At 37.8% G+C, this 288,358-nt stretch overlaps 1 protein-coding gene across 6 annotated transcripts; it reads left to right on the plus strand.

Moving 5' to 3' along the window:
• The first annotated feature begins 8,691 nt into the window (after positions 1 to 8,691).
• Positions 8,692 to 142,672, plus strand: TDRD3 (tudor domain containing 3). Of its 6 annotated transcripts, none has more exons than XM_074329351.1 (15): positions 8,692 to 8,815; positions 45,806 to 45,890; positions 50,720 to 50,785; positions 64,048 to 64,208; positions 68,805 to 68,946; positions 73,633 to 73,704; positions 76,089 to 76,238; positions 81,566 to 81,706; positions 86,420 to 86,576; positions 87,109 to 87,234; positions 103,919 to 104,769; positions 109,728 to 109,853; positions 120,770 to 120,855; positions 138,833 to 138,958; positions 142,422 to 142,672. In XM_074329351.1, the coding sequence occupies exons 1-15, from the start codon at positions 8,775 to 8,777 to the stop codon at positions 142,450 to 142,452; spliced, it is 2,361 nt and encodes a 786-aa protein (XP_074185452.1). In that variant the 5' UTR covers positions 8,692 to 8,774; the 3' UTR covers positions 142,453 to 142,672. The 6 variants fall into 6 exon arrangements, with proteins under 6 accessions (XP_074185452.1, XP_074185453.1, XP_019606351.2 ...); XM_019750792.2 differs by lacking the exon at positions 8,692 to 8,815 and adding an exon at positions 8,907 to 9,445 and having other exon boundaries at positions 76,092 to 76,238; XM_019750791.2 differs by lacking the exon at positions 8,692 to 8,815 and adding an exon at positions 8,909 to 9,445.
• Positions 142,673 to 288,358: the final 145,686 nt, after the last annotated feature.

The raw sequence follows: 288,358 nt of genomic DNA on the forward strand, positions 1-288,358 counted from the left end.
TGGAGGTTCACTACTTTTCTGCTCTCGGGTTCTACAGGATCCTCTGTAGAACTTAAGTTAGGTGTTATTGAAAGCAAAAAGTCCTAAGACAACATGCTTTCATGTTATTGAAAGCAAGAGTCCTAAGACAACATCCACTGCACTTTCAGTGATATATCAAAACTACTTAATATAGATTTGGAAAAGCCCAGTGGAATATAAAAGATACTTGAAGTACTCAGTGACTTATAAGAAGTGAAAGGATATGCAGAATACCTATGTCAAGTAAAGTATTCAACTGGAGAAACAGTATTTCAAAAATATAATCCACGACATCCGTAACAAATAACAAGGAGAAATAATATAACAGAAATATAAAGTGTATTATCATGAGAAATGTTGCAGTGTATTAGACAATACATTCTTAACAAGGGTAGAAAAATCTTCAAATTGATACATATTGCCCATATATGTGAAATGCCAAGGTTTCGCAGAATAAAAGATGCCACACCAATCCCTCTGCCGTATTCTTACTGGTTCTGTATATATTTTTGCAAGAGTAATACATGCTACTTTTAGAAAACATACATTCATTTAAAGGATATAACATTTTCTTCCTGTGACCATTCAGAAAGCTACACTAGTAGTATGCATATGTTTTCTCAATCTTTCTCTCCACTTATAACTCACTTTGCTGTATTTATGTCCAGTTATGCTCATATTCTGTTACAGTTTGTGATAGTTACAAAAACCCAGTTTTAATCTCAACGAGGGCAAAGACCCCATTGGTTTTATTCAATGCTATTTACCCATGCCAGGCCTTAAGTAAATACATTTTTGTTAAAACAGTACTTGAATAAATAGACAACAGTCTGATTCAAGGGCACATATAAAAGATATAGCACAGTCAAGTTAGTTAAAAATTAGTCATTTTACAGAAGCAAACGATTATGTTGAAGCTGGGAGAGTGATTTCCATCTTCTCCAAAGGAGTGTTGGCTTAGGTGTAAATGATTTTGTCCTTGCCTCACCTGGATAAAGAAGTAGCGTATCATTTTCTTACAATGCACAAAGGGAAGGTATCATGCTTCTTTTCACTTTGAAAAGAATCTTATCTCTATAGAATTCAGTCCCTGAACTCAGAATTTCTGTATTATCTGCTCATGTTTTCTAAAACCATGTCTTCTAATCCTGAAATTCATTCTTAAAGGTGTACCTAGTGTCATGCTGTGAAATGTTTAATAACTGGCTTTCCAGAAACAAACAAACAAACAAACGACAAAATAAACCTGATTTATAGTACTTGCCATCTGCCGTGGTATAGGTGCTCACGCCATGGCTGATTTCAAGCTACGAACACAACGTGAATGCTGGGTTGTGAAGAGACATGCCTGATTGGCCTTCACGAGTGGTAGGGTCTGGTTCCATCACATCACTGGGGTAAAAAAAAAAAAAAAAAGCAAAAATTAGTCATTTTAATGATGAAAATATGGATTCACAGAATCATACATAAGAGCTCAGGGGTTTGGTTGGCTATCTCCATAGCACTTACAATTATAACTAATTATTGGTGGATAAGTAACGAAATGTTTTTATCCTCCGACAGACTATTAAACTTCAAAGGCAGGGCTCATGACTGCTGAGCTCATCCTCAGTGCCTGGCACGATGATTGTGGGCTCAAGAAATCCCTGTTGGATGAGTGACTTGTTTATTCATCTAGCCTCCAAGTTTTAGAAACTTTGTTGAATCGTTTATTCAAATTAAACCTTTGATCAAAATGCAATGCATAAAGCAGATGAAAATGCTGTTTTGCTTTGATGGGTTTGGGAGCCTAACCTCCAGACAGCTGACCCTTCTCCTTGCCTCAAACTATGGTTCTTGAAGCACAAAATGGAGCCACTATGGCTTCTTAGGAAATCCCTCGAAAACCACTGAACCCATCAAACTGCTTGGATTCCTTTCTACAACGTTCACACCAATTGACCATCTAACAGGGGCTTGAACACCTCCACCCCCGGAGAACTCACTCTTTCTAAGGCTGACTGTTTCCTTGTTGGGCTGCCCCTAGATTAAAATTCTTTATTATATTAAGCTGAATTCTTCTCATTAGTACTTAGGACCACCCTCTGGGACTGACAAGAACAAATCTAAATTTTCTTCTACATGAGAGTTTTTCAAATTTCTATTATAGTCCATTTTTTTGGCCTTCCTTTCCCGTTTATTTTTTCCTTCCTTGTTTTTTTTTTCATATTGATTATATTAACACTATAACAAAACAATATACTGTAGAAAGTAAAAGTATATTATAAAGTATCCTGTAATACAACAGTGACACAACTTGATTTTTTTAAGACATTAAAATGTAACAAAAGTATAAATAATGTAAAACATCCATATTCTTACTACTTAATGAACAGTAACTAATACATCGTCATAATTGTTTCTATTCTTTTTTAAAGAAATAAACTTTACTGATAAAGCAAAAAATCCTCTTTGGCAATTATCCCCAGATCCATTTCCTTTTCTTCCCCACTTCAACCAGTATTCTGTGCATCCCTCAAATCTATTTTAATAGTTGTACGTACATATACATGCATCTATACATCCAGTGATAAATACCAGTGCTGTCCATTACGCAGTCACTAGCCAATGTGATTATTTAAATTAATTAAAATACAAGTTAAAAACTCAGTTCCTCCATTGCACTAACCATATTCCAAGTGCTCAGTCTCTGAATGTGGCTAGTGGTTACTGTATTGGACAGTGCATTATTTCCATCACTGCAGGGAGGTCTAGTTCTGTTAGATGTTTCAATGATTTCAGTAGGTGCTTTCAAAATTTCATATCATGTAATATTCTGTGTACATTTATTAAGCTGTATTTTTTAATTGGCATTTTGTTGTTGACTTCTATCCAACTGACAGAGGTCTAGCGTGTTCCTTTAAATGGGCATAGAACATTCTATTTTTTGAACATACCTTTTTTTTTTAACCTATTTCTCTCCATTTGGACGTTGAGGTTATTTTTATTCTTCTATTTTAAACAATGTGTCAATGTACATCTTGCTCTAGAATAATTATCTAGAAATGAAAATCCTCCATTATAAGGTCTGCACATCTTCAGTATTGCTAGAAATTGCCAAAATACTCTCCAAAGGGGTTGTCGACTGCACTCTTGTTGAGTAGTGTATTAAAAAAATCAGTTTTCCCAAATCCTTGCCAACATTTGATATTGCCTACCAGTTTTTGCAGTTGGGTTAGGTAAAAATGGAATTTGATATCTCATTGTTTTAATTTTAATTTTTGTGATTATTGATGTGGTTAAACACTTTCAGGTGTTTATTGACTACTTACGTTCTATTTTTGTATATTGCCTATTCATATACTTTGCCCATTTTTCTAATGGGATTTTTTCCCTTTTTCTTAATGATTTATAGTAATTCGTCATTATTATAAGTTGCTTGTATTCCCTTACTCCACATACATACTCGTATATGTATCTGACTAATATATCTTAGTCAGTATACAGTGATCTCCTTTCATTTTTTTGGTAATGTCTACATGGTACCTATCGTAACTTATTTAAATGTTATCCCCTTGATGGCCATTTTAGTCACTTTCAGGGTTTCGTTACTACAAATAATACTGGCACCTCACTGACCTACCCAGTCATTAATCTTGCTCACTGAATATTTCTGGCTCTTCATCTTTTGGGATCTGGTGATTGACTTCCTGTGTTGCCACATGTCCAGTCCTGGCAGCGCATGTAATTTCCAGTGTGAGATCCTCCAGAGACTTCTTTCCATCTACTGCTTTGGGCAGCAGTGTTTGAGACGGTTATCAGTGTCTGTCAGGGTCCTGGAGTGAGGATGACCACTATGAGCAGAGGCCTTCCTCTCCACCCTCCAGACATTGCACACATAACATGAAAAACAGGTTTGATTAAAAGCCACTAATATTTTGTGGTTGTTTATCGTCATAGTAAAACCTAGTCTATCCGGATGGCCGCACCCTACTTCTTGTACTTTTTCTGGAAGCTTTTTCTTCTTTAAGGAAATGAGGCTTATCTGACATGATTTGGAGACAGAATTCTAGGAGTCAAACAATCTTTGGAAGTCAGCTATTTCAATTCCTTTTACTCCTGAAAATTCATCTCCTAAACCATAAGTTCCAGAATCATGACTAATGGGTGAACAGCACATTACCTGGTCTTTAGTTTGTGGAACCGAACTTCTTTTATCCATCTGTCTGTCAGTCGATGGACATTTGGATTGTTTCCACTTTTCAGTTATTATGATTAATGCTGCTATGAACATCCATGGACAAATACACGTCTTTGTGCGGACACTTTTCCATTTCTCTTGGGTATATACCCAGGAGTAGACTTGCTAAGTCATATGGTAATTTTATGTTTAACTTTTTGAGCAAGTACCAAACTGTTTTCCAAGGTGGTTGCACAATTTTACATTCCTACCAGCAATTGTGACATCTCCAATTTCTCCACATCCTCACCAACACTTGTTATTGTCTATTTTTTTTAACTTTAGCCATCCTAGTGGGTGTGAAGTATCTTAATGTGTTTTTGATTTGCATTTCTCAAGTGACTAATGATGTTGAGCATCTTTTCATTTACTTATTGGCCATTTGTATATCTTCTTTTGATAACTATCTGTTCAAATGCTTGGCCCATTTTTTAACTGAGTTGTCTTATTAAGTTGTAGTAGCTTTTTATATATTCTCCATATATTTTCTCCCATTCTGTAGATCATCTTTTCACTGTCCTCAGTGTCCTTTGAGTCACAAAGGTTTTATATTTTGATAGTCTACTTTATCTAAGTTTTCATTTTTCGATTGTGCTTAGATGTCATATCTATTGCCTAACCCAATGTCATGAAGATTTGCTGCCACACTTTCTTCTAGGATTACTATATTTCTAGCCCTTACATTTAAATCTATAATCAATTTCAAGTTAATTTTTGTACATGATGTGATGAAGGGGTCCAACTTTATTCTTTTGTACATGGATATCCAGTTGTTCCAGCACCATCTGTTGAAAAGACTGTTTTCCCTTTCTTAAAACCGAAAATATTTTTGCCTGTTTTCAGGCTTCTAGCATATTTCCTGATGGATTCAGCAGTTCTTCAGGGCTCCCTGGCATTGGCTCATTTAGTCCTTCAAGGGTTATTTAAGTATTCTCCAGGATGTAAATGGCTTAAGGTCAAAAGACTTAACGTGCCTTAGAGGAGCTGGATATGCTCATAATCTCACATTTTATTGTGGCTTTTATTCCTACTTACCCTTAGACTCCTACCCTTCTTCGATCATTTTCCTTCACTGAAATGGCAGGGGCAAAACAGAGGTGAATGGATTCTCAGTCTCTCGTCTGTTAATTTATAACATTGACTCCAAATAAGTTTAACTCTGTCTTTTTGTACTCTTCACAAAGCTCTTTTGTCATCTTTGGATTTCCTCTAACTTTCAGCTCAGTGCAAGACTTTCCATTTTTTTTTTGTAAATCAATGATTTAACCTTATTAAAAAATGGAAATTCATTTTTCATCTAGTCGGCTGCTACCATTTCCATGGCACCAACTTATCTATACAGAACTTAATTCCAATAAAACTTTTTTGATGTGAAAGAAATTAGTATAATCCATCATTTTTCCTTAATTTTTTATTTTGAAAAATTTCAAACTTAGAGAAAAGTTAAAATATATATTTATATAAAATGAGCACTTGGACCCTCCAATTAGATTCGCCCATTTTTAACATTTTGCCACAGTTACCTTCTCTCTCTGTTATATCATTTGAAAACAAACTGCAGCTACCACACCTCTTAAGCCATAAATGCTTTGGCATAAAACTTCCAAGAGTAAGGACAATACCACAAAATCTTCTTTTTTTTTTTTTTTTTTTTAAGATCCAGAATTGCATTTTGTTGTCATGTCTCTTGGGTCTCTTCAATCTGGAAGAATTCTCTTTCAAAAAAATTACAATGACTCTAGAACAGTCCAGTCTATGTTTCTTGCAGAATATGCCACATTTTGGATTTATCTCCCTTTTCTTCATGTTTAACTGGTTCAAATATCCCCTATCTATCCTTTAAATTTGCACTATGTCTAGACCAGGGCTTCTCAACCTTGGCACTATTGACACTTTGGGCCAGATAATTCTTTGTTGGGGAGAGGCTGTCCTGTGGCTTGTAGGATGTTTAGCAGAATCCCTGGCCTCTACCCATTAGATGCAGTAACAACCATATCCAACCCCCCAACCTCAGGTTATGACAAATAAAAATGGCTCCAGACATTGTCACAGTGCCTAGGGTGGGGCAGGAGAATGGGAGTGGGATGGGGATCCACCCTTTGGTTGGGAACCACTGTCTAGAAGCTTGATTAAATAATCAAGTTAAACAATTTGGGCAAGAGCAGTTCTTAGATGATGTATATTTCTAATTACATGACATCAGTAAGCACGTAGTATCAGATTATCCCATTATTAGCAATTCTAGCTTTGGTTACTTGTTTAAGGCCATGATTCTTCTTTAAGGTAAAGGTATGTTTTCTTTTTTGCAATACGTAAGTTATGGCATGATACTTTGAGACTATATGAAAATCCTGTACTCCTACAATCTTTCACCCAGTGGCCTTAAGCACCCTCTGATGAACTTTGCCTGAATCACTTGTAATTGATTGGAAAATGGTGATTTTCTAATTCTATTATTTGCTCTACACTTAATCTCTAGTAGCCCTCTGAGAGAAAAGTTTTCATCCTGCTTCCTTCATTTTTAGTGGCACTCTGAACTCATGTATTCCCTTTACCTATTTTTTATATTCTATTAACTGTGATAATTATATAATGCTCATATTCTCTCAAATTTCTCCAGTGGAAATCCTCAACCCACTCATTTAAAGTATATCTTTAAATAAGGGAATATAGTGTTTTTGTGGAGGATTTTTATCAGTTACTGTAAGCACCATACAATGGTAATTTCTTACTGTAATACACTGCATATGAGAACAAATGTGTAAAGGCTTCACATTTAACCAGTGAAGAATTCTGATGAATGGGACAACTTATCATTTTCATAGTTAACAAGTCAAATTAATTGCAAAATTGTAAATAATTAGTAAGAGGAGATTCTATCCAACAACCAATAAAAATGATTAGCAAATTTGATTTTGAGTCATCCGTTTACTGCAAATTGGTAACTCTTTTCCAGACTCCTGGATATGACTGGTGCCTATAAACTGCAATGTTCTTGTAACGCGTATGTAGCCTAAACAGTGTACACTACTGCAAATTGCAGCATAGAATGGAGTTACTTCTGATTCTAACACTGCTTGGCAACATGTTATAATAAATAGGATTGGAACTCAGCAAAGCATCACGACTTCAGAACTATGACTTTTGGGGAGCTCACACGGAATACCCCCGTTAAAATGAGCAAAATTGGTATTCAGGAAGTTTAGCTCCACCCCTAGGCAATCATACCCTTCCTTCTGTAACAGTCAATTTCCTCCCCCAGTTCCCGGAGCGCCTCTGCCAGATTCCGTAGTCTGCTTTAAATCCGTGCTTTTGCTGATAGTTTCAAATGAAGCAACCGCAGTGATGAAATTTAGGTTTTTAACAGCCTCACCCTGGGACTTAACAGTTGACGCCAGGACCACTTCAAAGATCCTTTTCCCCCGGGTCCGTAGAAGTAAAAAACCGTGGAGGGTGGAGCGAACTTTTAGGGAGCGTCTCCCCGGCCCGCGTCCCCCGATTGGCTAGTGCGAGTCTCGGCCGCCCAATCACGCTAGCGCGTCATCCGCGCCGCCGCCGCCGCGCATGCCCAGCCGGGGACCGCCCCTGCGCTTCAGCCCTGAGAACCTAGGAAGGGCACAGGCGAGGGGGCTGTGGGAGCCAGGGCTGGGTGTGCCCATGCCAACGTCACAGAGCTGCGCTGGGACAGGGACAGGCCCAGTGGGAGAGCGACAAGAAAAATAAGCACTGACACAACGGCCCGATTTCCCCACGTCTCTTAGGGGCGGGTGTGCTTGGGTTGACCACTTAACTTTCATTATGGTGTCCGACCTGGACAATTATGATTTGCCCGTGGGGACTCGAAAAAATTAGAAGGCATTCTTTCTTTGCGTCCAGGTAAACAGAAAAGTGCGGTGAATGGAGCGAGTCTTTAAAAGAAAGTAAACTTTTTTCCTCGGCAGAGGGGGCTTTCCTTTTGAGTTTTACTGAATAAAACATGGCCTCAGAAGCCTCGTGCTGGCAGCGCTCCCTCGCCACCGACCTGTCCGTGTCCACTCGAGCATTAGCCTGCCCTCTGAGCTGCCCGTCCGTGGGCGCTGGAGACGCGGACGGACTTTCTGCTCCACAAAGAACCTCCCCAACTAATAGTTTCCAAGGTGTGCAACGCAGAAAAGTGACCCACAAGGAAACAAGCACCAGCTCTCGGTGGATCGCCAAGTCCCGGGTCCTCGCTCACCAACTGGCCCCCCACCTCCAGGCCCCAGCCCGTCCCTGGCTGATTACCGCCTCCGGCGCGCCGCAGCCACCCAGCCCCACGCCAGGCCTGCCCCTGCGGCCGCTCGGAAAACGCGGCGAGCGGAACCCGCGCGCGGAAGCGCCGGCCGCACTGAGCATGCCCAGTTGCAGAGACGACCAGAGGAGTTTTTTTTTTTTTCTTTTCTTTTCTTTCTTTCTTTTCTTTTTTTTTTTCTTTTTTTTTTTTTTTGGTCTCAAGTAGGAGGCCACCCCCCCACCCCATCCTAGCCCCCCACCACCCCCGGCCTAAGCAGCTACCATGGCCGAGATCCCCGGCGCTGTGTTGTCCCAGGCGGGTTGGTAAGTGGTGAGTCCCGCTGGCCGCGGCCGCGGGCGCGGACCGGGGCCCCAAGGAGGGTTGGGGTTGGGGGCGGTGGGGTGCGTGTCGGGGTAGGCGGAGGCCGCCGCCCGCCCCCGGCCTCTCCTGGAGCCCTCCGGGCCGGCTCCGCCCCCGGCGCCACGCGAAGCCCTGCGAGTCCCCCAGCTCCCCTCGGGGCTGCGGCGCGGCCTGGGCCCCGGGTGGCGAGCGGCGGGCCGGGCAGAGGCCGCGGGGCGCGGGCAGGGCAGGCAGGGCGGCCGGCGGCCCACGCCCGAGCCGGTCAGCGCGGGAGGACCTGCAGCGCCGTCCGCGCCGCTGCGAGTTGGGGGTGATGGTGGTGGGGTGTGTTGCTGCTGCGGGACGAGGGGAGGCGAAGGCTGGAGGACCGAGCGCTGCGGAGAAGGAGGAGCGCGGCCGGAGCCCGCGGGCCCGCAGGAAGTTCAGGGCCGACGAGAGCACAGCTCGGGCTGCTGCTCGGTGTCTCTCCTCCTTTCAAAGCGCAGTCCCGACGGGTGTGCAGCTGAGCGCTGTGGCCCCCACAGGCAACTTCTGAAGCTAAGAATGACCTCATTGTCAACTCGTGTGGGTGCTCCACGGAACTTTTCTCGAAGGCATGGCGGTGTTCTGGTGTTTAAAGACGTGTCGTGTCAAGATTTTTAGGATCTGAAAGCAATAAAAAATGTTGTGAAATTAAGCAGTTTCTGGAACTGCGGCCATTACAGTTGCAAACATCTAGTGTAATTCAGTAATGCTTTTGCAGGCCTTCATAGGCAAAGTCTGCGGTGGGGGTTGGGAAGGAAGATGAAAGAGATTTGTCCCTCCTCCAGAAGTTCACTACTATCTTGGTGAAAAGAGGAGAGGGAGGGAGGCATTAAAAGAACAAACACAAACACAGGGGAAAATTCAAGTACTGGTAAACTGTACCAGGGAGCAGGCAGATATGCTATGGAATTGGAGGGGAAGGAATTATTTTCCTAGGAGAAGGCTTTCTAGACACTGAGCCGCTGGAGATGGGGCACAGAAGTCGGGAAGTGCTTGTTGGTTTGTCGAACTGGCCCGAGGACCATATGCTTAGTGGAAGTGGGAGGGTGTCCAGGAGGATTAAGACCAGGAAGGTGTGAGGCTACAAGCACCTACCTAAAAGATGAGGATTTGATATTGTGAATGAAGTTTTTGATTAGAGTGGTGTAATAACACCCGTGGTTTGAAGAAGCTGCTCCTGGCTTCGTGGGCACTCCATTTTACAGGTGGAGACAGGCACAGAGCTGTTAAGTAACTTGACAAAACTGACAGCGCTAGAAAGTGGTGGAGGTGAATGCTGATGGCAGGAGGGCCGGTTCCAAATCTAGTGCTTTTAATTGTTATGTGTTATATTGTTTCTACAGTTTTTGTGTAGAACACCATTAACGTAATAAGGTGAGTTTGAAACTCACCTTATTCAGTTTTATGTTTGTTCTTTTACCTGCAATCTCTAGCTTCAGTTTCTTTACCTCACTAGGTTGTCTTGAATGATCTTGGATAACTCTTTGGTTTGAATCGTTGCCCATTCTTCGTTAGATTGAGTCTTAGTTCTTCAAACTAGTTTTATGATTTCATTTACAAACTTAGTCTTTTACTGCTTTCCAACCTGCTTTCTACTGCTACTCCTGTAGAAATGCTAGTCTCATGATTTTGCTTCCAAACACATACTAAATGATTCTTTGGACTCTAACCTTCTTAAGGGTGGGGAACTGTATCTTATTTTTCTGTGTGTATGTAGTGCCAGAAAACACACTACATTTGTAGGTTCTCCATAAAATCTGATGCAATTGACCTTGGAATGTCCCTGCCAATCAGAATTCCCTAGCCAGGTCTCTAACCAAACTTAGGTAGAGTTCCTCCCTTCTTTGTTATTTTGTTATAAATCTCCAGCACTGTTATATTGTAACATGTGTTACTTTGTGTTACAAATTATCTATTTACTTGATTCTCCCTTTCACTACACTGTTGCTTTTGTATGCCTTTGATTCATAGTGGCAGGAGTTCTCTGTGAGTTTCTAGGAGTTGGGGAGTGTCATATCATTCCTGATGGGCCTTGAACAGACTAGCCTTGTGCCAAAGACAAGAGTCTCCCCTAGGCTTTCAGGTGGCCTGTATTGTAGATCTGATATTTAAGTGGAGACTTACTGTGTTAAAATGCAGAATCTCAAAGGTTTATGCAGAGAAGAGCACTGGAAGAATTTCTGACCTTAGAGCAACTTTGACCAACTCAGTCCAGTTCTGACATCCTGAGTTTCCTCTAACTCTCTGAATTCTGTTATTGTCACTGACAAAACCGTTTTTCTTAGTAGTCAGTCTATTCATTTAATGACTTGTAGAACCTAAAAAGAAACATGCTAAAACACCTAAGCTATTATTAAATCTGTTCTGTCAGCTTCACCTAAAATAGAGAGTTAGGAAATATTTAGTGTGAAAACCTTATGTTTCTGAAAAAAATGTGATCTTCAGGGATACAGATGATCTATGTAGACCAATCTATTATTCCTCTTACATTTGAGTAAAATTTTTGTTTTTAGTCTTTAATCTTCGTTAGAACCCCCACAAAGTTCAATATTTTTTTTTAAAAAAATACAACTCCAACAGTAACCACCTTGTCAGGCTATGTGTGTGTGTATATATTTCCCACCCCCCCTTAGTGGCCAGTGGCACAGAAAGTATTAGATTTTGCTGATTTGAACTTAAAAGTTTCTGGGACTTCTACAGTATAGTGGTTATGTTTAAATAATGCACTAAATGATACATTGATTCTTTGTAGAGCTTAATCATATGCATGGAATAACTTCAATGAGAGGAGATTTGACTGTAGATTTATGTAGATAACAGATTTACTTCACTCTCTGCCTTTTTTGTTTTTTCTGTTTTGAGATTTCCCTGAAGGGAGAATTGTATATTTCTACTAACCTTTTGAATCTTTTGAATTTTGTTTTTTAGAAATATCAACCTTTGAAACTTTTGAAAAATAGAAACTGTTAAAGGACAAAAACCCAACCGAGTAAATTTAAAGATCTAGTTGGTTTTATTGAACAATTCATGAATCAGGCAGCGTCCTATCTAGTAAATTGAAAGGCGCTCCAAGAAAGGAGAGGCTGAAACTACAATTAGTTTAGGTATTAAGTCTTGGTGGGCTTGCCACAGTGACTCCATTTGGGGTCTGTTGTTTCTTTTGAACAAAAGATATTAAGGGAACATAATGTGTTTTTCAAAAGATGTTTTCCATAGACATAATGATTGTATAGCTTGACTCCCTCAGTGTGCAGATGAGGACACTGAAGTACAGACAGTATCCACAGTTTGCTCAGTTACCATGTTAATGGCAGAACCAAGACTAGAGCCCAAATGTCTGGAATAAAGATTCGGTACTCATTTCCTCCAAACTCTGGTGAGCACTTCTAATTTAAACTGTTGATAAAAAATAACACATTTTTAAATTGAAAATTGGATTAAAGCATTTGTGATATGTAAATCTACTTTTGTATTTGGGAAAGGTAAGTTGCTTATTCTGTGGAGTGATGGTATTGAAATCAGGGACACCTTTACCTTTTAGTGGCTCACCTGATTGCTAATTAAGCTTATCTGAAAATCTGATTAATTCTATATATTTTTCTGAAGTCTGAAAAAATCTGTAAAAGTAAGTCACTATATTGTATATCTTTGCCTTATGTAACAGTTTTGAGTTGAAGACACCGTAGCGTAGACTTAGAAATATTATGTTTCCATATTATTCTGAAAGATCATGTTTTTATAGAAACCCCAGGTTTTCCACATCCAAGGTTTAACCACATTGTGTTCAGGGTTTTTTTTTTTGTGTGTGTGTGTGTGTGTGGAGAAAGCAGGGTTGGAGGGGAAAGAGGACGAACACAAAGGTCTCCTTTTTGTCCCCTTTGAATTTCGCCTGTTTGAGGTGGTCTCTCTTTAGTGACCAGGCTAGCATTCTACTGATACCCTCTGGCCCAAGTGTAGACCATACTTCATTTCCTGTGTTTCACCTTTGAACAACAAGAAAGGTTACAGCTTATAAGTCTTTAGCAAATTATAGTACTAGAGGAGAACAACCAGAGGATAAGTCGAGAAAATAAAGGCACAATGTCAATATGGGTTATAAAGTGATCATTGTTCTTTTGGGGCCTGCCCTGTTGTTCTTGCCTTGAGAAAGCTATTCCAAAGAGGTGGAACAACTTCAAGACTTGCTGGAATTTCTAATCCCTGGCTTTTGATCTGTGCACAGATGGAGAGCTACTTTTCACATCCCATCACCTAGCAGCTTCCTCCCAAACTCATTAATGATCAAGACCAAAGCAGTCAAATTCCTGCTCTGCATTGCATCCCTGTGCCTTTCTTGTTTGTTTGGTTTCAGTTTTCTGAGCGACACACCTATTCCCAGGAGATTGCTAATAAACCATCCCAATCTTCACATAAGAAACAACTTTTGCAGCATCATTAATAGAACTACTGTACTTTCAAGAATACCCTATTGGTAATAGTCATACTGTAAGAGTTTATGCAAACAATATCAAGTTGCTTCCTCTTATTATCCCAGTATAGCTCTCAGGCATAGTCATATTCTTAAAGAATATTGATAGTTCTTTATAAGGTTATATATTAAGTACAGGAGTTTCTAATTTTCTAGAATTGTTAAATATTTTATCATTACCACTTTGATATAAATGTACCCTTGGGACACTCTTTTGGAAAGGATCAGAACCATTAAAACACTTTTTAGATGAAACAGAGTAATAACTCATGCTGAAGAACAGTAGCAGAAACCAATTGCTTTGTACTTGGTTTAAGGGGAGCTTATTGGAGACATCCTGTGATTTTGAAATATTTCCTGTTTAAGGAGCATTTGTAACTATCTCTTTGGTTTATATTGTTTGTGAAATTATAATGTTCAAAGATAATAAGCCTTCTTGACCCTCTGTCTCAAAATATGTTATGTATTGCCTGGCTGCTTCTATTGATACTGTAAACTGCTAAAAAATGACTGGCTATTCTGTTAAACTGTGCAAGTTTTCAGATTTTAAGGTGCCGTTTGCAGTGATTTTTTTTGGTGAATAACCTATAAATCTAGTTTCAACTGCCTGTAGACTTGACTGCCTCAAGCATAAAGGAGGTATAAAAAGAAACTTGCTACCTCAGCAAGTTGAAAATAATTTTCTCTTCTCACGGCAGCATTTGCTAAATCAAGTAAAAATTGCATAGTAACACTTCAAGAATCATAAAAATGTAACTATATTACCTTTCCTGGCCTATGTTTTCTCCTTTTGACAATAGAATATTGGCATTTTGACTTATGTTACAGTTAAGTCCCATTTATCTAGAAATTCTGACATTTTGAAAGGTGTAGAATTTGGTAGTAGCTGAAGAACACTTTACTTCCAGATAATTTTTAGAAGAAACACACTGCATTCCCAGCAATACACACATTTCCATGTAAAAATTGGGACACATTTGTGAAGTCGTAGAATGACAAAGAAAAGCAGAGAAGAAGGGTCGAGAAATGTGTGGTGATAATGGAAAGTATGAAGGGTGTCAAATGAAAGATGCTGACAGCAGAAAAGGAGCACATTGGTAAAGCAGAGAACAAGGGAAGAGAAGGGAAGAACTCATCATACTACAGGGCTGGCCTGAGTTTGCACGCACCTTAGTACTGTCACCCTGTAACGCCCGCAACACCCACCCGGTGGGTGTGAGTCTCTGTGCACATGTCAGCTCTCCTCACACATTAGTTTTATAGCCATTAAAGTAGAGACAAGTTGCCACCCTCATCCCTCATCTGGTTGGATAACTCCATGGCTACCCAGCAAGACTGCTTGTTGTGCCAAGTACTATCTTTAGTGTAGTGCTACTGAAGCTATGATAGTTTTTATCACAATAGTCAGTCAGAATGCAGAGAAATATGTAACCCTATACAATAATGTCTGTGCTGAAATACATGTAGTAAGTATATAGGCCTCTTCTACACAGGGCGTTGTGTTTGTTGTTGGGATGATGTACAAGACAGGCAGTATCTGGACATGTTATACGTTGGTGTTTTACTTGCAGGGTGTTGTTGAAAGCAGTTAACTCAGACTTAGGAAGGCTGGAAGGCTTTCCAGAAGTAATGATGTATAAGCAGAGTACGTGTATACGCCATCTCATAATATGGTGTCTGGTCTTCATCTAGGGAAAAGACAAGGTGGATTCATTGATGCACTCATTCAGCAAATAATTACTAAACATGTGGTGTGGCAGGCACTTTCTTTAGTACAATCAGATGTAGTCTTATGGGAAGAAAGCCACTAATTACATACCTAAACATATTGCATCTGTAAAATATAGTAGGGAGGAGAAGGGACACGGTTCTGTAAGAGCTTATAAAAAGGAGGATTTGGTGTCTTCACGGTGGTCATAACATGCTTCCCTGAGATCTGGAGGATGAGTGGGAATTACATAACCTAAGTAAGGAAAGGAGCATATGCAGAGGTCACGACAGTAGGAGCATGGTGGGTGCAAAGATCTGAAGGCCAGGCTGGCAGGAGGGCAAGACAGAAAGGAGGTGTAGTGAGATGGGGCTGGGAGGTGCTCGGGGGCTAAGTCGTGTAGCTTTGGCCTTGAAGACTATGGCAACTTTGTTTTCATTATGGAGGCGATACACATATGTTGAAAAGTTTTATTGGGATGAGAGAGTTGACGTAGGGATGACATCATACCTAAGTTTTAAGGTGACCTTGCATTGAAGAAAGTGGATCAGAGCTGGGCAGGACTAGATGCATGGCTTGGTGGTGATGGTTCCGATGGAGAGCAGTCGGTTGAGTTAAGATATTTAGGAGGTAAAATGGACTGAACTTTTTGATGGATTGGATGTGGGACTGAGGGAGAAGGAAGAGTGCGGGGGTTGCATACCTGAGTGGGTTAGATAGGGACTCAGGAGGGGGCCACATTTTTGAGGAGTGGGTCATGAACCCAAGTTGGACACAATTTGAGTATGAGTTGCCCTTGAATCATCTGAAGCAAGATTCCAGTTAGGCGTTAGGAAGCGCTAGTCTTGCACTCGGAAGAGAAGAGTGGGTTAGAGATACAAAGTCGGAGTCATTTGGTGAAATGTGATCGAAGCAGTGCATGGATGTGCTGTCCAGTTTGGTGGACATTAGCCACGTGTGGCTGCTGAACCCTTGAAATGTGTCTAGTCCAGATTCAGATGTGCCGTAAATGCAAACTACACACTGAGCTTGGGAGACTTACTGTGTTTCCCCCAAAATAAGACTTACCCTGAAAATAAGCCCCTATTAGGACCGTCAGCCAGACAGACACGTTTAGTATGTTATGATGACGTTCCAGAAGAAGATGACATGAATATACTTGAATAAATGTAGATTGTTGTACATGAAAAAAATAAGACATCCCCTGAAAATACGCCCTAATGTGTCTTTTGGAGCAAAAATTAACATAAGACCCGGTCTTATTTTCGGGGAAACACAGTAGTCCAAAAAGGGAATGTAAGTATCTTGTTAAATTTTATATTGTTTATATAATGGAATAATGTTTTAAATATATTGTATTAAAATATATGATTAAATTAATTTCACCTGTTTCTCTTTACTTTTTAAAATGTGGCTACTAGGAAATTTTAAATTACATATGTGGTTTGCATTATGTTTCTGTTAGACAGCACTGATCTATGATCTAAAGACCAAGCTTTGAGTAAGAGGAGGCTGCTATGCAAGCACTGATAAATTTCAGCATTTTAAATAGAGAATTAGCCTTTAAGGAGCTTCCAAAGAAGAGAAAAAACATTGGAATGCATTATGAAAAACGTCGATTTTTCTAGAAGAGAAAATGGATATATTTTTAAGAGTTCTGTGGCAATATTATTTGATTATGTCAGTATCAATTTGTTGACTTGCTGATATTAGAGATTCAGAGCAGTTTTTAAAACAATCTTTATAAATTTAGATATCTGTAGGTCCATTCTTTTAATTTTCCTCAAATACCCCCAAGGCCCTCTAAATGTAAAATGCAGTAGCAGCTTTTTGGAGAACACCCTTATGTGGCTATTAAGTGAAGTTAAGAAAAATATTTTTTATTTTACTGAATTCCTAAGCAGTACCTTGAAAAGTTTGAAAATTAATAAAGGCAGATGTTGTAAAATACCTCATATGAACCATTAAATATAAGTATTGATGTAAAAACTTGCTAAATAAAGCTGACATTTTATAATGGATTTTGGAATTGATTCAGTCTAAGTTTCTTTTTAAGAGAGAAATAGGGATGTACCTAAGTTTAAGTGTCCAAAAAGTTGATAGGTAATCATGATAAAGTTAATGAAATAATTATTCCTTTTGGCATAAATATATTCAAATTTTGCATCCAGAGAAATGTATGAATATGTGGTTTTCTAATTAGTTAAAACCGTTTGATTGATGCCTTATTATTCTGTAAGCTCTGACAACGCAAAGATGAAGCCTTTTCAAGTTTTTGTAGTATTCCTAGCATTTAGCTGGGTGTGAGGCAGACAGACACTTAAATGATTGTGGGATAAATGTTAGTGTCATCTTAATCAGTGTCAGTGTCTCTCATTATATTGTTTTGTATTTTCAAGGAACATGAAACTTATTCAATTTTTTTGTAGAGGAGAAACATTTCTGAAATGAAAGTTGTGAAATTGATAAGCAGTTTTATGAAAAATGTAGTATCTACAGAAATGTAGGAAATAGCCTGTTATTTCCCACAGAAAAGTAGGGATGGAGGTGCTTTGGAGTCTAGTAAGCTGGCGTTGGATTCCAGTCCACTGGAGTTTTACCTAAGGACCCTGCCAAGCACAGGTTGCTTTTGTTTGTTTGTTTGTTTGTTTCCATTATGAACGCCAAAAAAAAGACCATGTGTATGTTACTAGTTAGGACACAAAGCATGTGAAATAGGCTCCTTCTCAGTGTCCTTCTCCGTTCACCAGGCTCAGAATGGCAGATATTAGGCTCCCTTTCTGCCTGAGCTGAGAGCCTAAGATGCTATGCAGGGGCTTCTACTCCTAGGGCTGTGCCGTGAACTTCTGTCCAGGCTGCCTGCTGAGTTACACTGATGTTTCTCCAGGATTATGGTCATTTGTCTTCTTTCTTCAGTTGGATTCTTGAAGAGCGATGGGTAAGGTTAGCACCCAGGACCCAACGTAATCTTCTTTGGTTGCTAAATTTTGAAGTTTTACTGGATCAGGATGTACTTATTTCTTATTTTATTCATGCTGATAAATTTTTTAACTGCTTTTTCTGGTTGTGGTTATTTGCTTTGTTTTTACTGTTTTTTCCTTGTTCATTTAGTTACACATTCATCAGAAATCTTTATAAGCATATATTAATTAGGTGTTTCTTTGATAATTCAAAACTGATAAATAATGAAAGTATTTTGTATACATATATTAAAAACAAATTTTTCACTCAGTGACATTGTTCAAATTATGGTAAAGGTGCATGAATTGGTACGAATGAATGAGGCACTACTTTTTTTTTAAAGTCTTTTATGCTTTTTGATATAATGTACTCGTTAATATTATTCTACTTTTTAAAAAAATATATTATTTTCAGTGATACTCTTATATCTCTAAAGAACTTTTCAGCTTCCAAAGCCCTCTTTCCCTAATTATATGTTATTCCATTGTAAGTAGTAGTATGTATGAATTTATTATATTTACTTATAAAAGAGGATTGCAAATCTTGGTTTAAACATATTGGTGATACCAAGTACAGCATATCAAAGAATGGTCATGTTTGTTATAACTGTTTTACGTATTTTGTAACTTTTTTTTTTTATGAACTAATATGAACTCATATTAGTTTATGACTGGTGATATGAGACTTATTTGTGCCATTATCGGATTGGCTAACAAGGTTTTTATCATTCCTGCCTTAACGTGTTTTCCTGGAAAATAAAATTGAATTGGACTGTTGGTGGTCCTATAAAATGTTTTACCTTATCACAATAATTTGAATGTGTAAATTGAATTGTTTATAGTTTTTGGTAATGCTTTAATGCTTTCAGCAAAAGTATATTTTAAAAATGTATAATTATAGATTTCTATATATTTCAGACATGTACTTTCAAAGTGAAAAAATAGGCTCATATTTGAGTGAGTACTTTTGTTATATTCAGCATGCTTGTGGCTCTTCTGATCTGCCTGGTATTGCCCTGTGGCACCACTTTTCCCCCTAAGTATCCAGTGTGTATGAGCTACTAGGTCAGCGGGAAGTCTGTGAGACTGCTGCCAAAGAACAGACTTGCAGGCTTGAATCAATTTGTGTTTGAAACTGATATTAATAAATTATGTGATTTTGAATAGTTGAAGTTTTATGTTAGAATTATTAATTAGAGCTGATTAATTAGAATTATATCCCCAAACTGGATTATCCTGAAGGATAACTGAGAAAAAGAAAACAGTTACGAAGACACCACTATGCACTCTTGATCTTCAGTTAGATTTGTACCTACTTCTTGAGAAGCAGTACGGTTGGTGGTTAAGGGCATGGGCTCTGAAGTCCAACTCTCAGCCAGGGTCGCTCCTGGTTCTGTCACTGTTCAGCTGTATCCTTGAGCCTATTAATTAACTGCTTGCTGCCTCTGTTTGCTCATCTGTTAAATGGTACCAACTGTAATGCCTAGCCCATATTATAATTACGAGGGTTAGTGGGCTAATACACACAAAGTGCTTAGCACACTGCTTGTCATATGCTGAGCACCCAGTACATACGTACAGTTCTTCATGTGATTTGCAAATATATGGATTTCTGATGTGTCACTTTTGGAAAAAGTTGATATCCTCACTCTTTTTTAGAATATCTTATGTAGTCTCTAAAAGGGTTACTTTGTAAAGAAAACATTTTTATGTCGTATGGATTTTGAATCTTAATAAAGTATATCTTACCATTTGGTAATCTTATTAGTATCTTAAGTTCAAGATAAAATGGTACAGATAAAATATTTCATATAATATTAATTATTTCACTGAATAGGAAGAATAGAAAGACATTTGAGAAAGCAAAGTGTCACTATTCAGTCTCTTATTGTGGATGCTAATTTAGTAAGTCTCAGATGCAGAAGGCAGGTAATTTCACATTCTTGTTGAAATGTTGCATTGTTATTAAGTATTCGCCTTTTATTTTTTGTAAATAAGAATTTCACTTGAGTAATGGATGTCCTCTTCAAAAATTAAATGTTTGAAGCCAGTTATGTAATATGTAAATTTATGGGACAATATAAATGTTTTTAAGATTACATACATTTTTGAGAGAGTTATCTTTTGAGTCTAGATTTTGAAGAAAGAAAGATTATATAGCTTTACCTTAAGTAAGGGGTTGGCAAAGTGTGGTCCGTGGATCAAATCTGGCTTGCTCCTTGTTTTTATAAATAAAGTTTTATTGGAACATAGCCAGACTGTGCTTTTGTGCTATGGGGCAGAGTTTACTAGTTGTGACAGAGATCCTAGAAAAACCTGCAATTTTTACTACGTGGCCCCTTACAGGAAAAGTTTGCCAATTCTCCCCTAAGGAATTAATGAAAAATAGATTTGTTTGTTCATTATTTACTTAGAAAACACTGAGGTTGGAACAAGTAACACAAACTGCTTGTCCAGCATTTGTCAAAAATAACTTTCTAACACAATTCTTGTTCTTATCTTTATTCATAATGACTGTTATGAATGGAGCTGCCTCACAGGTTACTAAATCCTAACAATTTGATAGGAATGTGCCAGTATTTGCAATGGCGCTTCCTGTCAAATACAAAATTGTCAGGTGTTTTTGAAATGGTCTACTGATTTTAATAGAACTTTTCCATTATGTCCTAGGGCAGATAGATATCCTTCATTGGTTTCAATTGAGAATTTCTATCACACCTGGACAACTTCTGAATTTTATAGAAAACTTAGACCACAGATAGTTTTGATCAGATCAGTACTGCTTAAGGGGTGAAGCAGAGTGGATATGAGGTTGAAAAACCTGTTAAAACGTATCAATCCTGAGTAAAATTAGAAGTTTGTCTTTGGCTATCAAATGTATTTTGTTATTTAATCGTATTTTAATTAACCCGATTTACCTGGAACAAGCTGCTTATTTTAGATTAGAAATTGAACTTGTGAGCAAAATAACTTCATGCCTCAATTTGACAGAGGTTGATGATGAAGTTTCCTAACAGTGTTCAGGGGACTAGGCTTGAAGGGTCTAATAAAATCCAATTTTCAATATCTGTTGCCATATTCATTCATATTTTTCCTTTTTGGATATGTGTCCTCAGTCTTATAGAATTACCAGTCCTACCATGTGGAGATTCATATTCCCTGTGATCCAGTGCACAATTTCCACTTTTGACATTATTCTATTTATAGAAATTGCGTTACTGTTTGTTTCATCAGAACTTTTACACTTCATCTAACCACTTTGATGTACTGGGGCTCTAGCTAACACAGTGATAACAAGCAAACATGCCATTTAACAAATGTAACCAATAGTAGGCAAATGCCATTATTGAGAAAAGTAGGCCCTGAATTTTAGCTAAATTAAACAGATCAATGCAGCCTTTATACCGCATCCACACACTTATAGAATATAATAATTTTGAAGAATACATTGGTTGTTCTGTAAAAGTCATGATTAACTTTACATATCATAATGTGAGATGTATACAATTAAAACTGCTTTCTTCTCTCAAATGGCCAAACTTTGTATGGATGACTTGATCCACCCCTTCCCCCCCCCCGACCCCCCACTTTCCCTCCATGAAAAGATCAAATTTGCTGAACTTACAAAGCTCATTCTGGCTTTTATTTCAAAAATGGGTTGAGATTAATACTCTGGCAGGGACACTTTAAAGAAAAACATTCTTTAGAGACAAACGTCATCATGAGTTTTTTGTTTGTTTGTTTGTTTTTGTTTTGTTTTTAAGGGAAATTAAAGAAATGGAGAACTCCGGTTTTCTCTTAGTGTCTTTGACCGGTCTCCTCTCTCCCCCTCCCCCCAATTTAAAAATAAAATAAGTTGATAATATTTTATCTATTAGTGTTAGTGCTGGTGGTTTCTTGACGTCCTTTGCTTAAGAGTTCATAAGTTTGTTGGATGTCTCAAAAATTGTGCTTTGTAAGTTGATAAAATAAATGGTGACTTAAGATTTAACATGGTATGATACCAAATCATAGCAAAAATGACCTACTTCATTTCACTGACTCCCTTCAATAAATAACATGTTTCCAAATGTAAGGATTTGTAAAGAAGATGAGCAAGTCCTCAGAGTTTTTAGATCTTGATTTCTGAAGAGTAGCAAGGACGTTGTGTTTTTTAACTAAATGCATTTGACAAAAAGCAGTGATTACTGTCAGATGGGAATACTTGTTCTCAGCTTTCCAATGATCGAGCTGGTATGATCAACTACTAATTCCTTTCTCACTTTAGTGCTATTTCTAAGCCAGTATGTGAATGAAGCTCTATTTAAAACATTCATTTAATAAGTAGTTATTTTTTGAGCAAGACATTTTCCACCAAGATCTGAGTTTCCTTTTTAAGGAAATTTTGTCAGTGTCTTTTTGGGTAGTTTTCTTTGGTGGGAAAGTTGCAGTTTTCATGTTGAACACATATATGATTGTGTTTATATATAGAATTCTTTCAACAGTCTGTATTTTCCTCCTCCTCACCTGTACCTACGGTTCCCTCTGCTGTCCGCTGCAGTCTGCCTTGCTCCTTCCACACTACTGAAATGGTTTTGCTGAAGTTACCAGTGACCTCCCAGCGAGGTGCTTTTCAGGCCTTTCCTTGACTTCTTTGCTACATTAGGAGGTATTGAACCTTATTGAAATTTCCTATTCCTTATCTCCCCAAACACTGCAGAAGTCATGTTCTCTTTCTGATGATCCATTTTCTGTCTTTAATGGTATTATCCCTCCCTTCCCTGCCGTTTCTTACCTTCCCTACTGGTACTACCAAAATTCTGTTTTTGTTTCACTTTTGCATTCTTACTTTATCTGATCAGTCTCATTTGGATTCATTTCTGTATGCTGATGATTTCTAAATCTGCCTAGGCCTGTATTTCAACAAAATGCAACCTTGTGTATGAAACACTTGCTGCACAGTTTGAACTCAGTATCACAGAGGCACCTCAGACTCCCCATGCTTCTAGCTGTGCTTCTCTTCCCTAGTCTCCCAGAGTCTTTCATTATACTCTGTCTTGGTTGGTGCTACACTTATCTCACCAGTCACATGGGAGTCATTTTGTGACTCTTACCATTCTCCTACATTTAAATTAAGAATCAGTCCTATCAGTTTGTCCTTGTAAATATTTTTCCACTCCTGATTGGACTTCTTGCTGCCTCTCTCAAGTCCATCTTTTCTGTGGCTGTTAGAATGAGTTATCTGAAATGGTTATCTACCCTTTGGATCTCTTGCACCTAAGGATGAAGTCGGTCTTCCTTACAAAGGTTTGTTTTGTATGGCCCTTTATTTCTCTTTCGCCTCCTTCCTTGTCCTCCCGACCCCCGCTCCCTGTACTTTATGCCCTATAACGTCAACCTGCTGTGGGTCTGTCATGTACTTGGTGTATTATGCCTTATCATTGCACCATTTCTCACTTTGCTCTTTCTGCCTGTAATGATTGTCTCCATTTGTTAGTTATTTCTTGCCTATCATTTTAAAACATAGCCATCACTTGTTACAGGAAATCCTTTCTAATGGGAAATAGGCATCCTTCCTGTGAGCTCCTATAACATTCTGTGTCTCGCTTGTTGGGCTATAATTCTTTATGTCTCTCTCCTTAAGTCAACAAAGCTTCACTGGAACTGAGCATATTGGATGCCAGTGACCATGTTCCTTCATCTTTGAATTCCCAAGACTAGCACAATGCCGTTAACGGAGTAGGAACTCAACAAATGTTTATTGACTAAATAAAGTGATTGGACTTTTCTTTTTAAATTGTGGCATAATTAACATACATTAAAATGTACAGCTCTTAAATGTTTACTTTGCTTGGGTAGTTATATACACTTCCATAACCACCATCCAAACAAGATGGAAAATATTTCCATCACCCAAAAACATTTTCAAACGCTCTTTCCCTTCCACTGACCCATTGCCTGTAGGTCATCTTTTTCTGACATCTGTCATCAAGAATTAATTTTTCCTGTAATTGGACATTATAAAAATGAAATCATTTTTGTCTGACTTCTTAGAAGCTTAATGTGTTTTGGCGATTCACTTATGTTCTTGCCTGTATCTGGCTCTTCCCCAAAGTAAAAAAGACCATGAAAGGTAAGCATTTTGAATTGATTCTGGACATTGAGGCAGCCACGACAGCACAACTAAAGACACTCACGAAAGAGGACTTCCAGAACTGCTTCAGAGAGTGGCAAGAATGATGAGATAAGTGTGTTTGAAGTGAGGGGGAGTACTTTGAGGGTGATTAATGGCAATGTGGCTTTTATTGTAATAATTTTTTTAAATTTAAATATTCATGGTAGTTTTTTATCACACCTCATATGTGCCACATTGGGTAATGGGCAAGTTGGATTATAATCTCTTTTATTATTTGTTTTCTATTTATCCTTGGATTTTTTTGTGTGTGTGCGTGCCTCCTTTAGTATTTTTGGTGTATCACGTATGTTTTATTACAACCAGCCCTTCATATCTGTGGGTTGCAGATCGGCAGAGTCAGCCAGCCAGGGATTAAAAGTTTCAACGTTGGTTGAATCCTTGGATGTGGTACCTATGGACATAGAAGGCCAACTAAGGACTTGAGCATCCTTGGATTTTGGTATTCTTGGGAAGGGGAACTGCCTGGAACCAATTCCCCATGGATACAGAGGGATAATTGTATACTGTTTTGTCTCTTGTATTGACTTTCTGTTATATCTCTTAGTGTCTTTTTTTTCTTCTGGAGATTACAACATGAGTCTTTAAATTATCACAGTCTGCCTTCAAATAATACTTCATGAGCAATGTAAAAGTTTTATAACAGTATAATTTTGTTTATCCCTGCCTGCCCATTGTCCTGACGTTTTTTTCCTTGTATATGGAGTACACACACACACGCACAAACACATGTGCACACACATGCACACACACAGAGTGGGGTTGCCACAAAATGTATACACATTTTAAGAGATGTTAATACTTTGGTCAACATTGCTTAAGCAGTAGTTCACCATAATCAGATGTATCTGGACGCTGATGGTAACCACTTTGAGCACCTGTTGTAATTGCAGAAGTCAAACATGACTTGTATTCTTTTGTTATTGGTGTATATTAATACAGTTTTTTCCTTTCTTAAAATGTGTACACGTCTTTTTGGCACCCTCTGTATATAATGTTATATATATATCCTTCACAATATTTTCATTTCACTTCAAACAATAAATAGACTTAAATTTACATATAAATGTGAAGGAAGTTTAAAAATATTTTTTATGCATATATTTCCCTACTTATTTACCATTTCAAATGCTTTTATTTCTTTCCTGTGGTTTCATCTTTTATCGTTTTACTTAAGACTAATAGCTCCTTTTATCATGTCTTGTATTGTGTGTGTACTAATAGTGAATTTTCTCACCTTTTATCTAGGAATCTCTTTATTTCATTTTTCTTTCTGGAGGATATTTTCTCTGGATCCAGATTTAATAGATTTATAGGTTGACGGTTTCCTCTTTCAGTATTTCAAAGATGTTATTTCTTTCTGGGATGAATTGTTTTTGAAGGGAAGTTAGTGGAAATTCTTATATTTTTCCTCAGTATATAATGTGTCTTCATCGTCTCACTGGTATTAAAATTTGATCTTTATTATTTTTTCCCCAGCAATTGAACTGTGATGTGCCTTGCTGTGGTTTTCGTTGTATTTATTCACTATTGAGTTTGTTGGGCTTTTGGCTCTTTAGTCTGGTATCGTTCATCGATTTTGGAAATTATACAGGCATTATCTTTTCATATGTTTCTTCTGCCTCATTTTCACTCCCATTTCTTTCTATACCTTGCTATCTTGGATTTTCCATTTTGTTAATCTTTTTTTTAATTCAGCTACTTCTATTTTACCTATTTCAAGTTCACTAATTCTTTCCACTTTTGTTTTATGTCTGCTGTAAAGCCTATCGATAGAATTCTTTATTTCTGACCTTGTATTTTTCATTTTTAGCATACACACACACACACACACACACACTCACACTCACACGTATTTTTAAATTAAAGTTTATTGGGGTGACAATTGTTAGTAAAGTTACATAGATTTCAGGTGTATAATTCTGTAATACATCATCTATATATCACATTGTGTGTTCACCACCCAGAGTCAGTTCTCTTTCCATCGCCATATATTTGCCCCAATTTACCCTCATCTATCACCAGTCTCCCCACTTACCCTCTGGTAACCACTAAACTATTGTCTGTGTCTATGAGTTTTTGTTTCTTCATTTGTTTGTCTTGTTCTTTAGTTGTTTTCAGTTTTATATACCACGTATCAGTGAAATCATATGGTTCGCGACTTTTTCTGTCTGAGCATTTATATTTTTTATAATTTATATGTCCTTGGAAATTCTGCATCTCTTCCTGCTTACTGTCCAATTCTTCCCTGAGTTTTTTTTTCTTAATACCATAGCTAGTTTCAAGTGCATACTAATTTCGACATTTGACTCATCTCTGCTCCGTTTCTACTATTTCATCGTTTGATTGTTATGTATATTTTTGCTTTACGGTACGCCATGTGATTTTTGATTGCATGCTACAGTCTTTGTATAAAAGAACCATAGAGAGTGAAACAAAAATACTCATTTCCATGCCTTTCTTCTAGATCAGGGGTGGTGGGGTTTGGTGGGGAGAGCTGTTAATCAGATTTGTGTTTATTGTGGCTTTTTTTCAGTTTTTGTTTGAATTAGATCACTACTCGTTCAGGTCCTTTGAGGATGGGATCACAAGTTTCTCTTCAACAGGACCTGGGATCGGAGCATTGGCATATTCCAGAGATCTGCTCTTGCTTCACAGCTAAGTTGCCATCTTTGATGCATGAGTGAGGAAGGTTGGGGGAGATGAGAAATTCTTTCTTCTCACCCGCCTGCCTATAGTCATTTGTAGCTGAAAACCTAACATGTTTAGAGGACACTTTTCAGATTTCCCTGCTCTGGACTCAGCCTTCTCCAGCTAAAAGCCCAGTGGGCCTCTTATGAACTCTCTTTCTTTTTTCTTTGCCCCTTGATCCCAGCTCTTGGCATATAACACCTGAGCACTTGGCGAAGACCTGTATGAGAGTTGGCAAGTACTAGTTGCAAACTTGCTTGTGGCTGGAAGTCCTTGGACTTCTAATCTGTGGAGCCAGACTGCATGTGACTCTAAAAAGTTTCTTTAAAGTCTGGCTGATTTCCCCTTATTCATACATACCCAAGTATGTTTAATTCCTCTTCATTTAGCAGGGATGGAACAACTGTGGGTCCCTTCTCTTCTGTAAAGGACTCGTCACTTTCTAGAGTTTAGTTCATATAAATTTCTTTAGGGTCTCAGCTCTCTGATGAATTTTTAAAAACCTATGAATTTGTAGTTTATCCAGTTTGTTTTGATGGTTGGGTGAAGAATGATGGTCTCTTGCTGCTTTATGGAACTCCATGTTTTTTCTTTTTTTTCTTTTATTTTTTAAATTTATTGGGTGACATTGGTTAGTAAAATTACATAGGTTTCAAATGTACAATTCTATAATAAATGATGTATATATTGCATTGTGTGTTCACCCAGAGTAAACTCTTTCCGTCACCATATATTTAACCCACTTTACCCTCTTTTACCTTCCCACCTCCCCCTTTACCCTCTGGTTACCACTAAACTTTTGTATGTGTCTTTGAGTTTTTGTTTGTCTTGTTCCATTGTGGCTTTCAGCTTTATATCGCACATTTGAATGAAATCATGTGGTTCTCGACTGTCTGATTTATTTTGCTTAGCATGATACTCTGAAGATCTATAAAATTGATATTTCTAATTTTATAGAACTTTCTTAGTAGTCAGAAAAATGTGACATTAATAATCAATGAATCATCCTTCTCTTGATTTTTAAAATTGTCCTTACAATTTGATTTTTTAAAGTTAGCCTACAATTTCCTTAAATAGTACAAGTTTTGTATACTTGAAGTAGAATATTGACTGTATCCACTGTTAATTTAAAATAACAAAACTAGCTCATTGCCCTAGAATATCACTGAGCCAAAGAAAGTCTCTTTTGAATGCATCTTTATAATCATGACATGGAGCTTCTAAATGGGAAAGTATGTGGTCATGTAGTCCAATCCATTTATTTTACCCATGGGAAAATATTGTTATATTCTAGCTCACCATAATGAGGTTGAGTGTACTTCCTTGATATCTATCATTGCACTTTTCATTTGTCATTTAGCACAGTGTTTTTATGCTTTAGATTTTCACTTGGTAATTTTTAGTCTGAGGTGGTTATCTTAGTTTTTCAGACTTTAATTAGAACTTTAAAATCTTTAGAAAGACAGATTGTTTCTCTGGGGTGCTAATTATTTGTATTTGTTTCTCTAAATTAAATGGTATTATACATATAAATGGATTTAATGTGTTACATTGACATTAACTAAAACTGTTAATAATATTGTGGATGTAGTCGGTTATTTAATTAAATTCTAGATTAGTAGTCATGAATAATGTTTCCCTTTAAATTGTTTTATCAGCAGAATATACTTTTTTCGTAACAGTTGGACTTTGATATTAATTTTTGAGGTGTGGGGTTCCAATGCAAATAATTTAAATTTCTTTTCATTGTAAAAATAAACTAACCTTCATTTCACATGTGTAATAAGTAGTTGGGAATGTGTGGCCACTTGTTTAGTCAGAGAAAGATAAAAATATAAAGTGCAGTCTTCCAGGAATAGGTGCCAGCACAAGTTGTGTTTCATATTTTTATGAATGATTGCAGAATAGAAGAGAGCAGAAAGAGTTTTAGGTTGCCAGAGGTACCAAGTTTTTCTAACTGGTAAGATGCTAAATTCATGAGATTAAAAAGTACAGGAAGATCTTTCAATGAACACATATTTGCAATTAAAAGCTAAGTTTTATTAAATGTAATATGAAACATTTGTGTCTTTATTTCAGCAAAATTAGACCTAAGAAGTCTTTTTTTCTTCACTCATTTCTAACAAATGTGACCCAGGTATAAGTGGCCTTACTTAACTAGAATCTCCTATACTGTTTCAAAAGAACATTGCAGTACTGCATGATTTTTTTCTTGTATGTGTCATAATTATAGTTTAGGATTTTTAAATTACCTTCCACTTGCCTCCTGCCTTCAGTTAACTCTCTGCTTCATTTCGTTCTGCCTTGAATCATTTATGGTATGAAGTGGGGTATGATTACTGGCTCAGTAATCGAGAGCTCTATTGTCCCTAAGGCAGGTTAATACCGTAGAAAAGTGTTCAGAACTTGTCTAACCACGTTTTTACCAAGTTTGCTGTTTCTCTGAGATACCATTCCACTGTTTGCTAACTGTACAACTTTGGGCACATTAATTCATCTGAACTTTCTTGTATATAAAATGGGGGTAAAATAATACTTTCTTCACAGGGTTATTACAACAATTAAATGACATAATATATATCAAATGAGCTGACATTTAAAGACGCAGTAAATATTCGCTCTTTTTGTCATCGTCATCCCGACCCCATCATCATTCCCTCCTCTCTGTTCTGACAATTACCATCATAGTCTACACACCTCTTCTTATTACTTTTCTTTTAAACTTGTGCAGTAGCCTCCTAACTGTTACTTCTGTCTTGTTTCTGTCCCATTCATCTGGTTTATTTACACTTTTCAGACTAATCTACCTAAAATAGAACTTTTAATCTGGACACTGCTCAGTTCAAGAATATCTCTCCATTACTCGTAGCAAGCTTTGACCCTATGCTTGTTTGCTTCATTTTGTTTGTTCAAAATTTGTGGTAGGTTTTTATTAAATAGTTGTTGAATAAACTGAATCAATGGCTCTCTTATGGCACTTATAAAATTAGATTACAGTTAAGTTTCAGTATACCGATGGGTGATGATACTGTTCTATTTTTCACTTATGTAAATAATGATTTCTTCTTGTGAAAGATACTCCTTGATTTTAAAAAAAAACTTACTTAAATTTCTTTCAAAGTAATATACAGCTATAGTTTTAAAAAATCAAATGATTCTGATGGACTTAGGATGAAAAACAATAGTTCCTGCTCTATCCATCTCTCTCCCACTGCCCCATCCTACTTTAACTCTTAAATGTTACTGATGGTTAGCTTTCTCTTTCAAAACAACAGGCTTTTATCAAGCTGCCTTGATTTTATGTTTTAATTTTATTATTTGTTGATTCACATGATAGATGAATATATAGCCTTGTCCTATTACTTATCTCTCCTCCCTAGTAAATTATATTATTATTTTTAAGAGCTCATTACTTGATTCACTTCTTATTAATCTATTTTTACAGTGTCAAGATAGATGATATATACATTTTGTCATGTAGCTATAACTAAATCTCCCATGTTTTTCCTACTGGTTGCCACTATAGCCACAATTAAATTTATAGTGTTTCTATTGTGACTGTAAATTTTCTTTATAAAAATCATTTAAATAAGCTCTGATTTCATTTTCTTTCTTATCGAGCCTTGTATATTTCCTGGAGTTTCTAATTGCCATTATTTTTGTTGCTGTTACATTGCTTGATGTTACCATATCCTTCAGTTCTTTTAAGATAGTGGTTCTCAATTAATGGCAATTTCTCCAACATTCCACACACAACACCTCCCCCCACCCCCCAACCACTGAGGATATTTATGGTGATATCTGGAGATATTTTTGTTTGTTACAGCTGGGGGAGTGCTGCTGCAATCTGGTGTGTAGAGCCCAGGAATGCGGCTAAGCGTCCTACACTGTCCAGGGCCTGCCCCTACAACAAAGAGTTATCCAACCCAACATGTTAATGTGGTAGGATTGAGAAAAAAGTTATCACGTGTGGAATTCCCCCTACCTCTTGGTCCCTCCTGCCCCCTTTTCACTTTATATGTTAATCCAGGCCATCATCATCTCTGATTTGGATTGATGGAAAAGCTTCCTAATCAATGTCTCATCTTCCAATATTGATTTCTTCTGGTCTAATTCTCTGTTGTATACAGCCAAAAACATTCCTGGTTGATCCACATGGTGGTTAAAGAAAAGGAAGAGGAGTGAGTAAAGGATTATTTTGCAGAAGCAAAGCTTCTCTCAGTATTATCCTTAATGTTAAAATTCAAGTTTGGTGGTGTCATGATGAGGTGCTTTCAAAGGAAGTGGCTGAAGAAACAGAGGAAAAAGATCAGATCAGCAACCCTGGAAAGGTAGACCTCTAGTTGTTGGCAACTGCATAAGGATTATTATGACCTTAGAAGTCTTTCACGATCAGGCCCAGATGGGACATGAAAGATCGTCTCTTTCGGCTCTTATTTTATATGTGGACCTGAAGCAGAGAAGTGAGCCACAGTGAGTTAGTGCCAAATCCAGATTTCAGACGCTGAGCATTTTTTCACTCTGGGTTTAAGTGCGGTTACTAAGGGTATAGAGTGGAGCCTGGCTCCCAGGCTTAGCAGGCCAGCCCTGCCATTCGCAAGCCGTGTGTCCATGAGCAAGTTCATTAAGCTCTTTGTGCCTAAGGTGCCTCATCTGTAAAATGAGTAATAATAGTGCCGACCTCATAAAGTTGTTGTGAGGATAAAATAATATACACGAAGCATTTAGAACAGTATGTAGCACGTAGTGAGCAGTGTTAGCTGCTGTTATGATTACTGTGAGGCATCCTGAGTTTACTTATATATATATGATCTAATTTATACATACTGTTACTTCATACTGAGATTTTACAGTACAAGGAAATAGCCATGGTGCTTGCAGGGTATTTGTCATGTGTTATAGGGACTAGATTGGACGTTTGCTATTGGTGAAGGATATGGCCCGAGTCCTTCGTCAGAGCTGCTGTCGAGTACTGCAAAGCTGCCCTGAGACGCGGACGCCGGCTGGTCGGAGAAGCGCTTCTGTGGCTCAACTCCCACAAAGCAGCCATTCAGCAGATGTGCTTCAAATTTGTGATTTAGCAAAATTACACAGTACTCTTTTGAGACTTTTTGGGGTTACTTAAACAGTGTTAAATCCTCAAATGCTAATATGCTAATACAAAATATGTTGTGCGGATGTTAAATGGGAAAGTAGGTTCCCTTGTCTAATCAACTCTGTATTTTAAAAAATAGAAAGAAAACTGGTTGTTTACTGCAGGACTCCTCAGAGCGTTATTTAACATGTTATATTAGCTTGTTTTGTGACTTTCTTACAGAGCAATATGATATGTGGCCAAACTTACTTGGTCCTGAGACTGGTTGTTTTGGCAAATGGTGATCTACTGGGTTTTGTAAAATTTAGAATTGTACTAATGTACCTCAGTTATAGGTGAGATAGTCATTTATTAAGGCAGAGGGTGTAAGACGTTACATGTTTGTCAAATAAGGAAACTGCCAGTAGAGAAAGGTATAAAACTGACAAATGATACCTTTCTTTTCACTATCACAGACTTTATGATGCTATATGCCAGTTTAACATTGCAGTTATAGAATATATTACTGACACTATAGTTTGGGCATAGAATATACCTTTGACTATGATTTGCATACCTATTTCACAGCTCTGAGTTTTTTTCAGTCATGCAAGGTTTATCATTCATAAAAATGACTGAATTTTGTTGCCAATGAGAAGGAAAACTGAAGATTACTTTTTTGGAGTCCTAGTTGCAGGGAGAAGGAGGAAAGAATTCATGAGACTGAATTACTTTTAAGGAGACTTAAAAAAAATTATTTGTTAATGTATTTGGCTCTGTCCAAATTCTTGTAACCTAATTGGCATATGAGTGCCGTTACACACACTGGAATCTACAGCGGTGCATTGTTTCTACATCTGTTCACAGAGAAGTATCAGATTTTTTGACAGATAAAATAACGAGGTTTGAGTCCTTATTTAAAATTACCTGCATGATGAATATACTGCCCAAATGTGGATTTCATCTTTTTGTAAATTACAGAAGTTAAAAAAAAAAAAAGGATTCACTAAATGGAGCTTTGTCAACATCCAGTTTTTGTGTAGGTATGCTTTTAAATTAACACGTCCCCAAACTACCATAAATATTTAATAGAAATTCATGTATTTACTTATTTGTGTTTTTGATTAAATACCATCTTTGTTCATATGTACACTTGAAAGTAGGAAAATATTTTTATTGGCAAATGGTGATGGCTTTGTGCGAATAAATGTTGAGATTTTATTAAACTGTAACCGTTCCTAATTTTCCTATGCCAGATATTATGAAACGTGCTTTATAGCCCTTTTAAAATTGCGTCATGTCAAGGATTCTTTCATGAAGATGAATGAAGATCTAGCTATCACATGAGGCATGTGCTGTTTCTGGACAATCTTCCACACAGGAGAATGAATGCATTGATATATAAATCATGAGTTTATTCTGAAAGTTCTATTTCTAGTCCAATGCCAGAGGTTTATTTCTAGCCTTCAACCATCCATATTTGTATCTCCCTTCTCCAAATGTGACAAGCCTGGCTCCCAACATCACCAGTGCATTTACTCCTTTGCTTAAGGTAGTTTCAGAGTCGCTCCGTCCATGCCACTGTGGAAGAAGAACCCTATGGAATAGAGTTCCAGATTTGTTTAGTTTTTAATATTTCTTACGTTGTTTTTTGGTTTGTTTTTCAGCGTGGTTATATTATTAATTTAAAATACAGATCATTTATTTTTTTCTGGTTGTATTTAATTTTAAGTTCCTCGCATCTTCTTGATTAGATTTTTATACTTTGAATATATTTATTACTGTTTTTCATAATAGAAGCGCTGTGAGGCAGCTGTGGTATAAAGAAGACTGGATTAGGGAGGGATTCGAAGGCTTTTGTTTTCCTCAGTGTTGCCACTTACTAAATTGTATTAGTAAATTAGCAAATATCTGAAATTCTGATTCCTCGCTTCTGTTTCTCTCTTTTATGTTATTAAGGTATTATTTATATACAATTGACTTTTAAGAGTACAGTTTGATGGATTCGGTAATTGTATCTAATTGTGTAAATGGATTTCTCACGTTCTAGTCCCTTTGCATTGGATCTCCTCCCTCAGTCTGACCCCACACAACCTCTAATCTGCTTTCTGTCACTAATAGTTCTGCTTTTTCTAAAATTTTACCAAATAGAATCAGTGTATCTATGTATGTGGTCTTGTGTGTGTTGCCTTCTTTCACTTGGTTTCATGTCTTTGAGATTCATCCATGCCATTGTTTGTTTTGCTACTTTGTTCCTTTTTGTTGTGATATAAATATATCACAATTAAAACAATCCATTCACCAGTTGATGGACTTTTTGGTTGCCTGTAGTTTTTGCTATTATAAGCAATGATGGTTTGAACATTCATGTACACATTTTTGTATAGACATATGCTATCATTTCTCTTTTGCATAATTTTTATAGTATTTTTTCTAGGGATTACAGTATATAATATTCTTAACTTTTCACAGTTCATTTATTGTTAGTAATGTACTTCATGTAAAATATAGAAGTGTTTCAATGTCTTTCTTATAATTCACTTAATTTTTCTGCTGTGGGTTCATTCTGCTGTTAATTCCATTTTGTTTCAGAAATAGTTTTCCATTCTAAAATTTCCATTTAATTTTTAAATTGTTTCTGTCTCTCTGCTGAGACTTCTAATTTCTCCGCTTCATTTTACTGTATTGCAAACATTTTTTTTCTTAATTGAAAATAGTTGTCATTTATTTTAATATTCTTGTCTGTTAATTTTAATATCTTGGGATCAGATTTGCTTGATTGATTTTTCTAGAGAATGTGTTCCAGTTTTTTGGTTCTTTGTATGTTGGGTAATTTTGGATTGTATCCTGGGTATAATAAGTGGTTAAATTGTGGAGATTTTGGTTCTGTTGCTTTTCCCTGATGAGTTATAGGTGGTACTTTTTTTCCTCTGGGCAGGAACTGTAGACTCTTGTCTTGTGCAGCAGCTCCATTCTCTGTTCAAATCTTTCGTCTTTAGCTGGGCTGCTTTCAGTCTGTTCTGCATGCAGGTCATTCAGAGGTCAGAGATGTGGCTAGAGAGTTTGGGGACCCCTCTTTTGATCTTTTCCTTACAGGATCCCCCCACACTCTTTACTGTTCCTGGTGTCCCCACTTCCCTGTTCTGTTCCCCAGAAAGCTTGTGGGCGTGTCCTTGTGTACACCTGTTGCCGGCCGCCGTCACGGTGGGACTGCTCCTGGTGCTAGGCCAACAGCCCCAGAAATCAGAAGATACTTGTGGCTCCCTGTACCCCTTACATAGGTGGGCATGCATTCCCCCACCAGTGTTCTCTGCACACTCTCCAGGAGCTTTAGTTGCTTTTTGTATTTTGTCCAGATTTTTAGTTATTTTCTGCAGAGTTAAGGGGAAGGGTGTCATCATATGTCCAGTAGGGCTTTACCTCATCATACCCAGAACTGGTACTTTAGAGATCATATATTGATTCTTCTCTTTTTAAATAGAGATAATAACACACACACACACACACACACACACACACACACACACCTAATAGGTATGAGAATCATAGGAGTCAAGTATGTCAAGTTGAACACCCTTGACTCAGAGAGGGTAGGGAGGGACCATGTCATTTATCTGAATTCGTATTCAGTCACTGAAAGTGCTTTGTTACTTGTAAAGCTCTTTAGGGATATTTGTTTATCAATGAACATTTCTTAAAATAAATTATTTAAAAAGAATCATTTCATTAAAACATTTAAATATTTACAAAACACAAAGTAATTCATAATTACAGAGTTTAAAGTTATTTTTGCCCATTCTAATATGTATAATATAATCCAGTGCCACGATGTTTAGGAATATATCTTGCAAAAATATTAATACTCATCCTCTAATATGTGTCTACAAATATACTATACAATTAGAAACAACCTGAATAGTTAAATTATGGTACACTCCCTATATGGAAAGGAGTACTGTGCGTCTATTGAAAAGGCTGAGACAGGGAAATCTGTATGTTTGGCATGGAAGTTGGCGATAATATGTTCTTACATGAAAAGGCCTATTTCAGAAACTTTTGTATAAAATGAGTCTATTTTTAAAAACAAATTTTTCTTTCTAAATTCCACTCCAATTTATATGTATTACAAGAATATACCCAAGATCGCTAATAATGTTTATTTTTGGCAGAATTGGAGGACTACTTTCATTGTTTTATTATACCTCTGTACAGTTTTTATTTTATTATTTATAGACTTGAGCAAACCACACAAGTTCACTGAAAAAATTCATTCAGGAAGAATTAATGAATCAAGGCATTTAAATTGAGTAGAAAGTGTTCTTCATCGTTTCTAATCTAAAGGATGACCTTTCAAAAATTGTTTTATTTAGTTGAATCAATTATTTTCAAATAATCACTTAAATTTATTAAAAGTATATTAATTTCCTTTGTCTGCTATAACAAATTACCGTGTATATGGGTGGTGTAAAACAATAAAGGGACTCTTACCGTTCTGGAGGGAGGCCAGAAGGCTGACACCACGGGGTATGCAGAGTTACACTCCCCTCAGAGGTCCCGGCAGGGTCAGTTACTCGCGGCTTCTGGTGGTTGCTGGCATTCCTGGGTTTGAGGCCTCATCACTCCAGTATCCACCTTCATCTTTACGAGGCCTCTCCTCTGTGTGTCTGCCTGAAAACTCCCTCTGTCTCAGTCTTCTAAGGACGCTTTCCATCGGATTTAGTGCCTACCTGGGTAATCATCTCATGACCCTTAACTACATGTTAAGACCACTTTTCCAAATAAAGTTAACATTCACAGGTTCCACAGGTAAGGACATTTGGGTACCACCCATCAGCCCACTACAAAGAGATGTAGGGCTATGTATAAATTATGTCTTCTAAGCTCAAAAATTAGAACTTTAAAATTTACTTACAATGTTTCAATTTCAAAAATTTAGTCAATGCCAAGCATTCTGTATTGAAAATGCATTTTAAAGAACTGAAAATTAGAATTATTAATTCATATTTTTTGACTAAGATATATATATGGACTATTTCATTCTTTTGGCAAAAAAATTCACTTCTTTGTTTAATATTTACTTATTTAATTTAGTAGGATATTTAAGTGACTGCCCTTTTTTATTTTAGGCCTTTTTCATTTCAATTTATGGAGAATTGTTATGCTGTTAGATGGTAAAACATATGATACGTGCACTAGAAATAAATTGGTGTTTTTCATAATTTCCTATGATAATTGAAGTAGCAGACTGTCATTTTTAAAGTTTTGAATGAATGGCATTAGTTTAAATTATAAGTAAAATATGTCTAATTTTAAAATTAGATATTAGAGTTGTAATTCTCTGTACTGTAGAATTTTAAACTTATTATCAGCTGTTTCTTGACATTGTTTTAAATTCTGACATAAATGGCAGATTAAGAAAAAATAATGGCAGTATAGTTTGCATTGGAAATTCTGTTTGGGGCAGAAACAGTTCTACACACAACAAAAAGATAAAAAAGAAACAGTTCTACAGTTGCATGGAGTAACTTATTTTTATATTGCTAATAATATATATGTAGCTTTTTCGTCTCGGCTGTCGACATGGTAGGTTATAAAAAAAAATATATATATATATGTATTCACCCATATATGTAAAATTGGAAGATTTCAACAAATTAAAGAATAAAATTCTTCCCATCTTTTTGCCACTTTCAGTTCCCAGTGAACTGCAGGTGAGTAGTATGTTAGAAATACGTAGTTCAGTCTTCCAATAAGGATTCATACACACTTTTCACTATTAGTTGTAGCCTTCAAGGAAATTCCCTTTATTGTTAGGCAATTACATTCTTTTGCTTTTTTCTAAGAACCCTGAAGACATCTTTGAGTATCATTATGTTTTGAAAATATTTTCCAGAACAAACACCAAAAGTACAGTGTTTAATAAGAAAGACAGCTAATATTTATTTAGCATCTACTTTTTACCAAGCATATGCTAGGTATTTCATGCTGTCTTATTTATTCTTAAGAACAACCCTATCCATCAGTATAGTCAGTATTGGCTCCATGGTTTTTTAATAGGAGAGGAAACTGAGGCACAGAAAGATTAGGTAAGTTGCCTAGGATCCCATATGTTTAAAGAGTGAGGCTGAGATTTGCATCTAGTTCTATATCACTAAAAAAAAAGGTACAGATCAGATGATAGTCTCTCCAAGCTACTCAAAAATGCCTCCTAATTTTTGTTATGGTATCTTAGATTTTTAAATCGCATTTCTTAACAGAGTATGCAGTCTCCTGGGGTTGATCCTGAGACGTCCTTGGCGTGGGCTCTGCAGATACTGCTGCTCTATGTACTGCAGGAGTCAGTCCACAGGACTGCGGGCCGGACGTGAGCCTTTCCGCCTGATGTGTGGTTTTATAGCTGTCCCCTTTGTGTTGAGGAAAAGATGACAGAAACATCAAATAATCTTACGTTTTAAAATGAGTTATTAAAAAAATAACCTCAGTTCTGCTTCTGGATTAAAGTGTGAAAATATTGAATTAGAGGAAGGACATAAATTAAAATCTCCAATGAAAGTGAAAATATCCCGGCCTTCATTTTATACTTTTAAATTTATGTGAAGACTTGGTTTGCAAGAATGAATAATAACATAAGCACCCATTGCCATTCTACTTTGTAATAGCTCTGTTATAGAATTTCGAAGGAATTATTTACAAATTTTTATGTGCTCAGTTGTGATACTTTTTAAATGCTAAATAAGCATTCTGGGATAATGTCTTAATGGGTTGGTTTATATATGGAGAAAATATTTTAATATCTGAAAATGGGTCATAAAAGATAGAAGTTGTAATTTATTATCACTTATCTTCTTATAGTTATCTTAAAATTGTCATGCTTATGTATTTTAATGTCAGAGAAAAACAACTATTGAAATAATGTTGAAAATAGTCTTTGTAACATTCCACAGCAAAACGCGTTAGTCTGTAATAAATTATGTGTACTTTTTATAAGTCTCTATCTCCAAAGGATGAATGTAGGAGAGAAAATTGTCTTTTGATATACTTCAGTTTTTTTTTCTTAGGAGGAGGTATCTCTTGCATGTTTACTAAATGAGTGTTTTTAAACCCTGAGTGATCTTTATAGCAAACGCAAATTCTAAAATAATCGCCTATTTTATTTTTTCTGATATCTCTACTCCCCAACAACAACAACAAAAACAAAACCCCAGTAGATGTCAGAAACCTTTATTTTAAAGCTAGTGTAGTACGTCTTTGGAGTCTTAGCTTCTGATAATAGGCTGATAATATTTTACTTGTGAAGCAAGGTTGTCATCTAGTGGTGTTTTCAAGTAGTACATCCTTCCGAATTAGCTAATAAATCTTCAGCATTTTAAAGGAAATGCTGAAAAACAAATCTAGGTCTCAATTTTTCAGAATTTAAACACTTTTACATGTTTCAAATTAGATACAACTTTACAAAGGATTTTCCCTAGTACTTTTTCTAATTTCCATCTTTCAGTCTTTCATGTTGGGCTAAAAAAATTTTGTGTGACCCCTGAAATGGAAGTTTGAGTAGTATGGATGTTAAACTTGATGTATCAAGGTATTTCATAATTCTTTACATGTCTAGAAGTTGTGTAGTTAGAAAAAAGATGTTTCTGTAGTACGAAGTCAAATTTTACTTTTTGCATATTTATCCTTTCAGTTTTTGTGCAGGTTAATTTTATGAAACATTTGCATTAAAATGTTAAGGTTTTCATGATGATTTCTTTGCTTTTGATGTTTTTATTTTTGTAATGTAACAATCTGAAAAGTTAGGGTAGAAGAAATTTAAATAGATTTTATGCTGTATGTGTGTGTACTGTATGTGTGGAAAAAATTTAAAGTTATAGGTGAGCTAAATGATGGGACTAATATAAATGTGTGCATGCAAATAAATCTTACAAAGTAAAAACTGAAAAAAAAAGGATTTTAAAAGAGTTCATTTTTTATTGAAAATAGTTTAAGATCAACACTAAGTGATTTTACTTAGAGGTGCTTTAAATAACACATAACTTGATTCGTCTGATTGATTCATATATAACTGATGGAGAAAATTAAATTTTAAGCTAGAGTTGATTTGGGTCTTTATTGTATTTGTTGGGATAAAAATTGTGGTATCATTTTGGCATAGTAGGTGGCCACTTTGCTTAAAGAAGGAAAAAAATGGTAGTGATATAAGAGGCACTAAGTTATTAAGGGAAGTGGAAATAAAAGAATTTTTCTTAAAAAGTTTTCACCATTTGTGTGGCATAGTACTCCCTCTTCTGATTTACCATTGCTAGAGTTCTGACCCTTCTGTTGGCTGTCCTTAATCACGATTTAGGCATGGAAGTCCATGGATTCATTCAATTTACTGCTGTTGTACCAATTTATGTTCTTCTTGGTGATTTTTTTTCACCCCTAATGTATCTATAAACTATAATGAATATATTGATTTCATTTGTACCAAGATATCTGAAGCAAGGTTTGTGTCCAAATTCTTAGTAACCTTATTACCTTATTAATCTTGTTAATCAGATTAAATACTGTATTTTCCCAAACTCTATCTGTAAATAGGAGTTTATAAGCCATTCCTCTTGCCCTCGAAGGGTATTTTAGCAAGTTATTATTTCAGTGTCTCTGTCTGGTATAAGAATAATAGCAAAAAACAAATTTTGGGGCAGGTATATATTACCATCCACTTACACTGTGGGGAGGGAAACAGGATAGGGAGAATGAACAGAGCGATCTTTGTTCAGGTAATTTTTCAAAATTATTTTTTAATGTTGTGGGAATTTGCAGGAAGTTGCCAACTTTCACATTTGCTAAGATTAAAGATACATTTTAATATATACAATGTTTTTGATTATCTGTTTTATTCTCTCCTGTCCCCATATTAGGTTGGTTAATTAGGAGTTTGTTGTCTTTATTTTCTTTGTGGTTAAGGAGGAATTTATATATTAAATTCCCATTTTGGTATTTGGATAACATATGTGGGCCAGTAATCTCAATGTGGTCACAAATACTCACGTATAGATCAGAGACCCCAAAAACCACATGAGACCATTTGATTTGGGTTTTGTTCAGAGACAGTTAAGACCACCATGTAGTTGTCATCGTCTCGGTATCTCCGTCGTTTTTTGATTGAGCCCCTTTCCATTTGGGAAGAATGTTTTCATTCTTGGTTTTTCGATTGGCATTTTAAAGAATTTTCATGCGTCATCAGCCTACTTTGTGTGTGCAATAATAGATTCTGTCTTTGATTATTTTAGGGATTCAGGTGTCAGTTCAGGCTTGAATGCATTCATTACTTGGATTGGAGGAGGTGGGTAGAGGAAAAGAAAACGTCAGTGTTTACTTTTTACTGTTTCTGGACAATTAGAACCCCTCCTTAAAACATGTATGGAGCCTGGAAATCTGAGATAAGGGTGAGGTCTATATATTTCCAGTTCATAAAATATTTTGGCCAAACTAAATGATTTGACACTTCTGAGTCTGACATAGACAACTCTAGTAAGAACATTTTCTACATGCATAATGATGTTCATTGCTCTCCAAGTGTCACACGGAGTGACCTGAAAGACATAGTTCTTTTCCTCTTTTGCTTGTGAAGAATGTCAGCCATGAATAGTATATCATTTCAGAGACACTTAACGGCATAACCCTGCATGTCAAAGACAACTTGGAAGTGTACCAGAGCAAAGAAGTAGTTAACCTTAATACGCTAATACGATGAGAAAGCACAGAGTGTGTGCACCACATGCTGGCTGAAACGTGCTTTGTGTGGCTTGTACATTGCTTTACAAAAGCATTAAAAGTGAAAAATGAGAAGATCTGACAATCACTGCTTTTCCTGTCCCCCTAGTGTCCACTGGAGCTGAGTGATGGCTTCCCCCTTCCGTTAGGGCAGATATTCCTTTCCAGTTTGTCTCCATCCTCCTCTGTACGTTCATCAGAGCCGGTGGAGAAGTTAGACTCAAGGTTTTACCTGCTCTCAGAGGAATAGGTAAAAGGAAAATTGCCTCTCCTTTTCCCTTGCTGGTAGTGAGACGTGTAATGGTGATCCACTGTCTGGATCAAATAAAAGAGATTAAAACGGTAGTATTTGCTTTGTCACAGTTTTCTGCCAATTGAGTTTGTTGAACTGTAGTTTGGGCGTGTGTGTTCTGTATGCCCACGTGACTTCTGAAGGAGAGATGATGGTTCTGGTAGTGGTACTTAGGCTGAGTGACCCGTCTTATAGCACATGTATTCATTATTTGTAATGGGAAACCTCCTCTCCCCCAAATTGGTGGATACTAATTAATTTTAAAACTTGTACTTCTGAAGTAAAAAGAGTTGCTCAGGATTACAAATTAGGTGACTCCGAGGAAGACTGAATTTTAACATCTTTACTTCTATTTATGAAAAAAGGAAGCACTTTCTAAAATCTTATTTAAAAAATTTGGGCACTTATTAAGTTGTGATTTTAAATGGCATTATTTGAAGGTAAAATTAGTGAAAAATGTTAATCTGTTGTGTGTCATGCCAAAATTTAACCCTGCTTGCCAATAACATGTATTCTGATATATTTTTCGTTCATCATAGTAATGAGTGAGTAGTTTGATAATGTTACTTTTCCAAAATCTCCACTAGAAAAGAAAAAAAAGTGTGCTTTGTTGGCTGCTTTAGTCAACAAGAGCCCTCTGGGGTTTATTTCTTCTTTAGGGTCCATGCCCTTGAGTTTTACGTGCTCAACAGTGGCACAAGGGAACTGACACAGTTCTCTTCCCTGGAGGTCCCCTGTGTGGACATGCCCTGGGACCAGACCTGGCTTGCCTGCGTTCCTTTCTTTCTCAATGGCCACTTTACAGCTGGTGAATTTTGTGTTGTTCTTTCAGTTACTGCGTGACTCTGGTCTATCTTGAAGCCTATTTGAGCATTAGACTTACTTTTATTCCTTGTTTTATTCATTGGTAATATTGGAGTTTTAAATGTTTACACAAACAACACAAAATTTTGTAAAACCCAAATTTTGGTTAATTTAGATTCAGTCCTTCTGTGACTATGGTCCAGTATTTACAGAAGGTTGACCAATATGTTACTGGGGAGAGGTGTGACTGGGTCTCCTGTTTCTTGGTGATGAGTAAAGCTGTGAGGCTCAAGTCCTTTTTTCAAAATAAGAAGAATGAGTGAGGGACACTTGTACACTTGCAAATTGAGACTGAGCCATGTTTTAGAATTTGTTATATTCAGGAAGCCTTTTACAGGAATTATTTGAAAGAAATCATATGATGTTTGACTTATATACATTAATAAAGTCAGATTTTCGCCCCCTTACGGCTTCTGCCTTTAGAATTTTTTAGGTAGACTTTCCCTTTTTTATGTTGTGGCATTTGGTAATTTGGGATTGGTATTTTTATTGATAAAACATTTTTTTGAATCTCTAATTATTAATTAGTATTCGTTTCCTGATCTTTTACTATGAAACTACATCTGTTCTTCTTGAATACATTTTGGAGCTCACTGATTGAATTTGCCTGGTTGTAATTTTGTGTGTGTGTTGAAGTGTCCAGTTGATTAGGAAACTAACTGATTTGTGTAGATGTTGGCTTATGTTTATGAGAAGATCATATTCCTAATATCAGCATTAGTTGATAAATAAAAACGGCAAGTTATAATGAAAAGATGGCTGAACTGGGACACAGGAGGCATTATTGTTTTAACTTTGCATCGCTTATGTTTGTATTTTGGGACAAGTTTAAGTAACGTATGAGGGCCTGTTTTTCTTCATCTGTAAAATTGAAGAGGTGAATTTTGATTATTTTTAAGGATCTATTCTAGTTTCTCCGACATCCTACAATCTTTTAATTCTAAAGTGTTGCCTGTCTAGAAAACAAAGCATTTTATTAGACATTGCATATTATTTCCCCATTATGGAGAAATTTTGAAAGTTGTGTTTTGTAGTTAGCATTTAATATATCACCCATATGTCATTGTACACTGTTGCTTTCTAAAATTGGTGTCAACCTATACCTATTTATCATTTTTTCCTCATTTTCTAGTCAGAATGTTCTAGCTTATTACCTGTAGCCAGTGCTCCACACTTTTTTACTTCCATTTCCATGTGTTTGCTCATAGTATTCCTTTTCTATACATTCTTTCCCATCCCCCAGCCACTTTGAGCCCTTATAACATTTTGTTTATTATTTTGGCCTTGTATGATAACTGTTTATGTGTTGTGTTATGGTCTCTACCATAAGACTATAGTCTCCTTGAAGGCAGGTGTTTCATTTTCAGCATTTTACTAATCTTATTACTGATTTACATAATATTTTTCACATAAATAAGGGCTTAATTAATATTTGTAGAACTGAATTTTTAAGATGATTAATGACAAGTGCAGTTAGTGGCTATGACGGTGAAAGATTAACAGGATAATAAGGACGTTAACTTAGCCGTTTTGAACGAAAGCAGGATTCTAACCATCTGTGCTGACTGCAAGCATTTGTATCCCGTGGTCACTTATGTACTATTGTAACTACCTCCCGTCCATTTATTCTTACTGACTCCTCTGCATACCCAACACTGTTTTTCCTCTGTATCCCACCTAACTACTTGCCTTCATTCATCATTGTAGTTTAGCACTGCCGTGGTTTTAGACTTTCACTAGTATCTAGTTTGCTAACACAGTCTTGCTTTGATTTATGCGAGTATATGTACTTTCCTGATTTTATCTCCTTGGTCTTGTTCATAGGCTTATCACCTTTAACCTCCTGTTGTTCTTTTCCACTCTTAAATGATCACTTTCTCTTCTTTTCACTTGCTCTTTTATTACCTTGGAGAAATCATTCATTGTGTGTCCTAAAGGCACATACTCATGGGTTGCTGTCTCCAGGCAGAGTTTGTATCGACAGGTGTCCCAGCGTCGGTGTAGCATTGCAGGTTGATGGTGGAATTGCTGGCCGTCAGCAGTGAGCGTGAGTTTGCTCTGTCAGAGGAGGACCCGTCTCCTTCTAGTGCGGACATGCCTGCAGTGGCAGTACTGACACCAGCCTTCTGGTTAAGGGAGTTGGTCACAAAACATGTCGAACGCTAGCTGGCATTTTTACAGTGGGTTTCGGAGGGGATGATACCTGAATTGTAGCGTTTGTCAAAGAATTGCAGAATGGCCGTCCTGTGCATGGATGAATGGATAGAGACAGATGATCACCCCACCCCCTCAGGTTCAGTAACCGTGAATTTATTGTTGTCGGCGACAGGTGAATGGTGGGTTTAGAATGAATAAAAGAATGAAGGGCAATAGGACAATGAGTAGAAAAAGTGAAAAGAGGCAGGAAAAGGAAAAGATATAAGGTAAAAAGTTGCCCATCTTTATACCACTTGGAGTCAATAGTTGAACGATTTCTGGGAACATGATGGTAAAGAAAGGGAACTTGAGATGTTAATGTGTGAGAAAGTAACACAGAGGAAACTTCTGTTGGACTAAGTTTAAAACTGTGTTGTTTTTAGTTCTGTCCTTACAGCGCATCTCAATCTCAGCCTACTGTGTTACAAATGTTTAAAGTCAGATATTTGTATAATAGTAAAGCGTAGCTTATGCATTCCTTAAGCAGTATGTTGATATTTAAATAACTTTTCTTGGAAAGCATATGGACAATTATATTAACACAATATCTCTTTAAGGATACAAAAAAGGAAAAATGCATATTGTCCATTCTGGTCTGTCAGAGATAGTAAATAAACAAAGACTGTCCAGGACTCTCCCTAGTATCTGTAGAAAATTTCGCAGGAGGGAGCAAAATTGCATGTTGACTGAAAAATAATTGTGGTTAATTTTGATTTTAGAAAATATTAAGCCATTTATTTTATTTTCACAGGTACCTTTCAGATGAAGGCATTGAAGCTTGTACAAGTTCTCCAGATAAAGTGAACATCAATGACATCATCCCGATTGCTCTCAATGTAGGTTTTGTTTAGTAACTTACAAACATTTTCAATCTGGAAGCCACATTCATGAAAAACGTGTCATAGAATAAACTAGATTGTATAAGTAATCTGGAATAATAGAAACATATTTTTATTGTCCATTTTTAAGTTATAGTGACGTTTGTTGAATTTGGTGATATCGTCTCAGACAATTATTAGAAATATATGTTTCTTTTAATATCTATTATAGAGAATCCAATGAAAAAAGGGAAAAATGCAACTAAAACTCTATATTTTTAACTTCTGAAGTTATAATTTAGGGAAGTACAATCAGTATGTACTGCCTAGGCTTTCTTCAGCCCTTTCTGTGGATAACAAAGCACTTTCTCATAAAAAACAAAACAAAACAAAACAAAGACAAACAAAAAAACAAAGACAAAAAACCCAACTCTACATTTTAATCCAGTGATCAGTTATAGAATTTTGTAAAATATGCAGTTTCTATATAATAGCAATAAATACTGATCAGATTCATTAAAATAAATTGCCATTTAATAGAAACTCTAGTTAGGTTATAGTCTTTTGACAGTTGAATTTATTATTTCAAAATAACTTTTCCTGCTGATACAAGTAATATATATTGTAGAACACTTCAGAAAACACAGTAAACTAACATAAGAAAATGAAAGCTGCTTATAGTTACTGTTAATGTTTTGGTAGGTATTTCTCCATTCTCTCTCCCTCCACCCATCTGAATATATGTATCTTTTCCATAATTGGGATTGGCTTTTGGATATTTTGAAGAGTTATACAAATTGTTTGAAATATAGATGTAAGTAAACAAATACTCTTTTTTCAATCTTGCAGTTACCCCAGTGGGAGTTTTTATATTGTCTTTACAATAACAATCTATTAATCAAATTTATATATTATGGTACATAGTGAATTAATAAAACAGAGTCATATTACTGCAAAATAGGTATAACATTAATCAAATTTATATATTATGACATGTAATGAATTAATAAGATAGTCATATTACTGTAAAATAGGTATAACATAAAGCAGAAAGGACAGCAACTGGTAACATTTAAAATATAAATACATATATAACTTTTCAAGTCACTTAAATTTATACTTATATACTTAAACTTGGGTTTAAACAGATAAAATTTATGTTTTGAAAAATCATTTTTTTCAGTCTCTAAATTTTATTCAGTAAGACCAACGAGATCTATTTTTTTGTTTCTGAGCTAAATATTACTTTCAATTTTTTAGTAAGAAAGTATGCAGGTTATCTATGACTACAAATGGAAATATTCCCCAGATATTTTGACTTTCTTTGACTTGCACCCAAGTTAGTGAATTCCACTTTTAAAAAATGTAAAGTCTCAATTTCTTTGTTTATTAAAAAACATCCTAAAGATGATAGGAAAGAAATTTTGTGACAGTCTTCTACTCTTTATTTGTCTTATTTATATGCTTAGGTAAATAGCAATGAACTATTCATAATTGGGTGTGAAACTTTAAATAAAACAAATCAAGTATTTGTCCTATGCACCTAAGAGGTACATGATGACCATTATCATAATGAATTAATTTGTCTTTATCATTTTCTCTGAAATATATAGTTGAATACGCCAATCCAAGTTATCATGCCATGTAAGAGGGGGAAAAAATACTTTTAATCAGCATGAAATCTACACCAAATAATGTACTTTTCAAGTTTATCACCTTTAAATACAATCAGGCATTTATAATATTTACGTTGAATTAGTTTTCAACTTTTGAGTGATTGTGGGATGTTAATCACTAGTTGAGAAAGACTTGTGTTATTGATTCTGATTTTATGTAACTTATTACATATCAGGAGAACAATTCATGCACAAGCTTTCTTATGTTCTCTTCCTTCTGTGGGAGACACGCTGACTTGTTCCTTTATCCAGCAGTGAACAATGCCAAAATATGTATACAGTTTTCTGCCCAGGGCAGTCTGTTAGAGACTTGTACCCAAGACTTTTATTGGGCTGCTCCTGAGGTACTCTTTGCCTGACATGAAACAACATTCTAGACTCGCCCATCAAAAAAGCAGGTATGCACGATAAATCACATTGTTTTTACAAATAGTCTAGGCAGTGACCCACATTTTTAGTTAGGAAGTAGTACAAGTGCAAAGTTCTTAGATGCCGGCCTAGGGCCAGCCTTGTGAAGTAGGCCCTTCTAAATTAGTAGCCTCAGAGCTGCTAAGTACTATTTTCTATGCAGATTTTTGTATTGAAAAAGAGGGTTCTTAAGTTTTTCACTCTGTAGAATGGGGAGTAAGAATATCAAGAAATAACATTGAAATCTATCATGTGATTTTTGGGTGCAAATACTTGAATTATTCAGAAAAAAATTAAGTGATACCCCAGTCTTAAATTATTGAATACTGTGATTGGTAAAAATTTAAAAACAGATTTTTTTGTTGTTGAGATTCTACATAATGTAAAATAGCTTACCACTTAGGTAGCCTGTTTAACTTATTTGAATACATAGTTAGGAATCTTTTGTGTGTGTGAGCACATGCTTGTGCATTTAAAAGCTCAATATTTCTCCTGCATAATTTTTTATGTTCAATATAAATGTATTTTTGGACCCATTTGTCCTAGTAATCCTGATATAATGACATCTGAATCTTAAAATTATCTTTGCAGTACTATACATTGACTTTGAATTTAGGATATTTAAAGATTCGGCAGGTCATTTTCCTCTTGCTAAAAGAACAATGAAATAACATTAATTATATGTGTGTATAGCACTTTAAAAGTTATATAGACTTTGAGTATATTGGCTCCTTTTAGTGTTGCAACAACTTTGTGAGATAGGGTTGGTGATTTTTTGTTTCTCTTTTATAGAGGAATAAGTTAACTGGATTTAGAGAACTTGTGACATGGCCCGAGGTCATATTAGTTAATTACAGTTTACAATGAATCAAAGTTTAGAATTTTATTCTAATGCTCATTTCTGCTTTATATTAATGCATCATTTTCATTCAGTATAGTTCATAATTATTAATAGAAACCAGAAACGAGGGACCATGGTGCATCATAAAATTTGTATGCATTATGTTTCTCATATATATTTAAATAATTATACCTTTGAGTAACTTTAAAATAATGCCTATATTTTTATGACCAGTTAGTTGTATTATTGACTTAATGGTTATACATTTTCAGATGATAAAGCGCATATGTTTTATATTCACTAAAATAAACATAATAGTGAACATTAACTAAATGCTTACTCTTTGCAAGTCATTGTGCCAAGTGCTTCACGTGTATTAACGTTTAATCTTCAAAACAACCCTAATATAGGGAGGGGTAGTATAGGAAAGTATTTTTCCCCCAGATGTTACTCGATATTTTCAAAGTGAAAAGGCTACAATTTGAGGTATGGTTTATAATTCTTTCACTCTGTTATTTAATGGAGACTGCAAAAAAGAGAAACCTAAAGCATTGTCACACAGGTATTTAGATTTGGGGCTTAGTTTGCCTGACAATTCCATTCGATGAGTTTTAGTTTAGGAGTGTTCCTTGCATTGTATTGAGAACTAAATTATGAATCATGGTAGTAAAATACTGGAAAGATCTTTTTGTTATACAAAAGCATTGTATAACATATGCTTTTTTCTTAAGGTGACCACATGTGGATATTTCAAATAACAGGATATTCTATTATTTAGGTGTTCCATCATAGATAGTTCAATAATAGTTAAGACTATTCTACTTCTCCTTATGTATTAATTTCATATTTAATAATTTTAATCTAGTCTTTTCTTCTTAAGTCTAACATAAATTTATCCCTTATAATTTATGTGATTAAATACACACTAACTCTTATTTTCTTTTATTGGTCTTAAGGTGATCAAGAACTACTGTTTACTATATTTTAAGGAAGAAAAAAAACATACAAATTTATTAATCTAACCTTACACTTTCAGTAATCAAGAAAACATCTTAGTTTAAATAACTAGGTCTTTTTTCATGCGTATTGACAGTTTTCCTCTGAATAAATTTCTTACAATTTGTTTAGTTTTCAGTTCTAAAGAGGACAAAATCTTTAAAAGTTCTGCTTTTTATGTAGATTGTGTAGTTGAAGTTCTGTTTTTATGTCAGAGATGCTATAACTTTGTTTATGTTAGTCCTTTCTTATGTTTTCCTTGTTATGTTGTGTTTTGGTTTGCTGAGTAATGTGTGTTTCTTCATTTTCCTGTAATTATTTGTTCACCAACTTCAATTTCTGTAATTTGTTTAAGCAAATTCAATAATTGTTTAGGATGGTAACTCTTACTGTACTTCTTGCTGTTGCAGTGGAATTGTTCCCTGGGTATTTGTATATTATGTAACCAGTATCATAGCCTATGTGTTTTTATGTCTCTGCGTATCAAGGTTTTCATGTCTCTGCGTATCAAGGTTATATAGATTCAATTGTCAAAGACATATACTTTTATGTAAAAGTACTCGTTGGCTTTTGGATTCTGGCATTAATTTTTAAACAAGACTATAGTTTGCATAAAATCAAGGTTTAGATTTTAGTAGAGAAGATATAGTAAATTAAAAGATTACATAAAGAAATATGACTAGATAGATAGATAGATGGATAGACAGATATAGATACTAATGTTCAACCTACTAGTGTACTTTTAATAACGTATGTATGGGACTGTGTTATTTGAAAACACTGATTATATGTATAGATCTCAATCACCTCAAAGACATTTATTTAAATTTTGTTCCACAAATCTTAGGTAATTTCATCTTTTTTTTTGTGAGCTTAGATTTACTTTTCTCTTTAATTATATTTTAATAATAATATTTTTATTTTAGACAGACTTGAGAACAATTGGCAAGAAATTCCTCCCCAGTGACATCAACGGTGGAAAGGTAGAAAAGGTAAAGAAACCTGTTAACTTCCTAAATTATGCTAACTACAGTAAATAAGAACTTCTGCTAACTTACTGGAATTCTTTTTTGTTGATAAAGACTGCAACTGCCAAATGTTTTGGAGACAAACAGTTCGCAGAGTCATCATTATAGGGATTTCCTATACACATGGAAAGTTATTAAGACTTAAACTTTTAAACTTTTGGTGACTTTTAAACATTTTTTAAAAAGCTTGTTTTAGGAAATGTAACTATGGCACACTTGGCATGTGAGACTTATCAGATATTAACAGAACTCAAGACAAGGACCTTTGTGTACCTTTTTATTTTAGTTCCTGTTACCATGTTTATTTAATTACCATGTGTATTTAATGAACTTATTAAAATAAAAGTATAAAATTGTGAGAGAATATTAGGAGTAATTTGGCAAAGCTATTGTGTTTGGTTATTCCTGTCATTTTGCATTATATATGCATATATATATATATATATATATATATATATATATATACATATATATATATATGTATGTGTGTGTGTTTATAGTCATGTTATGATATTTTTCAGTGATCTTTTTAAAATAAGAGGATACAAATTTTAGATACCAACTAGTCAGTCTTTTTACTTCTTACTCATTTCTATTCGATTTCTTCTGAAAATACATATAAATTGTGTCAATAAAAATTTTCTATGTGCTATTGGTTACCTTTTGAACTACTAAGGAACATCATTATCCATATTTAAAGAAATGCTTTCAATGTATATGTTTTGTGTTTGAATAAATATTCTTATTTTAACACTCTTATTTAAAGTAGTTATTGCACCTCAGATATTTTAAATTTTAGATAATTTAAAAGGTTTGTGATGTAACAACGTATTTTTCACATTTCTAAATATTAGTTCATTTATGCGATAGATGGTAATCATGTCGCTGGAAAGAAGCATGTTAGTTTCTGATCTACTGTAGTTTTTGAGGCAGATACTAAGAGAAGAGGTTCTATAAATTCCTCAGCAATTCTTTTTAATGTTTAACAACACTGTGTCAGCAAACCTTAATTATATTTTAATCTAAATTTCTTAATGCTGCAACTTAAAGTCAGTGATGTCTTTATCTTCCCTTGGGGAAAGGGAGAACATCTGGTTACCTTCCCTTGTGAATAATTCTTCGTATACTTGAAGACTTGTAAATGTCATTGATACAGATTTCCTTTTGCTGAAGCCATTTATGGGTTCCTTTGTTTATGCTCAGTCTCAAACTTTTCCTTCAGCTTCATTGTTCTTCTCAGAGTCCTCTCCAGTTTCTTTACATTTCTTTTTTTGGTTGTGGTAGTAGTTCTCAGATTTCATTGTAGCCAGAATCACCATGAGGCCTGGGTAAAGCACATATTGCCAGCCTTTCCCCACCTTTCCCCCTACCCCCATGTCTGATTCCACTGAACTGGGATAGAGCCTGAGAATTTGCATTTTTGAACAAGTTTCCATGGGATATTGATTCTGCTGGTCTGGAAAGCATACTTAGAAAACTGCTGAGTTATAGAACTCCAGATTAGGCAGCAAACTTGGACAGGTCTGATGAGTGCAAAATTCTTTACAGGAAATGTAACTAACATCAAAGCAGTGTCTGTGCATCCTTCCACTAGTTTCCTAAAGAAAAAATTGAAGCTTTCTGGGTGTTTGGTTTTCCATTTTCTCAATCTGTATATTTAGGTATTCTGAGAACCCACCTCTCTGCTATAAACTCATGGGGTGGGGCTGATGAGACTTTTCTCTCTGATCCCTTCACCTCAGAGCAGGTTTTCCTTTGAAAAGTTTTGCACAGTGGTATCTTTAGGATTTCCTTTGAATGCAGCTGACAACAATTAAAAAGAAAAACAAAAACTTAAAATCTTTGAAAGTAGAACTTTCTGTGTCAAATTTTATCCTTTAAAAATATTCTTTATGCTAATGTGACTTCATACACAAAATGAGAAGATATGAAAGAAGCCCTTTTCACGTGAAGCAAACTAAGTTGGATACCCTCTTTCTGCTCTTCCTCTTTGATTATGTATTTTCCTTCATTACCTACTTCTAACACCAAATATACTCCACAGCATTAGTAAAGATGTTTTGAATAATAATTTTAATAGAAATTTTAGAATATGATCCACAGAAATTACTCATTTTATTTGCCTTCAGTTAAAACTCTATACTTTATATAAAATATTATAACTATTTTTAGGCCAAAGTAAATATTTAAGGGATATATGTTGACATGAATTGAATTACTGTGCTTCTTTGTAAAATAAGACTAATGCAGTAAAAGCCACTATATTGGTATCTTTATTAGAATGTTTTATTAACCAGTGTTTTACTATGTTTATGGTGACTGAATCATAAAGCATGGCTCCAGTCACTAAATTATGTACATATGTTGTAGTTCTTGTTTAAAATAAAAAAAATTAAAATAAATTTTTAAATCTATGCATAAGAAAGGGCAACATTTAATAAGCAGAGTAGTTGAATAAGTAATCTGTCTATTCCTTGAACATGTCAGATCTTGATATAAAATAATATTATTTTCTTGTTTTCTTTTTATATTAAAAGAGAATGAATGAATGAAAGAAAAATCTGGGTTACCTAGTGATCTTCCAAATAGATTCATACTGGAAATTAACTTTCCAAAAACTGATGTTGACAGAAAACTGAAAATAGGAGATAGACCAGTTGTCTCAGGAAGCAGAGGATGGTTGTGGTGTGTTTTAGAGAGGGTGTGGAGAGGAAGGATGAACCTTTGGGGACTGGTAACATACTGGAATAGTACAGATTTTAGCCTCCTGGGGCTGGACTTATTTAAATCCATGCTGATTCTCCTGCTTATTAGTCTTAGTGACTTCTGTTAAGTTATTTTATCTTGTTAGATTCTATTCTTCTTATCATTCAACTGTCATCTCCCTGATGACATCGAAGAATTAAACGAGGTAACGTACATGACTTACTGAGCGTAGTGCACTGCGTCTGGCAAGGATTGAGGGTTGTGAGCAAGTTAGTCCTGGAGATCTAAGAGTGCGTGAATCCTTACTACCTCAGTTGAGTATCTTGTTACTGAGCGATCTCCAGGGGAATCCAGTCAATGAAATAGGCCAATGGATACTTCATTGCTGACTGGGTTTTGACCCCCAACCCGAAGGCGGAACTCTGTTACTTGAGCTACGTGGATCTGAGTGTGATAGAATCAAAGCAGAGCCAAAAGCTCTCCTGTTTCTACTAAGTTCCAAGCCGGCCTGTGATACTACCTTTTTAAAGAGAGAAAGCCAAAGGATAATGAGGATTGGACAGCATTGGTCCCAGTCAGTATTTAAGAAGCTAAAGGCAGGAAGAGGCCATCCTTGGAGCAGCCCGCGGTGGTCTTTGTGGTCCCTCTGATAGGGCCTCAGCCACCTGTCTTCCCACCCCTTCGGAAGCTCATTGGCTGGATCGCAGGGTGGTACAGGGTGCTGGAGATGCCCCAAGACAGCAGAGTCCTCTTTGGAGGTAGACTCAAGTAGTGTAGAGAGAGGCCTCTTTAAACTTCCTCTCCCGAGAGGCCAAAAATAAATGCTCACATGGTGTGTGTCATTATAGTTAATAAGACTTAGATAACACCATTTTCAGCATTTGGGAATTGGAAGGTGGAAAGGAAGAATGGAGAGCTGATAGCTCTGTGATCAGGTGAGAAAGATTGCAGGTCTGTAGTTAGGAGACGAGGAGTTAATCCTAGTCACACTGAGTTTACATCTCTTCTGTTGTAAGACCAGTCGGGGCCTTCGGAGGGCACTGTCATCTGGAGTTGGAAACTGAAGTCTTCATAATTACTCTTAATTATCACCGATTAATTTGGGAGAAAGGAGAATGGCAAAATGCGCAAGTAACTTTATTGGTAATTAATACAGTTTTGCTCAGGTTCTTCCCTCTTTCCTTCCATTCACTTCTTAACATGATTTTGCAGATCCTGTGTTTTCTCCATAACGTTGCCCTTAACCTTGATGCAAAGTTTTCAGACAAATTTAAAAAGTGTGAGAGAGGGAAGATGACATTTTTCTCTAGGCTTCCAAGTGTGACAAATTTTTCCCAGAGGCAGTTTATGTTTGGTTTTTAGGCCATAAAGATTATGACAGTGGTGGGATGTGTGGTAGCGAAGCCATGTTTTGCATCTCCTGAGTCTTTCAGGGCAGGTTTTGCATTCCTCAGATACTATCAGGTCCTGGAACATGGTAGTTTGTAAACTAAGAATCATGGGGAAAAGTCATGACACCAAAAGAAATAAAACTGTGCTTCCTAGTAAACTGTTTAAGGTTTTTCATATTCTTCTCTAAGTTTATTATTTTGCTGCAGTTATTTTCATAGCTTTAGTTTCCGAACCAAGGTGTAGAAATTAATTATAAAATACAGGTTAATGTGAAAATACTTTGCTACCCAGTCTGGTGATGACCTCATGCATTACTGTGGAACCCTAACAGGAAAGGCTTTCAGTTCTGTGTTTGTTTTTTTCCTCTAAGTCCCAGGACTGACAGGTTGTATGTGCCGTTTTAAATGTGAAACTGTGATGACAGACCTAATTTTTCCAAATGTAAGTGACCTTCTCAAAGCTTTGGCTATTCCAACATCAACCACAAGATGGCTTCCCTGTCTTAAAATTTGAAGTGAATGCCCGCATACCCTCAGTCTAGAAATTAGATGTTTTTAAACAGAAAAATTGAAAAAAGTTTTAATTTAAATAAAATTCTATCATGTTTCATATATGTTAGTTTATGCTGTGCTAAATAAGACAATTTACCAGTGTACCTTTTAGTGAGTTACTAAAATTAAATGTGCTTCTATTTTTCAGAGTAGTGGATCATGAAACCCGATTTTACTGTGCTTTGTTTTAAAGTGCTTATTGGTAATTATTAACAGAACTTCTGTGGAGTTTAAAAATGACTGCAAAAAACAACATATATTAGATACTCTTCTTTTAATTGAGAGGCAAACTGTTCACTGTACTTTGTTGTTTTTTTTGGAGTTCTCCCAGAGAACAAAAGCTAAGGAGGTGATGTATACTGATGTGGAAATAAGCAAATGACACACCAGGAGAAGTGATACTTTCGACTGGGGATTCCACAATGTTTTCCTTGTATTTCATTTACTGTCATTACTCCAAATGATTGAGTAAAATAAATTATCTGCCTTGCTGTTACTTTGAGGTATAAAGTGATGCTTTTTACAGGGAATTTCAAGGTTGGGAAAACCTAACCATGATTACATTGCCTACTTCTAAATTACCAAGCGTTTATAATATCCTGTTTCAAAATTTTCTAAGGGATAGAGACTTTTAGATCATTTGGTAACTATACCACCCCATTCGTGATTCAGAAATTTGTCTTTTATTCTTGTTTATTGACTTTTTTACATTGAAACTCTCTTTCTGTATATGAATATCGTTTGAAAAATTTGAGATCAGGATTTGGGACCACTTTCCCCATGCTGTTTCTTCTGTGTCCCTGGTACCTTTGACCTGCTTTCCTCTTGATCATTTCTGGTACAAGCCCCTAACTTACCCAGGCGGACCCTGGTTTTCAGTAAACTCTCCCCCTCCTCCTCTTTCCTCAGTGAGAACCTACTCGGTGCCAGGCCCCATGCTAAGCAATTTACATGTATTATGTGTGTAGTCTTCAGAACAGCACTGAAAATAGACATTATCACTGCCTTCCGTTGTCCTTTGGAGATGAGGGAACTGCCACTTCCTGAAAATCAGTCTTGTTGCTGCAGCGCTGTAATAATTGCCCCGTGCGTGGGATGTCCTTCCCTAAGTTGCCAGACAAACTGCTATTTATTCTTCAAATCCCAACTCAAATGCCACTTCTTCTAATTTTCTTGACCTCTTTCAAGTAGAATGAATTTTTAACAGTTAATATTCCTATTGCCTTTTATACCTACCATGTTTTCCCCAAAATAAGACCGGGTCTTATATTAATTTTTGCTCCGAAAGACACATTGGGGCTTATGTTCAAGGAATGTCATCCTGAAAAATCATGCTAGGGCTTATTTTCTGGTTAGGTCTTATTTTGGGGGAAACATGGTACATCTGCTTTTAGCACGTAACAAATTTTATCATAGTTTTAGAATGCTTAATAGAAAGAAGACGTTTTTGGTGTGAGACAGAATTTAAATTCTAATTCTGCCTCTTACTAGCTGAGTGACCTCTGGCAAAGTAATTTTCCTTCTGCTCTCTATTTTGTCATTTAAGATACACAAATGATCCTAACATTATAGTTCTGGAAGTAAATTGAATAACTTATGTAAATATCCGACTACATTTTCTGGTGTAGCTGATAAATGCTGAATAAATTGTAGTAAAAACACAAGGAAATATTTATCAAGAAGGTTTTAAATGTATATTTGTGCTAAGTTCAAGGGATGCAGAGTTCCATAGGACAGGCCTGTCTTGTTGGAGCACACAACCCAGTGGGAGACTGAGAAACCAACGACGTCAGGATAGTGAACAAATGTTAGGTCAGAAGTACCCACCACGAAGGGGAGGCCAGCTCCGCTGGGTGAAGTACACAGGTTGCTTTTCTTGCTTGACTGTTAGTTTTTAGCGATACAATTTTCAGTGAAGGAAGAGTGTGCAGATCCCCATTTGGAGGCATTTTTTAAACGTTAGGGTAGGAGGGTGTGTATGTATGTATACGTACACAGTTGATCCTTAAACAGAGAGGGGATTAGGGGCGTCAGACTCCCCTGCCCCCGCACACTCAAAAATCTTCATAAAGCTTTGTACTCCCCAAAACCTTAACTACTAACAGCCTGCTGTTGACCGGAAGCCTTACTAACAACAAACAGTTGATTTACACACGTTTTGCATCTTATATGTATTATATACTGTAATCCTACAATAAAATAAACTAGAGAAAGGAAAATGTTATTAAGAAAATAGTATGGAAGAGAAAATACATTTATAGTATTTATTGAAAAACATCTCTGTATAGGTGGACCTGTGCATTTCAAACCCGTATTCAAGGGTCAACTGTATACATACATATATACACACTCACACACTCCTTATATATGGCATTAGTTCTATTTTAGAAAATCAACCAAGAAAAGCTGTCTTATTGTACACACTATAAAAAATAGAGCTTGACAAAATCTTCTTGACTGGTAACACCGCATGGAAGATAAATATAGTGAACATTTTTGATTCCTAGAACCTGAATTTTCCTCCTGTGTTTGGGGGGTAGTTTCCCACCTTCAGAGTCTTAGTGCTAGAGGAGAAAATTCCAGATACTTTCTTCCCAGCCTCCTTTGCAGTCATGCTGTGCATATGTACCTCAGCTCCGCTGTCAGGAGTAGCTGCGCTGGACTTGGGCCAGTCACACAAAAAAGCAGGAACAGTGGTGAATCTTCTCATTAGCAGGCGAAGCTGCAGAAGAATTGAGTTTCAAGGGAAGTCTCCAGGGCCAGTGAGCTCGATGGTACAGAGCTGGATGCTTGCAGAGTGCTGCACCCAGCCTATGCAGCTCATGAACGCTGACTGGCGGCATCTCTTCCCAAGTCAGAATTCAGTGACATCTAGCTTGTAGTTGCAACCGGCCATGGAAATTGGGACATACTACAGATTAGGGCTTCTTCTCTCCCCTCCCCATCCCAGAACTGTTTTGCCAACATACCCTTTGCTTTTGAGTGTGTAGACTGTAAACCTAGTTCTCTAATTCTCCTGACATTTCTGTGAGCTACCCATCAAAATATTGTGTAAATTATTTGAACCATTTTAATGTACTATTTGGTGTATACAAGCATATTATCGTGTAAAACTTAATGAAGTGAGCGCCTGTGAGGCCTCAGCCTGACGTAAAAACGAGAACAGTGCGTTACTATTCTGCCTACTTATGCGTCCTAGCACTTCTCATCGCACCAATAAATGATTGTTGTGACTTTTAAGTTTAGTTTTCCTTGACTTTTAAAAATATTTTGATTATATGTAATTATTCCTAAATAATTTATTTTTAAGCTTTATAAAATGATAGTATATTGTCTGCTGTAACATGCTTTTATCATTTCTTATTATTGCTCTAACATATGTCCATGTTGCATATACCTATTCATTCATTTCCTCCTTTGTATAATATTAAACTGTGTTCATATACCTCAATTTACTTACTCATTCTCCTGCTGATGTATATTTAGTTTTTCCATGAAGTTTAATAATTTATTGAAAGTACAGAGGTTGTATATCTTTTGTAAGCTTTACTCCTGGAACTTTACATTTTTGTTGCAAGCGATGTTTGTACAAATTTGTTAATTTTTCTCTCTAATGAATGCATAGAAAGGCAACTGATAATTGTATATTGATCTTCATTTCTGCTACCTTGTACTAATTATTCTTAACATGTCTGTATATTCTTTTATGTTTTCTCTATAAGTTTGCTTTTGTAGACACTTCACATGAATGGAATCACACAGTATATCCTCTGTTCTTTTCACTCAGTGTGATGTTTTTGAGGGTAATTCATGATGTAGTGGCTGTCAGTAGTTTGTTCCTACTTCCCGCTGAGTAGTAGTATTCCGTTAGGTGGATATCCACTTTTCTTTCCCCAGTTGGTGTGCATTTAGATTGCTATGTATAGTTCTCTCTTTTGATTTTTCATTGCTGCTGTAAGTATGTCTGTTTTTATTATGTTATTGTTCCCTAAATTGTTGATTTGCATCTTTACTCTTCTTGATCAGACGTGTTCAGTATCAATTTCATCAGTGTTTACAAAGAGCCAACGCTAGACTGTGTTAATCCTCTTAATTGTATTTTTAATTTGCTGTTTCGTTAATTTATCTTTATTATTTTCTTTCTTCTACCTTATTTGAGCTCATTCTGTTGTCCTTTTCCCAACTTGTTAGTTCAGATCATTAATTTTCCTCTTTTCTAATATAAGCATCTTGAGGCTATTAATTTTTCTCCTACTGTTGGTTTAATTATATCCCAAAGGTTTTTATGTGTGGTATTTTCATTATCACTCAGTTCTAAATATTTTTCAGTTTGTATTAAGATTTCTTCTTTGCTTGTTTTAATTATAAAATATTATCATTTTTTTCTTTTTGTTATAGATTTCTCATTCAATGATATTGTGATAAGAGAATTTGTATCAAATGATAGCTGTAGTTGAAATTTTGTTGAGGTTTTCATTATGGCTTGATATGTATTTGTAAATGTCGCATGTTTTCTTGAGAAGAGTATTCCTTAGTTATTCACAGTTCCTTATAAATTCTCTAGGTTAGACTTTATTTTATAGTCTGTTTGATAACTCCAAATTCTCAGCGAAGAGGTTTAAAATATTTTTTGTTTTTTTCATGATTCTCATACTTTGTGGCTTGTTTCCTTGTGAGTTTACTGAATATTTTCTTGTGATTTCCTGTTTCTTGGACTTTCTGCATGGGAATGCCGGGCATCTCAATCCAGATTGCTTTCTTCTAGAAAGGGTATGTGGAGTTAGTGGGGGTGCTGCTAACTTACAGTGAGTTCAGGTTCTGGCTAAGGTTAATGTTGCTACTTTTCTACTAGAGCGAAGCTGAGGTTCTCAATGCCGTGTTGTTACTGCCAGAAGCAAACAGGTCTGTGGAGGAAATGTCCTCCAAATTGAGATTTACCATAGAGGACTGCAAGGATGACATAGGGAATGTCCTGAAATTTCTAACATTATATAAGCAGTTCTCTTTTACTCCGGTTTACCTGATCGATCGGATATGATCCTTTAGGATGGTACAGTATGTGACAAATCATACTTTTCCCCCTGATCTCTTCTTGCCTCACCCCCATGTTTATTAATATCAAATTTTGTTAAAATGACTCTGGGTTGTTTTGACAGAGCAAAGAAGTTAGGTAAGAAAGAGGACATTATAAAAGCTTATCCTTCAGGCTTTTAAAGCAGCAACGCTATTTCTTCTTCCAAAGCAGCTTTCTTGAATCATTGCCCAGTTGCTTAGGTAAGAAGGTAGAAATGTGAACAGTTCAGCCAAAAACTTTTCTTGATATAAATGAGTGGATGAGAAAATGAGTCCTAGGAAATCTCTACTGAAACAATTGGAAATGCTTTTGGAAGTAGTGACAAACAAGGAAATGAATTGTGATTTTAAGCACTTAAAAGGACTGTGGAAGATGAGACTAGTTTTTTTCCTCTTAATTTTAACCCACTTTGCAATTATGGAAGATTAATCAGAACTTAATTATACTCATACATTCCTTCTGAGTATATGGCCCTGTTTCTAGGGTTAATGGAGAATGTGATGCTCATGTTGCTAGGTATAGGTTGAGAAATTTATTTCTCAAGGAAATTGATAAGATTATAAAATGAAATGGCTGGTAGGTATTTCATAGTATCATAGAATGTCTAAATTTAGATGGGTTTAGAGTCCTAATTTTAAGTACTTATCTATGATCAGACTATAGTTAACTGGTTCCATGTCATCCAAACTTTGGCGAGTCTGATTGTAAATAATGTTATTTAATATAATCAATAAATTAGTAAACTAATATAGCCACTTAAATCTTATATGACATATCCGTTGATATATGTGGTTTAGTGGGAGAGCCAAATGGAAGCACTAACTCAACCACAAATCAGGGAGACTTGTGTACTCATGGCAGTGCCAATCCAGTGAGAAGGGTAAGTACCTCCTCCTTCAGAGTTTCTACCTAGTTCTGAAGAAAAAGAAGGGCAAGGCTGCAACACTACATGTATATATATATATATATATGTCTATATATCAATCTATCTATCTATATCTATATATATACATATATATCTATATATATACACATATATACATATATATGATATATATGTATATATATATATGATATAGTCTTCCCAATCAGATAAGTCAGTTCATAAGTGGGTGTAATAAATTATCACAAACTTGGTGGCATAAAACGACAAATTTGTTCTCTCACAGTTCTGTAGGCCAGAAGTCTAAAATCCAGGCCTCAGCAGGGTTGGTTCCTTCTGGAGCCTCTGAAGGAGAATCTGTTTCATGCCTCTCTCCTAGCCTCTGGTAGTTATGGGCAGTCTTTGTGGCTCCTTGATTTGCAGATGTGTGATTCCAGTTTCTATCTCTATCTTCACAGGGCCTTCATTCCCTGTGTCTTTGTGTTTATTTCCCCTTCTCTTTTCTTATAAGGACAGTCATCATTGGATTTCAGTCCTAATCCAGGATGATCTCATCTCTAGATGCTGACCTTAATTATGTATGCAAAGTCCCTTCTTCCAAGGTTGTGTTTACAGGGTCCAGATGGACGTATCTTTTGAAGGGGCCACTATTTGATCCACTAACAGGGATGGGAGGCCAGTAGTTGGAGTAATTACATAAGTAAACTTGCTACTTAGTAGGAAACATCAAGAATTGGGGGCAGGTGTTCCTCCCTAGAATTCCCCAGCTTTTTGTTCTCATGATCAACCAGAGGTGGGAGATGAGCAAAAATGGTGCTGTTCCTACCTTGTATTTGCATCGTTGGCATTATCCTCAATTTGTGTTTCTTTGGCAGAAACTTTTGTAGCCACTGGTCATTTTATAAGCATTAATAGTTAACACTAGCTTGTAAAATCTCTCTATCCTTTTGAGTATGGGCAAATAAAAGGCAGTTTATCAGAACCAACCAGTGAAGGTGCCATGTCAGCACCCTTGGGATGTAGAACTCCTCAAGTTCCATAAAGATGCCTTGTGAGCTGTATGTCCTATGAACTGAGTGAGGGTTTGCTTGTTGCTTTGGACATGAAATGTTAGGAAAGTTTAATTCCTTCTTACTAAGAATTAGATAGAAACAAGTGTTTCTCTCCCACACTTTTGTGGATGTGTACTTCCTAGGATGCATGAGTCTCTTGGGGACACCAAGCTCTGGAGCATCCCTGATTGTCTAACAGAACTTCTTGCCGTCATGTAGACACTCTGTGTCTGTGTGATCCAGGTATGAAGCACTTGAAGTGTGGCCAGTGTGGCTGAAGAATTGAAATTTTCATTTCATTTTATTTTAATCTCGTTGGTGAACTGATTATATCTAGCTCAGACTAGATATTTGTCAGTGTCTAGGCTAAATATTTTGGGATAGTAAAATAAACAGAATGTCTTCATTTTAATCATGTTAAAAGCAAAAAAATTTAAGTTCATCCTGAATTAGCAGCTTATCTATACATGTTAATGGCTTTGTTTCAATGTGGAATTTTTGTTTATAACTAAAAATCAGATGAAATTTCTTTAATTATATTATCTAAGCCTAAATTTATAACAAAATTATTCTTTTGCAGGCCTAATAGTGGTAAATATGGAGTAAAATTTGTCAACTTGGGGACATGCTTACTTGAGAAACCAAGTGTAAATGTCAGTCATTTCACATTTCTTTTTGCTGGCAATATAAATTAAACTAAAGATTTTACTTTAAAGACTGTAACCAAAAAAATAGCCTTTTTTTCCTTTGCATGTGTCATACAACTCAAAGGTATAGTGTTTAATAATGTGAAAAGTATGTTAAATTTCTTTTTCAGACATGTAAGCAGAATTGGTTGTATTTCCCAATTGTGCCATAAGCGTTTTATTATATAAAACTTTTAACTTCATAGCTGTTAGTCCATCAATTATATTTTCCTCTTTGATTGAAATGTGGCCAGAAAGAACATTTCTTCTCCTTCCTGCCAATGCATGTAACAGTAGATTTAAACTCATTTAAAAAAGGAAATGTGAAAATAAGTTAAGTATACCTCATACTTGAACTTTATCGTTTACATTTTAGAGTATTGTATTCTTCATTTATGCCAGAAGAGGGTGTACTTTAAACTTGATTTTTTTTTTAACAGAAAGCATTCCTCTCTACTACTGCTGTAAAGTTGATGTTTCTTTAAAAAAAACTCCCAAATCTTTAATTCCAGAATATCCCTTAATATACATGGGAGGAGAAGGGGAATGTGCATGAATGATTTAGAGCACATAAGAATGAAAACATCTATTAAAAATACACCTTTAATCAAGAAATATAACTTTGTTGTCCTAAAGTGTTATTGTTACTTTTTGAAAAAATTCAGAATAATTTGTTTGAAAACGTTCTTCAGGCGATCCTTTTGAGGTTTTATCTTTAAATTAAAAAAAAACACCTTGAGATATATAATTTAATTTTGACCTTATTTAATTGAAGTTATCATTATAAATCATAAGGTATGACCATTAAGGAAAAGAGAAACACTATAAATGAAAACAAAGCTGTGGCTAGAAAGTGATATTTATTCCTTTGTGTTTTGACAGCTTGAAGGTCCATGTGTTTTGCAAATTCAAAAAATTCGCAATGTTGCTGCGCCAAAGGATAACGAAGAATCTCAGGCTGCACCAAGAATGCTGCGTTTGCAGATGACTGATGGGCATATAAGTTGCACAGCTGTAGAATATAGTTATTTGTCAAAAATAAGGTAATTGGCACTTTATTTTGTATGTTTGTTACAGAGTGTTTGAAGGTGCTTTTCAAAATGGGTTGCATTTTAAGAACTTTGAAAAGAAGGAATGAACTCTTCAGTGCATGTTATAATTTTTCAGAAGTAATTAAAGAAGTGTGTATTTCTACTTTATCAATACAGAAAAAATAGTTAAGAATGGAGTTAGTTACTCCTTGCTTCAGTGTTAATTATAAAAACAGAAGTTTAAGGTGTTCTTGCATGAAAAGTCATCTTTTCAATTTTATCAGTAAATTGTAGGTCATTCAAAAGTTGCCCAGAATTTCTTAAAACATGTTACAGTTTCTTCCTGGACAATTAGCTGTGTTCATCACCCTGTTTAGTGTTCTAGAAAAGTTTATAGGCGAATTAGTTTTCTCAAGAAATGATTGAAGCTAGAGAGGTCTGTGTGCCACCCCTACTTTCTAAGAGAAGGAGGCACTCCATGAGGAAAAATTTCCAAATCCTTCTTTTGGCTATTTTTATGAGAGGCTTTTAGAGTCATGACTGTTGGAATGCAGAAAAGCAATAAGGAAGGAAAAATGTCTCCCTTATCCTCAGTGTCCGCATAGATCAGTTTGAGATTTATTTACTAAAGTAAAAGCTTTAACTGGACATTTGCAGCCCTCCGCCTCCACCCCCTTTTGTTTCTCAGGAATTTTTTATGTCTGTTTGCTGCTCTGACCTTTTTCATTTAGTATAAATTCTGAGACCATACTTCTCTCCTGAGCAAGCGTTTCACAAGCAGTTAGCGTCCACTGTGTTCCAGCCCCTTTATCTGGTGCCGGAGGTACAAAGGCAAACAGGGTTTAGATTTTGCTCCCAAATAGTTCATATGTTAATGAGGTAGGCACATAGCTTATAAATTTTAATAAATATGTCAACTAAAAGGATTAGGAATCCAGAAAATTAACTCTATGTCGGGGAACCAAGAATGGGTCTTAAAATAGGAGTCGGTGGTTCGGGAGAGATGAGAGAGGGAGTAGCTCATGCCAAGACACGGTGTCCTGACAACAGATGGTGAACAGTTCTGTCTGGGGGACCTTAGGTGATTTGGAGCGATAGTGTGAGGCAGCAAATGTGGCAGGTCCAGACCCTGTGTGCTGCGCTCAATGATTTCCCTTCGTGTTCTTTCCTTCACCCATTGTCTGCCTCTGGTAAAGGAGACCCCTTCCTTAGGAGACATGTTTGTCTAAAATACTGATTTTCATGTACAATGGGGTTGGGTTGTTGACTTTGCGATTATGTTGTCTTCTTTTTCAAGAGTAGAAGGATTCCTACTTTTGTGGAGAAATGGAGCCTTTCCTCCTTTGATAAATTCAGTCAGACCCCCTCTAAGGGAGTTCACAGGTGCCTCAGAAAGAAGACTGGCCATACAATGGCTCATTCTCTGATTTCACTGCTGTGTGTTTCTTTGAGGTAAATGAAAACACGAGATCAGCCCAGAGAGGAACGTCCCTTATGCACTCCACTGTCATCTTCCATTGAATTTATTACAGTTTAACAATTGAAAAAGTTATTACCACTTGCTCATTCACTCATCATTGAAGTAGCATGTCTACTTTTGGTGCTATAAAAACAACAGCTTGCAGAACTGTTCTGACATGTGAACAATTTGGGAGGACTATTTTCAAAATAAGTTTGGTTAGTGGTTACTTTAGTACAGGGGTGTCCAAACTTTTTTCAATGTTTTTCACCAAGGGTCATATGCGGTAAAATACACAAACAGCTGAGCCACTCACTCGAGGTGAAGTACGTATTGCCTCACCTGGTTTATTTAAGTAAACTAAATATATTTTTGGAATTTGCTGCGGGCCAATTAAAAATGGATTGCAGGCCGCAGTTGGCCTGTGGGCCTCAGTTTGGACACCCCTGCCTTAGAAGGAAGTTGGAAGGACTTGCTCGAGAGGACAAACCAGGATATGGGACAGAATGTGTTGCATTTCTCTTGGGTACTTTTGCCACTCTTCATCCTACCTCTTGCCCCACTTCTCCTGTGGTGTGTGTGTGTGTGTGTGTGTGTGTGTGTTGTTACGTTTAAAATTGCAATGAAGAGAGAGTAAAGGTACTTTCGGGTACCAATAAAAACAGCAGTTAAATCAAAATATGTTCCCTGAATAAGAGTTAGTTATGACTCTGAAGTAGTCAAAATTATGATAAAATTTTAGCACCTATTTATCCTTTTGTTAAAATTTTATCCTTATGTTAAAATTTTAGCACATATTTATCCTTTTGTAGGAGTAGAACTATAATCTGGTGAGTGGAAGTTTTTATCAGTTATCCTAATGAAATTGTAGGTCCATCTTCAAGTAATTTGACATTTTTTTCCTCTTAACCTAGTAGGGAAAGTTTGGGAAAGGTATATTTTACATGAAACTTAGTTCATCATCATCTTTCAGATTAGCTTTAAGTTTTAAAATATTATCACAAATGCCCCTGTAATCTGCATCCTGTTTTTAAAGGTCTTTTGTAGTTTCTTTTATTGTTCATTTTGTGTTTCAACATTTTTCAATTTTCAGTTTTACCAATTTGTAAGAAATTATTGACTAAAAGTCATTTTGAAGAACACACATAGGTCTGATGTAAATAATATATAATTTATTAGTAATTTCTTTAGAGATGAAGAGTATAGCACCCTGGTATTCTTGGTGGTTCCCCCCCTCCCCCAAATGATGACTGTAGAGTAGTGAAAATCTGGATCTGCTGATTGCCTGGAAGTGGGAAGAACTTCTTCACTTAGTGTTAACTGTGCCCAGTTGTTGCTGATCCAGTCTGATAGACACTGTCCTGAGTTTCCTGCGTAGGCCCGCGCAGAGCTCTGTACTTACGGGGAAGGTTAGGTAAGCTGCCCATGACCTTTTACTCTGTAAGTTACCTGGAATGACTAAGGATGGTTAGGCTTGGGGTCCTTAGAGTAATTTTTACCAGACAGTGTCTTTGAAACATGGTGTTGGAGGAGAGCTGTACGTATACTTGGGACCACCAGAAAGATGAACAAGTGGGTCCTAATGCAAATTAAGCCTGAAACTTTGCTGGAGGCAAAAAATGACAACACTGAAGCTATCCTACTGCAAGCACATCATCAGGCAAGGTTCTTTGGAAAAGGCAGTAATGCTGGAAAACATAGAAGACACCAGGAAAAGAAGGAGTCCAAATGTGAGATGGATGGACTCCATAAAAGAAGGCATAGGCGGGAGTCTAGAGGAGCTGAGCAGGGTTGTGAGGACCGGACACGGGACATCACGCATTCGCATGGTCTGCAGGAGTCAGAGCCGACTCAGTGGCAGGGAACACAAAATGTCTTGCTCTGCATACAACCTTTGAAGCTTTAAAAACAGGCATATTCTATTTCTTCTAGTTAATACTGTTTTATCAGTCATCTTTCTTCAGAATAGACCAGTGATATCAATGCATATCTCAGCACATGGTGAATTTCACAAGCTTTTAAAATGTGAACAATGTGAAGGCATTTCAGCATAAGTTTCTAATTCATCCTACTGTGTTTCCCCGAAAATAAGACCTAGCTGGACCATCAGCTCTAATGCGTCTTTTAGAGCAAAACTTAATATAAGACCAGGTCTAATATAATACAATATAATATAATATAATATAATATAATATAATACAATATAATACCAGGTATAATATAACACAGTATACTATCAGGTATAATATAATATAATACCGAGTCTTATATTAATTTTTGATTCAAAAGACGCATTAGAGCTGATGGTCCGGCTAGGTCTTATTTTTGGGGAAATAAAGTAAGTTTTTAAGACAGTCTTTACTCCTATTTGGAGTGCTTTGGACCTTGCTATATATGCAAGGAGATGGGGTGGGCTTGGTGTATGAGTCTTTACCTTAGAATAGACATATGTGATGAAATGGATTTCTTCCATTGTTTCTTGTACCGAAAGGTTGGCAGGAGGATAAACATCTTGTCTCTGGTTTCTGTAAAAGGGATCATGGTGTTATGTTTGCCCCAAATCTGACAATAGTAGCCTGTTATCAAAAAGGCCTTTTAAAGTTAATAAGCTTTAGCATAAATATTTGATCTTTTAGTGGTTAACAAAAAAGCGTTATTTTTTTGTAGATTACAGTAGCTCACATAGATGTAAAATTTCTATGATTATTACTGCTCAGATATCTTTTTCTGTAATAAAATTTAATTTTGTAATATAGTGTCTCTTTGCAATGCACTGTCAAAGCTCAGAGGGAAAAATAGCAAATCATATTCGTACAGCATGGCATTATTGACAATATACTTTCATATGTTTTATTCTACTTATCTTTACCGCAAATTTGTGAGGTGTGATTTTTTTATTGTCCACTTTTTACATGTGGAAACTGAAGTTCATATCTTTGTCAATAAAGTAGAAAATGACAGTCTTGTTCCTGGACTTCTGACTTGCTCCTTGGTGATCTATTCACACTATATATAGCCAGTCTCCTGAAAAATAGTTTTCATGTTAGTTCATTTTGAAGAACTTGACTAGGTTGTAATATGAGATTGAATTACAGTTTGGGGAAGAGCTTCAACTTGGTTTAACTTTTTTTTTTTTTCCTTTGCTTTAGCCTGAACACACCACCTGGAACTAAAGTGAAACTCTCAGGCATTGTGGATGTAAAAAATGGATTCCTGCTCTTGAATGACTCTAACACCACAGTTCTTGGCGGTGAAGTAGAACACCTTATTGAGAAATGGGAGTTACAGAGAGTAAGTGTGGACCAAGAATGGCTTCGACTTTTAAAACACCGCACTCTTTCTATTGCATTCTGTATTTTAAGGAGACCTTCCCATAATGAAGAGTGATATTAGTCCTTTGTGTCAGAGTTTAATAAATGGAATACATTCATCTTTACAGGAACTATCTACCTTTATTTAAGCATATTATTCCTCTAAAACAGATAGCAGTTTTCAGCATTTGTTACATTTTAATACATATTTTTAAAAGTCATGTTTTACTAACAAGTTTTCAAAGCTGCCAAGATACCAGTTATCAACTGTGTGTAATGTATCTGTGTATAATTCTTTGCAAAAAGCAAGAGTTTGTGCATGCAAACATAAAAACGTAATGTATATATGTATTTGTCTCTTCTACATACACACATACATACAGATGCAAACAAGTTAAAATTTCACCGAAATGACAGGTTCTGTGGCCTTTGTCTTCCTAGTCGCTTTAGTTGGTGCTCCCTGCATTTATGTTACCGATACCTTCATCCTCCTATTCATCTAGGTTATCTAGTAATCATTCGTCTGCTTTGCTTCCAGCAGCCCACTCTGTTGGCCCACTGCAGTCACATCTCACATGTCTCTTGCCCCCCACTTCCATGGCTGCCACTGTGGTTGAGTGTGTGGATCTCTCGCCTGGACTGCTCAGTAGCCTTTTAACGATCTCTCCACAGAGCCTTTCTCCATCGCCTCGTTCATGCTGTGCACTGCTGCCACCTTATCTTCCTCCAGCATCATTCAGAACCCTGCTTGTCTTTCAAAGGCCTGACTTTGGGATTCAAGGCCATTTATATTCCAGCCCAAGTGGCAGTTTACCTTGTCAACTTTCTAAGTTATTTCAAATACACTTTGTTCGAGCCAAATGGAACTACTTGCTCCTTCTTTGATTCCCTATGCTTTCCTTAGTTATGCTTTTGAAAAAAGAAAACAATATTTCACCATTTTTACACCATTCATCTTGTTTTCTCTCTCCAGGTACTGCATGGCCAAATTGTCCCATGCTTTTAGACTCAGATCAAATGCTTCCCTCTTCACAAAGTAAAGTAGTTGCTGCTTTACTGAAATCTTGGACCACTTTATCCATATTAAGAAGTGTACTGCTTTTTACCTAGCACTAAAATTATTTTTCTTTCTTTTTTATTTTTTTCAATTTATTTCTTATGTCCTTAAAGAGGTTGTAAGCTTTTTAAGGTCAGAATTCTTGTTTGTGTCATATTTGTTTAATTCTATATTTATTGCACAGTGTGCAAGTGTTGTGCTGGGCTCTTACGTCATTATGTCATGCAATCCTCCTAACAGTTTTGTAAGGGGCTGTTATGTCCATATAGATCAGAAAATTGACGGAAAGAACTGTTGACTATCTTATTTTATGATTAGACAGCTAATAGGTAATGGATCTGAGTCTTCCTGTATCTCTAAAGTATTAGCTCTGAGTCTTACATGTAATAAACATTATAACAAATAATTGTGAAATGAATGGGTTACAAAGCACATAAAGCTAATTACTCTTTGAACTAAAACTGACGTTCTTGTACCACTCTCAAATCTTGCCTGTTGTTGAAAGTGCGCCAAGGAGCAACATTTCAAGCTTTGGTGTTTTATGATAAGTCACTCTCTACTATTTTCTTAGTTTGAAAGTGCCTCTTTTGGGAGGTAAATAAGGCAATTTAAGCACATTTTTAATTTCTTAGTAGTCATTCCTTATGATACTAATGTGCTACATTTTGGGCTGCTGTACTCTGCAACATAAGATAATGTTTCATAACTACATTGTTTAGTTGAAAATGTACAAAAGCAGGTAAGTGGTTTGACGGTTTTACATAAATAGCCAAGTTTATGAACTTTGAATTTCCCAACAAAATCCCACTTATTTTATGTGATCCTTTCCTTTAACAAATTGATATGTTGTATTTTTTTATTATCATTAGAGATTTTTTTAAAATGTGGTAAGATGTTCTCAAGTCATATCAACATCTTACATCATTTTCCCACCCAGCCAGCCAGAACTATGTCACGTCATGTCAGTTAAACGTTTCTAGGAACTTCCTTACCCTAACACACACACACACACACACACACACACACACACACACACACATGTGAACGCACACACGCATGCACACATGCACACAGAGAGAGAGGGGGGGGAGAGAGAGAGAGAGAGATTAGTAGTAGTTTGATAGTTGTCCTTATAACGTTTTATTATGTATCTTTGTACTTTGTTCCCTGAAAGCCTGTTAGTATTTCTTATTAGGGAGCAATAAAAATTTACATTAAAAAGAGTTTAAAAACATCTTAATATAATTATAGTTCTCTTAGGTTTTATAGTTTTTTTATTTGGTAACCATAGCGATGTAGAAACCATGGAGAGTATAATTACTTGAGCATCTGGCAAGTAATACACAGAAATCAAATGTGCACATAGAAAACATAAACCATAGAGTTAATTTTGAAAGTAAAGAGGCCCTAAACATTCTTCTAAAATAAATAGGGGAAGGGAACATTGAATAGTATTTAAACTATGTGCAGGTGTTGTAGCTGTAGCAAGTTGATGACATACAGGTGAAGAAAAGAACGGAAGCGTTTATCATTCCAAACTGAAACTCGTACCCATTTAACATTACCTTCCCATTTCCCACCTCCTTCCTCCCGGTTTCTGCCAACCATGATTCTCCTTTCTGTCTCTATGAATTTGACCACTTTAGGTACCTATAGAAGTGAAATCGTACAATATTTGTCCTTTTGTGTCTGGCTTATTTCACTTAGCATAATGTCTCCACATTTCATTCAGATTGTAGCATGTGTCAGAATTTTCTAACTTTAAGGCTGAATAATATTCCACTATATATATATAATATATATATATATACACACACACAACACATTTTGTTCATTCATCCACTGATGGACATTAGGGTTGTTTCTACCTTTTAGCTATTGTGAATAATGCTATTTTGAGCATGGGTGTATAAATATCTGTTCAAATTGCTGCTTTCAATTCTTTTGGGTATATACCCAGAAATACAATTGCTGATCATATGGTTATTGTTTAAGTTTTGTGAATAACTGCCATATTGTTTTTCATGATGGCTGCACCATTTTATATTCCCATCAGCAGTGCGCAAGGGATCCAATTTCTACACATCCTTGCCAATCCTTGTTATTTTAAAAAAAATAATAACCATCCTAATAGGTCTGAAGTGGAACCTTATTGTGGTTTTGATTTGCGTTTCCTTGGTGCTTGATGATGGTTAGCACCTTTTCTTTCATATGCTTATTGCCCATTTGTATATCTTCTTTGGAGAAATGTCTATTTAAGTCCTTTGACAATTTTTGAAATCTGTTTTGTTGTGTGATTTCTCAATATATTCTGGATATCAATTCCTTTTCAGATATACGACTTGCAAATATATTTTCACTTTTCATAGGTTGCCTTTTCACTCTGTTGGTAGTGTCCTTTGATGCACAAAAATTTTAATTTGGATGAAGTTCAGTTTTATCTTTTTTCTTTTTTTTGTTACCTGTGCTTTCAGTGTCATATCCAAGAAATCATTGCCAATTCAGTATCATAAATCTTTACCCCTATGTTGTCTTTTAGAAGTTTTTATGAGTTTAGTTCTTAATTTAGGTCTTCGACCCATTTGTAGTTAATTTTTATATATGGTGTAAGAACATAGGTAACGTTCTGTAATGGTAATTATTAAAAATTTATCATTCCAAACTGAAACACAAAAAAGTTTAAAATTAAGATGAATAAAATAACAACTAGTGCTTAACACCTCAAAAGGAAACAAATAGGAGGAATAGATGACTTAAAGAAGGCCTGAAGCTTCCTTATGACATTTTCAAAGGAATTTATAATGTGAGAAATTGCTTTTGCAAGGAGTGTAACATTTTTTCCCCATTTGTGTAATACATTGTTCTCGTTCTAATCCTAAATATGAGAGGGAAAAAAGAAAACAAATCAGTGGAGTTTGGAACTTTATTTTTATTAAAGAACAATCAGTTGAATACTTCTTCAAAATATAAATTAATAAACAAGTCTTTATTAAGGACATTTTATTGTAGTTGAAAGTAATCTCCATATTATAAACTAGCAATCTGATCTCTTTAAATAATTTGAAATCACCATTATCACTATTCCTACAAATTGTTTCTAGTCACAACACTTCTGATCTCTGTTCCAAGAGCTCAGGACAAAGACCAAATATGTATTTATTATTATATTGCAATATCACAAGTATGTTGTTTGCTAATAGATTTTATGTCTAAAAATTTTATTTTAAGGATAATTTCCAGGTCAGGTCTATCAGACTGTAGTTTTTATGTACTTTAAAGTAAAATTTTTGTTAGCAAAGTATGATGTCTTTGAATTTGCTACTTATTGGGGAGGTTTTTTTTACTGTGTTTTCTTATGGTAACAGCTTGTAAATATTGTTGAAAACTGGATGTGATCATGTGTTTTGGTATGAGAAGATCAGAGGAGAGCTTTTGCCTACTTAGGAAGTTAGGAATAAAATGTTTTATATAGTTTGAAATAATTATAGGAAGCTTTTCCCCCTGTTTCTTATAAAGATGTATTAAAATAAGTAGATTCCTGGTACATTGTAAATGCTGTAAATATATTTTTATGCATAATTTCTGTTTTGTGACTCATTTTTCTCACAGAGCTTGTCAAAACACAATAGAAGCAATATTGGAACTGAAGGTGGACCACCTCCTTTTGTGCCTTTTGGACAGGTAATGACTTTCATGTTGGCAGATGAATTTTAATCAGCAAAAAGTGTTTTTCATTTGTATTCAAGTTGTACTTAGTTTTGTGCCAAACTATTCATTCAGAGGTTATGGAGTTATATGGAAATATATTCAGTACAGGAATTTAATAATTTTTTTTTTTTCTTTACTATAATTAAATTGTTGGTGCAGATGCATTTCTCAAGAGCTGTTAACCCAAAGATTGAAGAAATTAAGAGGCACCCTTCAAAATAAACTTACAACTAATTAAGATAGGATGGTGGTGGGGCATTTTTTTTTTTTTTTTTTTTTTTTGAGAGAGGGAAATGCAAAAATAAGAAGTTAAAAATATGCTGTAATGTCTCATTTTGTTCATTAAAAACAAAAGAGAGAGAGAGAGAGAAAATCAAAGTGTCACCGGGAGGTGTCCGGTTAGCTCAGTTGGTTAGAGAGTTGTGCTAATAACACCAAGGTTGCCAGTTCGATTCCTTCATGGGCCACTGTGACCTGAGTCTTCCATTAAAAAAAAAAGAAAGAAAGAAAGAAAAAAAAAAAGTGTCACCAGAAGGATGACACAGAAAAAGTGAGAACACAAGAATCAGGGAAGGGTCTCATTGCACTTGAGGGGAGCCTGCTATCCCAGCCATCCTTTCCAAGATGCTATTCATCTGCCTTGATCCAAATACCCATCTCAGTCAGGGACTGAATTTTATTTCCACTTGGTATTTTCCTTTTCCACCACAGCAGCACTGATCCTTCTCTGACATGAGCTAAAGGCTTTCTGTCTCCTTCCTATTTTTTAACTCCCTTGCTGAGAAATGTTACCTCAAGGAGCTCCTCAGCTGGCCGTATCTTGTGTCTTCCTGATTGTGCTGTGTCAAACTGCATTAAGAACCATCTCCTGAGGCCTTTGCCCGCGTTATTCCTGAAGAGTCTGAGCCTAATCCCCATGGCAGCTTGCTCTTTGCCACAAGGTGCCACCAAAATTTAGCTGTTGGTTATCTGCTTTGCATTTGTTCTTTTTTCATCTTTGAGAGTACTGTCTCAGAGCGCAGATGGTTGGGGACACAACAGGTAGGAAACAGCGACCTTCATGTCAGTAGCAACTGAAAAGAAAGCAAAATTTTGTTTGAAAAAGAGATACCTAGTTGATCAGAAGATAAATGGGTAGGGTCAGTTGATTGGCATTTTCAAAAACCATTTTGTAGGGTCTACTCAAAAATTAAATAAAAGTCGTTCTTGCATCATGGCTATATGTCATTTTTTATTGTGCTTTGAAACAAGGGACAGAGGATAAAAGGAGGCAGGATGCCCTGTGGTGTGACCTGTGTTGATGATATTCTCACTTCTACCCCCAGGATGAAAACAGTGTAAACATTCTAATAATTTATGTTTAAGAATGATAAATGATACGTTTGTAAGAATTTGCTTTTCCCTTAAACATTGTAGTGATAATATTTTTTTCCTAAGTGGCTCAGAAACTTATGATTTAATTATTTTCCAGAACTTGAAGTGTGTTTTATTAGTTGTTTGTCTTAGGAAGTATAATAAAAGTTGTAGTTTCAATAATAATATTTGTTTATAAAATCCATTCTGGAAAATTCTTATTCAGCATCTCTTAGCCGTGTATATGACTTAAAGACAGATCATGCTGGCTGTGAATTGGTATCAACAGGATATACTTACATTGCTAAAAATCTGTGTTTGTATAACACTTTCATTTGAGAACATGTTTTTCTTCCTTTAATTAATGAATTGAGAAAAGGTTCATTTTATAGGATGTTTTACTGCTAGGATTGGAAGGGAGGACAGAATTCAGGGCTTATTTTTCAGTAATGATGGCTTTCTCAATGTATTTTATGAGACTAAAAATCAAAAACTTTGTAACCTGATTGAGGGAGAGAAAGGTTTGTTTTTAACTTTTGGTTTATAAGTTCAAGGACATCTTTTTATGTTAAAACGACTGTACTCCTGAACCCTCATATGGATATTGTGACATAATGTGTAAATCAAGCTCTTAATAAAAAAACTGAATTTAGCTTTTCTTGTGCAATAGTCTAGACTGTTTGAAATTTTAAATTATTTTAGGTCATTATCTTAAAATGAAACTCAGATCTTTTGGACAATGTATGTTTTAAATATGTGCCCTGTTTTAGACGGCCATGTTTTTGGGTAGCTTTTTATTTGCCAGTTACACTTATTTGCAAGTTACTTTAATTCATTTTCTATTTGTATTTTTAAATGTATGGGAAAGAATTGTACTCGTATTTTTATGGGCTCTCAACTGTTGTCATACAGACATTTTGTTTGAAGAAGTAATACTTTCTTATGAAAACCTTGAATCTCTTTTGGAACTACTGCAGTGATTGATTTTTATTTATTTTTACCAGAAGTGTGTATCTCATGTCCAAGTGGATAGCAGAGAACTGGATCGGAGAAAGACATTACAAGTTACAATGCCTGTCAAACCTACAAATGATAATGATGAATTTGAAAAGCAAAGGACTGCTGCCATTGCAGAAGTAGCAAAGAGCAAAGAAGTAAGAAACTAAATCATCATAAATTTTTCTTATTTCTTGCCATTATGTTCTATTTATACTACTTATACTTATTATTGTCTTTTCATAAGCTAACTAATTCAACAAACTTTGGACATTCTGCGTGCATATTCCATCAGTAGAAAATGACCTGGTCCCTTATGGAGTCCTAAGCTTACACATTTTGGTCGTGTGTTCTTTTAACAAGTCCTCCTGACAATTCCATTCAGTTACTCTTGCTAGAAGCCATCCTTCTTTTCTCCCACTTTCTTTTATTCTTACAGTGTAACAACTGAATCCAATACTTTTTATTACGGCAAAAAGTTTCCTGTTAGTAGCTGGACTTGATGACACTTTTTGAGGGTAATTTCCCCTATAATAGCAATTTCTGAAAATGCAGGTAAAAATCAGAGGATAAAACAGTGGCTCAGGATTAACATTTTTGTCAGTTTTCATTCTTAAATCTATTTATTTTATATAGTAAAAAATATTTTTTCTTTGGATTGTGTTTGTGTTTATGCACACATACCTCTGCCATCATTTACTATTAATAGCCAAATGGTTTTCTTTTAATTATTTTTAATTTCTTGCTTATTTTAAATAGGTGTTTTTCCCTATGATTGATTTGTAGACTTTGATAAGAATTTTTAATTAATGAATTAGTTGCCTACACAGACTTTTCTTAACCAGTGAAATTGAAATAGTTTCCTTTACTCAAGAAAGCTAATTGCTTTCTATTGAAATTCAAAGTTTAAGAAGAATTCTTGCCTTTTGGTTGTTCTTCCTGCAGTGTGTCTTTCTATCATCAGTCTAATGTAGGGGCTGAGGGCACAAACTCTGGAATCTGACAACCTGGAAGCATATCCTGCTGACAACCTTGGGTGGGTTACTTAAAATTTGGTACCCCATTTTTCTGTATCTATGAAAAGAAGATGATAATGGTACCTACTTCCTATGGTTATGATGATAATTAAAATTGGTAATCTTTAAAACATTTAGAGCACCACATGGCGCAGATCATGACGCTCCTTTGCTAAAAGCTCTCAATAAATGCGGCTATTGCTATTCTTCACGATTTTCTCTATTCTGAGGCACATTTTAAAAAGCCATTTTTAATATTTTTGAAATTAATACATTTTACACAGTTTACATGAAATGGTTTCTTTTTCCCAAAAAACTATCAAAATTATGGAGTTTCAGACGAGCATATTGGATATACATCAATTTCTTAATGACGGGAGGAAAGTTGTTCTTTTGATTTACATTTTTCTCAAACTTTTCTCCCAAAGTTTGGGTTGATATGATTTAGTGCTATCTGTTTACTGGAACACAGGTAACATAATATACTATAATTGATTATATAAAGTCATAATTGGTCACATTGTATTCCCCATAAGTATTTGATAAATAAAGAATTATAATTTTCTGAAGCAGATGTAAAACTTCTCAATTTATATATGAGATTTGACGGAGGCTCAAAACTTGCCAGAGGTTACCCAGTGACAATTCTAGGACAAAAACCTATTGTATTATAGTAGAGGATTATATCTATATCTGTTTACCTTTCTATGTAGATAAGTATATACCTTTTTATCTTTAATCTGTCTGAACATCAAAAATCATATAACAGTGTAATTGTTCTGTAAAGATATATTATGATCATTCATTTAAACACTTGGGTGGATTTGGTGGAATCTACTGCAAGTGATAAAGTGATAATTTTCATTCCTTTTTCCTTTAGTCTTTCATTCAGCAAATGTTTTTTGAGAACCCTGTGTGCCAGGAAGTGTTTTAAATGCTTAGGTTAAATCAATGAACACAGAGACAAAAGCTCCCTGCCCTTATCATGCTTATATATAGTAAGGTTGACAGACTGTTAGCATAATAAGTATGTAAACTATATGGTAGATTAGAAGTTGGTAAATGCTGCAGGGGGAAAAGAAGAAAAAGTAGAATAGCATTGGGAGTGCCACTGGGAAGGTGCAATTTAAAATAGGATGGTCAGAATTTGAAAATTCTTTGAAATTCTTGTGTAGTTTACATTCTAGTAAGGACAGTACATAATGTAAACATACTAAATAAGTAAATTGCAATTTCAGTTTTAAATATAGTCATTTGAATACTCCTCAATATGGTGAGGTTTGAGCCAAGGCTTGAAAGAGATTAAGAGAATTAGCTCTGTGGTTATCTGAGAGGAGTAGTCTAGGGAGAAGGGAAAGCGGTTGCAAAGTCTCAACAGCAGGAGTATACGTTCAAGGAATAGTAAGGTGACCAGTAGAAGCAGAGAGAGCCGTGGGACAGGTAGTAGAATATAAAGTCAGGAGTGGTAATGGGGTTCTGCCTCTGAGGGGCCCTGTACGCCATCTGAAAGAGATTGGTCTGTATTCATAGAAAAATGAGCCTTGGGAGGGTTTTCAGCACAGCAGTAACATCCGCTGACCTTCATTTTAAAAGTCTAATTCTGGCTGCTGTGTTCAGAACAGATTGTAGAAAAGGAAGATTGGAATCAGACAATTTAGGAAATTATTGAAATAATTCAGTGGGAGAAAAATGATGGCAGCTTGAATGAAGATGGCAGCTGTGTAGATGCTGCAAAGTGGTCAGATTCTGGAATTTGTAGAGTCATCAGGGTTTCTGAGAAATTGAATGTGAGGAGTGAGAGAAGAGATGTTGTGAATGACTCCAAGGGTTTTGCTCTGAGAAATTGGTTGGTTAGCGTTTGCCTTGAATTGGAGAAGACTGGGTTGGACCAAATTGGGAGAGGAGAACTATCTGGCGTTTCGTTTTGAATGTATTAATATTGAAGTGCCTATCAGACATCCGTGTGGTAATGCTTAATAAGCAGTGAGACAGAGGAGTGAAGTTGAAGGCTGAGCTTTGGAATGGATATATACATTTGAGAGTTGCCAGCATATAAATGTCATTTCAAATTATGAGGCCAAATGAGATCACAAAAGGAATGAGTGCTGATAGGAAAGAGAAAGGGGTAAGGAACGAACCCTGTAGCGTTTCAACCTTACAGGTTGGATGAAGAAGGAGAACCAGCCAAGATTTGACCAGTAAGATAGAATCAAAACAAGAATGCAGAAATTGTATCATGGAGGAAGGAGTATTGAATTTATCAAAGATATTGAAAAAGTCCTATAAAATGTGGCCTGTGAATTAATGTAGAATTGGGGAAGTCATTCATTCCCTGCACATTGTTCTTAACATTCATGTAGATGGTGGCAAGATAAAATACAGGGTGTCAAGATCAAGTTTAAGTATGAAAATATCAGTGGTTGGTTGATGTGAAAATCTGTTCAAGTTCTTCAGTCATTATTTTAGTTCTTTCAGTGAGGAAGTAAGCAAAGCCAACAGTGATAATGGGGGAGAAGATGTTGGCGGTTTGAGGAGTGAGGAAAACATGTAAAATAGTGGTCTATAAGATTGGGAGGGTGAATGGGTTAGAGAAATACAGGAAGTTGATAGGCAGCATGAAAGGCCTGCTTGAGTTTCATGGGATGTTCTCTCAGATGCCTAATTCACATAACCTGGACAAGATGGTGTGGCCTAAAGGACGACGTCAGTTACCTTACGGGTAACGTTTAAATTGTGATGATTCTGGATATTTATATTTTTAGTGAGTAACAACTATTTTAAAGCAGTGAAAAGCAATTCTGAAAGTCCTGTTGTTTATCCTATTCCTTAATCCGTAAAATGGAAAGAAAATAATAAGGAAATGCATCCAGAAGATGGGAGTATTTCACTGGCACTAAAAGAAAAAGCACTTTTGGAGTTACGGAATTTATATATTCCAGGCATATATTTAATTTGGAACAGGTCAGTCTCTGGACTATTCAGGTAACTGTGTTCTAACGTATTAAGCAAAGCAGTAATATGGTTATCTGTTATGAGTGTTTAACCGGGTGCCAGTTACTAAATTCATCACTCATGTTGATGATATCATTTAGTCCTCACAACATCTCAGTCAGGTTTTATCATCCCTATTTTAAGCATGAAAAGCTTGAGTGTCATGGAAGAAGGAAGTTAAGTGACTTGCCTAAGGCCAGGAGCTAGAAAGTAGCTGAACCAAGATTTAGTCCCAGCTTTGTCTAGCTCCAAAGCCAGAATTCCTAACTATACTACATTGTCTCCCAGTCTATTAAACTTTATATCACATTAATATAAACTCACATTTTTCTTTACAATTATACTAGTGATGACTATCAAGATATTCCAAATCTGCTTTGTGGTGGGATTACATAAACCAAAAATTGAATGAACCCGGTAATACATCCTTGGTTTTTGAAGATGTTATTTTCATTTTTATTTAAATATTGTGGTGTATCAACCACCTAATGGAGATGTTTATTGTGTTATCCATAAATGCTTATCTAACATCATTTTTCTCTTTTTCAGGTTCTATTTCTTTATATTTTCATCTCATTCCAAATAAATTTATATCTAGGATGTTTACTGGGTATAATCATTTTAAAGTACATTTTAAAATGTTCATTATTATTTCTAATAAAAATCAAGTCTTGACTTCTTCCTCTTTTATTAGCTCTGTTAAAACTATACAGATATTATATAATCAGATGATTAATTTGATAATTGTACAAGTAACAACTGTGGGATGCTTTTTAATCTTGAGTTTATATCTTTTTAAACCAAAGTTCTTCATGTTCTAGTCTTTTCACAATAGTTTTGGTAAAACATAAATGAAATCAAGTCAAAATTTCAAATTTGATTACATATATAATTATTCAAATAAATTAAGCAAAATAAGAAATACAGATTTCTAAGTTTTTATACATAGTTGGTAAGACATAGCATATGTAATTAATGTAAATAATAAATTAGTAATGAAAGTTTTAATCCAGTGTCAAAATTTATATTAGGTGTTTACTTTCTAAGATTATGGAATCGTATTACTGTTTAGTGCCATGCCAGAAGCAGCCTTGCCATATAGCTCTTATGATAGTAGTCAATTATTTTATCCTAGAATCATTTTTCACACCTAATTGCCATAGTGCTTGTATTATTTTATTTTATTTTCTAAATTGTTGTCTATTTAAGTTTATTCTGATGACGTGCCTTTGAGACTTAAAGATTATAATCATATAATTATTTTATTGTCTTTCCTGGACTTATGGAAAGAAGAGATTATGGCTAGTAGGTATTTGTTTAAAAATAATTAGGTAACACTTCTATTTTTTCATGTAAAACATAAATAAGAAACTTTTACTACTTCAGTTTTGCTAGATATTTTTAGTTGTAGCTTAGTCTTCAGTACTATTTTTAAATGCTATTTACTTATATCTCTTTTTTCTTTCTCTTTTCTAAAGACCAAGACATTTGGAGGAGGTGGCGGTGGTGCTAGAAGTAATCTCAACATGAGTGCTTCTGGTAACCGAAATAGGGAAATTTTACAGAAAGAAAAGTCAGCCAAATCAGAGGGGAAGCATGAAGGTGTCTACAGAGAGCTGGTAAGGCTAAGAACCAACATGAAGTTAAAGTGTTCTTCCTTCAGTAGCCTTGATGATATTTTATTCTTTCTCCCAATTACCTCTGGCTTTGTTCAGTGTATTATGGATAGATGTTGCAACTCTAAGAAGGCTTTCATTAAGTATTACAATTCACTCATTGAAAATGTGGATTGTTTGAAACATAATTTCCTTAAAATTTCCATCTTACTTAAATTTCTAATGTCTGAATAACATCCTTTAGAATAGATTGCTAAAAAGCCATCAAATTAAATAGAAGACACTCAATGGAAGTTATATTCTAAAATTTGATGCATGAAAAACACAGTTATCTGCCTTCTCCTACCCTTTCCCACATCTTTTCTAATATTTTGTCTAAAGAGATTTTGTTTAGCTTTGTTTTGCTCTTTGAGAAAAATATATTGAAGCAACTATATATATATATATATTATAGACTCAACTGCAAGATATACCTGGGTTTTTAAGATAAATAAAAGGAGTCAGATATATTTCTGATATGCTACAGTTTCTGCAAATATAATGGAACTGATAAGAATTCATTTTCCTCTGCCTTTAGAGGTTGAATGACTTTGGACGATGTTGTCTGTAGGGTGCAGAATACTGAGACTACATTAAATAATGGGGTTTATTATCTCATATAACAAGAAATTCAGAGGTAGATGGTTACAAAGGTGGATAAATTCAACAGTATAACAACGCTGGAGTTCTGGTGGGCACCTCTGTGATTTCTTGGCTTTCTTCTTTATGTTTCAGCATTCTTCATGCATTAAATCTTCATGCAAAAAGTTCAAAGGCAAGAAGAAAAGGGGTATTTCCCTGGGTGTGGATCTGTTTTATCAGATAAGAAGATATTTTCTGAACTCTAGCAAATTCCATTTATGTCTCAGACTAGAAATAGGTCATATACTCACTCCCAAATCAATCACTGGCTAAAGAGAATGGGTTTCTAACTATGGGCTAGGCTTTCTCTTCCTTGAACATATGACAATCTCATTCTTTAAAAAAATAAAAAGAGTTTTCAGGTTAGAGTGGATACAGTGAGCTGAAAAAGACATGGTCCCTAATTCAAGAAGCTTTTAAACTTGAGTAAATTGAGACTACTTCTCTGGGGATATCTTGCCATAGAACACCAGAGACCTATAGTTTGGGGTTATTATGAGGATTAAAAACATATGAAGGAGGTGATATCACAAAGATGGTGGACTAGAAAGCTCCAGGAATTGGCCCCTCCACCAAAACAACTATTGACACTGTCCGAAGCAACTTTTTTATAACCCTGGAGCCTAGTCAAACTCTTGCAACATCCAGAGTATTGATTGATGGAGAAGAGGCTGGTCACTAGTTGATCACAGAGATAATGGAACAAAGATTTCAGTGATCACATACCACAGGGAGATAATTTTTGCAAAGAGAGTTTGGAAAGTCACTAAACAAACTTACAACCATAGTCATCAAGTAACAACAGCAGTCTCTGAGGAGGAGGGAGAATCTGATTTCCATAATTACCACCATTGCAGTATTCAAAATGCCCAATTCTCAACAAAAAATTACAAAGCATACCAAAAAACAGGAAAATATGAATCATTTATAGGAAGAAGAAATTGAAAGAAATCATTTCTGAAGAAGCTCAGGCATTGGACTAACTAAACACAGATTTTAACTGTCTTAAATATGCTCGAAGATTTGAAGTGAACCATTGACAAAGAACTAAAAGAAATTAGGAGAACAATATATGAGCAAATAGGGATTATCAATAAAGAGATAGAAATTATAAAGAAACTCAGTAGAATTTTGAGAACTGAAAAATACATTACCTGAAATTAACAATAACAAAAGAATTATTGCTCTGGTTCAACATCAGAGTAGAACAGGCAGAAGAAAGAATCAGTGAGCTTTAATATAGGACAATAGAATTGACCCAGTCTAAGATGCAGAAAGAGAAAACAATGAAGAGAAATAGAACCTAAGGTACCTATTGGATACCATAAAATATACCAACATACACATTGTGGGAGTCTCAATAGGAGGAGAGAGAAACAGGAAATATATTTGAAGAAATAATGACCCCAAATTTGATGAAACTATGAATCTACAAATCCAAGAAACTCAACAAATTCCAATAGGATAAACTCAAAGAGAGACACACCAAGACACATTATAGTCAAATTGTTGAAAGCTAAAGACAGAAATCTTGAAAGCAGTGAGAGAGAAGCAACTCATCAAGAACAATATTGTACACCTGAAATTAATACAACCAATATAAGATTGTATACCAATTATGCTTAAATAAAAATATTTAAAAAATTGAAAAATAACAGGGAACCTCAATAAGATAAACAATCAATTTCTCATTAGAAACCATGGAGGCAAGAAAGCAGTGGGATGATATATTGAAAATAATGAAAGGGAAAACTGTTAAACAAGAATCCTATATCCAGGAAAACGACCATTCAAAAATGAAGACCACCAAAATGATAATTTAAAACAAATGCCTACCCACTGAACTGTACACCTGAAATTAATATAAAATAATATTGACTCTCAGCTATAATTAATACACACACACACACACTCACTCACGGTACCAAAAAGATGTGTACGCATTTTAAGAAAGGAAAATTATATTAAAATTATAATACGTAATATATACCAATAACAAAAGATGAATACAAGTCATGTTTGACTTCTGCAATTATAAGAGGTGCTCAAAGTGGATACCATCAACATACAGATGCTTCTGATTATGGAGATCTAATGCATGAATAACGTTGACCAAAGTGTCCACTTGTATACATTTTTTTGACAGCTCCAGTATACATATAGTCACGGGATGTAAAGTACAGCATAGGGAATCTAGTCAGTGGTATTGGAATAGCTATGTACGATATCAGAGGGGTAGTAGACTTGTTGGGTTTATCACTTTGTGAGGGGTGTAAATGTCTAATTGTTATGTTTTATACACCTGAAATTAATAATATAAAAAAGAAAATACTGGTATAAGTTTGAGTGTACATGAGTTATTCTAATAACTATGTTCCAAATTCTTTGCAAATTGGATGGTTTTCAATTCTCTTTCTTTTCAACAATGGAAGGAAGACTTGATTGGAATGTCAGATGACAGATCCTTGAAATAATTTTTGATAATAGATGGTATTATAGGTTGGATTATGTCCTTCCCCACAAGATATATTGAAGTCCTAACCACCGGTTCCTTAAAATGTGACTTTAGTTGGAAATAGGGTCTTTACAATGATATCAAGTTAAAGAGAGGTCATTAGGGTGGGCCCTAATCCAAGATGACCCTAATTTGATTTCTTTATAAAGAGGGAAAATTTAGACATGGAGACAGACACATACAGAGGATAAATGACCTGAAAATACATAGCAAGAGGATGGCCATGGAATTGGAGTAATACATCTACAAGCTGAGGAATGCCAAAAATTGCTACCTAACAACAGAAGTTAGAAGAGGCAAGGGAGTTCTCCCCTAGAGCTGTTAAAGAGAGCAAGGCCATGCCAGTCCCTAAGAATTTGGTTAACTGCAAATCAGGTCAACAAGAAAGCCAGCATAAGTTATAAGAAGATTGGGGATTGATTGCTCATTAAGAGTTTTTAGTAAAGTTCTATGTACGGGACAGCTTCTTAACTAGACATAATTTGGGAGATTATTAGAAGAGAGAAAGCTTGGAAGGGTTGATTTTTTTTTTTTTACATTCAGATAAGATTTTTAATAAGAAGGATGAATTATAATTTTGATGTCCACTCCTTTTTACATTTACTTTAGCATATCTACAGCAGGGATATACATTTTCTCTAATGTGTCAACTCTGATCTATTGATAGTAGCTACTGTGTTTAGAAAGCATTCTGTGTTTGCAAGGATCCAGTCATCTTTTGGAAAAAAAAAAAAGTACTGTGCTTTTATCGATGTCTACATGGATATCAGAGTGGCTGTCTGGAATACGCATGCAATGGATATGCTATCTTAAAGCCAACTCATCTTGGGTGTACAACAGTTAGTTATGCATTCCTCAGCTGGCTATGGTTCAACAAATTTCTTATGGGATATGTTTATGTTACTTAAAAAGTTCTTGAATTCTACTCAGGTCTCGACTCATTTGTCAAGGAGATTTTGGGTTCTGGCATTTGTAAAGCAGATTTATTTTATTCGGGGTATATGTTGTCAAAGCATCACAGATAGTACTGCAGTATTGCTAATGAGTAGAACAGAATGCTGAAACAGTAGGGAGTAGAAAAAAACAAAGCTACTGAGATGGTACTGTTTTGTTAGCTTCATTTTATATTTTGCATTTTTGGAGAGGTATTATACTATTACTACATTTCTTGGAGATGTATTAACCATGAAAATTTTTAATTGGGTAGTTTGCACTGTTTATATTATTTTCAAAAGCCTTATTCTGGCTTATCATAAAATTCCTTGTTTCTGTTTTGGGTTGTTTTGCATTTGTAATAGTACTTGTGAAGTCAGAGTATACTCAAGGCACAACCCTACATATCATGCGGATTCTTCCTTGACTGTTGGTTTGAAAAAAACAGCAAGTGAATGTTGTATTATTATGACATTTTCCCATAAGCATGAGGTATAATTGTTAGCTGAAAAGCAGTATCTAGTTAAAAACATATACCTTGCTTTTTTTATTGTCTATCACATAGCTTTTCTCTTCATTCCTTACAGGTTGATGAGAAGGCTCTGAAGCACATAACAGAAATGGGCTTTAGTAAGGAAGCTTCGAGGCAAGCTCTTATGGATAATGGCAACAACTTAGAAGCAGCTCTAAATGTACTTCTTAACAGCAGTAAACAGAAACCTGTTCCTGGTCCACCTCTGAGAGGTACAACTTATTAAGCAATGTGCCAGATGGTACTGTTTTCCTTTCAGACGCATATATGCTGTTGACAGAGGCTAGGTTTTGTTGCTGTGAGGCTATAACTTTATTTATTTACCATGTGGTAAGTGGAAGAAGCACCAGTTTGGGAACTAATCTTGGCATAGTCAAATGTATTATGTGATTTTTCAAGTCCTAATCCTATATTCTTTTTAAAAATTAGCGATTAAAGACAATTTTTATGAAAATAATTTTTTTCCTTAAAAGATAATTTACATGAACAAATTAAAAATTTTAGATAGATCATTTAGAGGGATTAAAAGTACTCGTTAGTACAATCATTTGAAAACTTATTATTGAAACTAATAAAAAATCAAATAAATACAAAAATCTTTTATTATCAAAGATAGAGAATATGCAGAAAAATATATAAAAGTAATATATACAAAGTCTTGAGATGTCTGCTGATTATATTTTAGTGTATTTTCTCCTTCTGTTTTTGCATGTACAATATATGTGTCTTGCTTTACTTTTTAAGGTAAAGGAAAAGGCAGGGGGCGAATAAGATCAGAAGATGAAGAGGAACTGGGAAATGCAAGGCCATCAGCACCGAGCACATTGTTTGATTTCTTGGAGTCTAAAATGGGGACTTTGAGTGTGGAAGGTAGGCTAACTTAAAGTAGATTTTTTTTTAAAAGACCAAAGTTTATTTGTAATTGTACAAAGAGGTTTAGAGCAAGTAACAATATCAATTTATTTAATTGCAAATTTTCCTATTTGATAAAAGCACAGAAGAAAATTTTAATTGTTACATTTCAAAAACACTGAATAGCAGCTTTAGATTATATCTAACTGTATAAGTAATAATGCCAAACTTGTCCCCCCAACTTTACTAGATAACAGATTCAGCGATGAAAACATTGTTATGTTGGGGAAGTTGTAATTATATAATCTTATATAATGTCTTTTGATGTGAAATTGGTCTAGCTCTTCTTTTTCCATATATTATGTATTGTATCAACATATTCACACACTGACTGAATAAGCTCCCACAATGTGATGATGTATTTCTTTCTATGATATATTCTAGTGATTAACATAAATATTGAAAAGAGAGGTAAGTATATTAATTGCATGGAATATGGTAGATATTTTCTAAAATAGTATTCAAAATATGATTCCAAAAATTAAGGGAAATATACTTTTAAATTTAATTTTCACTTTCAGATGTATTTTGAGTCAGACTAAAAACTCAGAGATAAAATGCTTTATCACAAATTTGAAATGTCCCGATTTCAAGAAAACAGAAGCATATTTGCTAGATAGAAAAGGCAATATATTATTATTTTGAGAAAACAAATGTTTGATATGGACAAACAAAATTTATAAGCAGACACGTGTAAGAGCAGTATTTTCTTGTTGATAAATAAAGCATAATATATGTAGGTTTTCTATTGTTGTTGAACAAATTACAACAACATCAGTGGATTAAAACAATGCAGATTTATTTTCTCATCATTTCTGTGGGTCAGGAGTGCAGGTACAGCTTAGTTGGGGCCTGTGCTCAGGGTCTCACATACAGAAATTAAGATTTCAGTTGGACTATGATCTTGCCTGAGGCTGAGGTCCTCTCACAGGTTCACTGGTTGTTAGCAAAATACGGTTCCTTGAGGATGTAGGACTCAAGTTCGCCTTTTCTTGCTTGATATTGCTGGGGGAGAGCTTTTCACTGCTAACGGCCTTCGGGTCCTTGCCATTTGTCCCCCTCCACAGGCAATTCACCAATTTGTTTGCTACTGCAAAGCTAGCAGGAGAATCTCAGCTGCTTCTTTAAATCTCTGTAACTTTTTGATATTTTTGTCCCAACCTCCCTTTGCACTATCCCAGAGATCCTTCGCTTTGCTTTTATCCTTCGGATTCCCTACATTTGCTGTGACTCCTGTAGTCTCCTAAATCATAACGCGGTTGAGACTGAGAAAAGTAGGTCTCCTGTGACCTGTGGGCCTATATTAGCTTCAGTTCTCACAGAATGCAACCTGTAACAATAAAATGAAGTACTATTAGCATTCCACTTGAAAAAAGTTATCAAAGTTAATTAAGATACATGACAAGAATAATACACTCAAAACTGAACATCAGTGTTAAAGAGATTCACTTCTGAAGGGATAGAATTTATGAACACATCTGTTAATAGTGGATATTGTTTTAGTAGAATGCATATTTATGTTGCTATTATTAATATGACACAGAGTCAGCTGGAATGTGAGAAAAATATGGACATTGTAATAGTATTCTAGAACCTTGATTTTCACAGGGAATATATAGCCTGTCACCTTCATAAATTCCCAAATTCAAGAAATTACAGATATTTCTAATATTTGTACAGGCTCTTAAATTTTATACACATTCGCATGTTCCTGTGATCATCCTAACCCCAAAAACCTCCTCCCCGCTCCCCCAACTTACATTGTGGTTTTCTGTTCTACTTGATGACCTTTATTCTGGAGAAGCAAACTTTTATTCTTTCTTAAAAGTACTGTGTGGGAAGGCCGGCTCACCAAGATGGGAGGTGGGCAGAAGGCTTCTTAGAGGAGGTGGCATTAGACAAGGATGAGGAAAAGTGTTGGGGGAAGGGTGTCCAGGCTGGAAGGGATCAGCGTCCCAGATCCCCGTGCCAGTGAGGGTGTGGGAGGGGTGGAGATAGAAGGGGTAGGCTGGAGCCAGATCAAGAAGATTTTGTCCTAACGAGTTTTTGTTTTATCCAGATGGTAGAGCAAAGCCATGGAAAGGTTTTTGGCATGAGAGCAATGAGGTTGGTTTGGTGCTTTCAGAAAATTTCTCAGTTGGCAAGGTGGAAAATGGGAATGAGAGTGAAGTGAGACTACAGTTGTATGTGTCATGCGTAATTACTCATGCTATAAATAGTAGAACAAAGGGTGCTATCATTTCTTTATTGTAATTTTTAAAAGCTTTCATCAGAGGTAGTTGATCATCACCTGTACTTTTCTTAGAGATTTTCTCTTACTAACTTTTTAAAATTGTATCTTTAAATTGGAGTCAAACATAATCCTAGTTGACATTTTTATCAATTTTCTGAAAAAAAAAAAAGGAGTTGGATTACATTGTTTAATGAGCGTAATCACTAATTCAAGTGTTCCATGTGATATGTAATGACTTGATGTCAACTTGGGAACATTCAATTGATCATTGTGTGATAGCGTTGTGTTCCAAAAGGCACTTATATGTAGATCTTTTTGAATTTGGTTTTATATTTAGATATTATAATTGGTGGCTAGATTATCAGGCCAACTCTAAAAGGTCAGTTTTTATGTCATCATATATCTTAAGTTTATCAATATGTCATTTCAGTAATATGTAACTACCATTGAAAACAATACCCACTGGGAACATGTATGTTAAGTTTCAACATGGGACAGAAGGAGTAGGTGTGCTTCTTTGCATTATGATGGAAGAAGCCTGGGTTCGTCAGAGATAGAGAAAGGGATAGCTTGAGACACTAACTTTACTGTTTAACTTTCTACATCAGAATAAAACGAGGGTAACCTTAATTTGTTCTGAATGCGGATTAAAGACATTGTGAGAAAGGTGAGAGAGTAACTCTCTTAAAGTCATACTCATCTACTATCCCCTTGTTCATGTAGCTCATTTTGTAAATTAAATGTGTTATCCGTGTTATTTATGCTTCTTTATATTTTGTGTCAAATTTTTAGAAAGTAGAATTGAAAGTATGACGCAGTTATATAAACAGTAAACACTTAGGAAAATTTGAACAGATTTCAAATAGAGATTATTTTTATGAAAAGGATAAGATTTAAATCAAGCAAATGTAGGAACAAAGAGCTCATCCAACATTCACAAATGCTGGACATGGTACTAGATACCAAGCTTCCTTCCCCTTTCCAGGACCCAGCGTGATTATCTGACTCTCAGTCTTTTGGGCTTGTTGGTAATTGAGAAGAGCACTTCTCAGCTAGTTGCATCTGTGTCCTTTCTACTTTCAAACTTGCAAGCTTATCACTTTGTTGTATGACTTCTTGAAGGCAGTAAGAAGTAACCAACACTTTCCATCATCCTGACATTGTCATTCCAAGTTCTCTAAGGCATGGGCCTCATTAGTTAGTGGTCTCAGTTATAAGACAATAGGTTTAGCTGCACAATGAGGAGAGCCAGCTTTCTGTGAGGGGATGAGGAGACTCACTACTCTACACCCTTGCTTTTCTAAACAAGTTTTGCATTTCAGGTTCTGTCACTTGTGTCACCCTGGCACCAATTCCAAAACGAGTTTGCTTTAAGTTGTAGGCCACAAAAGTCCAATTAAGCGGAAAAGGAATTTTTTGGCTCACGTAGCTGGAAAGTCTTTCTTTGTCTCTGAATTCTGCCTTTTTTGTGTGTTGACAGACTGTCTTCATGTGGTAGAAAAGATTTCCCAGGTAGCTCCAGGCATAGCATCAGGCCAACATATAAGGCGGCATAATGACATATAAAGATATGCAGGTAAAAAGACATGTCTCAATTTTGCAAGCACATTTTCTGGGAAATTGTGAATACCTTTCCTCACATGACTGATTCCCCAAGTTCCTCTGAGTCCCACTGGGGATGTTGGCTTTGGTGTGTGTGGAGTAGCTGAATTAGAAGCTCAAAGAGACTGGGAGAAAAAAGAATTACAGCTATTAGTGTCAAATCTCCATTCATAACACAGAATAAAATGTAATGAAAACTATTTCTCAGGAGCATGCAAATGGTCCTTATATCTAGGAGACAGATAGAAAAAGACTTTCCATCTCCTTATGTCTGTATTTGCCCCCTTCTTAGTCAGGAAGCGCAGGACATCTTAATTGATTTCATCAGGATTGTATGTAAAGAGAAAGGCATAGTTCCCACTAGTTCCCAGGGTTCAAATACCAAAAAAAGGGGAGAATTGGACAAGGCACTGAAGCAGAGAAATACAACTGATTCTACCACTAACTTAACTCACAGTTCTTGTATTTACTAGTTGTGTGTCCTGGGGCAAGTTATACAATCTCTTATATTTTAATTTCTTCTTGGGAAATGGGGAAATAGTAATAGCACCTACGTAAGTTACAGGGTTGTTGAGAAGATGAAATTAGATAATGCATCTAAAGTGCTAAGCACAGTGATTGACACCTAGGCTTCCATATAACAGTAGTTCTTGCCACTGCCACCTTTACCACCACTGTCACCACCACCATTCTCATAACCACCATCATCATCAGCAGCAGCAGTGGCAACGGCAGCAGCAACGGCATCCCCCACTGGCCGTCTCCATCCCCACGACCCCACTCCCCCACTCCAGGTCCCCAACCCTCCACTGACTCTGCAGAGCATTATCAGTGCGTCCTCCATATTGCAGTCAGTGACCTTTCGCAATGCAGACTTGATCCCATTGCATCCTCACTTAAAATAATGCATTGACTCTTCTCATTGGCTTAATCAAATTCAGACTAGACTGTATATACTGTTTTATGGGATCCATTACTCTATTTCCTGTGGATTTTGGAAGGGTAGCAGTTGGCTAACAGTACTGCATAATTTCAAATTTTGCATAATATTCAGGTGTAAATGATATATTTGGATGTTAGCAGATAAAATAGTAATAGTTGATGGGTAATTCACATGAAGTTGCAGGCTTTTGATAGTTATTTAAAGGTGTCTTTTTTGTTTTTGTTTTATTTTCTTTTAATCAACTTTCAAGTCAGTTTAAATAGTTTGCAGGGACTGCAGGAGGGAAATGTGATGTAATGGTAATAGCTTAATTGGAAAGGCAGGAAACTGGTCAGTGAGAGAGAGTATGTGTGTGTTAGGCGAGATGTTCTTGTGACGGGTTTCCTCAAGAAAGGATTGTCCATGTACTGACTATGGTGGGTACTTATGTCCAATTGCAGCCCATTTCCCTGTGCAGCTGATTGATTGACGTTGATGGTGGAGTGCCTGTTTGTAGGCCAGGGATTAATGTTTGCTGAGTGAGTAGCCATAAGCTGTAGCATGGCAGACAGAATGTATAGTATCTACACACTACTTGTCACTTTCTCTCTGTTCCTACCCATCTCTATGACCTTCCCCATCCTTGATGTAATTTTTTTCTTATAAGATTGATTTCCTTCCTATTATTCCATTATTTGTAAAGTGCAAATTTTCCTCAAATTTCTAGGTAGTGCTTTAAGCTTGACTTGAATTAATTGTTCCCAATTCTGTGTTGTGGATTTGTTACCTCAACAGTGAACAGTCTGTGCCAGTGCTGCCTAGTGTCTGGTCACGGGCATGACAGATAAGTACTCAAATTGAGGGAGTAGCAATACTCCCTCTTAACGATTTGACGGGCCTCAACATTTGTTACTGCTGCATTTTATGAAGGAACAGTCAACAGCTGATGGGAAATTAAAATCAGAAAGCACAAGTACAACAGACATCCTGGTCCTTTGCTAGTTAGTTTGAAATTCTCTGCTCTGTGTTGTTAGGACATTGGCGTCCCTAGATTTACAACATTCTGCCAACACAGCACCTGACACTTTACTTTTGCCAGGGCAGCGAAGGCAGGTAGTTTAAAGGTGTTAGACAGAACACCAGGTGGGAAGTGAAAATACACCACGTGCTGCACATGTAATGTCCTAATTATGAATGTAAATTTAATAGTGATTTGAATTTGCTAATTAGTTATATATAGAAAATTATGTGGATTTAGGGATAACTTGAGTGAAAAATTTTAAAGGTAATATATAAAAAGTCAGTTAAAATTAGGTTATATATTTGAAATATACTTTTTAAAGCATGTCTTAGAACAAAGGGCATTTTAAAGATAAAAGCTGATAACACAGTTAATTAACTTTTGGTCAAGTACTATAGAAGTGTATTTTTTCCTGTTGCGTAGGTGTTACCTGACAGATTTGGAAAAAATTAAAAATACAGGTGACGAAAGAAAAGGAAACAGCCTATAATCACATCATCATATTCTGTTTTTATTCCGATTTATGAGATCATATTTACATAACCTGCTTTTTGTCCTAACAATGTAATATTGTTAGAACAATATTATAACAATATAATATAACAATATAATACAATATAATATATAATATATAATTACATTTCTGTGTAATTATATATTTCCCTCATCATAATTTGTAATGGCTGAATAGTAATCGATTATCATTCCATTTATGTTGTGATTTGAAAGTTGTTTCCAAATTTTGCTATAACAACAAAGTTCAAAATAGTTTTTTAGTTAAATTATTTACATATTGATGGTTATTTTTTGAGGTAAACGTATGGAAGTTAAATTACTTGACATACATATTTTTAAGATTTGTTAACCATGCTATCAGTTGTGATGTATTCTTAATTTTCCTTACTTATTTTATATATATATGACACATATATATAAATATATATGTGTCATATATATATGTATATATATCCTCAATTAATGATCCATTCATTTAAACATTTATTGACCATAAAATAAAATAATAGGTGCCATTTATTGAGCATCTGCTATATGCCAGGAACCTGTGCTAGGTGCTTTGCATGCTATTAATTCATTTAATCAGCTGCACATAGAAAATATATGTATGTTGTTATTTCCATTTGACAGATAAGTAAATAGGTTTGATGTGATAAAACATCTTACCAATAAGAAGTAAAGGACTGAGATTTGGATCCTTAACTGACTGATTCCCAACTCAGATCAAGTACTATAGAAGTGTATTTTTTCCTGTTGCGTTTCTAAGCACCTGTTAGGGTTTTGTGTTTTTTTTGTTTTTTTGTTTTTTTTTGGTGGGGGAGAGTGGAGGGAAGAGCAATAAACGGTTTAATTTTAAGATATGCTAAGTTTTAGAAATCATGAGAGGTATCAAGCAGGCATTTGAAGAACAGGTAGAAACGTGGGAGTCAGCCAAAGACCCGGAGATGGCAACTGCCAAAGAAGTAGGAAGAGTATGAGAGAAAGCTGAGGAATAAGCATGGAAAGTGTGCATTTGGTTTACATAACACCAGCAGTATGCTGGTGAATGTTTAACAACTCGTTCTGGGAGAAGGGGGCAGGCAGGGGAGGGATACCCTGAGTTTTAGCTTTTGCTGATGTCTGTGGTATCACTGTTCCCACTATGGCTGATTTCCAGCTATCAACAGTTTAACATCCAGCTTGCAGATTTTCTGAAACCGTAATAGGTCTCGTACGAAGTTCCAGCTGACTCCAGCACACCACTGATACGAGATCTTGACAAAAACAGTGTCAGTGAAGTGGGGTGGGGGTGGGGGGGTTAGAAGACAAGCTGAAGGATATCCAGTAGCTAAATGTTTCATGGACATTAAAATGATTTTGAAGAGAGTGGTCAGAAAGAACATATTTAATATAGCATGAAAAAGTTATGCTATAGGCTTGGGCTGACGGGTGACTTCTCTTCCTGCCGATCACATCATAGTCTTAAAATGTTGCATTTTATTTTTATAATATAGACAGGGCATCATTTCATAACCACATGTATTTATGTGTACCTGATAGGAATGCGACATAGTCACTGATTTTAAGCTTTGTAATCTAAGTCAGAATGCCTACAGAATAAATTTATAGAGGACGTAATTTTTTATAAAGGGAATGAAGTATATAAATTTTGAGTTGACAGGCAAAATTTTATAGCCAAAGAGTTTTGTGACCATTAAAGAATATATATATAATATCTAACGGCACTGTACACAAAAAGCCCTGATTTGTAGTTGACAAAATTAATAGAGAATTTTGAGTTGAAAGAAATTATGGATAAACTGGCTTTATACAGACATAGGAATATTAAAAAGTGTTACTCTTCTGCTATAATGGGAATTCTTGTGTTAATCGGTTAATACCATCTTTTTGTAACAAATATTTTACCGATTTGTTTTTGTTTTGCTTTACTTGTTGAATGATTACTCAGCAGTAATTTTAGCTGTTCTACTTGAATTAGCTTATATTATACATTAGTAGATGACCTCTTGTACCATGGTACATTTAAAAAATAGTATATTAGCCCAGAAATGGACATTCCTTTGGCTTTTCTTTTTTAAAGTTCTCTTTATTTTCATTTTTCTACCCCAAGTAGAGTGGCTTCACATTTCACTTCATGTTTTGGCTTCAAATTGTTAAGAGTTCTCAGTTTTGTTTTGCTGTAGGTTTGTGTGAAATGTGCAGGAATATGTGTTGCAAAGATAATGTTGAGTCTAAAATGATCATACTCACGATCCTGAAAAATACTAATCAGCTTGGAAGAAAAGATCACACAAGTTAAGTTTAATTTTTTGCACTCAACGAATGCTTCCCGTCTGACAGTTTCAGTAGTCCTGGCACGTCATCCTTTCAGTTTTTACAAGTTTGATAGTAAGTTACAGTTTTGTATGTTTAGTTGATTTTTTTCCAGTATATTTCCTTCAATAAATATTAATATTTGAGTTAAAGCGAAAACAACATAAAGTTATTGTTTCTAAATGGTTTTTGACCCACAAGTTTAGTGCCTTATATAAATGCCCACTTTATCAATGAGCGTGCTTTACTTGACTTACTTACCTGAGGCCAAGGTACTATTGAACTGAAGGCATTAGTGGTAGTGGGTAGTGTGGGAGTGATGGGAAGACGGTAGTGCTACATTTGGTTAAGCAGTTGTGTTATTTTATGTCTAGGATATACTGGGAAGATGAAAATAATGCAATCTGACGGGTGTTTTCTCAGAAACACAGAAGTGTGACTGGCAGTGTTTACATATGATTGTTGGTTGGAAGGAAAGAAAGGAGTGGTCCTTTATAGTTTAGGATCTCAGAGGATTAGGAGTTAGAGTCTAATGACTCGTTTAAGATGTAGCAATTAAAAGGAACATGACAGGCTCCACAAAGTAATGTCGCCGGGCCCTGTATCCTCATTTCCTGTTTGAATTCTCCTTAATTGAAGGAAGAAGTCATCGTACCCATAGAGACGTGACACAGCTAATATTTTTCCTCTTGAAGTTGTTAGGGAAACACAGAGAATAAGGATTATAGGAGATTTTGCTACCAAGATAATATGAGGAGACAGTAATTACAAATGAGCTTTATTTTCTTTTAATTGTTTTTGTCTTCACAAAAGCAGTGCACGTTCACTCTGGGAAATAGTGAATGGTTATTTATTCTGTCCACAGTATTAACCTGGAGCTTTCCATGGGCCAGGAACTGTGTTAGCAACAAAACACTGTTCAGAGATCCTACAGTCTAGCAAGGGAAAGCGATCCAGGCAGTTCTGTTTGTGCTACTATTGTGTACATTGTGTGTTACCATGGCACCGAGGAAGCGTGCCTGACTCAGTCTCTATGGGGATGGGGAAGAAGGACCTCCCAGAAACAGTGAAATCTAAGCTGAGGCCTGAGGGGAAGCTAAGGGGAAGACACCTGGGTCGTATTCCGGCACTGTGCAGGCTTGGATGCACATGGGGTCGCGATACACTGAAGATGCTCAGAACAACACTCACCTTTCCACCAAGAAGAAAAGCTTGGTTTTAGAGTCACTGTCGGTACTGATGGAAAAAAAGGTGAAAGCATGGCTAGAAAAGCCCTCTGAAGAGAACTTTACAGAACTTGAGTTTAATGTTTTTAGAGGTGAAAGAGACGTTGAAATGAATCCAGTGCAATATTTTAGGTATGAAATTTGTGGTGTAACCATATTCCTGTAATTTATTTATAAAGAAGGAAAAGGAAGAAAATCAGCTAAGTTAAACAGATGCATTCTCTTTAACCAATCGATTTGTACAAGTAATACAGTTTTTACCCCTGGCAGATTTTTTGTTAATGATGATCCTAACGTGCGTTCCGGAAGCAAATGCTGCCGCTAACTCCCAGTTCCGAATGATTTGATGGCAGTAGTATAATGGCAGCTTTGTTGAGGAGGGCGGTATGGCAGAATGCTTAATACCTGCCTCCCGACTCCGTGATCCCAGCTAGGTGTGTAACCTTGGTCAAGCTTCTTCAGCTTCCTGACATGTAAAGCGGGAATGTTATAGTTGTACCTTGAGAGAAGCTCACTGGGTCTTCTAACTGTAAGAAATTTTACATACTCACTGAACTAAACTTTTTTGGGTGGCATTTGTAAGGACCAGTTTGGACTTCGCACGCCTATTGAGGGTGCCTGGGAGAGTGACTGGGCAGTTGTATCGTTATGTCTCTCAGTTTCTTAGCATTCTCACGATTTCTACGTTTATAGCAGCAATGATCTTATCATGCTTTAGGCCCTCTAGTTTTTTTTCATTGACTTTTCTCTCTATGTTCTAGTAAGGTGATTGGGGACACTGCAAGATTAATTCTCTAAATATTGAATATAATATATATGTTCATTTGTGAGCCTAGTCTTAAGTTTAATGTGTATCATAGTTATGAAAGAATTTAATGAGAACAGGAAAACAACTTTATATCTTTGAGTAACTAATGAAGGAAAAAGTGCCATGTCCGATTATAACTAATGTTAATTCTTGTGTCCATATTTTTCTGGGATTTGGTGTTTATTTTTGATTTATAATGGACATCAATTTGGGGGTATTGGTATGTACAACCTTTTTCTCTCTGAAATTAATAATTACTGGTGATTACATTTTTATTTAGAATTTTACCTGCAAAGGTTTTTTGGTAGCATATTGCCTTCATGAAACAAGTTTCTAGCCCAGGACTTTGGTAGGTGCTATTCTTTCTCGGACTACTCTTCCCTGCCGTCATTGCATTTCTTCTCATTCTTTAGGGCTCAACTGAAGCACCACTTCTTCAGAGAACTTTTTTGCCTAAATTAATGTACCCCTGCTACTCCCAGTTTTATCATGACAGTTTATATATTTCCTTCTCAGGCCTTATCACAGTTCTAAGCTGTGTTATTTGTTTCCTTATTTGTTTGTTATCTGACTCTTCCCATTATACCTAAAGTACCACCAGATAGAGAGGTGATGGTTCTTACCTACCGCTTCATATGTAATGACCAGTGTTGTTCCTATCTGCAGCTGGTGTTCAGTAACTATAGTGTAGAGTAACTGAATGAAGGAATGAGGAAATAGCATTATCCCAATTTTACAAGGCCACACAGCTGCTCAGTTGTAGGACTGGATTTCGGTCCAATGGTCAGTCTCATTCTAAAGACCCTGTATGGATGCATGAGAAAAACAATTTCACAAATATTTTCAAATTGAATCTTCACCATAATCCTGTGATAAGTATCATTATCCACACATTACAGATGAGGAAACTGGGGCTCTTTGTGACTGTCAAAGATGCATCACTGGGAAGTGGGAGAATGAATTTATTTGGTCTTGAACTCAGTGTTTGTATGTTGTGCAATGTTTTTGTAATCATTTGAACTCAGTCTAAGTCTGCCCTAATGTGATTTGATGTAAATCTTTCTTACAGCAAAATGGAAGAGCACATTTTCTATCTCAGTGTTGTACCCTTAGCTGAGTTCATGTGACAAAGCTAAGCAGGTAGTAGTTTTGAACTTGGAAGCTTCTTCCATTCCCATTGTTTTTAGTAATTATATCTCTCTTTCAGCAAACATTTGCTGAGTATTATCTATTTTCCTGATTCTATTGTGGGTAGGCACTGGAGAAAACAATGCTGTGTGAGGCTTAGACCGACCCCATCCTCAATTTGCTTAAAATGTAATAATATTTAAAGTACCCTCCTTTACAAAAAAACATGCAATATTGAAATGAATGAGATCTATTCATTGACTTGGAAACATGTCCATGGTGTACAGTTCATTTAGAAAGTATATCGCAGTTTCTGAGATGTGCATGAGTGCATTTTTTATAAATAAATAAATTGTACAGAAATGCATCTGTGTGAATTATATAAAAAGGAAGAATAACTTCTGAAAACGTTCGTAGTGAGTATTCCTAGAAGTAGGTTTGGAAAGGCAGAAAGTAGAACTTTCATTCTGTACATTTTTCTAATGATAAGATTAAAAGTGATTTTTACTTTTTAAAATATATCTTATCATTTTTTAATATAGAAACATTTAGAGGGTGTATAGAAGAAATTTTACCTGGAGAATGTTTATAACAGATTTTAAGTGAAAAACAGTATTAGAGTATGATTTTGATTTTCTAATATATATAAATTTTTTCTACAATGAGACTTTGATAATTTGTCAATAAACAAGTTTTTACTAAAGCATTCCTTCTTCCCTGTTTTCAACAAGAAAAAAAGAAACAAACAGAAAAACTAAAGCAAGGTAAGACTCCTAACTAAAGGTGGGGGTTGGTGACGGTGAAGATGTGTAAATAGGGAAGCACCTTATCATCCAAGTGTTGGTTCTTTTCCTGATGTAATTAATTTTGTTTATTTGTATAATTCTAATTCTAAGAATCATGGTAATAACAGTGACAGATACATTTACTGAGCACTTCTTAAAGCCAGGTCCTGTTCTAACTATTTTACAGGGGTGTACTTAATCTTCTGAGGTAGGCCCTATTGTTTTCCCTATTTTTAAGATGAGACACCTTGCTTAAGGTTAAGTAACTAAGTGGCTGTCATATCCCTACGCTGTCCCTCTCCAGAACCTGTTCCCTACGCACTATGTATGCTATCTCTGAGCATCAGTTGTGAGCTTCTAAAGACCACTCCAACTGTTAATAGGGGTTTTAGTTTTTTCTGCATGAAAGAAAAAGAGATTATTAATTTTAGGTCAGGATTCTGACAGTCCTAGTACGCAACTTAATTTTTCAACCCATTAGGGATTGTGAAAGAGCTTTTGTGATTTCTGCATCTCAGAAATGAACAGATGTAGGTGATAAAATTGTAGCTAACATGTTGTTGGTTGCATTCTGTTTTGTTTCTCTGGGTAGGCGGCTTGGCGTGGTGGAAAAATCATGGGCTTTGGCTTCAGTTAGATTTGAGTTTAAATTCTGGCTTTGCCATTTTCTAGCTGCTGGCTTTGCTTTGTTTCTTCACTTATTAAATAAAGATGGTAATATGGCCCTTCAGGGTGGTTGTGAGAATAACATGAACTAATGTAGGTAAAAATCTTTAAAGTGAAGTCAGGCACATAGTAAAATCTTAATAAATATTAAGTTACTTCTTCAGGTAGATGTCTCAAGATAAAATGAAGAAACAAAATGTCCTTTTCTTCTATTATAAAATGGGGTTATAACTGCAACTGGAGAATTAATATTCTGCAAAGAAGTATTAATATTTTCAGATGCCTGATTAATTCAAGTACATTTTTATATGCAAACCCAAATAATTTGTGACAATTAATAAATTCATTCTTAATGATTCTTGTATTTCTAATCATAGTGATGTAAAATATTGTAATCAATTATCTCGTAAACATACATTTTGAAATTCATGATCTGCTGTCATTAGGAACATTTTATCACAAGTCAAACTAAACTCAGGCCACATTCTTTGATTGGTTTTTCATATGAGCTTTCATCACTTTGATCTTTTAGATGTTTTCACAGTTCTAGTAATTTTGTGATGAATTTTTTTTAATCATTTTTTCTGATCTTGCTTTTTTATCCCCCTATTTAATATTAAATGTTACCAATTTCTATTTACAGTTTTATTTCATCTTTTCCCTTCAGGTCATTGAAAAAAATGGATGCATTTTCTTCTGTTGTTTATGCAGAAAAATATCTCAGTATATTTTTTATTAGAGTGATTGTAGACCTGGCCTGTGGTACTGATTAGTCTTTTGGGTGGTTTGGAATCACCATGCCCTTTCAAGAAGGGTAGCAGAGAGCAACTAGATTATGACTAGAGGTCTGAGGAAGGCTTTCTTTTTGATTTGGGATCCTAATTTACTTAAAATCATCTTTTCTAAAGTTTAGTAATTGACCATATTCTGTTATTTTTTAATAGATTAGTTCAGTTCCACTACCAAAGACACATGGTACTGGGTTTAAGGAAACCTGAAAATGATGAAACATTTAAGTACTTTCCTTTCTTGGGTTATTGTTATTTTATTTTGAAATGAAATAGATATATATGAAAACTATGATTTTTAATAAAATACAATTTTATCCTCTTCCTCACTGAGTTTATTTTTTAATGAAATTCTTATTTAAAACAAAACAAAACATTTTCTTTATAGATTCTTCTCTCACTATGTTATCCCAGCACAATAATGGAAAGGAAGTATGTTCATTATTAGTAAAATTGTTTTATTCTGTAATCTAACATATAATTGTCGATTAAATCAATTAGGAAATCATTACTTTTTCTTTTAGAAGAGCTGTAATCAAATTCTCCCACACCTTCCAAGCCTGGCTGCAGCCCCATTCTGTATACATGGTTATCCAGACCACCATCTGTCATCCAGGAGACTTATTCTTGTGATGACCTAATATATTTGTACTTTCTGACTATCATAGACATCAGAGGTCCTAATGGGAATAATAAGACAAAGTGATCCCTAAACACTGCAAATCTAAAATGCTGACTTCTCATATATCTATTCAAATCTAATTGATAGCAAATAAAATACTTTCATATTTGACTTACTTTGGAAACTGAAAAATGTCTTCAATTTACTATACAAGGGACTTCACCTCTCTCTCGTACATAAACTTCATAACATCTATACCTTAAGACTACTGTGGGGACTCTGATAACGTATATAAAGTGCAAATGTGGGATACCTGTTACATTGCAGATAGTCAGCAAGAGGCAACTGCTGGTTTTATTCTCTAATAATGACTGGAACAAATGCCACGCATATATGCTTTCTGCTAAAAATGCTCATTTGTGTACTGCTTATATTCACTACTATTCTTGCGTCCCTAAATCTTTTCTCCTGGATAATAAATAATGTGAGTAGAAACTAAAGGTGACCATTTTTCTTCTCTCTAAAGAAAAAATGAATGTTGACTGCCATTGTTAAAAACAACGTATCTGTGTTATATTTATAAAGCAGATCTTGGGAAACAGTGATTTTTTTAAAAAAATGGCTCTGTAAATGGTCTTGGCTAGTGTTTGCTATCTTGCGCATTTGAAAAATCTTTATTCTTTGTCACCATTAATGGGTGGTTCGGCAGGATATAAAATTGTACTCAGAGAATAATTTTCCTTTATTTTGAAAGACATTTAAAGCCTGCTAGATTGGCTTCTAGCTTCCAGTAGTTCTGTTGAGAAGTTTTTTTGCCATTTTGAGTCTTGATCTTTAGTCTGTGACTTGTTTTGTCACTTGGAAATTTTTAAAGGTCTTCTCTTTATCCCTGTTGATCTAAACGTTTTATGTGGTACCCTTCTGCCTCCAGTGGGTGTTTGGACATGTATGGAGACAATTTGGGGGTCTTGGTGACTAGGAATGCTGGGAGAGGTTGCTTTGGCACTTAGTGCCTGGATGTCAGACAAGTTAATTTCCTTGTAATGCAGGAAACAGTTTCCCCCAAAATGTCAATAGTGTCCATGTTGACAAGTATGGGGAAATATAAGAATAATTCTGACCTGCATATTGATTGTGAGGTATGACAAGAGAAATAAGACGTGTATACCAAAAACCAATGAATATGTTTGGAAATAATGTTACAGATGTGCTATGTGAAACAGTGGCAGAAAAGTGTAAATGACATGGTACAAATTGAAATAGAATAAAAATCATTATGTGAAATACAACCATTAAATTATCTACGAGTATATATTTGCCATGTTACTGCTTTGGTTTCTAGTTGGAAGTTATCTGCACTATTGTGCTGAATCATAGTTTTGACCCCTTTTTTCTGTATTCCCAAGTTGTACCTGCTTTTAATTACTTTTATAGGTCAAGGAAAGTATTAACTCTTTTCTATAGTAGGATATCTTTTTGTAATCCAAACACTTAGCAATTCCAGATCCAGAAAGATTTGAGAAATAACATTTTTGCAAAGGGTAGAACTTGCCTGGCGACAGTCGCTATCCTTCTCTAAATTTGAGTGGAATTCAGAAAGGAGTTGAGCAAAGGTTGTACTTGTGCCATTTCACAGCAGCTTCTGACTTAGCACTTTGCAGTTCTGTTTCATTAATGTCCTGCTGAATGAATTACCAGAATTGCATATGCAGATAGCTATATTATAAGAATACAAACATTCAGTGATAAAGACAAATTGCTTTTAAATTATCCGCCATTTTTTCATGGTTCATATCATTGCTTTACTTAACTAGTGTGGCTAACTGAGGAAAATGTACATTAGAAAACAGGACTCCAGGAAGCAGAGAGGGATGAAGGTAATGAGGTGGGGAGATAGTGAAAATAGGAGTTTGACAATTTTGCAGTAATCGTATCATTTTTAGGGATTTTAAAATAAGTATTAATGCAGAGTCATCATTTTAACATGCATTCAATATACTTCTGCTTTTCAGAACCTAAATCACAGCCACAGCAGCTCCATCAGGGACAACACAGGTTGTCGAACACTGAGCAAAATGGAATCAAAGAGAATAATCAGCCAAGATACCTTCCTCGAAATGACACCAGACAGCCAAGAAGTGAAAAACCTCCTCGTTTTCAAAGAGACACCCAAAATTCAAAGTCAGTTTTAGAAGGCAGTGGATTACCTAGAAATAGAGGTTCTGAAAGACCGAGCACTTCTTCAGGATCTGAGGTTTGGACTGAAGAGAGAATAAGGTGTGACAGACCGTATTCTAGATACGACAGAACTAAAGACACCTCATATCCTTTAAGCTCTCAGCACAATGATGGTGCTTTTAAAAAAAGAGATAATTCTATGCAAAGCAGATCAGGAAGAGGTCCCTCCTATGCAGAGGCAAAAGAAAATCCACTTCCTCAAGAATCCATAGATTATAATACTCAAAAACGTGGGAGAAGAGAAAACCAAACAGCAAATCCTGATCACTTTTATGACAGGAAACCACGAACAATAAATAATGAAGCTTTCGGTGGTATAAGGATTGAAAAACATTTTAATGTAAATACCGATTACAGGAATCCTGTCCGAACTAACAGTTTCATTGGCATTCCAAATGGAGAGGCCGAGATGCCACTGAAGGGGAGGCGAGTGGGACCTATTAAGCCAGCAGGACCCGTCACAGCCACACCCTATGATGACAAAATACTTTACAGTACTGGGCCCAAAAGAAGATCTGGGCCGATTAAACCAGAAAAAGTGCTAGAATCATCTCTTCCTATGGAGTACGGAAAAGTGTGGAAACCTGGCGATGAATGTTTTGCGCTGTATTGGGAAGACAATAAGGTATGCACGCTATAAAGGTATTATATACGAATATCACTAAATGTAACAGTGAGACTGTAGTGAGACTATAGAAAGCCATTGCTTTGGGACTGTGAGTTTTGTTCTACATTTATACATTTAAAGTCTTTGAACAGATTTATAGATATATAATTTATAAAGGAGGAAAAACAAAGTACTACTGTTTTTTTATGGGTGCTTGGAGAGAATCAGTCCCATGCGATGTGTTGAGATTAGGTTTGATTTTAGCTTGTATATCAGAATAGTATTATAAAAGTGATTAAGTGAAGTTGGTAAGTTAATTCACCTATTAACAACCAAACTATTAATGTTTGCTTTTCTTTCTAGTAAGGTTGTACTGGTTCGCTGACGATTTCAAAGAACTGGAGTTCAGGCCAGGGAATGTGGATGGATCTTGTAAAAGGTTGCTGTAGGGCCTGGGATCAGGAACCAGGCCCCACTGTGTTCAGTGAACGATGGGTCGTGAGCAGAGTGTTAGGTGCTACCTGATGGTACCAGCAGGGAGAGGTTCAGGATGGTATAAGTAGGTGGCATACTCTTAAGTTCTTTGTATACGTGTGAGATAATACCTTGTCTAGAAGCATCATCTCTATTGTCAAGTTTTTATTCAAAGCTGAAAGGAGGGGAGGAGGTAGCCCTAGCCATGTCTTTTCTTTTTTTCCAGAAAAGCAAAAGCCTTTCCAGAAATACCGACAAACAATCTCATTAGTTGGAACGATTTTACATGGCTACTTCTTGGCGATTAGGGAGCTTGGAAAGCAAGTATAGGTGTTCTTTACTATTCAGACTCTTATTCTTGCAACTCAGACCACTCACTTTCCAAAATACAAGATTTGATTTGGGCAGTGGGGGGTTACTTATGTTTAGCTGTTTCTCCCTCATGGTAGAGACAAGAAAGTGTAAAGTAGTTGGAAATTCAGTGTAGGTCTGTAGAGTTAAGGATGTATTTTAGAGTAGACCTTGTGTCAGATGCTTCTGTGAAAGGCTGATTAAGATGAAGATGGGAAAATATTTTGTCATATTGGACAGCGTGGGGTGGTTGGTGACCTTGAAGAACACAGGAAGTAAGTGACTGGAGTTCAAGTCTTACAAGGTTTGAAAGGCGTGGTAAACGACTCAAGCTTTCTGTTAAAATCCCACAGGGATTGTGCCCTAGCAGTAAGTACAAGACTACTGCAAACAAGCTCTTACAAAGTCTAAAACCAACCATTTGCAGGATCAAGGATGTCTGCTTGTACTCGGTCTGCCCGCCAAAAGAAAACCTAGTGCTCTTTTTGGGAAAAAATAACATGTTCTAGAACCTCTTCAATTTTTTATCTGTAATGTCTGGCATCCTATAAAATTATGAGACATGGTTAAAAATATACAGAGGGTGCCCAAAAATATGTATACACATTTTAATAAAGGAAAACTGTATTAAAATTGTAATACTCAATATATACCAATAGCAAAAGATGAATACAAGTCACGTTTGACTTGTGCAATTAGAAGAGGTGCTCAAAGTGGTTACCATCAGCATCCAGACACTTCTGATTATGGCGAACTACTGCTTGAGCAACGGTGACCCACGTGTCCACTTATGTACATTTTTTGCCCCCCCCCCAGTATATGTATATATAGAGAGAGCGAGAGAGTGAACGTGAATGACCAGAAACAAATAAAGCAACAGAGAATAATAACAGGTCTACAGATATCCAGGTATTAGACTTAGCAGACAAGTTCTTCATCACTTTACTTTTAATTGTAATTATCTCAAAAACACAATAATACTGAATTCATTTGTAGCCTCTACTGAATATATTCAGAGTAATGTCATAAAGCTTCTGAAAGACAGTACCTAATAATTCCCAAAATGTTTTGAGCTTTTACAGTATTCTTAGAATAATTGAATGATATTCTAAGGTGACTACTTTGATTTTAATTGGATATATACTTTTAGTTTAGAGTAAGGGACTGTAGGCTCTGTATAGATTATACCATTCAGCAAATAAGGTAAACAATATTCACACTGTGAAAGAGGTGAAATTAGTTATCTTCTGAAACCACCTAATTTAAGAGGTAGCTTTCAAATGCCTTGTCAAGAATAGGCAGCTTTCCAATCTTGTAGCCAGAGACCAGGGTAAAGATTTAAGAAAAGGCATTGGCTAGAACTATCATTAAGAAATCATAGTCTTAATTGCATTACAATAAGGTTTTAGAGCTAACTAATCAGTATAATCTATGAGGTGTGATCACAAAATACGGTGAATGTTTCAATTAAAAAAATTATTACAGAAAAAGACACATTGCCATTAATCTCCCTCAAAACACTCCCCCTCGCTTCAAACACACTTATCCCATTATTCTTGCCACTTTCTGAAGCAGTTCTGGAAGTCCTCTTTCATGAGTGTCTTTAGTTGCCCTGTCATGGCTGCCACGATGTCCTGAACCATTTTGATTTTGGAAAAGAGCCAGAAGTCACATGGTGACAGATCCGGTGAATAAGGTGGATGAGGACACACCGTAATGTTTTTACTTGACAGAAATTGTCGTATCACAAGTGATGTGTGACATGTAGTGTTGTCATGATGGAGGATGATTTACGGCACACTATAAAACACACCTTCTCTCTACCCTAGCTCATACCCAACTGACTGCACCAAACAAGTTGAAACTTGTCACACGTTGTTAGTAAGGTTCCACGTGCCACTTCACATATTGAAGTCCCTGCCTTTCTGTTGGATGGTACTCGGCACTCACTGTATTTTTTGATCACACCTTGTATCATTTGAAAAATTCCTCGCTATATCTTGCCTTCTCTCAAGCTTTATTTCCATTGAAGGATTTGAGAATTTGGGACAATTCTTCTTCCTCTAGTCTGCCATAACTAGTTCAGCCCTTTCTGCCCTCTCAACTGGAACACTCTAACAACCTCCAAACTGATATCCTTGGCTTAAACCTTATTCCTCTTAAATTTGTCGTTGAAACTGCCACTGCTGTGCCTCTGGACATAGACCATGTCATTCTTCCTAGTTAAAATGTTTGACCTGTAAAATAAATACAGATTCTAACTTGCACGTAGAGAGCCTCTGTCAGTTGGCTCTTACCTTCTTGTCTGCTTTCCTATTGGTTGACCCTTCTTCTTACATCATCCATAATTAATTTTAAACTCTTTGTAACTTCCTGCACTCATCTTGTGGTTTTATGTTCTGTCTGTAACTTTCCCTGAAACACCCTGCTCAGCTTGTTACTTGGCTAAACCCGCTTCATTCAGCCTTTGATGATATATCCCTTGTCATCTGCCCCAGGAACCTCTTCCTGAACCCCTCGGCCTCATTAAGCTCTATCGCTCTACACTTATTACAGTACTTTCCATCAGAAGTCGTTTTTTACATGAGTTGTCTTTATGAAAGTGTCAGTTCTAAAAAGATGTCAAGATTTATTTGTTTTCCTAGGATATATTCTGACTCATTGTTTATTGAACATACTTGAACTGACATGATTATCTGAGAAGCTTACAGTTGAAGCATAGGTCCAGAAATACAACAATTCACAGAACACAGAAGTAGGAGGCTAAAGAAATAAAGGGGGGAAGGGAGAGATGTGAATGTATATCAAGAACTCTAAGACAAGTAAATTCCATCACGGTGTCTCTAAAATTCCTAGCATCCAGACCTGGGAAGAAAACACTATGGATTAACTTAATAACCTTTGTAGTATGAAGTATAATAGTTAATCAGTAAAAACAGATTATTTTCTGGTACATCCAGGGTAACTCATATTTTAGGAGGATCTGGAGAATAAGAATTTCTGTTGCTTTTAGCATTTTCTGATTCTGGTGAGCCTGTTAAGATACTGTTCGAGTAGTCAGTGTTATAGTAGAGCATCCAGCTAACCTAGTTTGAAGAAAACACTCCCTAAGAGTACATAGTTCTTCATTTCTATTTCATGTTCACTAAGCAGCATTCAGACCTATGATTTGGGTCCGCAATGGGTTGATCTGTACTGGAGAAGGACTCTAATCAGTTCACCTACGACTCCTAGTTGCCTTAACAGATAAATTTTAAAATGGTAGTTGTTATGTAAATCAGTTCCTCATGAGTCTGTTAATGCACATTAGTTTCCAGAGCCGAGTAAAACTGGGTAAACTGATAAAATGAAAGTGTCTGGTCTTGCAGTGTCTCAAATCCTATAAATCCTGGATATGAGTAATGTGCTTGATTGCTCCTTACCTGACAGCCCCGCTTCAACCCAAGTGGCTGTAATGATGGCAGCAATGAGCCCTTTTCTTGGAGATTTATTTTTGTTACATACTTCTATTTTTTAAATAATTGCTTTGTAGTTATATATTCTCATTAGTACGTAAGAATTGTCTTACTAATGTTAGTCAGTGTTTCAGTGGCTGATAAGGAAACATTACAGTAGTTCTTTTTATACCCGTTAATTAGCATATGATTAGTCTGTCCTACTGATCCTCTTAGTTTTGTCCGGAAATCTTACTCCTTTTCACTTTGTCAGAACTCATATGGAGGAGATAATTTATCTTTTTTCAGCCAATTTATGATTATCCAAAGGTAAGTTTTCTTTCTTAAAAATATCATTCTCAAAAATTATTTTCTTTAGACTATTGCATATTTGAAAGTTGCTAAGAGAGTAAATCTTAAAAGTTCTCATCACAAGAAAGAAATTCTATAACTGTGGTGATGGATGTTAACTAAACTTATTGTGGTAATCATTCCACACATATATATGCTATTATCAAATCACTATGCTGTACACCTACAACTAATACAATGTTGTATGTCAATTATATCTCAAAAATTAATTAATTTAAAAAATGGCATGAGTTTTCAAAAAATAATTACACATTCTAACACTCTGATTATTTACGTTTCCATCAAATATTTCCCCTTGTAGACAATGTTGATCGTCACATTTAAAACTCCTTTTTGTCTCCCCAGTTTTACCGAGCAGAAGTTGAAGCTCTCCATTCTTCAGGTATGACAGCAGTTGTTAAATTCATTGATTATGGAAACTATGAAGAGGTGCTACTAAGCAACATCAGGCCCATTCAAACAGAGGCATGGGTACGTGATCCAAATTCTGTACACAGGCATAAGCTATTCTGAAGAAAATGCATAGCTCCAGAAGATTAGTCACAGTAATACAAAATGTGCCAATGAAAAAGTATTTTAAATTTGCTTAAATCTGGCTACCCCTAAAGTAAGATTTTAGTTTAATAATTCCACTGAACTACAATAAAAGTGAAAGCATTGGAATTATTTTTCTTGTATAATGCTTTGTTATATTATGCTTTGGAAATAGGTGCCCTTATTTATATGTTTGCCAAAAATTTGTATGTGTAAAATGAGCTTTTATGCATATTTTGTTCTTTCCCAGTTTGTTACTTTATATTTGACTAAATTAGGTCCAGCAGTTGTCAAATTTAAATCTCTGTTGGATACATGTATATTCTTTATTATTTTAGTTTCATGTAAAATTAAATTATATATGAATTCAGACTGCATTTACTACACATATATTTATATATGTATAAGTACAGATTAACTATAAACTATATCTGGTTAATAATTATTTGATTAATTTTGCCAGATGTGATATTGAAGCTGTGTGATAATTTTGATGATGTAATTTAGAATGTATTGGCCTCATGGGGTCCATTTTATACAGGACTTAATGTGACTTTATAGAGACTGATTCTCAATTACATTTAGGCAGAAACAGGAGGACAAAGCATATTAGAATTAGTTTAATGATAACATTTTTTTTTTTTAATTTCCTTTCTCCAATTTGTGGGGAGCTGTTAGGAAACTTATTTAGAAGCATAATTTGTTGCTATTTCCCTAAAATATCAAAATATGCTAGAAAATTGTATCATCCAGGCAGTAGCCTTCCTCATTGAAGCATGTGTTGCTTTCCCATGAGCTGCTTTTATTTTAGTTTAATTTTCGTCTTTTTACATTTTTCTGTAATGCCCTCAGTGTCATGTCCCCTGTTCCCTCTCCCCCAAAAGGTAAATAAAACAACAAAATACCTAGTTGCCATAATCATGTTTTGGGCCATGGATCATGATTCTTTACATTTTTATTCTAGAAAAACTTGCTTTCTAGATAATTTATCATTTTATATTTATCGTACTAATGGTTCATTTGTTTGATTAAGAGATCCTTTCTCTCTCATCCTCTAAAGTTTAGCCACCTTTTCCCTAAAAGACTGAAATACCATCAATACCTAATTTATATCTTTCTTTTCTTGGAGAAATATGTTGTGCCCATATTTTTGCCCTTTTGATTTTCATATGATGGCTATTTTCATTCTTTTTTCCATTAATACATCTTAATCTAGTTTTGATGGTGAAAGTAATTATTTATTGAGTCTATATTTCTAGAAGTTGAATCCTGGTTTGCTGTTCATCACGTGCTCCCAAATGTTTTTAATCATTACAGTCAAAGGTTAAAATAGATATTTGCATTTGGTTTACTTTTAAATTTTTAGAGAATTAATGAGAGATTAATTTTCCTCTTTTCTCCCTAAAGAGAAATTTAGTTTTCTTACTTCATTTCTCCTCTACTTCCTTTTTCTGTTCCAGGGTGGCCATAAGTGATGAGCACATTTGTCATTCCTCACTGTAGCTCTTCCATTCAGAGGTGTTGGGTACTGAAGTGATAATTTTCTTTTCACAGTCAGTGACTTTTCCTTTTTCCCCCTTAATAGTCCTCATTGCTTTATCATTGATTTTTAGGTCTATATTAACTTAGCTGGACAATAAATTTATCAAATATCACAGCACATGTAGCGATTCTATTCTGAACCAGAGCAATACTTTTATACTCCTCACTCCTTTGTGAATACTCATCTATGCTTTATTGTGCCTTTTTTTTTAAACCTATTTACTTGCCCTGCAGTCAATTTAAAAATCTTTTTTATCAAATGCTTGAAATATTTTTCAGGAAAAAGCAGAATAGAATCACTAAATCTTTTGGAGATTCTGGTATTTCTTTTCTCCTGCTTACAAATAATCTAGTGATTGTAGATGTTTTATGGTTTTGCATAAATTAATATAGCAAATATTTTTTGGATCATGAACATCATATTCTTGTTTATCTGCATGAATAATTGACTTAGTTATAGAAGCATTTCCTCCTTCTTGAGATATAGAAGCTACCAGCTTAACATATCTTCACCCATCTCCATTAAAAAAATATACTTATGTGCATCTATTCATAAAAAGCCCTTGAAGAAAAACAGTCTGTGTGGCTGTCAATATATTTAATGTAGAGTTAGTGTAGAGTTCTCTTAGCCTGTAAGAATATTAATATTGGGGTATATGAGCACTTTTTCTTTTTATAACTGGGGAATAGTGAGAAGTTTTGAGTTAATTAAAAGCAAAAAGTTCACTGTATCAGTAAGATGGTAACGCCAATTGGTACATCATACTAGAAAAATTAAAGGGCTGCAAAGCTGTGGTGAAGTCATCAGAAGCCTTAGCACAATTATTCACTCACACTATGGATTGCATAATTTTTAATTTTTTAACTCTTGCACTACATATGTGCATTATGATTTTTAATTGTGAAATGATATTTTATCTTTTATTAAGGTTTATGTTTGTTATTGGCACAAGGTTTTGAAAAACTTCTTGTTTTCTAAATGCAGCAATGGTCATGTACTGAAGATTTTTTTAATAGTTTGCAGGAAAAACAACCCAAAAAGTCTGTATATGAACCAAATGCCTTTATAGAAATCAGTTGCCTGTATTGTCTCTTAAAGGTGTAAGGATAAAAATCATTAAATAAAAAGCATGAAATATTAAGAGACTCAATGACTAAGTTAATAGTCTCTTGTATGGAAAATGGAAATAAAAATCTAGCTAATAGTTTAAGTGTTAATATTTTTCTCTTGAAGTTTAGGAATTGCTTGCTTTAAATCTTTCTGTAGACCAAATATCTATTTTCTCTTTCTATCTGGATAGACCTTTTCTATTTCTAGAACATACTCAGTGATGATATTTTAGATGGCAAAAATTTATGTTCTGATTATGATTAATTACTTTATTTTCTCTAAAGTGATTTACTAAGCTTTTTGGTAAGTCATTTTTGATTTTTTGTTTTTGTTTTTGTTGTTCTACCTAGATTTCACCTGGTTCTTTCAGCTATCATAAAATATTCTGCCTTAGTTTTAGTGTCTTTATTATACTGATCTCTCTATCACACATAATGTGAGGTTCATAGCTCATTCTTAACTGAATAAATCCTCCAATATTTTTTGCCCTGTCCTTTGAACATTGTAGAATTCTCCTTATTTTATTAAAGTAAATGAAGCATTAGGAGTCTCATTTTATTTATAAAATTATATACAGAAAACTATACTGTGTATTATTTTATATTTCTGACCACTGTATGAAAAAACATTAAGGGCAAAGAAACCTGCTGTTTGTGTTCCCTGCAGGCCCTTTCCAAATTGGTCCTTTTAATTCTAAAACTAATACCAGAATACCAGTAAAAAGATGCCACAGGCAATTTGGAATTACTGTAAAATACCCTGGCGCTGCTGCTGAGACAAATCTTTTGTGTTTTTAGGGTGTTGTTGCTTCTGAATTGCTTTTCTAAACCTGTAAAAAACACTGTCAGTTCCTGATTTTCCAAGTATATTTATGACCTGAATTCCACCGAGACTTTTATTATGTCCTAAGAAGTGTTTTCAAACATGCTAGTTTCTAAACTTTCTTTTTAAAAGTTCATAGTATTTGCTTTTTGGCATCAGGAAATGACCATTGTTTGACTATTGTGTCAACTAGAAAATTATTGTTATGTAAGTAACAGTTGGTTCTAAGACCTTAACATTACACATCATCTTGACCAGTTATTCTAGAAAGTGACAGATGATGGTTATTGGGTTTTAGATGATTCCCCTCTATCTTAACTGTTTTTCTGTAGAGCATTCATTTATTCTACGAATGTTCATTAGTCGTCTGTTAGGTGCCAAGCACTGTTCAGGGTAGGGGTACATATTTCTATGCAAAACACACAAAATCCCTGCCCACGGCACAAAGTTAGAAGAAAATTGTAGTTCCAGTTATGTGAAACAAACTTAAATATCTCATGACAGTCTTTATTCTAACTTCTTGAAGCTTTAAAACAAAATGCAAGTGGTGAAAATCTTGTTTACTTGAAGTTTTAATTTAAATGATATTTAGGTCTTTATTTTATTCCACTTTAGTTTGAAGATAAAATTAATGTGGAACAAGAAAGTATGACTTAATGAAATAGAAAGTATGACTAAATGAATTTTATCTATTTAAAAAGTTTTTATCTATCTGTTTTATTTTATCTTAATATTTAAAAGTAAAATTTATTTTTAGGCGTTTTGGGTGCTTTTTTATTAATAATTATAACATATATTTCAGTTTTAGCATACTTTAAGGAAAGAACTATCAATCCCAAGTTTTACTTTTGAAGAAACTTAGTACGAAATTGATTTTATACCAACATCTTAGGAAGCACATTTGGAAGTTGCCTTTTCAAGTTCAAATAATGTTCCTAAAAAGCCATGAATTATTCTACCACTAATAAAAATATTAAAAAGAAATACATAAGCCCATCTCCCCCCAGAAAAACCTAACCTATTTAATGAGGAAGGAGATTGAGAGTTATGATAAGGAAATTAATGCATTAAAAGATCCTAAATGTATTAGAACAAGGTCATGTTAATTTTTTTAATGACCTAGTAATAAAATTAAGCTGTATTTAGTTTGTATTTAATATCAAAAAATCATAATAGATATTAAAAAGAGGATAATTGTTATAGAAACCATTAACTTTATAGGAAAGTTGGGACTATACAACGGTGAGATTCTGTCAGTTAGTATCCAGTAAAAAGTACAAGCATATATTTGATCATAGTCTAGAAGGTTTTTCATTCTTGCTGTTAAATTCTTAAGTAAATTAGTGGGTATAATTTACCATACTTAAATTTCTGCACTAAAACCATAACTTGATTAAGGTCACTGAAATACATTTTCTTCCACCATCCATATGTTGGGAAACTTCCCTTTCCAAGATGGCCGTACAGGCACTGCTGATTTTGTTTTGTAGTATAAACACAGAGTAAATCAGAATGAAACTGTACAGCTAGTTTAGCGCCATTTAAAAACATAATTTTCAAATCATGGACAGTGGAATTTGGGGGATTTCATGCAATATCTTTAAGCTTTGTTTTAATAAAGTTTGGTTGCATTTGATGTGCTTTATTTATTTTTTCATCTGTTATCCAGACTTTCACAATTCTCACAGACTTTTGTGAATTATACAAAGGGATTTTACTGGAGCTATGAAAGCTGCTGACACAGAGGGAGAAGTGATTCGTTCATAAACACTTGCTGTACACACAGATGTGTCAACTTAAATGCTGTTCATATCTATCTCCTGAAGCCCAAATTCATTTCGTGATAGCACAACCTAAGAGATTATTATCAAAGTCTTCAGATCTAGCTTTGACCTGGCTACATTATTCAATAGAGACATTTTATTTCACCATTTAAGTTAATACTGAGGTAATAATAATATGTTATTTTAAGACCTGCACAAAAGTATTGTTTGAATTTTGATATCTGATAACTTAATATATTGTAATCTAATCAAAGGAACTGTATATGGAAACATCTTTAAAAGGTTTCTGGGTAATCTGAGTTTTCCTTTATTGAGCCATGAAAGTACAGATTAGATTATTATTTCATGTTCTTTTTTCTGAGGGTAAAATAACTCCCAAAGTGAAATAACATGGCAGGGTGTTTGTTACCTAAAATGTGCTCTCTTTCTTTTTCAAGTTATTTTAATGATCACTCAGATTTGTTTCTAATTTTAATTACAGTTTATAAAACCAATTTGAGACTTAAATGTTAATGTTAATTATCAAGCTAGTATAACTAAAAAATTACAGCATTCTTTTTTGTGTGTGTACATGAATAATAACAGTAGATGATGCTGGTCTTTTGTCTTCTAAGTTTCCCTTTTATTAATGGCAGCCTAAAGCATGGAGTTCTGAATTATGGTGTTGATTAATTAAGAAAAATTCCTGGTACTTTAGATTTATGGTGAATATTATGTGATTTTGACTTTTCCTTGAAATAGTCTTAAGGAGTCATCATGGGTGAGATCTACAGCTGACGGGGGTTGAGATTGTCAGGTGAACTTACTTGTTCCTTTGACATTTTGATTCAGTAAACCCAAAGTTTGTTCTAATCTAAGTGTAAATTTTGTTTTTTCATTTACTTATCAGGACTTTTAAAGCTATAATTTCAAACTGAAATGAATTTTACCATCCCTTTGCATGCATATATGCAATAGACTTGCTAATATACTCATTGCACAGGAAATACAATAGTAAAACAAGTGAATCTGGGGGATATTTTCATTTTGTTTTATTTCTTTGTTCCCAAAGAAGTTAATCTTATATTGGATATGTGCCTTGACTAGACACTCATGTCAGTATATTTTAAAGATTTTTATAAATCTGAAGAGGTATCCTTCATGAATTTAAAAAAAAGAAAAAGTACACACAACTCTGTTTTAGTTTCTAGTGACTTTCTGAGCCTCTTCCATCTGCCTCTAAAAAAGCAAAAAAATAATGCTGCTCATTGCACTATAGACTTTATTCCCTTTCAGATGGAGCTCCCACAGTGCCTCTTCCCTCTTCTAAAGTCCGTGATTGTGAAGTTTGATGGTGATGGGCTAAAAGGGGACTCATACATATTTGATTACATACCATAGTGAGTCCTCAGTTAGCCATTCTCTTTTGAATCTTACACGGTCATCTGTGTGTCTCTACTTAATACTATTTTTCTATGTTCGTCTTTTGTAATCTTGTTTATTAGTCATCTCTCTCTGTTTTCATTCTATTTCCTAAACATTATTGTGTCTTTTTAGCTTCATTTTCTTTTTACCTCCAGTGGGTGGTATCTCTTGATGTATATGCAAGTACCCTTCATACCGATCCTAATTTCCTGAATTTCCTGGACCTATGCTATTTATTATTTTAGAATCACGTGCAGTAGGCTTCACTGTCACACCGCTAAGAAAAGAGTGGAGTTGATCTGTCTCCTAGTGAGAAACACTCTGATGTTATAGAACTTCCCGTTCCATTAAATTTGGAAATTACCAGGGAGAGTTTTACACCTTGGCTTGAAATAACTCCCTTAGTGGCCAGCCTGTCCTTGGCTGAGAACTCCGTTCAGAAGGGAAAGGGTATATACTGCAACAGTGAGTACATTTTGTTTGCCTCAAAAAAAAAAAAAAAAAAAAAAAATCATGTAGTTTATTAAGAGTAAACATAATGAAGAAGTTCTAGTTAAGCAGTTTTGACCATTATAAAAATACAAAGTCATTATTTTTTTTATATATGCTTTTTCTTGCCTGGTTCATCTAGCTAAGGGTTTCCTAATGTGTTCTGAGAACATTGGTTCTGCTTCATGGTTAAATAAATTTGGAAAATACTGGGTTAAAAAAATTGAATACACTTTTGATTACAGTACTTCTTTGAGCCAGTAACAGATTAATAAGTATTCTAAATCTCCAAGAGATAGATATATAGTGTGTATTGCTTTACAAACTTATTTATTCATGGAACTCTTTTTTTTTTCTCTTTGTGGAAACTGTTAGAGAAAGTCTACAGGAGGTACTTTGAAAAATGTCTTAGCTATCTTCTTAATTTCTTTCTAGTTTTCAAAATCACATCTCTAAAATAAGGTGAAGATTTATCTTTAGAATATATTGTATTAGGTGTTCCAAACTTCTTAATAATATAATAATATATTTTTATGTTATAAATAGACTAAATATATAAATGTTAATTTATGCTCAAACATGTCCCAAGTTTCTTTACCTTTCTGTGAATAGAGGACAAACTATATTCCTAAAATTTTATGTCCTTTCTAAGTACTTATGCCATTAGTAATAGTTTTATTACATAAAAATAAAATTAAGATTTTATTTTCCATGTAATTATATACAACTCAGTAATCTTTTAATTTTATTTTAACTGTAATTCTGGAAACTTTTATATAAAGCATTAACTTTTAGAAATCGGCTTTTGTGAAGACTCCCATTATAGCTTTTATAACACTGCTGCCCTTTTCTGTAATTCTCACCTCATAAACCACATGATAGGTATGTATTTCAGCAGTAAGGTCATCAGTTGTGATTTTGTATTTGTGATTCTCTGATAATCTGGCAAAATCTGAAATCCCTTTTTTTTGTTAGGCTAGCTTTGGCTACTAAATCAAAACAAAGTGTCAAAACAAGTTAATTCCATGAGGTGTGTGGGCATTCGTAAATGAAGATGACTCCTAGGAGTCCAAAAATTCTCTGTTTCATCATTTGTATTGCTTTTACTGATAACCTAGTGCGTTCTGAAGGCTTTCAATAGTATTGTTGTAATTTGATAAAGGCCTCCTAGAAAACAAACTCCTATACTTAACTTGATCTCTTGTTTTTATTTTCCTGATAACAGTTGTTAAATCAACTGAATTGATGATCTTGGATCTAATTCCAGAGCTTACTTGAGAGTTCTGGAGGGGAAAAAATTCTTATTTTAAGAAACATGTCCTTTCCAAGCACTTGTAGTTGTAAACAAGAGCAGAATTTATGACTGGATAATAGCTAGTGGAAGTACAAAGGAACTCTGTAAATATGCAGTAGATAAATACTGTAAGTACTGTCTCTTCGTGCTTGAGCGGATCAGAACTTTCACCACAAGAGCTGGTTTGGCAGGGGAAACTGGAGAAGAAGGTCAGTAATTATTCGCTGAATGGCTGATGTAGCCCTTGTAATCACCTTTAGTACCGAAGAGTTCTTCATGCATCAAACTTGAGTATGACAGTTTAATATGATAGTTTTTCAACAAATATTTTCTTTAATGCTTTTTGTAACAGAACTATGTTGGAAAATAGATTGGCCTATATACCCAAGGAATTAAAAGGATATAAGTAGAAGTAGAAGGTGTATTTTCTCCCTTCCAGAAGCCATCTAATACATATTAATACGGCCTCTATCAGACTGCCATGGTTCCAGTCTGGAAACTATTGTTGGCATGGATCTTGATACAAATTTGTTATGTATGTTAAATGAATGGGATAGTGTGAGGAAAGTAAGTGGGGAAGGGCCGCATTGACTTTTCAAGACTAGTATTAACTTTAACAACCTTTTACTGGCATTTTTATGTTGCCTAAAGTAAGCTCATTTTTTCCCTAGATCATGTGATTAGGAAATTAGGGTCAACCCTTTTGGTCATGCTTAACAAAGAGCTTATCACACAATGTAAGATATTAGAAGTCAATTTAATTCTGTTTCTATATGATACAAATTCTAAAATTTTATACTTGCAATTTTTTTTTTTTTTAATGTTGGGAACCATTTTTGGTATCACACAATGAGTGATTTAAGACAACATTAAGAGCATTTTATCTTGAAAAGACTTAAATAAATAAGGCTGAAATAATGTAGGAGAAAAGTACACTAATGTATTTTTTTTCCTCATACGGTGATCAGATAATATAAATCTTATTATTAGGAATTCCTGAATTTGAACATAAGTAGCCAAAAGAATCTCAGATTTAATTAAATTTTTAAAAATGAAATTGCAATCTTAAAGGCAAAAGGGAGACCTAGCAAGAGCTTGAAAGTGTTAGTACTTACTCGAAATTATCTATTCTAGCGAAACCCTTTTTTTCTCTTTCTTTTTGTTCATCTTCCTTTCTTCCTCCCCCTTATCGAGTCTCCTCCTCTTTTCCTTTTCCTCTTTCATTTTCTATGTTTGACTGTTTGCCTCTTTATGCATCTTTCAGGTAGCTTTTAACTATTAAGTTGGATATGCTCCATATATATTCCAGATAAGACTGATGCTCGAATGAAGTCTAGTCCAACAGAGCATCTTTTAAAGTTCAAAAAGCCTCTAAAAGCTTTTGGCACAAATAACTCACTATCCCTGGTTGGTCTTTTGTATGCCCTGTTCCGTGTTAATGCTTCCTTAGCACTTGGCCCTACGGACGGTAGTTTTCTCATAAATGGAAAGACTGTTAGAGACTGCGATGTATTGGAGCTGATTACAAAACAGATCTAGAAGTAATATAAAGGTGGTGCTCTGCCCAGTCCATTTTTATCGTATCTTCATATTCTTAGGAATAAGCAAAGAAGAAAAAAATTTCTAACTGAATGTGTTGAAAACTTAGTTAAGATGAGGAATTAAAACATATAATTCTCTAAGAAAAATTAAGGAACCATTCAAGAAACTAGAGACTGGAAACTGTAAATTTTGTTATAGAAAATTAATTATAAAAAGCTACATTAAAAGCATTTCTTATGTAACTTAGAAATGAATGTGATTTACATCTCAAAAATCATATCTCAAGAAGATGCACACCTTTCAATTTGTTGAAAATACTTAAAAGTTGGCTATGAAAAGACTGCTTATTGTCCATTTTAATGATTATAATTGCTTTAATGAAAATAATTACTGAGGGAAGATGATTAAAGTAGGAAAATAAGAAAAGGCCATGGAGTAGGTTAGAGGTAGAGGTATTTTGGTTCTTAGGCATTTTTCAAGATAAGTTTTTTAATGGTGTAATTTAAAATGTTTGAAACTGCTAAACAAAAAATTTTAAACAAACTGCTTTATATAATATCAATTATAAAATCAAGTGTTATGTTGTGAAATAAGAATTACTCTGATTTGAGGCTCCAATAAATTTCACATAAATGGCAAAGTACTGCCAAAAGTATTTCTGACATTGTTTACTACTTATTGCCATTCTTGGGCCCAAGGCTGAGAAACATCTTTAGATTCTGTGTGCTTTATCCTGGAAGAATTTGATGAAAAAGGGTCACTGAGAGAGTTAAATGTCTGCCCTGCTTGGCCTTTGAAAGAAGGGGAGAGGGCAAGGCTGGTCTCGGGCAAATTACTTCCACCTCCCTTTCTGCCCCTGCTTCAGCTCCAGGGGAGCTGGAAATGCACAGGAGGAATCGGAAGACCCGGGTCGAGTCCTGGCTCTGCCACTTACTACCTCTGTGACTTTGGGTAAGTTGCTTAATATCTCTGGTTCTCAGGTCCAGTACAGGGTTACTGTGAGGATTCAGTAATATGATCTGTGGAAATGTGCTTTGTAAACTCCCAAGGTCTGTGGAACATGCACTTTGTGTATCATAAGATTAACCTCTTTCTTCCCTATTCTTCTGTAGTCTAATGTCCTCAGCTATGCATTTTTAAAGCATCCCAGAATGACTTAACTCTGTTTGCTTCGCCCTGTGCCCTCTCCATATTGGAACTCCTATTCCTATTCTCTGCATGCTTTGGAGTTAAGTATTCTAAGAATATAAAACCAGGCTGGTTATATTAGTCATCACTGTGGAGTGGTTGTTTTTGTTGTTTGTTTGTTTGTTTTGTTACTGTTACCCCTTCTTACCCTTTGCACTCTGACCTTTCTTCTTGAATCTTCTCAGAATTACCTGCTTTACAAACTTCAAAGAATCTCTAATGCATGGAAATTCAGACAGTGTTGGGGAGAAAGATTTTCGGCAGAGGGAAATCCCTCAAACCCTGTTCCCTAGATCACTCCTCCATTAGTTAGTAAGGTTGACTAGGGAAATGGGAAAATGATTGTCCTTCAAGTCTCGTCTTCCTCTCTTCGGGAAAAGAGATGGAAATAGTGCTGAGTTAAAAGTTCTTCAGAAGTCTCACTGCAGACCTAGACCCTTAACTTGAGAAGTAGTCATCGAGAGAAGAGACAAGGGATTTGATGGCCATTCCTTTGAGTTATATCTGACTTGGCCTCATCTTTGCTTCTCAGTAAAGTAAGTTCTACCCACCCTCAGCCAACCTACTAATTTGCAATACCTATCACCTTCATTTGGGTGCTCAGTTTATAGAGGCTGCGTGAACCAAGAAAGAAAGAGAACTTGCCTTCTGGATCACATCTGGTTTCAGATCAAGGGATCTTTTTGAGGGCATAAGAACAGCTTGTAGCTCTATTTGGTCCAACCCCCTCTCCCCCCACCATCCCATAATCTAAGGATGCTTCATCTGGCTATGTGTGAATAATAGTAATAATAGCTACTTACCTGAACTGCTTGCCCTTAACGCCTAATTACCATGGAGCACAGTAACAGTTACTTACTCATGTCATGATTGCATTAACTTTCTTAAAGATTTTATTTTTTAATTTATTTTTACAGCCTTGAACCATTGACTTAATGCTCAATATGGTTTCTTGCTGACGTAGCAGTGTCATCTTTCATGACTAAAAATTAGAGAGAAATCTTGAACTCTGGTAGTAATCAAATGCAAATACAAACAGTTAAGTACAGTGTTAATTTGGGAGTTTATGGGAAAAAAATTAAATGGTGATGCTCAGGTTGGAACACATGCAGCGATTTGAGGACTCCTGTATGTGGCTGATGGCAGTAGAAATTGGCATGATGCTTCCAGTTCTTTTCAAGTCTTAAAAACATTCGTACCCTTTAAACCAGTAATCCCACAGTTGTTAATCTCTCCTAGGGAAAGAGCAAAGGAAATAAGCGAATTGCCGAGATATGATCATTGCAGCATTATGATAATAGTAAAAACCTAGAAGCTACGTAATTGTCCAGCACCAAGAAAATGGTAAAATAAATTGTCCATCTGCTGGGTGAAATACTATACAGCTGTGATTAAAAAAAAAATCATTAAAGCCTGATAAGTTAATAAAAGCAATTTATAGATTTGGAGAAGAATATACTCAAGGTAGTGAGTGGTTGTTTTAGTGCAGTAGAATTATGTACCGTCTCTCTCTATGTGTATATGTACGTATATTTTTTTCAATTTTATAAATTTTCTGAAAGTTTGTATTTTTTCTTTGAAAAAGTAAAAGCAAGCAAAATAAAATTAGCAAGAAGAATATTGATCATGATTAGGGAATTTTAGGTGTTTTTTTTTAATCCCTAAAATTTGCAAATAAGATCTGAAAATATGGGAGTTAAAAAAGTAAGACAAAGACATCACTTCTTAATTTCTAATTTTGCCCTTTTGCCTTCATTGAGGTTAATGGCCGCATGATTATGGTTTTTCATGATAAAATAACACGATCCTCAAACTTGTTCCTGTCTTTAATTAATAAATTAAATCCCCTTACAACTAAATCAGTAGACTTAGTTGTACAAAGTCTTACCGTGTATTTTCACTCTGTCTATGCTATCTACTTCCCAGTTCCTTGTAAAATGATCTCATTGATATTGTCCCCAAAATACTTACACACCTTCAGAATTCAGTCTCTTCCAAGTGCTTTCAAATGCAAAGCAAACGACATTTCTCCTAGGAAATGTTTATTTAATCTGTACTTACTTACCATTCATAATTTCAAGAATGTTAGTATGTAATTATGATATTTTGTTTTACTCTTTGTCCCTGTTTTAGTATTTTATATAGTATTAAAATATTAAATATAGTTAATTACATATCAGGTTTTATAAGTACATTTCAGGTTTTCCTGTTAACTTATGATTTCAAATATGTATTAATCTATTTCAAAAAAATATCTTGAGCACTTATTATGTGGCTTTCTCTCTCCATCCAGAGCCACGTTGGCACATTTCCTTGGAATGATTATGTGCTAGACGATAGGAATGCCTGGATGGGAGTCTGCCCTCAAGGAGTCCCAGGCTAGTGGAGGAGCCCAGCAATTCCTGCTGATCATGGGCAGAGCACAGACGGAGAGTGCCTGACTCAGTCAGGAGTAGACTCATAGAAGCAGCAGGGGCTCCTCTGCTATCCTGTTATAAAACAGTAATGCGCCATCACACAAACTCTCTGTCCACTTTGCTCTGCTTCGTTCTCTGCATATCCTGCTCCTGCCTCCAACCCCTACATGAAATCAGTGTGAGAACAGGGACTTTCTCTCAGTTAATACTGCAGCCATCAGAACAGTACCTGAAACAAAAGGAGCTTTCAGTAAATATTTGTTAAAGAGGAATGAGGTTTAATGTGAGTCTTGAAAGTCTTCAAGGGCATTGAGAACTTAGCTTGAGGGAAAAAAAAAGGAGGAAAGTGAGAGAACAGAGAAAGCAGGAAAAGTCTAGGAGGGCCTGGTAGGGGAAGGAATTTGGGCAGCAATATAGTTTGAGTGCAGCAAATGTCAGTAGATGAGGCTGAAAAGGCAGGTGCGATCAAAGGATGAGGAGTCGGGGGCTATGAAAGGAGTTTGAATTTTATCCCTCAGAATAGGGACCAATTGAGGATTGTGGACAGGGAATGCCGTGTTGTGATCTTTAAGAAATTTTAGTCAGATAGTATAGAAAATGGGTTTCTGTGAAAGCAGAGAGCATAGAGACTGTTACTGCAATAAGTCAATAGATGAGGAGTTTGGAGTCAGCAGAGTCTAGGCTACAGAGTGTGGGTGAGATTGCCTAGACAAAGCATGTAAACGAGATAAGGCAAGGACTGGGATTAACTTCCAGGGAATTTCACAGTTGAAGGGTGGGAAGAGATATTGAGAAAGTATTGTGGGGGGGGGGTTGGAGGGGTGCACGCCGTGGAGGGGTGCTGAAGATGCCACGTACAACACTAGAAAAGGCAAGGAAGAGAAGAATTGAAAAGTGCCTGTTGGGTTTGACAATTAACAGATGATGGATAAGTAACTAGAATGCACTTTCAGTGGGATGGTGGATGTGCAAGGTAACTTGTAGTTTCTTAAGAGTGAGTAGGTTATAAGAAAATGATGTGTAGTCTGTGTTTAAGATCTTGGCTGTGAAGATAAAGTGGAGAGAAGATGTAAATAAAGACTAAAGGACATCAGGGTGAAAACCCAAGCTTGCTTACTTACATCAAAGGCACCGTGAAACAAAGCAAGAAAGAGGGGTTGTAAAAATAGGAGTAAGGATTAAAAAACAAACAAACCAGGCCATGGTGAGAAAGTGGGATATAATCACCTGTGACTTGGGGATGTTGAGGGACCCTAGAGAGAGGAGAGGAAATAAGTAAATACATGGAAACCACGAGTGCTCTTCAATAAGATGATTGGATAAAGAAGAGGTGGCCTATACAATGGACTATTACTTGGCCATAAGAAAAGATGAAATAGTGCCATTTGCAACAACATGATGTATCTTGAGATTATTATGCGAAGTGAAATAAGTCAGACAGGAAAGTCGAGAACCATAAGATCTCACTCATATATGGGATGTAAACTGAAAGCAACAAGATAAACAAACAGACAAAAACTCATAGACACAGACAATAGTTTGGTGGTTCCCAGAGGGAAAGGGGGTCGGGATGGTAGATGAGGGTAAACAGAATCAAATATATGGAAGGAGAACTGACTCTGGGTGGTGAACACACAATGTGATACATAGATGATGTATTACAGAATTGTGCACTCGAAACCTAGTTTTATTAACCAATGTTACACCAATAATTTTAATAAAAAATTTTTTAAAGAAAACGCAGGTGTGGATGAGGGTAACTTGTTGGGTTTCAGGGAAGAAAGCTGAATGATTCTTCACTAATGAAGTAAAAGCAGGTCATCTGTTGAAAGTAATGAGGTCAAGAATAGGAGAGGAATTTTGAACAGAAGTGTGAAGGTTTAGAAACTGCCCAGGAGAATGCAAGGAGCTGACCAAGAATATATTTATTTTCACAGCAAAGTTTTCAACCCTTACTAAAAACAATGCTCAGAGAATTCTGTAATAGTTCATTCTGTTTGTAGTCTTTTAGTAGCTGCCAGAAAAAAATTGTTAAGTGGATATACAAATGAAAAGAACTTTCTGTTTATTAAGCAGAAGCTAGCAGTTAACCATTCAGCCAGTTTTCAGTACAGGTTCTCATTAGGCAGCTGATATTTGAAACTCCACATACTCATAATGAGGATATTATTGCCCTAGGACCTCAGCAAAATTCCGTATTGGAAAATGTCCTGTGGAGATGGTTTTGGCTCGTGCTAGTAACATTAATGTAATCCTAGGAATGTTAACAGTTTCAATCCTTGAGCTCATCTGCATGCCAGGTAGTGATACATTAAATAGATAAAAATGTTAATCTGCCGTTTCATCTCATAAAACTTAGCCTTTCTATTGACTCTTCCATGTATTAATTGACCCATTCATAGAGAGATTTTCCTAACATAGATACAGTTTTAAATGAGAAATAAAAATTTAAATGCTCATCATAATTGTTGCATGAAAATTGTACATAGTTGTCCACCACTAGCTATGAAATTAAAAACAAAATCCAAACAAGAAACCAGGTAATCTTGTTAAGAATATACGCTCTTCACAATCATAGAGTTAACTTATAAAGTACCATGGAATATTCTTGTTCTGGCATTGACAGCCCATCGCTTGGTCCCTTTCTAATTGCTACCAAACTAAAACATTGAGAAGAATCCTAGAAAGGAGTCCTAAAAAGTCCTGAACAATGTATAGCCTCTTCCTAAGAGAGCTTAGAAAAAGAGTGTGTCTCAAAGTTCATGCCACGGAATGTGGTAACACTCATTAAACAGTGAAGCAAAATACTATATGAAGTTTACCAAATTATGAAATTAACAAGCATCTTTTACTTAACATGTATTATAAGTTCTTAGGTAAATTTAGGACCTTGCCAATTTACTAACTATACAAAACAGAATTATTTGTATTCGTCTAAGTCTTTGAGGATGCATGTCTTGGAACATATAATAGTTAAGTGAAGAATCTGGTGTGAAAATATTTGTATTGGTGAGTTTTACTGCTTTATTGTACTTTCCTTCTCAGTGGTCATGTTCTCAGGGGCGTTAGTACTCCATTCTGTAGATACCAATGGGACAGGACACTGACTTGGGTGAATTTTATTATATAAAGACGATTACTGATTTGGTGAGCTGGTGGGGTCTGTCTTGGTAAAGAAGATTGTCTCTGGTCTCCTTTCTTCGGTGGAAGAAAACCGAACATGTTGCTAATTGACCAGATTCTCAGCCTCGCTTTTGTATTACATTGGTTATTAACAACAATAACAGTGAAATCACTTAGGAAATGTGAAGCGCTACATAAACGTTCGTTTAGCATTGTGTGTTAGGTTCTCGGCTTCTCTAATTCACTGGGATAATATAGTGATCAAATCTCTTGACTCAAATCAATACAAGGAAACACTGTTGTATGTGACATTATAAAGAATAAAACTTTACATTTGTGAAATAGTAATATTCCCTGACTTTATTGAACACTTAACTTTGTACTCAACATGATTCTGAGCTCTTTACTCAATGCTTATTCATTTAAAGTGTAGAAGCTGCTTAATGGTGTAGCCATTTCGGGGTAGTTCATTCTCTCCACCAAGTAGTAGGCGGCACTCAGAGTGGATAGCATTGTAAATCATTTCCGTTTTACAGTAAGAACTCTAGCATCTAAACACTATCATATTACTTTCTTAATTTCATGATGTATTTAAAATGTAAGTGAGATGGAAAACACTTGATTTTGATCTACTTACGTGAGCCTTGTAAGTTTAACATGATCAATGTAATTCTCTCCTTTAGCCTCCACATCCATTGGGATGTGTGGAAAGAGCATGGACTTCAGAGTCCAACATAACCTGGACAAGATAAATAATCTTTTTTTAACCTCAGCTTTGTTTTCTTCTCGAAAAAATAGCAATAAAAATATGCAGTCTCATAGGGTTGTTGTAAAGAACATAGTAGCTGCTCAATACACCTTTTGTTCAGTCATTGAGTGATTGAAATGCCTGGCACATAAGTCCTTAATTATTAGTGGTTCCAGTTTTTTAGTTTTCCTTTAATTCTTTGGAAATAACAGCCTCCCTTGTTCACTCCTCAAAGTCATGGTTGTTGACCCTGGATTGCAGCAGCCGCTACTGATTGGAATTTCCAAATCAGGAGGTTTGGGAATCCATCCAAATTACCCCTTTTGGAAGGAAACCCAAACTGCTTCTTTGCACCATCTTTTTCTTCAAATTAATTCCTTTTCCTTTCATATTCTCTGTTAAAATGTTCTTTTCTATTTGAATGTTAACCAGCATAATTAACTTCTATATTAGGACTCTTAAAGTGCAGCCCTAATATGAAAATCCACAAATTTTTTGCAAGTAAACTAGTTTTTCTCACAAAATAAAAGAACCGTGTTCCTTTAAGCTAATAGTATTGCCTGCACAGTTATAAAAATTTCCATCGTTTTCTTTATGAAAAATCATTTTCCTTCACACTTTTGAAATCCTGTGGTTTGTAACAGTTTTCACAAATTGCCAACTTCCGTCCCATCCCCGACACAAAGTTTCTCAGCTCATTCCTGCTGTCCGTTTCCCTGCTGCTTGACATTGACCAGGAATCTTGTCAAAACCGGGTCCTGCATAAATTAGCGTTTAACCCTGGGTTGGCTTTTCCTCCTCATTTCAGTTCAGCTTTTAAAAGACTGTCCTGCCCTTATGCATCGATGATGAAAGTGACATCTGACTGGGTATCGTACATCTTACACCCTGAAGGAGTTTATAAACTCTTAAGAGTACCATAAACTTCCCTAGTTTTACTGATTTCTCATTAAGCCTTAACTAGTAAATGGGATTCATAAATTCCTGTACAATAGAGACATCATCGTTGATAGCCTGCTATCCCTTCCTTGTAGTCCAGAGGATCTGTTGGCCGTACCTTTTATTTTCTCAGTAAGCAGCTTACATTGTGTGTGTTGGAGGAGAGAGAGCGAGGAGAGGAGTCTTAAGTTGCATAAAGGAATACACTTTAAGTAATCTTATGGATGAATTTAGAATTTTTTTTTAAAAAGTTGGTTATTTTACCTTAATACTTTTCAGAAAGATACATATTAAGTATTTGAAAAACTCAAGAAAATCTTTTGCCTCTGTAATACCGAGACTCCATACCTTCCTCGTTTGTTCTTGCTGTCATTGTTCCAGCCATGGCTGAAGGGAGGCGAAATAGCTTCATTCTTGAACAAGAAGAACAGAACACACATTTAATAGGAACAAACATTTATTATGTTCTTCCTTTGTGTAAGATGATGAGCAAATTGCTCTCCAGAAATTCCCCCAGCCTGTATTGAACATCTCAGAGATTTCAGGTGTGAAATTACAGGTGATTGAAAGATGGATGGTTCCTGAATTTCAGTAAACCTAGAAATACTATTATTACAGCAAAATATAATGTCTAATAGCCCCAATTATATCAGGTGATATATACTGTCTAATTTTCCTTTACCTAAGTTGATGGAAATAAGTTTGTTTCCCTTCTTGGAGAAAAATCTTTGTGATACCTTTTTCTTTCTTTAACCATCTAACCGTCAGAAATGATTGAAAAGGTCTCTGAAGTTTGGAAAGGGAATGATTTAAAAAAAAAAAACAAACTGAAAACTAACTCCTCACAAACGGAACATTTTGAAATCTCAACATGAGGGGAAAAAAGTCCATATATTTTAGCATACTAAGAGTAATTTTACATTTAGATAACAGGAGGATTATAAATTATATATATACTGACTTATTAAGATAAAACAAATCGTTAAAAATGTGAAGATTGGAGTCCCTTCTGCTCAAAACCTGGTCACAATTGGAACACATTTACCAGGCACCATGTATAACTCTTGACCTGCACCAACTGATGTAATACCTACAGGAAGCCTGTGAAATAATGATTAGTATTCCCATTTTGCACACGAGGAAAACTATAAATACAGGTTTGGATCCATTAAGTAACTTGCCTAAAAAATCATTGAGCCAGTAGGTTGCCACACTGATGCTGGGTTTTTGGACTCGCTGACACCACACTTGTTCCGACCCTTTACCTGTAAATGGAGATAAATGACACCAGCCTCCTTGGGGATTTTGTGGGGAGTTAATGAAATAATGTACATAAAAATGTTCAGCCTAGTAGTAAGTTTGTACTCAATATGGGATATACTGTTTTGATAGTGTCTTTCATCCATTTTGTTCATTCAATCTTATTTCTCAGTAATTTAGAGAATTTTAAATAGAGAAGTGAAGATGTATGTGGGTAGGAGTATCAGCTAATATTTTTCAAGGGGCTAGAAAAGTATTTTACGTAGGGTAGGAAAAAAAAACCAACCTGTTTCTTTAACCTACTCTTCTAGTGCTAAGAGTTTAATCTGAAACTGAGACTCTCTTTTCACCTTGTAAATTTCACTGGAATCTACTTTCAAGATTAGGCTGTTTTTTATCCAGACAGATATTATCCTTTTTATCCAGACAGATATTATCCTTTTAGGTAGTATTCCTCTAATTTCCACTATGTAAAAACAACAACAACAAAAAAAAAAACACACATAAAAACAAAAAAACTAACAAATCACCAAAATAACTTGTCAGAAAACTGATATATTTAATATCATATAGTTATTTAGAATATACTGATAATACTGCACCAAAATAATATCTTTTAATAACACACGTATTTAAACTGCGGTTACATATATAAACTTTATATTTAGGTTACGAAAATAATTCTCTTCAAATACAGGATGAAGTATTAGACCTGGGATTAGGTTGTAGGGATTTTGCTTGATGACAAGAACAATATGAGCTCTCAGAGATTAAGTAGCTGCTAAAAACATTAAAGCAAGGTTAGACTGCTCTAACAGATTTATAGTTTGTTCAGCATGGGAAATAATAGCATTGTATTCCAAGCAGACCGTATTTGAAATACTATTCCGAATAGTAGATTATATACAATAGTAAACACTAAAATATGTAAAGGAAGGATAGTCAAAATGATGGGGGATTCTGGAAATTTGACAGTTCTGGTATTTGACAGATGATTCCAGGAACTGAGTCTTTTAAAGTCTAGGAAAGAGAAGACTAAGGAAAGGTATAATACATAGTTTAAAATAATTTAAAATATTTTATATGGCAAAGGAAACAGGCTCAACTGAAAAATGTAGGGAGAGGTTCCAGAAATGCAGCTCCGTACATCCTCGGGAAGGTCAGAGGGAGCCTTCTGTGAAGGCAGCAGAACCACCACTCCATCTGTGTGTGACGTGGCGGATGCATTGCCTACGGCAGAGAAGATCAGATCATTGACTCCTAGGGTACCTCACATTTCTACAACGATGGCTTTATTAACTAGACTGATAATTGATAAGTGTTTTTAAACATCTGTTATCTTTATGTTTCACTAAAGAGAAGTCATTTTAGTTCATTATGCAGACATTATCAGTATGGGTTGTTGGGTATGAATGGGATTTAAATGTGAAAATGATGTTTGTTACATTAGGTCATTATCTGGCTAAGATTTAAATTTTTTCTTCTTTTCCTGTCAGTCTCCTGTTCCTTAACTTTCACTAAGTGGGTGAAAGCATCTGCAAATGCTTTTTATTTCTTTATTATTAGGTATTGCAGTTTTTTCCTTATAGTTTTATAAAGCATGTCAAGTCATGTCTCTCCTCCCTACTCCAACTCTCAGTACTTTTTAATGGCAAAGATCGGGCCTGAATTTTATCAGTTTGACATGGAGATTTTTTTCTCCTAAGTCTGTGTCTTAAACCTGTATTTCAGGTCACTGTTCCTTACCGTAACTATTTGTCTGAGATGGTCAGTTATATAAAATACATTAGGCTGAGTATTTTAGAGTAAAAAGCAGTCTGGCATTTGATATAGTAATGATTACTTTTTAACTAAAGAATCAGTTAGACCATCTTAAGTTATAGAATATTAGCCTCCCACTTTAAGATGTAAGAATGCTATAACTTACGAGAAGGAGTGAAATGATTAACCACTTGCGGTCAGTGGTCATGTGTCTTAACCATAAAATATCCTAAAACATATTTGCCCAATTAGCATATCTAAGAAAGGAGTTGCCTTTGCAAATATAATTTATAGGCATTGACCTGAAAACATACCAAAAGGCATTGGTGGGCATTTTCCATGAATCGTTATGTCTTCCACTTTTTAGTGGTTCTAACTGGTTTCTCTTTACAGCATTTACTAAAATTTTAAGGCTGTGGTCTAAAGGCAAGATATTCATAGAGGTTAATCAGGTTAATATATTTTTAGCTTTCTCTTAAAATATTCAGATTTTATGCTAATGGGGTCTATAACTTTGATTGATCAGTTTCAGTAATGCTTCTTTGCTAATTTCCTCCTTCAATTTGTTCTATTTGCCCTTTTTCTCTATAATCAAAAAAGAAGACCTACTCCCAAAAGGAATAAAAACAATGATAACAATAGAAGTATTTATAGTGTGAAATGATTCGTTTTTGTGTATACATAGCTTTTTAATTTCTGAAGAAATGAAAGGAAAGCAGGTGGCATGTTTGCTGGTCTCTGTTTTTCGTACTACATTCTCCTAGTTAAAATATGGATGCAGCCTTTTGATGTTCAGTTGAATTTTCTTGAGTGTCTAAGCTGCCAAAAATAGCTTGTTTACTGTGCATTAAAGGACAGGAGACCTGAATGATGTTAGAGGAAGGACAATGATAAGTAGACTGCATTTCTGTGTTTGCTCTTCCTGGCATTTAAACATCTAGTTCTCTTTCGTGTGAAAGTTGTGTTGTCTTAGGTTGTGCTTTCGTTGGCAGAGTGTAGAATAAAACCTTTGAGCTGGGAATTCAGATGACTTCCTAACATCTTAGAGAATCATCAACAATTTCAGTTTTTTATAACTTTAGAAAACATACTCTTTTCTAAAAAGAAAAGACCAGAACTACATGAAGTGTCTCAGAGTTCTCGAAATTCTGCGTGCTTCAGGACGAATGAAAACCTTATGTTTCGCCAGCCATGCATTTTGGAACAGTGTAGTAATTAGATTTTGAATCAGATTTTTTTCCCTTGAATCAGTGTTACTGTTTTTTTTTTCCTTTTCTTTTCTTTTCTGCCATATATTTGGTTTAAATAAACTATGGACATAGTACATATTAAAGAGATGAGTGTGGAGCTTCTCTGACAGGAAGGGAGATTATAATTCCCCTTATATTTTATTCTACAAGGATGTCTTTTTTTACTCAAACTTTCAAAAACAGGTAAATCAGTCTATTATCATAAAATTAACTTATTTTAGTTATGTATAATAACTTTATCATATGTTAAGAAAACTTGAACTTTTTCCCCATTTAGCTATAGAAGGTTATTTTTTATTATCAAATGAGACATTTAATTTATGGAAGTCCAGCATAGGGTTTCCATTTTCTCTGTAATAGACGAATGGCAAAGGGAAAAGGGCTCTGAACGCAGACGTAGAAGCTGGCATTCCAATTCCTGTTCGTCCACTAGCTCCCTTTCTTCTATTGATCATGTCACTCAACCAAGCTGGTTCCCCGTGTACAGTAGACATTAGACTAGGTTGGGTTTTTAATTTTTGTGATTTAGAGGTTATGGCGCCTAAAGGCACTAAGGGAGAGAGAGGCCGGGGCACTGCTCACGCACGTGTAAAACCAGCCGCTTTCACCTGAGCCCATCTCTTCATATTCGAATTCTATATAAAATTTCACTTGGAAGAAGAGTGCCACATGTACGCCCCCAAAATAGGTAACAATATTAATAATATTTTTCTAAGTTTAAATCTGCTCAATTAGGTTATTGATTTGCCTTCCAATTCTAAGACTGGTTTCATGTGTCTTCCTCACCTTCGTGACTCAAAAGCATCGTGGAGGGCGGATGGGACTGTGAATCAGAAGCCTTGTGTGTCTTCCAGCTCAAGTTATGGTGCTAATTACTTGAGCAAATCATAGCTTCTTGGTTATTTGGACTGACTGCTCTTTACAGAAACTTCCTCTTTTGTAGGCTGTGGTGCCAACCTACCACAGGCCCGGTTATTTTGTGGTAGAGCTGTAAATATTGAATTAGAACATAGTATTTCTCAAACAAGGATAATTAGTAAACCAAGATTTAATGTTGATCATAATACATGACTCCTGTGGGCACAAATGTTATCCATAATTTTCAGAGATTAAAGGCTGACTCAGCTTTTACTTTCAATTTTCAGTTACTCTAACAGAATAGAATATTAGTATAATTGATCTAAAATAGATCTTTTAAAAATATTTTAAGTTCTACTTTTGGAGTCCGCTACATGATTTTTGGGGTTTTATTTTTGAATGGGACAGAGATACTGTATTTCATTATTTGGACTGCCAAGTAAAATCAAAGTTTTCCAGTGAGGACCAAGAGGAAATGTTTCTAATATACAAGGTATCATCCAAATTAAACACAGCTTAGAGCCAGTTCAGGAAGCTCAATCTTCAAAGTGTTTTTCACCCATTAATTAATCCTCATGGCATCCCAAAGATGAAAGAAATTGAATTTTTATATTCTGATTATGAGATTTGATATCACTGATAACCACAGGAAGAATCTGAATGGATCGAGAGGTGTCCTTTTAATAAGGCAGGTCAAAAATATTCCATACACTATTAAGGACCTACCATACCCTCAGCACTATACGAGACCCAAAGTATTCCACTGACCTATTTTACAGTCTGTTTTTTAATAGACTTTAGTTTTTAGAGCACTTTTAGATTCCCAGGAAAACTGAGAGGAAGGTACAGAAGTTTTCCATACACCCCCACCTCACCACCCCTATGCACAGCCTCCCCCATTGTCCACCACCCCCAACAGAGGGTACATTTATTACAATTGATGAAACTACCGTGACACATCACTATTGCCCAGAGTCCACAGATTACATTAAGGTTCACTCTTGATGTTGTGTATTCTTTGGGTTTGGAAAAAGTATAATAACGTGATCGTATCATACAAAATAGTTTCACTGTCCTGAAAATCCTCTGTGCTCTCTCTGTTCATCCCTCTGTCCCCCCCCCCCCCCCCCAGCCCTTGGCTATCACAGACGTTTCTGCTGTCCTCATAGTTTTGCCTTTATTGATGATTTGGGAAAGCAGGTTTGTCTTTAAAACAATTGCTTAGGTCTTATATTAAAATTAATTCATATTTCTATAAACTGACTCCATAAGCTAACCAGGCAGCAAGAAGGTGGCTTGAAATTCATAGAGTGAGTGCTTTATATGTGAATGAATGTGTTTATACATTTTACATGCTGGCTTGTTTTTGTGACCGCTGTACAAATTCTGTGGGAAGGAACTGACCAAAGGAATTTTATGGAACTACAGACAAAATAGCTATTAAAGGACAGGTGACAGTATTAATAAGTTTTTCTACTTTCTTTATGAAGAGAATTGCCATCTCCACCCTCCACCCCTCACTTTGACCAACCAAATAATCTTGTTGGGTCCTGAAATTACGGCTGTGGGAAAATGCTGAAGGAATGGTAATAGAAGATAAGGCAATTCAGTAAGTTAATGTAAACGTGTAGCTAGAGCCGAGGGAAGCAGTATGTCAGCAAACAGAGCCCCCCACAGAAGTTCCATAGAGAGTTGGGTCAGCATTTAGGCCATAGAGCAGAGGCAGAAGGAGACATGTCCCAAACAAAAAAGGAGAAGGGTGGCAAACGGAAATGTCCTGAATGTCAGAATGATTTTCCAGGCTGCCCCAGCACTTAGGAGATGGTAGTTTTCTCCTCCTTCATATGCGCAGCCCAGGATTTCTCAGCTTTGGTGGCGCTGGTGGCATTAGGACTGAATAATTCTCTGTTGTGTGACTTGTCCTGTGCATTGTAGGGTGTTTAGCTGCACCCTTGGCCTCTACCCACTAGATGCAGTAACAACTCCCCCCATCCCCACTCCCTCAGTTTGTAACAACTAAAAATGTCTCCAGATTCACTCGATCCAATAGCACCCCTCAGATCTGACAACCAAAACTGTCTCCAGACATTGGCTAATGCCCCCCTGGGGAGCAAAATCACTCCCACTTGAGAATCACTGATCTGGCACCTTCTTGAGTGTACTAGTTTGTATGCTTAGCTGCTCTTCACCTTATTATTTGTGGAACAGAGAACCTGACTTCTATTTAAATGTGTTTCACATTTCCTACTGAAGTATATTCGAGGCCCAGGTGACTGATTTATGATGAGCTTTCCTAACCGCGCATTTATGAATGAGGGAATGTGTATTTGTCAGTATTCTCACTCCAGATACAGTATGCGCTAAGGAAAGACAAAGATGATATGCAGGAAAGATATAATTGTGGCCTGTCAAATGTGTTTTATAGATGATTGTGCATCTCCTTTTTGCATCGGTGCTGTGACTTTTTTTCAAAATGCCACTTCATTCGCACTTGATGTCACAATTATTGCATTTTGTATCTTTTTCATTAAAAGGAACAATAGACTAGTAAATACTGGCATGAAAAGAGGGCACATCTTAAACATTAGTGATTTAGTATTTTAAAACCAGGTTTTAATCTAATAGCATGGCTCAGGTGAGCAAAAATCTGAGTCCCAATAAAATTGTTCTAAATTTCAAAAGCTTAGGTGAAGTTGATATCAGTCACTTTCATTTTCTAAAATTTGTCACAAATCTTTTAAGGACCCTTGTGTGAGAGTCAGAAACCAAGTCGGCCTGGTCTGGACTTTTCCTGCAATGAGCTCTGTGGCTTGGGGAAATCATGTCACCTCTCTGGGCTTAGAGATTCTTCGTCTGTCAAATCTAGGGGGACAGACTCTCCATGGCCTGCCAGGACTGTGCCAGCTGAAACATTGTGTTAGGTCTTTTACAATATGCTCATGAACTAATTTTTTTTTAGTTTTAAATCTGATGTTACAGAGTAATAAAACCTAAAGGAAGAAGATAGGCTAGAAAAACAAGGTATACATTTCACTCAAAGATGACTCCAAATAAACTGAAGGATTAAACTGAGCTGTGTGTTTTATATATGGAAAGAGTTTCCCAGTCAGTGCTAGAAATTGCTAGCTATAGACTCCAGCAAGTGGTTTTTTGTGGGAAACCAGGTGTGCCCTCAGTGACTCTGCAGGAAGAATATTTAAAAGTTAAAACATAAAGATTGCGCCTGTGACAATAACTGAAAACCCAGTTGTCAGAATCATTTTTATTTTTTGCTTCCACTTTGTTTTAAAAAAATAGTGAAGACATCAAATAACGAGAAAGAAGTCTCATGACCGGTCACTTCTGGAACACCATTTAATTGGCTCTGGCTAGTATAGTCTGTGAATCTTTTCAACACAGGAGAGTCAGCTTTTCAAATAGCGGTGTCACATTTATTATGTAAAACCAGCTCACTCACTCAGCAAATGTACTGTCCTACCTTTAACAGTGCATTTTATTGATAAAGCATCGATTTCTATATGTCTTCTAGCTAGTTCTGCAGCTGAGTATGGAGAAAAATAACATTCTGTTTTACTTCCTGAGAAAATTGCTTCATCACTTACAGTACCAAATATATATATATATATATATATATATATATACACACACACATACATACATATACATATTTTCATCCTTAGTTAATATGCAAATCTTCAAATGTCATATTTCATAAAATTAAATAGCTCCTTTTCAAATTTAGCTATAATATTTGATAATCATTCAGAACAGTGACCAGAATAATAAAAACTAATTCTCTTCTGTCCTGGACACTTTTTAATTTTTCTTCCTGCATTGTAATTGCTTTACTAAATTATAGACAGAGTATCTGACACTTGTAACCATTTTGAGATTCATTGTTAATGAAACGAGAGCTAATCTGGAAGATTGTCTCTAAAATATAGTTATTCAGTTATGCCAGGTATGCCAGATTTCTCCATTCTCTTATTTAGGTGATGAAGGCCCCTTAAGGTTGATCATTAATTTTGGGCTATTGGTTTATTTCTTTGACATGCAGACTGAGACTTAAAGATTTAAGCAGCAGTCTTTGAATAAAACCTCAAGTTTGCCTTTGAAGTGTTAAGGCAAAGTCACAAAACTCCTGGGCCTCAGTGTACTTTATATAAAATGGAAATAATGGTTGTTTCTTAAAAATACTGTGGAGGATGCCTAATGAGAGTCATTAAATATTAAATATCATTTCTAAATAATGGGACTTGACCAAATTACCTTAGCATCTTTCTGCTCCCACCAGGTACAACCGCAGTCGTTGGTTCTGTAAAATGTAAAGACAGAACTCAGTCTTTCACTTAACGTCCTACATCTTTTGGGAAAGAAGATTGTAATACAAAGAGAGGAGGAGGAAGAAATAGGATAAATTTCCAAAATCATGCAAATTATTGTGCTCTGATAATTCAGTTGGAATTTAAACTCTGCTTTTGAAATAGATGCTGTTTCTTTCCATAAACAAAACTGAGAGCCAATTTTCTTGTGTCTCCAAAAGGGAACATACTTCATAGCTGCATTAATTTAAAAACACTAAAATGACAGGATGGCAGCACTCAGTAAGAAACCAGTGTGGCTTTTGGCTACATTTCTGTTGCTTCTAAGTCCTTCTCAAATATTATAATTAACTATATTCTTTCTGCTTTTTAATCTGCTTATCCTAATTTTCCCTGCTCTGCCTTGAGCTGGCCGATCTACCCCCTCAGTAAGAAAGAAAATGAGAAGAAAATAGTTTGTGTCTTACTGTGGTGATTGCTATGTCTTGCATGAAGCTTTCTTTATATGTAAATTGTATTTCGCTCCTCATTCCAATCCATTATTTTTTCCTGTCTCTAGATGTAAGGTTCTTAAGGATCTTGGAGGTTTCATCAGATGAGGACAGACAGCTGGTGAACGTTCTCTGGCTCTTCAACCCGTTTTCCATATCTTACCAAAACCCCTTTCCATGATAAATACCTAGAAATATTTAGAAGCCCAAATATGCCAGAACATTTTTATTGCAATCCTTGGTTTCCTGTGTTTTCACCACACTGTGTCAATTCATTTGAAGAGACGATCATGCTATTACATGGAAATAATTCCCTTTTCTAGAATTAAATTTGATTCTAATATTAGCACTATGAATTTTATTCTATTACCTAGGACCAAAAGAGGTTCCTTGTTTTTTGGTTTTTGGTTTTTGTTTTCCTTCCCCTTGCCTCCCTCTGTTATAAAAGGTGACAGATGTGAATCATAGGGCAACTTAAGAGGGTATATCAAAATGGGGACCATAAAATGTTTTTACCTTAGAAAACTCGGAGCTATTTTGAACATGTTAAATCACTACTTTCTGCAAACAGGAGGAAGAAGGCACCTATGACCAAACTCTTGAGTTCCGTAGAGGAGGTGATGGCCAGCCCAGACGATCCACACGGCCAACCCAGCAGTTTTACCAACCACCCCGGGCTCGGAACTAATGTGAGAAGGTAAAGTTGACATTGAAAGATGCTATTCATGTTAAATAAGTAAGTCCATTTATTACTATTTCATAATAATTTAACAGAAAAAACTGATGTTTTAAAACTTGCACTTACAAAGTATTTAAGATTAAGCCATAGTTACAAACTATTATCGACCAAACCGTTCTCCACAAATGCTATCCTTAATCCCCTTTTTTCTCTATACTGACCTACTTTCTCCTACTGGGCGTGATGCCGATCAGTAAAATGACTGTAAATGTGAAAGTGGGAGAAAGATAAAAGAAAACAAAGGACTAACCTGAATAACTGAGTGTGTTTCATATTTTTAAATTAATGTCTTTACTTTTTAAGAGAGAGGAAATGTTTCACAGTATATCTTCAGGAATTGGATGAAGAGAACATGATTGTTTATTGAGATGTAATTTTGGGACCCTAGGCTATCAATCCAGACAGTTTTGTTCTTAAAGTTTAGAGAGAGAGTTGCTATCTGAATCATCTTCAATTGGAAGGAAGAGAAATATACCTAAAACATGTGGAAATGATGGGACCAATCTAAGGCACCTTGTTTTGATGCACAAAGACCTTATTTCTTAATATGTTTTTGAAAAGAACCACTTTTTGGCATGCTTGGTACCATTTCTATTTTTTTTCATTGTGCCGGGGATTTTGAATATATTATTTTAATAATCAGAGTTTTCCCATTACAACTTTTGTTGTATATATCACCCTAAAGATAGTGTTAGACTCAACCGTATCTGTTTTCTCAGTCCCTTCTTCTCAATAGCAAGACCATTGAGAATTTTGAAGAAATTGTTCTCAATTCCTCATTTCAGCTATTCATTCTGCTAGGGCTGTTATCCACATTGTATTTTTCCCCTGCTAAGTGACTTAATTTTTTAAATCAGCTGTGGCCATTTAGCACTGGAAATACAGCTAGCCTGAATTGAGATATGCTGTAAATGAAAAATGCATACCAGATTTCAAAGACTTGGTTTAAAAAAAAAAAAAGTAAAATATCTCAGTTTTTATTGATCATATTGAAATGATAATATTTTAGACAGATTGGGTTAAATAAAATATGTTACTAAAATTCATTTTTCCTATTTACTTTTACTTTTTTAATGCGACTGCTAGAAAAAGTTATACGTGTCTCACAGTATATTTCTGCGGGACAGCACTGTCCCAGAGTCTTAGATCTCCTTCAGCTTCCCCTTGGTTAAAAACTAGTTGTCGTCTCTAAGTGAAGGAATGTTTTATTTTCTAGCCCTTAGCTCCTAATGTGTCATGGGCTTGGAGCAGAAGCCTAATACTACTTACTTCTGATTTGCCTGAGGAAGCCAGTGTAGCTCCGTTTTCCTCTTATCATTAGCTTTTCTTTGTGCTTACTACAGGGCTGTTAAGTAAACCGATGTAAGACACTCTTAAACACTTAAGTAGAAAAGTAAAACACTCTTAAAATAAGCTCAGTGTACTTATAATTAAATCTTTTTTAAGGTGAATGAAACAGACTTCTCTCTTTGCTTTCTGAGGTCTTTTAAATTGTTTAAAGCAAGGTTTTAAAATAAGGCCAAAGGTCCCGATGCCCCCACCATCACCACCCCACCTCATATACTCCTATATTCCCCAGAGGTGGAGAGGGATTGGATTCTACTTGGGCCTGGTACTCAGGACAACAAAAGCAGGAGATACATGGGAGTCAGGGCTGGGTGAGAGAAGGGGCCTCAGAGAGCAGGATGGGGAAATAGGACCACGTCTGAGAAAAGGTGGTGGCAAGTCAGAGCCAAGCCTTTGGGGGAGACAGGACCCAAAACGACAAACTTCTGGTTTTGGACTCATCATAATTTTTACAGACAACTTAGAAATGTAAGCAGACGTGGATACAGAAATTATTCATAGCTCTTTAACCCGTGCAACTGACCAAAACTATGTGCATTTGAAGAGGTTTCTGATGTGGTTGGAGTTATGGGAACTAGACACCAGTAGCAGGGTCACACTCAGAAAAGAATTTTAAGCTTCATTTTCATGGTGGGGTAGAGACATTCTGAAGGCCCTGGAGGGGAAGAAGCAGAGTCCACCACAAGCGACTTTCAGTGGTGACAGTAGAGTATATAAACCAAAACAGTGGGTGTTAAACATATTTCTTGGTCGTAGTAGAAGAATATGGCTTTAGACACATTAAGAGTTTGATGTGTTCGATGCTATCGTGAACTTCTAAATAAGAGTGATATGATCAAAATTACTCTTAAGAATACTGCTGTTAGATGTAGGATGGATGACAGCACCAGGACGGAAAGCACCTAAGAAGCTATTGCAGTGGTCCACGTGAGGAGGTTAGAGGTTCGTGTCCTGCTGTGAAAGAGAAATGGCGGGCAGACCTGTGTAGGAAGTTTGTGACACATGTCAGCACGAGGCCCCCTAGTGCCATAGAGGTTAAAGCTCAGCATGTAAAGTGGTTTAATAAATGTTGACTCACTTTGACCTTCGTTTCTAGTTTCTTGTTGGTTTGATGAAAGAGTCATCTTCACAGTTTCACATATTAACCAGAGACCTTGAAACCTATAGCTAAGCATGAACTACTATATAAATAGCACAACTTTGTTTATTTTCTAAGGTTTTAACACCATTTTTAGCTGATAAAAGATACCTTTTTAGGTGTGAAAAAAAATGTTTTGACAATCTGTTCCAGCATCCCCTTTGCAGAATTTTTCAAATCAAGATCAGGGAAATGGTCACTATAAAGATAGCCATTACAGTGACAGCTATCTCGTGAGGATGATCTTACCCAAAGCTCTTTATTTTCTAAGCAGAACACTATATACTTTGGAAGACTTATGAGCTGTTTGTGTGCAGCCAAGGGAACTCTACTTGTCTCTGCCCAGGCATCCTTTCATGCACGAAGCTCAAACAGAACCGGAGCAAACAAGCCTTCTCTCACCACCTCTCTCAGCTCTTTTCGTTGTCACCACCCAAAGTGTTTCAACTATACTGGTACCTGATAAGGGCAGAGAACAGGCAGGGGAGGTGACAGATCAAAATAAATGACCTTTGTGAACTAAACCAGTTCAGAGATGTTCAGAGAGGAAATGGAGGTGGGTAGGATGGGACTGGATGTGGTTCACTGGTACACTGCCTCTTGTTTAGGTCATTGTCTGTTCAAAACTATGCAGTGACTCGAAATTCCTGAAATCAACGTGCTAGCAATAAGGGGACTAACAATGACAGAGATGTACTTTAAGAATTTAAAAGAAAACATTATTTTAAAAGATTGTGCTTTATTGGTTTCCATATTGCTTTATAGAAATTATCTTTATAAATTAGACAGCAGTGTCCGATTTGTTCTACTTGAGATCCATTGATATTCGTGCAAGCCCTTCACATTTACAGATAAGTTTCAGCAGAAGTGTATCTTGAGTATGGAAAAGTCCATGTGAGGGTCCCATTTCACTTTCTTCCTCTCTCTTTTAAATAGAGTCTTTGTGAAGAAAGGAGCCATTGACTGAAACATCCTGGTCAAAGCCTGTTGATAAACCTGCTTTTCCTTCAGAAGAAGAGGCTGCCACGGCGGATCTTATTGTTTAGAGAACGAAAAAGCAGATTTTAGGGGGAGAATTCATTTCACACAAAGGATGGGAAAAATACTGAGTTAAATAAAGCAAGTACCTTTTACAAGTGAAAGAATTTTTTCTTCTGCCGTCAATAAAACGAATGCACTATTATAGACATTGTTTTACTGTACCTTTTATTTGCCAAGTGTTATCGTTCTTATTCATCTGGTATTAACCCCACACTAATTGACTTCCGTAGAATAGCAATTATAGCATCCTGGAGCCTCCCTTACTAATTACAGAAAAAAACTGACTTACACAGCTTGCCACTTTTCTTGCAAAAACAACCTGAAGCCAAACAGCAGTTATTAGTATGGTAAGTACTTCGCTGCTAAGTACGGCCAGCCGCAAAAAGTATTTAAAACTCAAATATGTTGTTTTCAGCACTCTACTAGCTTGTTCAAATGTAATTTGATTATAAAACAGCCATTCCCTCCTTGTAAAATATGCTGTGAATCTTTTAGGATGCATCTACTTGCGAATAACAGAAAAACCCAACTTTAGTGTTTAAACGCTAGAGGGAATTTGCTGGCTCAGTTCACTACCAGAGAGGAGCTCAGTAGGTTTCGGTTGGTTTACTGCAGTGACTCAGTTGTCATAAAAGACCCTGATTCTTTGCTTCTCTCATTTCTGTTTGCTCTGGCATTAGTTTCCTTCTACAGCAGGCTTTTCCAATGGTCACACGATGGCTCCGATGCCCAGAGCTATTCAGTACAAAGATGGGGTTCTCACCTGGGGCCACATTTACCTATATTGTGCTCCTTTCCTGCTTCTGAACCAGGAACTTCAGCAAGGGTGTGTGGGTTAGTGGAGGCCTCATCAAGTGCCCTGACCTTATAAGTGGGGCATGTCTGCTTCCCTGGCAGCATATTTGGTGCCAGGCAGAGGATATGTTTCCGAAAGTCAGGCAGCTTGCCAAAAGGAGAGGAAGGAGATGTGGGAGAAGCAACCAGACTGTCCATGACAGAGAACCAATATGTCTGAACTGTCTTTAACAGGACAAGAGAGTCTTCCCATAGTTGCAGTCCTATGAAACCAGAAGTGAACAGTTAAAAAGAAAGAGTAAGGTGGGTGGGGGGTGGAAACGATCCTCTGGTCAAAATTAGTGACAAAATTTAGTACTTTGCTTTGAAGGAGAAGGCCTTAGGCTCTCTCAAGGCCCATTAACTCTAAGTTTTCTTTATTTATTAGCCCCCAGTTGGTTATTTCTACAATATCTTAATGAGTGAAAGGGCAACGGTGAAAAAGACATGGCTCACATGTTGAGTTTCTGGTTATAAGGATAACAGCTAGCCAACACTGGTTCTATCTACTGAGAGTCTACTCTAGGCTTAACATTGTCCTATGTCCAAGTAGCTTTGGTTTTTCCTCCTAGTTCCATGGCAGGTTCATCTGTCTCCCCCTCGCGTCTCCCTCAGCCTTCCTCTCCTTCCTTTCCTCTTTCTCTCTTGTGTCAAACCCTACTTTTCTTTTGACTTTCCCTACTTATGTTGTTAGCTGAAGTTCTTTTTTCTCTTTTCCACGGGACAGGTTCTCCCAGCCATGCCCTGTGACACCCTCACTCACTCACGTGGGACACGATCTTGTTTTCCTGCTTGTGCCAGTCAAGGAAAAAAAAAGTTTTCTAATTATAGTTCAAAATTGACTGTTTCTGTATTTATTCAGTCAGTGCATTCTTGGGTGAAGTGTAGTTGATAAAAAAAATATTCATGAAGACCACAAAATACGTTTGCATAAAGTAAAAGACCAGGCTACAGACATCACGATGGTTTTATAGAAATAAGAAAGAACAGGGCTAGCTTCGTTTTAACTACAGAAGGAATATTTGAGTTTGGTGTCACAGTTTACATGCAATGGGAAGGAGAAAGTCCAGTCAAGAGCAGTGGGTATTCAGCCAGAGGAAGAGCCCACATATGGCAGGGACAGGTGCCCCTTCTGGGGCTGAGGGAGAGTCGGGACCCTCTGACACTCAATCCCAGTGTACACCTGGCAGACAACAGGTGGTGGCCCTACAGGGCTAGCTCAGAGCGAGACAACAGATGGCAGGAGGTCCCACAGCACACTGGGAGAAATGCAGGGCTCAGAATGCAAACGTGGTGGGGTCACGCACGAGAGTTCAAATGTCTAGGTTCCCCCTTTTTTGCCAGGTTTGTACCAGTGCCAGGGGAGGGCCTGGCACATTGCTTAAAAGAAAATAGATTTCTAAACTGCTTCCATAAAACAGGCCTCTGAAAGGGATATTTGGGCCCCCATTCCAGAAGCAAAGCTAACTGATGCTTCAGTGTTTCCACATCTGAGGAATGACATGGTTGACAGAGGGACACAATAGGGAGATTTTCATTTTCTTCTTGCTTTGAGAGCACAGGCATGAAACACACCAGTAGCACAGTGCGTGCTTATGAAAGATTTGGGGTGCTCCTGGACTAGAGAAATACCAAGAAAAGCTGGTCTTGTTACTTGGAGAATATGCAGCATGAAGAGGTGCTTGTTATAAATATTAGAGATTCTGCTCACAAGAGGGAGAAACTCCCTTGACAAGGTCTAGTGGGTGCCGGGAACACCGTAGTCAAAGGGGAAATGGAAAGTTAAAATAAGGAGTATCAAATATAAGACCTCTTAGGTAAATACCTGAAAATGAAGAGCGGCTCTTTCAGCCCCTATTCTCCACAAGAGGAGGCCATCTGCATGACTCCCACCCAGGATATAGAAATCCTATTATTAGAACCTCTTAAGAGATTTCTCCTGAGTGATTTGAAGGTAGTCTCTGGGCAGCAGCATGGATGTTTCTTGCATGTGTTGACGCCTTTTTCTTTTCCTCACTCATTTTCCGTAGGTTAGCCAAAGCCAGTTCTCGTGTCAGACCCATCAGCCAGACAAAAGCAGGGTCTTTTGTTTGTTCATTTGGGTTTGGTTTTTGGTCAGAAAACATCTATTTTCCCCCCAGTCTTTTGAATTCTAAGATAGATGGAGCCTTCACCATGTGTTTGTCACAATTAAAGAAGATACGTTAGTGATGGGGAAACTGACCTTAAAATGGTTTCCTGCCACGTGGAACTGACCTAAAATGGTGGCCCGAGCGGAGAGAGAGGTCCCCAGCCTAAGCCCCAGCCCACTTCCGCATAACCCCCTCCAAGCCACACCCCGAGCCAATTACCAGACGACACCTACCCCTTCCCCAACTCAAGGAAGTCCCCAACCCATAAAAATTGCTCAGAACCTTGCTAGGGGCTCAGTCTTTTGAGAAAAATCCAGCTGAGCCTGCCGGCGTAATAAAGCTGACTCTCCTAACTCTCTGAGTGCCGCTTGGGTTCTTTCCGGTCTTGGATTCTGCAACATTAGTACTTCTTGGCCAAGTTCTAATGACTTAGGGGCTCCAGGACTTTCCCTCAGGAGTGATTTCTTCATGAGTTGTCTCCACTGCAGCCCCTTCTCCCCACCCAACCAGGAAGAAGACATCATGTTAAGATTCATGGTAGTTAAGATGTTTGCTTTACTTCTCCTCTCCTCCCCTTTCCCTTTCCGTTCTTTCATCTCTTTCTTCTATTTGTCCCGTTAAAGAAAGAACAGGACAAAAATGGAGTCATCAGCCCCTGCTAGAGCAAATGAAAACTTAATTCTAATTTCAGTCTTTCTTAGCACTGTGACCTGTAGACAGTCAATCTGACATTTTGTGATTAGCGGTAGTTAGGTAACCTGCATGATAAAACCCTGCTGGTCCTTCCCCCAAAATAAGGGGACCTGGCCTCTAACAATACTTTCTTTTCTTTTGCTAATATAAAAACCTTCCATTTTGCACAACTCCTCACTACCCAGTTCATGAATTCCTTCATAAGCCAATTAGATCTTCGAATTTATTTGATGGAATTTTGTTAACAGCACATATTTTTACTGAAAGCTTACTGGGTTGGGGGTGTGGGGTGGAGTTTGAACAATCATAAATATGCAGCCCTCCTTTTTATGCCTTTCCTTTGTTTAAAGCGGGAGAAAGATGACCATGAACAGATGGGAGGAAGAGGTGGCAGAGAAAACCACACGCAATGCTCTCAGAGACATCTGGTTTTGGAGGCGGGAAAATGAAAATTTGAGGTTCTAAATGATCATTTCTTCCCACTACTCAAGTCTGCGTGGCCTATGGAAAATTGTCAGGTCTCGCCATGTGTGCAGGTATCCATCCCCTTGCGAAAATGGATACTGGGGTCTAAGGCAGAGTCCCATCTGTAGAGAGCACCCAAATCTTCTGGAGGGCTTGTGAGCTTGCCCTTTCCAGCTCCACCCCTGAGATCTGACTGTGGTTCTCTGCTCGGGTCCTGGGAACACGTGTTTTACTCCCTTTGCTCAGGTGACTGATGCTCACGGTTGGCTGTCACTCTCATACACTGCTCTGAACTGACTAGCAGAACATCCCGCAGAGCTTTAAAATTGCAGACTAAGGCCTCAGGGTCAGAAGACCAGCAGAAATCAGAGTGCGTGGGGGTGGGGTGTGGAAGGATAAAGCAAAATGAAAAATAAGAGGCTTCATACTCCCTGTTGCATTTCCTCTCCCTCTTTGTCTTCACACCTTTTACATTAGGAAACTTGTAATGAGAAGTAATTTCCTTTCTCTTTGAAATGTATGTAAATCCTTTTGAAAACTAGGTAAGACTTTTGTCAGCGGGATAACCCATGAATGCCTTTCTCAAGGACCCGGGAGCCATCTCTTTGAAATGTAAACATCAAGAAAAATATCACCCCAATCTCCCAGTTTCTGTGGGAGGGTAGGTAGGCTCCTTGCCTCAAATTACAAAACTACCTTCTGTCATAAAGATATAAGAACTTTGTTTCTTGGCTTGATAAAGCTAAGAAGCTAACACAGGCACCCCATTTGCCATGTGAGTCAAGGATGAACTATGTGTGACAAATGGTGCTGTCAAGGTCTCTTACTTGAGGGCTACTTATTGTTTATCTTGAGACCGTGTATGTAATGGGTTCTATCTGTGTGGCTATATAAGGGGTGAGATTTCTTTCTGTTTTTGCAATTTCTCAGCAGACTGCCTGCATTGTGCATCACATTCTGGTTTAATGCCTATTCACTCACAAAAAAACTGTTTGTGTGTGTGTCTCTACTACCTTTGTGGAGAGCTTTTCTGGCTTGGGGGAAGATTTTATTTTTAATGCTATTTTCCATGTGGGGGAGGAAAAATTAATTTTCCTTCTACCCTTCTGAATGCTTCTAGCTACACTGATAATCAAATTAACATGAGACAGATTCAGGAGAGAAAATGGCCAAATTGTTACGTATGTACATACAAGGGTTCCACAAGAATATGGGGCCTCAGAACAGATCTGGCCGTTGAAGCTATGTGCCATCTTGAGCTAAGGAAAAGGGGGTTGTGGTTTGGGACTTCAATGGGCAGGAAGGCAATTCACGTGGAGATGGAAAAGTAAAGCTTTGGTAAACTAGTGTCTGCTGGGCCATCTTTAACAATGGGACACAGAGAGGACTTTGATCAAAGGAGCCTTGTGAGGTTCCTCCCTGTCTGTCACACTTGGTTCATATTCAATTATAGTTAGTTACCTGTGATAATATCTCCCTTTCTGGAGCTGGTCCTCTATCTAAATTCTTCTAGGCAGTTAGGGGGAAGGTCAAAGGTTGTCCTGCATCTTTCATTCCTTAAAAATAACCAGCTTAAAATAATCACTGTCCCCCAAAGCCTACCCTGGAGTGGCAAACCCTGCTGCCCCTCTCCCAACAGCCACATAGGGTTCTTCTCACAGGTTCACCAGGGTAAGTAGTGAGCTGACCCTAGGGCATAACCCACAGCTCTGGGGAAGCTTTGTTCCACTGCCTACAGGACCACCAGTTCAGCCGTGAGGGTTCTCCTTGGGCCGCAAGGTCATCTGCTCTGACCTGCCAGTGCTGACCTTGGCCGTGCTGTCCAGATACCCAGGCACCAGTCACCAAATGCCTGGCCAGCACAGCCTCACATAAATGGCTTTTCCTTACGGCTGACGCGCCGGTCTCCTGACTCAGTGGGCATCTTCCTCATCACTGCACGAGCTGCTTTGTGGTGTCTGTGATTTGGGCTGTGAAGGAATGGCTTATCAGAGAACACGCTGCTGGCACCACCAGTCCTCAGGAGGGATAACCCTTTTCTCTGTGATAGTCCTATTTTTTCCCCTCTTCAGACCTGCTTTGCCATGTTTAGCTGACATGTTTTAAAATCTTCTCTCAGTGGGCGGTAAAAGCCAGAAAAAGCCTTACCATGTTTTACACTCTTTTCCTCTTGTCCCTCTGCCTGGTCCTCACCTGTGGGCTCCACTTTTCCATCCTGGGCTCAGTGATTCCTTGGTAAGCAGGATGGAACTTGAATGTGGGCAGGTGGGGGCATCCACAGAATGATTTGAAGGAGTCCCACCCCACGACCAAAGCCCTAAATTCTGGAGCAATAAAGCATTAAGCCATTTGTCTTTTAGCCATTTTAAAAGAGGGTTATCAGAAGAAATAGCCATTTAGAAGCTGTGTGAGAAAGTGAAGTTCAGATCTGGGGACCGAGTCCCAGAGAGCAGTTTCCAGGCTCTCAGCCTCACGTGGAAAGGTGCTGGCTCAGGTAGTAGATGGCCATCAGCTGTGGCTGGGTAGCCATCAGCTGTTACCGGTTAGCCATTAGTCACTAATATAACTGCCGTGGCTACGCTAGCAAGGGGGTTGGTTGGTTGGCAGAGAAGCAGAAGGCAGATTGCGAATCGTGTGGCCTCTGATTCCTGTGTCTCCATCCCAGCCTCCAGCGAGAATACAGTGGTATGACTCCCCTACCTATGGCTCCGTGGGTGTTCCTTTTTGGCCTCACCATATCCTGCGTTCCTGTGCAGGGAGCGGGCGCTGAGACCCTGCATGATAGTAGTTACACTATTTGCCAGCTGAAGCAAATTGTTTTATGTGTCTTTTTTAAACCTTATTTTGGTCATCTCTCAAATGTTTCTTGTACGCCTGTAACTGGTGCTTGTAGAGTAGCTAGGGTATTGCAAAGGCTGCACAACACAAATGTGCTTCTCCATAGGAAAAGAAGAGGACCCTGGGGGCTTGTATGAGAGATGGGCCTGGGGAGCTGAGCAAGAGCTAAGCCACCACTGAGCCCGGAAACCCTGGGTCAGCATCAATTGGAAACCTGCTTAAAGTGGAGAAGAGATATACAGAAAGAGTTCTGGAAGAATTACTTCTCCAGCTTTGTAATTTTAGCAGCCTTAAATCACAAGTATTGCTTCAGAGGAAGTAACTAGCTTTTTTTCTGTACGTTGTCACATGTGTTAAGAACAAACAAATGGATGAATGAATGTTTACTTGCTCTAAGATGGAGTTTGAGAAGTGGGTGTAGGGAAGCTGGGTTTGCCACCCCAAAATATGTCTCTTTGGCATGAGGATTATTTTAGCTGATTATTTGTAAGAAATATAATACTCAGAATGTTTTCTTTTGTACCCACACCCCTCAACCCCTGCCTCCCTTAGTTGCCTAAAAGAATTTAGATAGAGGGTCTATTCCAGGAAGAAAGCTATAGTCAGAGACAAGAACAAAAACGTGAGCTAGGTGTGGTGGGCTGGGGGAAATAGGCAGGTCCCAGACTCAAGTGGTCTGTATCCCATTGTCTCTGCACAGCATGGCAAACACTTGCTTACCAACCATTTGCTTTTCCGTCTCTGTGTGAGCTGCCTTCTTCCTCTTTCAAGTCCTAGACTCCTACCCGCTTCTCTTAAGCCGTGGATGGCATATAAGCCTCAATTGCCTAATTATCTTTGGGCCTTCAAATTCTTATGGAGCCCTCATGCATATGAAATGATTTTTTTTCCTTCTTGATAATCTGTTTTATATTCATTTGATTACTAGACCAGTCAAAGAACCTAGAAGAGTAAAAAAAATACATATATTTTTTCCTCCCCAACATGGACATTTTCTGACAGAGTCCAATGTTTAAAAATGTGTATGAACTAGGGTTTTTCAAGAAAATACCAGTCTAAAACTCCTGATCTGCAATTCTGAAATAAAACAAATAAAAACTCTGAAAAGTTTGTTTATAAATTTGTGGCAAACTCATTTAGCAGCAAAACTTCACCTGAAGTGACGTAAAGCTTTACATAGAACTTATTTATGCCACGTAATGTTGATACTAATATTTCACAGCAGAAATATTAATATTTGATTAGACACTACATCCCATACCATTTGAAGGTGTCATGGAATGTAGCACTGTTACTACTTTATTAAAAGCCAAACAATTGTGAATTCAAAGCACATCTGACCCATATGTTTCAGATGAGGTATTGTAGACATAAATTACTTCACAGTTATTCTTGAATGAGGAAACAATTTAGTATATAATTTGTAAGACAAATAACATTTATGTGTGTGTGTCCTTTTATAAATTAATGTAAACAGTTTTTCCTACAATTTTGCAACACATTAGGAGCAATTTATTTTGCATGCTCGGTGTTTATATGAGATACAGATACATTATCCATCAAATGTTTCAGGATTCATGATTCCCCTACCCTAATTGCTGTACTCAAGTATTAAAGAACAAGCACAAAAATGGCAGAACAGACATGCAGTGTGTGTTCTTAGATAGGCTTGCATCCCAGAATCTATCCCAGCAAACTCTCTGGACAACCTAAGAAACAGCCAGTGTACTTGTACATCTCAGTACTAGAATGGATCTCCGTAGAACACACTTCATGGAATAGCAGAACTGGGTATAGGGGAACTTTGTAGAATAAACCTTTGAGGCAAAGCACAGCTTTGGGGATACCAGATGGAAGTCTGAATTGCACAGCTACCACTCCCTGGTGCGACGTTGGTCATTGTACGTAACCTCTGTGAGCCTCAGTTCACAGAGCATAATAATCATATGAGAGGGTAGTTGTGAGGCTTAGGTGAGACAGATACATATCAGATGGTAAGGACTCTTGCCCAGACTCATCATAAAGTGCCCAGCATTCTTGTTTTATTTAATTGAGGTATAATTGACATACTCGTATAACATTATGTTAGTTTCAAGTGTACAACATGATGATTTGATATTTGTATTTATTGTGAAACGATCACCACAAGTAGTCTAGTTAATATCAATCTCCATACATAATTTTTTTTCTCATGATAAGAACTGTTAAGATCTCCCTTAGCACCTTTCCGATATATAATACAGTATTGTTAACTACAGTCACCATGCTGTACATTACATACATCCCAGGACTTATCTTGTAACTGGAAGTTGTACCTTTTGACCCCCTTTATCCATTTGGCTCCCCCCATCCCCGGCCACCAACCATCTGTTCTCTGTATCTATAAGCTTTTTTCCCCTTTTATTTCTTTTTTTAAGATTTTTATTAAAACATAGCTAACATACAGTATTATATTAGTTTCAGGCGTACATCATTATTGAACAGTACCCACCAAGCACTATTCAAAATTATTATGACATTATTGATTATATTCCCCGTGCTACAGATGTGATCACCATGGTAAGTCCAGTACCCATCTGACATTGTACGATGCTATCACAATATTATTCATCTTCCCCCCTTTTTTAATTTTTCGATTAGAGTTGACATTCAATATTATTTTATATTAGTTTCAAGTGTATAGCATATAATTCAAGTGAATATTATATAATTTAGGAAGTGATCCCCCTGACTTGTACCACCTGGCACTATACATAGTTGTTACCATATTATTGATTATATTCCCTATACTTTACATCCCATGCTACTGTGTAACTACCAATTTGTATTTCTTAAACCCTTCACCTTTTTCACCCTGTCCCCAACCGCTCCTCCCATCTATCACCCTGATAGATCTGGTACCCATCTTACACCACACATAGTTATTACGATGTTATTGACTATATTCCTTATGCTGTACCCTACATCCCCATGACGACTGTGTAATAACCAGTTTGTACTTCTTAATCCCTTCCCTTTTCACCCACTCCCAACCCCCCTCCCATCTGGCAACCACAAAAATGTTCTCTGTATCTATGTGTTCCCGTTTCATTTGTTTATTTTGTTCTTTAGATTCCACTTATAAGTGAAATCATATGATACTTGTCTTTCACTGTCTGACTTACTACACTCAGCACAGTATCCTGTAGATCCATCCATGTTGTCGCAGATGACAAGATTTCCTTCTTTTTTATGGCTGAGTAATATTCCATTGTATATATGTACCACCTCTTCTTTATCCATTCATCCATTCAGGGACACCGAGATTGCCTTCATATCTTGGCTTATGTAAATAATGCTGAAATGAACATATGGATGAGCACGTCCCCTTGAAGTAGCATTTTGGGTTTGTTCGGCTAAATACCTAGAAGTGGGATTACTAGGTCCTTCTTTGTCTCTTGTTATAGTCTTTGTTTTAAAGTCTATTTTGTCTGAGATAAGTATTACTTCCACAGCTTTTTGTTTGTTTCCATTTTGATGACTTATCTTTTCCCACCCCTTTACTTTCAGCCTGTGTGTGTCTTTCGATCTGAAGTGTGTCTCTTGTAGGCAGCATATGTAAGGGTCTTGTTTTCTTATCCACTCAGCCCCCTTATGTTTTAATTGGAACATTTAATCCATTTCCACTGAAAGTAATTGTTGATAGGTAGGCAGTTATTGCCATTTTATTCATATTTTTTTTTATTAAGTCCTTCTAAGAATCCTTGTAATACTGGTTTGGTGGTGATGAACTCCTTTAGCTTTTTCTTGTCTGGAAAGTTCTTTATCTGTCTTTAGATTCTAAATGATAGCTTGCTGGGTAGAGCAATCTTGGTTGTAGGTCCTTGCTTTGCATCACTGAATATTTCCTGCCAATCCCTTCTGGCCTGAGAAGTTTCTGTTCAGAAATCAGCTGACAGTTTTATGGAGGCTCCCTTGTGGGTAGCTAACTGCTTTTCTCTTTCTGCTTTTAAGAGTCTCTGTCTTTAACCTTTGGCATTTTAATTACGATGTGTCTTGGTGTGGGCCTTTTGGGTTTGTCTTGTTTGGGACTCTCTGAGCTTACAGGGCTTCTACATCTATTTCCTTCCCCAGGTTAGGGGACTTTTCTGTCATTATTTCTTTAAATAGATTTTCAGTTCCTTGCTCTCTCTCTTCTCCTTCAGGTACCCCTATAATGCGAATGTTGGGATGCCCGATGTTGTCCCAGTGATCCCTTAAACTCTCCTCAGTTTTTCGGATTCTTTTTTCTTTTTGCTGTTCTGATTGGGTGTTTTCTGCCACCTTGTCTTCTACATCGCTGGTTTGATCCTCTGCTTCATCTAATCTATTGACTCCTATAATGTTCTTTATTTCTGACTGGTTCTTTTTCATGTTTTCTGCCTCCATTTTCATGTTTCCTATCTCTTTGTTAAAGTTATAAGGAGATTATTGAGCATCCTTGTAACCAGTGTTTAGAACTCTGAGTCTGATAGATTGCTTATCTCCATTTTGTTTAGTTCTTTTTCTGGAGCTTCGTTCTGTTCTTATATTTAGGACATGTTTCTTTGTCTCCCCAGTTTGGCTGCCTCCCTGTATTTGATTCTATGTATTTGGCAGGGCTGCTGTGTCTTCCAGTCTTAGTAGAATGACCTTATGTAGTAGGTGGGCAGTGGGGCTCAGTGGCCCAATCTTCCTGGTCACTTGAGCCACGCACTCCAGGTGTGTCTGTTGTGTGTGTGCCTTCCTCTTGTAGTTGAGTTTTGGTTGCTATTTGCATGTCAATGACAGGGACTGACTCGGGCTCACTGGTTGTGAGAATTGGCTGTGACTATAGTGGGGGAGTTATTGTGCAGGGGATGACCCCATAGAGCAGGATCTGCCTCAGTAGGACTCCGGTGTCTGCCCAGTCCAACCCTTCGGTGTGTTGTTCTTATAGGTAGCTGGATGATGCTCCAGCTTGTTTTGAAGCTGGCCACTGGGGTGCCAGTCTGAGAACGGCCTGAGAGGGGATCCACTGCAGGTCAAGTTCAGCTGCAGCCAGTGCCCCACCCGGGGCCACCTGGCAGGAAACACAAAGAAATCTGCAGATGGCTGCCACTGCTGCCATGCTTGGAAGTACCTCTAAAGGCCAAGCCATGAACCAAGGCTGGCTGTCACTAGGGCCGGCTTAGGGCTGCTCAGTCAGAGGTACAGGACACACTCAAGCCAAATGCTGCTTGTCTGGCTTGAGTGTGTCCTGCACACTCAAAGTCTGCAGCAGGAGCCAAGGCAGGCGGTTTGTATAAAAAAGCCACTGGAAGCGGCTTCAGTGTGCCCAACAATTCTGTGGGGCGGGGTCTGCAATCAGCAGGGTGTGGCCAACACATGGTGGAGACTCAGATATGGCGATCACCTGCGTCTGCACGCTAGGAGGAGGTTGGGCTCAACAAAGAAACAACAGCCTCCACCAGTTCCTCTGTCCGGGAGAAAGCTGCCCATCAGCCTCCATGCCGAAGCCAGATGACTGAGTTCCCTACCATGTGTCCCTACCGCCTTTCCAAGTGGCATCCCAGCACTGGGGCTCAGAGTAAGTCCTTGTGCGGTCCCTTTAAGAGGAGCAGCTGTGACTCCAGCCACGCTCCGTCTCAGTCACAATCTCTGCTGGTTTTCACAACCAGGAGTTATGAAGACTTCTCTCCCTGGCACTGGAACCCCGGGCTGGGGTGAGACTGGGACCCTTTGCTTCTCTGGGGGGAACCTCCACCGCCGAGATAGCCCTCCTGATTTTTAATGGTCACATGTGGGTGTGGGACCAGCCCTTTCTGTGTCTCTGCCCCTCCTGTCAGTCTCAAGGTGACTTCTCCTGTGTGTTCTGTGTGTAGGACTTCAGCAATATTTTTGGTGAGTCTCAGTGATGGTTGTTTTGTAGTTTAGTTGTAATTCGATGTGGTCATGAAAGGCAGTAAGAACAGTGTTTACCTACTCTGCCATCTTGACCGGAACTCCTATAAGCTTTTAAATTTTATTTTATTGTTTTTTATTAGATTCCACATATAAGTGAGATCATATGGTCAGTGCCTGGCATTCTTGGCTCTAAACTGGACTCTCTGGCAATGCCTAATATCAATGGTGCCACATAGGTGACACCTACACCATAATAAGGAGCACAGGGTTCTCTATCCCCCCTCAAGCCTATTGTCTGTCATACTTTATGCCCTAAGGAATCACATGTGCCACCTACTCCCAGTCCTCTGCTGTCTAAATGATCAACTTGCTTCTGTTATCAGTGTCAGTCCCCTGCCTTGTATCTTCACCCACTGGTCTTAATCTTCTCCCTAGTAAAAGCTGGAGGAAGACCTAATATTATCTACTGAACACATTTCAGGAGAAAAACCTTAATACTGCGTTACAAGCCAAAATTAAAATTCTCAAAGTGTGTTGTATATTCTAAAGCACCATTTAATGAATAGCAGGGCAGAAGTTGCCAGGTTTTCTGAGGATTAAACAGCAATTTATTATCTTTTGAGAACTCGTTTAATGTGGCACTTTCTAATACAATATATGAAAAATTTGGTTTTTATTATATAACATCAGTTGCAATTCCAGTTAAAATAATGACATTTTAAATGTGCTGTTTCAAAGTGGTTAAATGTGCAATTTAAATTTCTTATAAACTCTACGTTTCAAGTAGAGAGGCATAAATAAATTTTAACTTCCACGCTTAACTGTAAAATCAACTAAAGAAATTAAAAAATACTAATGAAAATCTTGCAGATATTACGCTTGTGCAAATAGACCAAAATTCTGCTCTATAGCTGAATGTTTAACCCTTAGTTTTCCGACTCTCATTGTTGTATTAATAAGGGTAAGAGGTGTTAATCCATCCATCCATCCATCCATCCATCCAATCATTTTATTTAGTCAGTCAGTCAGTCACTAATTGAAACTTAGCATCACGTATTTTTGAGATTCTGCCGGATTATAAAAGGATTAACATTATGACACTGTCCTTACAAAGATTAACAGAGAAGATGAGGTATGATGCCATTGAAGAAGAATAGAGTTTTTTGAATTTGGAGGTAGCATTTGGAAAGATAGAGATCATCTTTAAAGGAGAAAGGACAGATAAAACAAACAAACAAACAAAACAAACAAATCCAAAATAAGCATAGGCTTTGAAACTAGAATTTCTTGTGTTTAATTTCTTGTGTTTCTCTTTACTAGTTATTTGACCCAGGGCCACCTGCTTAAACTTTCCAAGCTTGAATTATCTTGGCACAAGTTCAATATTCAATATTAACTGTTATTATTATTCATCTAAGGATTTTTGCAAACATTAAAATAAGTATTTTTCTTTTTAAAAGAGCATGCTCCATCTATAATGGCAAAAGGAGAAAGGCCCATCGGATCCTGTGATCCACATGATCTCCTAGTCCCCCCTTCTCCCTCTTGTATAATAAATGCATGGCTGCTTTGGGAAGGTGTATCACTGCAGCAGCAAGAGGTCCCAGCAGGAAGCCTTTCCTGTTCCTTCTCCTCCATCCTCTTACACACGCGTAAACAGTGACCCCTCTATAAACGGGGGGAGACTGGTCATACTCATGGATGACCAGAAGCAATCTCTATGCAAGTGCCTCTTTGAAGGAAATAACTGTCCTCACTTAAAGTTGAATTATGACTGTTCTGAACACAGTGATTTCCCAGGATTCCCTACAATATAAGGTCTCTTGAGCTTAAATTTATTTACTTTTTATCCTCACGTAGCACTGTGCCTGATACCTAAACAATGCCCCCAAATAATGGTTAAATTTAAAAATGAAATTATGTATAATGAATGTGACCTGCACTGGAGCCATGTTCAGGAATAATTTACTTAAAAAAATAATAATAATTATTATTTTTTTAAATCACTTTTTAAGTGCCTTAAAATGCCAACATTTTAATCTTGGGTGCCAGATGGGTATTTGATTTCATAACTTTGTTTTCATGCTCCCAGTCATCCAGACATGGACACACACACATAGACACACTGTTCTTTGTTATTCTAACACCACCTGTTGCTCCTGGGTGATGTTTGGCTTTGGGTTTAGATGTCACGGAATGGGTTTCTGGATCACAGTCTGACTCTCCCAGCTCAGGGGCAATAGGGAGAGATGCCAAAGTCTTCTGCACAATAGTCTGCTTCCTCCTCTCAAGAGCACACATAATTCATGGCTTTAGCGACGCCTGCCACACCTTTCAGCTGTAATTCATCTTTGGAACAAAGGGATTCCAAGGGCAAAGGTCAACCCGTTTGGAAGCTGCCTTGGCCTCCCATGGAAGGTGGTGTCCCAGGGCTTCTCCTAGCCCTCCACGTGGGGCTGAGCAACCCAAATACAACTTCACCTCCACTTTCCCAAAGTGCAGCGAATAGTATTATGTCTTCTTAACAGGCCACCAAAGGTAGATGGGGCTTCACTCCCCTTTCAAAGGAGAGGGAGGACTTGACTCAGTGTAATTATTGGATCCTACTGACACCCTCCCGCTTTTCCCCCAAGCCCTGTAGGCACAGGACCCAAGTCGGTCCCTGACTGCACAGGCTTTTCTTGGCACCAACAGTGAAGGCTTCGGGGCGCTTTCCATTTGTCACTTGCCAAAAGGCGGCAGCCGGTGTGCAGGCCAAGTGCGTGGCTTGAAAGCGTTCCAGCGCAGTGTTCTGTGGGTTTGAGGTTTGCCCTCACTCGCACTCATCGTGTGTGGGCAGTTCCCCTGGGAAATGAGGCGGCGGCTTGGCATGCCAGCCTTATCAAAGATCTTCCGCTGCGCTGCGTGTCTGAGACCAGCCCCACCAGCAAATGGAAAGTGGCCAGTCTCTCAGGCGGCTCACAACTTGCCAATTATTTTCAAATGCACTTTGGTGTGTTGCTTTCCTCATATTCTCAATTCTGAGTCTGGCAGGTTGTTTTTCTCTTTCTTATATTTTTCTTTGTTAGGCCACAGAATTGTAAGTCCCAATTTTGCATTTCCTGATCAGATTCGATTCCCTTTGCAAAATCTGCAACCTAACCTTTGAGATCTGGCACCATAATCTATTAGGAATCTATCTGACAAGGAAATCCTTGTTAACTGACTGCATCCCCCACTATTCCCCTCCCTGTTCAGAGTTTTATTTCTACTTAGCAGCTCATCGAGAATATCTTTTATTAAGATCAGAAATTTAATTATGTACATATTTGAAACCAGAACCCATTAAGTCTATAGATCCCTTGAAAATACTGTTTGCCAGGTGTGCAATCACAGTGTGCAAAAATGTCGCACGATTAGTTTCTAAAGCTGAGCTTTAAACAAGCTGAGGGACTAGCTTTTTAGGTAGAGAAAAATGGCTCCCTAGACATTAGAAATAATAAAGAAAATGCATGAAATGAGTGCGAAATGAAATTAAGAAGATCATATTCTTAGGAAAGATATTGGGGGAAAGAGAGACATTACAAGGAAGAAAACGAAGACTTCACAATGTAAACGGGCAGATTCCTCTTGCAAGGAAGGGGGCGGCTGCTCAGCAAACCCTCCGATCTTGGGTCTCCAGGGGTCCTATTTTGAGTCAGCCACCCCCTCCTCTCTGTGTGTCCGTTTATCATTATGTGTCTGAGTTTATGCTTCACATTATCATGATTTATTAACTGTCTCTCCCACGAGACTACAAGCTCCCTAGGGCAGAAATCATGGCAAGTGTCTAGGACAGTAAGGGTTAGTTAATGGGAGGGTAATAGTGTCTGATTGACATGGCCCCTGTCAGGGGGGGACATGCTATCCCAGCTGCCTAAAGTGCTGTCAGTCAACAGGCTTCAGCTCAGCCCCTCTGGGGATGGCTTCAGCCTTGACCAAGATCATGATGTCCTTCAGGGGGTGGCCATCTCTAGTGACTGGGGCTCGCCGCCTTGGCCTGGCTTGGGGCATCTCTGAAGGGCCACTCTAGCTCCAGAGCTTCTCCATGGGCTTGGCCAAGCTCTCAGAGGCTTACAGTGCCACATGACTTTCCTCTCTGTCCACTCCTGTTTTCCCCCTTCGCTTCCACAAATGTGTGTCCCAAGAGCACTCGCTACTGAATGCTCTGTATACAAATCCCATCTGAGTCTGCTCCTTCGAGAACCTTACCTGCAACACTGGTTAGATAAGACAAAAAATAATTAGGGAGTGGAGGCAGAGAATTTAGGAGGAAGTATTTTAACAACTTAAATACTGTGGAGTTCTAGGGGTGAATACACAAATATAAAAAACCAAGAAAACAATGTCAGTGGAAAGAAAAATAGCTGGGAGTTCCCAGACCTGGTGCTCATGTAGACTCTGTTAAGAGCTGAATGTGTGACTGTGGGACAGTCACGGAACCCCGGGCATCCTTCCTTTTCTACAAAGAGAAGAGAAAACAGAATATCCGCAAAGTACTTCCTCACTCTGCCCGTCTATCAAGCTGGGAGAGAAGTTCTAAGGACATTAATAGACAACTTGACTGTGAACCAAAGGTCTCCAAAGGTGACCTCAACACTGTAAATCCAGGAGACAAACCTGACGGAAAAGAAAATGTACCGCTCAGAGTTGGAGGTGGTCATCTAACATCCCTGCAACACTGTCGCTCTGACAACTCACAGACGTGTGAGGAAGAGATTTCTCTGCTGGCTGCTTGTCTAGATATGACTGACAGGAATGAGGTGAGAGCACAAAGAAGGCAGAGGCTTGGCAGACAGTGGGAATTAGGATCGAAGCACCATGGGAGAGTAAATCACATGGAAAAAACACATAATCATTGCCGTTTATGATGAAGAGACTGACAAAGAGGAACATTTTGTACTCACAAAAGTAAAGCTTCCTGCCCATCAAGAAGTTTGGTGCAGAATGAGAAGTTGGAATCTTACTGAGCTTATTTCATTTCGGTTTCAGGATCCTCTCATTTAGAGTTTACCTTTAGTTAAAACAATAGTCATTGAACAAATAATTAAATACCTGCTTTTATCAGGCTTCTTTGATGCAGTCAACAAAAAGAACAAAATGGTAAAACATAATTTATGTTCAGGGTAGAAGGTGGCTAACAGAATAGAAGGCAACACTGAACCAAGTGGGCTTCCGATCAGCAATCAGGGAAGACCAGGCATCCAATGGAAGGAGCATCCATGCTTCCAACCCTTTCATCCTGTAAAGATGTAACTTTCCAGGACAGAAGGGAAAGGGACTGACTTGAGTCACTTCCCACATCTTGGCTGGAAGGACAGCATCCTTTGACTGACTTTCTTACCATGACTGGGGAGGGGCCACTCCCCAAAGGAAAATCAAGGTCCTGTTACCAAGAAAATGAGGGAAGGAATGGATGCTGGGCCAGCAAAATTTCCACCTTCCTGCTGCCCCCAGGTATTGCTCTAGCAATGCCATGTGTTGGTGAGAGGCACAAACATGGACCCTGCTTGCCGGGAGCATGTAGTCTAATAAGAAATATAACAGGATATGACAGGTACTATTAGTTGGCTACTTACAGACATTCCCAGCTTGGGTATTTCTCGCCCACTTCTACTACACAGCATGACAAAGTAACTTTGCATATTCAGGACCTAACATAACACTTAGCACATAAAGGTGCTCCTAAAATGTTGAACTACTAACTGATCAAATGAATGAATCTATAAAATTGGAATACCGTATTTTGCTGTGTGTAATGTGCACCTGTGTTTTTGGCCCAAACTTTCAGGGAAAAAAAATCTTTTGGTTTAGTTTTTTTAATTCAAAATTTTATTTGTTTACATTTAGGTACTTGGTTTTTTGTATTATGAAGGAATTTTAGCATTTATTTTTTAACATTATGGTACAAGAAATTTTATGTAACAAATAATTAAAAAACACAAGAATAGATACAAGGTACAAGAAATTTTATGTACTGGTAACAGATTTATGTTTACACATCATAGAAGGCCAAGAACTCTTCATCGTTGCAAGTTTGTCTAAGTTCAACAAAACCGATTATTGAATTCCAGGGTATTATTTTGCATATGGATTTCATTATTGATTTCTAGAGTTACACTTTTAGCTCATAAGCATAAATAAAAGAATTAAAAGCATTTATATAGAAACAGAATTAGTACTACCCATGTATAATGTACATCCTTATTTTTCCCTCACAAATTTGAGCAAAAATGTGTGCATTACACACACCAAACTATGGTAATTATGTTCGTTTAGTATACCTCAAAAACTTACTCTCCAATAATATATGTAGAAATTTAGAACAATATGTATATGTAAGTAATTATGTTTGAACTTGTAAAGATGAATTGAAATTGCGGCTTGTTACTTGATCTTGAGGTTGAATGTCCACTAATAGTGAGTCATTTCCAACCCTTAAAATTATGTTGGTTGTTCTTACAACATGGAATCTTGAAAATGTATTGCTGGAAGAGACATTAGACATGATCTGATCCAACCATTTTATTTTATCAGCCAGGAAAGTGAGAAAGAGCTCCTCTGCCCCCCGTGGCACAGCCCACTCATGCATATGAGAGCCAGGACTCTTCACTCCCTGTCTGATGCTCTTACACCGCCCTTGATGAAAACAGAAACACTACAGTTAGATTGGTTTGAGACAAAGGGAATTTAAATGTAATTCAACAAAGGAAAAAAGCCACCAAATTTACATTTATAAAAGTAATAGAAAGACTCTGACTCTTAAATTATTTCTAAACAAAATACAGTGAATGAACTTCATCCAGTATTGACATATCCTTTGGCATTGGGGCATTTTAGAGTATTTATTTGTTATCATGAAAAATTGCACTTGAATAATGTATAATAGGATGTATATTCAAATTGCCTTTGAATAATGTATAACAAGAAAGGTTTTCTTTATTCATTTAGTGCCTTTCTTCCAAGGAGCTATATAGTACTTTGGGCGCTTGAGTATGGGCTTTTGCACCTAAACGTAATGTTTTGGAGCCCAGAATAATGTTTTAAACCTATAGGAATAGCACTCAATAACTTGCAAGACAACATTTTTACAAAGTAGCAAAGTTTACATCGTCCAACCCATCCCTCAGCATAACTTGGAAGAACTGTCTTAGAAACAAAGAACAGTGAACTTGAAGTGGCATCTGTGGGTGAAATGCAGGCATTTCTGGGCTTTTGGAGGAAACTGCAGGCCCAGTAGCCGACAGGCCTCTGTGTGCAGGCCTACTGTGGCGCCCCAGTGGCAATGTGTGGCTTCATGAGGAAAGATGAGCACTCTGTCTGCCGCTTCCAGAACTCCATGTTCAGCCCAGGGAGGGCTACAGGAATTGCCTCTCAGCTTTGCTACTGTGGAGCTTCCGGAGGCCTCGTCCTTGGCACAGGCCACAGGTGGTTATAGGGGCTGTGGGGCTGGCAGCAGATGTAGGTGAGACGTATCTGCAAGAATTGTCATGAACAGCTGCCGTGAGCAGGACAAAGATCTGAGAGGGCTCTTCTTGCACTCATGGGAGGCTCTCCTAAGAACTACCCCAAATGACTACACACACCTTTGAGGGGGTGCAGAAGGCCCTACTTTCACACGGTGGGGTAGAACTCAGCCATTAACCCATGCCAGTCCTTCTTTCTGGGGCTGGACATATAGCAGTGAACAAAACAAAGATTCCTCTTCTTGTGGCGTCTCACAAAGTGGGGTGGGGTGGGGTGGTGAATCCCACGGACTGAGTCATGTCCCCCTAAAATGTATGTTACAGCCCCAACCCCCAGTGAGATGGTATTTGGAGATGTGGCCTTTGGGAGGTGATTAGGTTTAGGTAAGGTCATGATGGTGGGGCCCTCAAGATGGTGTTGGTGCCCTTTCCGATGAGACACCAGAGAGCTTGCTTCTTCTCTCTTTCTGCCACATGAGGTCACAGCAAGAAGGCAGCTGTCTGCAAACTAGGAAGAGCACACTCATCAGGGAATCGAATTGGCCAGCATGTTGATCTTGGAATTCCCAGGCTCCCGACCTGTGAGAACTAAATTCCTGTTGTTTAAGTCGCCCAGTCTAAGGTGTATTTTATTATGGCAGCCGAGTTGACTGAAATAATAAGTAATACATATAATGCATAAATAAATTACCTAGTATGTTAGGAAGTGACATATGCCATATACTTTTATTTTTTTTGGAAGCAGAATAAGTGAATTAAGAGTGTAGGTGTGGGGAAACAAGGTTGTCAGATTCGGACTCAAGAAGCAGGTGATATCTAAACAAAGAATTAAAGCCTGTGAGGGAATTAGTTAAGCAGGGACCTGAAGGAAATGCATTCCAGGCAGTCGGTGTAGCCAGAGCAATGGTTCCAAGGTGGGAATGTGGTTGGCATATTCTAGCAACCCCGAGGACGCAAGCGTGGCTGGAAGGGAATAATCTAGGGGGAGAAATAAGCATGAGGTCAGAAAAATGATCTGGGCCAGGTCACAGGGACCTTGGAGACCTTTGTAAGGACTTACTCTGCGTGACATGGGGCAATACTGTGGGGTTTTGAGTAGGGAATGGCACAATCACATTTAAGTTTAAAGGCTCCCCTGGGCTGTCGTGTTGAAGATAGTGTGAAATCTGGGAGGCCAGGTCAGGTACTACTGCAATAATGTAGACGAAATCTTGAACAGATGGTAACCTTGGAAGTGGTAAGAAGTGGTTAGATTTTGGATACATTTTGCAAACAAGACTAACAAAATCTGCTGTGTTGGAGAGAGGGCGCTTTCAATGATGGCTGGCTTGATCAATAGAAAGATCAGAGTTGCCATCAAATGAATGAAGAAGGTGGGGGTGGTACAGATTGGGGGATTCAGGAGTTTGGTTTGTGCATGTTGAGTTTAGGATGTTTATTGGTCATCCAATTGAAGATGCCAGCAAATCATTTCAGTTAGTGTGAAATCACGAGTACCTCAAGTGGTGAATCCTGGAGAAACCTGGGTTACATTCACAACACGCCCTTAAGGCAGCAAGCTTTGAAGGGATATTTGCAGAAGTAGCCACTGTGACTTGTTAGAAGTTGGACGTATCCAGGACAGAATGTGATAAGTGGCTGGATTTTTAGCACTGGGCAATGACAGCTCTCTACAGTCTATACACTTCATAGAAAAATCGAAATGCTTCTAGGAAAAACTATTTTGGATTCATCTATGCATATTTTTTTTAATGAAATTGTCTCTTTATGTGCTTGCCTCTCTCACTTGGTTATGAACTACTTGAAGGCAAGGACTGTATTTTTTTTTTTTTTTTTTTTAATCTCAGTATTCTAGGCAATTGGCAACTTAGTGTCTAGAGGCAATAAATGGTTATTGAGTGAATAAATAAACGGATTTTTGTCTACATAAAAGTCAAATAATCATTTTGCTTAACTAAACTAGTTTTAAATATTTAAAGCCATTTCTCTCCCAGTTAATGTCCTTAATTAGTTCCAATAAAACAGGGCACATGATAAAAAAAAATAAGCAAAATGTTATTGCTATAATTTAAATGTGTTTGACTAAACACAATGTATTTTTGTCTGCTAATGAGGTTGTTCCAATGAGTCTCTAATTTATGTATTGTGTGGCTAATAAAATGAATGCTCTGCCTTGCTATTCAAAGTGTTGTTGTCAGACCAATAGCAAGGGCATCACCCAAGAGCTTGTCAGAGACGCTGACTCTCAGATTTCAGCGTGTACCTACTGAATCCCACACTGCTTTTCAGCAAAATCCCCAGTTGATTAAAGTTGGGGATGCACTGCTCTCGAGCTGGGGTGGGCAAGCTACCACCTGTTTTTGTGAATGAAGTTGTATTGGAACACAGCAATATCGAATTGTTTACACATTGCCTATTGTGGTGCTACAATAGCGGAGCTGAGTAGTAGTGACAGAGACCCAATGGCCTGCAAAGCATAAAATATTTACTGTCTGGCCCTTTAAGGGTCTGTTTGCAGACTCCTCGCTTAGGTTCCAGTGTTATTACGGGTATAACTCCCTGAGAGTCCGCATGACAAGTGTGAATGTTATGGCCTAGATACAAAGGTAAGGGTTTATTTATTTTATATTCTTTTTTATTAGGAAAAAGTGCTCAATGAGTTTGAATGCGAATATGAATTCTTCTAAGGTAGTACCATAAAATTGGGTAACATGAATACTGTTCATGTTCCAAATTTTTTTTCTGAAAAAGTAGCTTATTTTTTTCTGATTATACAAATAATATGTGCTTATTATTGAAATTTTGAAAAGCATGGAAAGGATGAAGAAGAAAAAGAAACACTACCTAGGTTGTAGTCCATATTCTTATATAATTAGATCAGCGCTATTATTGTACAATACATTCCGATTTTTCACTTATCGTACTGCAAGTCTTTCTTCCACATATGAAAACAAATATTTTTAAGCATCACAATTAGTGGGACTTAATCTTCCATCAGTTTTCTTAATGATTCTCCGATGGTTGGCTATTTAGAGCAATAACTCAGAGTGAACATTAGTGCTTCTTATAAAAGTGACGAGCAAATGAGGTGCTCTGGCCACTTTACAAAAAAAGGACACGGAAGCAACACAGGAGGAAAATCCAAATTAATTAGCCCATCAGTATTGATGTGCTTTGTACATATGGAAGAAAGAAATGATTTAGGAAACTTATACTGATTAAACATGATGAAAAATAAAGATACAAGTCAATCCCCTAATGAAAAAAATACATGATCTGCGAAAAGTGGAGAATGCGTAACAGATGATGCAGTGAGGACAGTTTTGACACAACACAAATGACAAGACATTAATCCCCCAATTGTAAGATAAAAAGCAAGACCAGATTACCAGCAAGCAATGAAAACATCATCTTCCCAAATAACCAGGCCTTTACAGGCAAAATACTCTAATTCTTGCTGCTGCGGATACAGCATCTTTGAAGTTAGGGACCCTGCAGGCTGTGGTTTAGGTACTAGACTCAGTTAGATATGCTCGTCTCACTTAGATTGGTGTGAACTCCCTCTATAGCGCTGGGTCATGTGCTCCCTCAGCCTCCTGGGAGCTGCCTGGTCTTGCCAATCTGTCTCTACTCTCCGCTGAGATCTACTGGACCCACCCCTGCCAGAGGGCAACTGGTCTCTGTCCTAGAATAAAGTGTCCTCATCCATTGTGCTCCTCATGGGGGTTTGCTTTGTTCTGAGCCTGGGACTACACTCCCATCCTGGAATGCTATTTTGGTTTGTGGATTCTAACCCCAGCTGGCTTATCTGGAATGTGCCCCCTCCTAGTTGCTCAGAGCTCTCAATTCTGACCTTAGTTTGCCCCAATGATTGGTAATGCTCACCTGAAGCCCTCCTTGGAGAGACCAAGTCTCTAACGGGACTGCAGCATGTATGACATTTGCTCTACAAAGCCCACCGTCCTTTGCCCACATGAGTTAACTGGTCATGAATTGCTCATGACTTGCTGAGTGACATTATCAGGATCAGAATGATTTCTGTAATCTGCTGTGTCACCACTAAACATGTACGGAAGAGATAAAGGCGGAAGTTGAGTGAGGAGTTCCGTGGTGTCCTTTCCCAGCTCTGTCATCAGAAACACACCATGTTGGAAGGAGGAGGGCCTGGTCCTACAGGGGTTAGGAAGTGTATTATTAGTTTCCTGGGGGCTTCTGGAACAAATACCACAATCTGGGTGGCTTTCAACAACAGGAATTTAGTCCCTCACAGCTCTAGGGGCTGCAAGACCAAAATCAAGGTGTTGTCTGAAGCCTCTAGGGGAGAATTTTTCTTTACCCCTTCCAGGCATTCACTGGGTTGTGTCACATATATCCAATCTCTGCCTCCATGGTCAAACAACATTCTCTCCCTGTGTCTCTTTTTTATCTTCTCTTAAGGACCAGTCATATTGGACTAAGGGCCCACCCTATTCCAGGATGACCTTATCTTACCTAATTACACCTGCAAGGACCCTATTTCCAAATCAGGTCACATTCGGAGGTACTTGAGTTAAGACTTCAAACACGTATTTGGAGGTGGGGGTGGCGGGACACACGTCAAACCAGATGAGAAAGGTTAAGCACATGAGTGTACAAGAAAGTATGCTTCATTTCCAGATGAAATCCATAGGTGTGCTCTTCACGTCTATGGTGAAATACGATTTATTCTCTTTCTCTTGAAAAAACAAATTCTTTTGATCTATTTCTTTCCTCCATGGGTATAGAGAAATATTTTATTTTTTATTGCTACTATTAAAAATACTATACTATGAAAAATTGCAAGTGCAATAATGAGTGGCAAATAATACTGGTCTCCATGTCTGGGAGATGTTGGGGTGTGTGAAGATTTTAGCAGATTTGAATGTACAGATGTATTTAAAGGAATAATTGCTACTGAGTGCCTGCAGATTTCTGCTAAAAATAAAATGGGCCCAGTGACGTTCTCTCTTGGAAATGGATTACATAATCCTATTTTGATAAACTCAAGCGTCTGATATTTGTCACTCCCAGGCAGAAGCTTTAAGAAACTTTAAGTGCATACTTCTATGTTCTCTTTTTCCTTCCTTTCAAATCATGGGAACATGTTTTGGGATAGAGCTTATGTCATTCTCCTTGAGTGATACGATAAGAAGCCCTTTCAGCCCATGCAAGACATATAGCATGAGAAAGAAAGAAATATATATATTTTTTTAATGTTGAGTTCTGGATCATTTGTGCCTCAAACTAGTACATCAAGACTGGTACAAACCATCAATCTTGATTTTTGTTCAAAATCTCCTAATTTTTACATTACAACCAATTAAAAATTGCTAAAAATGATATCTATTTTTTTAATTAAAGTAGCATCTGGTTAAAAAATCACATGGCATAGAAAATTTATAATAAATAAAATAGAGAAATGTCTTGCCCCACCTCCTCCCATTCCCTAGAGTGGATCTTTTCAACATGTCGGTTGTACCTTGTGCGCCTCGGGTTGCCATTGATACCGTCCTGTGTTTGAGCAGCTGCCACTAGCTCCTAAAGGAAGTGTGCATGAAAGGTGCAATTTTTTTTGTCTTTGCATATTTGGAGATTTCTGTTTTTGCATTTGTTTAATAGTTTGGCTGAGTAAAGAACTTGAGTGTGAAAAATATTTTTCACTCAGAGTCTTAAAGGTGTTTCTCCACTGGATTTTAGCATCTAAGTTATTGAGAATTCCAAAGCAATTCTGATTTCTGATTCCTGGTTCTTTGAATGGTTTTAGTTTCTTCTCTCTAGAGATTTGTTCTGGATATTCTAAAAGTTCATGATGATATGTCTGGGACTTGAGGATATTTTCATTCGTTGTTCTGGGTACTTGTTGGGCCCTTCACCTAAAGATTCTCGAATGGCAAGTTTTCCTGTATTAATTCCTTCGTAGTAATACCCCCACCTTCCTGCCTCACTTTTTTTTTTTTTTTCCTGAATATCTGTTGATATATCTGTTGTAGAATCCCCTGGACCCATTCTCTGATATTCTTATTGTTTCCTTCTTGTAGCCTATTTCTATAATTTTTGTTCTGCTTTCGTGGCGATTTCCTGGCTTTATTTTCCATCTCTTCTATAGATTAAAAAAAAAATTAGCTGTCATGTTTTAAAATTCCTGATCTCTTTCTTGATCTCTGAATTTTAATTTTTACAGGCATACATCTCATCTTTCTTTGTTTCTTTAAAATTTTCTTCCGCTCCTTCTACTGAATTTGTTTCTTAGAGTTCCTTATTTCTTTTATGTTTGTTTGTTTTGGTCTCTTGAATGTCAGAGGATTTCCTCAAAGGCTTGGTGCCCCTGGGCTGTCCATCGATACTTAGAGTGAAGCATTCAGAGACTGTAAATTCCACGCAAGGGCAGGGCTGGCTGACTGGCTGCTGGGTTTGCCTGGGATTACTGGGCAACACCAGATTTGTTTTCTGTGGAGCTCCCAAGTATTAACATCATCAGGCCCTTCCTTTGTATGGTTCAGGTTTTCAGAGACTTTGGAGTCGGGCTGCTGGTGTTCTAGGGCTAGGCAGGAGAAGAGAAGTGGGTTTTGAGCTTCTCAGTGGTTCTGTATATAGACTTTTGTTAACTCCCCTGCCTCAGTCCTCCACTGCATAAGATGTCCTTGAGTCTAGAGTGGCTCAGAATCAATTTCTGAAGAGTATACATTTGGGATTCTCGGATGTGAGCAGAAGGCAACTGCCTAACCACACAGACTGGCCAAGGGGACTCGAAGATCCAACTGCTCTTTAAAGAGTCCACCCACCCCAGTATTTACCTGTCAAGCGGCACTCTGAATTCTGTGTTACTTCTGAGTTCTAAGACTTTCTAGGGTCCCAAAGGACAGACTGCATAGCTTGTTGGTACTTTTGCCCTCTGAAGACATTTAAGTGTCAGCTTTTTCTCTGCTAAGTGAGTTACCACTCCTTAATTCCCTTTCTGACTTCCAAAATTTTGTTTGTCTTTCTTGTACTGTACTACCCCTCTTCATCAGTGAGGGTTCATAACATTTTTATTATTTTACTATCACTGTAGTGATATTTCATGAGGGAGTAGAGATAAATACATGTGTTTGGTCTACCATGTTTAAACCTAATTGAAATTAAAACCAAACAAACCAGAACGATCACTGTCTGAGCCTCCTTCTCTGGTGGGCTGCCAGTTTGTGATACCAGGTCTACATTATTCTTTTGTTTGAGTAAACTTTATCTCTGATAAACACGGATCTAGGAAAGTAACACAAATTTCAATCTAGAAGTTTCAATATTCTTAAAATATTTGTTTATATGGGTTGCTTGTCTATTTTCTCTAGTGGTTTTATTTTACTGTCTTATACAAATAGACCTATCAGGTAAAGAATCTTCAATCCTGCCATCACCATCTTTGGCAATCAGAAATAAGTCAAAAATATATCAGCATCACTTGAGTGTGTGGTATAATTGGGACCAATTGGGTCCTATAGCAACGGATGCTTTCATGTTGAAATTCTCCAGACACCTAAGTGATTAACAAGGCTTAGCTAATGCCCATCTTGTTCCTGTGTTGGTGGAAGTTCACGGTAATGGAATCTGACCAGTTTCATGTTAATGAATTTCACTCTGTGGAATAGGTGGCTGCCTTTTGTCTTAAATGCTAAAGTCAGACTTACAGCTATGTTTGTCATTAAGCAGATGCGCTGCCTCACTACTTGTCTTTCAGTTGTAGAAAATATCTGCCTCATTGCAAAATAAAATTGGGGTGGTTGTCTAATTACTGTGAGGATCTGAACAAATTCTTCCCTCTCTTCTCCTTTTATTCCGTCATCCTATTCAAAACCAGATCCCAGAAGGAGAAATAGCATGTCCTTGCCAGCTCAGCCAGACTTCTATGAGGCAATGCGTCCCCTATTCCAGGCTTTGCTGCATTAACAGAGGCAAGAATGTAAGTGGTGGCTATTCAGTGGCCGAGGGAGACTGATCTGCTGTCACGTCGCCATGTTTATGGCTGTGGGGCCCCTATTTCATCAGGATTCTGTCTAAGGAGAGGTCCTTGAACACACTATGTTGTGTAGTATGACCAACCATCCCTGTTTGCCCGGGACTGGGCTGCTTTCTCAGGACACAGGAACTTCAGTTTGGGAACGTCCCGGGCAAACACGAGGTTAATCAGACTAGCTGTGTCAGACCAGGGACCATGTGACACCTCATGGCCAAAGACTTATCCAAGCTATCCTCACTGGATGGCCAAATGCTGGTCAACAACTGGAGACTGGCATCGGAAACCAAAGACCAAGCTGGCCACTGCCCCGCTTTCCATTGTGTCCAGGCAGCTGGCGAGCCCTGAGTTGGTGGATACTCCAGCAGTCCCCATGCAGAAAGAGCTCTGCACCCATCGGCTCTTGCTTGCTTCAGTTCTCCACCACTAGCTCCCTGTTTGTTTACAGGATGTGCTGGACAGGCTGCGGTTACATTTCCTGGAAAGAGCCATAGAATTCTGAGGAAAAGCAAAGGCTTTAAGATAGCTTATCATGAATTCTCATCTGTATGTTCTGATAGGTTTGAGCACTCTGAGAACCATGCACGTACTAAGTATAGTCAGCAAAAATGAAAGAAAAAAAAAGGCAAAGAAAAAAAATGGCATGGATCTCCTGCCCTCGGGTCCTTCTTCATCGATCCCAATTGCATCTGGCATTCCTCATCGCAAGGCAGGAAATTCTGTCAGTCTGTCAGAAAATACTTTTCTCAGGATGGATGTGGCTCACTGTCAATGTCATCTAGTTGACCACCTTGGAGTCACGTTTGGGGGAGCTTGTCCTGGTGCAGGGGAAGCCTAGTGATGAAGTAGGGCTCAACATATGGTCTTTGCATGCACTCCTGACCGGGCCCGGTCTGCACGTCATGTACCCTCCGCTTCTCACTGTCAGAACCGGGTATCACTCCTGATGTGGTTTTCCTCTTATTAAATTAGCTTTTCCTAAGACCCAGAGACAGGGACTTAATTATTATTGGCTAAATTATACACTCTTACCTACTAGTTAAAACATTCTTAGACCAGCTCATGTTAACCGGTCTAAAATGCTCTTTAATTCATTGCAATAATTTAAAGTATGATAAACATGAGTCTCATTCTTTCTTACCCAAGTGTGATGATCACAAACAGAACTTTAATAAATCACCTATGGAGAGATGAATCCTAGACTGTCCCCTGTATTATTGTCATGAATGCATTTTTTCATTATTTATTTATATATATTTTTTAGACGTTTGTCATTTATATCCCTCACACTGTGTGAACCGCCCCCATCCACTATCCCTCTGACATCGCACACAGCTATTACATTTCCTCTGTCTCTATTCCTAATGCTGTACTCCGCTTCTTGTAAGTATATACATACATATATATATATATATATATATATGTATGTGTGTATATATATATATATATATATACATAATTACAGTTGGCATTCATTATTGTTCAGCTTCAGCTTCAGGTGTACAGTGCAGTGATCAGACGTCTACATCATCCCTGAGGTGGTCTCCCAAATGGGACAAGTGTCCATCGGATACCCTACAAAATCTTTACAATATTATTGATTACGTTCCCCACATTAATTTTCAAAACCCCGTGGCCATCTTATGGTTACTGACTATTTTCTAATCCCCTCACCTTCCCCCTTATCCCCACCTGCCCCCCCATCTAGCAACCCTCAGTTTTCCTCTATGTCTCCAAAACTGTTTCTGATTAGTTCATTCACTTATTCTTTTCTTTAGATTCCACATATAAGTGAGATCATATGGCATTTGTCTTTCTCTGTCTGACTTATTTCACTTAACATAATGTTCTCTAGGTCCATCCATGTTGTTGCAAATGGTAAGATTTCTTTCTTCTTTATGGCTGTGTAATACTCCATTGTATAAATGTACCACAGTTTCTTAATCCAGTCATCTACCGATGGGCATTTTGGTTGTTTCCAAGTCTTGGCTATTGTGTATAATGCTGCAATAAACATAGGAGTGCACAAATATTTTTGAATTAGAGTTTTGGATTTCTCTGGATAGATACCTAGGAGTGGAATTGCTAGATCATAAGGTAGTTCCATTTTCAGATTTTTGAGATACCTCCATGTTGTTTTCCATAGTGGCTGCACCAATCTGCAATCCCACCAACTGTGCACAAGCGTTCCCTTTTCTCCACATCCACGCCAGCACTTGTTGTTTGTTGATTTATTGATGATAGCCATTTTGAATGGGGTGAGGTGGTTCTCATTGTGGTTTTTATTTGCATTTCTCTGATGGTTAGTGAGGTTGAGCATTTCTTCATATGTCTGTTTGCCATCTGTATGTCCTTTTTAGAAAAATGTCTCTTCATGTCCTCTGCCCATTTTTTAATTGGGTTGTTTGTTTTTTTGGAGTTGAGTTGAGTGAGGTTTTTTATAAATTTGTGATATTAACCCCTTATCAGATATATCATTGGCAAATATCTTTTCCCATTCAGTAGGATCCCTTTTTGTTTTATTGATTGTTTCCTTTGCTGTGAAAACCTTTTTCGTTTGATGTAATCCCTCATGTTTATTTTTTCTCTTACTTCCTTCACGCAAGGGGATATATCAGTAAAAATCTTACTCTGGGTAGTGTCTGTGAAGTTTCTTCCTATATTTTCTTCTATGAATTTTTTGGTTTCAGGTCTTACATTTAAGTCTTTAAGCCATTATGAATTTATTTTTGTATATGGTGTAAAGAGGTGGTGCAGCTTCATTTTTTTGCATGTGTCTGTCCAGGTCTCCCAGCACCATTTATTGAATAGACTGTCTTTACCCCACCATACATTCTTGCTTCCATTGTTGTAGATTAAATAGCCATATAGGCATGGATTTATTTCTGGTCTCTCTATTCTGTTCCATTGATCTATGTGTCTGTTTTTATGCCAGTACCATGCTGTTTTGATTACTGTAGCCTTGTAATATAATTTGATGTCAGGTATTGTTATACCTCCCACTATGTTCTTATTTCTCAAGATTGTTGAGGCTATCTGGGGTCTTTTATGGTCCCATATAAATTTTAGGATTATATGTTCTATTTCTGTGAAAAACATCGTTGGTAGTTTGATAGGAATTGCGTTGAATATGTATATTGCCTTAGGCAGTATGGACATTTTAGCTATATTAATTCTTCCTATCCATGAACATGGTATGTGTTTCCATACCTTCTATTTGTGTCTTCTTTCATTTCTTTCTTCAGTGTCTTATAATTTTCTGAGTACAGATCTTTTGCTTCTTTGGTTAAATTTATTCCCAGGTATTTTATAGTCATTGGAGCAATTGTAAATGGGATTGTTTTTTTAATTTCTCCTTCTGATGTTTTATTATTCGTATATACAAATGCAACTGATTTCTGAATATTAATTTTGTATCCTGCTACTTTACTAAATTCATCTATCAGCTCTAATAGTTTCTTGGTGGAGTCTTTAGGGTTCTCTATATATAGTATCATGTCATCTGCATATAATGACAATTTTACTTCCTCCTTACTGATTTGGATGCCTTTTATTTCTTTTTCTTGTTTGATTGCTGTGGCTAGAACTTCCAGCACTATGTTGAATAGAAGTGGAGAAAGTGGGCAACCTTGCCTTGTTCCTGATCTTAAGGGGAATGGTTTTAGCTTTTCCCCATTGAGTATGATGTTAGCTGTGGGTTTATCATATATGGCCTTTATTATGTTGAGATATGGTCCCTCTATTCCCACTTTCTTAAGGGTTTTCATCATACATGGCTGCTGGATTTTATCAAATGCTTTTTCTGCATCTATTGATATGATCATGTGATTTTTATTTTTCACTTTATTAATGTGGTGTATCACATTAATTGATTTGCGGATGTTGAACCACCCTTGCATACCAGGGATGAATCCCACTTGATCATGGTGTATGATCTTTTTAATGTATCACTGAATTCTGTTCGCTAATATTTTGTTGAGGATTTTTGCATCTATGTTCATTATAGATATCGGCCTGTAGTTTTCTTTTTTTGTGGTGTCTTTGTCTGATTTTTGGATCAGGGTGATAGTGGCTTCATAAAACATGTTTGGGAGTCTTCCCTCCTTCTGGATTTTTTGGAAGAGCTTGAGGAGGATAGGTGATAATTCTTTTTTGAATGTTTTGTAAAATTCACCTGTACAGCCATCTGGTCCAGGGCTTTTGTTTGTTGGGAGATTGTTGATTACTGATTCAATTTCCCTGGTGGTAATCAGTCTATTCAGGTTTTCTGTTTCTTCTTGAGTTAGCCTTGGAAGGTTGTACGCCTCTAGAAAACTGACCATTTCTTCCAGATTGTCAAATTTGTTGGCATATAGTTGTTCATAGTAGTTTCTTAAAATTTTTGTATTTCTGCCGTGTCTGTTGTCACTTCTCCTCTTTCATTTCTGATTTCATTAATTTGGGTCCTCTCTCTCTTTTTTAATGAGTCTGGCTAAAGGTTTGTCAATTTTGTTTATCTTCTCTAAAAACCAACTCTTGGATTCATTGATCTTTTGTATTGTGTTTCTGGTTTCTATTTCATTTATTTCCGCTCTGATCTTTATTATCTCCTTCCTTGTACTCCCTTTGGGCTTATTTTGCTGTTCTTTTCCCAGATCTCTTAAGTGTCAAGATAAACTGTTGATTAGTGATGTTTCTTTAGGTAGGCCTGCAATGCTATGAATTTCCCTCTTAGGACTGCTTTTGCAGCATCCCATAGATTTTGGGTCATCGTGTTTTCATTTTCGTTTGTCTCAAGATATCTTTTGATTTCTTCCTTGATCTCCTGGTTGACCCATTCATTATTTAGTAACATGTTATTCAGCCTCCATGAATTTGTGTGTCTTCCAGTTCTTTTCCTGTAGTTCATTTCTAATTTCATAGCACTGTGGTCAGAGAAGACAATTGTTATGATTTCAATTTTCTTAAATTTATCAAGACTTGTTTTGTGGCCTAACATATGGTCTATCTTGGAAAATGTTCCATGTGTGCTTGAGAAGAACGTGTATTCTGCAGCTTTGGGGTGAAATGTTCTGAAAATATCGATTAAATCCAAGTGGTCCAATGTGTCATTTAAGGCTGTTGTTTCCATATTGATTTTCTGTCTGGAAGACCTGTCCCTTGTTGTCAGAGGTGTGTTGAAGTCCCCTACTATGATAGTGTTACTGTTGATCTCTGTCTTTATGTCAGTCAATATCTGTTTTATATATTTAGGTGCTCCTATGTTGGGTGCATAGATGTTTACTAGGGTTATGTCCTCTTGTCGGATCGATCCCTTTATTATTATATAGTGCCCATCTTTGTCTTTTAATATGTTCTTCATTTTAAAGTCTATTTTGTCAGATATAAGTATTGCAACTCCAGCTTTTTTCTCATTTCCATTTGCATGAAATATCTTACTCCAACCCTTCACTTTCAGCCTGTGTGTGTCTTTTGATCTGAGGTGAGTCTCTTGTATACAGCATATACAAGGGTCTTGCTTTCTTATCCACTCAGCCACCCTATGTCTCTTGATTGGAGCATTTAATCCATTTACATTTAAAGTGATTATTGATAGGTACATAGTTATTGCCATTTTTAAATTTGTAGTTAGATTGTTTTCATCTTTCTTCTATTTACAGAAGTCCTTTTAGTATTTCTTGCAATGCTGGCTTGGTGGTAATAAATTCCTTTAGCTTATTCTTTTCTGGGAAGCTCTTTATCTCTCCATCAACTTTAAATGATAGCCTTGCTGGATAAAGCAATCTAGGTTGTAGGCCTTTGTTTTCCATCACTTTGAGTATCTCCTGCCACTCCCTCCTGGCCTTCAATGTTTCTGTAGAAAAGTCATTTGATAGTCTTATGGGAGTTCCCTTGTATGTAACCCTCTGTCTTTCTCTTGCTGCTTTTAGGATTCTCTCTTTGTCTTTAACCTTTGCCATTTTAACTATAATGTGTCTTGGTGTGGACCTGTTTGGGTTTATCCTGGTTGGAACTCTCTGCACTTCCTGGGCTTGTATGTTGGTTTCCTTCATCAGGTTAGGGAAGTTTTGGACATTATTACTTCAAATATGTTCTCAATCCCTTGCTTCCTCTCTTCACCTTCTGGTATTCCTATGATGCGCATGTTGTTCCGCTTGATGTTATCCCATAGGTCTCTCAAACCATCTTCATTGTTTTTTATTCTTTTTTCTTTCTGTTGTTCTGTTTGGGTGATCTCTGCTAACTTGTCTTTTAAGTCGCTGATTCGATCCTCTGCTTCATCTAACCTGCTGTTAATTCCTTCAAGTGAGTTCTTTATTTTGGTAATTGTGTTCTTTAGTTCTAACTGGTTGTTCATTATGATTTCTACATCCTTCTTTATGTCATCTCAAAGCTCCTTAAACATTCTTATCATCAGTGTTCTGAACTCTGTCTCTGATAGGTTGGTTACCTCTGTTTCATTTGATTCCATTTCTGGAGGTTTCTTCTGTTCTTTTATTTGGGACATGTTTCTTTGTTTCCCCATTCTGGCTGACTCTCTGTGTTTGCTTTGATGTATTAGGTAGATCCCTTAGAGTTCTTAGTTCTTGCTGGGTTATCTTATGTAGTATGTGTCCTTTATATTTGATTTGCACTACTTCATTCTTCTCCTCTGCATGTGCTCCAAAGGTAACTCTTGTGTTGTGTATATTGTCCTGCTAAAGAAGTTATTTAATTGCTTTTCGCTTGTAAGTAGGTGGGGTTAACTCCTAGGCTGACTAATTGTGAGACTGCAGGGTGTTCTGCTGCGTGAGGGTTGACCACTTAAATGTGGTTTGGCCTCTATGGGCTCTTGTGCCTGTAGAGAATTCCCTCTGGGTGTGTCACTTGCAGATCAAACCCGGTAGTACTCTGGTTTGGTCTGGAGTTGGCCTCTGGGTGTGCTGACTCTTGTACCTCTTAAGCTGGGCCCTGGTAGGGCAATTTCAGAACAAAGCAAATCACCAAGCACAACAATAACAGCAACAACAAAGAAAAAATCAAATACATTCAAATGTAAAAACAACTGACAACCCCCACTCAACACAGGCAAAGATATCAAAGATATAAAGGCAAAACAAAACAAAACAAAACAAAAAGCAGCACCAGTCTTGGCTTAAGCCCACCAAGTAATCTCCAGGTTGTCCTCTGCTGTACCAAAGAGTCCTCTGTGTATTGTGCAGGCAGAGCCGGTCACCTGGTGCCCAGAGTGACGTTGGGACTGCAGATTTAGATGCGTGGGGCTGAGGGGTCTGGATGGTAGTTTCTACAAAGTCAGTGCAGTTTCTGCCCTTGCCTGCACATATCTGCACTGAGAGTAGCACCACCAGCCCTGTGTCCAGTTCTCTTGAGTCTTAGGGCACTTCTTCCGTGTGTGTGTGTGTGTGTGTGTGTGTGTGTGTGTGTGTGGTGGGCAGGAGATTTCTGAGCTGCTGAAAGCCCAGAGCTGCATCTGCCGCATACTGCTGATCCCTGGGAGTGTCTCTGCAGTTGTAATTGCCCTGCCCTAGGTAGGCCAGAAAGGGTGGGGGCTGGGGATGGAGAGGTCTTCTCTCTTCCAGCCCAGCCGTGTCACACTCTTCCCGCAGGCCAGAAAAAGTGGTGGCTGGGGGTGGAGGTGTCTCTTCTCTCCTAGCCCAGCAAAAATCACACTCTTCCCAGCCCCTTCCCTGGGTCAGAGCCGCCCGCCAGTCTTCCCAGAGCCTGAGCACTAAGGCTCTGCTGTAATCTGACTGTACTCCTCAGTTCAGGGGCCAGTTTAAGTCTCTGGAAGGGCCGGGGTAAGAATGGAAGTGGGGGAGGGGCCCAGGTATGGAGTTTGTGTCCTTTGTCCAGCCTATGGCCCAACTGGAGGTCTCAGCTGAGGTTATTGCCTCAAATGCTGGATATGCTGCCCCCTCAGCGGGAGAGATCAGCTGTGGGACGCAGGGAAAGAGCCCACCTCTTGGCTTTTGTGTTCTCTGTTCTGTCCTGGGATCCCCTGCGTCTCTGCAGCTGCGGATGCCGGCTGCGTTTCCACAGCCACAGGTGCGGACAGTCTTTCCACAGCCGCAGATGCGGTCCGCGTTTCCACTCCGCTCCCTTCCCTCTTCCCCTGCTCGACCAATTTGCCCACCTTCAAGTAATCCTTGCACGAGTCTCTTAGCTGTTCTGCGTGATGAGCAGAGAGTCCTTTGATGGGTTATAGCTGTCCCGTTTATGATAAGATCCGGAGGAGAACTCAAAAATTGCGCCCCGCTGCCGCCATTCCTATGACATCCATGAATGCATTTTTAATTATTTAATCTATTCTGTGGGTTAAAGGAGGAAATATAACAAACATTTATTGAGCACCTACTGCATGCCAAGCACTATTATTCAAGTTGTCCATATGTTGGAATTCATATCCCCATCTGTACGAGTAGTTGAGTGATTCACCTAAGACTATGCACCTAGGAACATAAGAGCTGTGCTTCTACCTTTCATGGGCCTGAATGCAAAGCTCATGGTCTTTCACCTGCAGCGTGCTGAGTGGTGCGAGCCCTCCTCCTTTGTATCATTTTGCATAGCCCTACCACAAGGTATGAGAGGAGGACAAGGTCCTTCTCAAAGAGAAGTGTGAGTGAAAGGAGGGAGGGAGTGGAAGAAAGATGGCATTTGGGATGATTAATTTGATGCCAGCTTGATTGAACTAAGGGATGTAAAAGATCGTTTCTGAGTGTGTCTATGAGGGTGTTTCCAGAAGAAATTAGCAACTGATTCAGTAGGTTCGGGTGGGCATCGCCTAATCCACTGAGAAATGAATAGAACTTAAGGCAGACAAAGAGCAACTTCCCTCTGTCTGAGCTGAGACATCCATTTTCTCCTGCCCTCAGACATTAGCTCCCTTGGTTCTTGGGCTTTCAGACTCAGACTGGGACTTACACGATTAGCCCCCCGATTCTCAGGCCTTCCGACTGAATTACACCACCTGGTTCTCCAGCTTGCATATAGATGGCAGACACTGGGACTTCTTAATCTCCATAACTGTGGCAGCCAATTCCTATAATAAATTTCTCTCCATCACTCTGTCTCTCTTTCCCTTTTTCTAATGTCTGTGTCTTTTTCTGTATTATTCAAAATCAAGCTTTCCAAGTTGGTGTGAATCCTGGTTAGGCCATGACTATTTATCTTCTTTAATTCCTTCATATTTATTTAATCCTTCCTCTCGCACATCTCGTGTTTTGCAAGTGTGCTTACTTTTCTCTATATTGAGCTACCAGTTGGTACAGAAAGGTTTGGTTTTCCCTAGAATCCCTGAGAAACTCTCTGTTCCCTTCCTTATTGATTTAGTTTTTATTTATATATAAATCAACTAGTATTTTAATTTTGTTAGGTCAATAAACTATAAATTCTACCTAGACTCACAACCAAGATCACCCTCTTCCCACCCTACCAATATATACTGTTTGGATCACGGAGCCCTTTCCAACATTTTTTTCTGGGTCCCTGGAATTTAAAGTAGCCTGATGTTTACCCTTTCATATTTAAAATTTTTATCTAACTGGGTCTTTGTTCCTGTGCAGTTCTCCTTTTACGATTTTCTCTTTTCCACCAGAATATGTTCCTTCATGTGCAGCATGTGATTTGGATGTTATTTTATTATTTGGATCCACATGACTGCCATTTGTAATTTTCCTTCTGTCTGTCTGAGGTCTTTGCATATTCTCCGGGTTTATTATCATCTAAAAGTTTCATTAGATGTGTCATAGGCTCCTTTTCCATTATTAGTGTTCAGTGTTTATGATCTTTGAGAGGCTCAAGGCCAGGAAAATTCCAGGGGAAGACATAATGCATGTGTTCAGTAGGATTTGTTGAAAATGATTCCAGATTAGGACAATAGTTTTAAAAGGAGTTACCACTTCCTTTCTTGGTATTGCATCCTTAGTCCTGTTGTCAAGGAAACATAACAAGACTTAATTCCTCGTATGCTCTTTGGACATTTCTTAGTACATATGTAACAAGTGTTGGAGTCTCCAATTTCAAGTGGCAGCTTCCTCCATATATTTGGGAAAGAAGGTATATCATGGATTTGCCTAAGAGTTGTCCACTTGGCATCTAATTCTCTGAATTGCGAGTTCCTCTGTAACTTCTCTACAACGAACACCAATCTTTGCTGTTGGTCACTATCTGGATTTCTGGGACTATGTCCTGCTCCGTGCCCTGCTGCTACCACCTCGCTCTTACACCCAATAGAGTGTAACCTCCCTGAGGGCAGGGCTGAGTGCTTATTTTCTGAGCACTTAGCACAGGGTCTGTCCACATGAGGTTTATAAGGGACATGTTTTGGGTGAGGGACTTTGTTAATTGTCTGCTGTTGGTCAAGCACAGTGATGCTGGGCACTGGGGATCCAATGGTTGTCAAGACGTCTCTGCTTCTCATGGCCTATCATTTCCCAGGGAAGATAAACAGACAATTAGAATAATAGACAATAAGTGACATGTCAGATTGGTGAGGATGAAAGAAAATGGGATAAGGGAAAATACTGGTAAGGGTTGAAGTAAGGATCTAAGAATTGTAGCTGGGTAGGGAGAGATATGAAATAGAGCATGGCGATAGAGAATAGAGGGACCAATGACTTGGAGGAATGTTTGAGTGAAAGAATTGGGAGATTTGATATTGTGGTCAAAGAGTGGGTATACGGCTCTTTAGTTCAACAGTACACAAGTTCCTGGCAAAATCTAAGCTCACGGTATTCTACGGGAAAGGATGGCCTGAAGGAGAAAATTAGTATTCAGGAATAGCTCAAAGAACTGAGAGGTCAGGCAGAGGCTGGGATGACTCATCCACGTGGCACTGATGTTTTTTAAAATAAGCAGAGAGTCGACATTAAAAATTGAACCAAACATCTCAAACTCTTCTCCCTCTAGGACACAGATTACCTCCTTTGAGTTACATTGCTTTTCTAGAAGCATCTCATGCAGATCTGTCATGCCTCAGCATTGATCACACTGAATGGTTATTGCATTTTGACATGTCAATGAAGCCTTCGAGAGCAAGGGCCACATTGTATCTCCAGCTCTAGCAGAGGGCAAAATACATAGAAGGGCTTTAAAAATATTTTTCAACAAATGAATCAATGAATGAATTCAGCTATTGCAAGTAGGCTCGGTTTCAGGTTTTTCTTGCTAAAGGAACTTAATATCACCAGAACCTGTTTTTTTTTTTCATCCCTCCATGTTTGGACTTTGTTTCCTTTGTTTTGGCCCTATTCTTAGACATCTCTCTTTTTGTGCGAGAGAAATGGAACAAGGCCTCATATTGGTCAGTGCATTGTCTCCACAGTTGAGTACATGCACCCCACAACATGCAAAATGTGATCCAAGTCATATGTGGGCTGAGAGTGAGGAAGGTATGATTACCCTGAGAGAAATCAAAGTGTAGTTGTGAAAGAAGAGTGAATGGGTTCTGGGTGGCAGTAATCACAGACATCCACCACAAATGGTAACATGGTTATTTCTCTTAGGAGACCAAGAGGTACCAAGAACGACTTCAAGAAATGCAGGAGTTGGATCTTTTTTGCTCTGCAGGTACAGAGTTATTACCTTCCTTTGTTCCTGATGAGATGCACACAGTGACTTCCTGTGATCTCAGGGTAGCTGAACCCTAGCATTTGGAGGTTACTGGCTATGGGTCACACTCCTCATATTCCAACAGCCTCTCTGAGCCGTGGAGGTAGAAGCACCTTTTTGGGCATCCCCTTGAGATACACTGATGGAGATTTGACAGTGACTTCTGATTGAAGTTAGATCTGTGAGCCTTCTAGTCGGTAAATAGCCTCACTACTACAAACAGCTTCTGTCTTGGAAGACAAAGAAGGATAAAGGCATAGAGAGTTGGGAAGGCAGGTGTGCATAGAAATGAAACTGAGAATCCCTAAAAGCTGTAGGTGAAGAGGAAGGTCTATAATAGGTTTCAAGATGACAGGAAAAAGAGAAGGCTTTGCTGGTCAGTGTTCCATCTTGGAAGCCAGAGGCTAAATCTACCTATGGGATCTAGCTACACATAGTTATCTAATAAGCAGGATCCTTTAAAAATATAAAAAGCCTCAGTAGCAGGACAAGTAACAGAATCCATTTTAGAAGAACTTAATCAAATTTTGGGAAGAGAAGAAATTTAAGTGACCGTGAAGTTATTATATTAAACAGATATAAGCACATTATCTGAATCTCCTGGCTGGTATTCTCCTAGGCTTTGGGCCATTTTAATTCTCTTCCAATTTACAAATCACTTTAACATTTCTAAGGGACATAGATGTGTCTTAAATTGATAAGTGGAGTGTCAAGCATCACTTCCAGGAACTGAAAAAGAATCCACAATCTTTAATTTTTATGTCTAATTGACTTCCGTTGAGGTGTAGTCCAATATGTATTGTTTCTTAATTTGACACCTTGCATTTAAGAGGTCTTATGTTATATGTATCAGAGTCACAGGTGTGAAATTAGTCACTGGGAAGGCTAAGTGATCCAGATTCTTTTGACCTTATGGCTGGAAGGAATTTAATTGTACCCTCATAAAAAGAAAGGAATTCTGGTCACTAGGGGAGACGATTATATGGTCATTGACAATGTGAACTTGAATGGCTGCATTAGCTCTTTAATTATAATGAATCAAGAAGAAATGTTCAAGGTTGGAAAGGAGGCACTTGATAGGGGATAATGACAGGTACTTATGCAAATGGCATCAACATTGACAGAGTGAAGAGTCTGGAGCTTCTCTGGGCCAGCCAGGAGGGAGAAGCATAATGCCTGCCGAAGATTCACATGTGTCATTAAGACTGTCGTGTACAGCGATGCCTTTCTAGTCATCGAAGCTCAAGGTAGAGTTTTTCTTTGTTAGGATGGTCGTTCTATTGTATTTTTCCTCTTGAATGTTTTACTCTAATTTACTGTGTATTCCCCTAAATGTGAATGGAGGGAGTGGAGGGAAAAGCAAAAAAACAAAACAAAACAAAAAAAAAACACCTGAGACCAGCATGAAGAAAGCTCCTCGTAACCAAATTTTCTTTATATAGTTTCTCATTAATGAAAAAGAAAAAAAAAATAATAATAATTGTTTTCTTTTTTTTTTTTTTAAATGCCAGCTCTGGCTTCAACATCTATCATCTCAAAGCACCCAGGACGTTCTTAATGCATAGAACATACTCAGTAACACTAGATAACAAATTAATGATCGAATGAGTGGATGATTATGGGGACATGAAGGTTGTAAAAGATACGTGAAGAAACTAAAACCAGAATTAACGGAAACAGCTTCAATATTGGATCTCAATATATGTACCTTTCATAACACTGAAAATAGATGTACTTCTTGGAATTCTTTCAAGAAATTTGTTGAGAACACTTATGAGATAACCAGTTTTAGTCAGAGATTACTTAATTAAGGTAAAGATATATAAACAACTTTGACCACGCACTGGCAAAGTCCTGTTGTTTGGTAATGAAACTGAGTCTTTTTATAGAAAACGACAGTCCTCATTGGAGCTCCTTCTCAACAATGAAAACAAATACCTACAAAAAAATATGACATAGATGCATCATCTTGGAGGGTATGTTTATGGGGAGAGAACAGTTATTCCTTTGTCTTAGTGCTTCCTTCCACGGAGATAGAATTTCTGCTGCAACGATCTCCCTCTCCTTCCCTTTTTACTTCTTTCCAGGGCAAGAGACTTTATTTGATATGTTAGTTTGGAAGAAGAAACTGAACCTCACCATCTTTTCCAGAGCCACACTGCCCATAAGAAGCCTGCATAATTTGTTCCTTCTAGGTCAGTGGTTCTCAAAGTGTAGCATCAGGACACCCTGGAGACTTGGGAGAATTTGTTACATAAATGAGTCACAGGTGGCGTTTTTATATTTGGCCCTATGTTGTTTACTTCTTCATACCAGTCTGGGACCAGTTAGCTCAAAAGCCCACCAGCACCAAATTCAAATTTTACACCTCTCTCTTTTTTTTTAAACACAGACCTTATAAGCAGATTTTTAGCCATAGAGATCCAGCCTGCTTTGCATAACCCATGAAATTGTACCCAATACTTGCTAACCACAGACAAGATAAACTAAGATAAGATAAGCTCTGGAGCTATAAATAAGACTCTAAGCTTCTGTTTTCCTTTACAGCCCTCTGACCCAGAGACTCCTTGCTGGGCAGCAGGGTGATTTCATGTAGACAGTAATCTCCCTATCCCATCTCCCCTGGGATTTCCCTTCCCTTTGTATTTGTCTGGGTAGTGGCCTCTGGATGGTCTCATGCTGTGAGAGACTTCTCCCCACATGCAAACATGTCACAATGTCACCCAAACAAAGCTTGTTGTGTGTTACTGCCATCTCTTTAGTCACATTTTTTTCCTTGATCAACTTCCAGATTCCCAGAACTCACTACAAAATTGCAGATTCTCAGGCCTTGCTTCAGACCTACTGAAACTGAACCCCTTGGGTGGGGCCCACTAATTTTAATAGCCCTTCAGGTGATTGTGTTCCCTGGTAAAGGTAAGTTTCACAGGGAATGACCCCCTTGGTGAGTCCTACAGTCTCCAGCACATGTACTGTGACCTGATGAGTTTCTGTGTTACTTATCTGTTGCTGTGTAACAAGTTACCCCCAAAATTTAGGAGCTTGAAACAATAAACATTTATTATCTCACAGTTCTGTGGGTCAAGAATTGAGAAGCAGCTTAGCTGGGTGCTTTTGGTTCAGGATTTCTCCTGGAGTCACTGTCTAGGTGTTGGTTGGGGCTTCAGTCACCTGTGGGCTTGCCTAGGAGGGTCTGCATTCAAGATGGCTCCCTCCCACGGCGGTAGGCAAGAGGCCTCAGTTCCTAACTTGTGAGTCACTCTGTAAGGCTGCTTGAGTAACCTTATGACATGGCAGCTGGCTTCCCCCAGAGTGAAAGATCCACAAGACACAAGAGAAAACTTACAATGTCTTTTATCACCTAGCATCAGAAGCCACCTTTGTCATTTTCACAATATCTTATTGGTCACACAAGTCACCTTTATTCAATATGGGACAGGGCTACACACAAGGACATGAATACCAGGTGGCAGGGATCATTGGGGGCCATCTTGGAGGCAAACTACCATATTCTTTCTAAATCAGGAATGAAACATTGGCAATGTAAGTTGCCCAAATAGCAACGTAAATAAAGAAGTCACAGGTGTGAAATTAGTCACTGGGAAGGCTAAGTGTTCCAGATTCTTTTGACCTTATGGCTGGAAGGAATTTAATTGTACCCTCATAAAAAGAAAGGAATTCTGGTCACTAGGGGAGATGGTTATATGGTCATTGACAATGTGACCAGATTGAAACAATAAACATATATTATTATTGTTGAGGCAAGCTCAAATGACCAGAAATTGAGTTTATTCAGAAATAGCAGAGGATTTGCAATTAAGGGAACACATGCTATAGCAAGCTATAGGTGAGTTCATGAAGAATTGGGACAGGATGTATTTATGGGCAAGGAGTATAAAGAGGGGGAAGTCCAGTGTGGGGACAGAATCCCAGAGAGCAGTTTCCAAGCTCTTGGCCTCACGTGGAAAGATGCTGGCTCGGTTATTAGATGGCCATCAGCTGTAATAAGATGGGCATCTGTTGTGGCTGGTTGGCCATCAGCTTGTTACTGGTTAACCATTAGCCATCAATGTAACTGCCATGGCTACGTTGGGGGGTTCGTTGGTTGGTAGAGAAACTCAGATTGCGGCTAGCAAGGGGCGTCGGTTGGCAGAGAAGCGGACGGCAGATGGCGGTGGATCGTGTGGATCCTGCTTCCTGTATCTCCAACCCAGCTGCCAGTGAGAATGTGGTGGTATGAACTCCCCTATCCCTGGCTTAGTTGTTGTTCCTTTTTGGCCTCCCCATATCCTGCATTCTTGTGCGGGGAGAGGGAGCTGAGTCTCTGCCTTACATCCAGCCAGCATCCAAGCAGTAAGTTCATTGGTGTGAGGATGGGAGAGATTTTTGGCAAGGGTTCATTTGTCAGGAGATAAGTCTTGGTCTTCTGTAAATCAGATATTTAATGGAAATCAGTGGAGCAGAGTTCCAGGCTCCAATTGTAACATCAACCAGGGCAGCTCTGGTTTTATCTACTTTAAATGCTTGTTGTTCTATTGATGATTTCATTTATACAACCGTTTGCCTTGATGAAGCCTCGGTGAAATTGTGGGGTTGACTTCAGAGTCCTTACTACTCCCTTTCTGCTCCTGCTTTCTTCTCAGACATCTGCAGCCTCGTACATACTTCCTTCAATATTCCCGTCACTGCAGCTGTTGGGAAAGGGACAGATAACTTAGAACACATGAATACATATGGTCTGAAGCTTTACCTTTCTAAGACCACGTGCATCCAAGTGGAGGACAACAACTGAGAGCAAGGGAAGAAGGCATAATACTACTACTACTACTAATAATAATAATAATTCCAACCATCATCCAAAAGGTAAAGAAAATACATTTTTGGTAGATATGTTCATGCCATGTGGTGGGGGTGGGAATGATATTCCTGACCTTTGAAATTTTCCGTGTAGGTGATTCACTTCTGGGGAGTCATGAGAGCTGTTCTGAAGTCAACAATTCCCCATCCTTATTTGGGAACTGAGTTGGAGATGAACTGATATCTCCAGTTATTATGCTGGTTTCACTTAGACAAAGTATTTTCATCACTAGTACTAACATTTGCTTTTTGAAAAGTTGCATTTTTCTATAGAAAATATGAATGAATGTGCTGAGTTGTGGTACATCTCTGATCGCCTTTTTGAGACAACAGTCCTTAGTGATGTTTAGCTAGTGCTTCTCTTTTTTGTCTCAAGGTTGAGCATGTTCTCCTTCCATCACCATATATTTGACCCCATTTACCTTCTTCTACTGTCCCTTCCTCCCCCCTTACCCTGTGGTAACCACTAACTATTGTCTGTATTTATGAATTGTTATTTATTTGTTTGTCTTATTCCTTTGTTGCTTTCAGTTTTACATCCCACATATCACTGAAGTCACATGGTTCTCGACTTTTTCTGTCTGACTTATTTGCTTAGAATAATAATATCAAGATCCATCCATGTTGTCACAAGTGGCAGTACTTCATCTTTTCTTATGGCAGAGTAGCATTCCATTGTGTATATATATTAATACCAATACCACAACTTCTTTATCCATTCATCTATCTAAGGACACTTTGGTGTTTTCATGTCTTGGTCACCATAAATAAACCTGCAACGAACATTGGAGCACATACATCTTTATGGATAAATTTTTTCAGATTTTTTGAGTCAATACCCAGGAGAGGGATTGCTGGGTTGGATGGTGAACACACAATGTGATATATAGATTATGTGTTACAGAATTGCGCACTTGAAACCTATGTAATTTTACTAACCATTGTCACCTCAATAAATTTTAATTAAGAAAAGAAAAAGAAAATACTGAGAGATGACAGAAAAACAGAAAACAAGAAGATGTTAAGACTTTTTGAAGTAAAAAATCAGTATCTAATAAAGGAAATTGTTAAAAAATATAAATAGCAATATTTAAAATATTTGTTATCACTAATAAATCAATGACCAATACTACACAAATATCCAGAAACAGAGCTATTTCTTAAAGAATAAAACTAATTCTGCTACTTAAGAATAAAAAAAGATTGAGCATGTTTTTTAATGGGACTCACAGATCTCTAGGTGGTGGTAGTTCATCAAAATTAGAGTGTTAGTAGGATAATCAACAGGAAGATGGGCATGTGCATTTGAAAAACAACAAAAACTGAAAAGCAGAGGACACCCCTGAGCATAATCAATTGTATAAGTTTGTACAGCACTGTGCTCAGTGTGGATGGAGACAAAGGTACCGTATCCATGGTCTGCAAAGTCCTGACATGCTTTAGGCTTCAAATGGAATAAAATACAGACCTTGGAAACCTCCAGGAGAGGAGCTAGTGCGACATTTTCCACATGTGTCTAAAAGCTGGGAATGACCTTGATTCTTATGGGCTTTCTTTCTGGCCTTAGAAATATAATTACATGTAATAGGATTTTGTACTGAGCACATCCACTTTCAATGTATTCATTGAGGCCCCTAGATTTTATTGTGTGTAACCTAATTCATGCAATACTGAATAGATTTTCAGCTAGTACCTTAAGGGCAATTGCTAGTTGAATACTCAAAAGTTTTAAGGAAAAATAGAAATGGTGATTTCATTGCTAAATAAATATGTAGTGTAAAATACGTTGCACTCTTTCTTGTTTGATTTGTCTTTTTGTTGTTGTTGTTGTTTTTTGTTTGCCATAGAATCATTAGGTTTTGTTTGTAGGTAATCACTGTTAGTCAATTGGATAATTTATATATTACTAATATCAAAATTTTCTCTCTGATAAAGGTATTTTATTTGCCTGTCTTAAGTTTATAGGCTTACTTTTGTTCCATTAATATTCATTGTTTCTTTTTTTTCACTTTTTATCCTTAGATAAGGTTTTCTTTCAGATTTCCTTTTATAGGTTTTTTTTTTTTTTTTAAATATCACTGATTTACTAGAGTGCCTGTTATCTGGTGCTACAATCTAATCTTTTCTTATGCAGTTTTTTTTTTTCTTGCAGCAATGGGATTTTCTATTTTGCTTCATTTGCATCATCCCCAGTTTCTTTGCCACTCAGTGCAATTTGATTGTACATGGATTATACCTTTTAGAACTTGACGCCTCCTTTCATAAGATTTTGGAAGGCTACAAGAGGTAAGATTGCCTAACATATAAATGTTTGCCATGGTCACAGCTTTCTTTTTTATAAGTTCAACACACAAAGATGTTGACTAACTATTGGCTACCCTTCTTCCCCAAACTCTGGGATGAAAGTAGTTACCCAGATAGCTGGACTAGAATATTTGCTGAGTATTGAAGCGTTAACTGCCAGGATAAGAAACACATTGCTATTTTCTGTATTCTTTATAACAAACCCATATTGAAAGTTGTAATATCCTTAACTCATCTACAACACAGCTGAAGTGTGGATTAAGTGGGTCATACAGATTTCATGGGCTGGGTGTTTTTTGCATGTTTCTATAAACATTTTTAAGACTGTCATAGAGCGATATAGCTTTAGGCAGTATCCAACAGCATTTCCGACACCCTGACATCCTTGCTACTGCACTACTTCTGAAATTCCATCTAAATATTGGTGGTACCTTTGATTTGTTCTTTTCTCTTATGAGAAGGGGGTGGAGTAATTCCAATTAAGAGTGATGTTTTATAGATAGCTGCTACTTCTTGATATTTCTGCACCTAATTTTTCTAACAGTAGAGATTTCTAGAAGTCAATATTGAGGATCCAGTGGGGTTGACTTATTTATAGGAGAACCAACCATTTATTCACTTAATACATATTTAGAGAGGACTGACTGTGTGTGTGAGGTTATTTTTTTATTTGTTATTTCTAACTCTGTGCTGTCATCTAAAGAGATTGGATCCCAACAGAAAAAGCCAAGAGATGGGCAAACTTCTCTGAAAAGAAAACAGACATAGAAAGATGGGGGTATGGATGAGGCTGGTAAGATGGAGGTTGGAGGGGTGCATGGGGGTGGGGAATGGTCTAGAAAGGAGACCTTGCTGGGCTTGCCAGGGACTTTCTAAGGGAGATATGTGTTTAATATTCATGGAAACCTCTAAGGTACTTATCATTAGTCCCCTTTTATAGTTGAAAAAAACTGATGCTGCCTGAGGGATACAGATATCTGCGTAAAGCGCTGTGCCATCACGGTGTGTGTGTGTGTGTGTGCACAAAGGTGAACATTGGTATGTATGGATATATTTTTTTGTGAATGATTTGGAATTTGGACTATTTGGGGATTGGTCAAAGTTATGAATCTTGCTTTAGGGTGGTACTGGACAAGAGTGAGGCATTGAGAAGTATCATGTTAGCAAAGCCTTGAGCTCAGGTCTGCTAACCCTGAGGCTGATGTTCTTAACAACTGTATTTTCCTCAGAGAATGTAATAGAGTTACCCACAGGTCCCCCAAGAAGTGTCCCAATTACTCTGGCATTCCCAAGGATGTCTCAGCCCCACACCACTTGACCCAGTGCTAACAAAAACAATGGGGAGAGGGGTGGATTGCCTTTCTTATTTTTTTTTTAAACCACTGATTAACCAGTTAATGTTTCTTTGTGTGAGTCTTAAGAAATTCAGCTGTATTTTCTAGGTGCTTTCTTTTTGTGTTGAGATGTCCTACTTCTCAACAAATCAGCCTACAAAACTTCATTGAGTAGGAAAGGAATGACTTTATACAGTCTTGTTAGGATAATGAGACACTTTTTTTTTTTTTTTAAGAAATGAAATATGTGATGAAATGTAATTTACCAAACCACACCCCCAGACGCCTGTCCCCAATGTCTAGTTTTAAAACTCTGATTTATTTGGAATAATGAGTGCAGTGTATGATTCTTTTACCAGCAGTATTGGCATCCCTGGCAGCTTGTTAAAAACACAGGGTATCAAGTCCACTCAGATCTTCTGGGTTAGACTATTTTTTAACAGTCTTCATAAGTGATTAATAAATACGTTACAGTTTGAGAAGCACTGCTCGAAGGCAGTTTTGGGCTCTCAGGTGGATTAAAAATATCAAGAATTGTTGTTGCCCTGTGAGCTTGCTTGTTATGGCAATGAGCTGAAAGCACACGGACGGGCAATTAACAAGAGGCAGTAAGAGTCAAGTGCCAAGCCAATGGGAACCAATGGAAAAGGCTCTAAGTGTTTGGAGGAAAGAGCAAGCAGGGCCAATTAGGTCCACCAATGAAGATTTCAAATGTTCTGCCTTCTGATGTTTCAAGTTGTTTTAACTTCCAGTACTTGCCAGCCACTCCTGCAGTCCTAGAGGGCGGTGTGGTATAATCAAAATCAACTTGCATCCTTAGTTTGCCCCTCAGTAGCCCCATAACCTTGAGAAATCATGGATTATACTCCCCGAGCCTCAGTTTCCTCACTGGAGGACTAAAATAAAACCATAACTTCCTCATAGGGTTGTTGTAAGGATTTAAGGCAAAATAAATAAAATGTCTAACACATATTAGGCAATCAACTTCTCTGCTTGGTGCTTTCTTCTTATCTAATTCATAGACACCTAACTCATAGTTACAATGAAGGAAGCTCTGCTGTTCCTGATGCTCAAAGAGTGTTAAAACATTATATTGAAGCAAAAAAGTCTGAAAAAACTTGTCTGCAGTGGCTGGCTTGGCAGACAGCTGAGTCTCCCAGAGGGTGATGCTTGTAAGCAGTTTCTCTAACTGGGAGCTCAGGAAGGGCAGAGAAAGGTCTAACCACAGGATTTATAATAGTAGGAATTCAAAAGAAGGCTTCAGATTCTTGCTGATTTTCTTACCTTTGGAGGCAGTGATAAACCCCATGAGCGTGGCTCTGTTGAAACTATGAGAACCTCCACAGGCTTAGGTTAAGCCTTGGCTACACATTAGAATCTCCAAGGGATTTGTAAAAACTGGTGGTTCCCAGGGCCCACCTAGGACCAGCTAAAAGGAATCTCTGGGGTGGAGAGGGATGTTAAAAAAACACCCCAGGTGATTTTTATGTGCAGCCAAGTTTGAGAACCACTATAAAGTGTATTACAGACTTTGTACCCCTGGAAACCATTCATTACAGGCTTAGCACTTAAGTGCAAATCAGAGGCCTGTGCCCCAAAGGCTGGGGCTCCTCTGAGTGTGGATCTTTGGCTCCTGAGAAAGTTTTATGTTTAACCTGTCTTAGTGTGTGACAGCTGAGAAACAAAACAAAACGGAAACAAATGCTGTTTTATATATCCAGATGTTACAGTCTTTTTTTTTCTTTCCAGTTTTATGTGTAATCTTTGGATCCTGGCTGGTTTCATTCTATATACTCTTGGACTGCTTGGTTATCAAGAGTTTATTTCCTTAGAAATTTGCTTGCATTTCTAATTCCTCCTTATCTCCTCGTGATCGAGAAATCACTTATTCTCAATCTGTGTTGGGAGAGAAGTTGATTCATTTCCCCAGTATTTGTATGTTTTCTAAATTTTTGCAATGCGAATTGGTTATTTTCACCAAAATTCATCAGCAAAAAGCTTCAAGATTCATTAGGTGTAGCTTGGGCAGGGTGACACACACTGTTTGGTGTCAGTGTATATCTCCAAGCTCCTTCTAAAACGTAAAAATTGAGCAACAAGAAACATGTTTGAATTCACATACAGTGAGTGGGCATAATAAGAGTAACTTATTATCTTCAAGGATTAAAGTGAAAGTTCACCTGTTTGTATTTACACGTGTTATGAACAGTGCCCGGTGCCTAGTAAGTGCTCAAGAAGCATTAGCTTATTTATTATTCTAGGAAGTGTGATCAGAATGTAATGAATAAATGTGCTTGGAAATGGGGCATAGGTTAATTGGCTGCGGTAGTAAAAGACTTTAATTTTCTATCTTTATGAAGACTTGAGTCTTAGGAAATAAATAAAATAATGGCATGCTTCATAATTTATATAGGTGATTGAAAGTGTGTGTGACATTCTGCAATGTTTCTGATAGTTCCATGTTTTCCTTCCCCTGGAAGAAGGCATGTGCTTTAGATAGTGGCGTGGGCCATGCTGTCAATGCCGAGCATCATCAGGAGACTTTTATTTTGTTAACTTCTGTGGAACGTTAGAAACACAGCAGAGGAATCAGTTGAAGTAACTGACACATCCTAAGAGAATGAGAATAAATATATTTTTGACACATTACTATTTTATATCATTTTCTCCATGTTGAACTCATTAATTCTATCTTCAAAATACACCTTGAATCTATTCATTTCATTTCTGCTAACACTGATACAATCCTAGTTCTAACCTCTCCTTCTCTTCCTATCTACTATGATTACAGTAACCGTCTCTCTTTCTACTTTTCACCGAAGAGCAAAGTAATGTTTTAAAGCACAAATTGAATCATGTGGCTTCTACACTTTGATGCTTTCCACTTCTTCCTACTGACTTTCAAAACAAGAATCAGACCTTCTTAGCATGGCCTTCAAGTGCCTGCGTGATCTGGTTCCAGCATACTCTTCCAATCCCACTTTTGACTTTCTCAACATTGCTCTGTTCAGCTCCTCTGTTCTTAGAGGCCAGGAACTCTTTTCCAGGCCTGGGTAGGTGCATTTCCCTTGGTCTGAAATCTTCCCTTCTCTTGCCTCCTTCTTCTTTCTTGGTCATTTTTAGCTCTATCCATCAGCGGACACGTAGATTGTTTCCATGTCTTGGGTATTGTAAATAATGTTGCTATGAACACGACGGTGCAGATAGCTTTTCATGTTGGTGTTTTTATTTCCTTTGGATAGATCCAGAAGTAGAATTGCTGGATCATATGGTAGTTCTATTTTTAATTTTTTGAGGATCTTTTATACCTCAACATAACTCTGTATCGATGAATATAGATCAAGTTCATCCATTTTTACTGCTGTACAGGGTTCCATTGCATGACTACAAGATAATTTCTTTTTCCACTTTACATGACAATTGGGTTATTTTCAATTTTTTTTGATATTACAAATAATACTCCTATGAACATTTTTAGATATATTTCTTGGTAGATATATATGTGAATTTCCCTAAGATGTATACCCATATAAAAGTTCAGGGCTTGTAAAGTTGCATATGTTCAACTTTATAAGCTAATGCTTAATTATTTTCCAAACTGCACCAATTTAAACTCACTAATAAAGTCTCAGAATTTCTTTTGTTTGACATCTTAGTCAATACTTTCAGATTTTTATCAATCTCACGAAAATAAAATTGAATATCATCGAGGTTTTACTTTGTGTTCTCTTGATTAATAATGAGTTTGAATATCTCTTCATATGTGTGATGGCCACTTGCATTTACTTTTCTGTGAAATGCCTGTTGATGTATTTTGACCATTTAAATAAAAGATTACCTGTCTTTTTCTTATCGTTTTGTAGGATTTCCTTATAGTATAGTCTGGATACTAACTTTTTAGTAGTTATAGATGTTCCACATATCTTCTCACAGAATGTGGCTTGTCTTTTACTCTTTAGTGTGTATGTGTGTGTGTGTGTGTGTGAGTTTTCCTGAATAAAAAAAGTTACTTGAAGTGTAATTGAAATCATTTAGCTTTTTAATTATAGTTTGCAGTTTTTGAGGTGTGTAAAAGAAATTCTTCCCTACACTGAAACCATAAAGTTACTCCCTGATACATATTTTTTCCTTTAAGCTGCATATGGTAAAACCTTGATCCACCTGGAATTGATTTTTGTGAAGGGTGAAGTGGGTATTTAAATCCATTTTTCCCCATGTGAGTAACAATTTGTTACAGCTTTACTTTTCAACTCATTCTTTGCCTAATTAGTTGTCCTGACAGCTCTGTTGTATGTGTGTGTGGTGTATTTCTGGACTCCCTGTTCTGTTTCATTCGTTTATTTATCTATCCCTGTATCAGTACCTTGCCTAATTTACTCTAGCTTTATAATAAGTCAGTATCCAGAAGGACAAAAGTACCTCCAATCTTACTTTTTCTTCTTTAAGAGTATTTTAGGTATTCTTCGAGCATTGATTTTCTACATAAATATATCAGAAACAGATTGCCAAGTTCTACAAAATATACTGCTAGGATTTTTATTGCAATTGTATTCAATCTATGGAACATTTTGGAAAGATTTGTATCTTTAAAATAGTGTTTATTTCCATCCATGAACATGGTGTATCCAGTTCTCTATTTAGCTCTTTAATATTTTTAAATGTGTTTGATTTTTCTAAATACAAATCTTGCACAAGTTTTGTTTGATTTACTGTGAGGCATCTTACTTTTTGTTTCTATTTTAAATGACATTGTTTCAGAAGCAGATTTTTCTAACTTTTACTGATTTACTGAAATACAATAGGATTTTATATATTGGTTTTATATCCATCAATCTTGCTAAACTCCCTTAATATTTCTAGTATGTTTCTCTAGATTCTTTGGGGTTTACTAGGTAGACAATTATCATCTGAGACTGGCAGTTTTGTTTCTTCCGTTATAATCTTTGGTTTTAAATTTCTTTCTGTTTCTATTTTGCTTCCTAGAAGAATATAGTGTAGTGACTAAAAGCACAGGTTTCAAAGTCAGACTGTTTGGGTCAACCCACCTCTGCTGCTCACTTGCTATATAACTTAAGTTTTGTCATCTGCAAAAATGGATAGCAGTATACCTATGTCATAAGATGTTGTGTGGATTAAATAAATTAACTCATATAAAGTGCTTAAAACAGTGCCTGGTACATGGTAATGTCTAATAAATGTTAAATGTTATTATTAGACCCTCTAATATGATGTTGAAATGGCATGTGCTGTTTTCATTTAATCCATTTTGAAAATATTTGTCTTTTAACTGTAGAATTTTTTTCAATTAAAAACAAAACAAAACAAAACAAAACAAAAAAACAGATTCCCTGACGTAAGAAAGTTACATATATAATTTCTCTTTTTTTAGTGGTTTCACCAAAAGTTTAATTTTTCTTTTTAACTTAACAAAGTCTAAAGTTAAAATCATTACTTTTCTCCTAAAAAGCATTCATGTTACAATAACCTGCAGCTGTTATGCCATTGCAGTATTTTAGTTTTACTTTGTTGTTTTAAAAAACCTTAAAGATTATACACTAATTATCTGATTATTATATGGTTAATTTTTGTTTACATTTACCACATGTTTATCATTTTGTAGGCTCACAATTTCTTGTTGCATCTTAGCCTTTCCTTCTGAGATAATTATTTTTTTCTTACTGGTGTTTCTGCTATCAGTAAACACTCATTTTTTTTTTTTTTTTCTTGTCTGATATTTTTAAAATACAGTTTTCTTGTTTTTTAATTGTTTATTATTTATTTTCTTTTAGTTTTTTTAAAATATAATTTCACTTGCCTTCGGCTTTCAGTGTAACAGTTATCTTTCATTCTTTTAATGCAATTGATCTTTTTTTTCCTGACTGTTTTTAAGATAGTCTCTTTATCTTTGGGGTTCTGCAGTTATAATACAACGAGGATTTATTTCTACTTACTTTTACTTTAGATATGTTGTTTCTGAATCTGAGGACTAGACTCATGAATTGCAGAAATGTTTCAGTCATTTTCTCTTTGACTATTCCTTCTATTCTTTTTATTCTTTACATCTGAAATTCTATACTTTCTATCTCTTTGACTATCTTTATTAAATTCTGGGTAATTTCTTAAGGTCTATATTCCAAGTCATCAAATCATTTTTTTTTTCTGCTGTGTTCTCTCTGCTGTTTAATTTATAATTGAATTTTAATTTAATTTTAAATTTTCTTTTTTTTTTTTTAACTTCTAGAGGTCAAAAATTGTGTCTTGGCACTTCCATTGCCATGCTGCTTAATAAACTCTTTTATCTTTTAATGTATTAAACTCATTTTAACAAACTCATAACTTTGTGAATCTGATTCTGTAGTCAGTTGACTTGTGCTCATGTCAGCTTGGTCCTCCCGTGTTTCACGAAGTTTGATTGTGAACTCATGTTCTTCGATTCTTATCTCTAGGAATTTTTTGAAGTATGGCTTAAAATACCTTTTACCATGTAGGATTATGTTTGCTTCTGCCAGGCGCTAGAAGATACTACCGGCCTAAGTCTATTTCCAAATAAATTTTAGCTTTGTTCTGGTTCTAAATGCACATGAATATGGGCTCCATTCAGAGCTAAGCAAGTATCTTTCCCAGTTCACTTTGTCCAAAAGGACTTTTCTCTAGGTCACTGACTGACGTTGTTGCCTCATGGAAGCCCTAGCTTCATTTGATTGTCTCTGATATAAACTTTGGCATTCTGCAAGCCCCAGGCTTTGCCTTCTATCACCCTCAGTCATGGAACCCATTCAAATTCAGGATCAAAACCAAGAGAGATTGGCGTATGCCCTCAGAGCTGTGTGTGCTCCAGAGCTGGCTCACCTCTCTGCAAACACACTTTCCACTTTTTTCCTGGCATCTGAAGGACGCGCTCAGTTAGATTTCTCTGTTAACTCAGTCATGGGTTAAAATGCTGGATAAAGAGTTTAAGAACTATTTTTAGGTGGCTGCACCAGAAGGACTTTCTGGACATCTAGTTTGCCATGTTCATGGCATGTGCTTGGTCTCTGTATTTTAACTACTCTACCGTTTCACAGAAACATTATTTTAAAATAAAATAATAATAGCTAATATTCAGTTTACTTAAGTATGGGCACTTTGCTCAGTGCTTTAATGTGTTATCTAATTTAATGTTCATAACAGCCCATCCTGGATTGTACAATGGCTATCTTCATTTTAGATGTGAGAAATCTGAGGTCTGGAAAGATAAATAACTTCTCCCAGTTCATACTGCCAGGCTGTTTTGGAGCCAGATCTGAACCCACTTTTTTATAATGAAATATTTCAAGCATACAGTAAAGTTGAAATAATAATACAATGAACTTATACCCTCAGTATTATACTATTGCAAACATTTTGTCATATTTTCTCTCTCTCTTTCTCTCTCTATCTCTGTCTCCATACTTACTTTTTGCTGTAACATTTTAAGGTAAGTTTTAGAAATTGTGACACTTAATCTCTCAATATTGAGACTTCATTAAGCGAGCTTTTAGCCCTCTCCAAAGTGGTTCCTTTAGTGAATTCTTATTGCTTTCTGGGCAATTGGGAAAATGCTTTACTTAACAGGAGGTATTCTGTTTTTGTTTTTTGTTTTTTGTTTTTAAATACAGGCTTTAGCAAAGTGCCTGGTACTTAGCAGATAAATCAATGAATGTTTTGTTAAAAAGAGAATGTAGGTGAATAGGAGAGCAAAAAGTTAGTTAAGAAACTTGTTCTAATTTAAACAGTAGGAAAAGGGAATACACTGAGGGGGCCAATTAACTTTCCCTAAGAATTATGCATTTCACCCTAACAAGGAATGCAGAGAAACATCCATACAAATCTATGTGTAAGCAGTTATTTCCCTGTCATGAACTATTTTGTCCCCAGGTAGATGAGACTGTATTCTCTCTGTGTATCTATCCAATTATGTGGTTCCTGATACAATTGGATGAATGAATCAATGAATTCATTGTAATGTAATGTTTATAGTCAATGTAATTTCTGCCTTGTGATGCCATTGTTCCTGCTATTGCCAATTCAACTGATACTATTACTGCTACTAAAACTATTACAATTTCTGTCATTGGGATCTCTCTGAGGAAGTCAGGGCCAAGCAGAGGATATTATTCTCATCTTATAGCTAAGGAAGATTGGAAGCGAATCAGTCCAAACTTGAATCTGGATATTCTATCTTCAAGTCCAGTGTTGTCTCTATGCCGTTCCTTTTCGCAAATTTTTATTTATTTATTTATTTATAAAGTGTATTTTTCAATTATGGTTGACATACAGTATTATATTAGTTTTAGGTGCTATGCCATTCCTTTCGATTCAGTATTTGTTGAGCTGTCACTGTGGACCAGGAGTTATTTTACAGGTTAAAGTAGCCAAGAGACCAAGAACAGAGGCAGTGTGTTTGCAGAACTGCTGACTTCACCAACACCCTGCATCCGGGAAAGGACATGACTAGTCTTAGCTGCTTTTAGAAACTCAAGCTAAGATTTCAAAGAGGATGGCGTTATAAAAATGGTGGTGTGAGATGTGCCCTTTGCAACTCAAGCTATTATAGATAATCACCTATAAATAAAATACTAAAATATAGTTTTAGATAAACATATATTTAGATATTTATAGGTATCACTTATGAAATATAAGTAGTACTTATAAAATATATTCTATATGCCCCAAAAATGTATACATGTTTTAAGAAAGGAAAACTGTATTAAAATTCTAATACTCAATATATACCGATAACAGAAGGTGAATACAAGTTACATTTCACATTTGCAATTACAAGAGGTGCTCAAAGTGGTTACCATCAGCATCCAGACACTTCTGATTACAGCGAACTACTGCTTGAGCAACGTTGACCAAAGTGTCGACTCATATACACTCATATACACATAAATATATATGTATATATGTATTAATACATGGATATATGTGTATAATTTGTACCTCTCTGTGTATGCTGCAATGACTTAGGCCTGACTTTGTCTGCGCCCATGAGTGGGAAAGAAAGGGGTGAGGAAGCTGATGGACCAGGGAGGGCCTGAATTTCCTTGGGCTGTAGATGAGAGTTGAATGCTAAGGAGGAGTGATGTGACAGCCTAGAATGCCAGTGGGAGTCAGGCTCTGCACACTTTTTACCTCAACACAGCAGCTATGAGGGTCCTGCTTATATCGAATCAAGCGGGTCATTGGCTGGAGATGGCAGAGGAGCCAATGAGCATTTGGGTTGATTGCCTTTAACAAACTGCTTTTGTTCTATTCTTGAAATCTGATTCTATACTTATATGAGCTCTCCTTTCTACGAAACTCCTGCCAGTGCTCCGACTGCTACATGATTGTTCCACTCTGACCTCTGAATTGATATTCAAGTTTCTAAAGAACAGTGAACGGTACTAATTTCAGAATGAATTTCTTGCATGACAGATCAGTGTTTAATGGTCGTGATCTGGTACGTTGGTTCCACATATTCGGCTGAAAGCAGAGGATTTGTTCTGTTCTTAGATCTTTATACTCATATTTGGACAAGAATTCGTTATTTCTCTGGTAATCAGTAATTGTGTGCTGTTGACCTCCCTTATCAGCATCCACACATCTGTTCCACAGTAGCAAAGGAAGACATATTTAGTATAAGGTATCAAGTGTAGAAACACAACATAACTGCTGAAAATCAACTACAAATTGATAATTTATTTTATGCAGTGCTCAACCTTTTGTCAATACCTGTCTCTATATCATCTCCAGACTCTCCTCATTACAAGGTGTTTTCCTGGCAAAAAATATTGTGAATAATATAAATGCAATCTTTAAAAAAAAACACGCACAACTTGGTAGTGTCTATAATCCTTTCTACTATAAACCTCAAACTTGTTAGAGGACTATCACGTATGGTTGTAGCAAGAAGTACATTCTTAATGTCATTCTTATCTAATTTTTGAGCAAAATGGAAGGCATCAAAAGTACTGGCTCAATTATATGTATTAAGAGAAAAGATATTCTAGATATTGTGCCAACAAATCAGCCACAAAACATCATCAATAAAGAGGGAGGAAATGAGAAGGATTGAGAAATCTTTTATTTAGATTTTATTCACGTTGGGACCATGGACGGTAAGAGTAATTGCATGCTTTTTGTGGGGATCGATCACGTGGTCCTCTGGTGAAAAGTGGCTTTTGGGACCCCAGGTTATCATTTAAAAGAGCCAGACCAGAGCAATGCCCATCTGCCAGCTATATTCCATGACCTCAGTCCCACAAAAGGGAGTTAAGGTGGAATGTGGACTCCCGGCATGGCCTTGGTTCTCCCTGGATGCAGAGCAGAGAAGAGAGGATGCTGGAAGTGAGAGAGAGAACATATAAACAAGCCACTGTGATTTAGTTTTGGAATGTTTGAAGTAAGAGTTGGGAGCTGGGAGAGGCTAGGAATATGGGGTGTAATAGAGAGCTTCACACGAGTCTCTTCTTCCTTTCTCCAGAACGGGCAGACTATTTTATGTCATAGAGTTGAAGGCAGGAAGCTCAGTTTTGAATATTTGCTCTGCCACTGAATGGCTCTGCTAGTGCTTGATTTCGTGAACCTTGGTTTTCTTACCTAAAATATAAGGTTATTGATATCTATCATGGAGCTGTTTTGAAGGTTAGTACAATGGCAAAAGTCGACTATAGCGTCTGACGCAGGGCCGATTCCTAATACTAGCAATTATGCGTTGAATTGGCTAATCCTTAGTGTGTTTTGTCTCTGATATCATAAGTGTCCTCCTGTCAAAATCACACCTGACGGGGGCACAGCCAGGAGGACAAGAAGGTATATTCCAGAAGCTCATGAAGAGCCTCCACGTCCTTCCCCTCTGGTTCCCTGGGTGCTGTCCTCTGGACACAGCTGCCGGTGGGGTCCCAGGGTGATCAAGGCAGTGAAAGCTATACATCCAGGGTTCTCACAGTTTGCATGCCTTAGCGGGCTCACAGATCACAGCCACACTGGTTCCACACTGTGGGGGTCAGTACCCCCTCTCTCATTTTGAATCTCCCCCTAATGTGGCACCCAAGCAATGCCACTCACCATGCTCAGAAGCTAAGTTAGCTTCTGTCTGTAGCTCTCTCCCCTGAGGGTGCTGTGGCAAGTCTCTGGGCTCCAGGAGGAAACACTGTCTGTTTTTTACATCCACTGTCTCCCTCAGGTACCATGGGGAAAGCTTATCCGTACAGACCTCTTCCCAAAGGAAATCAGCTCTTGAGAAAAGGCCGTCTCCTCGGGGTAGAAACAACCTCCAAGGTAAGCTCGTCTGAGCCCAGTTCATGATGCTCAGTTGTTGCTCCTTTTCTTCTTCATCATTCGCTCCTTGATTCCAAATGACCTTATTTGGTAGTGTATTGGTTGTTTTCTATCTCTGTACCTAGACTGTAAGCATCTGGAGGGCAAGGACCGTGTCTTTTTTCTTTCTTTCTTTCTTTTTTTTAAATAATCTCTCCACTATTAAATTCCTAACACCAAGCATAGTCTCTGACATGTAAAAGTTTGGATGAACAAAGGAGCAAATCTTTTCTATCATCTGACTCATTTGGGTGTCCTACGCCAGTACTGTCACTTTGTTTTTCAATCCAGTGGCGCTGTGTTCCCTGTGGAGTTGGCAGCACTGATGAATTTTCTGTCACCTGTGCTCCCAGTTTGACCTGTGCATGTCACATATCCCAAGCCACCGCGGATAGGGGTGTGTGGGCACTGAGGCTGAGCGGGCGGAGGCAGCGCAGTGCTTACCAGGGGACAGCCCAGCGGGCTCTTCTCTTCCTGTAAACAGAGTAGCTAGCGTTGCTTCAGTGGCTTCTCTCATCTTGGCAAGGGAATGGAATCAGCTATTTCCTGGCCACTCCTAGCTCCCATCTCTGTGTTTGTATTAAAAGGTTAATTGCTTTACACCTGCATATCCCTGGCCTGGCTTCTCCAAGGAAGAAGCACAGGGGCAATGAGAGTTGTCTGTCTACTCTAATATCAGTCGCTGCGTCAAGTGCACAGAATCTCTTTACTTGAGGCCAATTGCTCATTCCCATTTGAGAGATGGCTGCTGCTGGCAGTGAGGAGCAGCTGGCTGGATTGCTGCTTGTTCAGAAACCCTTGAAGATACTGCTCTGTCTTTCTGTTTACTGTGGGCTCGTGGAGAATGGTTCCTGATTTTTCTAAGGGCAGCCTTTAATGAGCGCTTGGCTGCATTTTGATGTTGCCCTCCCACAGAGTGTGGGTAAAGGCAGGGCGAGGCATCATATATTTTCATTTGTAGAAATAGCTTGTATTGAACCCTCTCAAAAAGAGCACTGCCTTTGACACACAGAAAATTCAATTTGACAGCAATGTTTCTGCTTTTTTGTTTCTCTTCTATCAGTTAGGATATAGTCTTTGGACCTCAGCTGTTTTTCACCTGAAAGTAATTTGGGATGGGGCTCTGTGCTGTTGTTAGGGATGACTTGAGAAACTATTCTGACAAGCAGTCTTGTCCTAAAACGACCCCAAATTAATACCTAGCAGTGTAAAGGGTGGGAGAAGAAAGGAGGACAGTTATTAGCCCTCGTACTTTCCTTGGTAACGCTACATGTGCAGAAAGCACTGAGGGATTTCATGAGCATACTCCTGCCCCAAATGCTCACCACCCAAAACATCCAGTGAGAGAGAAAGGTTTGGGGCTGACAGAGGAGGTCCAGGGACCTGGAACTTCTATTCTCTAAACCGGAGACAAGCATTGAGTGGGGATTACTCTCCCAGATAGACTATTAAATACTCAGGAGACACTTAAAAACATGTTCAATCCATTAATGACCAAACCATGAATAAGGCTACAAAGAATAGGACCTGGATCTGGTCTTATAGTCTCGTAAGGGACAGAGACATGTAAGTGAACAAATACAATAAAGCATTAGAACAGCTAAAGTTCAGACACGTACAGATACAATGTTAGCTTGAGAATGTTTCTCAACCTCTTCTTTTTTCATTATCACTCCTGAAAGAGCCTTTTTAGATATATTTTCCCTAATCACTTCCCATATTAAATTGTAATACTGCACATATGTTGTATATCTCTTTATGTACTGCATGCATATCTGTGCTTTATACAAGAAAGAACAAGATTTTTTTTGGCCCCCCAAAACCAATGTTTGCCCACTTGGGTGTGATGTCACCCCACTGAGAATGTATGGCCTAAAGAAAGGACAAGTCATTTCTCACTCCAGAGAATCCAGTAGGACCTTATAGAAGAGAAGAGATGTGTTACCTAAAATATTGAAAGATGAGTACTCATTTTTCTCAGGTAGAAAAGAAAGAGGACAGCATTGTCAAAATAGGGAGAAACGTACAAAAGTGCAGAAGCATGAAGGGGACAGTTTAGCATGTAGCTTGCACAGGCAGAAATAAACCTCTTTTGTGCTGAATTCTGGTCAAATGCTGCTTACCTGATTGGCCTGTCATGTGCACGGAGATATTGATTATAACAAGCAGGTAATTCAGATAAGTATCTATAATATCATCTGAAAATATTCTTGTTCATGTGGCTATTTTGGGACAACAAAGAATTTGTCCAGAATGTTTGAGCTCAAAATCTGGAATAAAAACAATATTTCTCACATAAAAATCTGTAAAATGTGGTGGTGGGGGGTAAAGGGAAAGGAATAGGCAGAGCACAGAGGATTGTTAGATACTGATAGATACTCCTGATAGATACTAGAACGGCAGGTACATGTCATTATACATTTGTTGAAACTCATAGAATGTTCAACACCAACAACGAACCCTATTGTAAACTATGTCCTGTGAGCGATAATGATGTGTCAAAGCAGGTTCATCAATTGAAACAAAGTGCCACTCTGATGGGGGGAGGGGAATGATAGTAATGGGGGCAGAGGGTGTATGGGAAACCTTTGTATCGTCTGCTCAGTTTTGCTATGAACCTGAAACTGCTTTAAAAAATTAAAAAAATATATTTTTTAATCCTTAAAAGGTTTAACTGGAGTAAACTCATAATTTATATGGCTAAGGGTCTAATTATGAGAATCATGAGTTTGGAGTCAAGTAGAGTTAGGGTTCAACTTCTGAATCCATTAACTGATTGAATGATCTTGAGTAAACAGCATCTCTCAATTTCATCATCTGTAGAATGGGGTAAAATATCTATATAATAGTTGTACTATTAATATGAAGACATACTCACCCACCTTTAGAAAATGCCACCTGGGAGAGAGTGGTCCAGAAGGCACTCCATTGGCCAAGACAATAAGAACACATTAGGGAGTGGTGAACCAGAATCTTTGAAGAGCTCTGTGGTGGTTATTTTCTATAGGTCAGAAAGGAGAGTGGGAAATTCTGCAATTGAAATAAACTCTCTGAATTCAGTATGTATTATAGGAGTTGGGGGAAGTCCACTTAGAAGTCAATAGACATAATAGGAATTTAATGGAGATAATGGGGCAGGGGTCAGATGGTGGTCAAATGGTCAGACGATACAAAGTGGGCATGGTTAGGGTAATGAACAGCAGAGCTAAAATAGAAACAGAATGGTTTTATCCACAGATATTTTTGGCATTGGCTAATTGATCATTGTGTGCCTAGGACTGAAAGAGGTAAGCAGGCTGCTAAAATATTACTTGATTTAAATAAGTGGAAGAGCTCTAGGTCTTACAGATAGTCTGACTTTAGTCACCACAAAAAACTGTTGCAGGCCTTCAGCTGATTCCCAGATTGAGCCAGTTCACAGATTTAGCACCACTTAAATGAAGGGGAGAATGGGTCCTTTTGAGGAAGAATGTTGCTACAATGTGAAAATGTATACTGTAAATCTTTCTTCTGCCCTGCCTTAAAAGGACTTTGGTTATTTGCCTGGTATCTGTGCACTGGGAAAGGAGAACTAAGGAGACTTTATGTCTCTGAATTGACAGTAATTCTTGGAGACTCAAAACACCTCCATGGTCCACTTATAAGATGAAGGGCTTAACAAGCTCAGATAATTAATGCAGTTTAGCTTGTATCCATCTCAAAGAGGTCCAGTTGGTCCCCAAACCTATCCCATGGTTGTTTTCTCAAACCTGGAGTTTATAGCTGGAGGAGACATACTTAGCTACTTAGAGAATCACCACACTGGTTCCCTGACCCATGGAGAGAGGACTGTTATGGTAGGAAAGTTGGCATGGAAGCCACTAGAATGGCCTCTACCTCCCCCAATAGCAAACAAAAAGCTACACTGCATTCCTGGATGGATTACAGAGATCTCTGCCACAACCAAGTCTTTGAAGGCTGCAGGGGTGGTGATTCCTACCTCAATCTGGTTCAACTCACCTATCAGGCCTTTGCAAAGCATAGATGGATCTTGGATCTTAGAGAATGATAGTAGGACTTTTGTAAACTTAATCAAGGGATGAGTCAAATTCCAACTGCTGTTCCAGATATGACTCCTTCACCAGAGAAAATCAATACCTCCGGTACTTGGTGTGTAACTTGGATAGACTGTGGTCCCTAGTTGTCCACCAAACACTAATGTAGGCATTGCTGTGAAGGCATTTTGTTGATATGATTAAAGCCCATAATCAGTTGATTATAAGTAGGGGAGATTATTTCTAGATCATCTGGGTGGGCCTGATTCAATCAGTTGAAAGGCTTGAAGAGCAGAACTGAGTCTTACTGCTGAAGAAAAAATTCTTCCCGATGACAACATCATGAGCCCATGTCTGAGAGTCCCAGTCTTCCCTTTTTACTGCCTACCCCATTGATTTTAGATTTGCCTAGCCAGCCTCTATAATTGTATAAGCCAATTACTGGCCATCAATCTCTTAAAATCTATCTCCCACTGGTTCTGTTTTTCTTGTTCAACTCTAACTGATACAGCAATCAATGCGGTGAGTGCTTTTTCTTTGTATGTGTTAATAAATATTATCAGAAGCTGTTTGGTTTCAATAGACAAAGCCAGCAATACTCCTTCAGTGTTCTACATCAGGGTTAAAAATTCTTTTCCAATTCTGTTATAATCTTGTCCAGAGAGACCTTGAGGACCTCTTCGTTCAATAAGATATCATGCTGCTCCATGAATTTGATGATATCATGCTAACTGGACTAGTGAGTGAGCAGAAAGCAGCAACTACTCTAGACATCTTGGTTAAACACATGTAAAACAAAGCGTAGGAAGTAACTCACCCCCTCCCCCCAAATTTAAAGGCCTTCCACCTTGTGAAAATTGTAGGCATCTAGTGGTACAAATACAAGTATATCCCTTCCAGATTGAAGGATAAGTTACTGCATGGAGACATTCCTACAACAAAGACAGTGATATAGTACCTAAAGAGTCTGCTTAGATTTTGGAGACACATACACCTCATTTTGGCATGCTTCTCAGACCAAATAACCTGAAAAGCTGTCAGTTCTGAAAAGCTCCTGACCAGGAGCAACTCTGAAGATGGTTGAAAGTGCCAAACTGCTCTGCCATTTAGGCTGAATGGCCCCATAGATTCATCTGATGGTGTTTGAAGTGAGTGTATGTAGGGCTGCTCTGTGGAACCTTGGAGAGAAGACTGAGGTGACGCATCACAGACCTTCGGAATTTCGGATCAAAGCTATGCTACCTTCTGCAGATAACTATTCTTCTTTTGAGAAACAACTTCTGGCTTGCCATGAGGCCCTATCCTTGACTGTGGACTACCAAGATAACCATCATGACGTGCTTGTAGTTTGATTCAGTAAGATGTAGTGTTGGCTGTGTTTGGTAGCATTCCATCATCATGTGAGCAGGTGGTAGATATGAGTTCAAGCAGATCCTGAAAGCTCAAGTAAGTTGATGGGTAAATAGCTCAGTTACCCATGGTCGCGACTCCTGCCACATTGCTTCTTCCATCTCAGTCTGCTCTTACGGTATCATGGGAAGTTCCCCACTACCTGATGGAAGAAAAACATTAAGGCCCAGTTTATAGATGGTTCTGTGCAGTATGCATGAAAGTAGACACCGTCCGTACTAGAACTCCACTCTGGGGTACCCTCGAAGAATAGGGATTAAGAGAAATCCCCCCAGTATGCACAACTTTCAGTACTACCCGTTTTTCTTTTTATACTTTTTTAGAAGAAGAGATGGTCAGAAGTAGATACAGAAATACATTATTTCATGATAAGTGGCCAATAGTTTGGCTTAGTGGTCAAGGACTTGGAAAGAACATAACTGGAAAGCTGGTAACTAGGAGGCCTGAGAAAAAGCATGTGGATGGGTCTCTCCAAAAGGGTAAGTTTGTGTTCCATGTGAATGTCCACCAAAGAAAGACCTGAGCAGAGAAGGATTTTAATTATTAGGTGGAAAAAATGGCCTATTTTGTAGATGTTAGTAAGCCCCTGTCTCCAGACACCACTATTCTCTCCAGTGGGCTCAAGAAGCAGCAATGATGACAGGGATAGAGATGATATATGCCCTCAGCAGCATGCACTTCTACTCACCATGGCTATAGCCACTGCTAAGTGACCAACATGCCAACAGAACAGACCAACACTGAGCCTCTGATTTGTCGCCACTTTCCAAGGGAACCAAGCAGTTATCTGGTGACAAGTTGATTACACTGGACCACATCCATCTTGGAAGAGGCAGCACTTTATTCTCATTGAAAGAAACACTCTGCATGTGAATTTGCCTCCTCTGATTGCAGAACTTCTGAAAAATCTACCATGCATGGATTTATAGAATGCTTTATTCACTGGCATGGTATTCACACAGCATTGCTTCTGTCAGAGCAACTCATTTTACAGAAAATAGGCTGTACTCATGGAATTCAGTGGTCTTACTATCACGTCTCTCAGCCCAGAGGAGCTGGTCTGATAGGACAGTGGAATGTCCTTTTGAAGACTCAGTGAGCGTCCCCTGTGGTGTAACACCTGCTAATACCACATGGGACTGGGGTAACGTCCCCTAGGGTATGGGATATGCTCTGAATTGGTTGACTAACGCATGGCGCTGCTTCTTCCATTCAACATCAGGAATTTGTCTGTTTATTGCTAGTTACCTGGCAGCTTAGTTTCTCATGCCACTGAAACAACAGGGGAAAAAAGGGGGTTATTGTGTTGGGGTAACTTATTCTAGCAAGAAAATAGCTATTGTATAATTGGCCCAGAGAACAGTGTGTCTGGAATGCTGCAGATCCATAGGGGCACCTTTTAATACTCCCAGATTCTGTCACAGAAATAACGGAAAAACCACCCCAAACTAGAAGGGCCTTCAGAAAGGAAAGTTTGTGCCACTCCACAGGCGAGAACCGTGACCAGCTGAAGTACTTGGGGAGGACAAAGTCAGTAGAATATGTAGCAGAGGAAGGACACTATAAATATCAGCCCAGCTGTAGGACCAGGTGTAGAATTTATGCATTTATAAATTAAGTTATAAAATGTTTTTCTTCCTTGCTTTTATATGAATATATGTGTGTGTGTGTGTGTGTGTGTGTGTGTGTGTGTGTGTGTCAGTTAAAACCTTTTTTTCCTTCTTTCCTCCTCCTACTAACATAAGATGAATAGTGGCGAATTGTATATCCCCGTATTTAAGTTACACGATATCCAAGCAAGAATGTGCCTCAGGTAGAAGAGAAATGCATATCACCTAAAGATGGATAATGTACATGTATCCTCTTTAGGGGAGAAGGTTAGCTGTTTTGGGTTGTGTGATGGTGACATCATATTAAGTAGAAGCTTCCTTTTGCCGTTATCTTTATTTGAAAGTAAAGTATGGATAAACGAGGTGTATATGGGTGCTAAGTTGAAAGGGGGTAAAACGTCCCAGACTGTGCTATTGTCAATTTAGGATCTGCATTTTCTATTATAGAATAGATTCCCTTGTATGGCTGAATGAGAAGTGGCCAAAAGAGGAACCTGCGTAAGATTTAGGAGGCTAAGTCCGTGGTTTTTACTTCTGGAAGGTTGTAGAGCTCAGACACTGTGACGGTCCAGTGTGGAGGGGTCTGCTGGGTCCCAGCTGGTCCTCATTCTTCCCGCTCTATGTCCAGCTTGTCTTTCTAACTGCTGGTCCTACTGACCAACATTCTGGCCCCTATAGGCTTGGCTGTGAACCCACACAGGTGGTAGCAACATAGAACCAATGATTTCCCATCGATCTCTCCATGACCTCCTCCTTTGTGGTCCTGCTTTTGCAGCTAGAAATGCTTGGCTTCTTGGATTTCCCAGCAAGCTACGAATTATTCACCCATGCCAGCTAAGCAGGCTGGTTAGTAACTCCTGCGCTGGTCTTGCAAAGTTCCCTTAAAGACATTCACTTCCTTTGCATTTCCAACATAGTTATAAATTCTAATTTCTATACTATATTCCTTATTTCCCATATTCATTATTGTGTGTTCACTCACTGACCGAGTCCTGAATGACTGTCTTTCTCAAGGACACTGGAATTGCAATTGTCCCTTCTCTCTTTCCCATCATAAGTTACCTCTTTTTTTTAGCAGATAATTCCTACCACACAAACAAGGTATAGTTTTCTTCCATTTAAACAGAAAAACTCTCTCAATCCCATTTCTCTTTTCAGTCAAAATTGTATTTATTTGTTTCCAGTTATAGCAAAACTCCTTAAGAAATTGGTTTATCATCAATGCATCCAATTCCCATCTTTCCTTTTCTCTTTGGAATCCATTTGAATCAGGTCTCTCTCCAGCACTTTCCACTGAAGTTGATCTTCTCAAGTTCCCTAATGGCTCCCTATTGCTAATTTCAACAGGCAATCCTAATTCCTCATCTTACTTCATGCATCATTTGATTATTTATTCCTTGCAAACTTTTTTCCACTTCTCTCTCCTCTCTCTCTCTCTCTCTCTTTCTCTCTCTCTCTCTCCCCCATCCCTTTTTCCTCTCCCTTGCCCCACCCCCATCTAAAATATAGACTGTTTCTTTTGAATCTCTTTTTCTGTTTATTCCTAATCTTTCCAAACTTTATGGCGGAGTGCCCCAGGGTTCAGTTGTTGAACTTTTTCCCTTCTCCTTTCACCCCCACTTCTTAGGTAAGTACATCTAGTCTCATGGCCTTATTTACTTTCTGTGTGGTGATGATGCCAAACTTTAATCCTGCACCTCAGGCCTCACCCCTGGTCTCCAGAATCCCGTTCCTAAGAGTCCATTTGGCATCTTCATTGGGATGTCTAACAAGAACTTGATATGTCCAAAACCAAATTCCTAATCATTTCCCCTCTCGCGAAACCTGTCCTTTCCATAGACTTTTTCTCTTCATTTAATGACCACTTCAGACTTTCAGATGCTTAGACCAAAACCTTCGTCATCCTTGACTTCTTTCTTTCACATCCCATCTCAAAGGCATCAGCAAATGCTACCTTCTGCAACTGCTACCTTTTTTGCAAATGCGTGCAGAAAAAAAAGAAAACAACACGCAGAATCCAACCTCTTCTCCCCACTGCTGCCATGGTGGTCTACACTACTGCCGTATCCTGCCTGACTAACTGCCATCAACTCATAATTATTCTTCCTGGTTCTGACCTTCCTCATCTCCTGATCTATTCTCAAGGTGGTAGCTACAGAGAGCCTATTAAAATGCAAGTTTGATCTTGTCATGCTTCTGCTCCAGATTTTCCAGTGGCTTCTCTTCTCATTCAGAGTAAGGACCCAAGTGCTACAAAGTCCTGTATTCACCTGAACAATCTACTTTCGCCGACCTCTCTGTCCTAAAACCTGTGGCTCCTTCCACTCTAGCTGCACTGGCCCTTGAGCCAGTTTCTGACCGTGCTCAGCATTCTTCCGCCTCATGAGCCTCATACGTTTGTCCCCTCTCTTTGGCATGCTCTGTGCTAGTCATCAACACTGCTCACTGCCCTCCTTCAGGTCCCTGCTCAAATGTCACTGACTGAATAGGGTTTGTCATAACGAGCACCTTATTGAAAGAGCAACCTCACCCCTCCGTGAGGTTTTCTAACCAATGTTCCCACCATATTTCCCTCCACAGACAGTGTGTGTGTGTAATATTCACTACATATATTAGAAATAATATATCTAATATTGTGTAGGTTGGTGCAAAAGTAATTGCGGCTTAAAAGGTTAAAAATAATTGCAAAAACCACAATTACTTTTGCACCAACCTAATATATTATATCCATTATTTTGATCACGGAACATGGGTGTTCTGAAAGGTGCCCTTCCTCACCTCCCCCACACCAGTCTCTCCTGCATTCCACACAGACTCTTCGCTAACCCAGTTGTGTAACAGCTACTCTCTTGATAGTCAGGATCAATCACCCCAATATAGTAACTTCTTCTTGTTCCCCGCCTCCTTCAATTTTTTCTTTGCCTTTGGTTCATTGGCAATCAGATGATGGTTTATCTTTGTGGATAATTCCTTTTTATCTTCTAGAATGTCATCTCCCCCTCCTATAATATATGCAGTTCCCCTCTTCCCCCCAGAGTGCATGAATTTTTTCTCAATAGTTTTTATTTTTTAGAGCAGTTTTAGATTCACAGCAAAATTCAGAGGAAGGCACAGAGATTTCCCATACACATGCGTAGCCTCTCTCATTATCAACATCCTCCTCCAGAGTTGGACATTTGTTATAATTGATGAACCTACACTGACATATTAGTATCATCCAAAGTCTATAGTTTATATTAGGGTTCATTCTTGGTGTTGTACATTGTATGCATTCTGACAAGTGTGTGATGGTGTGTATCTGCCATGATGGTATCAGAGAGAGTAGTTACCCTGCCCTGAAAGTCCTCTGTGCTCCACCTAAGCATTCTCCCTTCCCCTGAAACCCAAGCAACCACTGATCTTTTTACTGTCTCCCTAGTTTTGCCTTTTCCTGAGAGTCATATAGTTGCAATTATACATTAGGTAGACTTTTCAGTTTGGCTTTTTTCACTAGCAATATGCATTTAAGTTTCCTCCGTGTCTTTTCATGGCTTGATAGCTCATTTCTTTTTCAGGGCTGAATGATAGTCCATCGTCTGGATGTACGACCATTTATTTTTCCATTCACCTAATGAAGGTGCAGTTTCATTCAATGTTGTAATAGTAGCTTCTAAAACACCACCTGGTCCACAGTGAGAGTTCAGTACCTGCTCCTTATCCTCATCGTGCAATGATTCTGTCTGTGAAATGCATTGCCCTTCAGTAAGCCACCTAATCCTACAGAAAACTGAAACCAAATATTCAGAAATTTGAGATTCTTCCATCTGCCCTTTCTCACTCACACTCTCAAATCCACCTCTTGACTATATCTTGAATTCAACCTTTTCTCTTCATTCTCATTGTCAATAATATGACTCAGGCTTCATTAACTTCTCCTAATGTAACACTTTTTACCCCCATGACTATTCTTTCTGATTCTTAAGCATAATCTATGTTCCTAAAACACATATGTTACCATATTGATCTCTTGCTCAAAATATCCAGCAGGTTAAAGTTTAAGCTCATTTACATTCATTCACAATTTCCCAAGATCTTATCCTGACTATGTGCACAGCTGTCTGTTTAGCTTCTCTTTTCTTAAACTTTCACCTCCTTATCTGTGGGCTCTGAATTATATGGAATTCCCCAAGTGAGCTGTGGCTGTTTGTTAAATTCTAGAGCATTTGTGTGAGTCCTAAACTGCTCCCTCCTTTCTTGGCAGTTTCCCCCTGACTTATTCTGGCTATTTTTAAAATAATCAATTAATTCCATTATCAATTCCATATTTAGGAGATGAATTGTGGAGCTCTTAAAATCTGAGATTGGTGATGTTGGCTTCTGTATTTCTGCAGACAGTAGCTGAGTGGCCATTTCATAAAGTCCCAGGCTGGAGCATAAAATTCCTGTAAACTCATGGAAACTTTGTGGCTGGTACCTGTAGAAAACTATACAAGGAAGGACTTGAGATTCTGTAGTGGAATAGCAGTGGACTCTTAGAAACTGGGCTGATTGCTCCTTCAAATGAATGTCTACTTTAAAATGCTTATGTCATCACTGTCCATTATTATCACACCCACTGTCCTTATGTCAGATTTTTGTTTTTGTTTAAGTGAAGCAGAAAGAAACTTTATACACACATACACATGGTGCCAAAAAAATGCATACACATTTTAAGAAAGGACAACTGTATTAAAATTGTAATATTCAATATATACCAATTTAAAAAGATGAATACAAGTCATGTTTGTCTTCTGCAATTACAAGAGGTGCTCAAAGATGTTACCATCAGCGTCCAGACACTTCTGATTATGGCGAACTACTGCTTGAGCAACATTGACTAAAGTGTCCATTTGTATACATTTTTTTGGCACCCCTGGTGCATATATATGTATGTATGGAAGCATATATATATCATGTTTCCCCGAAAATAAGACCTAGCCAGACCATCAGCTCTGATGCGTCTTTTGGAGCAAAAATTAATAGAACCAGTCTATATTATATTATATTATATTATATTATATTATATTATATTATATTATATCATATTATATTATAGAACCGGTTTTATATTAAAATAAGACCGGGTCTTATATTAATTTTTGTTCCAAAAGACACATTAGAGCTGATGTTCTGGTTAGGTCTTATTTTCGGGGAAACACGGTATATACACCTTTAAGAAGGACTGGAATTCCTGCTGTGAAAATAAGAACGAGGGGTTTTTCAGATTCTGAGCTCCCACCTTTCTATGAACACTGTAATACACACACACACATACACACACACACACACGTGTGCTCACACACGTATCATTATATCTAAGAAGATTTGGAATAATGTTAAGAACGAAATGTACAAGGTAATGGAGAGTGAAGGGAAGTATGCCAGACTACCTTCTGCACAGACAGGGATTTTTTTGGTTTTGTAATAGTTGCATAGTCTAGTAACTAAAGGATCTGATGTAATGAGATACAGCGGAGCTTTGGGAAATTTCATTAACCATTCAATTTCAAATGATTTCATTCTATCCTTAAATCACAGCACTGGGCTTTGATATTAAAATAGGAATAATAAATTGAATCAGATATTTTTCCTCCTAGTACTTGCCATTTCAAAGAACTTCACATTATTATTGAATCCCCAAGAAGCAAGTAGAATTAATACCCTTATAAAGTGCTTTGGTTGTCTATTGTTAGAGTAAGAGAAATCCTAAAATGATAAATGACTTGGATGTTAGCATAGAGCAAATCGGCTCCAGAACGGTGTTCAAAATTCAGATTTATTAGTTTCCAGGCTTGTAGTCACTCAAGTGCTCTATTTTCTTCTTGGGTTTCCTGGAGTATTACACTTTGGGTTCTGTGTGGTTGAAATGAAAGTCCAGGGAAGGCTATTTTACCAAGAGTCAGGAATTTTGACTTCTAATCCCTATTACGATCTTAATTTCCATTAAGACTACTATTTCTGAAATTCAGTTGTATAATCTGTAAAATGAAACTATTAAAATTAATTTAATTACAAAGTTAGGAGACAATTGCTGATGACTTCTTAAACTTAAGGTTATTTCAACCAATATTTCTTATTCAGGTGTAAAACAACAGGCTCCAGAGAGGACACCTCTCAGAGACATGAAGTGGATAGAATGTTGACGTCCATATTTTTCTCAACAGCACTTTGTACTTACATAGACAAAGTACTTGATTCCCTTTTCCAAATGAGACACAGAGCCACTGAGGGGATTACCTATTACCATGTTTCTATTCCTCTGTTTAGTATCATAGATACTCAGCTCCACTCTTAATTACCTCTTTCATAAAACTGCTGGGGAATTATTATTTTTTAGTTTATTAATATTATTAAATAACTACTGTCTTTAACGTCTTATAATTTCTCAAGATTTAACTCTGTTATTTATTTTGCCTTATTACCATACAAGATTAAGTGTCTAATTATAGGATGGAACTACAAGTTCCAAACAAAAATTCCTCTACAGAGTTAACAACAACAACAACAACAACACAACAACAACAAAACAACAATGATACTCATAATATTAACTATTTCTCAAACATTTAATGCTATAGGTGCATTATATATACATAGCAACTCATGCCAATTCCCATAACAGCTCTGTGATATTCCATTATAATCTTCTCTCCTTGTGGGAGGAAAGAGAAGCACATTGATTTTAGTAACTTGCCTGTGGTCACACAACTAGTTAAGGCCAGAGCTAGGATTTGGAAAGCTTGCCTGTGGTCACGCAACTAGTTAAGGCCAGAGATAGGATTTGGAAAGCTCCAGAACCCATATAGATTGGTCTAGAACTGTTATCAGTCAGATGTCAGCCAGTCAGGATGATGGAGGCTAGGTGGTCTGGAAGATGAGTGCCAGGAGGTGTGGTCATGTCTGGGGGTCTGGATAATGGGTGTCAGGTGGATGCATACCTGAGTTCTTGAGGGGCAGGGGTAAAACAGGTGGTCTGGATATGTGAGTCTTTCAGGGGGTAATTAAAGGGTTATCTAATTAGAGGTGCAGATGCATATACAGGACTGGACCCAGGACTGGAAAGTTCAAAACAATTTAAGTTCCGAGGTCAGTTAGAACAATAACGTCGTCTTTCCTCATGCTTCAGCCTTCATAATGTTAACAATCTTAGCAGCTTGGTTCAAGTGACCCCATTTTATAGATTCCCTATTGTCACTTTTTCCCCAATATCAAGGGTGGGATTCACAGTGGTTTGGGTGTCACAATAAGAGTTGATATGAGTTTTATGTTCATTCCTGATTGCTTAAGGAAAATTGAAATTCTGAGAACTGGGAAGTCAATATTTTGCGCCCATTGTCTTCAAGAGCCAGCTACTTTACACACATTGAATTCCAACTGAACAGAAAAGCAACACCTAGATTTGATAGCTGTCCTTCTCTGTAAAAAGCAAAACACTAAAACTATGGCTTTTTAGGAACCCATTCCTTGGGGAGCCTTCCAGGATTCTCGTAGTCTGAGCCAGAGGTCCCTCCCACAGCCCCTCATGCTCACTTCTGTTTGACTCTACACACTGTTTTGGAATCATCTGTGAGCCTGTCTGTACCTTCCCTGGTCTGCCTGATGTTCACGAGCAGAGGTTTTGTCTTATTCACATTGCAGCCATCTGCCTAGCAGATGCTTTGTCCACAAAAGGAACTCAATAAATATTGAAATAAAATAAAGGTGTGTTGAAACTAGTTTGGAAATGTCTGGAAAGATAGTGTTTATTTTCTTTTTCTACCTGTGTCTCACATTTACTGTTTTTATTGAGTACCTGCTTTATGCAGGCATAGTATTTGTTGTCGACCTAGCATATTTACACACAGCAAATGTTTAACACGTTAATGGAATTATATTGGAATAGGTTCTTCAGCTGTATTAAAGGATTGGAAGTAGTTTATTCAGTTTAGGATAGGCTGTGTTGTGGTAACAGATGAGCCTTTAAACGTCAGTGACTTAACACATAAAGGTTTATTTCTCAGTCATGTACAATGTAGCACAGATCCTGTGACTCTGCAGAGAACCTCCTTTCTGAATGGTGACTCAAAGGTGCAGCCCTCTGGCATCCTGTAGCTCTGCCACCTAACACAGGAGGCTCCAGGCCATGGCAGGAAAAGAGCGCCGTGCAGTGGCTCCCAAACGCTTTGGTCTGGCAATGACACGCGTTAGTTCTCACAGCCTTTTGGCAGGAACTAGTCCCTGGGCCCTGCGTACAGTAAGGGGACAGGGAAATGTGGGAGAGAGCCGTTGGGAACGCCTCCGCCACACTGGGAGAGATAAAGAAGGATCCTTCCGCTCAATCTCTACATGTAGTTTTCAGTCTGAGGCGTTCATTAAAAAAAAAAGGAAATTAGTGCATTGTTTGCATAGATATACATTATTTCAAAGGAATTTGTGACCCAAAGAGCAGAAAACATCCCTTCTGCCCCACGTTCTTCATTTTTTTCTTTTTCTTTTTTTCAGGACGGCAAACAGAGTAGTTGGAGCTCGCGGTGTGTGCTGTGTGACTTCAGGTGTGAGTCGGGTGGTAAGTATGATTCTCACAGAGGCAGGGATGCGCTGAGCCTCCAGGGCGGCTCCTAGGACGGCTGAAGCCGCAGAATCCCGCAGCTGCAACCTCTCGTCACAGAAGGAGCGGGATCTGGGTGGATCTGGGTAGTTCAGTTGGGGCCGGCAGGGGAGGAGGAGGAACACTTGGGGGCCTCAGGCGCCTGGGGTCCCTCTTCTGGACTCGTGCCCAAGGAGACTGGCCAACTCGATTCATCACGCAAACAAACCTCAATACTCGCGGACTCCTCGCCTCCCCCCATCACTCCGAAGGATGGTGCTTCGGTGCCTCCTCCCAGGGCCTGGCCAGGTGCGTGGGAACCGACTCTGGCGTAAATGCTGGGCCCCCTTAGGCCAGACCAGGGGAGTGAACTGCGGGTGATAGGGCTCAAATCCAGACCCTCCTGAAGCCTGCGGGGCCCAGGGCAGCTGCGTGGGCTTCTGGCGTAGGACCCTGAGGCCTCCCTGTGCCAAGGTCCAAGGCGCGTTTCCGTTGCTCATCTTCGGGTCCAGTGTTCTTCCCGGCAGCTGGGAGGTGTCTAGGATTTGTCCCAGGAGGCCATCGCTCCCTGTTCCTGGAGGCTTTGCCCTGAATAGCGCGTGTCACAGCGTTCCTGTGTTTCGGATCCAACCCGGCTCTCAGCATCCTGCGACCTGGGAGATGCCTCCGTCACCAATCCCCTCCACCAGGGGATCGTGCGGAACAACTGTCAGCAAGAAGGCGGCAGTCTGCAATGTTAAAGAAAAAAAGGTAACGTATATTAGCATTGACAGTATCCAATTAATTGTTCTTTAATTCTTTTAATTGTAAGTATCCAGATTGATAGGTTTTAAAATGAGTTAGCAAATGAAAGAGAAAAAACATCAGTTAGAAGCGTTTTTCATCCGTAAAGCTTTGCTTTAAAGATGGCATTAGGACATCAATGGATATTACCCATACCTGTACTTGGCCTGCTCCAGGAGGTTTCTGACCAAGCAGAGGTTTCTGTCCTCGCTCCTATTTCCAAAGTCCTGGGAGAGTCGGGCGAAAAGAGGCTTCGTCACAGATGAGTAATGCTGGTATAACTTGGTCATTGCTTGTCTTTTAAGGTGTCCTGCCTTCTTTTTTTTATCGTACTCGAGAAAATTGCTGGTGAAAACATTCAATCGTGGCTTTAACATCCTCATTTGGAGCGCTGAGGGGTGAGGCTCCTCAACTCTTGAATAGAGGTATTAAAATAGCTCTTAGGACAGAGTGTAAAACATAAAGACTAAAAGAACTCTTAAGCTCTGATTCTTCCTGTTTGTTGTATTCTTATATCAATTAGCTGATGGACCAAGAACGGCCTAAGCCTTGCTATATCATGCTTTTCTAGAGACGTGTTCCTAAATCTGCATTTTCACGGTGAAAGGAAGCATTGTAAGATGGCATATGGCCAAATAAAAACCCTCAGCCCGTTTCTTCCAGTTGCCAGAGTTCCCAAGATATCATGGGGAAGCTCAAGTATTCATCAAGACGTTTAATTTCTGAGAGCACATGGCTGAACAGCATTTCCCAGGTCCCAGCGTCTCCGTGGGGTCATGTCACTGAAATGTGAGCAGTTAAGAGAGAGTGTGCCTTTTCCCCGTCTCGTTCTCCCATCGGTGCTGTAGTAAATGAAGGAGTTGTCAGCTGGAAGCAGTCTGGTTTCTTGAGTCACCTTGTGGAGCAGCTGCAGGCAGTAGCGACTCTTGGTCCCCATCAGACCCTGAGGTCAATGGGAAAGAAACCTCTGATGCGTTGCGTCTTTGAGGTTGCAGGGCTCATTGATCACAGTTTATGACTTGTCCTGCTAATACCGTCATGATACGTGCGTCTAGGACATGCAGATGGACACAGTTCAAGAGGTGTAAAAGGCCCCACAATCCCCGTTTCTAGAGGCAAACACCATTCCTAATTTCATGTGTATCTTTTAGAGATGTTATGTGCTAATAACAAAAACAATCATTATGGTAATGGCAGCAAAAGCTAAATAAGAGTTTGCTGTAACAGTTAACCCTGAAAGTTAGAATTCCTCAAATCCAACAGAAAGTGAGCTAAGCCATTAACATGGGGCTTCTCAACGTGAAGGGATCCTGATGGACAGAGACCTTGTAGTCTTCACCATGTGTCCTTGAGACTGATTGGTGTGGGGACAGAGCCAGGAGTGCAGTTTCCAGGCTCTCGGCCTCACGTGGAAAGCTGCTGGCTGAGGTAGTAAATGGCCATCAGCTGTAGCTAGTTGGCTGTCAGCTGTAAACAGTGAGCCATTGGCCACTAGTATAACTGCCGTGACTATACTAGCAGAAAGATAGGGGCTAGCAAGAAGATGGCTGAGCTAGCAAGAGTGGACTGCAGTTAGCAAGGGAGGATGGTTGGCAGAGCGAAGAGGACGGCAGGTTGCAGTTAGTGTGGCTCCTGCCTCCTGTGTCTCCAACCCAGCCACCAGCGAGAATATAGTGGTATGACTCCGCTATCTATGGCTCCATTGGTGTTCCTTTTTGGCCTCACCATGTTCTGTGTTCTTATGGGGGGAGGGGGACCAGAGACCCTGCATGACGCCCCACGTGACACATGGCGCAGTGAGCAGGGTAAGTTGCCGGCCAGTGCTTTCCAAAGGGTGGTGGAGCAGTTTGTGCGTATGAACACTCAGTCTCAGGAAGACCAGGAGGAGCAGCTGCCAGAGAGCTGGACTCCTGTGGGGGTGTGGGAAGATGTGGACGGTTCCCCAACCAGCAAAGGCCGGAGAAAGCAAAGGTCGTTGCGGCCCTGTGGGCTGGGAAGTGCTTGCTGAGGCAGGGCCAGATGCCGGACTTAGAGTCCCAGGAGGACATGCTTGCTGAGTCCTCCGTGGGAGATGAGGGTGAGGTCAAGGTCATCCCTCACCCCCAGGATAGCCCTGGCGAATGACTGTGGACTATGGGGAATTGCCTTCCATCCCTAATTTAATGGACCGCTTGACTGTTTGCTTGGGAACCTACCACAATGTGGGGGCAGAGCCCCAGAAAGTAGTTTCCAGGCTCTCGGCCTCACATAGACAGGTGCTGGCTCAGGTAGTAAATGGCCATCAACTGTGATTGGATGGCCATCAGCTGTGGCTAGTTGGCCGTCAGCTGTAACCAGTGAGCCATTGGCCACTAATATAACTGCGGTGGCTAGGCTAGCAGAGAGAGAAAAAGAATGGGGGCTAGCAAGAAGATGGTGGCTGGGCTGGCTTGTGTGGATGGCGGTTTGTGGACAGTGTGAATCCAGCCTCCATTGAGAGTATAGTGCCGCCAGAGAGAATATAGTGGTATGACTCCCCTACCTATGGCTCCGTGGGTGTTCCTTTTTGGCCTCACCATATCCTGCGTTATGAGGGGAGCGGGAGCAGAGACCCCGCAGGCCTCTCCCGCACGACACACCATGTAGTGGAACTGGGGGATATTTGCTTTTGTGTCTTGACCGGCTGCCATTGAGAATATGTAAGCACCTTGACTGTGAGCCGCTGTTGTTCCAGCACAGTACCTTGAGAGGCCCAGAGAGAGTGGCAGTGCCCTGAGAGCCCTGGCTGAGTCCAGGAAGTCCGGCTGTGCCCAGAGAGCGTGGCAGTGCCCTGAGAGGCCCTGGCTGTGCCTGGGGAGACTGGTAGTACCCTAAGAAGCCCAGGAAGTCTGGCTGTGCCTAGAAGGACAGGTGGTGCTCTGAGAAATCCTGGCTGTGCCCAGAGAGCATGGCTCTGTCCAGGATATTGTATTCACTTCCAGGTTCCTCGCAGAAGACGCTTGTCGTGTATATTGTGAGGCGAGACCCTGTAGGAGTGGAGTGCGGGGACAGAGCCAAGAGTGCAGTTTCCAGGCTCTCAGCCTCACATAGACAGGTGCTGGCTCAGGTAGTAAATGGCCATCAACTGTGATTGGATGGCCATCAGCTGTGGCTAGTTGGCCGTCAGCTGTAACCAGTGAGCCATTGGCCACTAATATAACTGCTGTGGCTATGCTAGCAGCAAATGTGGTCTAGCAAGAAGATGGTGGCTGAGCTAGCAAGAGTGGATTGCAGTTAGCACAGCGGATTGCAGCAAGCAAGGGAGGTTGGTTGGCAGAGTGAAGAGGATGGCAGATTGTGGATAGTGTGGCTCCTGCTTTCTGTGTCTCTGACCTAGCCGTCAGTGAGAATATAGTGGTATGACTCCCCTATCTATGGCTATGTGCGTGGTCCTTTTTGGCCTCACCATGTCCTGCTTTCTTATGTGGGGAGTGGGACCAGAGACCCCGCATGATGCCCTGTGTGACACCTGTCTACCGATATCTAGCTGGCAAAGGGCAAAGAGCATAATGCATAGCATGTGAGAGGCTTTTAAGGGCCAAGACTGCCAATCATTGGCTATAAGTCACTCACATTCTCACATCGTACTGTAAAAGTGTCTGGCAAATGCAGTCTAGTGTGTACCAGGAAGAGAGGAAATGTGTTTGGTCGTTGACCAGCATTATTTGCCTTACTACGATGTATGTATTTCTTTAATACTTATAGCAGCTCTATGAGCTAGGGACTACTATTATGCCCGCCTTACAGATAGACAAACTGAGGACCTGAAAAGTTAATTTCATTTGCTGAAGATCAGCTACTAAGGGGCAGAGCTTGGAAGTGTCAGGCACCAGAGCTGGGCATAACCACTCTGCTATATCTTTTCTTTGTACAATGTAGTGTATTATACAGACTGTACTTTGTTCCTGTTTTCCCCTCACACATATTTAGTCCTAATACATGTAAAGGCTGTTTATTTTTAATGATATGATATACTGCGTTGTATAAATGAGTCATCATTTAACTACTCATTATGGTGACTGTTTCTGTTTTTTCCCCCCATTTCAAACAGTGATGAATTGAATCCCCTCAAAAGTTTGTATTTGCACACATGTGCATGTATATGGAAAAGGATAATTTCCAGCAGTAAAATTGGTCAGCCAGAATGGTCTATGTCTATTTATTTTTTTATAGATATTTCTAAATTTCCCTACAGTGAGAGTATTTTTTATACAAAAGTATAATTTACATTTCCATGAATAACATATGCAAGTATATATTTCTCTATATTCACACCACACAAAGGTTTTCAACTTTTTTGATATTTGCAATGTTATAAGTAAAAATGGTATTTGATGGTTTTAACTTTTTTTATTAATGTAGTAGATGTTAAATATCTCTAGATACACTTACGTGTCATTTTTATATCTTTTAGCAGTGGTTCATGTCCTTTACTTACTATTCTTTTGGATGTTAGATATTACTAATTTATAGGAGCTCTTTATATATTAAGGAGCTAAACCATTTGCTTATGATAGATGTTGCTTATTGTTTTGGCCAATTTTTCACTTCTCTTTTGATTTAAGCCATATGTGGATCTTTTCCCCTATGCATTACTTTCTTAAAAAATTGGGGTTCAATTTAACATACTTTTATTTAATGTCTTTGCTCTTCTTTTTCTTGGGTCAAGTATAGAAAAAGTCCTTTTTGTATTCTGTGATTGTAACACGTTTCTCTTGTGTTTTCTATTTTCTTTTTGATTTCCTTTTACAGCTAAATCTTTGCCATATGGGATTTATTTTGTTATAAGTGGTAAGATAGGAAAATTGTAGTTTTTCTTATGGCTATCCAACTGTCACAACATCATTTAGTGAATGCTATATTTTTCCACATTATTATAAAATGTAACATTTTTACATGTTAAATTCCATTTGGATTTATTTCTGGATAGTCCATAGGCCTCTCTATTTACATTTTACTGCCACATATTTTTACTTACTGTGGATTTAAACATGTTCCAATATCTTACTGTAAATACCCCCCCATCATTCAGAATTTCCTTGGTTTTCCTTTCGCTTTTATTTTTTCATATGAGCTTTGAACATCACCTCGAGTAGTTTTTAATAAAGAAGCCCATTGTTATTTTTCCAGAGATTTATAAATTAACATAGAGTTGATCTTTCAACCCAACAACATATTATTTCTTTTAATTTATTGATGGTCTTCCCTTTAGTTTCTTCAATTGCATTTTAGTGTTTTTTCTCCGTTTAAACGTCTTTTTTAAATTGTTGTGTTGTTTTGGTCTTTTAAAGTATGTTAGACATTTTATCTTTTTTCTTTGTTTTCTTTCTTATTCTTCCATTATATGTTTGATTGGTTGTTATTTTTATATAGAAAAGCTACTTACTTTTGTATATGAATTTTGTTCCCAGTGACATTACAATGGTTATTCTTAAGAGACTGTGCGTATGATAGGTACAATCACATGGTACCAGATAACCAGGGTTTGAATCCTTGCTCTACCAATACTGGCTGTTACTGTAAGGATTAAAGTTAATTTATTAAAAAAATACTTAGAATTATGCTTAATCAGTTTAACCATTGTTTTAAATCAGATGTTGGTATCTGAATCAAGCATGCTTGCTTTTGAGGAAGAATTTTGATGCTTTCTTGTTTCTATACATGGGGAAAGTGTGAGATGAGTAGTTTTCCTTGATGGGAAACTCTTTTTTTCATTCGCCAGTTCATACCATTCTCTAAATCTCCTTTGATAAAAGAATAACTATACTAATTTCATATATGTGGACTACTACTCAGAATGGTTAAAAAAGTGTCTGAGTCAAAATGGGAACCCAGGCTTCCGTACGCTGAAGCTAAAGTCAAGATTTAAATATGCCAATATAGTAAAAGAGAAGCATTTAGAGACTGATTATTCAAATGTATGTGTCTTTTTAATTGCAACATTTATTCTTATACTCCCACATTCATTGATGCATGGAGTGCTTCCCTGTAGCACACTGTAATATAAAATGTACTTTACACTTAAATTCAGCTTATGAGAAAGTCTTCATTATGGCTTCAAAGAAAGAAAAAAGTAAAAATAGTACTGCCAATTTTGACCCTTTTGTATCTTTTCCTCTTTCCCTATCATTACTAATCATTCTAGCCTGTATAACACCTGGATTGAGTTACTATAACAGCCTGTAAAATGGTCTCCCAAATTCTGATCTCGCCCTCCTGAAAGCTGTTCTCTGTAACTGTCAGCAGAGTGATCTATTGCTAATCTGATCACATTTTCCCAAACCGGAGTTGGAACTCAAGGCTTTCCCTGGTAAAATCTCTTACTTCTACAGCCTGGAATCTCTTTAGAATGCTCTAACAATATGAAATGCTCTAAGTTCTCCTGAGCACACAAAAGTGCTTTTCTTCTTTGTGAATCTGACCTTTTATTGCCCCACCCCCTTCCTCCCTCATTTACTAGGACTGTGCTTTATGTATGGGAGGTTCTCGGTAGATGTGTGTTCCCTGAAAGAAGGAACAAATGTTCCCTCGCTGCTTTTCTCAATCTCTTAGGAAAGCAGTTTGTGTTGTGAAAAATCTTGAGATTAGTTAAATGTCAGGAGTCCTGGCTGTTAGTCCTTTTTCTGTCTTTGACACACTGTAGGAGCCTGGCCATGTGTCTGTGGGTTTGGACACATGCAGATTTGGGGCCTGAGACAGCTCAGTATTGGGGTAATATGCAGAGAGCACTGATTAAACAGGAAAGCTTTGCAAATTGTTTTCTTCAATTCTCATAACAACCTGTGGGTAGGATTTAATATGCTTATAATACCAATGGAGAATGGTGACACAAATAAATATTGTCTCCAAAGAGAAAAAGGAACATTCTTCTGATGCAGGGACATAGAGGATGGAATAGAAGAAAACCTGAAAGTCGGACTGAGTGTCTTCGTTCCTGAATCGATTCCTCCACAGTCAAATTTTTGGGAAGGAAGCAAAGGGTAGGAAGGGCTAGAGAAATTTGGGGAATCCTGGAGCAAGGAATTTCCTGTTTCTCAGGGCACAGACTGAGAAAATGGCATCCCCTGCAGTGAAGTCAAACATTTAGTGTATTCAGTGGGCAGAACAGCCAGCTGTGGTTAATTGGGAGTGTCTGAGGAAGGGGCGTAGGCACATGAGCCTGTGGTAGCACTTCTGGTTCCCATAGCATGTGTGTGCCAGCTAGGGATCCAGAAATTTCTTGCAGCACGCATGGGCAATGCACAAATGCTAAGAAAACTGGAAGAGGCATAGGGACAGGACAAGGAGCCTGCAGAATGCGGGCACTGTGGGGTTTCTGTAGTATGACCTGGGCATTTCAGCAGTGGGTGCCAGATGCAAACAGGTAGGACCAGTCTCACTTCAGCAGGGTGCCCAGACAATTGGATAAGGTAGACCAGGACATCTCCAAAACATCTCTGAGGGAACTTAAAAGGTCCCCAGGGAGGGAGTCATCAGAATGACAGAGAGAAAAGATATAATTGACTGAGATTAAATCGTGAAGCAACTGAGATAATACTTGAAAAGCACTGGCCCAAAGTGGAAGAGACAGTTATGTTCACTGACGAGCTCAAGACAGCTGTTGATTCTGTGTAGTGGGCTCGAAGGCATGATGGGATTCCTTGCTTTTGAAAATAATTATCTTCCCCCACCCCACCCCACATTTGAATTGTGGCATGTGTCATTGACCCTACTAAAATTTTAATAATTCTTTCAAGTCATTGAACAACTATTTTCAACATCTACCTTATACTAGTCGTTTTGCTCGTAACTTTTGCTGATGCTTTCAGCCCCCTGTTTGAAACAGCTCTCCCTGTGACCATGTGCTCTCTTGGAGATTCACACAGGCCTCCTAAAGCCCAGCCTCTGGAAATGCAGAAGCTGTCTTTTGTGGCAGCAGATGCTCCTCACCATTTATAATCCCCCCTTTCACCCTTTCATATTGTTTTCCTGGGGGTTTCCATTATGTTTTTTTAAGCAATTGACTTAAAGAGAAGGTGTGGTAGGCCTGCATATGTAAATGACTATGATAGAAATTTGAAACTTTTATAATTACATACACATGGGATCTCCTTGCATTAGCTCAGTGGCAACACCACCTCCTTTCCTGGATGTTAAGGCTAAAGCACTGGATGCAGGTTTCTTTTGTATGTAACTCAAAGCTAGAAAAGCAAAACCTCTTTTAGGAAAATAAGATTGAGGAGGTATGCCAACAGGAGGTTCTTTCCCACTGCAGGAGTGCTGGGTTGATATTCTACTTGAATCCAAAGCATCACTGCTGCCTAAAGCAGTGAGAGAACCAGAGGGAGAAGGGACTGATCAAAACCCCCCTGGGGAGGCCCAACTAGAAGAGAACAGGGTTAGGATTGGGGTGGGGGGTGAGGGGTTAAAAGGAGAGCATGGCAGAGGAGAGCGGGAGAGAGTTCACGGATGGGTCTGGAGAAGACCCTTTGGATTCAGGGAGGGCTCGCATGATGTCCTCCCGGAGCCCAGGAATGCGGCCCTGTGCCCTAAGTAGGACTGTGACTCCTATGTCTCTGCACCCTTGTAGCCTCTGGATTGCTTGAAGCTATGGTAAATAACGAACAGGACATCTGTTACGATTCTGTGTATGTGCTTCATGGTCCAAGTAGGTGGTAGGTGCTCTTTGCTTCCCTCTCCCCAGCTGATGTCCAGATTCCCTCGGTAGAAAGCAGGGTGGTAGATGGACTCCATGGGACCCCATCAGACCCCAGCAGACAGACATGTTTGCTGACTCTGTCTCTGCTCCCTTCCACAATAAGAGGGCTAGTGTCCAGGTAACACTGTAGGGACAGCAGAAGAGTAACAGCCACAGCAAGGTTTTCATGGTTTTTGATTCAACTCAAGAAATTGACTTCCTCCTCCTCTCCCATCTTCCTCTGTCTTAGGTTAAGCATTTGCAGTTGCTTCAGCCTTCAAAATTGTCATTTCATCCAATTATACTTTCATATATTGTTATAGAATACAAAACAATATATTGCCATGACAAAGCTAGTTTATTGTTATAGAAGTTAGGAATATAGAAAGAAAAAAAACTCAATAAAATAAAATCATCTGAAACATTTCAATTCCAACTTCTTGTTTTTCACATGAGCTGATGGATCATGGAGGCTAATTCTTTCCTTTATGACAATATAAGGTATAATTTTCCTATGCCAGTTTTTCTATTCCTTGATTGTGGGATCTATAGTGAGTGCTATAACCTACCCTGTTTCCCCAAAAATAAGACCTAGCCGGACCATCAGCTTTAATGTGTCTTTTGGAGCGAAAATTAATATAAGACCCGGTATATATTATACCGGGTCTTATAGTAAAATAAGACTGGGTCTTATATTAATTTCTGCTCCAAAAGACATCAGAGGTGATGGTCCGGCTAGGTCTTATTTTCGGGGAAACATGATAGTTCTGCAAAAATACTGTGACAAGAAATGTGAACAAATTTGTGGGAAATGGGGGCACTTTCTGCTGAAGGGCTGCTGCTGGCCCTCTGCTTGGATATCCTTTCAGGGGAGGCGGAAGGTGGGTGTGTGAGAGTCTTAACTCAATGCCTTTTGACTGAGTAGAGAGACTGCACCTACCCACAGCTCCTGTCATCTTCCAATGGCCTGGGTTTGCTGTTGCTTTTTTTTTCTTTCCTTTTATCGCCCCACTGTTCTTTTTCTTAATGTTTTATTCAGATAGTGAAGCATATTAAAGCAAAAATCTTTGTAACTAACACCCAGGCAGAGAGATAGGACTTTGCCATCCACCCCAGAAAGCCCATAGTGAGGTCCTTTCCAGTTACAAACACTGCCTACTGTCAGAGTAACCATTATGCTGACATTTATATTAATAACATCATGCATTTTCTTTTTACAGTTTTACCATCCACAAGTGCATCCTCGTACTCTGTATTTTTGTTTCTTCCATTAAAAAAATCAATGTCTTTAGATTCTCTTTTAATCTACAGGTCATCTCCCCACCTCTACCTCATCTCTTCCTTTTCCTCACAAATTTCTTGTTGAAAGACCTAGACAATCTGAACTGTCAAGTTTCCTGTTGTCTGGAATTTGTTAGTTGTATATTCTTGGATAAGTTACATGTTCTTCTCTCTATTTCCTGAACACTGGCAGCAGGATCCAGAGCGTTGATCAGCCTCACGTCTGACATTTTGGCAAAACCAGAGAAGGGACATGTCTGGTTGTCTCTGTTTTTTTAGTAGACATTGATACTCAATATAATAACTCCATTAATTCATTGGGTGGAAGGTGGTTGCAAATGATATTCTATCATTTAAAAAAATATGTTCTGGAATATTTTTATAAACAGATACTTTCCCTCATCGTTATTTGGTTACCCAGTGGTATGGTTAGATAGGAAAGGCAGAATAAATGCTTGATTTTTTTTCTCTTTATGTACCATCCTTTGAAGGTGATCATTTCATTTTAGATAACTAATTTATTTTATTTATGTTTATTAATAAATTATAAGTATTTATTGATTTAAATCCATGGGAATGCTTTCTTTACTGGAGCTAAGTTGTCCCATCTTTGGCCATTGGAAACCTCATAAAGTTGGCTGCTGAGTCTTCTTGAGCTGTTCTTAGTAGTTTGTACTTCTTTTTTGATGAGGTACCTCAGATTCATCTTGTACATATCCTGCCCCAGACATGGAATTAATTAGCCATTTATCCAAGAAGCCCTGGTTCCTGTTAGTGGGAACAGGTGACTTAAAACTACAGTCTTATTGCTAATAATACTTTTCTAACTTCACAGGTCTCCTTCTTTCATTGTTTTGGAGTAGTGTTCTAGAGTTGGTGGCTTGCTTTCTGCAATTTTAGGCATCTATTTCCTTCCTTCTCTTTCGTCTGGACATTCACTTTCCTTCACTTCTGTTTTCCTTGTTCTGTCAAATCTTGATTCAATTCCCACCCGTTTCTTTTCAGCGGGAGTCTGTTTCAGAAGAAAACCCTGTCTTGTCAGTTTCATAGGCTCTAGACTGTTCTGGTGCCTTCAGTTCTTAATGCAGTTTCCTTGTATTCTCCCACTGTGGGATTGAACAAAATTCCTGCCAGTTTCAGGTACTGTTTTCAAATTCACTTGTCATGATTTCCAGTGAGCAGATGTTGGTTACTGTTGGTGTTTCTCATACTCGGGACCATCAGGCATCCTCTTGCTTCCCTTGCTTTTTTCCACGCAAACACTGATACCATGCACATCTTGTGGTTGCGATTTGTCCCCGTTTGTTTTGCAAGTTAGGGTTTATGGGGATGTCTTGTCACTTATAGCACTTGTTATAAATGTTTCCCATTTATAACATTTATATATAATCTAGTTACTTTATATCAAGATTTAAGAAGATTCAAAAACCATGTGGCTGCCATCTTCCTAGAATATTTTTCTGATGGAATGAGACCAGGAAGAGATATAGTCCCTTCAGTTTTGCTTCTTTACTTCTAGGTACTTGAGACCTTTTACTTGATTCACCAGTTAGTCTTAACGACTTACGTAACTAGTGTTTATTTGATGTATAATCATAGCATGACTGATAATGCAGTCAGATGAAAATAATAAAGAGTTTTTAAGATCACGCGGTCACCATCAACCATATTACTGTTACATGCTGTTTTTTACTTTTCTTTCATTTTATTTTTCTATATTCTTTTTTTCGCTCTCTCTTTCCAGACAGTTTCCTGCTACAGTTAGGGTAGTCCATACATCTTTCAGTGCTTTACAGCTCTCTTGGAGCCGGCATGGAAAGAACTCCTGATGACCTTCTTATGCTTCTCCCTAATTCAACGCAAGCCTGTCTTTATATAGATAGTTAAGATGCCTCATAGTATAAAATAGTGACTTTATTTAATTAGTCTTGTCAAAGATAATTGAGCAAAATGAGTTTGGTCTCTAAATACTAGAGATCAATTTGTTTCACTTTCTCCCCCCCAGTTTAAATTTGAAGTTTAGTCATTAAATGTTTGGGACCAGGTTGGAGAATTATGGCTGAAGGAAGTATCTGAGGAAGGCTGTTTCTCTTGGCCCCTGGAAATAACGTGACAAAGAGACTTGTTGCTTAACCAATACCTAATGTGTTCATTTGGAATGCTCTGATGCTCAATTTTATTAGGCGTTTACAAGACAAAGGCTGTTTTCCTTCTGCATCATAATTAGTATAATTAGAGTTTATGTGTGAAGTATCATATATCTTTTATGAAGGTTTTTCAGGGTAACAAGGATACTGAATTACCTCACTAAGACTGTTGGTTTAAATAATTAGTTTATGTAGTGTATTTAATAATACTTCACATTAGAAAATGAAACTCTTCCCAGTCAAAATAGCATTGAGTGATTTGGAAGAATATATTCTTGCTGATACTCTTCTTGCTATTCAGGGCTGACTGGACATAATATTTATATATGAAATGAAAAACAGACCAGAGCAAGATTATAGGATGATTTTTTTTCCCTGAGAGGTTAACACGAATAAGCAAAGTGTCATGCCGTGCTAACCCAGGGAACAAATTGTAAACATAGAGAAGAGAAACAGGATTCAAGTTTATGTTGCTGCTGTCTTAAGGGGATCAGCTTCTGCTGTTACCATAATGTGTTATGTTGAAAAGGGCAGACAAGGTGGCTGAGTGGCTGGTGAGAGAGTCCCCAAGAGATTACCCAGGAAACTTAGTTGCTACACATATTGGAGCAGCTTCACAAGTGCAAATAAATCCACAGCTGTGGTTATCTGCCTGGGAGTACTTGTTATTCACTGCATAGTTCTGCCGACTGGAATACCGCATATTTCTCTTTCAAATCACAAAATGCAAAGTGGAAAATACTGTATGTTGTGCGGACTAGCACGGTGTCTGCAGTTTTCTACACCTGATGTAAAAGTAGAGTCTGTACATGGTAGCCAGGAACCGTATTGGCCTGTAGAAAAGCACATTTTTCAAATGCAGTTGAGTTTCATTCGAAGTATCTCCTGTTATTTCAGACCAATTTTTCATTGATATGCTCAGTCTACTTTCTTTTTACTTCCCAGCACCTCTGTTGATCAAAAGTTCAATTGGACCAAGTTGGTATGCACAATATAGTGTCAGCTCTGTTAACATAATTTTTCTTTTTCCAATCTTGGTGCCCTTAATTATACGTAACCAAATCACTGTTACATGAAATTCACATGAAGTTAGAGTTCATGTGTAAATGTCTTGTTGTGAATTTCAGAGAGAAGTACTTTGCAAAGATTTGCATATAATTCAGTGAGTGGCTAGAAAATATTGCGGAAGCAGTCAGTGATGTTGTGTTACAGAGAAATGAGACGTTTCTACCTTTCTTTCTGTCTGATATGGATGAAATATTGAGTGACACACAAAGAAGGTTGAATGATTATAATTTTTAATTTGTCTCTAGAAAATTTTAAATCTTAGTTATTTTTACCATTTACGATGACAAATTATTTTACCCTCAATTGCCCCTCTTAGAAATTATTTGTTCTTTATTTTGTTCAGTAGCAGAGGCAGCTGCATAGTAGCTACATTTTTGTTTCCTGTGGCAAATGATTTTCATTAAACGTAGACTGAATTAATTATAACTTTCTCTTGGAAGATTATGACCTAGTGCTCTACTCAATCTTTTTGGAATAGTTTGGGCAATAATGATTTCTAACTAGTGCATTCCTTTGGATTACTGACCACTTGAAAGAATTAAAAATGTTTCATTAGATCTGTTTAGTCCTCTTGGAATTGCCAATAAAAGGATAAGGGACAGAGGCAGAAGTTGATATACTTAAAACCTCTGGAAAAATACCTTTGTGAAACTTTTAAATTTGACTTCTCGGACTACAACTTTCTGCTAAGATGATGATGAGACTTTCTTTGGTAGAAAATGAATAGCACCATCTTTATGTCACACAACTCTTATAAGAATGAGATCTATGACTGTATTAAAGATCCTCTTCACTGAGTTAAACTGGAAATGCTATGGAAATCACATATTCCACCTTGGAGATACAAAGTTTATTTCTACTACGGATATCTAGTTTCCTACACATCTGAAGTGGTAGTAAGCACATGGAATAGGAAAATTGTGTTGACAACTGAATATAACACTTGATGGCTTCTCGATGATGTAAAATATATTTTTTCCCCCAAATTATTTAGCAAATGAAAAAAAATCAATAGTCTTCAGTCATTTTGAGTCTTTCCATGGTTTCTTGTTGAACATGTGTCTCAAAGGTAACTTGTAGGTAACCTGGGGTTGAGAGCATCAGGCAGCAGCCAGCTAGTCCTGGTCCCAAGCTGTCTTAGATCTCATGTCTCTGATGAGGAAACGTGTGACAGAGACATGGGGCTGTCAAGCTGTGTTTTCCCCCTGTGACCCTCACCTTACATGTTGTAGAGCTGTTGATGAGAAGTGGCTTCTCAGTGGGAGATGACATTTTCCAGGACCCCCTTGTCATTAGATGCAGCCGTTGATTGAGTTTTACCGAATGGAAAATGACTGGAAGTGTGATACATACCACTTTCATGTCGTCTTTCTCTCCAGCTAGTTGGGAAGGTGATAACCCCCCAAATGAATTTGCAAGCTCTGTGGTAAAGATGGCAGAACTTAGGTCACCCTGAATTTCTATGGCCTCATGGAAGGGCTACTCCCCTTGTTCAGAGCAGTATTATTAAGTGAACAAGAAAGAAATTGTAATTCTGTTGACTCCGTGCAGTTTTTTGGTTTTATTATTATTTTTTTATAGCACCTAGGGTTTCTCTCATAAAATCATGTAAATTCATCTGAGCATATAGGCCAAACTTAATAACTGAATTAGAAGCAGGGGGAAGGTTGGCAGAGAGGGAAAAAGGTTATTTGGTGTCCTAAGTTACTAAAAATGCACCATGGATGGAAAGTATGTTTAATTCATTTCAATTCCAAGATAAGAAAAGCTACTGTAAACTAGCTTTAGAGTTGGGGCCAATGTAGGATTCAAACATACTTATTTAATTTACTTATTTATTCATTCAACAAATGCCTAGTATGGAGACACTGTACTAGGCATAGTGGGTAACTCAGTAAAAACGAAAGACCAAAAAATTTCAGGCCATCTCTAACCACTACTGTTTCTACTCATTAATCCTTGTTTTGTTTTTGGTTATTGAGGGAAATCATAACATCTGCAGTTGCAGGTGTCGTATAAGTCAGTAAAATCCCACTGCTGTTTCCTCTTGTAACTTTAGATCTTTATGAATGTTAAGTAATTTTAGTTAGGGTCTCTTCTGAAGTGGATTTCTTTGGTCCTTTCTCCTGGCTCTAGCTTAGTTGTGACAGCAGAATAAATGTGGGTATGTGCCAGGCTGTTAAAGACCTGCTGTTAAAATGTGCAGAGTTTAACATTTAAAAAGAATTGTATTTCAATACATGATAAAATTTCCAGATTACCTTGAGAATTGGGGCTGCTACTGGCAGTTGAAAGAATATTGAAAGGATTCCAGCATATGCTAAATTACCTGACAAGTTGTGATGTTTTATGTGCTGTATTGATGTTGGAGTACTTGTTTTGCTTCAGTGGGTGCTTAATTATTTGTTTCTTCTTGACAGTGTACTAGAATTAATTCATAGCATTATGAAGTGGCATCATACATCCCCTTGAGAGAGCAAAGGCTGGATCTTGCAACCCTGGTGCATCATCTGAATGTTTAACCTACAGTTTAAATATATTAAATTAGAGTTATGCATTACTCTTAAAAGGAGAGAAATTACAGCTTTTCTATCCTAAATGAGGTTTCAAGGATACAAGATGAAAGGACAGAACTATAGGAAATGGAGCCTATCAGAATCCACTTAATGACAGGCTCGTGGGGACGAGGCTCTCAGTAGAGCATGGCCCAACTCGGGGCATATTTCTTATCCATTAGGAATTAAAATGTATTTTCTACACAAACAAAGCTAAAGTTCTGGCCAAAGGTCCTTATTTGAAAAACACAAAAGGCATAGAATGAGTTGATCCAAAGTTTTGTAAATCCTTAGTGTGCTAAATTTCCATTTGTAATAGTCTGTGGGATAGGTGTGGATTAACATATTTATGTATCATACTAATATATTAATAATTATAAGCTCCTAAGTAAAAAAAAAAAAAACACCAGAAAGTTAAATGTTAATGTTATTTATTTAGTTCTGAAGTGCCAAAATGTTTTGTTTTTATTTTACCTGGAAGGTAATTTGAGAATATCAGAAAGGTAAAATAATTTCCTTGAGATATTAATTCAAGTTTTTTTTTTTTCTCTGAAGAAAATGAAATTCTACATATAGGGAAAGTTTACTTCTACTTACAGAGATGTGATCCTTTACTGGGTATAAGCAATATTTTCTAATCAAAGTGACACTGATGGGTCAGATTTCATGGTCAGAAGTTCAAAACCCTGAGTAAAGGACCTTTCTTTCATAGAATCACATGAGCAATTTTGAGAGGTAATGATAGTCTTGTTAATTTATTTTTTGATGAATACCTAAAAGGCATTTAAGTACGATTTTAATAATGATACTCTCCTTTTACTAAGGATCTCAGTAGAGGCTGGTTTTGTGGGAAAATACCTGTATGAATAAGTCATCCTGAGATTTTTTGAAGTAGGTATTGAAGACACTTACGGAATAGAAAGAAAAGGAAAGAAAGGTATTCCTTTATTCATATGGGGCAAGAGTGGTTTTTTTGTATTACAATAGCAACAGAAACAAGTTGGTGATAGGTCACCAAGAATAACTGAGAAAAAATCTTACAAAAATGAAGCTCAAATTTAGCCTTTTCTTTGTGCTCCTTAGTGGTGCTAGCATTCTCTGTATTTTATGTTGGTAACAATAGTCTTGGCAATAATTATTCGTGAAACTATGACCCAAGATTCCCCATGTGCGCTCCATTTTTCCAGCTTGTCCATTTTGTGAAGTGGCTTTGGACAAAATATTCACAATATCTAATTCTAGCTCCTGCTGTGTTTGGAGAAAGTGGTTTTATATTAGTTCTGTAGTTTTATATGTGCTTGATAAAAAACTTCTGAAAAGAGGGAAGCCCATTCAGAAGTAGGTCGTCTGTATTTGTTTGCCAAGATAGACTGACTGATGCCATTTTTTGTGGGAGAAGAAAAGAAAAAGGAAGCAAACACACAGGATACTCGAATCGACACCTCAAATTCCTAGTACTTAGATGTTCTTTCCCAAGTTCAGGTGTTCTAATGGTAGGGAAATAAACAAGAAACTTGTCAAATAATACACCATCAAAATACTAAGAAGTGGTACTGAAGTGGAACTAATAAATATTTTAGACAAAGCACTATTTTAGTGAGACCAGTTATATTTTGCTTTAAGTGAATGTAATTTTTAAAATGTTCATATAAAAACTTGTGACTTTTATATATTTCTCAATGACATGTTTGAGATAAAAAACAGAAATCTGTTCTAGTATTATGTGGAAATCAGTGAATGGGTTATTAGTAAATGAAATCAGTAGTTCTTTTTGATAAATTTTGAGAAAATTGTTTAGACATTCTTTAAATTTCAGATATTGTAAGAAAAGAAGCAAAAGAAATAAGTACGGTATAAAAATAACTATTTGAGTCATTCTTTTATGTGCTATAGGACTACTTTCAGAAGAATTATTAATATACTGGAATTAATTACAATATGCCCCATTTGTGTATGCTGAGTCATTTTGTGTTTAAGAGAAAGTAAGAATGTGCTATCTTCTCAAAATAGTAAGTTCTATAATACAGCCTTTTATAGTAATAAGCAATAATCTATATAAACAATAATCCTTTTACTATTTTGGGATTTTTTTTTTTTTTTTTACTATTTTGGGGATTAAATTATATAAATTTCTTTTGGTTACAGACCTCTGTAAAGAATATAAGAAAATCACAGCAAAAGGCTTTGTTCATTTACGTGTTGGAAATGGGGTAGGTATATGAGTACATTTTATTGCATTTATATTTCTCTAGTATTATACTTTTTTATGGATTATTCTCTTAGGAGCTGTGTAAACAGCTGGACAGTGGAAAAATATGCGAGGAAATAATAAGGCAAAGATTTTGACTTATATAACAAATGCCTGTTGACAAATGGGGGAAGCTTTATTGTAAGAAGAAAGTTTTATTAAAAGAAAGCAAAAATCAGCACAAATTATTGTAGTATTTTAAAATCCCATAGCAGCTCTGTTTCTTTTAACGTCTACCAATGCATTTTCTCCAGTGATGTTCTGTGTTGGACAAATTTTTCATATTGAAGATCTCATGCTTTACCTTCTAGTGTGATCTGTTCTCTGCCATTTTCGGTGGGTCATTTGTCCTTTTTGCCCATTCTCCACCCTATTATTGAGCATCAGCTCTTATTGGCAGTAAATACACACAGAGAGAAGAATCATTTCTTGTTTGAATTATCTTTCCAAAACGCGTGTTAGATCATAATACTCTTCAGTTTATAATCATTCAGAGGTTTCCTTGTTTTCCTAAGTTTGAATTCCCAAAGCTCTGCTCTGACTTTGCCATCCTCCTGCCTATCAGCCTTCAAACGATCCTCATCGCCTATGGAATAGAACTTGCGGAGGAACTGCCTCTTGGAGCCAAGTTAAAGAGGACCTTGTTGCCAAACCAAAGACTTTATTTTATCTAATGCGTTTTCACATGAGCTGTAGTCAAAATGAATTCATTGTCGTTTCCCAAAGTTTCGGATCTTTTCTGCTTTCATGATTTTGCTCCTGGTAGTCTTTCCCAGGGGATTACCAGGGTAAAAAATATCTTTGCATATTCAAATTCATGAGATATTGTTAAATAACTCCTCAAAGCGATTATACCAATCATGCTCAGGTTTTCTTATTGGCTTGCTTGTTCTGGATGTTGATCTCTTTTAGGTTAAACTGGTTACAGGTATCTTTTGTTAGTCTACAGGTTGTCTTTGACTTTTTTTTTTTTTTTGACTATTTCCATTTGATATGCAGAAATTCCCAATTTTGTTTTTTATGTGTTAGTATAGATTGTTTTTTAAATTACAGTTAACATTCAATATTATATTCATTTCAGGTGTAGAGCATAATGGTTAGACATTTATATAATTTACAGAGTGATCCCCCAGGTAAGTCTAGAACCCATACTAGCACCATAATAATTATTACAGTATTATTGACTATATTCCTTATGCTGTACTTTACATCCCTTGACTTTCGTAACTACCAATCTGTACTTCTTAATCCTGTCACCTTTTTCACTCAGCCCTCAACCCCCGCCCCTCCTCTGGCAACCATGAATTTGTTCTGTGTATGTATGAGTTTGTTAGTTTTGTTTGTTCATTTTGTTCTTTAGATTCCAATGAGATCATATTTGTCTTTTCTGTTTGACTTATTTCACTTAGCATAATACCCTTGCAAATGGTAAGATTTCATTCTTTTTTATAGCCAAGTAATATTCCAGTGTGTGTGTGTGTGTGTGTGTGTGTGTGTGTGTGTGTGTGTGTATACCACCTCCATTTTATTGTCTATTGATAGGCACCTAGGTTACTTCCATATTTTGGTTATTGCAAATAGTACTGCAGTGAACAGAGGGGTGCATATATCTTTTCAAATTTGGATTTCTGCAGGTAAATATACAGAAATGGAATTGCTGGGTCATCAGGTAGGTCTAGTTTTAATTTTTTGAGAGACTACCATAACTCTTTTCATGGTGACTGGTGGCTGCACTAATTTGCAATCCCACCAGCAGTGTACAAGGGTTCGCTTTTCTCCACATCTTCACCAATAGTTGTTTGTTGATTTATTGGTGATAGCCATTTTGACAGGTATGAGGTAGTAGTGTCTCATTGTGGTTTTAATATGCATTTCTCTGATGATTAGTGATGTTGAACATCTTTTGATATGTCTATTGGCCATCTACATGTCCTCTGGAGAAATGTCTATTCAGGTCCATTTTTTAATTGAATTGTTTGTGTTTTGGTAGTGTTTGAGTTCTTTATAAATTTTGGATATTAACCCCTTGTCAGATTTATTGTTGGTGAATATCTTCTCCTAATTGGTAGGTTTTCTTTTTGTTTTGTAGATGGTTTCCTTTGCTGTGCAAAACTTTTTTTGTTTGTTTTAGTCCCATTTGTTTATTTTTCTTTTTTGTTGCTCTTTCCTGAGGAAATATATCAGAAAAAAATGCTACTAAGAGCAATGTCAGAGTTTACTGCCTATATTTTCTTCTAGGAGTTTCGTTGTTTTGGATCTTACATTTAAGTCTTTAATCCATTTTGAGATTATTCTTATATAAGGTATAAGAAAGAGGTCTAGTTTCATTTGTCTGCATCTATCCCGTTTTCCCAATACCATTTATTGAATAGATATGTATATTCTTGCCTTGTTTGTTGTAGATTGACCATATAGGCATGGGTTTATTTCTGGGCTCTCTAGTCTGTTTCATTGATCTATGTGTGTTTTTATGCCAGTACCATGCTGTTTTGATTATTATAACCTTGTAGTATAGTTTTGTATCAGGTAGTGTGATACCTCCAACTTAGTTCTTCTTTCTCAAGATTGCTGTGGCTATTCGGGGTCTTATGTAGCTCCATATAAATTCTAGGATTATTTATTCTAGTTGTGAAAAATGCCACTGGTATTTTGATAGTAATTTCATGGAATCTATAGATTGCTTTGGTAGTATGGACATTTTTAATGATGTTAATTCTTCTTATCCATGAGTATTGTGTATGCTTCCATTTATTTGTATCTTCTTCAGTTTCTTCCTTCAGTGTTGTATAATTTTCTGCGTACAGTTCTTTTACTTTTTGGTTGAATTTATTCCTAGGTATTTTATTTTATTTTTGATGCAGTTGTATATGGTATTGTTGTCTTAATTTCTCTTTGTGATAGTTCATTTTTGGTGTATAAAAAAGCAACCAACTTTTGAATATTAATTTGTATCCTGCTACTTAACTGAATTCATTTATCAGTTCTAATATTTTTTTGGTGAAATCTTTAGGGTTCTGTATATATAGTATCATGTCATCTGCAAATAATGACAGTTCTACTTCTTCCTTTCCAATTTGGATGCCTTTTCTTTTTCTTGTCTGATTACTGTGGCTAGGACTTCTAAACTATGTTAAATAAAAGTGGTGAAAATGGACACCCTTGTCTATTTCCTGAAAAAATTCCTAATTTTAATATAATCTAACTTATTCATGTTTTCCTTTAGGATTTTTGTTGTTGTTGTTCTTTTAAAAAGCAGTATTCTATTGTTTTTTTTCTCTAAGTGTTCAAAGGTTTTGCTGTTCATGTATAAGTCTTTAAACTACTTGGAATTTAGTTTTGTTCGTGAGATGAGGCAGGAAATCCAGTTTTTTCCCATGTGTCTAACCAATTGTATGAACATCATTTATTCAATTGTCCACGTTTTTTTCTTTTTCTGCCTGATCCCCAAGGATACTCCACTCCCATAACAAGTTACCAGATATGTATAGATTTGTTTCTGAGCTCTCTATTTGCTTCCGTTAGTTTAGTCATCTATATCCGCTGTAGCATTGTACTGTCTTAAATAATTTAGCTTATAATAAGACTTGCTATGGCAAAGTGACTCCTCTCTTCTCTGACTTCAAATTTTATTTTAATACAGATTTTAGAATCAACCTGTCAAAATCCAAAACAAGACAAAGCCATTGGGATTATAGTCAAAACTGTATTAAATTTATGGTTTTCTTTTTCAAACTGCAGAAAACAATGGGTCTCATTCCTGCCCTCCTAGGAATAACTTTGCATCTTGCATTGAAAGAGCCCTATATCCACCTATATCCAGGAAAACTGCCTTCAGTGCATCAAAGGAGATCTGCTTCATTAGAATGACTGATGAGGACTTTCTAGTACCTCCTCTCTAGCTAGCTCAAAGGAGAAAAAACAAACAAATTTATTCTTTGGTGAGGCACCCTATTAGAAGATGCAATGAAGACTGAGAAAAAGAACAAATAAGTGCTAATCAGTACAATTAGGACAGAGGTGATGTTGAGATTTCATTTACAAGCCTCCTTGTTTTCTATTTTTTCCCACCACATAATATTTTTTACCATAGAAATGGGGAGGGAAGTTTAAGAGAAATAGGATATAACTTTAAGAAGGAACAGGGTGAGGTAGAAAATCTATTTATGGAAGAATATATTTAAATGTAATTTTAAAGACTGCCTAATCTAATCTACTCCTTTTGTAGATAAGTGAAATCACGCCCCAGAGAGTTTAAGTAGCTTGCTTAAAGTGGCCTAATTAGTGGAAGAGCCAGGGTTATCAGATCATCTTGTTCCTTGTGCATTGCTCTTCAAATCGGAAGATTTAAAAGGCTATAAAACAGAATTATTATAATTACTGTTATTATAATTTAATTAGAAGAATCTCTGCTCATTACCTAAATTTATCCTTCCTACTTGTTTTTACCATTATTTCTTTTTTTCCAGTTTTATTGAGAAATAGTTGACATGCATCACTGTATAAGTTTAAGGCCTATGGCACGATTTACAAATATTGTTAAATTATTACCATGCCTTCTCAGATAGCTACAATAAAAAGAAATGAAAAAAAGGAAAATAAGTTTTTCCTTGTGATGAGAACTGATAGGATCGCCTCTCTTAACAACTTTCCTATATATCAGACAACAGTGTTAGGTATAGTTATCACGTTGTCTTCTCTTATAACTGGAAGTTTGTACCTTTTGACCACCTTCCTCCAATTCCTCATCTCCCCATCCTCTGTCTCTGGTAACTACAAGTCTGATCTCTTTTCTATGAGTTTTTACCATTATTTTTAATGTTTTCATGTTTTCTGAACTTTGAACCTCTCTCAGTGCAAAACGGTGCCCTGAGAGCTGGTTGGCGGGCTATCTGTCTGTCTGTCTATCTTTTATCATCTAGTCTGTTGTTGCATGAATAATGCAAGAGAAACTATTACTTATTTTGTATGTGTGGATGTATAGCCATATTCATTTTCCTAACTGGCCTTAAGTCTGCTGAGATTAGGAAAGGGTTTGCATGCATTTTTATTTATTAAATATAGGTGGTATAATGTGTTGTTTTCCCAAGTGTTTTAGTAAATGATCATTTCTACCTACTTTTCTGTTTCTCAGTTTTAAAAACCCTGAAAAATATACTTTCTTTTAAAATTACTGTTATTACTTATTCAGACATAACTTTTCGCATGCAGAAAAATCATTTTGTATGTCTATTTCAAATGGCAGTATATTTTATTTAACTGTGCTTTAAAAATTGTGTTAGGGCAAGATGGAATTATAACTGGAAATCATATGGTCTAGGAAGGTTGAGTAAGATGGGAATTTCGGGCACATGCTAAGCAGAGAAGAAATGAAATAGCAAAGGAAGCTACACTTTTGAGGAGCAAAGTTTGACAGAGAGGGCATGACTGCTCTTTTAGGATAGAATCGTGGGTAAGGTTCCTTTTAAACCACTTTATTTTAATATGTGGCAGACCCATAACTTCTCTAGTTTCATGTATTAATAAGTCCAGTCCCACTTATCTAATGTCAGGTTTCTGCCTTTCTCAGGCTCAGAAACCTGCAGTGAGGTGTGGGCCAGGCACGTCTGTCCCGCCCCACTCACTCTGCTGCTTCTGGGACCTGTGGGTCAGAGAGAAGAAGTAGAACTGGAGGAAAAGGACAAAGGTTTATTGGATTGGTGGTGGTGTAATCTGTCGTAGGTGCCCTCTGTGAGACGATGCCCGCCCTGACTCGTGCTCTTCTGGGGCACTTCTGGGTTTTAGAGTGACACCTGAGGAACGCATAGCACTACACTGTCCACTGACTCACCTTCCTCAAACACTGTCCCTTACTGTGGGGGACCCTGCACCTGGCTGGTAGGTTTCTTTGTCAAAATCATTCATGATGACTCATTCGTGTCCACCTTCTGCAGCACTCATTTGGCTCATGGGTAAATTTGATCCCCATTCCACTAAAATCTGGAAATACAGACTATTTCAAATGGATTTCCCTCTCTCTTCACTCTGCTCTGGTTACCTGCTCACTTTGGAAGTTTTCAGGCACGAGCCCTGTGCCTTTAGGTTAGGGTTATGTGTTAAACTCTCTGAATGGTTCTCTTGGGGGAGCTATTTGACTTCTTGAGATAGCAGTGGGGAGGGGGTGGGGGGGGGGAGAAGGTCCCCAACATACAGTACTTCTGCAATTGTCCAGAAAGTAGTCTTGACTCAATAATCTTTGCTCATCCATTTCAAGTGGCCTTAAAAATAATAATAAAAAATAAGTAAGTAACCTGAAGGTGGGGAATGAATTAAAGGTTGCCTAACTAGCTTTGGGCCAGCTCTTAACAAATCTTAGCCAATCTTGCATAGGTATTTTAGTGTGTTTTGGCATATCTCTTTGGGTAGGGGGGTACTTTACAATGTTTGTCCTTCGCTTTAGGGCTTTAGCTAAACCTTTGAGACAACAGGAAATGTTCCGCTGAGTATACGCATACATATACCAAGATGCTTTCCTGGGTTATTTCAGTATCCAGCATTGGAAGAAGTCAAAATTCATTTCTTGGATCAGACTAGAGTCACCACTACGTAGACCACATTTTGATGTTTAGAGTTTGTAGCCATGAGGTGTGTGTGAGGGTGAATGCATGTGTGGTGTTGGGAGAAGGCTGGTGTGTTAGTCAGGGTTCTCCAGAGTTACAGAATTGTGTCCTGGAATTGGCTCCTTATAATTTTTGGGAGAAATTGGCTTATGTAATCATGGGAGCTAGCAAGTCCAAAATCCTTAGGGCAGGTCAGCAGGCTGGAAATTCAGGTAAAACGTTGATACCGCAATCATAGTGTGGTATCTTCAGGACGGATCAGCAGCCTGTAATCTCGGGCAGAATTTCTGTGTTGCAGTTTGGGGGCAGAGTTTTTTTTTATCTGGGAGAGCTCTGTCTTTACTTTTAAGGCCTCCGATGGATTGGATGAGGTTCCCCCATCCAGGGTAATCTTTACTTAAAAGTCAATTGCTTGTAAATGTTAATCCAATGTGAAGAAACACCTTCACAGCAAGAGCTAGACTAGTGTTTGACCAAACAACTGGGTGCCGTAGCCTAGCGAAGTTGTCACATAGAATTAACCATCACAGGTAGGTAGCAGCATTGGTTCTTCTTTCTTTCTTTATTCTGCTTCTCAACAATGACTGAGGCCAAGGTGTGTCAAATATCCCAAGCACCCATTTTCACTTCGTTCATGGGCAAAGTGACATCATATTATAGTCTAAAACTACATTTATTAATGTGGCTCTTGGATTAACATCTGTCTTTCTTACTAGACTGTGAGCTACTTAAGAGCAGATAATGGATCCTCTGTTACCTGCTGCTTCATCTCCAGTGCTCAATGTTATTACTTTTGAAGAACAAATGAGCAGTAGATGCAGTTGTCCAGCCCATTTCATTGGGGGAGTAAAACAAATGGGGCAGAGACCTGGGAAAGGCCAAGAACAGGCATCTGGCTGAAGAGTCCCCCACGTTTCATTCTCCAGAGTCAGGCAAGGCAGCTGGTCGTTAGATCAGGCAAAGGTCTGCAGGGTGAGAGAGCCTTTGACAGACAAGTTTCTCCAGGACTTTTTCCTTTTCTGCCTGGTCACTGTATATTGCAAGGAGCAGAGAGAAGTTATGTTGAACAAGCAGGGACTGTACTCTCCTATAAATTATAAGCTAAGGATTAAAGTTCACTTGTTAAAACCTGACGTGGAAGAATGTTTCAAAGGACTTTTGAATCTAAGCTGTTTTTGAAACTTTAAGAAGTCAAGGATTAATAAACATGGAGGAAGCATTGTGTATGTGCCCTAAAGTGGTTGATGTACTGATCTGAAGGATAGTATGTACTTTGTGGTCATTGCGTGAGAGGAAATCGGGAGATTATGGGAAACAAATGATTTACCTGCTCTTTCTGTTTCCATATATTAATTCCTTGAGTCCCATTCCATTATTCTTCCTTTAAACACCCTCTTACTGCCACTGAAGATAGAAAGAATAACAAGTAATATAGGATAGAACACAAGTGAGACAATAGATTGGCTTGGGTTTTATGGAATCAGTATAGTAGGGCCTCAGACTTAGCCCCAGGCCACTCTCATCTCCTCCTTCCTCCAACAGCCTTCTCAGGCAGGCTGGACAGGTGAGCAGGTGGTGGTGGGGAGATCACACTGCCTGCCTGCTGGGTGTAAACACCATAGTGGGGCTGTGTTGTGCAGCATCTCACTAATCCGTGGAAATTAGGTATTATTTAATTGAGAAAACAGGTTCAGAAAGGTGTAGTGATTTGTCAAGATTCTCAGCTAGCAAGTGGTGGATTCAGCTTTGAAACCTATTTCAAAGTCCAGGTTTCTCTTGCTGTTCCACATGGGCTCCTGTCCATGACACAAGACAATATATATTCCTTCTTAAATAGGGAATTCTATCTCTTAATCCAAAGGACCAAGTTCCAGGAATCACATAGCTGAACCGTATCTTCTAGGAAAAGGCAGGCAATTCTGTGATATAACAAGAAAGAGTATCAGTGTCGAAAATAATATCTTTTGCATTTAATCTATTGCTAGAACATGAAATTACACTTAAATATATATATATATATATGTGTGTATATGTATATACATATATATGTATGTGTGTGTGTGTGTGTGTGTGTATATATATATATATATATATATATATCTCCACACACACACACACACTCACACTGTGCACACACTTCAACCCCACCATGTCATTTATTGAATGTTCTAAGCACTTTACATACTTTGCATTCATTGTCACCTATAATCTTGCCAACAATCTTGTAAGGTAGATGGTATCCTTCCTCTATTTGAAGAAGAAATTGAGACTCAGCAAGATTATTTGTCCAACATCATACAGCAAGTATGGAGCTGGGACAGACACCCACATATCTGTGACTAAGAGCTAAGTGCTCTTAACTGCTATATTGTCATTCATTCATTCAACCAATATTTATTGATTGCCTTCTCTGTGCTTGCTCTGTTCCTGATAATGTGAATACAGCAATGAAAACTATCTTCTCCCGTAAAGGAGAAGGCCGGGGCAACAGACACAAAAGTATGCAGTAATAATTACATTGATCAGAGCCACCTTATGCAGGTATGTGTAGGACCTGTAATATCTCCATTGTGGTAGCTAAGTAACATCCAATTGTTTTGTTTTTTGAGGGGGGTGTGGGTGTTGAGGATTATGTCAGGGAAGGAAGTTTCTGGGGAGAGGTGGCACGTTATATGAATCTTAATCAATGAGAAAGAATTGACTAGGTAGAGATAACTGAAGGGGAGAGAGAGCACTACATATGGAAAGAGCTTTGTGATCAAAACCACAGAAGAGAGACAAAGTATGATGCGTGGGCAAAAACGGAGTAGTTGATGGTGGACTTTTTTCAAAGACTACTTCTCTCTGTTTCTGTTTATTGGAGGTCCTTTAGTCATCTCTAATTTTCCTCCACCTATTTTGGACACCATTCCAAGTCGTGAACTGATATGTGAGAGAAGAAGAATGAAGGCAGAAGGAACGGCACCTTCATTTATTGGGTGCCTACTGAGCACCAGGTACTTGCTAAATTTTGTCACATTGTCCTCACAATATATCTTCAGAGTAGAATTACCCTTGTTTTCAAGAAAAGGATATTGAAGTAAAGCTGAAGGCCTTGTCCAGCTTCACTCAGCGAGTTAAAGGAAGAGCCAGGATGTGAACTCAGAATAATCGTTTCCTGAAGCCCCGTGTGTTAGTCACTTAATCTCCCTGGACTGAGAAGAATATACTTGTTTCGATGACATTTTCCTCCACTTACCTAACTAAGGTGCTCACCAGAGGAAACCTCATAATCACTAACTGCCTGTGTAAGAAACACTTTTGTACTGGAATTGTCTGTCCGCTGCATTTGGAGTTTCATTTACTGTATGAGTTTTAGGTAAGTTCATAACAGTCAATAACTCAGTATTCCAGGAATCACTTGCAATGTAACATCTAGATAATTAAGGTAACAAAAAGGAAGTTAGTTCAGTGTGGATTTATGACGGTGCTTAATTTAGTCTCATTTCTGTCTCTGATGAGAGGAAGAGTGTAGAAATAAAGTAATGCGAGTCGGCTACATCGAAGTAGATAGATGTAAGAACAAAAGGTTTGTTATGAAACCCTTAAAATCACAGTGCCCTTCTAGCTAATTATGGTAGCTTAATTAAAGTTATTTTAAGTAATAGTTAATTATGCTTAATTAAGGTAATTATGGAATTAGCTAGGGGAATATGAATGAACCATATGCAGACATGTTTGGCCTCTAAGGATCAAGTATACTAGTTTGTATAGATACCAAAACGACTCCGTATATGCATTTAAGATACAGTATGAAATAAAGCCTAAATTATAGTTTTGATTACGCAAAACGACTACCAACAATGAATAAAGTAATATACATGATGTTACAGAGTATACTAGTATATTTTCAAAGTGTAACACATGAGATTGTATGGTGTTTGATTTCTTTTAATGTAGGGTTACTTTTGGAAGGTAAATGAGGATTAAAGTTCTAACAGTCAAATGCTGTTTATGTTTTGAAAGTCTGAATAATCGTTCTCTGTCCATGCATTATTCAAATTCACCAGATGCTTGAGGGACTCTGGCCAACTTTAGGATAGATCTACCATTTTTTACTTGGAGATATAATTTAGACTGAAATATCTAGGTCTCACATTGTTACCATCCTGTTCTTGATTCAGTAAAGGCACCGGATACACAGCAAATGTATAATCTTCCTGTGCGTTGGTAGGGTTTATTAAAAACCTCCCTAATGCCTTCTTGGCTTTGCTGTGGCTGCAATATATCACTCTGTTGGGAGAGTTCCCAGTGAATTGTTATTATTAGGCCAATGGTTGTTAAGTATAGTCTTCCAGAATCTTCCATATGCTGTGCTTATAGGCTAATTTTAATCTGTCCAGGTTAAGTAATTATTGTTTTCTAGGTGAACATACATACTAGGTGATAGTCTCAAGAAAATTTGTGCTGATCCAAGCTTCCACCTAGATTTTCAGGCTCCCCAAGTGTCTTACTCGGTTTTCTGCTGGGCAATTGTTACTCTTTCCCTTTAACAAGGAGTATTACAAAAAATTAGTGATTTCTGCTCATTACTGAATGTTAAGTAGACAGTGAAAGCTTAATTTTTTTTCCTTCTTTCTCTTGAGGGCACATCACACTGGGAGAAAGGCCTCACAGAATCAAACAGTGAAGACCTTAGAAGGGTGCTCAGATCTCAGGCTCTGTTCTGCTAGAGGTGCTGACACTTACCATCACCTCTCAGGGATGGCATTTGTCAGAGGTGACTGCATTGATAGTTCCCAGTAGGAGATCACAGAAATAGGGACGCCTAATAGAGTCTCTTAAATCTTCAAAGATCATCAAATTATTCATGAGACTCTATCAGACCCTCTATATGAGAAGTGAAAAGCATTGATGAGCTTTTATAACGAACATTTTTCTCATTTAAAATATAATATTTATTTTATTTAATTCCATTTAACAAAAATGTACTTCAAGAGTAATTCAGGCTTATTGTAAAAGATCAGGAAAACTCAAAGAAGCACAAATAAAAATCATTTAGCAGAGTATACCATGCCATGGGCCATAGAGATTGGTTCAGCAGTGGTCCTGCAAAAGTGAAGTAGACACACAGAATCTTTCACTGAACTGGAATATGGATATCCAGAAATGGAAACACCTTTATTTATGGGGTTGCTAGGTTGAAAGGAGTGAATCTGGAGCTCTTGATCAGTTATATTCCACCCCATGTGAAGAGAGGCCATAGAATGAAATGCAGAGTTGAGAGAAGAGAAATAGCCTGAATGGTGTTATTTGAGCTTTGACAACTCCTGAACAAATCCGCTATTGGCCTTCACAGTTATGAGCCAATAAATTCCCTTTTTTTTCTTAAGCGGGTTTGAGCTGGGTTCTGTATCTTGCAGTGGAAAGAATTCAACTTGCATTGTGAGGCACTTGAACCTTACATGAGCCCCCGGTGACCTGGGGAGTGGCTTGTTGTAAGGTTATAGTTGAGCCTTAATGTAAAATGCACCTGCACAGAGAATTTCTCATATGAGAAATGAAACATAAGGGAAACTCAAACTAAATATTCCTTCAAAGTGGAGGGGAAAGTGTAAGTTTACAGTAAAGAAATGGATGACACCACCTTACCCAAGTGATCAAGATTAACATCACCAATTAAGACATATTGACGTCATGTACGCCTCGATGTGAGGCACTAGGGGCATGCCGTCCCTGTGGTGTCTCCCCAGTAAGGCATAACTGCAGTCCAATTATGAGAAAACATTAGATAAATCTGAATTGGGGTCGTACTATAAAATAACTGACTAGTACTCTTTAAAAGTGTTAAGGTGATGAAAGCAAGGAAAGATGGAGGAATGGCTACAGGTTAGAGACTGAGGGGCCATGACAGCTCAATGTAATATGAATTGCAATATCAGTGATCTCATGCAACACATTTAATGTAATGTCATCAGAAAAAGGACATTAGTAGAAAACCTGGTGAAAACCAAAGAAAGTCTATAGTACAGGGAATGATACCGTACCAATGCTAATTTCTTAGTTTTGATATTTATATTATGTAGGGTATTAACTTAGGGGAAGCTGGTTGAATAGTATATGGTAATTCTCTGTAACTCTTCTGTAGTTCTAAAATTATTTCAAGATAAAAAGTTATAAAAAACAGTGTACATACACAGAAAAATAGTGGGGGAGACGATGAGAGCCACAGAAATGGCACTGGCCAACCTAGAGAATCCCTCACTGGGGATAGAGTATCTCCCCAGCTTTTGCAGAGCGGAAGAGATACTCAGAATGGGTTTTTGCATAGACTCTGTTCCTTTACTTCCTCCTTTCTTTCAAGGTCCCACTTTCTGCCTCATGCTTTCATCATGGATTTAGCTAATACCTGGTAAGATCACTGGTCAATATTTTTAGTTTCTAGAACGACTGAGACTCTTCATTTCTCTGTGCGCAATAGTATTTCAATGGAAAAAGTTGTGAGAAGGAAAGCTGGGCATCCATCTTTTCTCATCTTCTTTATTTGGTAGGAATATTTTCAATATAATTCAAGCAGCCCATTGCATATTGATTTCATTCAGAGCAAGCAGCTTGCATTATTAGTTCTTATAGTTCTCATGATTAGAATAGTACTTGGAACACAGTACTAGGTTCTCAGAAATGTCAATCAGTGTAATGAAAATATATATTTTTTGATGTCAGTGATGCGTTTGAAATCTTAATAATTTAAAAAATGCAGTTAACTTTACAAATTATATCTTTTTATTGAACGCGTAATATGTGCCAGCTAAGTGGTTTATATACATTCTCATATTTAGTCCTCACAGCACCAGTGGGGCAGATGATATTATTTTAAACATGAGGAAAATGGGGCCCAGAGAGGTTACATAAGTTGCCTCAGTTCACAAAGTTCCTGAGTTGCCAGCCCACGATGCTGACCCTTCTGTGTTGGACGCCTGTTTTTATGTTCCTGACTATGACACTATATTGCCTTCTCAACCAGTTGCAAGATTTATACATTAAAAATGAATAATTGTATGATTTTCATTTAAAATATAAATGGGAGGTGATCATCTCCTAATTTTTAAGTTAGAAGTAATATATCAATTTAGCATATAAAGGCTTTGCTACTCTTATATTTTCTTTAAGCGCATTAGAACAAAATATACCCTTTATAACATATTCAACATCTTCAGAATAAATAGACAAAGTATATAACTGCTCTTTAGTCTTGGGTATGATGCTAAGAATATTAGCTCTACAGCACCCCCACCCCTTCAAAATCAGTTCTATTTAGGTTTAATGTAATATACAAGTATGTTTAAGTCAGTTTTTGAATCCGTTTAAACACAATTGGGAAACACAAAGCATAACATCAAGGAAAATGTCTATAAAACTCAAAAAGAAGGTCAGGCAATCTTGGGGCTGTGTCTTGGTAGGCGGTTTTCTGTATTCCCATTTTTATATGTCATAAAATAAGCACTTAAGGAACCAAGTAGGGGTCCTTTTCCTCGCAATATGTTATTTCCTTCCTAATTGGTCAATGCAGGACAAACACACCATTAAACACCCAGTAGCCTTATTATATACTAGCATAAAATTTTGTGTAAGACAGATTTATCTTGAGCAGTGAGAGCAGTTTGTTCCTTTAAGTGCCGGAAGGACCTTGCTGTAGCTTTGCTTCACTTGTTACAGAGCCCCTTAGCAAGGGCAGCTTTATGGGACCTCTTCAGGATGCCAGTTGATGAAAACGATGATGAAAATGTCTTCAACCTCTAGGAGTCTCATGCTCTTGCTAAAGAACTAAGCTTTCTGTTACAGCAACAGCCTAGTAGCCATTGCTAGGATTCTGTGCTCATTTCAAAATGAGAAATGAATTATATTATTCAGAATCTCCCCCATAAGAAGCCATTGGCATAACTTTGGTGCCATTGGCATAACTAGAAGGTCTGGGTTCCTCTGGCCTGATGTGAGGTTAGAGCCACCTGAGCAGGGCTTAAAGGCATCTTGTGCCATCTGGGACAGATCCAGTGATCAGAGTGGCAAATGAGCAGGAACCACTGAAATGGAAAACAACCTGCTGCTGGCCCAGTACCATGAGTCTCAGAGTTATTTTGCAGAAAGTGAATTAGTTCTTTTTAATGTGACTCTCCCTGTGAATGGAGCATGGTGACAGGGAGTGAAAAGGAAACGCTCTATCAGGATTTGGCTGAGTGAGTAATGGGGCAGGTGTGCATGCTTAGAAAACCTGGGATGGATAGATTGGAGTAAAATATGATCGCTGGTCCAAGCTGGTTCACAGCATCACAGAGACATCTGTTAGGGCCTAACCTCGCATCACTTTCAGTCTCCTATAGGAAAAGACGTTGGGCAGGAGTGCAGAGTTGTAGGTGCCTAGGAGTTCAGGAGAAAGGCCCACTTTCAAAAACAGAAAATTAAATGAGCAACCACTGGTGTTGAACAAGTTAATAACACACTCATCCACAAAGGGGCAGGTCAGACATTTTTCACAGCCACGCATTTTTCCAAAGAGGAATATGGCTTGTTTAGAATTATGTCTTTTGTCATTTTCTATCATTTTATGGTGTGGACATTTATGGAAATTAGGACCGAAGTTTCTCAGGTCAAGTTGGATGTTCAGATTTATGTTAAGACCAGATATTTCCTGCATGGGTTAGGTCAGAGAGCGTTCAGGGCCCTTTGTGGCCCAGCCCAAGTGTGTGGAATATGGAAGAGGACTCCCAAAGGCTACTGTGTGTTTAGGAATGACATGGAAGATATGGTTTAAGCCTTCTGTTTGGTACTTATAATTCTTGATTAAAGGAGTATTCTAGATTGTCTTTTAAGAGCTTTGTAGGTGTCTTTCCCTCTAAGACCCCTTATTAATTCATACAACACCAGGGTGGGGCGAGCTGTGTTAGCCAAGTTGATGAGACTCAGATATGGTAGCTTCTGTGCCTGCCGGCTGTGTTGGGGGAGGGCTCAACATGAGTACAATGGCACCCACCAGCCCTCACCCTGAGCCATACAGTTCAGCTCCTGCTTTTCCTCCCCATATGTCCCTGACACTTTTCGAGCTGCTGTCCATTTGCAGTAGCTTAGGGTGAGTGTTTGTGAGTGACTCTGTGGTTGGCCCCTTTCAAAGGAATGTCTGGGACTCCATCAGCCCTCCATCTCACCCGGAGGGAATCCCTGCTCATTTTTACAGTCAGAAATGGGGATTCCTCTCCCAAGCACTGGTGCCCTAGGCTTGTGGAGCCTGGGACCCACCCGCTCCTCAGTGGGATGGATGAAAAAAACAAAGGATTCTCTAAGAAGTAGAGGGTGTGACAGGGTGGTCTGGTCACAAATTCCTAACTGGGCAGGTCATGTGGGTAGTCATGCCCCAGGCCTATAACTTCTTTACTAAAAGGCTTATCTTTGCCCTGTCCATTGTGTCTGTGCATCTCGGTTAAAACACCTTTGAAATAAGCTGTAACAACCCTCAAGAAAGCACAGAATCATGTTAATTATCCTGTAATCCAATCCCTGCCTTGGTTTTTTGCACCTCCAGGTAATCTTCCTTCTCTTCCCTCAATTTCAAATGCATAAAAGAAGCTGCAATAGTGTTACTCTCCAGAGCATTTGAGATCTTGCACCCTGGCATATGTCATCAGTTTGGCTCAAATAAACTCTTATAAAAATTCTCTACATGTTTGGATATTCTTATGTCAATAGTGGGGACCTCCGCAGTCCAGATGTCCCTCCTGGTTCTTAACCACCACAGGTAGGTGTGAGACCTACCCATTGCGTGTCTCCTCCCCTCCTACCAGTCTCAATGTGGCTTCTTTATATCCTTAGTTATAGGACTTCTGTTCAGCTAGTCTTCAGATGGTTCTCAAGAGTGGTTGTTCTATAATTTAGTTGTAATTTTGATGTGGTCATGGGAGGAGGCAAGCACAGCATTTACCTACTCCACCATCTTGACTGGAAGTCACCCCCAAAATTACTTTTGGATTCATGATACATTTTGATCAAAAACATACCCACTATCTAAATGTTGATCAGTGCTCTGGCCTCAGTGCATCTCTCAATAAAGGGAGAAAATACCTGTAGGAGAAAATTCCCACCTGTCTTCTTCACCTTTCCCATCCCAAATTCAAGTTTAGATAATCACCAATAGAACATTAAGAAATATCCTCTAAGGTTGTCACGCAACAGGGGAACTCAGAATCAGGAACAAGAATGGCAAGGCAGGAACAAAGCTGAAGGAAGAGTGAAAGTGGCAGAGCAAACCCGAGCTGTCCACAGAGTCTGCCATGCATCCCTGCCCGTGTGCCATGTTTCTGCTCCACCTGCTCCATGAGAGGCTTAATGCCCTGGAAAAGCCTGCTGTGTGCAGAGTGGCCTTCTAGAAGTACTAGATATTTTCTTGTGGAATAGAGTTATGGTTCCCTTGGATTGAGTCTTACATGGACATTCTAAATTACTGTTTTAGTAAAGATTTAAAGTCATCAGTAGCAGCAGAGAGAATACTTGGCATGTAGACATATCACAGTTACAGTTTGAGGCTATTACCTAATTTCTGCCCTTATAATTTATATAATCATGTAAATGAATAACCACGTCAATCTTTCCCTCTGAGAAACAGTTTGGGAAGTATATATGTATGTATATACATATGCATTTATTTATTAGTTAATCAGCTTTTCAAATTACCTTGAAAAGACCCTGTGGGATGAAGGCATTCTGTACTTAGATATCACAACATGGTCATGAGCTCCAGAGAGAATTTACCAGAGTTCCTTGTGTGCCGTGCCGACTGTGCGGTACTTCGATACTTACTACTGAAAGTGTGGTCTGAGACAGCAGCGTCTGCATCAGTTGGGAGCTTGGTAGAATTGCAACCTTGGGCTTAGCCTCAAACCTGTTGAATCAGAATGCCCATTAACCAGATCCCCAGGTCATTAGAAAGCACACCCAAGTTGAAAAGTCATACCATGGAGAATTTGGAGGGAAACTGAGGGCATGGCTCCAGCCATCATATATGAACTCAGGCAATCTGTCCTGCAGTCATAGGGCCTCTCCTCCTTGTAATGTCCACCCAAGCCTTGAAATATTTGCAGTAGAACCCAAATCCTAGTATAGAAGAGAATTCCTCGAAACATCAGTGTCCCATGTTTTACGAATGTTGGTTCCACTTTTACTGTTCTTGCTAACACAACTATATTTGGAAGTTGACTTTTGGTCTACTCAACAAAATGACAGCTGCAGTCCATTTTCCAAGGCTTCAGTGCTTTGGGTAAAGTGCTTGTTTTGTTATGTTTGGAAGAGACATGTCATAAAGGAACAGACTTTGGAAGGGGTTGGGCTGCAGTTTTCTCAGGGGAGGTCCCAATAAACCTCCAGGAAGGAAATAGCAGCCCTGAGGCAGGTAATTAGGACCTGCAAGCTCTTAGCAGTAAAAGCTGCAATGCCTTAGAATTATGCTGGAGATATTTACACAGGAAGGCAGGGGCGACTGCTGTAGTCTGAGATTAGAGAGGAGAGAACTAGAGATGGAAAGGTTTCCTTTTGATCCATAAGGAAGCCATGCACTCATAAGGTTTTGAAGTTACAAAGAATGAAGACATGAAGGCATCAGACAATTTTTTTCTATGACTTTATGTGCCCAGGGCCTTTGTATATCTTCCCAGCTACTGTGTCATGTAACTCCGGGGAGTTCCATCCATATTGTAGTTTATGTGAGTGGGCCCCCCTGGAGTTGTGCAGTGCCACAATTCTGTTTCTGTTTCCCAGTGTAGAGGTAGGTAAAAAGGATATAAGCAAAGCTATTTCATTCAGCGTCTATTTAATGTAATTATTCTCAACTTATGCTGCATACCGTGTTTCCCCGAAAATAAGACCTAGCCGGACCATCGGCTCTAATGCGTATTTTAGAGAAAAAAAATTAATATAAGACCCAGTCTTATGTTAGATAACACCTGGTCTTATGTTATAGTAAAATAAAACCGGGTCTTATATTAATTTTTGCTCCAAAAGATGCATTAGAGTTGATGGTCCGGCTAGGTCTTATTTTCAGGGAAACATGGTATCAGAATTATCCCTAGAGCTCTAGAAATATAGCTGTTCAGGCCATATTCCTATAGCTATTATCTCAATAGGTCTGCAGCTGGACCTGGAAATCTGTATTTTTGTAAAACTCTTGGTAATTCTTTTTTTTTTTTAATCTTGGCCTGTTTTTATTTTATTTTTTAAGACTTTTTTTTTTTTTTTTTTTTTTTTTAAGGAGGGCACAGCTCACACTAGCCCATGCAGGGATCGAACCAGCAACCTTGGGTGTTACCATTCTCTAACCAACTGAGCTAACTGGCCACCCCCTAGCTCTTGGTAATTCTGATGTGCTATCAAATCTGTATTCAGTGCTAAGAAGTTCAGACACTGTATATGCCTTCAAGGCATCTGTAGTTCTGTGGGAGAGATGTGAATGTAAATGACCACAATATTATAATATTGAGGGCTATGATGAAGCCATGTACCAAGAGTCTTAAAATGATTCTGACAGAGAGTGAAGCCGAACTCTTGGGCATGTGTTTGTCTGTCTGTCTGTGCATCTCTAAGCAAAATCGAGACCTCTGTGAGAGCCGATGTTAGCTTTCCTCTTCTGTGCCATATACTAACTCTGACCTCTTCCCACCACTACAGATATCGGGGTCCTCTGGTCTACCCCTTTAGACACTATTGTTAAAACGTGATCTGCTTGTTCACAGTGAGGTCTATGTAATTGATGTGACTGTGTTCCTCTCATGAAAAGTTTTCATTTAAGTAAACAGACCAAGACCATGATGATGGGACTTGGGGAGTGGCAGCTTGGGTTGGGAAGGTGTGTGTGTGTGTGTGTGTAGGTAGGGCACGGGAGTACTAAGGAGCCTTCTAATCCCACCAGGTGGCTATATCTTATTCCTGCATTAAAAGCTGACTGCAGAATTTAGGAATTAAGGTCGGAAATGAGGGGAGAGAGAGGAGTATCAACTGCTGCTAATAGCTTGCAGTAGCCATTAGTTCGAAATGAAGCACTAATTTGGAGAAGTGCTGAGTAAGAGGAGAAAAGGAGAATTAAAGGAAATGAAACTCCAATGAACAGTTGATCATGTCTTAATGAGCAGTGAAAATCGATGAGGTGAAACATGTCAGCTGGCTCAAAAAGATGTTTTCCCAGGTTTTTAAAATATCAGTAGTGTGCCAAATTCATCCTCCATTTCAGTAATGACTAATATATTTATATTTTCTTTATGTCTCTTCACCAACACAATGGCTTTCAAATTATTGTTTCCTTGAAGTTTAATGAAGATGACATTGCCTTAGTTTTATATGAATGGACAGAGGAAAGAGTATTGTTCCAGGGCAAACCAGATTCATGAATTTAGTTCATGGTTTGAATTTAGTTCATGGTTTCCTGGGTAGCAAAGCCAGAATTTCCATATCTTGGCCTCATGCTGTACGAAATGGATAAGCAGCAGTAGTGGGAAGGTTATTAATATCATACTCTGAAAGTATATAGAGACACAGTGTGGAAACTTCAGCTCTTTTGTGTGGGTTGTAGCAAGCTGTAGAATCCAAGATCCTTTCACTTTTAGATTTATGTTCATTACGATAGATTATGCATCCTGTGCCTTACCTATAGATTCAGAGAGAGAAGCCAAAGAAGCTTGGAAATTTTCCTCTGAGGCCTCTTCCCCACAGAAGACTGCTTGCTTCTGGGTGTTGGGACACTGAGGCCATTCCCAGCTGATCTCTTGAGTTGTCTTAGCTTTACCACATCACACCACCAATGGCCACAGGTTTCCAGGCTTCACGCTTTGCTGATAACACTGGACCCGCGGGTATTCCAAATGCTTCAAAATGTGTCAGTCTCTGGTGTGATGCACAAGTTGCCTATTCTGAGATTTAATTTGCAGCAACTATCATGCTTTCTTTTCTTGGAGATGCCACTGACGCTGACAAAAAATACAACACAATTCCATGAGCTATAATCACACATGCTCTGAATCATCTGTTTCAATTCTTCCAGATTTGAAATCATCGAACTTACACAAGGACATGGGTAGGCCCACCAAAGTGTTGTTTTAGCTATCAGGAAGGTCAAGTACAGTTTAAATATGAGCCTGACTGATACCGCTGTTTAAAAGCTGTCGGGAAAGCACTGCTTGACCTGATTTGTTGTCAAACTTGTCTGAGGTGACGTGCATCTCTGTCTGCTTTTATGTGAGAGAATACAACACAGCTGGAATTCCAAACGCTAAGAAAAGTACTCTGGTGAAATATAAATCGATAGATTTCTTTTCCTCTTTGTACTTTGAAATGAACAAAGCCATCACTTTACAGTATTATTAGGATTTGAAAGTCCCCACAAAGTAGGATCAAGGTAGTGGTGGGGAATGCCTGTGTGCTAAATGGATCACCTATTTGGCAGCAGCTAATTCATCTGCAGACCCCTTTATGGGAAATACAATAGGTCTGGATGTCTTTCACTCTCTCACTGCCTTTCTCTTTCAGAATCAGGGCATGTCTTCAAAGCAGAAACTTTATACAAATCTAGGCTTGCTGAAGACAAGATCAGAGTAATAGAAAAACCAAACAAAAAAACCCAAATCAATCACCCAACAATCTAAACAACATTCAAGAATTTTTCAATCTATCAATGAAACATAATTAAGTTTACATCAGTGCTCATCTCAGGAGATTAGCACATCGACAGTCTGTAGTGTGAGCTTGGTAACAGTACTGAAAACTACCTCTCCACCATTTCCCAGTGACCCATGTAATTAAACAAATGGCATATTCTTTGATTGCCTGTGTGCTTGCCTGGAACACTGACTCTCATAGTTTATGCAGTTTCTGGCCATGGTTGGTGGTGTCTGGAACAGACAGCCTCAGTGGGGCAGGCAGGTAGATTATGAAACTATGGATTTTGGAGTAGCTTTTCAATTAAAAGTAGCAAGGAATCTATAATCTCCCTTGATTTGCTAAAGCCTTTGTTAATAAAATTTCTAGAGTAACAGGAAGATGCTTCAATGTGCTCTGTGGAATAGACTATTTGGCACTAATTTCAACCATATGATTGCCTACAATCAAGGGCCACTTTAATTCCATGCTAAGGTTTGGTATATGGAGGAAAAATGTATTCTAGGACAGGATGAAATTAGCAGTTAGTTGTCTATTTCTGTTTCAAAGGAAGCTTGAACGAGATGATTGTGGGTGGGGTGTTTGTCTTAATCCTTTCTCTTGACCACTTCAGGGTCTCTTTGGTGAAGGAAGGCAAAACTCAGGAACCAGCAAAAAGAGGGTGCAAATTGGACAAAACTGAAACAGCTGTGGAAAGAGAGGGCTTAAAGCTGTATACTGCAGGACTATCTACTGCTACCATTTTAATTTTTGAAAAGGTCCATGTGTCCATCCATAATTTCTTGTAGCCGCAGTGAGCCTTTATTCTATTAATTCTGTTTCAGTAACAATAGTAACTATAATTTATATACTGGTATCCATGTGTCAGACACTATACCAAATGCTTCAGTCACATTGTTCTTTAATCTCGAAATCAAACCTTGAGGTATATATTGTAATTCCCACTTTACTAAGGAGAAAAGTGAATAGTTGACTGAATAGTTTGTCCAAGGTCATTGCTAGTAAGTGGTAGAACACTTTGAAACCAATGGCAGCCTGACTCCCGAACTCATGCAATTCCAACTGCAATCTACCAACCAACCTACCCAAGTTTAGGAATTAGCAAAATGAGCAGGCGAGCTCTTTCTGAGCCCATCTTAGTGCACAGAAGTTTGATTTTGTGTGTGTGATAAAAAAATGCCTTCCTGTTTAAAATTCATTGTTATGCATTATTAGTTCTTAGAATAGATGACTCCCTTATTTTACTACTTTAAAACAGCCAGTGATATAAAGGACAGGACACATGGTTGTTGCTCATGTAGTTATTCTTAATTTGTGCAAGGATATTTTACTACACTGGTTGTATTTATGGACAGAAGGAAAAATGCACGACTAAATGTGATCAGTCTGAAATATGCTAATTATTCGGTGAATGTGCATTCACACTATACATCGTAATGTTAAAGGAACCTTCACCACACAATCCATCAATATATAGCTGTCAATCTGTCAATTCATTATAATGAATGCAGTTGGCAAGGTGGAGCTCCAATGCAGATTTACAATAGTTTGCATTCTCCAGTCATGGCATTTGAGCCATCATAGAGTGTGTGATGAATACACATTAAAAATAATGCATCCTTTTCAGCGAAATAATTTTGACACAATGATGACATGTTTCTCCCTCTTTTTCTAAAGTGCTCACATCATTTCTCTTCTCACTCAAACCAAGTAAAACAAACAAACAAAAAGAGAGAAACAACTCCCAAAAAGCCTAAGAGACTACTGACTTAATTTCCATTCACTGCAGTGAACCATGTCTTCAAAGTAGTCTGGGACAAGTTCCTTTTAGTTTTGCCTGTAAAAGGCTGACATTCTTACAAGGAAGAGAATTCTGGCAGAATTTTAGTAAGACAGAAATGACTTAAAACATATTGTAATTTGACAAATGTTTGGCTCTGTAAGATTTTTTTCCTTTTGGTAAATGTATTCACCTTATCCTGTGGAGATTTACTGCCTAATTATTTGCCATCCTGAATATAAGGCATATCTGCAAACTGGTACAGACATAGGCAAATGGGATTGTGAGAACCCATATTTGAGAAGTCCCAGAAATTTCCGCTTGGTCTCAGAACCTTCCCTGACTTCAGTGATGTAAAAACTCTCCACAAGATTCTTTTGATCCTTTGAAAAATGGGCTGAACCAAGTTCTGTAGCAACTCAGGTCCCTTCCGTGCCTCAGGACTGAGCAGCTGCTCCCTCTGCATGAAACCAATGCTGGGGCTGAGCAATACCTCAGCTAGTGGCTCCAGAGACCACAGCCAGGTGCCTTGCAGACCACACAGACTTTCTCCCTTCTTCTCCGGTTTTGTTTTTGTTTGCTTGTTTGTTTCAGATTTGGACTTGCAAAGAGTTGTTTCTGAGAAGAAAGGAGAGGGGCGTTCATTCTAATCCATTTACACTCTGAGAACTATTAATACCTGTTCTGTTCTGTGGGTCTCTAACAGCCCCATTTAAGTTCACGTGTTTTCCTGCTCTTGCTCAGGGAAATTAGCCGCTGATTGTCACTGAGCTGAAGGTCATTACATAGAAACGCTGCTGCTGTGTAATTTCTAGCCCAAGGTCCCTGGCAGCTTGCAGCCACTGGATCTTGTGCCATCAGCAGCCATTGTGAAGAGGTATACTCCATGCCATTGAGCTGTCTCTATCTTAGTCACCTCCTTAGGAGCATGACAGGGCTTCTCTAAGTATGTCCCAGTTTTTTCCTTGCATGCAGGGCAGAACAGATCTGGCCAGTAATGTTCTTTCTAGATAAGGCTCTGCTTGCCAAAGCACTCGATTCCTATTCTAATGCTCTCTCCCCTTTTCTCTCTTCACTCTTAATACATTTTAGTAGGCTAAGCATGAAAAGAAAATAGTATAAATGGAGCTGATGATTAAAGGACTTTAAAACCTCCCCTCTTAGAAAAAAGGAAATTGCATGTTTGATCTGTCTCTTATTCCAATAAAAAAAGCTTTGTTTTGAATTACTATAATAATGTATGTGTAAGAATTCTTCTCTTCTTTTTCCATATTAAGAACACTTTACAATTAAACCCATTGCATTGCACCAAGATTCCTGTTAAGGGATATAACTTGTTGTTCTGTTTTAGTCATAGTATATTTCAATATCCTTCTTGAGAATAAATTAATTTTCTTCCCATGTTGTCAAATGCTTTTGAAGAGACACATGTATAACTACGTAGATTACTGTGGTTCCTAACTATTAAGAGTGGAAAACAAAGTGGAAAAAAATGTCTTTTTGTGTAGTGACTAAGTTTGTGGGAACAGCTTGGGTTTTTTTAAGCCTAGAAAAATTCTATTAAATATCACTTAGCTCCCTAAAAATGATATTGAGACTCTACTAAAACAGCCTTCTATAGTATTTTTGATTATGATCCATGGAAATTATTCTTTTAGTTAATGATAATTTGTTGTTTGTCTGAATATAAAGAACAGTATTATGGGACATAGGTCATGGTAGGTGACCCATGTATGTAATTCAAAGTATGTCAGATTTCCTTCAGTTATGATTTATCTGTGCTTTGCAATAGGAGGATATGTGTTGCATTGCATAGCATGAATTATGGTAATCCTTTGGGCCAGGTTACAACCCAGAAAGAGCATAATTACTGTATTTTGCCATGTATAATGCACACTTTTTTGCCCAAATTTGTGAGGGAAAAATCAGGATGTGCATTATACATGGCTAGTACTAATTCCATATCTATATTAATGTTTTTAATTCTTTTATTTATACTTATGAGCTTAAAAGTGTAATAATAAATAAATAAATGCCAAAATTCTTTTATGGTACAAAAATCAAGTACCTAAATATAAACAAATAAAAATTTGAATTGAGAAATTAAAATGAAAGATTTTCTCCCTGAAAGTTTGGGCCAAAAATGTGGGTGAGCATTATGCACGGGAGCACATTATACATGGCAAAATATGGTATTCACCACACAAGGGCACCCACTTCCTTAATTTCTGTCTTAATCGTCTGTTTTCAACTTTGAGTTGTTTTTTTTTTTTTTAGCAAGAACAAAATAAAACCTTTCAGTTTCAAGACTTAGTTTAATTTAGAACTATTTAGACATTTTTCAAACTCTTAGATCCCTACCCTCAGAGACCTCATGGATTTCCTCTATTTCAGTAGGAGTGGGAATGAGAAAACCAGTTCAGTCATGGCCAATTTGGTATTTTTCAAATAGGTGAGAAAAGAAAAACTAGATGCTTTGAGGCCAATGGTCTGTGTCAAGTCTTCAATAATGATCATTCTGAATGAAAAAAAAATTGTCTTGTAGTTTGAAGAATGCTTATTTTAAACTCAGTATGCCCCTACTTGCACAAAAACAGGTGCTGTTGCCTAAAGCTAGGGAACCCTGACATCATCATGCTCCCAGTGCCTTTGAGACTTTGGAGACGGCTCAGCTCCATTGTACCTCGAAACGAGTCGTTTTCCCCCCCGGGATTTATAGCACATGGTTATTTGTTCATTCCAATAGAGTATTTTGCAAACCCTGAATCTGACTGGACGGTGAAGGAGGTGGGGGGTCCATAGTCACTATTTAAAAATCCTTCAAGAAGATTTCATCAGCTTAAAAAATGAGTTTTGTGTTGTTATTTTTCCTTTGATTTGAGTGAAATGCTTCTGGAAAGGCAGGAAGGAAGGAAGGAAGGAAGAGAAAGAAAAGAAAGACAGGCAGGCAAGTTTTCTATAGCAATCTATGTACATGGACTAGGAAGATAGAATAAAATGATGGCCAAATTATTACCTTTGGGCATTTAATGGTTGATAATGGTTATTGCTGATGGATCTATTGCATAGCCCAGGCTGGTTAACTAATTTTTTTTAAATACAAGTTTATTGGGGTGACAATTGTTAGTAAAGTTACATAGATTTCAGGTGTACAATTCTGTGATACATCATCTATAAATCCCATTGTGTGTTCACCACCCAGAGTCAGTTCTCCTTCCATCACCATATACTTGATCCCCTTTACCCTCATCTCCCACCCCTCTCCCCCCTTACACTCTGGTAACCACTAAACTATTGTTTGTGTCTATGAGTTTCTGTTTCTCATTTGTTTGTCTTGTTCTTTTGTTGTTTTTGGTTTATATACCACATATCAGTAAAATCATATGGTTCTCTGCTTTTCCTGTCTGACTTATTTCACTTGGCATTATAATCTCAAGATCCATTGGTTAACTATTAATTCCACTGAAAAGGGCAGATGAATTGTATTGTGGGGTCATCTTACACAGGTAGAATAGCCAAAGTCCATTGGCCTTCTTGGAATAACACAAATGAAAATTAGGACTGGCATGAAAATCTGCATATGTGAGAAGTGATTTCACTTTAAAGCTTTAATTGATGTCAGTGATCTATGAGGTATAACTTGCTTTTTAACAACAGTAATTAAATTTTTTAGTTTTTTTTTCCTTGCTGCTTACTATGGGGTTTAGGGTGATGCTGCATTAAATTTCAGTATTTGCTTAGAGCACTGCTCTCATATCTTCTGCATGTTGGTTAGCCCTTAGAAGCCTACCATCATCTTCATCACTGTGGTCCACCAAAGGATAATGAAACATGACTTTGGGCCTTGGAAAAGGGACTGAACTATAACTTTGTATTATGATATTACAAAACCACAGAAAGCAAGTCAATGTACTTATCTTGTAGGTACACATGAGGGGTGTTAGCCACCAAGTGTGTGTAACGTGTGACAGAGCTATAACTCAGCAAAGCTTGACAGGCCAGCTCCCATTATCAAGGACCTCACGGGGCATCATAGTTTCATCATAGTGCAAGTTTGTTATTTTCGGAACCTTGCTTAAATTGTCCAGTTTTCAGGACAACAAATAACATATGTGGCACTCAGTTTCTCTGGAGGTAACAAGGCAGTAGCAAAGATCGGCCTTCTTAGGAATGATAAGAATATAAGGCCTTCTTAGGAATGATAAGAGTATAACAAGGTTGTCCGATGTAATATCAGCATATCAAAATCATTTGAATCCTTATATCCCAGCAATAACCCACTGGAAAATAGAATTGAAAAAAGAATTCCTTTCAAAATTGCAACAAAACCTCTCTAGGATCTGAGAGTAAACCTCGCAAAGAGTGCATTTGCTTTAAGGAGAATCATTCAATGTGGAAGCAAACTGTAAATTAATACATTTGCTGTGATACATGTAGTTTGAAAATCATCCACAAAATTACGCTACTGTATATAAAAGTATTTATGTAAAAGTATAATAATGGACTGGGAGGATAAACACCAAACTTGTAGTGTCTTGGAAACTGGGATTGGAACTAGTGTTGGAGTGATGGTCAAAAGGGATTTTGGTTTTATTTCTATATTAAAAATAAGATTTTTAGTTTTATTTGTGATCTGCAAAATTTTTTTTTACAGAGGTTTTTTTCATATTAAAAAAGGTAATACGTGAAGGTAATATTAGAATGCTAGAAGCATATAGATTAAACACTAATTTTGTATGCTGAGAATGTGAATGTGGGTAGCTCTTATTTTCTTTTTACTTTTATATTTTCCAAATTTTATTTTCCATCATCTTAGGAAAAAAAGTTGACTTTCTGTAAATTTAGTCAGAGATTATTAGGGGCTAAAAGCAGAATGGCAAGCAGAGAAGAGCCTGGTATACCATGGCATGGTAGAGAAAAACAAAATAAAGCAGAATTTGGAGACATCAGGCCAGAGTTCAAATTCAGTGTCATCACTCTGGATATTCAGGCAGAAGTTTAGTTAGGTTTCCCCAACTGTCAACTGGAGATAATACCTAATAGGAAGGTTTTTTTAAAGGATTAAAAATAATAAGTTTTAGATAGGACTTGTTACGTATGAGGTTTTCAAAAAATGGAAATCTGACGATGAGAATCTAAAAAGGGATGTGAGGAATTTAACAATCTTTATCAAGTTATCAGCCTAGGGGAAGTTTAATATCTAGGAAAAATCTATCCTATAGTGAGATTCAGGACCATCCAGACAAAAAATTAACCAAAAATGAGTCATATCAAGATACATAAAGTGGTTTTAGGGTTACTCCAGGAGGAGAAGCAGGGCAAGTTGGAATTCCAACAAGGGGCTGATGGCTATTTAATAAAGACCCTCCGACTCTGCCTCTGTCCATCAGGAGGGCCTATTATTTGGTTTTGGCAGGTGAATTAAAGCCAGTCTTGTGATGGTGGTGGTGGATGGGTCACACTTACTGAACACCTGTTGTGTGCCAAGCATTGATTTAAGACCTTTGTGTTCTGAACGCATTACATTTTTTCCTCGTAACAGCCTTATATTTACAGGTGAGAAAATAGCCCCAGAGAGGTACAGTAACCTGTTTAAAGTCACAGAGCTAATGAACGCCGTCTGCCTTGTTATTGAGGTGATTCCAAGCAGTTTACTTGGCCCTGTTGACAGAGCCTCTGTTTAGATGGCTCAGTCCTGGAGATCCTCTCTATTCTGTTTCGTGTTCCTCACATCGTTAATGGTGATGAGGCTGCCTGCCTTTTCCGCTGTTGTACATTTTCTGGCAACTGTCAGACCAAAAGAGGTGTTTCCTCTAAAAACCTTCCTTCCAACCACTTGTAGGTTACCTGACATCAAAGTTCCTACATTGATGGTTGCTTTTCTGGGTTAAATAATTATAAATAAAAATCCTTAGTTTTGTTGATTCATGAGTACCTAATACCTGGCTGGGCTGCGTTTTCAAGTGGAATTCCATTTCTTAGTACCTGAAGGAAAGCAGCATTATTACCCAGAGACTGTTGAGACCAGGAGTGACCCTGCACGGGGTCGGCAAAAACAGAGGGAGGGAAAAGGGGAAGAAACACTGTAATTCACTTGAGAAACGGCAGCAGAAGAACATAACTGTGGCTGGGCAACCTTGAAAAGTACAATATGTTAAAGGGAGTTAGCAGTAATGCTTTTTTATTGGACAGCTTTATGTGGGCACCGAAGTGATTGCAATCTGGTGAAGGCAGAGATGAAGCCAAAATGCCCAGGGTTGCAAGGCCTTTTATCGGGTTAGTCACAATATTAATGGAACTGTTTTTGGCTCTGAAGCGAAAGTGGGTTTCATTTCCCAGATGCACTGTGTCTCCTGGGTTTGTCTCACTGCCTCCTTTCTCTTCAGCTCAGCATCCTTCTCTCAGGGGCTCACCACGCGGAACTGTCTTCAGCTTTTCCTTTGCTCTGGCTCCCATGCTCTGCACCCAGAGCCCTGGAAACTCGTTTAGAATGTTTTGTTAGTTGCAATTCCCAGCTAGTTTTAATTGTTTAACCTAGAGTGGAGGCTGAGTGCATTTAAGGAGTTATCGGGTGTTTAGCCATTTCACAGTTAATCAAAAGCTCTAGATACCACCGTGTAGATTACTTCAGTTAGAAAGAAACTATGACAAGTAAGGGTTATAGCGATTCCAGCATCTCTTGTCTTCTCCTGTCTGGGTTCGTTTTAAATATGAGATAGATAAATCCTTTCTATGCAGCAGAGACATAAAAAAATCAATAATCAATTTACTTTTACCTATGCTGCACAAATAATAAAGTAGAAGAATTTCAGTTTTCCTCATAAGTGTTCCTTTTCCCCAAATACAAACTTTCTCTTCAAATCTTTCCTTTTAGTGCTATAGCAAGAAGTAAGCTTCAAATAAATGCTAATATGTTCATTCCCACTGATCTGATTTTAACAAGGGCGGTGATGTGAGGAGCATCCAGATAGGAGTTACCCGGGAGCCAGGGCCCAGGGCCCCAAGTGGCCTCAGTGGTTGGAAGATTGTCTTCATTGAGGGTGAGCAGTCAGAACTGTGACTGCAGAGGGATTCTATTTATCAGTATTTATGAACCCCACATTGATGGACATGGTGCTTGTACATCAGAGCAAGTGAAAGTGATTTCATAAAGAACATTGCCCTAAAAATTCCATAGAGGATATACTTCTCATAGTAGCAATGAGAAGTAGAAGTTGCCTGGAAGAGAAAATCAACATAAGCAGAAAAGAGGTTTAGCTGAAAATTCGGCAATGAACAATAAGCAGAAGGAAGATATTATCTGAATCTTCCCTAAATTATCCAGGGCTGATTTGGTCTCAGTCTCTCTGAGTTTGAAAACTGGCTACCTTTCCTGTGCTGTGTTGAGTAGAATCTCATTTGCTCAGCATCGTTGGGTAATAATGTGTTTTGTGTGTGGACATTTGCTAGGTAATTGAAGACTAACCTTTTAAGGATTCAAACTTCTAAAAACGTTTGGGTAGTTTTTTTTTCTTTTTTTCTTTTTTACATTACAATCCTTTAAAATTGGGTCCATTGAACACAATTTAGCATTTTCTTGACAAGTAAAATTCATCTTGAGAAGTTCATTTATTGTATTGTGCTAAAATGCAATGATTTTTCTCTTTCATGTTGTTTAGAGTGGTTTACATCTGTACTAAATGATGCTAGATTGTTCTGTCTGAGGTCTGCTGTTCCTCCTCCCCTCCACCAGTTCTTATCTTTTGTCAAAATGGTAATTTACTGTTCTTAGTGTGTTCTTCCTTCTGGTTTATTCAGTATAATTTTGCATGGAATGAGGAACCAGGTAACCAAACATATTAGAAGTAGAAAATAGCAGTAAAAATATATGGGTTCTGAATAAACTTCACTAACTTTCATAGTATACATTTGTACAATTTGTCTTCCACCTTTTAGGACTAATACCCATGCTTCAAGAGTAATGACGTACATTTTCTACATTTTAATTAGTTCCTCATACTCCTCAATCCACTGATTTTTCTCCCCTTTAGAGACTGAGACTACTCTCACTTTGGTTATCAATAACATCTTCTCTTGATTGCTTGTATTTCATTCCCTTTGGCACCTCTTCTTTTTCTCCCCTCTTATATAATATTTTTTTTTACTCTCAGTCCTCATCTTTCCACATTGTCTTGGTGAGCCATCAGTGGGTGATTGCTCAAGGTCCTCGGGGCATAATGTGGGGAAGGGGGATGACTAAGCCAAGTGTTAATGGTCATAAGAAGGAACCAGAGCTCAAAAGGCCAGGCCACGAAACTAGCCGTGACCTTGAGGGACGGAGTGGGTGGCATGATCCATATATACCAGAATGGTAGAGGAAGGCTGATCTGAGCAGATGCAGAAGCTAGAACTGGACTCAGTTTCCAGATTTAGGCACTGGATGTAATAGAGCAGGGAGAGGGAGGGTGCTCAGCAGCTGGCATGATGGGATCCTGGGCATACACTCAACATTCCTCCATGGGTCTTCAGAAGCCACTTAGGGTCTGAAGATGGAGAGAAGACAACAAACCATGTTCAAGCCCAGAGTGGTGACTGGTGCCTAACTCTGAGAGCCCACTGTGTGGGCTACCCTGTTTCATTCTCATGATTTTTTGAGCTTGGATCAGTACAGCTTGTGTGCCTGTATAGAAAAAAGAGATTGCGGAAGGAGAAAGCAAGTATTCCCTTTTTTATTTCTTGGGAGAACTGTTATAAAATGCATGACATTAACTACTGCCTAGATACCCATGACTCTCAAATGAGTTCCAGCCCAGAGAGCTCTATGTAATAGAACCAACTTGTGAATGCCTAACGCACAGTGTTCCAAAACTCACCTCCTTTTTCCACACTCATTTGGTAGCGCCACGATTTGTATTGTCACACAAACCAAAAAGCTGGGAGTCATTAGACTCCTTTGCTTTCTTTCTCTATATCCAAGTTGTTACGCAGCCCAGCAACTCTCACCCATAAATACTTTTTATTTCCTGTCTCATTATCCAATTGGCACTATTTTGTATCAGATTTACATAATTTCTCATCTGAAATATTGCCTTAGCTTTTTAACTTGTCTCTCTTTTATGATGACCTTGAAATGTACCTTCTCTCACAGTATCTGGTTATGCTGATACATTGTTAAAATATTTGCTAACAAGCCTAAGAATCAAGAAGTTGTTAAACTAAATGGAAACATAATTAATCCTGAAGTTATTATAAGTGTGGGTAATGCTACTGTTAGTAGTCAAGGGTTGAGCTTTACTATGTGATGCACATGTGTTTGTTGGGTCAGTTAGTGTTATCTTATAAATAAAAGCTAGCTCGTAGTTTAAATACATAAGCTTGAATGAAGGCTACTGCGAATTCTAGAATCATGAGTACTAAAATAATAAACAGAATTGAAACCATTGAAGGACTAATTTGATACTAGGACTAAGATAGTTTGTCTATTCAGATGAATTAATAGGTGACCTGCTGTAATATTGTTGACTGTTACAGATATCAATCAATCTGTTGTACAGCAAAAGTTATCGATGAAATAAAAGCCTAATAGTTTCAATAATTACTAGCATAAGGATAAGTGGAATTGGTGGTAAAAAACTTGCTAGAGAAACTATAGTTTTGTGACAGAAGCCAGTAATTACTATCCTTGCTTACAATGGCAGTGGATTCCTAATTTCATTGAAAATTGTTTTGCCTCCACCCATGATCTACGTTCCATCTTGATGGTCCTTCAGTAATTATTGCATGCCGGCTGTGGGCATATTGTGGGTACAGTGATGGGTAAGCCGATCAGGTCTCTCTCCTCAGATTTAAACTTTCTAAAAAAAACACCAAACCTTCGTAAGAATAACAACAACATGCTTGTGCCTAATACAAAACAACTGTCCTTCATATGTGTAAAATCCTTTCCCCAAAAGGTAAGTCCTAAAACTCTGTTGTTACTATACCATCTCTGAGTAATATTTATTCTTCTTCTGGTTTAGTCACTATCCTATCTTGATATATTTTACCTGAGGACTAAATTGTCAGATAACCATCAACAAAAAATTTATAAAATCATTAGAGGAAAACAGAGAAGGAAAAGAAAAAGAGGCTAATAAATGTAATACAAATTTTGTATGTATTAAAAGAAAAATATATAGCTTCTACAGTGTTCTTTCAGCAACTGGTTATGAAGCTACAATTGGTATTAGTATCATCTTTACTACTATTTCATGTTTCCTTTTTTCCAAAGCCAGCACCTAAGGTAGTTTGTTTTTATTATTATTATTTATTTTTTAAACCTGGGTTAGTTGGGATGATGCCAAACCTCAATCCTGAGGCATTGAGGACTTTGGTACTTATTCTCCCTTGTACTGGGTTGTTCTAGTCTTCCATGAACTTTTACCACTGGACATTTCATTACCAGGGAGAAGACGCGCTTCTCCACTTTGTGTAGCACAAAATATTACTCTTTGATAATTAAGAGCAATTACTTCAAACACCACAATAACTGTCTTTCTATGTGTTTCATGACTTAAACTGCTTAAAAATGCTTATAAGGGCCATATAACTGTCCCAACCTCAAATTCGGTGTAACCAATAATTTGGTACCCTCTGGAAGCGGTCTTCCCTTGGGTATTAAAACAGCTAAACCAGTAAAACCTAAAGTTGTGTGTCATGAAGCAAAATTTTTGTTTTGCAATTACTTGTAATGATGAGTGCTGCTCTGAGCAGACATGTGAATTCTATCTCTAAAAGAAACTGTACCATATAATGCTTGCTGACTTAGAGCATATACCACACCCAGTTTTCCGCTAGGAGGACACCCTGACTTTGCAAGGTGTTGCCTCCAAGATCATGTTGTAACGGAGTCTTCAAGGAGCCAGTATGTTGTTCTGTCCAGTCACTTGCTTTTGCATGATAATACAGGAAAGTAACAGGAACATCACAGGGGTCAGCTGATTACTTCACCTTTTTTGGAGTCATAAAATGCAGTCCTTGATCAGAAGCGAAGCTGCCTGGAATAACATCAATACTGAAAAAGCAATAATAGAATAGCAGCAAAGGCATTTCGTAAGCCCACAAACTGACAGAGGTCTTTATTCCAATGCAGATCAAGTGCTCTCCAGGATGAGAGGTGTTTAATCCAATCATCTTGCCTGCAGATGGCTGGATAGTTATTCTAGAAGTCTCATCATTGCTCTCTATGGTGGGCAGACAGGGCAATCACAGCACCAGATGAACAATGTTGACGAGAAAACCATGGTGCTGATCCCATCTGTTGTTTCCACTCATAGCACTATGGCTACTTTATTTGCCCCCACTGATTACACAGTGGAGTGGCAGTGAAAATGGGATGCCTGACACCCACAGGTTGGCTTAGCCTATCCACTTGATTTGTAGTCACCTCTGGTGAGTATGTCTATACGCACAAATACAACAGAAGCATTTTTCACACTTTGTGTCCATTCTGTGAAGTCCACCTCCCTCCCTCTTCCCTGGGCGTTCTTGTCATTCATCTTCTATTCTTGTTCTTTCTAAGACCCTTGCTACCTAGCCAGCTCCTGCCCATCAATCAGTGTGCATCCGTACTTTAGACCATCTCTTCTTCCACAAGAAGTGGATGATTGAATGTACCACCCAAAGTGTTTTTCTCCATCCTGATGGTTGCCCTTCACACTGTCTTTCAGAATGATCAAGACTGTTGGATTCGGATTTACTTTGCTTTTGTCCACATTGCCATTGTTTTTGAAGCTTATTAGATTGGGAACTATTGTATTAGGTTGGTGCAAAAGTATCTGCGGTTAAAAAGGTTAAAACTAATTGCAAACACCACGATTACTTTTGTACCAACCTAATAATTTGTTCTTTGTTTTAGATATTTCTGTTGTTATCTTGGTGGTGGAATAGGGTGAAGTAGATGTTTTTAATTTGCTGTCTTCCTACAAATTGTCGTGTGTATATGCAATATTAAGCAAATTTGTTTTGTATACACTGTGGTTAAAAGAAGAGTGAAATACATTTATTTCATTATAGAATTCATTGTACTTTGCCTTGTTTAAAGAAGAAATTTGGGAAAATTGAGTTTTCTTTTTTGAATGCCTTGACAACAGGATTCCAGTTTAGAATATCTCACAAAATGTCAACAGAATAAGCACAGAACATGCCGTCCATTTTCTGCAAGGCGAAGGCCATTTTCTTCACATGTCAGGTAAAATGTCAGCATATGACAAAATCTTATAGAAAGATTTTTACCTCCAGTGTGTGTAGCATTGTAGTCATAGGGGTATGTTCTAGTTGGTGTGATTTTTCTTACCTGTCTACTACTGACAGCTCCAAATTGTAAAACATATCAGTTAATAAACTCAGTTTTTAATATATGATATTATTTTGAAGATGCTGGGCTTATCAATTACATTAAGATCAAAATGGGGTCCTTTACTCTATAATACAGATAATCTTACCTAAATTATGTTTGTTTTATGTTTATTGAGTTGTATTTGTAGCCTTCAGAAAACAACACTGAACTTTTAAAGGAAAGAAAAGAACAACTTAATGATTTCTTCTTTTTTCATACTTTTTGCTTGGCTATCATTTATAAAAAAAATCTTGATAAGCAGGACAGACTCATAGTTGTTAGTTTTGTTGTGTGAAAACAGTGAGTTAAGGGAGACACTTTCAATAATGAAATAAAACTTCAGTAATGAAATAAACTTGACAGTTCAATTCAACTCAGCAATATAGCTAATGAAATGAACACAATACAATTTGTTCTGCTGAAATGCATGTTTCTTTAATGTGGATTTAGCTCATATGCAGTTGGTAAATAGGGATGTGATGTCAACAGGACATGGAGGGTGTGCTGTCCTATGTTACTATTTTAATAGCATGTCAATATTTTATAGCTATCAGATATAAACTTTTTCACAATTGAGGAGGAAGGTCTCAACAATTATGAAGACATTAAGAAAACAGCTGAAAAATACTACAGAAGTGACTTCCTTTCCTGCAAGAATGTGCCTCTCTGGCATAGTGGCATCAGGCAGCAGGAGGATTTATGCCATGTGACGCTACCTGGGGGAAGTTGGAAACACAGAAGCAGCAGCTGAGAACATACTGCTTTCATGTTAAAAAAAAATAATGGACAACAGTATCCCTGGATTAAATTTTTAATTTTTATGTAATTGTCCTCCATTAGAAATGAATTTTGCACATATCTACATGTCAAAGTAGGAAACTTTATAAGCCCAGGGGTTAGTTATATCTTTGGATAGGATGGACTAAGGGTGATTTGAGGTGCAAATGCCAACCAAGCCTTCACTGTGTGAGTGGATTTATCAGGATGTGATTGTTTTTGTTTGTCTTCTGGTTACAGTGTCCTATAGGGTTTGGCTGGTCTGCCATACCCTGTTTTTCCCATAAATGCATGAGGTTTCTCAGGAAGCCATCTGTGGCCACAGAGCAGACATGCCTGTACTTGGACTAGGGATACTCGAGTGGTAGGGGGGATACTCTCCTAGTGCAAGGAACAGAGATTTGTAAAGTGGCAAAGCACTGTAGCCAGCTCATCCTATAGTCTGTTATGAAGCCAAAATGAGACTATGTATGTGAAAGTGCTTCATAAATTTTAAATCATTTATTATTAGGAAATTTCTCAGGAATAAGTCTCTGTAAACCCTTCTTTGTCGTTTTTTATGCAACAAAACTTTAGAAAGTGCTGCCTCTGTGTGAGGCACTATGCTACATGCTGAGGGTAAAATGAGCAACACTGTCCTGTTCCTGCCCGTGGGGAGCTTCTGGTCCAGTGGGGGAGATGGAGTCAAATAAGTAATGACGTAAAGGATTGTTTAAGGAAAACCTGTAAAGGAAAGCGACATGAGCTATGAGTGTGCATAGGAAAGCATCTTGGTCTTGGCTGTGGCATTGAGGAGGGCTCCCCTGAGGAAGAGTGAATCATGGAGTGGATTAGCCTGACCGGGCATTAAATATGTGAGTATGTGCACATGCATGCGTGCGTGTGTGTGCGCTTTCACACCTGTGCAGGCGCATTTCAGACAGGGAAGCACGCTGTACAGAGGTCCTATGGCCGAGAAGAGGACTGATGCTTGAGGATTTGAAAGAAGGTCAATGAACCTGTGGTCTTGGGAAGGGAAGCGGATGAGAGGCAGGGCCCAGACCTGGCAAAGCCTCATAGTTCATGGTCATGATTTGGGCTTAAACCTACGAACAGTGGAACTCACTGATGACTCTTCCGTCATCAAATCAGATTTGCGTTATGAAAAGATACTTCTGGCTGCTGAGAAGAGCAGATTATGAAGAGATAGGAAAGGTCTTGTGGAGTCCAGTGAGAGGCTATGCTACTAGTTTAGGAAGTTTTCTTGGAGAGCACTGTACTATCGCTGTCACTTTGGAATAGGATGGTGGCGGTGGACATGCACAGATGTAGGAATTTAGGAGCTGCAATCAACTGGACAAGCCACATTGTATATAAGGGGTCATGGGAGAGCAATGAAGATCGTAGATGGGTTCTGCCTTGAAAGCTGAATGATAGTGATGCCATTCCCTGAGATGAGCACTAGATTTGAGAGAAAAGACAATGACTTTGATCTTGGATTTGTTGTGTCTGAGGTTCCCTGGAGATTTCCAAGTGAAGATATTGAGTAGCGCATTAAGTATATACCATGTTTCCCCGAAAATAAGACCTAGCCGGACCAATAATGCATCTTTTGGAGCAGAAATTCATATAAGACCCGGTCTTATATTAAAATAATATAACATTATGCAATATAACAATACCGGGTATAATATAATAATGTAATATAATGCCGGGTCTTGTATTAATTTTTGCTCCAAAAGACACTTTAGAGTTGATGGTCTGGCTAGGTCTTATTTTCGGGGAAACATGGTAGGTCTAGAGTTCAGAGGAAAGGCCTCGCCTGGGTTGGAGTATGAATTTGTGAAACAGCTGCATTAATTGCTAATTAAATCCATGTGCCCTGATGCAATTACTGATGGAGGGAGTAGAGACTGAAAAAAAAAAAGAAAAAGAAGGCTGAGCTTTAAGGTACCATTAAGAACTAGGTAGCCTGCAGAAGAGAATTTGGATGAAGAAGAAAATAGGGGGGATATATGGCATGATTGGAGCCAAGCAAGTGAGTGTTTTAAGAGCACTTTCTCTTTTCATGCTAATGGGAATGAATATTTCAAGTAAGAAGGACAGAGAAGAGAATTTATAGTGTAGGCTTCCTGCGTCTTGGTCTCTGTGGACAGAAATTGGCAATGTTTTAAGTTGTATGAGCTGAACATAGACTTCGTTTCTGACTCATAGGAAATCTACATTTTAACCTTCCTGTGAGAATCATGCTCAATAGCATGGCCTTCTGATAAACAGGATTGCTCTTTCAGGTATTGTATATATATAGCAGGGCTACATTCTAGCTGTATGCGTCTCTGGATGGTGTTTATTGTTCTCCTATGTTAGTTATAATTCCCATTTGATGTTTTATGTCTTAAAGATTAAATTATAAGGCTAACCACTATGAACACACATAACATTAGACATATAAAAGGAAAAACAGTTCATGAATACAGATGTTTTCAGAAAGCACGGAAGGAAATAGGTCCAGCCCCTTTTATCCTTGTGTCTAGAGCTGGTCATGTGGCTATCCTTGGTATTTATGACTTCTTTCCTCCAATATCTGTTTCATGTTTTCTTTTCTCACACTAGTACCTCAGCTGGTCGGATTTCTTTACCGTGTCGAGTGACTTAGAACCTTCATTCCTGAGGGATGGTGCCACTAGTAGTCCTTCCTACATTGGGTCACTGGTGTGTCCCATTAACTTTTACACATTGGACTTTCACTTTCTGGATTTTATATATACTTCCCCCTCTCTTCATTGTATAGGAGCAATGCCATTTCTCCTTAATAATTAGAATCAATTACCCTAGAAATACAAAAACTTCATTCTTTGCCAATTCAGTGGTAAAGAAGATAATGTGGGTGGGTAGCAGTTCCAGCCTCCAGTGAAAAGGAAGTCTTGTTCTGTTTCTGGTAGAAATATTCTTTCTTGGGAACCGAGACAACCAAAACAGCAGAGCATAAAGATGTTGGGACATGGGAAGCAAACACTTTGCAAGTAGGTTTTTGGGGATAATAGTGAAGGGAATCACTTCTACTTCCATTACCTAATTCCCAGACACCAGGTGTTGATTGCTGGTTCAGAGCACGTACTGCATTTTTAGGATGGTACATGTGGTAGTCACTGTGATGAATTATCTCCCCACCCCCTGCCTGCCCCTTGAGGAATAAAATACTCATTCCCCCAGCCACTGGGAGTGCTATTGGCAGAGAATCTTAGCTTTCAGCCCCTTTCAGGATTGCATCAGCTGAAGAGGACCCCTTCTCTCAACGTCACATCCTCTTCCCAGAACCTACTGAGTCAGGGTATAAAGGCCCAGGCCTCTTTCTCAAGCTCTGGGCAATCTCCTCTTAAGCACCCCCTGAAGGGTTAGCTGAGGCTTCTGTTGGACCTGCATTGCAGCTCAATGTCTGTCTCTGTTTAACCCCGCTCCCTTTCATCTCTTCCACAGACATTGATTCCAAGACTTCCTGCATGCTACTCACCTTGCCAGTCAGTTTCCTGAGGAACCCAACCTGCAAGACACTGTCGCCCCCAAGGTAATGTGGCTGGCCATGTTAACGAGTCTTCAGTGGGCTCGCCCGCTGTTCCATCACACCAGCTGTTTGGACGGTCAGGGTAAGTCCAGTACATCCTTGGATGTGCGCGTATTTCCTTTCTCTTTTTGCTGAGGCGCGTGTTTCCTTGTTAGAAGCAACTGTATGTGGAATAATATGAGGGAAATAAGACTTCCCCTCAGTCCATGTTTGTTGGTGCCGGCAGCAGCATTGTGTGTAGGGAAGGCACAGTTATATGCTGAACAGATACACATTCCAGTAAGGGAATATCAGTGTCGTTTCCGTAATAGAAGCGGTCCCATGTAAGTAACCCAGTATAAGTAACCTGCTACCAAGGGTTTGCTGGTTTCCCTGGGGAAGAGAGCCACGTCGAGGACTGCATTTCATGAGAACGGTATGTAGTGCATTCCAGTTAAACTTGTGTTGTCAAAATATGTTCAGGAAGCCTATTTCAAATTGTCTTCAGAACTCTTAGAGACAAAGAATTTTTTCTTCTCCCCAAACCATGTCACCTACTATGGGTATATAGTACTTATATATGTAGATATTATATATAGACCTTTCTATACCTCTGATATAAATATTTCTTCAGGTTCTAAACCTAAATTTTTTGTCACTCAGCTTCAACAATCTTTGGTGATTGCCAACTGCTTTTGGACATTCCTTAATGTTGATCGATCTTCCTGTGATCAGAATGACATAAAAAAACATCACACACACAAAAAACAAAACAAAAAACTATGCACTGCCAAGAAAATGAAATACACCAAAATTAATCATAAGAATGGATTTGTGTGAGAGATTTTCCTTCTTTCTATTTTTCTAAATTTTCAAAATTGCTGTTATGAATAGGTGTCTCTTTTATAGTGGGGAAAAAGGAGATTGATCCTCCCTCCTCCCCAAACAAAATAAGGCTGTTCTGTTTTTTTGTTTTTTTTCTATATGGGGGTATATTATGTTCTAAAATATTTAAATGATGATACTTTAAGAAGATGGTTTACCTTTTTCTTTTTTTTCCAACTCATGCTCCTGGTGGCAATTTAACATCTGTGTGTGCAGGTGTGGTTGAGAACAGCATGGGAAAAACAGATCTTTTTATACTCTGCAGTACTGACATTTGGATATTTTTATAAGTTTTTATTATGTTGCTGGCTATTCCTATCAGTTGCTAGAAGGTGAAATACTTCCCTTGTATTTTTTACCTAGGCAATTATTTAAGAATATATTCATACCCTTTCCCTTCTTTCCATGAAATGCTGTATAATTTTTATGTTGCTTTAGCACAGGGCAATTATCTTCTTACTTTGTTACCACAATTACTGAAAAAATGATTCATTTTTCTTTCTAATTTAATAAATAATAAAAAGAACTGTATGCTGGATCTACTACTCACACCCCCCTCAGCGGTGTGTAATTTCAATATGACATCTCTCCTTTTCCTCACAATTACTTTGTATTAATCAGTCATCAATGAATGCTTAGTGGCAGGCATTGCTAGGGAAGTGGCAGGTTGAACTTTTCATAAATTTCAGTTTTCTGTGAGTAAAGCATGAGTTCATGAATTTGCTGCAGTCTTAGGCTGGAAGTGAAGGAGAAGTATTCATTGCTTGTGGCTTAAGGCTGAAGAGGCTAAAGTCCCTGCAAAGTGTCACTGGATTCTGACTAGTTCCTTCAGTCAGTCGAGGCTGAAAATTTCTTTACTTGGTCTTTTAGAGTAGTTTTAATAACATAGGTAGTTCATTACACACATCCCATCGTTTCTTTTTTAAATCTAGTATTTTAACATTCACTGACGGCAAGTACTTCAGGAGATATTATGGAGATGTCTTACAGCTTCCAAATGCCATGATTTGGGAAACTTGATTGCCAACTTGACCTTGCTGTGGAATCCAGGATTCCTATGGCTACAGAAGAGAACATTCCTTTTGATCTATCCTATTCACTACCAGGCATTTGATCTCTTTGAATGTTCTATGTGGAATGTAGCTACCCCACCATATTTTTAAAAAGTCACAATTGGCGAAACTCCTACTGAAGCAATTGTAGTTTCCATTTTTAGGTACTGAAGCTTCTGGAACTTAATAAGCTTTTGTAACTAAAAAATAAATGATCCTTCCAGCTGAGATTCCTTTTATAAAACATGAAATTTCATGCACTCCTCCTTGTTCTGTTGAGCTTTCCTGGTACAAAGTCACCTGAATCCAGACATCCAACCTAAACTAACATTTTTGTCCTTGCCTGGGGTAATGGGGTTGATGGACAGTTGTTTTGTTTCCAGAAAGCAGGAGAACTGCTTTGGTGAATGTGTGTGTAGGACCATACAATGCACTGCAACATTTCTTTAGGTGGGAAGGATTTATGCCCAGTTCTACAAGGGACTCATATCTGTTAGTCACCTACATTTTTTCATGAGACCTTTAATCAAACTATAACAGGTATACAGCAGAAATTTTAAGCAGTTTGCTTTTGAATGGATATAAAGGCTTTTAAATGCTGGATGAAGTAAGAATTAGATTGAAGATAGGCTGTTCCAAATTTTTACTCAAATAGAACTCCTGCCATCAGCTTCATCAGCTTAAACTGGGCTCTGTTGGAAATGAAAAGCAAATCAGAAGACATCAGATGTGATCCCATTTGTGAATATACCAACTCTCTACTGCTTTGCCGTAGCAACTTGAGAGTCTGAAGAAATTACAAGTTGAAGGAGAGAAAAATGTAATTATGTCTCTGTGGGCTTGTGAGCCTGTTAAGTTAGTAAAATTTTGGTTTTCTAAAGTAAACCTTCGTACAAGGCTTTGCAGTTTTTCAAAATTTCTATTATGAGTAGGTGTCTCTTTTATAGTGGGAAAGAAGATTGATACCCACCCCCGCCCCCCAACAAAAATAAGGCCATTCTTCCCCCACCCCCACATATGGGGTGTATTATATTCTAAGACATTTAAATGATAATACTTTAAAAAGATGGTCTACTTTTTCATTTTTTTTCCAATGCATGCTCCTGGTGAAAATATCTGAAAGCGGGCTTTCAGATATTTTCATTCTAGCAAATTGCAGCAGAGTGCTGTTCTTGTGAAAAATTATGTCACTGCTTTTCCTTTCCCCCTTTTTAAAAGGAAAGAGTTTTCCTCAGTTGTCTAGCAGATGCAGGAGTTTCAGTAACATCTGTTTGCATGATGTCTTTAAAATTTTGAACAATATCTTTTATCACAAGGTTATGAATGGTGGGAAGGAATTTCAATTGAGTGATTCACTGACAATATGCTAATAAATGGTGGTATGCAAAAAAAAAGAAAATAAGGAGGCTTATTTTAGAACATACAAATGTGAACGCGTGGTGTGCTTCGTAATGGGTGCTAATTACAGTGGTCAATCCAATTAGACAAGCAGAGTTGCCCACATTGTTTCTCAGTAGGAAAGCACAGAATCTGACTGTCTATTGCTCCCAAATATGGACCAGAGCAGTGAGGTGGGGGTCAGAGCCCTGGGAGATTTCTTTGAGGAGCTGCAGAGTCATCAAGACACCCAACAAGAGCTATTAACTCTCAAAATGGCTTTAAAAGTGCCATATAATTCAGCCTAGCTTTGTGCTGTGAGACATCACACAAAAAATGCCTTAAAACAATGTGTAGTGGTGAATGAAAAAAAGAGGAAAGCTGCAAAGAGAAAGAAAAAAAAAAAGAGAAGTGGGTACAAAGGTCTTTGAATGAGCCTTAAGAAATGAGTGAATGAGCTGGCAGAAGGTACCTGTGTGCACAGCAGAGCCACAGGGACATGGAAATGCTTGGGTCTTGCACCTGAAAGGTTAACAATGTGAAGCCACCCAGAAAGGCGTGACAGCACTATTGGCTGCATCACCCCAATCTTAGCAGTCCTAAGGGCAGCCAAAAATCAATCTAAATATTATTTGAGGATTTCAGAAAGCTGCACTGAGGAAATGAAAACAGTTGGGTAGATGGAATTGAAGATTATTTCCAAAGTCATTTACAATGTCACATATGCAAACACAGAAAAGATACAAGAAAAGAAATATTGCCTAGCAAATCAGATAATCATATATATAGGTATATATGTATATAATTCCTTTTTAATAATTTCACTGTGGTTTCAGTTCTAGTGATTATTGTATTGATTTAAGTTTTGGAAATAGAATTAAGGAAGCCTGGCCCTGGGGAAGAATGCACGTTAGTGAAGCTCTTTGCTCTCTGGTCTCTCTTTTCTGGTCATTTACCTTCCACTTTGGCTCTTATTTTTAAGCACCCAGTATCCTCACGGTCAGTTCCGGCTCTTACTTGTAGGCTTATGTGTCTCTGTGCCTTTTTTATATTCGAGCCAGTTTGCCTGCCTCCCCATTCATTCATTCAATGTACTCACACACAAAAGAAGATCTGTCTCTATATATCCTTTCTTCCGTTTCCCCCACGCTCAAATGCGTCAGTAATTTTTTCCCCCATTCATTTTGCTTCATGCCACTTGGATGATTTGATACACTAATTTTCCAGAAGGCATTATTGCATATTGGTGGATTAATGTTTGTACCTCCCAGGGGATTCTTAATGATATGGTCTTATTCTCTAATGCCAAAGTGTTAATCCCTGCTTCAGTAAAACAGGAGGGGGTTTTAAGCTAGGAGACACACAGTAGTCACCTCACATCACATGTGTGACAGCCAAGCCTACCCAAATGTGAAATAGCCTTAAGATTATAAACTATAGAAGATTGTTATGAGAATCTAGATCTTGGAACTTTCTCATTGATTTTTTTCCCTTTTCTGTTGGATGTAGTAAAGGTGGTTCCCAAGATTTCATTATCGTTATAGGATATGTCTGGATCCTATTTACTATAAGTTATGTGGGTACAGTTTGAACCATGCTTTTTAGCCTGAGAATTGCAGGTAATATGAAAAAAAAAAAAAAGAGCTTTGAGAGAAAATTACACAGAAAAAGCAACCATACAGGACATGCTAAGCAGGGTAGCATTGTAGGTGGAATGTCAGAAAGTCAGATGTAAAATGAGATGGTCATCAGTCCTTCTTCTCTGAGGCTCCATCAAACAATTTAAAACTACTCGGTTAGATGACCTCTTACACTTTTTCCAGCTGCTCCAGACTTCATAGGTTTTGATTATACAGTTGACCCTTGAACAACATGGAGGTAAGAGGTGCCACCCTCTGCACAGTCAAAAATTTAGGTATAACTTTTGACTTCCCCAAAACTCAACTACTAATATCTTACTATTGACCAGAAGCCTTAGTGATAATATAAACAGTTGATTAACACATATTTTATATGTTACATGTATTATATACTGTATTCTTACAATAATGAGCTAGAGGAAAGAAAATGTTAAGAAAAGTCATAAGGAAGAGGAGATACATTTACAGTGCATAAGAGAGGACCCATACAGTTCAAATCAGTGTTATTCAAGGGTCAGCTGTACTTTCCATGAGAAATTAAAACTGGGGTTCAGTAGGGCCACTCAATTAATGAGAGATCCTTTTGGATCACAGAAACCCTTGATTTTAGTGATGCATCCTTCACCAGGAATCCTATGGTTGAACTCCTGCCAGCATTTCTGGAATTTAACATCCTCCAAGGTATTTAATGAATATTCAGTATTTTGTCTACGGGACAAACTCCTTTCTCCCTGAATGAGCATAAACAAGGAAAGCTAACATCATTGTTTGCCTGAGGAGTGCTGTTCTGTTGGAAGTGAGATTGGGGCTTTTAGGAGTTCCCGCACGGCGCCTCTTAGCTGAAAGCTTGGACAGTCCTGGGTAGGCCAAGTGGGCATTTGTTTGGGGTTCCCTTCATTTGGGGACACCTTCTGTTATCTTGGCTTTGTCATCTTATCAAACTGTCTCTCTCTCTCAGGTCCTTCCTCTCTTTCCTGTGAGTCTCTCAGCTCTGAAAATGCCTTTTTATTTCCTGCGACTTTCGCAGAGGACAGTGTGTAGCAGGGTCTCGGACACATCCTCTAAGATAACCCATTGTTTTCACAGCTCTTCTATGCTACAGTCCTTTCAAGTAGCAGTTCTTCTAAGAACACTATTCATACTCCTCTAGATTAGCCTTTGGGAAGTAAATCTGTATAAATACTGTTATCATCTTAACTGCCCCCTCAGCAACTTTCTGTTTTTCTCTGAGGCAGAGAAATGGTCTGTTGATTTCTCCTTTGGCTCAGAGTGTATTTGTAGATACCAGAAGGATTCCAGGATGCTCCGATTCTCTCTCTGAGGTGGATAATTCAGGAGCTTGGCAAAACCTTTCAATTTATATTTACTTCTTTGGGCAAAGCCGCATGTAACGAATCAAGACTGAAAAGCAGCTCTGGGCTTATCATAGTTCCCTGAGGTAATTATGCAAAGTAAACTCTAATAAAGAGCATTGGTTATACACATAAGAGCAGCTAAATCCATGCTTCATTTAAGCTCATTGTGATGAGCAGATATTTGGTTGTTTGTTGCCTTTTCCCTGTGGACTGAAAGATGAGTGTTCATTTCAGGGTAGCATAATTTGTTCTTTAAGGGAAGACAGTTAAATGAATGGGAAAACCACATGCTGAGGTAACAGGTGACTTGTACCTTGGACTGTTGGAGTGTGTATGTGTGTAGTTCTCATTGTTTGCTCCCTAACATCTGGCAGGAGGGAGGGATTCTAATTAGGGACGGATACCTTTGTGAAAAGGGACTATGCTTCTTGGGGATGGTGTCACTTCCATTTCGGGTGCACGCCTAGGACTTCTCTGAGGTCATCAGACCATTATCTAATTTTCCTTGAAAGGAAGAAGAATTAAAACTCATAGTACTGATGAAAAGATTACTAAATTGTCAGTCAGTCTGGGCTGCTATAACAAAATATTATAGATTGGGTGGTTTATAACAACAGAAATGGATTTGTCACTGGCAAGTCCAAGATCAAGGTATGGGCAGATTTGATGGCTGGCGAGGGCCCCTTCCTGGGTCATATACGGAGGTCTGTTAGCTATAACCACACACGATGGTAGGGGCAGAGGAGCTCTCTGGGGTCTCTTCTGTCAGGGCACTAATCCCATTTAGGAGGATTCTGCCCACGTGACCTAATCACCTCCCAAAGTCTTCATCTCCTGTACCATCACCTTACAGGTTAGATTTCAACGTATGAGTTTGGGGAGCCATAAACATTCAGTCCATTGCAGACCGAATTCTTGTCCTTGAAGGCCCATTAATATCAGGTATTGTTTTCCCTAATTCCATTCATTTCCAGGCCTTAATGTCTTTGAGGTACAGGTCACTTCTATGCAGGTTCCATGTTAATCCTCAGTAAGGCAGGAAGTGAGCATGTAAAGCCTTCTCCGCAGACAGGTGGACTCTGGAACCCTGCCGCATCGATGCAGGGGTGCGCGCAGAGTAGACTCAGCTTCAGACATGCCACAAAACCGCTCTGAGCCACAACATCTGATTGGAACCCACCTCTAATCTCTCCCAAGTGTCAGGCGATGTCAGGATCGGGGTTTCTTTATTCTAATACTTCAGAGACTCGAAACTCATTATCATTTCTGATAGCCAGCCTTGTAGTTAAACAAACAAACAAACAAACAAAAAAACTAGTCATTGTGATGATAGGTCAGCTTTATTTAGCACATTCATATAGCACCAGGTGGAATGCACTTTTTCAAGCGTTTTATGTGGATTATCTCATTTCACTCTCACAACAGTCCTGTGAAATATTTTATCCTCATTTTACAGTTCAGAAAATGGAAGCTTTGACAGGTTAGTTAACTTGCCTGGGTTTATGCAGCCAGTAAGTTACAGAACCGGTATTTGAAGCCAGACTTCATGACTCTAGAATGTGCATTTTAACCAATTCTTTAGTTTATTACATCGCAAGCTTCCCTTCATGAGAAACACTTAAAACCAGATAAGTTGTCTTCAGCATCTGGTTTGTTTACATCTGGTGGAACCACCGTCAGCCTCAGGCATCTATTTTTGTATACTAACATTGCATTCTGGCTTCATCCGTTCCCCCTTTGCCCTGATTTTCTCACTGACGAGTTTTCCTTGGGCCGTGTCTATGTCAGTGTGTTGATTAGAATAATACTCGGAGCTGCTGCTTCTCTTACTCCTTTGCACAGAGGTTTCTGTTCTGCTCACACCCTCATCCAGTGCTGGTGCCCCAGGCTGGTGGCTGCCTCCTTCCTGTCATCCAGGAGCCTGAACATCCTTCCCCCTGGGGCCCGGCCTTCCCTTAGACCCAGCCATACAGGCCTCTGTGCTCAGTGCAGAGGGAGAATGTGAGGATGGAGTAGGAACACGTGCTTCTCAAGGAGAGATTGCAAGTGACACGTGTCCGCCTCTTTGGCAAGAACCATTCACGTGATACCACGTGAGGCAAGAAAACTAAGGAATGGTGTCCTTGGCAATAGCTATGTAATGTGATGGGGTGAACCAGGATCTTTGGTGGATGACCAGCCACCCTTGCCATGTTTGGTAACAGGGAGATATCCTTTTGTAAAAAGGTTGGGTATGAGCAAATGGTAAAGTAAAGGTTCTGGAAATAGCTTAGCCGCTGTAAACTTGGAACCAGTGTGGCTGCATGAGTCCTGGAAAGCTTTATGCCTGTAGGGCCAAAGTCTCTATGCACTTGTATAATATTGTGACTGGGCCTCTGTCTTGCTATGTGGTTGTTCAACCCTCTGGGTCCTGCCACATATTCTGTACTTGCTGCCCTGTGTCTGCGGTGCCAGACCACCATCTCTGTCCTTACAGTTGCTGAAAGAGCTGCTGCTCCTCCGAAGCTGGAGGAGCCCCTAGAACCATAAAGCTGACTCCCACCTGACTTTGAGCACACCATTGCTTAGAGACTTGATGCCGGGAATCTCCTCCACTGATTCTTAGCACCGGGTTTCCTTTGGTAGCCCCTACTTTCCCGTGAGGTTTTTACTAGTTGGTTTTCTAAGGCCCTGGCTTCAACCTGCCACAGTCAGATGACCTCCCTACTGGATGGACTAGTAGGTTGCTGTCTGCATCTCATTCAGCGTACAGTCACCAGCAAGGGACAGCTTCGTTTCCTATAGTCTGCCTCCTCTCCTCTGACTATTCTGATCTAGCTCCAGCCTCCTTGAATGTACAGTGTGTAGAATGTATATAAATCTGACTCAGTCATTTTTCAGCTTCCTGTGCCCTTTTCCCCCTTAGTATTAATACTTTGTCAGATTCCCCATGTCCCCAGCTGATCATGAACCTGCCATCTCACTCACTCTAGGACTCCGCCATTCCTTGTGAATGTTCATATTCACCAGTCTTTGGTTCTCATCTTACTCAAATCTAGGCAGATATTGATAGATCAAAAGTGAGACACACATCATAAGTCAGATCACCCAGTACAGGTCGGTGGCCCAGCTCCATCTGAGGCATGTGGCTTACATTTCACCTTCGTGTAGCAACTTGGTATTCCCAACGTGGCCATCACAGAGAGTAGATGAATCAAGTTCACTTAACCTTTTCACATAGCTAAACTCCCCAGTTAGGTGGCATTAACAGTCATGGAGGGCTGGATACGTGATTGATTTTCTCCCACCTTGCAAACAAGGAGACAAAAATGAATGAGAAGACCTAAACCATCTCTTAGGCAGAATGCTTGAGCCAATAAACAACAAAAACAATCACACTTTAATTAAAGAGCATAAAGGCAGTATTCACAAAAGAAGACCGTCTCCTTTGGATTCTCATCCTGCATTGCAGGGCGCAGCTTAGGAGAGATTCGTGCCTCTGGGTAGGGGACAAGTTGGTAGACACTGCTCCTTGTACAGACTGTGCTTCACTTTTTATTGTTTTGTCCTTTCCACATACAGAGCAGCATCACAAAAGGGAATGGTTGTTACTCAAAGAAGTAGGACTTTGTTCCAGGGCTCAATGCATTATACACGTCTGTGAACCCTGAACAAGCTTCTTTACTATCTGGACTTGAGTCGGTTCAACAATCAAAAATAATGGTAAACATGAGGACACCAATAGCCTAGCATTGGGTCACAACCCTGCTAGGGACCGTGAGGAGCTTCCACACCAAAGAAACAGCCTCCAGGACTGAGAAATTTATTTTTCTCTGAGCACTTATCCATTTCAACCGGGTTGCCAAGCAGACCTAGTACTGCCGTTTTGGCGATGTATGTGGTCCATACAGTGGTTTTTAATGTTTGGAATTTGTGTGATGTTAGCCAGCATCATGTTTCCTGCTTCACCACAGACTGCGCCGTTCCACAGAGTCATTTCACACATTTCCAGGGCTTGGGGGCCTTTCAGTTTGGAATCTTTCATTTAAAGGATTTGAGTAAAACAAGTGTTACCATGAACACTATGCTTTATAATACCTTGAGATATCATTTAAAGGGAGGGAAGAGATAATGGAAGTAATATTTATTGGGTAACTACTTTCTGCCAGCTACTTTCAATTAACACCCACAGAAACTTTTTGAGTAAGGCTGTACCTTCCGTTTTACAAATGAGTAGGCTAATAATGTGTAAATAGCCCTTGTGCATTTAGCAGAACAGTGTCTAGAGACAGGCTCTGAATCTCATTTCTACAGCATCCCTCCTTTCAGCCTCTGGCTCCCAAGGTTTATACAGTAGCATGCCTCTGCTTGTTACAGGAAACCTGGTAATGAATACTGGTAATGCAACAAACAAAAATTTCATCTTGAAACTAGGGCACATGACTGTGCTTTTCCTTCTTTCCTTTAGCAAAACGCCCACTGATTTCAAGGGTACTTTTGTGTCAATAAAAAATCTTGAGGTAGTCTGCTAGTCCTTGATTACTAGTTAGAGATGTGTGTGTGTATGTGTATGTGTGAAATCGTATTTTCTATTTTCCATGTACCTACAATATAAGAATAGGTAGTAATTTTGCTGTTTAAAACAGTCATGATTATGCAATGCATAGAAATGCCTGCTGATTTTTGCAGTGGGAAACAACTAAGACTGACATAAACTCTAGAAACATGGATATTTACTGATTATTATACTATGAATATTGTCATTTCCATCTTGCACAAAAAAGTGTGTGTGTGTGTGTGTGTGTGTGTGTATGTATACTTTTATACTTGACATATATTCCATCCATCTCTTATATTTTCTAAGAAGCTATGGAAGTAGTAATAGCACACAATAGAACTACTGTCATTATAAGCTCTAAAAAAGCAGCATGAGATAAAAGGTTTTGGTTTTGCTATTGACTGAAGTAAAATATAATGACCTTATGATTCAGATCTGATTGACTTAATGACTTCATTGCATATGGACACTGTCAGAAGGCCATCATGAAACAATCATTTGTTTTAAGGATGTTACTTTTTTTAAGACTTTTTATTAAAATATAGCTAATATACAGTATTGTATTAGTTTCGGGTATACACCATAGTCATTCAATATTTACATACTTAAAGATGTGATCACCATGATAAGTTCAGCAACCATCTGACATTGTACCACACTATAACAATATTACTGACTGCATTCCCTATGCTGTATATTACATCCCTATGACTTGTTTGATATCTGGAGATTTGAACTTCTTATTCCCCTTCACCTTTTCCCTCCTTTATTAATTTTCTAATTACAGTTGACATTCAACATTATATTAATACAACATTATATTAATTCAATCAGGTGCACAGCATAGTGGTGAGACATTTATGTAATTTAAGAAGTGATCCCTGACTAATCTAGTACCCACCTGGCACTATACATAGTTATTGCCTGTGGACTATAGTCCCTGTGCTTTGCTTTACATCCCCATGATTGTTTGTAACTACCAGTCTATACTTCTTAATGCCTTTACCTTTTTCACCCTGACCCTTAAACCCCCTCCCATCTATCACCCTGATAAATCTAGTACCCATCTGACATCGTACATAGTTACTATAATATTATTGACTGTATTCCCTGTGCTTTACTTACATTTCCAT

This window comes from Rhinolophus sinicus, linkage group LG04, assembly GCF_036562045.2.
Source record: "Rhinolophus sinicus isolate RSC01 linkage group LG04, ASM3656204v1, whole genome shotgun sequence".
Classification (NCBI taxonomy): domain Eukaryota; kingdom Metazoa; phylum Chordata; class Mammalia; order Chiroptera; family Rhinolophidae; genus Rhinolophus; species Rhinolophus sinicus.

What these genes read in the sequence shown, in the direction of transcription:
- TDRD3 (XM_019750791.2), top strand. Translation starts at nt 9,396, where the DNA reads ATGACCTCATTGTCAACTCGTGTGGGTGCTCCACGGAACTTTTCTCGA. An exon ending in TACTACCTCTGTGACTTTGG is followed by an intron (nt 120,856 to 138,832) that starts GTAAGTTGCTTA and finishes TTCTGCAAACAG; the next exon opens with GAGGAAGAAGGCACCTATGA. An exon ending in CTCGGAACTAATGTGAGAAG is followed by an intron (nt 138,959 to 142,421) that starts GTAAAGTTGACA and finishes TCTTTTAAATAG; the next exon opens with AGTCTTTGTGAAGAAAGGAG.